Genomic DNA, 237,948 nt, shown 5'->3' on the forward strand with positions numbered 1-237,948 from the left:
CTTCCTGTAACTGTTTTCAAATAATTTTAGAGGAAAAAAAATCCATAAACTGGGAGGGGAATGACAAGATAAATGTTTAATGATCTTTAACACACTCTTCCCAGTGAAAAATAAAAATTCATAGGTCAATGGGAGGGAATGAGTTATTAGGAAGGATACTCAAATTGTCTAGATTCTTTTCCTCATCTCATTGTTTAACAATTCCACATTATGCAGAAAAACAGTGAAGAAAAAAAACAAAAAAAAAACAGGGACAAAGAAGAGATTCCCAAAGCTTTATATGTTGTGTGAACTTGCTTTGTTCTGCCCTTTAGTTATATCATACGAATCTGTGGATTCTTAATAGAAAGATTGGCAAAGGTTAAATGCCTGAGGTCAAATCCTTCTAAGTACTTGTCCTACTTGCTGATTTAAGAAATCTCGACCCTCTTTAACCTCAAAGTCTTTGAGGAACCATAATGCTATCACAGAGCCTTGACTGCTGCCTCCAGCTGGAAGCACGTCGGAAGGCTGTGTAAAGATGACTCTCCAGGGAGAGCTCTGCGATATTGGAGACTGGCGATCTTATTACCCCATTTCTGTTTTCTCAGAAGGAAATCAGCTATACATGGGGAACTCTTATTTCAAACAAGAAAGAACTTCAGCCAAGAGAATAACTGATCCCTTTTACTCTCCAAATGGCACAATACTCCTAAAGCAAAGCCTGGATTTTCTACTTTAATTATATCTATGGCATCGATCAAAAAGTACTTAGAAGGACTTGACCTCAGGCATTTAACCGTTGCCAATCTTGTTGTTAAGAATCCACAGATTCATATGACATAACTAAAGGGCAGAACAAAGTAAGTTCACACAACATATAAAGCTAAAAACTGCCCCATGTTTTAGAGAGAAAAACAGCAACAAAAACTTCTCAAATTGTCTTGAAAAGTGGCACAGCTAATGGATATTTCCTAAAAGTTACAACCAAATAAACGGTGCTGACACTCGGTCACAGGCCACCTGGCTATGCTTCCAGCTGAGTATCTCCATTCGCCAACTACAGTAAATGCTAAGACTGGTTAAGCCCTTAGATAAAAAGGCCATGTCTATCGGAATACTAAAAGATCTGCTACAGTCTCTGTTAAGGCAAACTGTGTTTCAATGATGGTGATAGGAATGTTTCTGAAATTTCTTATCCTAAATACCCCTGGAAGAAAGTACAAAATCAGCAAGACAATTTATACATACGTAGAATCATACCATCTGTTCATCATGCAACATTGGCTCCTCGCATCAGGAAGATTAAATAGAATACATATCCTTTATACATATTTTTTTCCCTCTACAAATGCACAGGTGCCGTCCTTGCCCAGGTTTACAAGGCCACGTGTAGTTAGGGGCTACACTTGCTTCACACGAGTCCGGTTGGGAGTTGTTTGCTTGCTCAGGATGTGTCGTTAGGTCTTCTCTTAATTTTTCCGGATGTCCGCGTACACTACAGACTCTGACTTGTTAATCCTGTCACTGTGATGTCCGCCAGAGTGGTCTAACTGCGCATATATGACTGGGCCCTGGAGAAGAGAAGTGGAATTAGAGGTTTGGAATACCTGCTGGTCCTTTTCAGGTGCAGGGGTGGGACATAAGAAAAGTGACAACATCAGGGTTCCAAGTGAGGAGCTCCCTCTTTTGAATGCCTTCAAAAAGACATCTCAGGAAAGGTGTGCCCAGGATTCATGTTCAAACAAGATTATGGGCATATGCTGAGTAACTGTTGAAGCAGGCACATGGGGGTTCGTTATACCCTTCTCTTTACTTTTGTGTATGTATGAATATAACAAATAAAAACAAAAGCTTTCTTAGGAATATCCCTTATCTTGATATCTGTCACAGAATTTCCCAACTCTTACAATTGGGATCAAAACCTTAAGGATTAAGACTGTTCCTTCTACTAATCTGACACCCACTGAAATCATTAGCTTCAAAAGCAGCCACGCCAGAAACCAACAGATGGGTGCCACTCAAAGACACAATCAATTTGCACTGGTCATTTTAAATAAACAGGTACCTAAAAACACTTCAAACAGTCTTCAACACAACTGCTTATCTAGCACAATTCTTTTAAACTGATGTGATCATAACCAATGAAAATTCTGCTTCTTTGCTTCCCAAAATCAGATAACATTTTCCTGTTTTCAAATAAAATTAAAAAGGAAAAAAACAAAAAACCACAATCTGTAGCTAAAGATAACAGGTAAAAACCCTAGATAGACTAAGTAAAAGCCTCAGCAGTAAGGAAGAAGTTTAAACATCCTAGAGAGTTGTCAGGGTTCAATCCTGGTAAGCAAAAGAAGGCTGGGCTGCCTGGGATATTGCTAATTCCCTGACCCTTGGGGAGAGGGTTTGAGTTGAGGCTGTGTGTGCAAACATCAAGCAGGTGGTTGTACTTGTTGACTAAGCCTTAGAGTTCCTTCCAGCCCAGGGATTCTGTAATTGTAAAAAACAAAATAGCCCTGGTATACAAAAGGAAGCTTGAATACAACAACAAACCACCTTTCCTCCCAATTCAGGAAAAGTCTCCTTGAGAAGTCTAATATTGTAATTAAACTTTCAACTTGGAAGTCAAGCTCAGTGGCCAAGAGCATGTGGTTTAAAATAAACTCCCTTACTCCCATCCAGGAGCCCCAACAACCTATATTCTTCAGCATGTAACCTGTGAGCCTGTGGAATTCAGGGAGTCCAACATCAATGGAAGAGGCCTTCAAACCGGGAAGTGGAGTTACAAAATAACTCTCAGGGCTAGACCCATTTGAACTTTGGTATAGGTCCATAGTCTGAATTCATGAGATAGTTGTCTCCGACAAGCTCTGTGGCCTTGGGCATACTGGTAAACCTCCAAGCATCAGTTTCTTTATCTCTAAAATGCCACTAACCTAATAGTATCTACACCCCTTAGGGCTTCTGTGAGAATGAAATGAGATATCTATAAATAACTTAAGCAGTGCCTGGTACATTGTTAGCAGTCAATATACATTAGTCGTCATAATCGAACATCTCGTTACACAAATACACTTTAAAATACACTAAGTAAGCTAAACAGTCAAATTCAGTGTGTTTGTCTTTAGTTTATAGAAGGTACACTCTAAGGCCTGTCATGGGTAACATGAACTGATTGCCCTGTTAACACTGAATCAACACAGACCCTCTCCAGCTTAGAAAGCTGCAAGTTAAATGCTAATCCTAAAGGAAAACAAAATGTTTTTTTAAATGCTGTTTTCTACAAATAGGAACAGATTGAAAAACAAAGTGTTTTCTATTAAATTAATTGATCCCTGGTAATAGCCGCTTGCAAGAATAGAACAGACCTCCTAAAAATAAATTATGTAACTTCCTAGACAGTAAGACCCTAATCATAACTTCTAAAAACCCATTCTGAGCTTTAGGGTGTATTTATAGGGGAGAGAGTTTACTATGCATGACAGAGTGTCAAAATGGCTACAAATTCTTTCCCTCCCTGCACCTCTACACTTTTGCAATAAAATACCACAGATCTCCCATCAAAAGGAAGAATCAAGTGCACAACTGCACACTATCTCTCTGGCCGATATGGAGATACTGAGTGAGACCGCTGTAGACTGTCCAGTCACCAGTTAAGCCTCCAGCTGACTGCAGACACCTGAGACACTGACAGCAGAGATCAGATGAACTGGCCCAGACTAGAAGATCCAACCAGCCAACCCACAGAATCAGGAGCCAAATAATGGTGGTTGTTTTAAGACATTACATTTTGGGATGGTTTGTTACACAGCAATAGATAACTGATACACTATATGAGGTGAAAAGAAAGGGAACAGAAAAAGCAACGAAAGAAAAGAACGCAGAATTATCTCCAAATCAATATCAATTATACTCTAAATTATCATGAAAGACCTGTAAGGTCTTTCATGTGAAAGAGTATTGTCTTTCATGGCAAGAGAATTCAACAATCTGTTGAAAGCAACTGGGAAAATATTAAAGAGTAAATATTGTTGATATTTGGTTTTCTTCTAAGTATTTATCACTATCTAAAGTTATCTAAGGTTATCCCCCCTTGCACTCTTAGAGGGCAATCAAGTCCTAAGATCAGGGACCTGTTAACTTCCTAGAACAGATCTTGGTTGACTGCTGGTGCTAGACGAAGAGATGGATAAAATAATGGATCCAGAAGGATCCTGAGATGTGGTTTGAGATTGGGAATCTGCTGGTGGACCTAGCTCAACTTAGAACAGCTCTCTGAAGTCAGGTTCCAAGGGCTATCTGGAAGTGAAGTATCCTAGATTTCTGTGGAACAAATCCCAAGACCTTGACTTTGAGGGCCAATGACAAGACTTCAGGAGGATCCTCTGAACTAAGATCAACCTGGAAATGAAACTGCCTTTGCTAAGACTTTCTCATTTGGATATGCAAAAATAAAAAAAATAAAAAAAATAAAAAACCCACCTCTACATTTATTATGAATGTAATTAATACCACTGAATTGTACACCTGAAAGTGTGTGAGATGGGAGATTTTGAGTTGCATATGTTACTACAATAAAAAGTTTAAAATAAAATGAATACAAAAATCAATAAACCTACATTATCCTAGCCGTTTTCACTGTACATCTTGGCACTCACTCTCCCTACCCTCTTCATTCCCTCGCCTCCCCTTTCCTTTCCATTCTTTTCTTTTCTTTTCTTCTTTGACTTTGTCACAAAGAATTACAACAATCAAGTGAAATACCATCCTGGATATATAATTTTTTCCCCAACTATCTGCTATACAAAGTATATCAAAATATACTTTGCTTTACAAATAGTCCCTAGCTACTAAAAATGTTTCCAGAAACTAATTGCTTGGCTTGGGTCTATTCCTTTAGTTCCAACTAAAGGTAAAATTACCCCTGAATTCTACTTGTACCAAACTTATTCCAATATAAAAACACACTGGTAAAGGAGTGGGGAGAGGAACAGGAAGAGAGGCATTCTGAAAAGCAAGGAGACCTACCTATATACACATGTTCATTACTCACAAGTCATTATGTTATTTTTTGTAGTACACACTTCCCACGGTTTTTGCAGCCTAAGGCTTTATAATCTGGATCTGGTCCTTCAGGTATTAAAGGAATCACTCTGACATCCTGGCATGGGCATCAGTAAGAGCACATCTACTTAACCACATGCTCATTGACTGTTGACAATGTTTTTTAAAACCAAACATAAATGTGAAGCACAGCCACATAATATGACTCTCTGAAATAAATAAGAATAATACTAAATTATTCTCAAATTGGAGTTGAAAAGAATTGGGCAGACAGGAGAGAATATGCATATGCTTTAAAACCAGACAGATCTGGGAATAACATTAGCTCTGCCACTAAATAATGACCTTGATCAAGTAACCTGACCTAACAAAGCCTCAGTTTCTTCATGTGTAAAATAGGGGCAATAGACGATTTTACCTCACAGGGTTGTTGTGAGGACTAAATAAGAAAATGCATGTAACACACTTACTATGTACTGTAGCTGACAAACACATAAATATTCCATCCAACCACTGTTCTCCAAAATATACTTGCCTTTTGTATACAAAGCATTAACCATTTCCAGAAAACCAACTACCCATAAAATACATACACTAAAATTATTTAAACTAATCAGTCAAAACTAACCTTTACAGAGAAAGATTTTTGCCCAATGCCAGAAAACTGCAAACTCTGGGTAGTTCCTCCCTAAAAGCCTTGCCAATTGTGGTCAGTTAAATTATGTTCCCCAAGCAAAATACCTGTACTTAATCAGCCTTCTTGTAGGTGTGAACTCACATGTAAACAGGAACTTTTGGAGCTGTTGTTTTTAGTCAAGGTGTGGTCAACTGAATCAGGGTGGGTCTTACTCCGCATTACTGGAGGCATTACAAAGAGAGGAATCCAGAAGCCAGAAGTCGGAGAAGACCACAGAGAGAAGCCAGATGTCAGCGGAAACCAGAGGAGCAGACACAAGGTGAGAGAGATGGCCATGTGATGGGGAAGTAGAGATGCAAGCCAGGCAACTCCAAGTTTGTGGCAAGCCGGCACCTGGATGCTACAGACTTTGGGGAGAAAGCACAGTCTCGCTAACGCCTTGATTTTGGACTTTGAGCCTTCCAAACCACGAGCTGATAAACGCCTGTTGTCAATTTAATCCTATGTGTGGTATTTGTCATGGCAGCCTGGCAAACTAGAACATCACACTGACCTCCCCACTCCACTGCAAGGGCCCTAATTTGGTTCTGGTGTTCACCCTGCCTTAGCACAGGTAAATGACCCTGTCCTCCCCCAGCTCCCCAGGTGTGAATCATGACCGGTGTCCAAGTCAGTCATAATTCCTGTTCCCTTGCAAGTGACTGGAAGGGGCATCAGCATGTCACCCAGTTTTGGCCAATGGGCATTGGGGAAGGTCAGCTGGGGGTGTCTGATAAAGACTTTCCTTCATAATAAAAACCACAGGGGAGGACATTTCAGTCTTCCTCCAGCTGCCTGTGTTCATGTCCAGATGTGAAATCACAGCAGCTGTTCTGAGGCTGAGGGCACAAGCCTAGGAACAAAGCCAATATGTGCAGGATGAAAGAACAGTAAGTTGGAAAGAACTTGTGTCTTGAGCGACAAAACGAACCTAGGAGTACTGTGCCTCAGGACATCTTGTGAGTTAAGAGACCCTAAAATTAATGCCCTCCCTGGGAATTGAAGAAGTTTCATCTTTTGTAAATTTCCTTCTTAGAGTATCCTAGTTTTTTTTTTTTTGTCTGCTGTTAGAATAACATGGAGCTATTTACTCATCCAAATAGTAATTACTAATGTCAGTTGATTCTCCGGTGCTGCCCGCAGGTAGGAAATGAAGGTTTTGGTGATTCGGAAGCATGTCATAATGGAACCCTCGCAAAAAGCATGCAAGGGAGAGCGTTCGCAAATATTCCTACCATGCCCCCAGTTCACAGATCTGATTGTTAATACATGGATAACAAACGCCTAAACCTGTCCTAATAAGAATAATTATACCACGGACCCTGACAGAGGTGAAAAAATGAGAAGGATTTAGACAGCAACTTGCCCAAGCCCATCCTTTCAAAGACGAGGGAACAGACCAGGTTCAATGATTCTCTCCAAGTTAACACATTAGCTCATCTGCAGAGTCAACATTAGTCTGTTAGACGTCACTAATCCTTAAACAATACCTTGGGATTTATCTAAATATGAAGATTTCCTCAAGGGTGTTTGTCCGGATATTTTTAAAAAATTCTCCTTATCATGGGAAAGCCTACAAATTGTCTGAACATCCTAGGAATCCCTGGGTTCTTGAGGGCTGAGACTGGGTGATAACCATCCCTGCATTTCTCCTGGTTAGCCCAGAGCTACCTGTGCAGAGGCCCCTCACACGCCTGCAGAACTGATGAAAAGTGAACATACAATGGAGCGAGGAGGTCATTAAACAAATGCTATGCTTGATAGTGCTCAACCACATAGAAAATGTATTTATTAATCTCATAAATTCCCTAAGTAAGATGAACAGATCAAGTGAAGTAAATTTTTCCTAAACTGTGAAAAACCTTTTCTGCCTCAGCTGGAATAAACTGAAGGTAGAATATGCCATAAAGATTCTGGTGAGAACAACTTTCATAAACTACTTCGGCTCTTTGACAGAGAAGTATCTCAGATACTGTGTTGAGTGTGTGAAGTAAATTTTGTTACCCTAGGAGAATATCCCCTGACATAAGTTGGCATGACCATCAACAGCAAACCTAAATAAAGCAAAAATGAGAAGGTAAATCCATTAGGAAATCATATGATCCATTCAAAGACTTGTGTTAATCAGCAAAGGATTTATAAGTTCCAGAAACAAGTAGGGCAGAAAATAGTTTTAACAATTGTAACCGTAAAATAAAAGGTACTGGTAGTTATGACTTGATAAGAAATAACCGAGTAAGACAGAGGGTAATGCAGGTGTGGACCACTCAAACAGAAACCTTGATTTGCAGCAGGTCGGGGGAGAAGAGGCCTGCAGGGGGTCTGCACCGAGCACAAAGGAAATAACCCAGGACACAGCCAGGGGCAGCGCTGCAGTTTTACACAAAAAGCCAATCTAACTAAATGTGTTAGTATCACAAACGCTGAAAAATGGAAATATAGATTGACACAGTGTTTGAATTACTCCTCATCAACCTCTAGAAAACACCGCGGTCACACCAATTGCAGAATACTGGGGTTCATCACGGGAGAAATGAGCCGAGGCCTGGGATGCAGGCACAACAGGGGGGGATGTCTGCACTGAAAATGAGACGGGCAGATATCTACATGCTGAACAGCCATGAAACATGACAACATGAAAGCCAGAAATTATAACAGAAAAAAAAGGAATTCGGAAGAAACAGAGCAAAAGCAAGTAATACCAGAAAAGAGAAAACAGAAAAAAAAAAAAAAAAAAACAGTTATATTCTCAGGGATGAGAGAAGAAAATGTGGCACACGATATTACAATCAGAGAATAAGAGAAAGCTCTTGGAAATTAAAAAAAGAAAAAAAAAAGGAGTATAAATTAAATACTCAATGAGAATTAGAAGACAAAGTTGCAGGGATTTTCTAGAAAGCAGAACCGCAAAATGGAAAAATAAGAAACTAGAGGATTAATCTAGGAGGTGGTCAAATTCCTGACAGGAATTTAAAAATAAAACAAAAAACTGGAAAAGTGAAGGAGAAAAATATTCAAAGAATGATGGAAAAAATATCCTAAAACTGAAGGACATAGTTTTCTCATTGAAAGGTCCAACTGAGTTACCACCCATCTCAAGATCCTTAATCACATTTGCAAAGTCTCTTTGGTCATATAAGGTAACATATTCACAGGTTCCAAGGATTTAGGATGTGGATATCTTTGGGGAGCCATTATTTTGCCTATCACACAAAGTCTCAAATTTTATCTACTGTGCATCCTTTCTCAAGAAGTATGGGGGATATGTTCTGTGATAATATGGAAATAAACTAAGAAAGATGAAGTTCTGGGACCCAAAAGAAAGGAATAAAGAAAATTCCTAGTGAGGCAAGGCCCAAGATGGAAACTACACAGCAACCTAGAGCACAACCAAGCCAGAAGATTGCAGCAGGTGTGTCTCTGAAAATAAACTGAAACCAACAGAATATGTGATGTGTTTAAACGTGCTCAGAAATTTTTTATTTGGTTGGACAGTTGTTGCTTTTTGCTTTATAGGATTGCCTTGGGCTTTTATTGGAACTGTATCACAGCTCAGCTTCTGTCCAATCTTGCATCCTTGTACTTCCTTCCACAGGTGTTGACCCCAAGAGTACTTCCAAATAAATGTTTTGAACACTAGCTTCTCAAAGACAGTTAGGAAGGAAGATTAGGAATTATGGTGTCCCAGGTTGGGTTTCCAGAAAAGCCCCTTCCATTCTCTCTTCTACTATTGTTGGAGAGTTTTAAGATGGAATACAAATACGTACTTAGAAAACTAAGCAAATAAATACAAGGCAAATATTAACTCCGTGAAAAAACAAAAATTGTACAAGAAAGTAAATATATGTGGTACAGTGATTAAAAAAAGTTACATGGACTTACTACTGTAACACTGAAAAATGACTTATTTAAATATGGTGAGATAATCATACTGGCAATAGGTATATGCACACATATGTGTATGCACGTGTGTGCACTGGGAGAAAAGGCAGGGGTGGAGGGAGATAGCTAAATCCTCATCTTCCTGACTAGGGAGTCAACAGATAATATCTAAAACTGAAAAATCTAGAAATAGCAATATAAAAGTTGTTTAGAAGTATAAAGATAAATACCAGAAGAAATGGTTAAAAGAATCGAAAGTATTTGTCTCAGGAGACTGGATATCTGAGTGGAAAGGTGTGGAACAGAAGGGCCACTTCTTTTTCATCTTTAGTAATATTTAATATTTTTAATCGTTTTTGTGTATTACTTTAAGAAAATAGGAAGACCTGGGAACCTGAAGCTGTACAGTAAAGAAGATACAAAAAGACAAGGCTATGGCCTGAGAGAGAATTCTTAGCTTCACTCTTTCCCTCTAGGAGTTTTGTTTCCAGCCATATGACAGACTCAAATTTAAATACAAATGTTGTCACTTTCTACGTATGCATGATGTGAAAAAAAAATTAAACCTGGATTTTGATGAGCTATTCCTGTGGTAGGGCAGGCCAGAGAAGACTGGGTTTTAGACTTCAGTGTAACTCTGGGAACTTGCAAAGGCAACATCTTTAAAAGGTAAACTAGAAAAAGATCCTTGCCCACAGTGGGACTGGAGTGTATAGGTCTTGGCTCTGCATAGATGAAAAAAGAGAAAAAAGTCTCCCCCAAGAATTCATAGCTACAGCCCTGTATTCATGAAGATTTGGAGATGAAATCAAACTGTCTGGGACTCTGAAGACCCTAAGCCAAAATTTTCATTTATATATACTTGATTGGTAGTATCCCAAGGCTCTTGGCAGAAAAAAAAATACATATCATCTCATATGTAATATAGTTTAAATGAGGCCTCAAAGAATTTGCACAAGTGCCCAAGAAACATGACTACACAGTCCTCAAATCACACACAAAAAATGATAAAACAACAATTAGCAAGAATCATAGAAAAAACACCTGCAAAATCAGACCAGCGAAGATGACAGACATTGAAATTATGAGTTTTGGAATATGGAATAAATATATCTAATAGGATTAAGTAAACAAATACTTAACAAGTAATGCTGGAACAAGCAACTAGCAAAATTAATCAGGCAGATTTGAAAAAGAACTAAATAGAATTTCTAGAAAAGAAGGGTAAAATATGAAATTGAAATTAAAGACTTGAAACTGGGCTAAACAGTAAACTAGATATAGCTGAAGAAAAAATTAGTGAATTGAAAGGCAGAGAGGAAGAGATTATGCAGAAAGCAGCACAGAAGCAATAAGAGAGGTTAAGAGGTTAAGAGACAGAGGATAGAGTGAGAAAGTCTAATATACATCTAATCAGAGTTCCCAAAGAAGATAATAGAGAAAATGGAGAAAGGCAATATTCAAAGAGATTATGACTGAGAATTTTCTAGAATTTATTAAAGACATCCACCCTCAGATTCAGGAAGCCCAATGAAATACCAAGCAGGAACAACAAAAAGTAATCTATAAATAAATGAACCATGGACAAACTGCAGAATACCAAAGGCAAAGAAAAGATCTAAAAAGCAGTCAGAGAGAATGGACAGATTACCTATAAGGAAACAACAATTACAAGTCAACTGATTTCTCAGTAACTTTTGTCTTTAAAATTTCCTACCATCTGCTTATTTGGGTTTAATCTGCTCTTCTTTTTCCAGATTCTCAGATAGAAGCCTAGGTCACTGACTTTAGGACTATTCTTTTGCTAATCTAAGCAGTTAATGCTACAATCCTCAAAGCACTGCTCTAGCTGTCTCATAAATTTTGAAATGCTGAGTTTTCATTTCCATTCAGTTCAAAATATTTTCTAACGTTTTTTTGTGAATTCCTGTTTTACCCATTGTCTTAGTTTCCCAGATGCTAAGATAGATACCGTAAAGTAGGTTGGCTTAACAACAGGAATTTATTGGCTCATATTTCAGAGGCTAGAAAGCTTGCTTCCTCCTGGGATTGGTATCTTCTGGCTAGTTGGCAATCCTTGGCATTCTTTGACTTTTCCTGTCAAGTGGTGATGTCCTCTCCTTGTTCCTTGACTTCCAGCTTCTATTCCTTCCATGCTTTCTCTTCATAAAGCTTCCAGTAATAGGATTAAAGCCCAACCTCATTCAGTTGGGCCACACCTTAACTAAAAATAACATCTTCAATAGGTCCTATTTACAATGGGTTCACACCCACATGAATGGACTAAGATTAAGAACATGTTTTTTTCTGGGGCACATGATTCAACCTACCATACCCACTGATTATTTAGACATTTGTTGTTCAATTTCCAATTATTTGGGATTTTCCAGAAGTCTTTTCTGTTACTGATTTCTGTTTAAATCCATTGTGGCTAGAGAACATACCCTATATAATTTTTATCCTTTAAAATTTTTTGAGACTTGTTTAATGGCCCAGAATATGGTCTATATTGGTGAATGTTTCATGTGCACTTGAAAAGAATGAGAATTCTGCTGTTGGGGAAGTATTTTATCAATGTCAGTTAGGTTATGTTGGTTGCTAGTGTTGTTCAAGTCTTCTTTATCCATCCTGGTTTTCTGTATACTTGTCCTATCAATTACTGAGAGAGAAATGTTAAAACCTCCAACTATAATTATGAGTATGACTATTTCTCCTTTCAATCCTTCAGATATTTTTAAGCCTATTATTATATGCATATAAAGTTAGGATTAGGTCTTTTTGATTAATTGATCACTTTACCATTATGAAAATGCCCCTCTTTATGATGGGTAATATTCTTTGTTCTGAAGTCTACTTTGATATTAATATAACCATTCCAACTTTCTTTTGATTAGTGTTAGTATAACATCATTTTATGTTTAACCTGAGTCTTTATAATTAAAGCAGGTTTTTGGTAGACATCATATAATTTGGTCTTGCTTTTCTATACAATCTGATCATCTATGCCTTTTAATTGGAGGGTTTATACCATTTATATTTAATGTGATCATTGACAGCTGGGTTTAAATCTACTATTTTGCTATTTGTTTTCTATATGTCCTATCTTTGTTCTTTTCCTCCCCTCATTTCCTGCTCTCTTTTGGATTAAATCAGGTGCTTTTTTTTTTTTTTTTTAATGGTTCTGTTCCGGTTTGCTAGAGCTGCTGTTTCGCAAAATGCCAGAAATTGATCAGCTCTTATAAAGGGGATTTATCAGGTTACAAATTTACAGTTCTATGGCTATAACAGTGTCCATACTATGGCATCAACAAGAGGATATCTTCACTGAAGGAAGGTCAATGGCATTCAGAACACCTCTGTCAGCTGGGAAATCATGTGGCTGGTGTCTGCTGGTCTTTTGCTCCCAGGTTCTGGTTTCAAAATGGCTTTCTCCAAATTGTCTCTGGGCTTCTATCTTCACTCCTTTCTCTCAGCTCCTGTGTATCCTTGCTTCTTTCTCACAGGGTATTTCTCTCTTAGCTTCCCTGGGGCAAACTCCGGGCTTCATCTCTTAGCTCCAAACGTCCTTCTGTCTGCATCTCCAAGCATCAGCATCTGTGTTGGCTCTTGAGCTCTCTTAAGAAGTCCAGTGAACTAATCAAGACTCACCCTGAATGGGCAGGGCCACAACTCCAAGGAAATAATATAATCAGAGTTCTCACTCACAGTTGAGTGGGTCACATCTCCATGGAAACACTCAATCAAAAGTTTTCAGCCAACAAGGATTGGGTTAAAAGATCATGGCTCTTCTGGGGTCCATAACAATTTCAAACCAGCACATGTTCCGTCGTAACTCCTTAGTTAGCTTATTAGCTAAACCTTTAAAGAATTTTTGTGTGTTTGCCATAGGGTGCATAGTGTATTTCAACTTCAAATCTTAAAATTACCTTCAAATTACAAATTCACAGATTATGTAAGGCCCTTACAACAGTATCCTTCCATTTCCCCCTTCTGTCCTTTGAGCTACCATTGTAATACATTTTACTGCTATGTGTTATAACCACACAAAATACTATCATGATTTTCATTTAACAGTCAATTATTTTTTAAAGAGATTTTAAAAACAGAAAAAAACATTTCAATATTTTTTAACTTATTTACTTGGTATAGATCCAAATTTCTATCTGGTGTGCCTTTCCTTCTGTTCTAAACATTTCCTTCAATATTTCTCATAGAGCACATCTGCCAATGATGTATTGTCTCAGCTTTTCTCATTTTCATGTTTGGAAAGTATTTCTGCTAGGCATAGAATGGAAGGTTCATATGCTTTTCTTCAGCACTCTAAGAATTCTGATCCCATTTTCTTCTGACCTGTATCATTTCTGATAAGAAGTCTTCCATCAGTCTTATCTTTGTTCCTCTACTTTTAAGATTTTTCTCTTTATCGGTTGTCTTAAGCATTTGATGATGATGTGCCTTTGTGTGGCTTTGTTTCTTCTGCTTGGGCTTTCTGATCTTCTTGGATTTATGGGTTTGTATTTTTCATCAAATTTACAAAATTTTTGGCTGTTTCTTTAAATGATTTTTTTTTTCAGTCACTTCCCTCCTTCCTTTCTTTCTGGGACTCCAAGTAGCTTGCTATTGTCCACCAGCTCACTGAGGCTCTGCTCATTTTTTTTTTCACTCTTTTTCTCAATGCATTTTGGATAGTTTCTATTGCTATATCTTTAAGTTACTGATCTTTTCAGCAGTGTCTAATCTGTTATTAATGCCATCCAATGTGTTCTTCATTTCTAGAGGTTCCATTTTGGTCATTTTTATATGTCTACTTCTCTCCTCCTTATAGTCAAGCTTTCCTTTACATCCTTAAGCTTATTTATAAGATTTACAATATCGATTTTAAGGTCCTTGCCTATGAATTCCATCTTCTCTTTCATTTCTGGCTCTGCTTCTATTGACTATTTTTTCTCCTGATTATGTATCATATTTTACTGCTTTTTTTTGTACACTTGGTAATTTTTTATTGGTGCCAGACATTCTGTGAATTTTGCAATGTTGGGTGCTGGATTTTGTTAAGTTCTTATAAAGAGTGTTGGATTTTGTTCCGGCATGCAGCAAAATTATTTCTGGATTAATTTGATCCTTTCAAGGCTTCCTTTTCAGCATTGTTATGGTGGGCCCATAGCAGCCTTTATTCTGGTCTAATTTAGCCACACAACTAAGGCATAACCATTCTGAGGATTCTGCCCAATGCCCTGTGCATTATAAGGTCTCTCCACTTTGGTTTGTAGGAACAGAAACAATTCTCAGCCCTGTGTGAGATCCAGGCACTGTGCAGCCTAATGCTTTTTAGGTGGTTCTTACCCCAGTTTCAAGGAGTTTTCACTCATGCATATGCAAATCTATACTCAGCCAACATCAAGGAGACCTCACTCTCTGTGTGGCTTCTTTCTCTCCAGTACTCTGTTTCATAAATCCTAGCCACTTTGGCCTTCCAAACTCTGCTTTCTGCCTCCTCAATCCTGTGAGACAACTGGGCTCTGTTCTGCTTCCCCTCTCTGCTCGGCAGTCTGGAAACACCCTCAAGGCAATAAACCGAGGCAATCACAGGGCTTACTTTATTTGTTTCCCTTCTCCCAGGGACCAGAACTGAACAACCTGGTTTTCAATACTCGAAAATCATTCTTTGATATGGGTTTTTTTTTTCTCTAGTTTGTTTTCAGCAGGAGGGCAATTTCCATAACAGTTAATCCTTCAAGGGCAGAAGAAAAACTTTCCAAGAACTCTTCAGATGTTATGCTTAACTGCAGCTCTCACGCCTTCATTCATAACCCTATTCCAGTTCATAATCCAAATTAGTGGAGTGGAGTATCTGAGGTATTATACTATGTAATCTGAGAAAGAAACTCGACTACAATTAACAAGCCTGATGCTATGGTAGAGAACGTGGTATTTAGAAACCTGGGTTCTAGTCTGAATTCTGTCATTACCTGGGTATATGCTTTAAAGTAATTTAACACCACAATGCCTAAGTTTCCTCAGCTGTGTAGAAGATTCCTCATCATATATAACAACTGTAGAATAATACTTTGGGCACTTTCATCCACAAAAGATTGTTATTATTATTTTTTATTTCCTCTTTAATTCATTCCCTACTGCTAATACCTCCTCAGGGTAAAGATACAACTGGACAAATTCCTTAGAATGCTTTCTACCTCAGAAGAAACTAGCTGGTATTCATCTATGGAATCTTTGCCATGTCACAATTATAGTTATAATAGCATAGCCAAAACACAAGGGCCTGATTTAATATAAACCATAACACTAGATTTTGTGCTACGCTCCAAATAAAAGTTATTTCTCCTCTCCACTTTCAACAAGAAGTTTAGAGAACCAAAACCCTTCTTTGTTCATCAAGCCTATTAATTATTCAGATAAATGCTTACTTTCAACTTCTTCCAAAGAATATATGGAAAATAATTTTTGTTTTATTATCAATAACAAGAACATAACTCTTTTCTGCTAATATCTCATCTTATAAGCACTTCTTATTTCCTTGAGCAATTAAAGAAGAATCTTTTACATCTGACAAAGCCATTTCCAGACTCCACATTGGGTCAAAGGGGCCACACTGTTAGTATGCAGTATCTTAGTAGAGATTTAGTGGAAACCTATACTCAGGTCAGATTCTTCACTCATTTGCTTGGTAAACCTAGCCCAACTCTTTAATTCCCCTCTTTCTCTTTCTCTGTCTCTCTCTTTCACGGCTCAGCATTATTTCCCACACCCGGGAAATGACAGAGCACCAAACTGGAGAGCACAGGACAGTGGGCGGAACTGCAATCAGCCATTACCTGGTGAGATCCAGAAGGCAGACTCTTTACTAGACCCTCTGTGTCGGAGGGAGACTTGCGTGGAGTCTGCTTAACCGGTGACAGACTCTCTGATGTACTGCAGCTGACGAGGTGGCAATTTGGAGAACAAATGTAAAAATTAAAATTAAAATGAATGGAGACAAAAATAGAGAAATGCAAGTGATGGCAAGGTAAAGCAGCAGAGGTATAAAAACAAAAGACAACAGAACAATGGGTATCAAAATGATCACATACCTTGCAATTATTTGCTATTCCTGACACTGACTCATCCTTCTAAGGCAATGCACATATGATCCAGGGAGATACAGAAACCACTGTGGTACACAACCACACCTCTCTACCCCAGTTTATAATGATACCTGCTGAAGTGGATTCTGGCCATAAAGATGCATTTATCCTTTTCTTCAGCCATCAGCCCTCCTTTGGGATATAGGTTTAAAGGAGTAAGCTACAGCTCCTTAATGGCTTAATGGTGATTCACCTTTGTGACCATCAAAAGCAAACCTCTTCTGAATATATTTCAAAATTTGCAGATCCAGATCCAGGCTAGTGGTCTCTGCTCATCTCATTCTCTGTATTCCCTAATTCCCCATATGTTATTTTTCCAAACAATAACACAACCAAACCAAAGAAAACCCAGGAAGTCATGAATGACAAGAACAATGCAGAATGCCACATCACACGGCTGAACTATTTTAGGGCAGAGGGGTCTTTAGCAGCAAGTACCATCTCATAAATAAATCAGTGAAAATGAATGCCAGGAGCTAACTCATTAGGATTCCCTAATGGAATGTTTCAGGAGTAGAGCATAAATCTTTTATGATATTATCTTTTTAAAAAATTTTAGGCATTCAGGGATGACCATATTTAAAGTGTCAGGGCACGTTACTAAGAGCAAAGTACACCATGCATTCTGCAAACTGTGCCTTCTCTAAATTGGGAGCCTACAGGCCCAGAAACAAAATGGGTTGACTATTAGAACACAGAGGCTCTCAATCATCCATAAGACAATTCATGTATGAAAAAAGGAAATTAAACACACACACACACACACACACAAACACACACACAAAGGTATTTTACAAGAAGAACATATACATTCAGATGAATATAAAACCTCTCCATAAACTGACAACACAATTTCATCAAGATAGTATGGCTCAATATATTTCCAATACAAACACGAGACATTTTTATGCAAACCATAAATAGCTATTGGGTTAGCTCAGAGCTAGCTAGTTAGATGTCAAAAAGGGAGATGGACTGAATATGTACACACAAATATTAACTGCAACAGGCAATGTGATTAGTTACCATGTGTCTAGTGGGAGTGGAAGAGAAGACCCAGCCCTGTTATAGTCTCAATCTGTCGTGTATATCAGCTTTTCTTAAGTGGAAGATAAGCAGGACCTGATCCTGGCACACCGAGATGAAAAAGGCAGAGGAGGGGGAAAAAAAAAAAACCAAAGTGAGAACGATAGCAGCATTCACAATGCCATGCAGGATACTACGGAACACTTTTTTGCCCCTTTATTAACCCAAAAGCAAGAACTAGAGTCACCACCCTGGATTAGTCTCATGTAAAACCAACAAACCCAAGTTAAATTTAATCATAAAACACTCACCATGCAAGGAAGCAGATACAATCAGCAGAACAGAAGCATTCCAAGCAAGAAATATCTGAATTTAAGCACTCAAACTTGTTAAAGCACAGCACTCCTAAAACCTTTACAGCAGCAGAGCCCACAGAGAGGTTCCCACCGTCCACCAGCAAGAGAGCTGAGGGGGTGCAGCCCTCTCAGATCACAGCCACTTTAGAGAGGTTAAGATTGGATCCCGGCACCTGTGAAACTGCTGGTGATACACCATCTTTAATCCAACCTTCGCTCCCAGTCTTACCACATGAGTTCTAAATAGCTTATATGGGTTAGCTTTCCAGCTGGAGTGAGGAAGAGAGAAGGGCTTTCAATTAGAAACACACCCTATGCTCAAATGTGTTCTTTTTGAGAAGTCATTTAAAAAGAAAGAAGGAAGGAAAATCTGCTTTTCTTTATTGTTGCTATATTTTGGTGTCCTACTCTAATTATCCCAGTTTGGGCAGGTCCAGCCATGCATTCAGAGCTGATTAAAGCGATAAAATTGCTTAAGCTTGGGGAGGGAGCAGGGATGAGGACAGAAAGAAAAAGCCCTTTGTGATCACACCAGGGGGGATAGTATAGTAACACAACTTCTTCTTGATTGGATTTTTATATTTACCTAAGTGAAAAGAAGAACCTTATGAGATTATCACCAAGAGGCTCAAATTAACATCTGAAATTGCATAAGTGATATGTGTGGCTTAATAATACTAATTATAGAGTGGATGGTACCAAAACACAGAGTACAAGCTGCAGAGCAGTTCATGTCACCAAACCTAAGAAGGAAACTGTAGAGTGGGGATTGGTGTCCTATTCCACATTTAACAGCAGGGCCCTGATTTCAACTTGCCCACTTCAGAATACCTTCCAAGAAGACTGCTGGATTCTGGCATGAAAACCAACAGTAGTTAGTTCTTCAGAATGCTTTTTCCATAGAGAATACCTATGTTTTTATAACTTCTGACTCCTTCCCTCCATCCCTCCCCTAAAAAGCAGTGTCTCTTACCCAGTATAATTCCGTTTTGAGTTCCTCCTTCTATAAAGGACAGCCAGGATTGCGACGATGAGCAGCATGAGACCAAGGGTCACGGCAGTTACTACACCCACTACCGTCCAAACAGGAAACATGGGCAAACTCTCTAGAGAGAAAGAAGAAAACAGTTTTAAGATACATTGCTACACAGAGAAGAAATGGAATTTTATTCAATTAATAAGCCAGTGTCCTCCCTTATGGAGTTACCACACCCTTTGTAGTATTATCAAAAATATGAGATCTATGTATCAGAAAACATGCAAATATTAGCTGATAAAGTATGAACTACAGAACTACACACTTTTATACACCCAATCCCTCTCAATGTCCTAAAATTAAAGAAAATCTGAGGATGTGAATTTCCCTCAATCTACTCTCCAACAAAACAAACTTTTTTTCTCAAAATGAGATACCAGCACCTGCATTTCTTGCTTATTCTCAAAAGAAGGGAAGAAATAGCTGTACTATTTTTGGAAATGTCAAAACTTTCTCCTGAAGAATATTGAAACAATCTTAATCTCCTTCTTCCCTACTGCCCATCCCAGCTAACTGTAATGAATTTGGTTTCACTTCTAATTCATGTTCAAAAATTACTATTCCTGAAATTGGATCAATAGGCTCCAGACAGGAGGTATATAAATGGAGAAATTGGCAAATCCATCTGAAATGAGCAGCAGTTACCCAACCCCCAGGCGTGTGTGTGTGTGTGTGTGTGTGTGTGTGTGTAGTGACAAGTCTGTGGGAATAGGGAGCAGAAATGTAGGGCAAAAATACTCCCTTCACACACACCTTGAAATCTAACTTTCATTCTCCAACTGAACATAAGATAGAGGGGACTGCGTCATTACTGCAAAAATACTCAAGGAGGTACCTTTCTCTACAACATAGAGCCTAATGTGTCCCGGCTGGACAACAATGTCCGGAGGGTTTTTGACATCACAGATATAGGTGCCATTGTGTATAAACTGCATATTTTCTATGTTGATTGATGCATCTTTCTTGTCCAGGTCTCCAGCCCAGCTGATTCTGTCCTTAAACGGTGGATAATTCCCAAGGTATACTTGCCCTTGAGAGTAGTGGAAAAACTGCAATAAAGAAAAAAAAAAAAAGAGCACATGAGCTATCCTAAAGGCAGATGCCTGAACTCTATAACAAGCATGCTGTGAAAGGTTCCTTTAAAAAGACTTCATAGAGAAAGAAATCCTACATCAAATTATAAATTTCAAGCCATGGAATCTAAGCCAAACAGAGGTTTAGAGATCATGGAGTTCAACCTTGTCAGGTTTCATTTGAAGAAACAGACTCATATATTATCTCTAATCCTCTCGAAGCCCAGTGATGTAGTGATTACCAGTCATATTTTTACAAATAAGGAAACTGTGACTCAACGAAGCCATTTGCCCAAGGTCACAATGATAGTAGGTGTTGGATTCTGAGTCAGTCAGGCCCAACTGTGTCTTGAAAGTTCACACTCTTCCTATGACAACATGATTGAGCCCATTGAAGCCAAAGGCTTCGGTTTTAATTCACAAAGCTTAATACTGAGATATGCAAAGGAACAAAAAAAAAGATCAGATGAATTAATCTAATGGGTTTCCCCCTATTAGTCTCCCATGGGAAAGTCATGGGTATGTGATTTTGCAAAATGTTCAGACAATGTATAATGTTCTCGCCTGGCTATGAAGGCTCAGCCTTGTGTCCCTTTCTCTTTCCACTCTTCACTCTCTCCTCACACCTCCTTTGAGCAACGAATATGTTCCATTTCAAAGTAAATCTTGTCAAACCCAGAACCTTGGGAGCAAGGTAGGGCATAATGGGTGGGGATATACCCTGAGATTCCAATCAAGCAGCTCTGCTGGAGGCTTGATATCTTTCTTCTCATTCATGGATGGGGTGATGGTGGGGCTGGGGGTAGAAATCAGTATTATTCAACCAGTGAACTTCATTGGCAATGCACAGAGAACATTTTCTGAACCCTCTGAGCATGTTGAAAATCCCTGTGCAATCTCATCCATTTCCATGATTTAATGATCGTCTGTATTTTGTTAACTTCCAAACCTCTCTCTCCGACCAGTGTTCCTCGAAGACCTCCAAATCCTCACCCAATTGCCTACTCACTTTACCACGTAGCTACTCCCACCCCCCAAGCCTATCATCTTCTCCTATAGACTTCATCTTCCACTTGTGTGTCTCATCTTGACCAATGGCTACCATTCCAATCCCAAACCTAAATCTTGTAATAATTCTTGATTCCTGTATCTTCCTTCCCATCCAATGAATCCTCCAATCCTATCAATTTTACATCACAAGTTTCTCTCAGTTTTTTCTTCTCTCTCTTCCATTCCCACCGACAATGCCTGAGATCATGCTTCTGTCATCTTGGACTCCTGCACCTTAAATGGTCTCTCTGATTCTGGCCTCAACCTCCTCTAATCAACTCTCCACAATGCCTAAATGACCTCTGAAAAACATAACAATGACAACAACAAGAACAATACAACAATAACAACAATAATGGTTACCAGTTCTCAAATATCTACCCTGAGCTTAATATGACCTAAATGCTTGTTAAGACTGTGAAGGGTCTGAGATTTTACCCTATTTGCAAGCCTACCACAGGTTCATAGATGCTGATAGAAGATATAAGACTCCTGGGTCAGAAACAAAGGACCTGATTACTTACGGCACAGCAAGCAGCATGTTTTTATCTGTTCCCTCTGCCCCCCAGTTCCACAGAGATGGTATGGAGGGGCTTAGGAGGATGCTGTGCACACAGAGACTTTGCATCACCAAAGAGGATCCCCAAGTTTAGGGAACCCAATCTTTTATAATGGGCAGTAGGCCTATCTGACCTTGGCCCTGAAGGCAAATATTGTTTTCATTATATTGGACAGTAAGCAAACTGTCCTCTGCTCCATAGAAAAATGCTATCTCTATCTTTCAAGACTGGTCATTGTACAAAGAAAATTTGGAACAAAGGCAGCCGGTGCCTCTGCTTGTAAGATGTACAGAAACATGAGCGACTCATGAAGAATTATCTTCCAACGATGCTCTGATGCTCATGACCAAAATGCAAGGTGAAATTCACCTGCCTTTTATTTCACAAATGAAGAAAGTGAGGCTCAGAAAACCCAAGGTCACAGGCCACAGAGCTGGAATTCAAACTCAGCTTGGATTCCAAAGCTCATGCTATTGCCTTATCTAATGCCTCTCACGTCTGATCACATCTCACCTGCTTGAAGTCCTTCATTCTCTCTTCTTCACCAGGAAATAAACCATACACTCTTAACTTAGCAAACAAGTCCTTCTGTGGTCTAGTCTCTGCCTTCCTTTCCCCCCTCATCCTCAAATACTCCCTGCCTAGCATTTCTGTATGAGCAGGGATGAATGACAATATGCTGTTTTCCATTGCTGTGTCTTTATGCATACTTCTCCCCTGTCTGTCTCCCTCATTAGACTGGGTGCTCTTTGAAGGCAGGATAAATTGTATTTATCTCTGTAATCCCCAGGAATGTGGCAGGGACTACACAATTTTCCTGAGCTGAATTGATGAATAATGTCTTGGTCCAACCAGTGAGAGAAAGAAATGAAACAGCAAACACTCCACACAAAAGATGAGATTTCCTTATTGGCCAATATTTATTCGGTGTTAGCCACTATGCTAAGGCTGTGAGAGACAGCAAAGGTGTAGGACACATCTCTATTCTTAAAAAGCTAATATTCAGCACAAAGAAGAGAAAAACTGGAAAAACCTTACAAGTTGACATATTCCTTAGGGTCTTGAGAAAACACATGTGCATTTAATTTTGCCTCTATAGGAATGTTAGTATATGTTCTACAGGATGCCATATTTCTGTGAAGCAGCGGAATGCCTTTGTATCTGTTTTCCTGTGATACTTGTACGGATTCCTTTATGCGGCTCTCAGCCATTCTGACACTCTGTCTTATATAGAATTATACCCAATGAGGGTGTATACCAAATGAGGAGGTTATCTAAACATAATCTCTGATTTTACCTCATCTTTTCTTCCTTCCTTCCAGGCACAAGACCCAGGCGTCCTCCCTTTTTATAAATTCTGGGGGACACAAGATTCACTCAAGAATTTGGAAATCAGCTGCCTGCTCCAACCCAACGCAATCATGCTCTTCTCTGAGAGGTTTGCTCAACAAAAAATGCATAGCTTCGAGAATATCTACATAAAAAAATGAAGCAAGTTGGCCAAAGGTAAAGATGTTTTTATTCCAATGGCCACAGTTACCTTTACACATACTTCAAGTTTTTCCAAATAAGATCCTCAGAGAATGCATGCTCTATAGGCTGGGGGCAGGCAGTACTTCTACTCTTGCAGGAAGGATGGTGAGGGTAAATTCCTAACACAAAGGCTTTAAAAGGCCCTTAGCAAAAAAGACTTCAGAACTTTCAAAGATGAACAGCAGCTGCGTATATAGAGAGCTACTGTAAGTGAGAGCTGCTTAGAGAAATCTCTAGCCCATGCATTCTCGGGGGGGCAAAAATTGGGGGGGTATGAGAAAAATCTTGTTCTTTTTATGTATAAAGTGCAGATATACAGTATATATGTGGTATTAAAATTTTAAGAGGGGGAACAATGCTTAGAAAAAGTGTCTAAAAAAGCTCTTTGAATAGGGGGACAATAATGACAGGGGGTTCAGAAACACTGCTTTAGGCAAACCCTAAAGCTTACAGGCAGTAAGATTTTATTAACAAACTTTTTCATCCCAAAGAGATTAAAAAATGAAGTGTCTAGAGCCACAAATACATTAGGGAAATAATATCGAACTCAGAGTCCAACAAAAAAGGGTCCAAACAACTCTGGTCTGTGTGTTGTAACCTTGGGTAAATAATGACCCTTTGAGACTTTTTCTCTTTTTAAATCCCAGGTGAAAATGGGGAAAATATAGCTTCCTCATAGAGGTGTGAAGATTAAATGGCTCAAGGTATATGAAGTGTCTGGCACTTAGGCAATGATCAATGAATGTAACTCATCATTGTTCAAAAGAAGAGTTGGGTTTTCTTATTTAAAGATAAATGACAGACTTTGCCCTGCCATGTTCTGCCAGCCTAAGATGTATAACACCGATAAATTATGTGACGCTACTTAAAGGACATTCAATATACAGATAGAACCGCGGGAAAGTAATAAACAGTATATATTAGTAATTCAAGAGATTGTACTAAGATTATAATCAACATTTATCAGCACTTGCTATGAGCTAGACACTATCCTGAGCACTTAACCTGTATTCCCTCTCTTTATCCTCAAAACACTCTGTTGGAGATTGAATCATTTCCCCCACAAAAGCCATGTTCTTAATCTTAATCTGCACTCCTGTGGATGTGAACCCATTTGTAGATAAGGCCTTCTGAAGATGTTATTACTAAACATCTTCAAACTGAATCAGGGTGGCTCTTAGTCCATTTTACTGGGGGCCTTATAAAGAGTGAAAGTCACAGAAAGAAGCCAGAAGATGTAGAAGCCAGAAGTCAGAGAGTGCCTCAGGAGGAAACCACGGCCATCACCATGTGACAGAGGACTGCTATCTTAGTTTCTGGTCTGCTAAGACAAATCCCATCAATGAGTTGGCTTAACAATAGGAATGTACTGGCTCTGTGTTTTAAAGCTGTCCAAAATCAATTTTCTCTGAAGACTGTGGTATTCTGGAGCTGGCTGCCAACGATCCTTGGGTCCTTGAATTTTCTGTCACATGGCAGTTCACATGCTAATGGCTCTCCTTTCTCTCCTGGGTTCCATTAACCTCCAGCTTCTGCTCCTCTGCATGGCTTTGTCCTCACAAAGCCTCCAGTAATAGGATTAAGGCCCAACTTCATTCAGTTGGGCCACACTTTAACTAAAAATATCTCCAAAAGATCCTATTTACAATGGGTTCACACTCACAGGAATGAACTAAGATTAAGATCATGCCTTTTTCTGGGGTAAACAACCAATCTACCACAACTGCCATCACCAGCATGCTACAGACTCCAAGAGAAAGCATGGCCTTGCTGATGCCTTGATTTGGGATTTCTGGCCTCTGAAATCATGAGCCAATAAATTTGTGTTGTTTAAGCCAACACACTGTGTGGTATTTGTCATAGCAGCTCTGGCAAACTAAGACATCCTCCCATGTGGGAAGTTTTATTACCTCCATTTTACAGCCAGGAATCAGGATCATCAGTCCATGTTGAATAAGGACTCGCTGCATAACGAGCAGTCATCTAGTTACCAACTAACCTTCCTTTTAACACTCAGGCACTTTTTCCTTGTTCTGTCACTTACCTTACTCTGAAGTCACCTGTATACCAGTCTTACGCCTAATTGTACTCTGAATGAGAGCAGAGATGGTGTTTTATACATTTTTGAAGACCCTAAAAACCCACTGCATAGCAAGTACCCAATAAATAATGCTGAGACAGATGGACTATAAGCTTATTAAAAAACTCATAATCAAATCAGAAGGGATCATACACATAGATCAAAAAATTCAGCTATACGTAAAAGAAACAAACGCGAGTAAAAATGGGGCAAATGAAAGCTGAACGGTCACAGGATAATCGTGATGAGAGTTAGTGAGGGTCAGTTAGGGGTTGCTCTGTAGAAAAGATAAAATTTTAAATGGATACGATGGTAAGGAGGAAATGGGGGGACAGCAATGGGACAATTACATGCAAAGATAAGGAAATAAGCTGCGCTTATTAATTACCGTATACTACAGTATACGGAGGCCTGTGAGGAGGGCTACCAACAGCAGTCAAGCGTTCTTACCGACACGGTGGTGTCGGCCCCTTCCGGCTGGAAGCTCCAGGAGACTGAGGTTGAGATGCCGGTTGTGTTAAGAGACTTGAACTTGCACGTCAGCTTCCCCTGGGTCCCATTTGCCACAAAGATCTCTTTTGGTGTATACACCTCCAAGGCCGATACTCTAGCTGTTACTGGAGAGAGAGGAACAAGGAAAGAGTAAGAATAGGATTTAACGTGAATAAGAGTGTGCATACGTATCAGAGAAGACAAAAGGAAAGATACAGAGAAGTTACTAGACATTATACATTAACCCACTGCCGCTGTTCCTGTACATTTCTGGCAGGATAGTCTATAGCCGGGTACTTCCTACAAGCGGGATAACTGCTGATGGCCTGTTTTTAGTGATGTGGAGGCCACATTTTTACTTCTTAAAACCGTTCTCACATCCACTTGCTATGTTTCAATTGTTATCACTGAACTTTTCTCATCTTCCATATTTAAAGCTCTTCTGAGTAAGATATCACTTTGTTTTAAAGCCAGGTTTATTACTTAACTGATCTTTTTCCTATAAGGGATTTAAGGCAAAAATTCATAATATATTTTGTTTTCATTCGTGAAATCAGTGGTGAAATATATTTTGTTTCATGAGTGCCAGGTCCTAGTGTACTGGCAAAACAGCTGACCACACTGTGTCACATTTACCTTTCTACCTACTAAGTTTTTTAGTTAGCCCAAGTCCAGGAAATTGTACCTAAAACGTGTCTATCACTTGGAATATAAAAACAGCTCATTTTTCAAGATCTGTAATCAGAAGCAACTGCAGGAATTTATAAGGAATTGCTGCTAAATTAGATGGTCTTCACTTAAAAAGAGACACTTCCATGGACTAAATGAAATTTAGATATAAACTTATTTGGCCTAAAATTAGAAACAAAGCCAATACAGATAAGAGTAAAAACACCCATCTTCAAAATATAAATTTTTTTAAAGAAAGTTCTGGAGAGAATAAATATGTGCAGTGTTCCAACTGTTCTTAGAATGGAAGACGGGCAGCATAAGGAAGGGCATTGTCACCGAGGACTGGCGGTCATTTTCAGAATTTTTTTCCTTCTCTAGGGCTTATGACTGTGGGCCAAGGAGAATAAGTGAACTCCCCCATTTCTCCCAAACATCTTCCAAATGTTTATTCTCAGGACACAATGAGGACTTTTGGCTATTCTTTTTAATAAACTGATAGCCCCACTGCATCAAGCAGATTTTTTTCTGCCAAAGAGGGTGGATTATTATTATAACGAACAATGGATTATTATTTGTGGTCCAAACCTCAAAGTAAGCCCTTCTTTCACACACGAAGCAAACAAAAGACGCTCCTTGCTATTGTGTGGGTAGGCAGAAAAGCAGCCCTGGGGCACGTAGGTTCAAAATAAAGGACAAAGCACAAGGCTGGACAATTTGACCAGCTTATTCCAGGAAGCAGCACTAGTTCGTAATCCTTATTCACTCTGTGATTCTGACTAGCTTTCTCCACAGTGATGTGCACCAAAAGGAAAGTCACAGTCTCCAAGGTCAATAAATGAGGTTTCTCAAGGCTTTTAGCAAACCAGATGCCGGCTACAAGAGCTGGCCGCGAGAACTGCCACTCTGAGGTGTTAGTTTATGGGGTTGGGCCAAGTGTCAAAGTTTACAGTCACAGAACTGTGACCAAAATGACTAACCAAATTCCTAAATGGCTTCTAGGCAATCTAGTCAAGTCAGACTTGATTTAGTTACTTCAAAGCTGGCTAATGAACAAGTGGATTTTTTTTTCTTAAATCTACATTTGCTCTGTGGCTAATTTGAACATGTAGCAAGTAAAATCAGGATTAGAAATTCCAATTATAAATATGATTTAAAAAAAAAGAAATAAAGAAATTCCAATTCTAGCCAATCAGCTAGTTTCAAACAAAAAAAAGTGAATCCATATATAGCTAATTAACTTTCTTTCCCTCATCCCTGGCTCTCTATCCATCTCTCTGACATTGTCATAACTCTTGGTGATTCCACTAGCCATAAAATGAATCTTTCAAAACCTGGTCTATGCCAGTTTAGTATTATGGCCCCAAAACACCACGTTCTTAGATGCAATCTTGTGGGGGCAGATGTATTAGTGTTGATTAGGTTGGAACCTATTGATTGTTTCCAGGGAGATGTGACTCAAACAACTGTGGGCAAGACCTTTGATTGGATAATTTCCATGGAGGTGTTACCCCGCCCATTCAGGGTGGGTCTTAATTGAATCACTGGAGTCCTATAAAAGTGTTCATAGACAGAAGGAGGTGCCCCAGGAGATGCTACCGCCATGAGAGACATTTTGGAGAACATCATTTTGAAACGCAAGCTGGGAGCAAGCAGACGCCAGTCACGTGCCTTCCCAACTAACAGAGGTTTCTGGATGCCAATGGCCTTTCTTCAGTGAAGGTACCATATTATTGATGCCTTACCTTGGACACTTTATGGCCTTAAGACTGTAACTCTGTAACCAAATAAACCCCCTTTGTAAAAGCCAATCCATCTCTGGTATTTTTGCATTCCAGCAGCATTAGTAAACTGGAACACTAGTATCTTTGTTTATCTTTCCTTCAATAATTATACCCTCAGCCACTAGCTCACATGATCAGAACCAAAATAAGGGTTTCTCAATTGCAGCACTATTAACATTTTGGGCCCAATGATTCTGTTTTGGGGGGACTGTCCTGTGCATTGCAAGATGTTCAGCAGCATCCCTGGCCTTAACTTACCAGATGTCAGTAGCAGGACACCTCCACCTCCCCACCCCACCCCCCAGTTGTGACAACTAAAAATGTCCCCAGACATTGCCAAATGTCCCCTGGAGGGAGGGGAGTAAAATTACCCCTGGCTGAGAACTGCTCTAGACCTTGTTATTATCGATGCCTGCACCTTCTCCACAACCACAATTTCTTGTTTCCTCAATGACTATCACTTCACCTATCTTTCCAATTTATTTCCCCACAATACTCTGACTTCATGGATCCTTCAGCCACATCAGAACCTAAAATCCATTGATTCTCCAATCTCATCCCCAGTGATCTCTCATCTCCAGCGTTTCTTCATTCACCTTCTTATCCAGATCAGATCCCATGGCCTACCATTCTACACCACCCCCCCCTTACATATGCTGTCAGCTCCCTCACACCTCTCTTCCTTCAGTGTGTTCACCTGGCCAAACACCAATCCTGGTTAAATCCAATTCTCCACCCACTTGGCATCTATCCCCGGGCAGCTGACCATGGCTGGACAAAAGCATAGCATGTCACTGACTGCTTTCACCTTAAACCCATGACCACTAGCCTCAAGGAGACTCAGTGCTGCCTGACAACCCCTCTATATTTCCCTAGACCATCTAGTCTAGGAACTTCTTATGGACTATTTTATATCTTTCCCTCTCTCCTCAAATCTCCATCTCCTCCCCCTCTTCACTCTCAGCTATTGACTCCTTCCTGTTGCACTGGGAAAACAGAAGCAGTCAGAAGAGAACTTCCACATGTCCCTAACACCACACCTATCCATCTCCACATACTCTGCCTTCCCATTGCTACTATATAGGAAATGTCTGGGCTCCTTTCCAAGGTCAGCTCCACTGTGCAGTTGACCTTCTCTTGCCTAGACGAAGACACTGATCCAGCCATTCTCCCTCTCACTCCCATACAGATGAGTTTTTCATCTTCATTGAATTACTGCTATCAGCCATATAAATACATATATTTATGTTCCAACTTTTAGGAAAAATTCTTGACTCTACGTCTCCCTGCAGCTATGGCCTCTATGCTCCCTCTCTTACTTTACAAATCTTGAAAGAACTGCCTATACACAATGTGTCCAATCTCTCTCCTCCCATTTTCTCTTGAATAAACCCAATTCAGGTTCTCATCCCCACTACTCTACTGAAAATGCTCTTGTCAAAGAATCCAATGACCTCCATGTGGCTAAATCAATGGTTAATTCACCAACCTTGTCTTACTGACCTGCCTACAATATTTGACACACTTGATTACACTTGAAACTTTTTTTCCAGTTTAGTTTAGGAACACTACTCCTTCTTGATTCCCTTCTTGTCTTACTGACTACTCCTTCCCAGTCTTCTTTTCTGGTTCTCCTGACCTCATATGTTGGAAAGCCCCAGAATCATTCCCCTGACATCTGTATTTAATGTTCATTCCCTTGGTGATTTCAAGTTTCAAGTTTTTAAATGCCTCCTAAATGCTGATAACCCCTAAACACACACACACAGACAAACACACACACACAAACACACACACACTTCTACTCAGCATTTTCACTTGCATCTAACAGGCATTTCAAATGTAATATGTCCAAACTGAGTTTCTGATTCTCACTGCCAAACATGCCCCTCCCTGGCCTTTTTCTCGGTAAATGGCAACTTCAGCCTTCCAGTGGCTGAGGCCAAAAACTGCAATCTTTCCTGAGTCCTCTCTTTCTTACCTCCAAACCATCAGCAAGCCATCAGTTGTCTCTACTTCAAAACATATCTAGACATGGATCTCTCCCTGCTTCTCTCAGCGCTACCATCTTGGTCCAAGCCACCATCTTCTTTCACTTGGATTACCTCACTGGCTTCCTAACTGGTGCCACTGCTTCCACACTTACCCATGTCACTACAGCCAATCCGCCATGCAGGGCCCAGAGATTCCATTACAATACAAGTCATATCATATCACTCTTCTGCTCAACTCCCTCCAAGTGTTCTACACATCAGCCATGGAAGAGTTAAAGTCCTCGTGGGGGTTCACAATGCCCTACATAAACTAACTTACAGCCACCTCTCCGATCTCATCTACTCTGCTCCTCAAACATCCTGCAGCAGCCACCCTGCTCAAAACCCTCCAAGGGTCCATGATGAATGTCCCAAAGAATAGAAAATGCTATGGATAAAGAGACTAAAGGATATCAGGAAATCTAATGTCATGAAAGACAAGGGAAGAGTGATCAACTGTGTCAAATGCAGCTGAGAATCAGATGCATTACATAGTTGATCTTGGGGAGATGTTTCAGTAGAGACCCTTACTTAAAACTGCATGTGGTTACCATGCACAAATAGCATCTAGAATCCACAAATCACTTTAACCAAGCACAGTACAATAGCTTCTGACCAACTGTGATGATCTTGAATGGCATCTTGTTAGAAACTTTCTCCTTTGTGGACACAAAAAGAAACTAAAACACAGGTTTCCCTCTCAGACTACATTCCACAAGCCCAAGCAAGAAATGAGTTCACTGGTTTCTTATGCAGTTGGGAATGGTTTGCTTTGTCCAGGCCTTGTTTTTATTAAGTAACTAGGAGTATTATGGAAATATAGTAAATTTATTGTGGAATTCAGTTGGCTTGTCTTCAGAGCCACAAAAGGGAGTGTTTAAGGACCAGCTTAGTTGGCTAAAAATGTAAATGTAAAGAACATTGAGATGTAGAGAAACTATTGTTCTAATCTACATCATTCCATGTCACAGCGGACTGGAATCCCAGTCTGAAAAAGATATTAAAGAGTCTTCTTTTAGCCCAAGAGTTTACAATGACACAGTAGCACAAAATGGCCATGAAAAGTATTAAGGCTTTGGTTCAAAAATACAATAGATGGAAGAAAAAAAAAATGGTTCTCCTGCTGAGTTCTGGAAAAACCAATTGCCTTGGGAATAAAAACACAAAAATGAAACCAAATGAAATAAAAAGATTAAGTGATATGCAAATGTTTTTATAGCCTGCCAAACTTTGGATTCTTAGTTACATATAAACTTACACATAAACTTCAAAAATGGTAATGGGAGCTGAGCTTACTCTGTCCCTAGGGAAGGTCTCCATAAGGAGAGAAAACCCAGCTGAGTTATGCTAGAGCTCAAAGAGCAAGAAAATAAAAACAAAAAGCAAAAACAACCCTTCCCCTAATGAGTTCTCGGGAATAAAGTTTCTAAAATGTGCTGCATTGCTCAAATGTATCATTTATTGGTGAAGTCCATTCAAATGAAGATCAACTCAAATGAAAAGACCTGCAAATTCATTTGACAAGTAATCAGAAAGCCTGTGGGATCAACTGACTGGCTGCTATTTCTACAGTAATCAAATGTAATATCTAAAACTTGATATTCTTCCACTTTGGATGGAGAATCAGAATATTTTACAGAAGCAAAAAGTCAAATAGGGAATTCAAAATGACAAAGAAAAAAGCAAATTTAAGAATGGTTTGCCCAAGAGGCTATTTCCTAACATAACCTAGTTCAATATTCTGGATTATTAAAACGAAGCCAATAATGCCCCCAAATAATATACTGAGATGCTATTAAACCAAGTAAATCCAGACTCTTACACTATGAAATTATTCAAAATACAATGGAGTAGCATTATCACCAGTTAACAGGGATCCTGAAACTGTTACCGGTTAAAGCAATTCAACGCCATGTCTTTTGCTTGTTCCATCTGCAGTACGCTGGTTGGTAAAAAAAAAATATCCTTTTAACAAACTCTGTTAAGGATTCCTTTAACCGACAGAAGCACTCTTTTGAAGCACTTTTATATTAACAGTTTATTCTCTTGCTTAAAATGAGTACAACTAAGCAATATGGCCTATCTCTTGGTTGTTGGTACGGTGATAACCTGATATGGTAATATCTCCTAACACAAGCAAAAATATCACCTTTAAAACATACTAAAAGAGAGGAATAGAGAATGCTAAACACAACATTCAGGTAGTGGTTATGACTGAACAGGGTGGAGGGGGCAGGATGTGACGGGCACGCATTATTGGTAATGTTCTATCTCCAAAGCTTGTAGTGACTCCATGGGTGCTCATTTTAAAATTTATTCTATAAACTGTATATATGTGTATATGCACATGTACACATACACTTGCTGTTTTGTATGTATTTAACCTTTTACAATTAAAAAAAATTTTAAGTAAGGCAATAAAAGACATACTTTTTTAATCCCAGAATGCTCCAGTGATTCCTGTGGCCAGGCCAGGTAAAGTAAAGCCCACTCAGCGATGCCTGCTAGCAGAGACAACCCAGGTACGGGGTCCCTCGCAAGCCAGAGACCCCATCTCCCTCCTCAGAGCAGGGCTGTTCTGCAGCTGAAGTGACTCCTTTCTTCCATGCTCCAAGGCTGCTTTGGCCCTCCCTGGGCTGGGTGGCACACAGCAGGGAGAGCCTCCAAAAATATACTCTATTCATCGAGCCCTAAATATAATAAATCAAGCTTTTCGTTTGTCAGGAACACACCCCTCTCCACTCTGTCTGCAGTTACGCTTCAGGCCTCAACCTAAGGGACTTCCTCTCAGCATCTGCCCGAACCCCCCACCTGGGGGGGGGAGCCCCACCCTGTGCCCCCTGACCTCTACCCTTCCCTTGACAACATACGTCTCGCAGTCTTCTGGAACGAGTGGATGTCCGAAACCACAAGAGGTTCCTTTCTGCCCTCCTCTGTGTCTGTACTGTTCATCTCTCGTTCCTGCTACTGTTCTCCTTTTTTCAATCAACCATTCGTTCTTCCAAGTACACACTGGAACTCAGCCTCTGCCCTTAACGCACTGACAGTCTGGAGGAGATAAACAATATACTCAGTACCTGACAGATGCCTGGCCCAATGTGTTCAACAAATATTTGTGTGAATGTTGGAAAAAATGAATGGAAGGATGGGTGAAAATAAGATAGAAGAATAAAACACGGAGAACTAAAACTCAGATAAGCTCAGCCATAAAAATCACTCACTTCACAACAAATGGCTTCAACACCATCCCCAAACAAATGGTGTTTACAGATATTATTCAGAGTCTAGCTGGAATGCTGACACTCTCTTGGAGGAGGCTTCAGATTTTCTCAGAGTCGTTTTCCTTATTTCGATGAGAGAATCCTAAAGGATGCTTATCTTTTGAAATGTTCAATTTTAAAAATCCATGTAATTTTATTAATACACAAGATTATCACCTTCCTCCCAGAGTCAATTGCTTCCACTCATGATCAATGTCCAGCTGGCCACACCTCTAGCCTTAACCTTTTTTGTAACTTGCACCAACAAAGAGCCTTCTGTTGCTCAAATGAGAAGTATTCAAAAGGCCCTGAATCAGGCCAGTCACTGAACTAGTTACTTGACTCTTTAAAGCGCTGATATTCCTTTCTGCCCCCCTCTATGTCTGTACTGTTCATCTCTCACTCCTGCTACTGTTCTCCTTTTTTCAATCAACCATTCATTCTTCCAAGTACACACTGGAACTCAGCCTCTGCCCTTAATGCACTGACAGTCTGGAGGAGATAAATAAACAAACGTGCAATGCAGTGGGAGAAGGACCATGCCTGGCCCCTGGGGTGCACGGCGTGCTGGTACAGGGATTTTAAGAAGGGCAGGGCTCCCACCAAAGACCAACATCTCCCACCCATCAAGCAGTCAACACAAAGTCCACAGTTGCAGTTAACCTGAAATGCATCATCTGCATCAAGTAATCAAACATTCCTCAGTTCTCAACAAGTAGATGAAAAGAAACTTTGGGCAAGAAATCAGATAAATTTACTTCTGACAGATTCTAATGGCCTTAAAATGTTTTGTATAAAGATCACGTCGGAAGCTCTGGGAGCTTATCTGATATATAACAGAAGAATATTCACACATTTTATACTTCCCAGGGGCTGCAACGACATATTAAAATCTGTATTTGAGCAAAACAACCACTGTACCTTAAAATTTATCCTTCCAAACTCTCAAATCTTATCAGAAGGTTTATGGCATGTTAGAAAATAATTGATCCAAAATTTTAACCCAAACCAGAAGCAGCCAATACAAAACATCAGAGCAACAAAACAAGATACTGGAAAATATTTGTCTGTGGTGATGGCAGGTTGGGTCCTCCCCACCTCCAAAACACACCTGAAAGGAAGGGAGCAATGGAAAATGCACCACTTACTGAGTGTTTACTATGGGTTAAGCATTATGTAAACTATGGCACATGTATTTTTTTTCAACAACACTGTTAGTATTAACTACCTGACAGAAGCTCAGAGAGCCTAAGGAATTTGCTCAAGTCACTTAACCAGTAAGTGCAGAGCCACAAATTCAATCTAGGACTCTCTGACTCCAAAGCCCAGCCCTTTTCACTCTGCTGATTGTTATCAAGCTTTAATAGAGTCCTTTATCCAAGCAAAATCTTAGGAGATATAAGCAGTTCCCACAAATAAGTCAGACAAGAAGTACTCAAAACTTACATTAAATAAGTTCCAGAACTAGAATACAGCACAATGGTTCTCAAACTTGGCTACACATTGGAATCAACTAGGGAGTTTAAAAAAATATATTGATGTCTCAGTCCCATTCTCACCCTCAGAAATTCTGATTTAATTGACTGAGGGTGTGACCTGGGCATCAGGATTTTTAACAGCTCCCTAGGTGATTCTAAACTTGCAAACATGATACAGCCTGCCCAGGAGACATTGGGAATTCACTCGGTATGATACTAGTATACAATAAAAGTATGCTTGAAGAAGATGAGCCTTGTCTGGCATTTGATTAAGTACATGTATATGTATATTCACTTGAACAATATATATTAGTGTCCATTCAGAGACACTGAAGAATTTTTTCAGAGACACTTTTCAATTTTTCAAAAGACTAGGACAATATTCTACTACCTCCCTAAACAATAACACATTAACAAGCTTAAATGTATACATAGCAATTATAAAAATTCTGAAGAATGCACTGGCAACCCAAGCTAACAGGGCAGTGGTCTCCAAAGTCCCACACTTATGTATATAACCCTTCATAAGTCTGCATGTTATTATTTATCCTGATTCTAATGTTCAAAAATGAACTCTAGGAACAAATGAAATGCACACCAAACATTTAGAAGTGCTAAAGCACAGGTTCCAGAATCCCCTAGGATTCTATGGAAGAGAGCTTGAAAACCACTGCTTTGCTTGGTTTTGAGAAATTCAAGTTTACTACAGGGATGTAAAACCAGAGTCTGCTGCCACAGCAGTCTGAAGCTGGACAAACAGGTTAACTGCATCCTAACCACAGGGGTGTGGGGGGAGTGAAATTAAATGGGGGAGGAAATACTTCACCCTTTTTTAGGGCTGTGGACACTTTCAGAGCTGTGTCTACCACCTTAGGGCAGGTTCTTAGTTAAACGCAAACTTGTCCACGCCAATTTCCTATTTAAAATCCAGTTTGAAGGCTCCCCCATTGCTTCAGGAAGTCCACGATCCTCAGCATGACACACTAGGCTTTTCAAAGTAACACACCCCTTTTCCTGCTTTACCTTCGGCAAGGGGTATTGCCAGTGTGCTGTTACCAGTTTGTTCTCACTTCCTTCAACAAGCCATGCACTCAACATACTTCTGGGCACATGCTGTTTGTATTCATCTGCTGGGAATGAGTCCCACCTCTGAACCTCTACAGAATTTCAAGACTCCACATAAAGATAACTTCGGTAAAGCCCTCCCTGATCTGACCACCACTGCTTCTGCCCAACTACTCAATATTTCTTATTCATGTCTCTGTGGCTGCAGCCTCTGAAGTGAGAAGCAAACTCTCTCTACTCTGAACTTCACAATATTTATTTTAACTACTTGTGTACAGCTCACCTTCTCTCCTAGACACTGAACGGCAAGTATCTGTGAAGATGTCGAGCTCCCCTATTAGACTAAGGACTCCTTGAGGTGTGGAACCTTATTCAACCTCTGTGTGCCCAGCACCTGGTACCCTTCCTGGTGCTCAGAAAGCAGATAGATAACAGCTGAATTTTTAGGATTCTTGTAATGTGAAGTTATGGTTAATGAAACGTATAAGCACATTTTTCTTTCTAAAATAAATTAACCAATCTGCCCTTAAATGGGCGCCTAATGCCAGTCTCTCTCTTGCTCTTAAAAGAAACCTGGCACAAGAGTCCACACGTATCAGCATCAATTTATCACTGCCAGAGAGTTCAAAGTACAAATGCTCACCCTTGGATAGGAAATAGTATGTGAGAAAGGGATGGAAACACCTCTCCCTTCCTGTTCAGAGGAGAGCTTATTATTAGAATAAAACAAAGATAAGTGTCAATTAAGCAACTCATTTATGGAACATCTAACAGGTGCTAGGTTCTGTGGAGGATGCAATCGCATTAGACACGGCACATGAACATACACACAAAAATGTTTACAACAAACATCGAGTGGTTACGGTTTGCAGGATCTGGGCACAGTGGGGGACACAGGGAAGCGGCCCTTGAAAGGGAGATTACATGCTGCCTGGTCTGCATTTTATTATTTATACCACCTTACTTTCCCTCCTAAAGTTCCCACTACAGTGTCCCCCGCAAAAAAAATTACCCAAGAGACTGTATGTACTTAATTAGAGTTGAAGTCTGTAAAACAAAGAAGTCAGAGAGTGGTTTCTGGAAGATGAACTTGCATTTTATCTGGAATGGTGAGGAGAATCAAGACAGACAGATCTGAGGGGCATGTTCCAGAGAAAAGCATGAGATTTATGGGCAGATTCATAAGGTAAAAGTGGACTTTGGGTTGAGATGTGAAAACATACAGAAAAAGGAGACAAAGAAGAGAAATTTGGAAGAATTTTTTTCCCCCAAAGGATTTTTGTTTGTTTCATTCTGCCTCAATGCTGGACCAAAAGGAAAAATTTTCTTGAGTGACTCATTTCTAAATCCTTCAAAAGTAACAACTTCACAAATGAACCATTTTTCTTTTTTTTTACATTTCTAAACCCACACATTAACTTTAGATATGTAAGAAATACTCTTTAAAAAAGGTTTTGCATATATTTAATTTCTGTGAAATAATTGGTAATACAATTATATTTGTCAGAAGACTGCCACCTGCTCCTTGAAGTTGTTTTTTAATATCCCACCATTTTGATGAAAATCTTGTAACAGGTATTTTTCTTCTGTCTTCATATAAAGATAATACAGTGACTGAAAATTTGAGAAGAAAAAGTATGTTTACATAGTTTCAAAGTATACCCCCACAAGCTACTTATTAAATACAAAGGGAAAAATTATTTACTTTACAGTGCAGAAACACAGCAGATGCCACTTTAACCAAGTGATCAGTTAGCATCACTAGAGACGGAACAAATTGACACAAATTGACAATACACGCCTCCTTCTAGAATGGAACATCACTACTGTGTATTCCTGCTATATATGAATAAACTGAATCATTAGACAAATCTGAATGAGGGATATTTGACCATATAATTGGCCTGCACTCTTCAAAAATGTTAATATTGTGAAATTAAAAGAAAAAAAAAAGACTCAGGAAATGTTTCCAATTAAGGGTGACTAAAGAGACAGGGTAACCAAATGAAACACATGATTCTGCATTTTCTTTTGCTATGAAGGACATTATTGGGACAACTGACAACATCTGGATAAAGTATGAATATTAGATAACAGTACTGTATTAATATTAATTCTCTGATTTTAATAATTATACATGATTATGTAAGAGGATATTCTTAGACTTGGGGAAATATACATTATTTAGGGATAGGCAGAAGCATTTCTCCAACTTAACTCTCAAATGCTTGAGAAACACACACAAAGCATGAGAGAGGGGAGAGAAGATTAGGCAAATGTAATGAAATGTTAACATCTGAGGAATATGGGTGAAGGGAACATGGCATTCTTTGTATTCTTTTGCAACTTTTCTGTAAGTGTGAAATTATATCAAAATGAAAAATGAAAAAAAAAACAGGTACTAGAGTATTCTGTTTAAACTTTTCTTGGTAATCAGGACTGTGTGAACATTAGAAACAGAAAAGTGACACCCTCTGGAGCTACTCAGATATGTAGGTCTATTTACCACTGTCGAGATGTTCCCAGTCATAATTATCTTTCAATTTTGTAAATGCTTTTTATTTTCGTTCTCTTTGCCCTTTCAGATCAGGTAATCCATGTCACATTTGCTGACTGCAGCTTGCCTCCAGCAACCCCTCTTCCATCTTCCAATTAATTGCTCTAATCTATTATGGGCTTGAAAATTCTTCTAGTTCAAATTCATTTTACAGATAAAGAAACTCTAGTCCAAAAAGGTTAAGTAACGTATTGAGGTTTCCAGATAATAAAGAACAGAAAAAGGATTTGAACAGGGGCTTATGACACTCAATTACAAAGTTCTTTTGATGACATCATACCAATCTGAGTGGTATATAAAATAAGAGAAAATAGTCTCTTAGTCAAGAACTATGTATGGGCGAAGATAAAGAACTTGAAGGAATAGCCTTTGCTATCAGTCATTAACTACTGTTTTAGTTTCCTAGGCTGCTCAAAGCAAATACCACGGAATGATTTGGCTTGAACAATGGGAATTTCTTAGCTTACAGGTTTGAGTCTGAAAAAATATCCAAATTAAGACATCATCAAGGCAATGCTTTTTTTCCCAAAGACCGGCTGCCGGTGATCCTTGGCTCCTCTGCCGCATGGCAAGTTACATGGCAGAGTCTGCTGGTCTCGCCCTTCTCTTCTGGGTTTTATTGCTTTCAGCTTCTTGCTTCCATGGCTCTTGAATGGCTCTCTTTCTTTCTCTCCCTTTCTCTCTCTCTCTCTCCCCCCTCCCTCCCTCTCCATTCCATTTATTAAGGATTCCAGTAGTAAGAGTAAGACCCATTCTGAATGAGGTGGGTCACACCTTTACTGAAACAGCCTCATCAAAAGATCCTACTTACAATGGGATTACACCCACAGGAACATGTTTTTCTGGGATATATACACCTTCAAACCACCACAACTACCTTTTTTGCTTACTTGCATGTGGTCAAATAAGCCTCTACAGATTAGCAAGGTATTAGTGTATTTCAAGATTTCTCCCTAAAGTTTCTTTTGTTTAAGCAAAACATTTACATGTTTCAAAATCTCTTGATATTTTATACCTCACTGAGTGGCTGGCTGCATCGGTCACAGTCACAGTTTACATTACTCTCTTAGACTAATATACACAGAGAGACAACAATGCAACAAAAAGTAAAAGGAGGAGAACACATGCTATCAAGTCATCTGTAACTGAGTGTAACTTAAAACATTCAATAAAATTTTAGAGCACCTTGTTCCTCCCAAAGTATTTTTCCAGATATTTTCAGGTAAGTGGAAGAATATTCTGCCTCCTGATTTTATGTAAACATTTAATGGAGTGAAATCTCTTGAAACAATTCTTTGAGGTCACTCTTTCCCAAGGACTGGCATTTACTTGAAGCTTCTAGATGGCAAGGAACAGCAAAATCTACCAAATGGTTGAAACTGCCATTTTGAGGAAGCTGATATGAAACAACTTTTCAAGCCACACTGACATTTTTGTTTTCAAGTAAGCAGGCAGAAAACAGTACACATGCAAGAAGGAGCATGCAGACACTCTCACGCAGGAGGAGAGGCAAGAGACGTGTGACACTGTGGGAAGGATTTGCTTTTATAGTTTTCTGTTCCTTTTGTGATTTTTATTAACTATTTTACTACCTTCCCCTTCTTCCTCTTTTGTTGATGCTTGCTCATAGATGACTTACTCAGGCGGAGTCGTTGGCCCCAGGTGCTGTCTACTGCTGTTCTTCTGAGATATTTTTCTCCTTGCAGACTGACCCCTTTTGGAAATTTGCCCTATGCTCATCAGCCAGCCACCACCCTAATTCTAACCCTGCCTCTACTCCCCCGCTCAGAGAGTTCTAGCTCTCCTTAATCTTATGGGAATTCGGGCCCATGGTTCGTTTTCTGTAGCTGCTTCAAGCTGTCGATGGGTTGCAGGCCCTATTGCCAAAATGACATTTTGAAAAAATTTCCAAATCCAAATGTTTATGTAAATTTCCATCAAAGGAGGCGACTTAAATAAATTATGGTATATCCATACAAGGAAATATTATTTATCCATAAAAAGGAATGAAATGCTGATACATGCTTTACTATGAATGAAATCTGAAGATATCGTGCTTAGTGAAAAAAGTCAAACATGAAAGGCCACTTATGATTCCATTTATTTGAAATGTCTAGCAAATCTATAGAGACAGAAAGCAGATTAGTGATTTCTAGGGACTGGGGAGAGCAGGGAATAGGAAGCAACTGCTAATGGGTATGAAGTCTCTTTGGGGGATAATAAAAGGTTCCAAAATGAGATGCTGGTGATGGCTGTACTACTCTGTCAAGATACTAAAACCCACTGAATTCCACACTTTAAAAGGGTAAATTTCAGGATATGTGAGTTATCTCTCAATAAAGCTGTTTTTTAAAAAGTATCTTATAGACAGTGTGTGTGGGACACTATTGATTATGGATTTGCTTATCTGTCGATAAAATATCTCTGGAAAGAGACAAGAAACTTATAACACTGGTATCCTCAGCAAGGAGAATGGGGATGGATAAGAGGAAGACTTTTCACCATGTAACTTTTATAACTTCTGAACTATGTCAATATTGTACTATTCAAAATATAGTACTATTCAAAAATTTAGAAGTGAAATAAAATTAGAAATGTTTATTAGACTATCAATTTACACTATTCAATTGGTTATCAATATAAGGCTCTATGAAAAAGAACGTGCTCAGGGGTTGCAAATGGTTATGAGTGCTAAAACTAGCCTGAAGTTACAGAAAAATTAGTACAGATTTCTTTTATGCTATTTAAATCCAGTTCTATTAATCTTTCCCCGTTTGTCTCATCTTCTAACTCTTTTTATATATATTCTCAGTGGTTCTATGATGAATGCATTTTCTATGCCTCTTCTGTTTGGAGACCCAAATTAAACAAATTTCTCCTATAAAGATTGAAATTTCCAAACATTGGATTAAAAAAAAAAATTTTTTTTTTTTCTTTTTAGTTTTTTTCTTTTTTTAAAATAAAACCTTCCCCTACCGGAAGTTATGCTTTAGAGGAAATGAAAAATAATGCATGACCTTTAGGAGGAAACCAAAGACAGTTTAGAAATCCCTAATTCCTATATGTTCCAATCTTAAATTTCAATCCAAATGGATTAAAACAGCCATCCTCATTTTTCACCAACTTTGTCAAGGAGGTAGTCAAGAAATACATTTCCAAAACAGGCCACAAAACCCCAACTCCACTCATAAGTGGGGCAGAAGGCCATAGCCCCACTAGTTAAAGTTCTGCCTTCCATCCTATTCCACACTGTCTAGCTGCAATCAGGCTGCACCCCTCTCCATTTTGGAAAGTTCTGTACTACAGATCTTATTTGCAGTCCTGCATTAGCTACACTCTTCTATTAGCCACCACTCCCTTGCTGATGCAAACACGGGGATACCAATACAGCCTCAACTCCCCTACATGACACACAACATCCTTCAAAGGCTGGCTTGAGGTTGCCATCCTGGCTAGTTTATCACACCCCCATCTCACTCCAGAACCTTCATGTCTCCAACACCAAACTTCTAGCCCTTCCTCCAACACAGCACACTCTGGAACAGCAATGTGCTTTGTTCACGCTGCTCCCTTTATCAGGAATGTCTCTCTCCTCACCCCTGCCTAACCCCCAACCCATTCACTCACATCCAGTCAACTCCTCCTCCTGCAAGGTGACCCAAGTCTGTAGTTTTCCCTGACTTGTGGTCTAACCCTGGATGTTTCTTCTTAAGTGTAATTTATATTAAATTAAATTTATATTAAAGATTTTTAAAGCTATAAAAAGTGGCTTATTTCATTAAATCCAAGACATCAATGATGGTAAAACACATTATTTTATGTGCCACTGGGAAATAAAAATGCTGGATGTGACTCACCAGCAATTATAAGAGATACAAAAATGTAAAAAATTTGAATGATTTACAATTAAAGATACACAGTATTCCACTTGTACGTGTGCTTTAAACAAACCACTTAATTAAAAAGAATAAAATTACGTGTAATCAGGACTATCTCAAAAAATTCTGAAAGGTGAAGCTGTTGTTTTCCACTATCTGTCTCTCTATAACATATCTCCTAATAATTGTTTCCCAGTCTCTCACAGTTCTTTGGCATCTGAGACTCTGGATTTTACTCAAATTTGATTCCATCTCTCAATACCTAGCTCAGAACCTACAACCCAGAATATGTACAGTAAAATAAGAGTCCTATTTACTAAATTTGAAAATGAGAGTTCCTGTTTATTGAACTCTATTTAATAAACAGATTTATTATATATTTGCTTAATAAAGTACAAAAAGAATGCAATAAACCTTAGAAATAATTACTGCCATCAAAATAAAACTAAAAATGCTTAATGGGTCAGAGTTTCTGTTTGGGGTAATGGAAAAGTTTTGGTAATGGATGGTAGAGATGGTAGCACAACATTGTGAATGTAGTTAACACCCCTAAATTGTACACTTGAAAGTGGCTAAAATGGTAAATGTTATGTTGGATATGTTGCCATGATAAAAAACATTTTAATAAAAGAAAAAGAAAAGAAAGAGGTGGTGACTAAAAATAAATAAATAAATAATAAAACAAAACTAAAAACTTCTTTGCCCACAGTAACTCAAACAATACCCAGTAAGTTCGGCAGTGGTGTTAATCCAAATATATTCGAGATGTTACATTTTTTTCAGTGTTTCTGAAAGATACACAGGAGATGCTCTTGTGTCCAAAGTTCCCAAAATACCCTTGACGTTAGAGTTTGTGGGCTCTCCTACTCTCGATAATAGATTAATGTGACATGGTGCTCACTTAGACAATGGTTTTGCTCCATAACATACACAGTGATATGCACTTAAAAATATATCTGTAATAAATTGTCTGTTTGATAATTTGACAATTATTTTGACAAAAATAATTGTCTGATGATTTTTATATATTATATAAAAATATATCTGTAAAAAATTGACTGTTTTGATGTTTAACTGCTAACGGCTTTTCAGCCCTGTCACTACTCCTCCCCCTGGGTAAGCTGATAAGAAAGCCCAGGCGAGCCTTTGTTTGGTGCAGGAGGCACGTTCGAATCATGAAGTAAACCCTGGCCCATGCACGGGAGTCCCAGCCAGCCCCTACTGCCTAATCACAGCAAAAGCCCAGCCCGTCCCCTTTCCCCGCTCACTCAAGCCATTTTTGGACCTGCCTGGGCAGCCTGCCCCGCTCTCCTCAGAAAGCCTCACTGCGTCAGTCATGAACCTTTTCACACCCTCTTGGTATATATGTGGCATCATCAGTGTGACATCTGAACCCAATTTTGGGTGGTGGATTGTAGGTGGGGGTCCTTCCCATCTTTGAGGAATAAACAAACTAATATTAGCTCTTCAATATTATCCTATACAATATGATTTTACCCCCAATTTAATGAAAATAAATGTAATGAAACAAATGGATAAAAATGTTCAGTCCTCTTGGAAAGGGTCCATGACAATGACTTCTATTAAAGTCTCCATGTGATGTTATTTCTGAGGGAGAAGGTGGGCAAACCACCTGTTTATATGGAAATCCTTATAAAACTCTTGGACTTCATTTGGACATATTTTCTAATGGATGATAATACTTGTTTCACACGTCTAAAGTTGCCCGCCTAGTAAGGTAAGTTTTTAGCAAGGTATATACAAATTTTTCCTGAAAAACTACCAGTGTGGCTATGTAAGCTGTAAATATGGAAGACACAGGCCTACCTAAGCCAACAAATGATGCGTGACCAAGGACAAAAACCTTTTGTGTCTCAGTGTCTTCTTCAGTAAACTTACTCTAATAATAGTACCTCCCTCATGGGGTTATTACAAGAATGACATGAGTTGATATTTGTAATATTTATACATTAGAACCATGCCTGGCATATGGTAAGCTCCATATCTGTGTTTGAGTAATAAATAAGCAGTAGCAAAAATGTTTAGGTGTATTTGTGCAATGTAGTGTTTCTGAACAATGAAAAGTGTAAACCAAGACAGACACCAGCGTCTCCCTTCTCTGAACAATTACTGCATTAGTAATGAGTTAAAAATCGAGGGTCCTATTTATTGCATGTATATTTTGGTTCTCTCTCCTAATATATCCTATACCCCTTCAGGCCCAGGGCCATTGCCACAGTTTTCCACTGGACCCGCCATAGCGCCGTGACAGTATCAAGCTTCTTAGCTGCATTCAGTAAGGCTGGTGGACTCTGTGGCTAGTCCTGGCAATGTGGTGCAAACAGCACTGGAACTAGAGGACAGAAAGACCACCCAGTCCACCTCAATAACATCTACTTTTCTGGAACCAGAAAGTGTTCTAAAGCAATCTCTAAGTAAAGCATGTTCAACAATTGTTCATGTCGAGTTCCCAGAGGCAGAGGTTAAGTTAACCATCATCAGAGCAATGGGAAAATACAATACAACTTGACTACTGGAAATGAGAGGCATCTTTACGCTTATTTCTTTATACTCTGCCTAGTTTGATGAAGGAGTTGATGTGCCTTACTGTAAATACATATAAACATAAATATTAAATAAAACTTTGGAAAATATAAATTAAAATGAAAGACCAGTATTGGGAAGGGAGAAATGGAACACAGATGTGCAGGACATATGGTCTCATACACTGGCTAAAGGAAAGCTTTTCCTGGCCTGTGTGTTCAGGAGAAATTTCTCGTATGATAGTTTATTTAGGGCACTATGAAAAATGTAGACAGCATGTCCACAAGAACACTCTATACTGGTGCAGTAGTGAGTTTTATAAAGTGGGATTTCCTTATAGCCCTTCAAAAGAAAAAAAAGAAGCTGAAGACATGACAACACAGAAAATTCAAAGAAAGCAATTGTGTAAGGAGACAAAGCACTACATTCCAAGTACAAAGCTAAACCAAGACAAGAAAGACGTGGAATAGCTCAAGAAAAAAATGGACTGAAAATCACTTACACAATCCTTTGTAAATATCACTTCTCTTAACTGGGCTCCTGATAAAAGTTGTTTGACAAAATATCTCCAGTTATATTCTTTACCATCGTGGTCTGTCTTGATTATCAAAGGCAGATCCACTTCCTTGAACAGATCAAAGGACCAGAGAGTAGTTTGACAGTCAGTTGTAAAAGCTGAGGTGCCAAACCAGACTTCTCATCTAGGTCTGTGGTCATCTCACCCACAGGTGGGAGAGGAGCCAGGGCAGCCCCCTGAAAGCCACAGTGGCACTTTCAGAAAATAATTTTGGGATTGTTTCAGAATAAAGTACAGATGATTGCTCACCCTCCCAATTCTAGACCATAGAGCACAGGCAATATGATTTTAGTCTAGAAATTCCCCAAGGTGCTTGCTGCCAGTCACCAGATACAGTAGTGAGATGCATAATTTGCAGGGCAATACAAAATAAAAATGCAGGGCTGAGCCATGAGTGGGAAAGTACTTGGTACCCACCAAATTTGCCATGGTGTTGTCAGCTGGGGCGGGAGGTGGGGATGACCATGGCCCTGCCCCGCCCCAAACGGCCCAGGGCATGCACCTCACTGCCCCCCCCACCCCCACCCCCAAGCTTGTATCCAGCTTCCGCCAGAACCAGAGGGCAAAGGGGGAACATGGGTTTCCCCAACTGAGGGGACCTGGTTGTGGAACAGGGAGAAAGGCAGCAGTAGTTATGGGGTGGGGGAGTCGGGGTGAGAGTCAGGGCTACAGGGGGTGGGGAGCTGAGAACTCATTCCTGGGAAGCACAGAGGAGGCAGGAGGGAAGATCGCCTGCAAGCCGAGGCTCCAAGCTCCCGTGCATGCTCACTGCCCCAACAGACTTCACTGACAAAAACAAGTTCAAATATCAAAAAACTCTGTAAAATCAGAGTTTTAAAATGTAGAATATAGAGGACCTAGAGATAGGCAGAAGCTAGTGAAGGGGGAATGATTACCTAATACGTACAGACTTGTTAACGAGGCTGAACTTAAAGGTATGGGAATGGACAGGGGTGATGAAAGTTCGTTAATGGGATTATAAGTATCAGTGCCACATTGAAGGCGAGCAGGATTGAAAGGGGATGATTAAAGTCATGTACCTCACAGATCAGCACTACAAATATAAATAAGTTTTTGCATGACCTACTTCAAATATATGACAGTTGTACAAAGGGTTAACAACAGAGTGGTATAAATAATTGGGAGGGTGATAAGAGTTATGGGATGTTTTGAGTTACAATAAAAGCCTAAAGTTTAGAGTGATGATGACTATATAACTAAGTGAGGATAATGTGAGACACTGAATGTTTATTTTGGACAGAATATATGCTATGCAAAATTAGGGACCCCCTAGTTAATAAGTCAAGCCCTCAATCTTGAGGCTTGTACTTACAAAACTTACTTCTGTGAAGGGGAGGCTAAGTCTAACTGTAATTATGCCTAAAAGTCACTTCCAGAGAACCTCTGTTGTTGCTCAGATGTGGCCTTTCTCTCTCTAAGCCAACTCTGTAGGTAAACTCACTGCCCTCCCCCTTACATGGGGCATGACTCCCAGGAGTGTGAGTCTTCCTGGCAATGTGGGTCATAACTCCCAGGAATGAGCCTGGCCCAGGCATCGAGGGATTGAAAATGCCTTCTTGACCAAAAGGGGGAAAAGAAATGCAACAAAATAAGGTTTCAGTGGCTAAGAGATTTCATTAGAGTTGAGAGGCTATCCTGGAGGTTACTCTTACGCAAGCTTCAGCCAGATATTGCAAATTGCCACAGTATGCCAAGCCCCAACCAACAGTATTTCCCCAAACCCTAAACATACCCATGTCTCTATTTCAGACTCTATAAAAGTTTCACTTACTAAGTCTAGTTTTTAGAAACTTAAAACTTCCAGATTGTTTCTATGCCAAATAAGTCCCAAAACCCAGAGGAATCAGTCTCTTCAAGAACATCAACCAGCTGCATCCCCCTTCCAAATAATGTCAACACCCCTTTTCGTCACTGCCCAGATATCCCTGAAGATTGAGACAGTGGTCAAACAAAAGGGAGAAGTAGCAACAGACAAGATAGGATTTATTAAAGGATTATGACTACTGTATCATTATACAGATTTTTTTTTTAGTCTCCAGTGTATTAGAAAAGCTAGAAGAAAATATCTGAAACTGTGTGTTCTAGTTTGCTAATGCTGCCGGAATGCAAAACACCAGAAATGGATTGGCTTTTATAAAAAGGGGTTTATTTGGTTACATAGTTACAGTCTTAAGGCCATAAAGTGTCCAAGGTAAGTCACCAACAATCGGGTACCTTCACTGGAGGATGGCCAATGCTGTCTGGAAAACCTCTGTTAGCTGGGAAGGCACGTGGCTGGCATCTGCTCCAGAGTTCTGATTTCAAAATGGCTTTCCCCCAGGATGTTCCTCTCTAGGCTTCAGCTTCTCTCCAAAATGTCACTCTCAGTTGCTCTTGGGGCATTTGTCCTCTCTTAGCTTCTCTGGAGCAAAAGCCTGTTTTAAAAGGCCATCTCCAAAATGTCTCTGTAAACTGCAGTTCCTCTTTCAGCCCCCGTGCATTCTTCAAAGTGTCCCTCTTGGCTGTAGCAAGCTTGCTCCTTCTGTCTGCGCTTATATAGTGCTCCAGTAATTTAATTCAGACCCACCCTGAATGGGTGGGGCAACACCTCCTTGGAAATTATCCAACCAGAGGTCTTGTCCACAGTTGATTGAATCACATCTCCATGGAAACAGCCAAAGGATTCCAAAATCTAATCAACACTAATATGTCTGCCCACACAAGATTGTATTAAAGATAATGGCATTTTGGAGGACTTAAAACAACAAACTAGCACACTGTGAAACTGTGCCTGTAATTATGTCTAAGAGTCATTTCCAAAGAACCTGAAATTTCCTCTATACTTTGAAATTTCCTCTATAACTGCTTGTTAAACCATACTTTGAAAGTTATCACTTTTCTGTATGTATGTTATATTTCACAATAAAAAAATGTTTAAATAAATATATATATATATATAAAATTATTAATATTTAAAGATGGCAACCCCCACACATCATTAAACTCCAGTTGGGTGCAGGACCCTGAGCACAGGCCCCTGTGTGACTGTACTGGTTATTTTCCTGTGAAGCTGGCTCTGACAGCCATAATCAATTCTGCAAAATGTGTTCATGAAATGACTGATTTTGAATAGTATAACTTATTGATGAAACCACCAACTGAATGAGTTAAAAAAAAAGATAATCCTCTGTCACACCGTCACACTTACGTATCTCTACCACATAAAACATAGTACTAATTGGCTTAATGTCACCACCATCTTCACTATCTAAAAAATGACATATCTAGAGTCTTGAATCTAGTTTCCCCTGCAAAAAAAAGACAAAAGTTCCTATTCTGACTATGATAGACTGATAATAGACTATAGACTCCTGGCAGAAATTATTTAGGGTAATCCATACACATTTATTTTGAAATTTAGCAAGTACCTTTTTTTATTGGCTAGATACTATGTGTATCTGCCCATAATACAACAATTTAGCAATATACTCTTATATATACCTTTACATGCCAGGCTTTTGACATTATAGAAACCAAGAATAACTTGCTAATACTGAAGGATTTAAACAGGGAAATGACATCATCTGATTTAAAATAACTCATTGCTGCACAGAAAATGGAATGGAGGGAAATAAAAAAAACTGGGAAACCAGGTAAGAAGTCGCATTATTTCTAGTACAGTGTTGTGGTGACCTCAACTGGAGAGGAGATGGGAAGAGAAAAATACACAATAAACAGGATGTCTTGCTGACAGATTGGGAGTGAAGAAAAAGAATGAATCAAGATAACTCCTGGGTTTCTGGTTTGAGCAAATGGATAAAGGTGTTTACAGACCTAGAGATTTAACTAGGGAGAAGGAAATGTTAAGTCTGAGATATCCAAATGGAGTCAAGCAGGTTACTGGATATGCAGATCTGAAGCTTAGAGAGGTCTAGATCTATATAAAAATCTGGAAGTTACCAGCATATAGCTGGTATTTGAAACCACAGGAGAAGATGCCATCACATCATGAAATAAGGTAGAGAGAGATGAGGGCTGGGCCTGAATCTTGAGCAACACCAACACGCAGAGGGCAGGCAGGATCCTGCAAAGGTGGCTGACACGGAGCAGTGTGTGCAAGGAGAAGGAAACCAGAGAAGGGGGTGTCAGGGAATTCAAGAGAAGAGAACTGCACAAAGGGAAGAGTAGCTGAAGATTACATACGATGACTACAGAGAAGGTCAGTTGGGTTGGTGAGTTCGCTGGTAATCCTGAGATGAAAAGTTTCAGTGGGATTGTGAAGGCAGCTGTGGGATGGGTGGAATCAAGAGTGGGAAGGGACGGAAAACGTACAAAGACAGGAGTACAGCAATTCTTGAGAAATTTGGCTGAGACCTGGTGCCCAGACATGTAAGCTAAAGGACTGTGAGATCAAGGGAGGGTTTTTTAAATTAAGATTAGAAATTCTAGAGCATGCTTGTATCATAGTAAGAATGATCCAAAGAGAAGGGATAATTAAGTCAACAAATCTTTGATATGAAAAGAGGAAGTGATGGTAAGGTTTCCCCAAGGATGGGGGTTTGCCAGGTGAGTTCAATGAAGGAAGAGAAGAGCAAGGGAGTTGAGAGCACTTGGAAGGGAATGATTATAATGATGGTGTATGGACTCCAGGCTGGGGAGCAAGAGAGAAACAGCCAGGAAGTGACTAATATACCCAGGATAGTGGGGAAGGACCAGAAATCTTGATGAGTTCCACAAATTGTTGCACTGGGAATGTAAGAAGAGGAGATGGTGGTTAAAGAGTGGGATGAGATTTCGAAGATGATGCATTTTCTGGTAATGACAAGGTTCAGAGAGGACAAGAGTGGTGGGAGAGAGAGCCAGAGTAAGAGATGTTCAGAGCAGTAAGGAACAACTTATCAAGCAATGGTACGGAGCTGGGGAGGCCTGGGCTTCCTGCAGGTGACTGCAGTCAATGAAGTGGTAAATCCACACACTTTCTGAGAGCGAGGGGAAAAAAACAAGTTCTCATATGTGTTCCCAAGGTATTGGCTGTGTACTGGGCCCTTGGGGCTTCGTAGAGTGTCACGGTAATGCTTAGGGGAAGGCAGTCCTATTGAGCTCAATCCCCACATTTGTATTAGGTAAACTACACCTCAGTGTTTTAGAAACTTTATTATTATTTTAAGAAAACTCAAAAGCTCCACTACTTGAAAACTTTCAAATTTCAATTAACAAAATTTAGCAACATGCCCACCACCAACAAATACATTCAACAAATACCTACTGAATTTCTACTGTGTCCCAGGTACTTTTCTGGGCCTCAGTGGAAAAGACTATATTCTACTGGGAGAGCTGGGAGAGAATAAACATATAAACAAAGAAAGAATATATTTTCAGCTATAAATAGGCAGAATACAAACTAGAATAATGGAGATGAGAAAATAATGGGATTAGTAGCTCTCCAGTCATTTTGTTTTGTGCCATTGTGTTGTTAGTCAACATAAAAGTTTGCTGAGCTCATGTTCATTTTTATTCACTCCGACTCCTAAAGCCAATGTGCTTTCCATTCAGCATCTGTATACTGAGTACTTTGAAATCTGGTAGGAACACCTGATTTTTTTTGGATAAAGAAAGGGGAGTGTGGTGGTTTTGAGCTGTATGTGCCCCAGAACAACATATTCTTAAACTTAACCTGTTCCTATGGATGTGAACACATTGTAAGTAGGACCTTTTGATGAGGTTACTTCACTTAAGGTGTGGCCCACCTCAAGCAGGATGGATGGGTCTTAATCCTATTACTGGAGTCCTTTATAAGAGGACTGAAATTCAGACACACAAAAAGAAAAAAAGCCACAGGGAGGAAGAAGCTGAAATTCATTGGATCCCAGAAGAGAAGGGAGAGGCCAGGAGAGCTGCTATGTGCAGTGCTGTGTGATGGAGTTGCCCAAGACTAAGGATGGCCGTCAGCCAGCACCAGAATGCTGCAGTCTTCAGGGAAAAAGTATCACCATGATGATGCCTTGAGTTGGGCTTTTTTCCTAACCTCAAAACTATGAGTCATTAAATTCCCATTGTTTAACCCAATTCATTTCACAGTATTTGCTTGGGCAGCCAAGGAAACTAAAACAGGGAGGATGATGAATTTTGAAACAAGATATTAAGACTCAATGGCTGTGGATAGACAGCTGAAAAGATCCAGGAAATTCTCAAGTCCAATCCAATTCAGGTTGTATCCTGTCTAAAGTGTAATTGTCAGCACACTCCAACACTGAACAGTGAAGAAGGTTCAATTAACCAGTCAAATGCATCTGTCAGTTATATTCCTACAATGGAGAAAGGCTGTCATAACTTGATGACTGTTAACCACTGAGATCATTCAACAAATACCCATTGAGCTGATCCCATATTCCCTAGAAAGCCTGTGAGGATAATCTCTTTGTACAAGGAGAAAATGCTCTAATAACATATTCCACATAAGTATTCTACCATACCAGCATTTATAATGCTAACTATGAGCTAGTAAGCTGACATTATATTCTTACTGGATATTATGCCGCTGAGAGCTTGGTTAGACATTTTTCCCTTGAGCCAAATCACTGTCAAAATCCAGTGTCTGGACAGAAAAGCTGAGGACTGACTGACTGCTCCTTGGATCTTGAGTTTTGGGAGGCCCTGCCTCCCTCTTTTCACTCACTTTCTGCTCTATTGTCTGCAATTCCCACTTGGGGTTCAGTTTCAATCACTCACCTAATATCTACTGATCATTGACTATGTTCCAGGCATTGCATAAGCACTGGAGACCCAAAGTTGAGTAAGACAATGTTCCTGCATATAAACAGATAAATTTTAGTACCAAGTGATAGGAAGCTTAGGGACAGAACACTTGGCCTTACCTGCGGATATCCTGATGAACATACACCTGAGCTAGGAAGGCTAAACAGGGGTGTTCTAGTTTGTTAACGCTGCCAGAATGCAAAACACCAGAAATGGATTGGCTTTTTAAAAAGGGGGGTTATTTTGTTACACAGTTAGAGTCTTAAGGCCGTAAAGTGTCCATCAAAAATGGGTACCTTCACTGGAGGATGGCCAATGGTGTCCAGAAAACCTCTGTTAGCTGGGAAGGCACATGGCTGGCGTCTGCTCCAAAGCTCTGGTTTTAAAATGGCTTTCTCCCAGGATGCTCCTCTCTAGGCTGCAGCTCCTCAAAAACGTCACGCTTAGTTGCTCTTGGGGTGTTTTGTCCTCTCTTAACTTCTCTGGAGTAAGAGTCTGCTTTCAACGGCCATCTTCAAACTGTCTCTCATCTGCAGCTACTCTCTCAGCTTCTGTGCGTTCTTCAAAGCGTCCCTCTTGGCTGTAGCTCCTCTTCAAAATGTCACTCTCAGCTGCACTGAGTTCCTTCTGTTTGTCAGCTCATTTATATGGCTCCAGTGATTTAATTTAGACCCACCCTGAATGAGTAGGGCAACACCTCCATGGAAATTATCCAACCAAAGTCGCATCTCCATGGAAACACTCCAAAGAATTACAATCTAATTAACACTGATATGTCTGCCCGCACAAGATTACATCAAAGAATATGGCTTTTTCTAGGAGACATAATACATTCAAACTGGCACAAGGGGTTAGCCAGGTAAAGAAATGAGAAGGGTAAACAGGAGAGAGAAAACACCATGGACAAATCAAGGATATGTAAAACACCATATCATGCAGAAATACTGCAAAGAATCAGTGAAGTGAAAGGAAGGAAATGGCAGATGATGGGAGGCAGGACATGAGTGACGCTCATAAATAATGGGAATGGATGGAGGATCTTCAGAAGAGTGGCACAATTAAATCTGTCCATGAGAGAGATCCCTCTAGAAACAGCTGGGAGGACAGAACTAAGGAGAACATGACTCCTATTAGGGAGACCCATTAGAAGGCACTTGCTGTAATCTGGACTTAAAATGATTGGTACCTGCCCTTATGCAACAGAAAGGAGGAGATGGACCAGAAACAGAAGGCAAACATTGGCAGGGCTCTGATTAAATCAAAGGAGGTGGGGTGAGGGAAAGGAAGGATTCTAGGACAATGCTCAAGTTTTGGGGTTGGATGACTGAGAGAAAAGCAAATGGTACAGCAGGAAATAATGTAAACAGTAGCCAGAGGAGTACAGGTGGAGGCAGGGTTGAGAGGGGCCATATATATGAAATTTTAAACCTAGAGAGTTCAAGGTTCATCTGGACATACAAATGGATATATCCAGTAGATAAGAATCTAGAGCTCAGAGCACTGGGATAGTTTTGGGAGTCACCACTTACTCAACAAATATTTATTAAATGCCCATATCTGCCAGATATAAATTGTAGTAAAAAGAACAAAAATGGATAAGACCACCAAAGGCAAGCAAACAGTGGGACTAACAGAGGACTGAGAGCATAACTCGCCTAAAGAGTATCAACACTGGGGCATGGGCATGGGACACGGGGCAGACAGGAGCCCTTGGAGCAGACCTGAAAGACAGATAAGAATCAGGAGTAATGTCACAAAGGCAAAACAAGTAAGATCAAGGTGGTCAACAATGTCAAGGAAAGCAAAGAGGTCCAGAAAGAAAAGATCTGAAACAGGACAGTTGATTTGGCAATAGCATGTGGCCTTTATCAAAGTGTCAATTAAGTGAGAGAGGAAGCAGAAGTCAGATTGCACTGGGTTGAGATGTGAATGGGAAGTGCTAAAATAGAGATAACAAAGAACAGAATTGTTTAGGATAAGGGGAAATCAACAATTTGAGATTCTTGCTCATCTCTCATAACCCATTACTACTACAACTGGTAAAACTAAACATAAAATAAGAAAGGAATCTAAATAAAGGACCATAAGTGGCAAGCCATTAGTTTTATGTACCAAAATATTTAAACTAAAATGCATTTTACAGCTCTGAGTATTTACAAGAGTAAAAGAATATTTCAGAGATAAAATACAATACAGGCCCACAATCTCTTATCAAAAGCCTCCAGACCATGTGTGTTTCCGAATGTAGAACTTCTCAGTTTAGACATGAATACAGGGCATAGACTATATATTATGTAACCGCTCTGGCAGAATTCAGAGCAGCATCCCATAATCAGATGCATTAATATTCCTGTGGCGAAACATACAAATAGTCAGATCAAGTGGGATCACAACTGAAAATAGTTTCTCCGGTTCAGGTCAAATTTTGCAGCCAAAAGAGATTGTGCCAAACTTGGGAGGAAAACTATGGTTTTCAGAGCTTTTAGGATAGTGGAATTTGCAGATAAAGGATTGTGGACCTATAACTTGAATTGAGAATGAGAAATTGTCCCACTCAGCATTTTCTGGTCTGAAATTGATACTACAAATCAGCATCACCTCTGTTTATTACTAACATATTCACTTATTTCTCTAGTGTTCAAAGTTCAGCAAGCCTCATTAGGGTTCTCCTAAATTTGCAGTCCTGGAAAAATAAAATAGAATTAAATTCCTAACAGCTGAAAGTGAGCAAGACTCAATGTTATAGGCTCAAAGTTCACCCTAGTTAACAGATTGGGACAGAGGCTCCTACTTGTGACGGACAGACAGCAAGCCTACAAAAACTCTGCCAGTGGGATGGCAGGGAAGGGCAGGCATGCAGAGTCTCTAGTTTGGATGCCCTCAGCCTGTTTGGCCATCCTGCAGGGCAAGCCTGCCAGGAGTCTAATTGCAGAGGGAGCTGTACAGCCTCCAGGGAAGAACTCATCCCAAGGTTCGGAAGCTTGGTCCACATATAATGTCTCCTGAATGCATTCTGAGCCCAGCCTGGTATCAGACACTCAGGAAATGGATTCATGCTGTGTCCTAAACGGAGGGAGCAGTTTAAGAGTGAGAAGAACCTACAAGAATCACACCATTAAAAATCCCTGAGGGGCACCTGGGTGACATGAATATACTTTTGCATGATTAGTAAGAAAGTCAACACGGCAGCTAGGTTCCTCCATAGCAAAGTCAGCAGCATTAAGGCATCAGGAATCTTGGCATGAGTATCCCTGCAAAGTAGAGGAAATCAGTGGATGCCCAGGACAATTAAAGGGTTCTCTGTAAACACTTAAGACATCCCAGAAGACTTCCAAGAAATGGCTAGAGACTTTGAAGAAAAAACTCCATAATATGGCACAGTGATTATAAATATATGCTTTGGGCTTTGAATTCCAACTTTACCACGTATTAGCTATACAACCTTGGGTGAGTGACATGACCATTCTGAACCTTAGTTTCCTCATTTGTAAAATTAATAAAAATAATTATTTCACTAAGTTGTAAGGAGTAAATGAGATAATGTATATAAATTGCACTGGACAAGCTTAGCACCTAGTAAGCATTCAATAAACAAGAGCAGAACCAAAGAAATAATGCAAACTTAGTTGTACGTCAAAAACATTTAAGGGCTAAGAAACAGGACTTATACCTGGATGGGGAAAAAAAAAGAGAGAGAGAGAGGAGAACAAAATTCTTTCCTTCTCCTTAGTTTCTCACTCACTCTTTCTCTTTGCTCTTCTTAGCCATCTAGGAGTATTCAAATATTTGCACTAAAACACATTTTTCTCTAAGAAACCTGAGTCCTTTACTCAAGTTACTTAATCCTCAGCAATGCCCTTCAGAGGAAGGTACATAGCGATTATAACGTGGACTCAACTGGAGAGTAAATATAGGTACTATCTGGCCCAGGGTCACATAAGTTCTCATCAGCTTCTCATAGAAGCTAAACCTACAATATAGCACCTTATTATTCTTCATCTTTTCAAGTGTTATCTGGAAGAAGCATATAATTATGTGAAATTTACACAGCTCCACATTGTGTTCGTTAATATTTGGAGTGTAGAGAACAAATTTCCTAATTTTGATAGAAACATTTTGTAAAAATGATTTTAAATTGCACATCATAAACTCCCCAGATCCCACAATAGAATATCAGTGTCCCAGTGTAGAAAATGTTCATTGCGAGTTCAGCTAAGATTGCTCAGTTGGTTACAGCATGATAATGAAGCTAAAGTCATGGATTTCATTCTATGAGGCAATCTTAACTGCAGTAATAAATACCTTAGGCTGAGCAAAGACATACTGCATTTCTAACTCCAGTTGGTTAAACCTAGGAACTGGGTACAATGTATCACCATTGTTAGGAAACTATTCAATAGGTCAGAGGCATCACAAGGTATCACAATTTCTAAATAGACTACTGAGTTTAGAAGGAAAAGAAAAAAGCATTTATCAATGAAATCATCCTTCTATTCTTGGATAAAGGCCTAATGGTACCAAGGGAAAATTTTAAGTGAATAAGAAATTACAGGAGCCACAAGCACTCAAAAAGATAATGAAAAAAATAAAGGAATAAATTAAGGCCCCAGCCCTGGGAAGTTCTGGGGAAAGAGCATACCAGGTAGCACAAACAGCAAGTGCAAGGCCCTGAGGCAGGAATGATGTCGAGGAGCAGAAAAAATGGCAGTGTAACTTGAGTCAAGTGAGCAAGGGGGCAAGTGACACAAGTTAAGTCACAGAGGTAGGCAGAAACTAGATTATACTGGGCTCTGTAGGCCACAAGTAGAGGTTAGGGTTTCATTCTGAGCATGGTGAGAAGTCATTATGGGTTTTAAACAAGGGCAACATGATCTAACAGACAGTTTAACAAAAATCATTCTTGCAGTTATGTTAAGAATGGATTAAAATGAAGCAAGAGGGACAAGGCAAGACCTTCTGGGAGGCTAATGAAATAACAGAGGCAAGAAATGATGGTGACGAAGTAAAACGCTCAGTGGAGACAGAAAAAAAGTGGATGAATTCCAGATGTATTCTGAAGATGGAGAACTGATTGAATGTGGGAGGTGAAGGATAGGGAGGAATCAAGGGCTGATCTTAGTTTTGAGGTTGAGCAGTTAGGTAGATGGTGGTGCCATTTACTGAAATGGTTGGTGCAAATTACCAAGATTTATTCTTCATATAATATTATACTTGACTAGTCTTCAAATATGCCATATGCTGTGTACTACCTTCTACCTAAGGGTTACCAAAGACCATCCAATAGCCAAATCCAGTGAAGACTTCTCTTATTTAACCTCTCTCCATCTGATACTGTTAGCTATTTCCTCTTCCTTAACATCAGCCTCTCCTGACTTCCAAGACACCAAACTTGCTCGGTTCTTCTACTCATTGTGTCTCAGGTTGTTCCTTGTACCCAGGACTCTCTCTGTCCTTGGTCCTCTACTATTTTCTTCAATACACTCACCCTTGATAACTTCTTCTAGTCAATCCACAGCTTTAATTACTATCCACATGAGGCCTTCCAAAGCTACACTTCCAACAAGAACCTCCTCCTGACCTCCAGAGTCATCTATCCAACAGTCTTTGGTCCAACTCCATTTGGCTGTCTCATCAACATCTCAAACTCAACATATCCAAACGTACCTTCATCATTCTCTCCTATTCCCTCATCCCACTTTTTTCGTCTGTGAAAAGTCCCACCTTCCAAAAATGCCCAGCTTCCCGAACCCAAAACCTTGGATCTTAGACACATCCTCACTCAAAGCTGACATCTGATGAGTTTCTAAGCACTAGCAAATTTACTTCCAAAATAACTTGTGACTGGGTCCTCAGTTCATATCCCGCTGCTTTAATTCAAGTCTTCAACATTTTCCCCTGGATTATTAAAACAGCCCTCAGGTTCCCTATCTTCACTCTCACACCACTTCAACTCAGCCTTCACACTGCAATATACAGAGAAATCCTTCACTGGCTTCCCACAGCCCTCAGGATAAAATCCTGCCTTAAGAGTGGCAAACAAGGCTCTTTGTAAGTTAGTGCCTCTGGCTGCCTCTCCTGCCTCAACTCCTACCACCCCCCTTATACACTCCAACCTCCCACCACATGGCTCTACCAACAGGTTCATTCACGACACTAAGATTCTGTATCTACAGTGTCCTTCCCCATGGCCTGCCTAGCCAGTGTATATTTAGCTCAAACATCCTTTCTTCCAGCAGCTTTCCTGGAACTTTGGTCTGAGAGGCGCCCCTCCTTCAAGCACACCTTTATCAAAACTCTTCTTGCACTTATCACACAGCGTGTCTCCCACTGAACTGTAGGGCATGGACTGTCCTTCCTAGAAGAGTTCGGTGCTTAACACTTAAAAGGTGTTTATTAAATGTTTGCTGAATAACTGTGTCCCGATCAAATTCAAGGTTTTGAGAAGCTGAGCTCCTGCTTGGTCTCTGGAACTATAGGTATCTGTGTGACACACAAGACTCGGAACTAGAACTTGGTAGCTATGAATGTCAGTATTACCCCAAACAGCAACTGTTGAGATAGCTAAAAAAGAATTCAGACTTTAATTAGAGATATGAACGAAGAGGATCTGGTTTCACAGACTAAGGCAAATCAGATCCAAGAGTAAAGGATGATACCGACTAGGTTTTAAAACTACAACTCATATGTGAGACCAAGGGAGGAGATGTTTATCAGGTGCAGGATCTATATTTTCTGTAGCACGCTAGATAATTTAACTTGTACAATCAGTTTGTTTGAACACCATAGGCAGCAGTGAATGGGAAGTGGGATATGGTGAGTTTGTACAGGCTGGGGTGAAATCCCGACATATCCCAGAGTGATATGGGCAGAGTTTAAGTGTATTTGCAGGCACCCCCTGCCCCCACAGAGCTGGGGAGAAATGCGGAAGTGTTGGACTTCCCCACCTGAGCTATTGTGGATTTTCCTGCAAACATCGAGGACTGCTGATTTAGTGGGCCGAGCCCTGGATCTGGGAGGCCTTTCCCTGTGAGGCTAGTTGCTGCAAGGGAGAGGCTAAACCCAGTTACAATTGTGCCTAGAAGTCCCCCCCCCCAGCCCCCAAGAGAGCCTCTTTGTTGCTCAGATGTGGTCCCCTCTCTCTCTAAGCCCACTTGGCAGGTAAACTCACTACCCTCCCTCCTAAGTGGGACGTGACTTCCAGGGGTGTGAACTCCCCTGGCAACACAGGAAATGACTACTGGAGAGGAGCCTGGACCTAGCATTATGGAATTGAGGGGATCTTCTTGACCAAAAGGGGGAAGAGAGATGAAGCAAAGTCGAGTTCCAGTGGCTGAGAGATTTAAAATGGAGTCAAAAGGTCACTCTGGAGGGTATTCTTATGCGCTATTACAGATACCACCTTTTAGTCTTTAGTGTGTTGAAATGGCTAGAGGGAAATACCTGAAGCTTTCAAACTGCAGCCCAGTGACCCTGATTCTTGAAGACAATTATGTAACTATGTAGATTGCATAGTGTGACTGTGCTTGTAGCTTGCGTTCTCTTTATCCAGTATACGGACAGATGAGTGGAAAAATGGGGACAAAAATTAGATGAAGAATAGGGCAAGATGAAGGGGATGGGAAGATTTAGGGGTTCTTTTTTGCTTTTATTTTTATTTTGGAGTAAGGAAAAGGTTCAAAATTGATTCTGGTGATGAACGTACAACTGCATGATGGTGCTGTGAATAACTGTACACTGTGGAACACTGTAGGGGGTGTGAATATATCTCAATTAAACTATTAAAAAAAGTAAATGGACAATGGGGGGAGGAGAGGAATGGGGTGTTTTGGATGTTCTTTTTTATTTTAATTTTCATTCTATTTTTTGAAGTAATGAAAATGTTCAAAGTTTGTGGTGATGAAAGCACAACTATCTGATGATACTGTGAACAACTGATTTTACACTTTGAATGATTGTATGTTATGTGATTATATCTCAATAAAATTACATTAAAAAAATTCAAGAATGTTTTCTGTAAAAGATAAACTCTTATGTGCAGTATCCATGACCAGGAAAAGGTGACTCGGCAAGAAGAAACGTTCAATAGCCGACTAAAATAAAATCAGCAGCTGGCTAAAATAAAATCAGCAGCTGGCTTTGACATATCAGTATGCATCTTTCATTACTGAAGATACAGGTATGCCCAAGGTGTATAGGGCTATTATTCTGGTGATCTTATCTTTTCTTATTAGTATTTATTAGTATTTTTTTTTTCCATCTTACTACTTTTAATACCCTGAGTTTAATTAAGACCACCCTGGCCACTTGTCTTCAGTTGCAATGTCTGACCTCTCACGAATAATAATTCTATCTGAAGCACACAAGCTTTCTGATAAACCTTAGTTTTAGGCTATTTCCTACTTGTTTACATGAACACAAGTATGATTACCACCAACAACAAAAAAGCACACTTTTTTCTCAGAAGAGTCTTCCATATGGACTACACTGTGTCATATACATACAAAATGCATGTGCATCTCTAAGTCTCCGGGGGAGGTTGTATTTATACTTTATTGCCCCTGGAATCATTTGTTAAATGGAACACTGTTATTCAACAGAACTTCTCCTATTTTCCCTGCCTCCAAAGATTACATGAAGGACTGCTCAAAACTCTTTACATGAAAGAGATTACTGAGTACACTCTGGCATTCACATAATGTGATGCAACTGACATTCTGAACACCAAAAGCAATAAAAAAGGTTACATGGTTTCTTAGCAATTGGCTCTTTTTATAACCATTACTTAACCAAATTCGGAGACGGCAGCAAGTACTTGCTTTGAACAACAACAAAAATTCTTCACATGTCCATAAAACAACTCGTCCAATAAGCTTTGGCCAAGGAATTGGCAAGGAAAAAAAAAAATGTGCTTTTTGATGCTCTTTATCTTGTCCAACTATCGTGACTATGTCTGGAATTACTGAGCATTCGACCAAATTCTTTTAAGTTAGGTCATCTCAGGGGCATTCCCAGCTCTCTGCATCGAAATTCAAGTAATGTAAATTTCCTCTTGGTGCTTGTAGACCACAAAGATAAGACTAATGAGATTCCAAGACTCCTCCCCCACCGGGGCTTAAAAAAATGAATTTGAAAGCATTCGAAACAATCTACAAGGTAAAACAATGCACGTGCTTAAACAGGAAAACAAAACCAACAAAGGCCCTACAGATAAAAACCTGCAACCTTCTGCCACCTCCCAAAGGTGGAGAACCCTGGGTTGCTGAGCCGGAAGCCGGGGAGGGCCTGGGGAACCCAGAGTCACCTGAAGAAGGCAAGGGACGCAGGTAGAGCGCAACGCATCTGCCCTGCCCGGCTCGCTCCCCCCGACAACCCCCCCAGGAGGGAGTAAGGTGGGGAATTCTGCCCTCCTTCTCCACATTCCCGATCCAGGAAGGAGAAGAAAGAGGCTCTGCGCCTCCCCAACCCGTCTCCGGGGCCCGCGCTCCCCGCCCGCTGGGTTCGCTCGGCCCCAGGGCGCGCAGGCCGCGCCCCCTCCCCACCTCGGCGCCCAACGCACGCGCAGGGTTCCTGACCGCCAAGAAGGGTGTGTGTGCGGAGCCCAGGGAGCCCCTCGCGGCTCCCGCTCCGGCCCCGGCCCCAGCATCACTCACAGAGCCCGAGCGCCGCCGCCAGCACAGACCACAGCCAGCGCCTGCGGTCTGCGGCTGCAATCGCTGCGCCGGCTCCAGCGGGCACTGCCATCGTCCTCCCGTTGCAGCCGCCGCCGCGCCCCTGAGCCCTGGTCCCGACTGCAGCTGGCTTGGCTCCGCGCTGGGGACTCCAGGCTCGCCGCCGCTGGCTCTAGATCGCGCACCACGCTGCGCTCCCAGCTCCGGGACCCAGCAGCTGCCCGCCAGCCCTCTGCCCCAGCGCCAGCCCTGCGCGGACCCCAGCGGTCCGCTCATTGGTCTGCCCCGCGCCCTTTGACGGACGCGATTGGAAGGCACGGGCTGTCCGTCATCCTTCTCTCGCCTGCGGGGCCCCGCCTTCTCTGTCCCACCCTGGCGCCTCAAATCCAGCGCTGCAGGCCCGGGTTCCCGGCTGTCCAAGGCTGCCGCCTCGTAGACCTCCGCCTGCCTGCGTGGCTGTCCGCCTGTCTGTCCCGGACAGCCGGACCGCCTGTCAGTGTGTCCTCTGCCTCTCTTACGGTCCAAAATCCCACAGATCTCTTTATTGTCTCTCCTCGTCGCGGGTCTTTGCCTGGTACTGTCCTTGTCTCTTTCAGCTTTTCTCAGTTCCTACCAGCCTCACCTAAATAAAATGAAGCAGTTCATTAAAAAAAAAAAAAAGGTAAGATGGGGAAAGGCTTCTGATTCACTCGTCCAGATAGAGTGCATCTCTCCCCTGCTGTCTCCCCAAGGCCTGTCCCTTACTGGTACTAGATAATTTATGTGTTGCAATTTGAGAAATCTACTAGCTTAAAAAGAAGTCTGCACCCTGCTTTACTGACTCTCCTTTTAGGAGCCCCCTTTTGGCATAACGGCGGGGGTGGGAACTGGGAACTCTTTCCTACTAAGAGGAACACAATTGAATGTGCTTTTTGTTTGTTTTACTTTTGCCTGTCAGTGGCCTCCGATTTTTCAACAAAAATGAGGATGGGAGAAAAGTTTCCACCCTGATTCCGAAGGTTCCCTGTTGTCTCCATCCAGTCCAGTCAGGTATCCCTGCTCCTATTGGTTACCTCGGCTCAGAATAGTGACTGCCACACGGTGCTTGCCCAATTGAAATGTGTCTGGAAGGATCTTTATGAGCACAGCCTGCAAAAGGGATAGATCAAGAAACAAGAGGATAAGAAAGATGGGGATGAAGGAGTAAAAGGAAAGATCCAGGTGGGAGGTTGGCACCTCCAAGTTTTAGACAATTAGGAGACGTCAAGATTTTGTCTACATGTCATCCCTATCAATGCTGCTCCTGGTATCTTCGCTGTTTGAGCCTACTAGTCTTGTAGTAAAGCAAAATCATAATAACTACTTTAACATTAATGAGAGAAAACCAAAAAGGCTCAACAGACCCCTGTCACCCTATTTCTTTCAATAAGATCCTTATGAAATGTGTGTGGAATGTCTTAGGCAGTTGGAAAAAACGCAATGCATTAAGTAACAACTATGCGCTGTAGACGTGGAACACCTAGACTTCACTCTCACAAAGCACATAGTCGGCCACTGTAGAAAAACAAGTACTCAACTAAAATTTTTAAATGCTTGAAAAGGGGGTGAATAAAGGAAAAACCCAAAGCATAATAAGGACAGTTGTTCTCAAAAAGATGCATGTAGTTTTAAAACTATGCTGTGAGGACTAAAGTTGTGAGGCATGCAACTCGGTGAATGAATCTTAAGAACATTATGTTGAGTGAAACAAGCCAAAAACAAAGGGATAAATATTGTAAGTCCTCACTAATACAAAGTAACTATAATGAGCAAACCTGAGAATTGAATTCGAGAGCATAGGTTATCTGGGAATTGGGCAATCAATGACTAAGGGGTACAGAATATTCAATAAGGCTTATTATAAAGGTTCCTAAATTGTAAGCTCTTACAGCAGTCACATCTATCCCTGAGTTTTAACTGTTATTTCTAAACTCTAAGATGCTGAGCTCTTTGTATATAACCTGGTGATTCCCTGGAAATTTGTGTGACACCTGAGACTCGGAGCTAGCGTTCTACAGCTCTGAAAGTAGCATTACTCCATACAGCAACAGTTAAAGAAGCCAAAACAGAATTAGCTTCATTCACATCAGTTAGAGATGTGAATGAAGCTGATCTGGTTAGAACTAAGGTAACTCAGAACACAGGGTAAAGGATGATATTGAATGTATTTTAAAACTCCAACTTTTCTGTGAGACCAAAAAAAAAGAGGTTTATTTGGTACAAAATTTATATTTTCTGTAGCACGCTATCTAATTTAACCTGTTTGGTCAGTTTATTTCAACAGTGTAATTACATGGAACCTAGAATAGGGAATGAGTTCTTGTTATGCTGTACAGGCTAATGTAATACCCCAATATATCCCAGAATATTTTGGGGAGAAAATAAAAAAGTATTTGCAAAGTCCCCTTCAGGAACTGGGGGAAAATGTGGAACTATTAAACTTTCCCACCGGGGGAATTCCTGCTATTCTCTTGAATAATAGGAGCTCACAATATAATAAGCTAAGCCCTTGATCTACAGGCTTGCCCTTATGAAACTTACCTCTCCAATGGCGAAGCTAAGCCTGCTTATAACTATGCCTAAGAGTCACGAGCCTGCTCAGATATGGCCTGTATCTCTACGCTAACTCTGCAGATTAACTCACTACCCTCCCACCTACATGGGACATGACTCCCAGGGATGAGCCTGGCCCTGGCATCCTGTGATCGCAAATGCCTTCCTGACCAAGAGGGGGAAAAGAAATGCAACAAAATAAAGTTTCAGTGGCTAAGAGATTTCAGGTAGGGTCAAGAGGTCATTCTGGAGGTTATTCTTACGCATTATATAGATATTCCTTTTTAGTTTCTGTGTATTAGAATAACTAGAATGAAATAATTTGTTCTGGTTTGCTAATGCTGCCTTTTCCCAAAACACCAGAAATGGATTGGCTTTTATAAAGAGGGTTTATTTAGTTACAAAGTTATAGTCTTAAGGCCATAAAGTATCCAAGGTAACACATCAACAATCGGGTACCTTCACTGAAGGATGGCCAATGGTGTCTGGAAAACCTCTGTTAGCCAGGAAGGCACATGGCTGGCTTCTGCTCCAGAGTTCTGGTTTCAAAATGGCTTTCTCCCAGGACATGCATTCCTCAAAGTGTCCCTCTTGGCTGTAGCAAGTTGGCCCCTTCTGTCTGCGCTTTTATAGGGCTCCAATGAAGTAATCCAGGACAACGCTGAATGAATGGGGCCACACCTCCATGGAAATTATCCAATCAGAGTTATCACCTACAGTTGGGTAGGTCATATCCCCATGGAAACAATCAAAGAATTTCAATCTAATCAACACTAATATGTCTGCCCACACAAGATTGCATCAAAGAACATAGCATTTGGGGGCACATAATACATTCAAACTGGCACATACCTGAAACTGTCGAACTGTAATGCAGTAGCCTTGATTCTTGATGATGATTGTATAACTATATAGCTTTTATCATGTGACCAAGTGATTGTGAAAGCCTTGTGACACTCCCTGGATCCAGTGTATGGGCAGATGTGTAATAAAATAAAGATATATATATCAATAGGGGGGATAAGGGATATGGGATGTTTTGGGTGTTGTTTTTCATTTTATTTTTTATTTTTATTTTTTTTGGGGGGGGAGTGTGCCAGTTTGGGTGTATTATGTCCCCGAAAACGCCATTATCTTTGATGCAACCTTATGCTAGCCCTGAGTTTGCTCCAGAGAAGCTAAGAGAGGACAGAACGCCCCAAGAGCATCATTTTGAAAAATGCACAGGAGCTGATATAGGAGCTGGAACACAACCCAGAATCAGCAGATGCCAGCTATGTGCCTTCCCAGGTAACAGTGGTTTTCCAGATGCCATTGGCCATCTTTCAGCAAAAAGTACTCTATTGTTGATGCCTTACCTTGAACATTCTATGGCCTTAAAACTGTAACTTTGTAACCAAATAAACCCCCTTTATAAAAGCCAATCCATTTCTGGTATTTTGCATAATGGCAGCATTAGCAAACCAGAACAGATTTTGGTACCAGAGAGGTGGGGTCCTGCTGAGTTTGCAAATACCAAAGATGTTGGAATGGCTTTTTAAATGGATAAGGGGAAGATTCTGGAAGAACTGTGAGAAGCTTGGTAGAAAAGGCCTAAATTGCTTTGAAGAGACTGTTAGTAGAAATATGGACTCTAAAGATACTTCTGATGAGGTCTTAAACAGAAATGATGAATGTGTTATTGCAAACTGGAAGAAAAGCAATCCTTGTTTTAAAGTGGCAGAGAATTTGGCAAAATTGTGTCCTGGTATTGGATAGAAGACAGAATTTGAAGGCAACAAGCTGGAATACTTAGCTCAAGAGATCTCGAAACTAAATATAGCAAATGCAGCATGGCTTCTCCTTGCAACTTATAGTAAAATGCAAAAGGACAGAGATAAGCTGAGAAATGAACTCTTGGGTACAAAGAAACCAGAAACCGACAGCTTAGAAAATTCTGGGCTTCCAGAAAGTGAGACCCCAGAAGCTATAGCCCCACATGAGGATTTAACCACACATGGAACCCGACCACCATTTCAGTACAAGCCAGTGTTGGAGATGAAGTTACAGAGAAAGGATTTGTGGAAAGTCCTATTGTCTGATGGCTTTGACCCCTGTGTGCTTCATGCCAAGCCAACCAGACATTTGAGAGAACTGTATAGCCGGAGCCATTGCCAATCTGGACTGGAGGGGACAGAGGAACAAACTAATGAAAAAATGTTTTCAAAGACAGAGCCATTGAGATTTAGGCCTGGAGTCAAGAGGTCTTGGGCAAGGAGAATGGAGTGGCCCACGCATGTGGAAAGGGTGAGCTTGCCCCAGAGGTCAAGGGCAGGCATTCCACCTCGATGCTCAGGAAGAGTGCTGCCACCCCAGACCACAAAAGAGGGTGGAGCACATTGCCCGGGGATTGGGGAGATCCTGGCCACCACCCCATTGTTCGGAGAAGGGAGAGCTTTTGTCCTAGAGAGGCAGAGTCTGGGTGGTACCCTGATGTTTGAGGAGAGTGGAGCCCAGAAGAAAATGGTCTCCCCAATGTGTGGATATGTTGGAGTACTCACCCCAGCATTTGGAGAGAAAAGGGCTGCAGCAAAGGCCCTTAGAGAGGGTTGGAGTCCTACTCTCTGAAGCCCCAAGGATGAAACATCATTTGAGAAATGACTCTCAGATTTTGAAATCTAAGTGGAGTTTGCCCTGCAAGTTTTAGGAATTGTTTTGCTCTTGTTAACCCTGTTTTCCTTTCAGTTTCTCCTTACGGCAATGGGAATGTTTATCCTATGACTGTCCCTCCTTTGTATATTGGCAGCAGATAACTTGTTCTAAGTTCTACAGGTCCACAGCTAGAGGGAAATTTTGCCTTAGGACACACCACACCTGTAACTGATTTTGATGAGATCTTGTACTTACCTATTGTTACTGAAATGATTTAAGTTTCTGTGATATTGTGATGGGATAAATGTATTTTGTATATGGAAAGATCATGTCATATTGGGTCCAGAGAGTAGAATGTGCCAGTTTGGATGTATTATGTCCCCCAAAACACCATTATCTTTGATGCAGTCTTGTGGGGGCAAACATATTGGTGTTGATTAGGTTGGAACCTATTGGTTCAGTGTTTCCATGGAGATGTGACTCAATCAACTGTGGGCGAGACCTTTCATTGGATCATTTCTATGGAGGTGTTGTCCCACCCATTCAGGGTGTGTCTTTATTGGATCACTGGAGTACTTTAAAAAGAGCCACACAGGCCCAGAAGCAGAGCAGCTGTGAGTGACATCTTGGAGAGCAACTGAGAGAGACATTTTGAAGGTGGCCATTGAAAGCAGACTTATGCTAGCCCAGATTTTGCTTTAGAGAAGCTAAGAGAGGACAGAACGCCCCAAGAGCAACATTTTGAAGAATGCACAGGAGCTGAAACAGGAGCTGGAACACAGCCCGGAATCAGCAGATGCCAGCCATGTGGCTTCTCAGCTAACAGTGGTTTTCCAGACTCCATTGGCCATCCTTCAGCGAAGGTACTCTATTGTTGATCACTTACCGTGGACACTTTATGACCTAAGACTGTAACTTTGTAATCAAATAAACCACCTTTATAAATGCCAATCCATTTCTGGTATTTTGCGTAATGGCAGCATCAGCAAACTGGAACTGAGAGTAATGAAAAATTCTAAAATTGAATATGGTGATGAATACACGACTATATGATGACACTGTGAACCACTGATTGTATACTTTGGATAGATTATATAGTGTGTGAATGTAACTAAATAAAATTTCAGTTTAAAAAAAAAAAAAAAAACCTCTGCTGATTGTGATATGCCTCAGTGCACATGTACACACCCATACCTCACCCTTCTGAGAACCACTGGCCAATGAAGTGTCTGGAAGGAATTCACAGAGGATGTAATATTTGAGGTGAGTTTTAAAGGATGTATAAACATTCACCAGAGAGAAACAGGAAAATCAAACGCAAACAGGAAAAGCAGACACAGAAACAGGAAAACACATGCCAGTTTCAAGACATAATGGGTAAAAACTATATGGTTTGGAATTTCACAAATGTGAGAGTAAAGAGTGGGAGGAGAGGATGCTAGAAAAGTAGGCTGTGGTTAGATTTTGAAAATCCTAGAGTTATTATTCTGTAGGCAGTGGGAATGTTGAAAGGGGAGTGACAAGTTCAGATCTGTGTTTTAAAAACATAGCCACTCCAACAGGCAAGGCGAGAGTAAAGAAGTCACAGAATAAGGTATTGGCGGTGGGGGTAGAGAGGAAGGCAAGGATTTAAGGGAGAATTGAGAAAAGAATTATTATTGGATAAAAATTGGATGGAAGGGTAATCAAGAGAGGAGTCGAGAAGGATAGACGTGACCTCCAGCTTCTAGCCTGAGTGGAAAATGTTACCAGTTAACCAAGACTAAAAATCCAGGGAGAGAAACTGGTTTGTGAGGGAAGCTAATGAGCAAGGCCTTGGACATGACTTGAAGTGCCAAAGTACACCAGATAGTTACCCAAGAGGTGGTGGAGATCTAGGTCCAGAGCCCAGGGAAACAATGAAAGGTCTAATGTAAAAGCTGAGCCTGCAGTAGAGGCAACATGGTTCCACAATAAAGAATATCAAACAATTAGTCTCAAGTGAACAGATCATCCTTTTCATCAAGTATGCAATGTAGAGGAAAATTTGCTTTCTGAGACGTTGTTTCTAGGAAGGATCAGAGAGCATGTCTGTCAGAGCACTTCCCTGGAACTCCTGGCTGCTCTCCAGGCCTGGCTGCTCCTGAGCCCACTGTACTAGCTTTCCTTTCTTCCCTGGTTCCAAGCCTCAGCCAGTTGCTTCTCCTCCAGTCCCACTTAGCCTGTGTCAACCACTGAAGGCAGAGAAAGCAGAGCAGAGAGAGCACAGAAGTACACCTTGAACATGAGGTGTTTCCCAGGATTTTAGACATCCAGAGTTTAGACTCTCAGAACTCAAATATCTGGAAGAGCTCAGATGTTTATACAACTTTCACAAACACCTAAAAGCTGGTGGAATGAATTTCCTGTGTGCTCCCTTTTGAAACCTTTCATTGGCTCCTTAGCACCTGCAGTATGAAGTCCAGCCCCCTGGGCATGGTGTGCACACCCTGCTGACTGCTTTTGCTGGGCTCCTGCCTTGTTCCCTGTGTCCTACACTCCAGTAAGACAATCCAAACCTGCCTTCAGTTCCCCTAATATGCCATGCCTCATGCCTCATCACACTTGCCTGGCTTTGTTCACACTGCTTCCTCAGGCCCAAGGCCTCCCTCTACACCGTGGCTGGACACCACCGATTCATCTCTTTATCTTTCAGAGCATAGATCTCAGCAAGTTTTCCTGCAATCTCTAATATCTCCTTATATTGCCCTGTGTGAAATTGACCACCCTTTTCCTTGTTCACATCTGCACCCATACAGATTTCTGTCCAAGCATCCTGACGTTTAATAACAGGACCCATTTTTCAGAGTCTTTGTAAGCATGAATGAGATAGTAACGTATTAGGTGTCACGCTAAATGCCTGGCACATGGTAAGTCTTCAGTAAATGTTACCTATTATTATAACAACACTTTCTTGCAATTATCTGCTTACTTTTCTGTTTCCCATTATAAGATGTCCTCCCTGTGGGACCCCAGGGACTTCACATACAGTTCTTTGTTTTCCCAGCACCTAAGGCAGAGCCTGACACATAGCTGATGCTTGTCTCCTATTACTCTCACTTTTGCTCCCTCCCCTAAGCCATGCTGTCTCTGGAACACTCGTGTGGATGGCTCTTCATCAGGATAGCCACATAACTCATGCCCTCATCCCATTCAAGCCTTTGCTCAAATGTTACCTTCTCAATGAGACCTGCCCTGACCAACCCATTCAATCACAAACCCTCCCTGTGGCATTTACTTCTTCATTACGTTTATTGTTTACTGCCTGTCTCCCCCCACTAGAATGTAAGCTCCACAAAGGCAGAGTTTGTTTTTTCCCTCTTTTGTTCACAGATTTAGCACATTGTACACAGTGCTGCTCAATGAGTATTTGTTGAATGAGTGAATGAATGAATGAGTGTTTATTGAATTGATAAACCTAGAGATGTTACAAAGTTAAAAGAAAATCATGGAAAGTTGTTTTAGCCATAGCCTTGAGCTGTGGTTTCTGATCCTTCTATAGAGGTAATAAATAGAAAAAAAAAGCTCTTGGATGTGCAATCACAGTTGTTAGCCTAAGGATCTGGCTCAGCTAAACCTCCTCTTCTTCAGATACCTCCTTCTCCCTCTTGGAAACTCCTCTTTCCAGCTCAAGCAGTCAAAACAATACAATCAGAGTCTACTGAATACTTTCAGGCAGGTCCAACAGGTCCTTTTCAGTGTGTTGCTGTTTCCCATAGGAATGGGCCCCTTGGAGAAAATTTTCCTCCCAGAGTTAATAATAAGGAAAAGTCAGATAGGCCCAAAGAGAGTATGAACAGAATTGCCCAAAGAAGAGAATAGAGGAAACCTAGTCTGCAACCAGAAAATAGGTGCTAGGAAGTATGTCAGCAGACAGATGGCAGGGCATAAAGATGGAACTAATTCTGGGACTAGATTATAATCTCAAAGGCAAGTATTACGTCTTGTGAGAAGAAAAGTTCCTGAGTCCTTTGGTAAAAATAGCTAATGCTTTTATCATAAATTATGTACATGCAGTCTGACAAGTAATTTTGGCCAATTATTATTACAAATATAAAAACAAGTCTCATGTGCAGGGGCCTGTCCCACTGGCCTCATAGATTTCCTTTGGTAACTTTCTCCCCAGCTGCCTGCTCCGTGCAGTGCCCAGTAAATGCACTAATAAGGAGGGTTTTGCCTTCGGAAAAGCTCAGAGCTTTATGTCTTTTCTTAATAGAGATTGGAGCAGCTAGTGCTGGAAATTATATATGGGCAGAATTTTCTAGAGCTGGAAGTAGTGGGACAAGTAGGAAGAGAGTGACAGGCACCACAATTTCAACCAGGTCTTTGTGATTATGATAGAATCCTCTTTTATCTCTTGTACTCTCCCTGGCATTCCCTTCCTCGTTGTCTTTAAGATCAGTTGCCAGAGGGAAATTTGAACTTCTGTTTTGTGCGTGGTGATAGCAAAATGTTCCAGGTACACTGAGAATTTGACTGTTAATGAATGAAAATCATATAGAGTCAGAGATGAATCCAAGCCACCCTGAGAAAAATTGCCTGAAGCAAAATCAGTTCTATTAGCATTTCTACAGAAAGGATATCTCAGTTCAGAAGGGTTTCATCTTTGCTAGAGAATTTTGAAAATCTGGCAGTTACAGTTCTTGGGTACAGAGACACCAAATCGGGGGAACAGGAGCAGTGGGGTCCTTAGGAGGAAGGGGTTAAGTGTTGTAGAACCTCTCGCTAGGCTTCTTCACTTACCATGGCCAGAATAAAATATCCCTCAGGATTCCCTGTCTCCCTTTGCCCGGCAAACATCGATGGATCACTCTGTTTCACAAGGACCTAATTCCAGGAAGAATGTGCCCTGGAGAGGGGTCACAGACATTCCTCCCACTCAGAAAGGGATATTGCTAATGCCAGTCTTCCCGCACCATTGTTTTGACGCATATGTGATACACTGGTGCAGCCTGTAGAGTAAAAGACGAAATCTTTTTCAATCACTAGAGAGAAGTAGGAGGAAGGAAGAAACCTAAGCTGATAGTAACTACAATAAGTTTAAGTTGGAAGGACAGCTTGGAGGCCTTTTAATAACTTGTTACATTATCTTACCTAATAACTTGCATTTTGTAACTTTGTCATTCTAGGAAAAAGTATAAATTTCTTAAGTGTCCAGGGCACAATTTTTTCCCAGTTAAGTTTTGATGAATAAGCTATCCTGGTATTTAGAACTCATTAACATTTTAAAGGCTATATACTCCCTGCCTTGAGCACTAAGAAGAACAGAAGACTCAACTTAGGGCAGTTTCAAATAAAACAGAGAAGGACGAGGACAGAATGTTAGCATCAAAACTATAATTTGTGTCAAATCATAGGAAGAAAGTTGACAATTCAATGTCTGGCACATAGTGGTTGCTAAATGTTTGTTAAATGAATGAGCAATCAAACAAACGAATGAATGAATGAATGAATGACATAGCATGAAATGAAATTTTAAAAATACATGGGTTTGTTTAGGAGACTCCCTATCTACTCAAGTTGTTTCTTAACTGTTCGGATATTTGCTAGAGGGACAACTCACAATTACTGATTGTCCAAGTACCAAAATTTTTATTGCTAAGTAATTTGGAACAAATTGCAGTCATTTAGCAATTATTCTTTGGGTACCGGCTTTGTTAGCATAAGCCTCAATGTTAAGTATTTAAGAATTTAAAACATAGTAAAGAAGCTATGGTTTCTTTATCTAATTAATGAGGATGGAACAAATGGACAGCAATTATACAATTGGTTGCCAATTATACAGTAGAATTCAGTGTTGGTGTTGGTGTCTTGGCCTCTAAGAAATTGCAATTAAAGGAGACAAGACTGCAACCCAATTATATATTACACACAATTAGATGTTTGTTTTTCTTAAAATTTTTTGCTGTGGCAACATATAAACAACATAAAATTTCCCATTTAAACCATTTTCAAGTATATAATTCAGTGGTGTTAATTACATTCACAATGTGATGCTACCATCACCACCAACTATTACCTAAAATTTTTCATCACACCAAGCAGAAACTCTGTACTCATTAAAAATTAATTCCCCATTGTCCCCTTCCTCCACCCCTGGTAACCCATTCTGCATCTATAAATTTGCATATCTAGTTATTTCGTATAGGTGGAAAGATGAATATTTGTACTTTTGTGTCTGCCTTATTTCATTCAAAATAAAGTCTTCAATGTTCATCCATGTTGAGCATATATCAGAACTTCATTTCTTTTTATAGCTGAATAATATTCCCTTATGTGTGTGTACATTTGTTTATCTATTCATGCATTCTTGGACAGTTGGGTTGCTTTCATCTTTTGACTTCGTGAATAATGCTGCTATGAACATTGGTGTACAGGTATCTGTTTGAGTCCCTGCTTTCAATTCCTTAGGTTATATACTCAGAAGTGGGATTGCTGGCTCATACAGTAATTTTATACTTAACTTCCGGAGGAACTACCAACCTTTTTTCCAGAATAGCTGCACCATTTTACATTCCCACCAACAATGCATGAGGATTCCTATTTCTCTGCTTCCTTGCCAACATTTGTTTCCCTCTCCCCCACCCCCCATTTAAAAAATATAGTCATCCTAGTGGTTATAAAGTGGTATCTCATTGTGGTTTTGATTTGCATTTCCCTAATTGCTAATAATGTTGAGTATCTTTTCATGTGCTAATTGACCACATGTATATCTTCTTTGGAGAAATGACTGTTCAAGTCTTTGGCCCATTTTAAAAGCTGGGTTGTTTGTCTTTTCCTTGTTGAATTGTAGGAGTTCTTTATATATTTTGAATATTAAACCCTTATCAGATATATGGTTTCCACACATTTTCTCTCATTCTTTGGTTGTCTTTTCACTTTACTGATTATGTCCTTTGATGTACAAAAGTTCTTAACTTTCATGAGGTCCAAATTTATCTATTTTTTTTCTTTTATTGCTCATCTGTTTGATGTAAAGTCTAAGAATCTATTACCTAATACAAGGTCCTGAAGATATTTTCCTATGTTATCTCCTAAGAGTTTTATACTTTTAGCTCTTTGATCCATTTCAGATCTTTGATCCATTTTGAGTTAATTTTTATATATGGTGTGAGGTAAGGGTCCACTTTCATTATTTTTTTTTTTTTTTTTTTTTTTCTGTATCAAACATTGCATTTTTTTTTTTTTAGCATGGTTCTTTTTTTTTTTTTAATCATCATTTTATTGAGATATAGTCACATACCACGCAGTCATACAAAACAAATTGTACTTTCGATTGTTTACAGTACCATTACATAGTTGTACATTCATCACCTAAATCAATCCCTGACACCTTCATTAGCACACACACAAAAATAACAAGAATAATAATTAGAGTGAAAAAGAGCAATTGAAGTAAAAAAGAACACTGGGTACCTTTGTCTGTTTGTTTCCTTCCCCTACTTTTCTACACATCCATCCATAAACTAGACAAAGTGGAGTTTGGTCCTTATGGCTTTCCCAATCCCATTGTCACCCCTCATAAGCTACATTTTTATACAACTGTCTTCGAGATTCATGGGTTCTGGGTTGTAGTTTGATAGTTTCAGGTATCCACCACCAGCTACCCCAGTTCTTTAGAACCTAAAAAGGGTTGTCTAAAGTGTGCGTAAGAGTGCCCACCAGAGTGATCTCTCGGCTCGTTTTGGAATCTCTCTGCCACTGAACCTTATCTCATTTCCTTTCACATCCCCCTTTTGGTCAAGAAGATGTTCTCCGTCCCACGATGCCGGGTCTACATTCCTCCCCGGGAGTCATATTCCACGTTGCCAGGGAGATTCACTCCCCTGGGTGTCTGATCCCACGTAGGGGGGAGGGCAGTGATTTCACCTTTCAAGTTGGCTTAGCCAGAGAGAGAGGGCCACATCTGAGCAACAAAGAGGCATTCGGGAGGAGGCTCTTAGGCACAACCATAGGGAGGCCTAGCCTCTCCTTTGCAGCAACCATCTTCCCAAGGGTAAAACTTATGGTAGAGGGCTCAACCCATCAAACCACCAGTCCCCTATGTCTGTGGTCATGTTAGCAACCATGGAGGTGGGGTAGGCGAATACCCCTGCATTCTCCACAGGCTCCTCAAGTGGGCATTACATCTTTTTTTTTTTTTTCCTTGTATTTCTTTTTTTTTTTTTTTTTTAACTTTCCCTTCTTTTTTAAATCAACTGTATGAAAAAAAAAGTTAAAAAGAAAACAAACATACAATAAAACAACATTTCAAAGAGACCATAACAAGGGGGTAAGAAAAAGACAACTAACCTAAGATAACTGCTTAACTTCCAACATGTTCCTACTTTACCCCAAGAAAGTTACATAATATAGCAACATTTCTGTGAACTTGTTCCTACTATATCCATCAGAAATTAACAGACCATAGTCATTTCTGGGCATCCCCAGAACGTTAGCTTATCTGTTCTTCTTGGATTATTGTTCCTCCTTCCTTAATTGCTCTCTACTGCTAGTTCCCCTACATTCTACATTATAAACCATTTGTTTTACATTTTTCAAAGTTCACATTAGTGGTAGCATATAATATTTCTCTTTTTGTGCCTGGCTTATTTCGCTCAGCATTATGTCTTCAAGGTTCATCCATGTTGTCATATGTTTCACCAGATCGTTCCTTCTTACTGCCGCGTAGTATTCCATCGTGTGTATATACCACATTTTATTTATCCACTCATCTGTTGAAGGACATTTGGGTTGTTTCCATCTCTTGGCAATTGTGAATAATGCTGCTATGAACATTGGCGTGCAGATATCTGTTCGTGTCACTGCTTTCCGATCTTCCGGGTATATACCGAGAAGTGCAATCGCTGGATCGAATGGTAGCTCTATATCTAGTTTTCTAAGGAACTGCCAGACTGACTTCCAGAGTGGCTGAACCATTATACAGTCCCACCAACAGTGAATAAGAGTTCCAATTTCTCCACATCCCCTCCAGCATTTGTAGTTTCCTGTTTGTTTAATGGCAGCCATTCTAACCGGTGTTAGATGGTATCTCATTGTGGTCTTAATTTGCATCTCTCTAATAGCTAGTGAAGCTGAACATTTTTTCATGTGTTTCTTGGCCATTTGTATTTCCTCTTCAGAGAACTGTCTTTTCATATCTTTTGCCCATTTTATAATTGGGCTGTCTGTACTATTGTCATTGAGTTGTAGGATTTCTTTATATATGCAAGATATCAGTCTTTTGTCAGATACATGGTTTCCAAAAATTTTTTCCCATTGAGTTGGCTGCCTCTTTACCTTTTTGAGAAATTCCTTTGAGGTGCAGAAACTTCTAAGCTTGAGGAGTTCCCATTTATCTATTTTCTCTTTTGTTGCTTGTGCTTTGGGTGTAAAGTCTAGGAAGTGGCCGCCTAATACAAGGTCTTGAAGATGTTTTCCTACATTATCTTCTAGGAGTTTTATGGTACTTTCTTTTATATTGAGATCTTTGGTCCATTTTGAGTTAATTTTTGTGTAGGGGGTGAGGTAGGGGTCCTCTTTCATTCTTTTGGATATGGATATCCAACTCTCCCAGCCCCATTTGTTGAAAAGACCATTATGGCTCAGTTCGGTGACTTTGGGGGCCTTATCAAAGATCAGTCGGCCATAGATCTGAGGGTCTATCTCTGAATTCTCAATTCGATTCCATTGATCTATATGTCTATCTTTGTGCCAGTACCATGCTGTTTTGGCAACTGTGGCTTTATAATAAGCTTCAAAGTCAGGGAGTGTAAGTCCTCCCACTTGGTTTTTCTTTTTTAGAGTGTCTTTAGCAATTCGAGGCATCTTCCCTTTCCAAATAAATTTGATAACTAGCTTTTCCAAGTCTGCAAAGTAGGTTGTTGGAATTTTGATTGGGATTGCATTGAATCTGTAGATGAGTTTGGGTAGAATTGACATCTTAATGACATTTAGCCTTCCTATCCATGAACATGGAATATTTTTCCATCTTTTAAGGTCCCCTTCTATTTCTTTTAGTAGAGTTATGTAGTTTTCTTTGTATAGGTCTTTTACATCTTTGGTTAAGTTTATTCCTAGGTACTTGATTTTTTTAGTTGCTATTGAAAATGGTATCTTTTTCTTGAGTGTCTCTTCAGTTTGTTCATTTCTAGCATATAGAAACATTACTGACTTATGTGCATTAATCTTGTATCCCGCTACTTTGCTAAATTTGTTTATTAGCTCTAGTAGCTGTATCGTCGATTTCTCAGGGTTTTCCAGATATAAGATCATATCATCTGCAAACAATGACAGTTTTACTTCTTCTTTTCCAATTTGGATGCCTTTTATTTCTTTGTCTTGCCGGATTGCCCTGGCTAGCACTTCCAGCACAATGTTGAATAACAGTGGTGATAGCGGGCATCCTTGTCTTGTTCCTGATCTTAGAGGGAAGGCTTTCAGTCTCTCACCATTGAGTACTATGCTGGCTGTGGGTTTTTCATATATGCTCTTTATCATGTTGAGGAAGTTTCCTTCAATTCCTACCTTTTGAAGTGTTTTTATCAAAAAGGGATGTTGGATTTTGTCAAATGCTTTTTCAGCATCTATTGAGATGATCAATTGATTTTTCCCTTTTGACTTGTTAATGTGTTGTAATACATTGATTGTTTTTCTTATGTTGAACCATCCTTGCATGCCTGGAATGAACCCCACTTGGTCATGGTGTATGATTTTTTTAATGTGTCTTTGGATTCGATTTGCAAGTATTTTGTTGAGGATTTTTGCATCTATATTCATTAGGGAGATTGGCTGGTAGTTTTCCTTTTTTGTAGCATCTTTGCCTGGTTTTGGTATTAGATTGATGTTAGCTTCATAAAATGAGTTAGGTAGTGTTCCATTTTTTTCAATGTTTTGAAAGAGTTTAAGTAAGATTGGTGTCAGTTCTTTCTGGAAAGTTTGGTAGAATTCCCCTGTGAAGCCATCTGGCCCTGGGCATTTATTTGTGGGAAGATTTTTGATGACTGATTGGATCTCTTTGCTTGTGATGGGTTGGTTGAGGTCTTCTATTTCTTCTCTGGTCAGTCTAGGTTGTTCATATGTTTCCAGGAAATTGTCCATTTCTTCTACATTATCCAGTTTGTTGCCATACAGTTGTTCATAATATCCTCTTATAATTTTTTTAATTTCTTCAGGATCTGCAGTTATGTCACCTTTTTCATTCATTATTTTGTTTATATGGGTCTTCTCTCTTTTTGATTTTGTCAGTCTAGCTAGGGGCTTGTCAATCTTGTTGATCTTCTCAAAGAACCAACTTTTGGTGATATTTATCCTCTCTATTGTTTTTTTGTTCTCTATGTCATTTATTTCTGCTTTAATCCTTGTTATTTCTTTTCTTGTACTTGGTTTAGGATTGGTTTGCTGTTCATTTTCTAGCTTCTTCAGTTGATCCATTAGTTCTTTGATTTTGGCTCTTTCTTCCTTTTTAATATATGCGTTTAGTGCTATAAATTTCCCCCTTAGCACTGCTTTTGCTGCATCCCATAGGTTTTGGTATGTTGTGTTCTCATTTTCATTCGTCTCTATATATTTAGCAATTTCTCTTACTATTTCTTCTTTAACCCACTGATTGTTTAGGAGTGTGTTGTTTAACCTCCAGGTATTTGTGAATTTTCTAAGTCTCTGATGGTTATTGACTTCTAATTGTATTCCATTGTGGTCAGAGAATGTGCTTTGAATAATTTCAATCTTTTTAAATTTATTGAGGCTTGTTTTATGTCCCAGCATATGATCTATTCTGGAGAAAGTTCCATGAGCACTAGAAAAGTATGTGTATCCTGGTGATTTGGGATGTAATGTCCTGTATATGTCTGTTAAATCTAATTCATTTATCACATTTTTTAGGTTTTCAATTTCCTTATTGGTCTTCTGTCTGGTTGATCTATCTATAGGAGAGAGTGATGTGTTGAAGTCTCCCACAATTATTGTAGAAACATCAATTGCTTCCTTTAGTTTTTCCAGTGTTTCTCTCATGTATTTTGTGGCACCTTGATTGGGTGCATAGACATTTACGATTGTTATTTCTTCTTGCTGAATTGCCCCTTTTATTAGTATGTAGTGGCCTTCTTTGTCTCTCAAAACATCCCTGCATTTGAAGTCTATTTTATCTGAGATTAATATTGCTACACCTGCTTTCTTTTGGCTGTGGCTTGCATGAAATATTTTTTTCCATCCTTTCACTTTCAGTTTCTTTGTGTCCCTGTGTCTAAGATGAGTCTCTTGTATGCAACATATTGATGGTTCATTTTTTTTGATCCATTCTGTGAATCTATATCTTTTAATTGGGGAGTTTAATCCATTTACATTCAACGTTAAAACCGTGAAGGCATTTCTTGAATCGGCCATCTTGTCCTTTGGTTTATGTTTGCCATATTTTTCCCTCTCTCTATTAATATCCTTTATTGTACCCATACCGAATCTCTTTAGTACTGAACCTTTCTCCAAGTCTCTCTGTCCTGTCTTTGTTTCTCTGTCTGTAGGGCTCCCTTTAGTATCTCCAGTAGGGCAGGTCTCTTGTTAGCAAATTCTCTCAGCATTTGTTTGTCTGTGAAAAATTTAAGCTCTCCCTCAAATTTGAAGGAGAGCTTTGCTGGATAAAGTATTCTTGGCTGGAAATTTTTCTCACTCAGAATTTTAAATATATCGTGCCACTGCCTTCTTGCCTCCATGGTGGCTTCTGAGTAGTCACTACTTAGTCTTATGCTGTTTCCTTTGTATGTGGTGAATTGCTTTTCTCTTGCTGCTTTCAGAACTTGCTCCTTCTCTTCTGTGTTTGACAGTGTGATCAGTATATGTCTCGGAGTGGGTTTATTTGGATTTATTCTATTTGGAGTTCGCTGAGCATTTATGATTTGTGTATTTATGTTGTTTAGAAGATTTGGGAAGTTTTCCCCAACAATTTCTTTGAATACTCTTCCTAGACCTTTACCCTTTTCTTCCCCTTCTGGGACACCAATGAGTCTTATATTTGGACGTTTCATATTATCTATCATATCCCTGAGGTCCATTTCGATTTTTTCAATTTTTTTCCCCATTCTTTCTTTTATGCTTTCATTTTCCATTCTGTCATCTTCCAGGTCACTGATTCGTTGTTCAACTTCCTCTAGTCTTGTACTATGAGTGTCCAGAATCTTTTTAATTTGGTCAACAGTTTCTTTAATTTCCATAAGATCATCCATTTTTTTATTTAGTCTTGCAATGTCTTCTTTATGCTCTTCTAGAGTCTTCTTGATTTCCTTCATATCCCGTACTATGGTCTCATTGTTCATCTTTAGTTCTTTGAGTAGCTGCTCTAGGTGCTGTGTCTCTTCTGGTCTTTTGATTTGGGTGCTTGGGCTTGGGTTATCCATATCGTCTGGTTTTTTCATATGCTTTATAATTTTCTGTTGTTTTTGGTCTCGTGGCATTTGCTGAACTTGATAGGGTTCTTTTAGGGTTTGTAGACCTATTGAAGTCCTTATCACTAATTTATCAGATCTACAGCTTCGTGGAGTACACTTTCTCTAACTAACCAGCAGGTGGCATCCACGAGCCACCTGTTCTCCACAAGTCAGTTCTCCCCTGCTTAGCCTTTTTTTTGGTGAGTGAGGGAGTGAGTCTTGTGGGGCCCAATTGGTGTACCAAGCTTGCATGTGTAGTTGGTGTTGCCTGCCCTGTATGTGGGGCGTGTTTCTGGGCAGTCGGGGAGGGGGGGTGGCCCTAACAATCAAATCTCCCTGATGATCCTAGAGTTTTAAAGCTGCTGCAATAGTCTAATCCTTCAGTTGAGTCCTGCCACAGTTTGTCTCTGCCACTGACCCACAAGTCTTTGGTATTGGCGTATGGCTCCTGAGACTTGCAAGTGGGCCCCACTTCCAGGCCGTGCACCCCGGGTCCTCTGTTGAGGGATGACTGTGCTATGTCACAGGTGAGTGCCGTCCCCCCAGGGCAGTTCTGGGCTGCTGGGCTGTGTAGGGAGGCTCCCAGTCTGCTCAAATGATGGCTGAATGGGGCTTTGTTAATTCACACTGCTCCACCTTCCCAGCTCTGGGACAATCAGCTGAGGTTGCAGGGAAGGCTAATGTCCACACCCAGTTTTGTGGTGTGTGCCTGTTATTTGAAGCACTTCCGTCACACTGGGTTGTCTGGGGCAGTTCTGGGCTATGGGGCTGGCGATGGGCAGGAGTGTTTCCTGTCCACCAGGATGGTGGCTGTGAGCGGACACCCCCCTTTTCTTGGGAAGTTGTGGTGTTTAGTGAATTTTCTCAGCCACTGGATTATTGCCTTTTGTCTCAGAGCTCTCTTAGTTCTGCTCTTGACTTGACGTGCCCAAATTGCAATTCTTTGAAGCTTTCTGTATTGGGCTTCTTAGAGTAATTGTTTTAGAAAAAGAAAAAAGGATTAAAAAAAAAAAAAAAAAAAAAAAAAAAAAGGGCCCTCCTCAGGGATCTAATGGGTTATTGAAATGCTAATAGACAAAGCAACCAGGGCCATTAAGGAAAGGTCCACAGGGCAGAGAGATCAGCTTTTCTTCGGGATTTGCATATGCGCCTCAAGGCCTGAGCTCTGCCCTTCCCCTTTCTGTGTTCACCAGAACTCCAAAAATCCTCTGCTTTTATTTTGGAGTTTTTCGTGTTATTTTTTTTTTTTTCTATGCCTGTCTCCTCTCTGCTGGGCTGGCAGCTCTCAGATTCTCTGGTGTCTGGTCTTAGTCTATCTATGGTTGGAGTTTGAATCAGTAGAATGAGTTTCCGAGAAGGGCTACCACTGCAGTTCTCCCTTCTCCTTCCCGGAGCTGGCAGCCCCTCCTCCCACGGGACTGAGCCTGGCAGGGAGGGGCGCGGGTCCCCTGGCCGCAAAAACTTACAGATTTCGCTGATCTCAGCAGTTCGGCATTTTCATGAGTGTTGTATGAAGTATGCCCAAAGACAGATTGCTCTGTGGTGTCCAGTCCACGCAGTTCCTGGCTTTTTACCTACTTTCCTGGAGGAGTAACTAAAACTTACAGCTCACCAGTCTGCCATCTTGCCCCCCACTTTCATTCTTTTGCACAAGAATATCCAGTTTTCCCAGCAATGTTTGTTAGAAAGATTGTTCTTTCTCCAGTCTTTGGACTGGAACCCTTGTCAAAAATCACATGTGAGTGTTTATTTCTTAACTCTCAATTCCATTGGTCTATATGTCTGTCTTTTTGCCAGTACTATGCTCTTTTTTTTAAGTTCAATTTTATTGAGATATATTCACATACCATACAATCATCCACAGTGTACAATCAATTGTTCACAGTACAATTATATAGTTGTGCATTCAATTTTTGAACATTTTCATTACCACACACAAGAAAAGTTAAAGTAAAAAAGAACACCCAAAACATACCATACCCCCATCCCTCCCTATTATTCACTTACTCTTTGTCCTCATTTTTCTATTCATCTGTCCATATATATATAAAGGGATTGGGAGCCAGAAGTTTTTCACAATAACATGGTCATGCAATGTAAGTTATATAGTTAAGCAATCGTCTTCAAAAATAAAGGCTATGGGTTGCAGTTCAACAGTTTCAAGTATTTCCTTCTAGCTATTCCAATACACTAAAAACTGAAAAGGAATATCTATATAATGCATAAGATTAACCCCCAGAATGACCTCTCGACTCTATTTGAGGTCTCTCAGCCACTGAAACTTAATTTTGTTTCGTTTCCCTTCCCCCTTTTGATCCAAGAAGGCTTTCTCAATGCCATGATGCCAGGTCCAAGCTCATCCCCAGGACTCATGTCCCACTTTGCCATAGAGATTTAAACCTCTGGGAGTCATGTCCCACATAGGGGAGAGGGCAATGAATTTACCTGCAATGTTGGCTTAGAGCTAGAGGCCACATCTGAGCAATGAAAGATGTTCTCAGGGGGTGACTCTAAGGCATAATTTTAAGTAGGCTTAGCCTCTCCTTTGCAGTAACAGACTTCATAAAGGCAAGCCCCAAGAATGAGGGCTTTTTAATTACTGTTTTTGCCATTTTAATTACTGTTTTTGTAATAAGTTTTGAAATCAGAAAGCGTGAGTCCTCAAACTTTGTTCTTCCTTTTCAAGATGGTTTTGGCTCTTGCATTCCTTTGCCCTTCCATATGAATTTGAAGATTGGCTTTTCCATTTTTGCAAAGAAGGCTGTTGGAATTTTGATTGGGAGTGCTGAATCTATAAATTGCTTTGTTTAGTATTGACATCTCAATATCAAGTCTTCCAATCCATGAACATGGCATGTCTTTCCATTTATTCAGGTCTTTAATTTCAACAATGTTTTGTAGTTTTCTGTGTACAAGTCCCTTACATCCCTGGTTAAATTTGTTACTAGGTATTTTATTATTTTAGTTGCTATTGTCGATAGAATTGTTTCCTTGACTTTTTTTTTTTGGATTGTTCATTGCTGGTGTTACAATTGTCTTTCTCTGGGAAGCTTACGAGTTTGGGATTTATCGAAACGAATTTGCAAGGCTGGAAGGGTGTAACTTTGAACATTAGGATTAAAAAATATCAGCAAGAAACACAATTTTACCTTTGCAGAAAAGTGTGAGGGCTGAACGATGCAACACTCATAGCTCAGTAAGGGAGAGAATCTGGAATCTGCCACAGGGACATAATCACACATTCATTAGAATTTACTAGTCATGAATGGAAATAGCATTACGGCTTTCGAAATAAGAGGTAAATATTATCCTAGTGATTACTAACACCATTGCTTTCTTATGTATCACTGCTTTTCAAAGTGCAAAAGAGAAGGAAGTAGAAAATTTTATTTGTAGAACGCAAAAAACACTCAGAGGGTATAAAAAACAGTATACATAAAGCGCTTGTGGGTGTGGGGACTGAATAGTACAGTATTCTTCTATTACCTTACGAAACGCATAACTAGAGTGGCTCGTTGGTCTAGGGGTATGATTCTCGCTTAGGGTGCGAGAGGTCCCGGGTTCAAATCCCGGACGAGCCCTGTTTTCCTACTACAAACATTAAAAATTCAAAAGCGAATTGTTTTTTGGTTTGTGTTTTTTAATTAGGTCAACGATGTAATAAATACAAAAGAGCTAAACAGAAAATGTGAACCTTTTCTAACTTAGAGCACACTTTATATTCAAATATCATTAACAGATGTAACGTGAAAATGTAAAAAATTTGCTAACAATGTAGAACTATAAAAATGCTGTCACCACGTCAATTCCTAGAATGGGCGTGTGTGTTAGACGTGGTTTAAACATATACACGTTAGTGCACTTCCGTCTGCACAACGGTGCTGGAGGCGTCTGCAGGAGGAGGAAGGTCCGCCCCCTTTTCTCTGAAATGTTTATTCCGGAACCTGGGGACGCATTAATCGATGACGCCCCTTACTCACGTCTGGAGGCATCAGACGGGCGTCTAGCATTCCGCAAGAGTCGTCTGTATTTTTCAAGCGCGTGTGTCTTAAATGTAACAAAGCAATTTTAATGCCTCCTACGTACAGTAAGCATATATTGCATGCATTAATCTCACCCGGTCCCTTGCTTTACAAAATTAAGAGGATCAACACGTAACAGGACCAGAATAGTTTCATTTAAGTGTCTAAACGTAGTGTGTGAAAAGAAAAAAATGATTTCATGTAGACAGAGGATGGAAAAGTAGAGCCTGGGCTCGTCCGGGATTTGAACCCGGGACCTCTCGCACCCGAAGCGAGAATCATACCCCTAGACCAACGAGCCGCTCTCGGCTAAAGCGCTCACAGAGCCTTCCTTCAGCCTCACCACGCCTCCCTCGCCTTGCTTCCTCGTTGTCTTTCTTCTGTGACCCTTCTTTTACAATCTGTGACTGTCAGTCCCCAATCTGTGGTCCTGAGCCCTCCTCGCCATGCGGAGGAGTTCGGAGGATAAGCCGGGAAGGACGCACATTTTGTCGAACTGGGCCGATCATATCACCCCAGCGCCCGGGCTCCGCGCCTCGGCCTTGTAGACGCTTCCACCGGATCCCAAAAGCCGCCTTCCTGGAGGCGGGAATCGCTCCCCGCCCATTACATCCCCGGTAGCGGCGGGAAAGCTGGGCCGAGCGTCGGGAGACCGGCGTGAGGAGGGCGCCACGCAGGGGCCCCTCAGGACGCGTCTGACTGCCAAGTGCAGGATGTCCAGCAGCTCCCAGCGGCGAGTTTTGGCTCCCTCCTGGCCGCTCCCGCCGCTCTCGGCTCAGACCTCGGTTAGTGCAGTCAGACTTCTGCCGTGTGTTCCATGTCCCCATCCCCTGCGCCTGTGCCAGACTTAGCTCAATCGGCGTGTGTGTCTGTGAAGTAAAGGAGGAAGAGCAGGAGAGGAAAAGGAAGAGACTTTATCCTGGGTAGGAAAGGAGTGACAGGAAGAAGAAAACTCAAAGGCGACAATAGTAACAGCTAACTTTGTTCGAGCCTTCATTATGGGATGTACACTCTTTGTATCGAACTCATTTGATATCCATCACTTAAGTTCTGCTATTTTCCCCATTTTGCAGATGAAGAAATTGAGGCCCAGAGATGTTAAGCACCTAGCTTAAGGTCACACAGCTAGAAAGTGATAGCACGGATATGGAAAATTCCAGACTTTTGGCAGGTGGGACCAAGGGGAGCCGGGGTGGGTGGATGAACGGGACTGAGTGGGGGATTTGGTGCCTTCGTAGCTGGGAGAAGGGGAGAAGTCAGTGGTCAGTTGGAGACCTACGACCTGGTGCTGTGGACCCCTCTGCACGGATTTGCACCCATCCTCAAAAACAAAAGATTTTTTTTTAAATAAGAAGTTTAAATGAAACTAAATCAAATCTGCAAAGTTCTTTTTGCCATGTAAAGTCATATTCACCAATTCTAGGAATTAGAATATAGACACCTTTGGGAGACCACTGTTTTGCCCATCACAGGAAAAGGGAGGAGGGAGATTGTAAAAGACTGCTACTTCCTTCATCTTCTAGATCAGGGGGCCAAATAATTTATCCTAAACTGAAACAAATTTTAAAACTTGTAAAAACACAGGGACAGACATACAGACTAATGGAATAGAATTGAGAGTTCAAGAATTAACCTTCACGCCCACGACCAATTGATTTTTGACAAGGCAGCCAAGTCCACTCAAGTCCGGTGCTGGGAAAGCTGGATATCCTCACACCAAAGAATGAATGTGGACGCCTTCCTCATACCATATACGGAAATTAACAAGGGATCAATGACCTAAATAAAAGAGCTAAAACTATAAAAGTCTTAGAAGAAAACATAGGGAAATATCTTCAGGAATTTATACCCAAAGCACAAGCAACAAAAGAAAAACTAGATAAATTAAATTAAATGTCATCAAAATTAAAAGCTTTAAGACAGGGACTCGAACAGACATTGTACACCAATGTTTATAACAGCATTATTCACCCTAGCCAAAAGCTGGAAACAACCCAAGTGTCCATCAGCAGATGGATGGATAAACAAAATGTGTGTACACACAATGGAATATTTCCCAGCCTTACTGAAATCTGATACATGCCACTACATGGATGAACCTTGAAGACCTCATGTTGATTGAAATAAGTCAGACACAAAAGGACAGAGAGTATATGATCCACTTATTTGAAATACCTAGAATATGCAAACTCACGGAGACAGAAAGTGGAGTGCAGGCTACCAGGGGCAGGGCGGAGTAGGAATAGGGAGTTAATGCATAATAGGTTCCAGTAATGAATGGTAGTGAGGGTAGTGCAACATTGTGAAGGTGATGAATCTCACATAATGGTATGCTTGGGAACGGTTGATACTGGAAAGTTTATGTTGTATCTATATTTCTACAGTTAAAAAAAAAAGAGCAAATAAAGGGACAAAGACAATTAAATGCAATACATGATCCTAGACTGGATCTAATATTGGAGGAGAAGAGGCTCAAAAGGACATTATTCCCCCAGAGAAGCTCTTTTGTTGCTCAGATGAGGCCCCTCTCTCTCTAAGCTGACTCTGCAGGTAAACTGACTCACCCCACCCGCCCCCGTACATGGGACATGACATGACTCCTGGGGATGAGCCTGGTCCTGGGGACACTGTGGGATTGAGAAAACCTTCCTGGACCAAAAGGGGGAAGAGAAATGAAACAAAATAAAGTTTCAATGGCTGAGAGATTTCAAATACAGTCAAGAGATCATTCTGGAGGTTATTTTTATGCATTATACAGATGTCCTTTTTTTTTTTTAGTTTTTAGTGTATTAGAATAGCTATAAGGAAATACCTAAAACTGTTGAACTGTAATCCAGTAGCCTTGATTCTTGGAGATGATTGTATAAATATATAGCTTTTACAGTGTGACTGTGCAATTGTGAAAACCTTGTGACTGATACTCTCTGGTATACAGACAGATGAGTAAGAAAATAAAGACAAAAAATAAATGAATAATGGGGGGAATAGGGGTATGGGATGTTTTGTGTATTTTTTTATTTTTATTTTTTTGAAGTAATGGAAAGTTTCAAAAATTGATTATGATGATGAATTCACAAGTATATGGTGCTATTGTGAACCACTGATTACATATTTTGGATGATTATCTGGTATGTAAATATATCTCAATAAAATTGCATTTAAAAAGGACATTATTAAAACATTGAAAAATTGGAATCGAAACTGTAAGCTTTATATCAATATTAAATTTCTTGGACTTGATAACTATACTTGGAGTGGTTGCATCAGTGAATATAGCCTTGTTCTTAGGAAATGTGCATGGAAGAATTATGTGTTTGGGATCATGATATATACAATCTACTGTAATATGTTTAGAAAAGATGATAGATAGATGATAGATAAAAGACAGATAGATAGAAAGATATAGATGGATGGATAGATAGAATGATATAGCAAATGTGGCAAAATGATAAAATTGGTGGATCTGGGTTTTGGGTGATTGGGGGAATATTTTGGTATTCTCTGTATGGTTTTTAAAAAAATTATTTTTGCAACTGTCCTGTAAGTTTGAAATTATTTCAAAATAAAAAGTTTGGGGGGGGGTGGGGCATAAAGAGAGGGTCCCATCAAATCAGAGTATGATGGTTAGGTTCATGTGTCAACATGGCCAGGTGATGGTGCCAGCTGTCTGGCCAAGCAAGCACTGGCCTAACTGTTGCTGGGAAGATGTTTGTGGCAGGTTAATAAACCAACAGTCTGGTCTATAAATCATCAGTCAATTAGCTGTAGCTGTGACTGATGAGTTCAACGAAGAGCGTGTCTTCCCCAATGAGAGAATGCAGTCAGCTGAATTTAATCCAGTAAATTGAAGACTTTTTAAACGAGACAGATAGAGGACCTTTGCTTCTTCAGCTGACCAGCAAAGCATTCCCTGAGGAGTTTGTCAAAGCTGCCAGTTCATTTCCTGAGGAGTTCATCAAACATCTTCATCAGAGTTGCCAGTTTGCTGCCTGACGAGTTCATCGAACATCTCCATTGGAGTTGCCAATTTGCTGTCTGCCCTGCGGAATTTGGACTCGTGTATACCCACAGTTGCGTGAGACACTTTTATAAATCTTATATTTATTATAAACATCTCTCATTGATTCTGTTTCCCTAGAGAACCCTAACTAACACAGGAGGCTTTGGCATGGAGGCAGAGGAGAGTGAGGTGGGAGTTTCCTTTGTCCTACAGCTTTTGCCAGGTCCCAGTAATCACTCCCTCCCTTTGCCCTTTGATGTTTATGGGGGACAGCTCCCCGCTGTTGCAAGCCCGTGGATGTTTCCAGCACCTGGGAAAGATCCCCCTCATTAAGCTCTCTTTGATGACCCAGTTTAGATGTCAGTGCTTCCTAACTGATATGCTGCCCTTCTCCCCTGTGTTCCTGAAGAATTATTTCCTTATCCTTAAATATTAATAAATTAGTAGGATTTATCTTGGCGTTGACTATTCTCTATCACTTCCCCTTAATCCTGGGGAATCACTTTTTCCTTCAGTCAGTGAATTTTCCTATGCTTTTGCTCTGTATGCTATATCTGTGTAATTTGTTAGATTCTCTGCCTCAGGAATTCAAATTATCTCTGCTCAGCGTCCTTATTTGTCCTTATCTCTCTAGTTGCCTTCAATATCTTTGTCTTCTTCATCTGCACTTACCATGAATGTATTAAGTACCCCAGAAAAGCCATATTCTTTTAATTCAATCTTGTGAGTGCAGGCTTACTGTGGGTAGGATCTTTTGATTAGATTATTTCCATGGAGTTGTGACCACACCCATTCAAGGTGGGTCTTAATTAGTTTACTGGAGTCCTTAAGAGAGCTCAGGGAAATAGATAGAGCTCAGAGCTGACACAGGCCCAGATGTTTGGGGTTGCTAAGCTAAGAAGCCCAGAAGTTTTCCCCAGAGAAGCTAAGTGAGAACTCTTAGATGCTTAAGTAGAAAGCCAGTGGAATCAGAAGCTGAAAGCAATGCAACCTGGGAGCAACGGACCAGCAGACACCAGCCACATGCCTTCCCAGATGGCAGATGTATTCCAGATGCCATTGACCTTTCCTCAGAGAAGGTGTCTACCTCTTGATAATTTGGACATTTTCATGGCCTTAGCACTGTAAATCTGTGAACTAATAAACCCTTATTGTAAAAGTCAATCCATTTCTGGTACATTGCATTTCTGGCAGCGTTAGCAAACCAGAACACCATGATTATGACAAACCTTTCCTCCAGGTCACTCATTTTATTTTCAGCCATGTCTATTCTGTTTCTTGCTGTTTCTAAGTTTTATATTGATCCTGTAACAATGTCATTTCAGTTCTCGATTTGTCTCCTTAGTAATACAGTCTTCCTTTTCAACAAAGTTCTTTTGTTTTGTGAACTCATATTTGAGATCTTACTTCTATTTCACACCCAAGGTGGATGTTTCTGTCTAAGCCTTCTATTTGCTCTGATAGTGCATAAAATTCTTCTTGACCTTCTCTGTTTTTCTGACATCATTTTTCTTCCTCCTGCTGAGCTAAGATTTGAGAGCTGGGAATTGCTTTTAATCTGCTCTTTTGTAATTTGAGGATGGGTTCAGGGGTGAGGGTGGGGAAGAAGGAGTTCTTATCTGGGGCAATTCCTGAACAATCTAAGTTGTGCCCTCCCATCTAAGACAATCCTTTTACTAGGGCTCACTCTACCCTGCCCAAGATGTGTGCCACTCCTAGGGGCTTCAGTTTATTCCTTCAAGTCAGCATGATGCCATGGAAGATGCCAAGGCTGGGGACCTTTCCTACCTTTGCCAGGTGTCCACTCCTTTCAAGGGTTTTTTTGGTTGTTATTGTTTTGTTGTTTTCTTTAAATTTCCCAGGCCTGCTCTCCCACCGCTTTATGTTGTTTTAATGGCTTCATACTGTTCCATCAAGAAAATATAGAATAATTTTCTTAATTATTATTCTACCAAATGATAACAAATGGCACCCAATATTTCATTGATATAAATACTGTTTGATCAACTCATTTGTGTATATACTTTTTCCATGTTTTGGACTATTTCCTTAGGGCACATGGCTGGAATGGGCATGAGCAAAGGGGATGAACACATTCATGGCTCTCGATTCAGTTCCCTGCAAATGAACTTGGCCTCACTGGTCAAGAATGAGAGAGAAACTGGTGTGGAGGAAGAAGAACAGTGGTTGTCAGAGACGTTTGAAACCCATGGTTTGCTCTTTTAATTCTATTTAAGGGATTTGGTTGCATCAAAGCTTTTGAGAATGGTGTTTCTGCTAAATGTATTATTGAGGATAACAATTTTTACTTGGGGTCAGGTGCATGAGAGGGAGAAGGTGAAATCTGGTAAAGAGTAGATCCAATAGGAGATGGTTAGAATAACTCTGGGGGTAATGTCACTGCCAATGCCCTGAAACTGTGAATGGCTCTTTAAGTCACTTATACTGCAGGATTAGTGGCTATTTTACATCTAATGTATGCTTGCAACTGAATTCTGACCCAATTTCACTCAAGTGGTGCAGATGTCCCCTTCCTCTGACTTGGAATGGTCATTCACTGGAAGTGAGAATACAATTCAATACAAGAATCAGTCATTCAAAGGAACTTCCTTGTCAGTTTAGCACACAGGACTGGCCTCATCACCGCGTGCTGAGCCTGGCTCCCTGCTTATGGCATTATGCGCTAACTGACTCAAGGCCACTGCAGTTGTCATGTGCTGGTAGGTTGGCTTCGCCCACTGCAAGCCTTGCCCTGATCCAAACAGAAACTTGGAACTGATAGGAATTTTGTGTTTTTCTTCCAGACTCCAATCCAATATCCCACAATGGTGTCAGCTATTTTTTACTAAACACATTTTTATCTGGTTCCCTCAATGATCCTTTTTCTGAGGCTTAATTCATGCCTCCCTCAGAATTTTGTAATCCTTTCACCGAACACCATTAATGAATGGAGATGACTCAGGCCTTTCGTTTTTTGTTCAAAAGTATCCACTTATTTTATGTTTTGAGAGTGCTTGAGTTCAGAAACATGATGTGAATCTAAGATTTAGATTGTGAAAAGAAATGGTTTCCACTAGAACACCTTCATTTCCACCAAGGAATCTTACTATTCCTCTGTTTCATACAGATCTAATCTTGCTCTGTATGTTATTGGGTTAACAGAAGAGGACAACAGTGTATAGTCTCATGGTCAAAACTGTGACTGTTTATGAAGACATGTTCATGGTAGTATGTTAATAACAAAGCAGCATACAAAATTACATATAATAAGATCCTAATTTTGTAACATCCAAGAATTAAAACAAAGCAAGACATATATATACATACATATGTGTATATATACACACATATGTATATATATATTTATATATATACATATGTATATATATTTATATATATATGTATATATATTTATATATATACATATGTGTGTATATTTATATATATACATATGTGTGTATATATACACATATATACATATATATATGCATTTAAAAAACTGGAAGGAAAACGATAAAATGTTAACACGGATTATTTTAGGGTAGTGGAATTTTGAATAACTTTTTACTTAATTGTTAAATTTTTTCTTTCTTACCTCAAATTGTCTCAAATAAAGATGTATGGTTTTTATAATGAGGAAAAATAAGGATGATTCACATTTCAAAACCACAAAGAAAACAGGGTTCTTAAAACTGGCTGTTTCTTTGTGCTTGGTAGAATGGAAAGAGACACAAAATTAGAGGCAACACAAAGCAGACTATTTTGCACTTTCCCATTCCACCTGCTTCCAGAGGTGATCAACAAGGCCACTGCTGTCTCTCGAGAGGACAGATGCAACCAGCAAGGGGGACATGCATGCCACCATGCAGCACCCATGTCAAACAGTAGCAGCTGGGTGCTGCAGGTCCTGCTGTCGAAGGTGCCATTATCTTCCTTGGAGGGCAGTGACTATCTTCCCCTTGGTAATATCCATCCTCTGAGGACCAACCATGTACTCAATGTAGAAGCTTGTTTCTGAATGTTGGTTAAAGTACAATTCAGTCCACATTTTTTTTTTTAAAGGAACATTTGCTAAGAGTGACAGCTGACATTATAAGTTTGTCCAAGTTTGAGTAATTTTCTCATATTTCTATGTATAACTATATCATGAAGGGCCAGAATCATCAGCCACAGGAGTTCCTAAGGGGAAATCCTAGCCGGTTTCAACCTCCTTCTCCATCCTGTTTCCTTCATAGCATCTCCCTGGCTATATGAGGACCAGTTTGCTCCAACTCCCAAGGAGAAGCCCCCAATTTTCTATGGTTAGGAGGATGAGTAATAAGTTTCTTTGTTCTTGTGTTTGAGTTGGGCAGTTTTATTCCTCTGGGTCTCTTACGTCTTTAGGTATATAACATCAGTGTCTCCTCCTCCAGGGAGGAGAAAGCAGCAGTTTCCTGCTCCATCCTACCATAGTGGGGCCATTCCAGAATTCCCATAGCTCTCCTGGGATTTGAGGGCAGAACTGCAAGAATGGTCCTTTGTACCAATGCACAGCCATTTCTGCTTAGAAACATCACTGAGATAAATATGAGCCTGGGATACCCAAAAAGCAAGATTGGGAAGTCAGAAGAGTGTGTCTCCTGCTCCTAGACATTTGTGGACTTTGTTCTTCTTTCTCAGTCTCCCTGGGAAGAGTCTCAAGAACCCACTATGCCAAGGTGAGAATGACAAAAGACACTTAAAATATTACCTCTTCTAAGAGGATTTGCATTTTCACTGGGAAGGAAGCCCAAAGCCAATGAAATCGGTTGCTAATATTGACATCTTGAACAGCCAGTATCAGATAAGGGAGGTGTTGGGCAATGATGGTTATTGAAAATAATCATATTCCAGCTCTGAAATCAACTCACTCATTTGCTACTGAACAAATGTTTATTGAGCACCCACCACGAATGAGGCACTAGACACAGTTAGGAACAACAACACTGACTGTGCCCTCGTGGAGCTACAGGTTACCCTGGACACAGCAATACATTGTTACATAAGGCAATGAGGCTGATTTTCTTTGGAAGATTATGAAAATCAATTTCATTTTATATGACTAGCACTTGAATTTTGCTTGGTGCTTCTGACATCTTCATAAGCCACGTGATCATACATCATATAGAGACATCCTGTTCATGCTATTTTTACCTGGTCCAGAGAGCACAAAAGTGAAGAGAATTAATTGGGGCCAAACAAAATTTGATTTTGAAGCAAACAGTGGAATAGTCATTTGATATTTCAGGTATTGCCCTGTTAAGGACATCTGTCATTTTTGCCTGCTCGGCATCACTTTTCTTGTAGCAGTATTTTAATTTCACTTTGAGGAACCACCTTTTTCCTATTCACAGTGCTTGCAGATTGAAGGGATTGACTCACCCAGCTCCCAGCCCCAGCTGGGGCCTGGCCAGTCAGATCTCTGGGGCTCCTCGGCCATAATGATTCCTTTAGCTATGGGCATATGATGCATACGGCCTACAGAAAATCTCAGGATTCCCACATCCCCACTTCCCACAGTTATTGGGAAAGAGTAAGCTCTTTCTATTGGGCTTGCAGGCTGAGAGAGCCTGCTTCAGAGCAAGGCCAACACAGAGGAAAGCAGAGCCCAGTGACAGAGACAGAGAGAGCCCTGGCATTGCTTGGCTGCCTTTGCTTAGGTCTATTCCTGGACTTTTCAGCTATATGAATCAGTGTAAAGATAATTAGATGAGAGAGAAAGGGAGAGAGAAAGAGAGAGACTCATAGATAGATATAGTTCTTTTTTCCATCAGCCAGTTTGAGTTGGGTTTCTGTCATCAACAACTGAGCATCCTTACTCATTCAGCTTTTACTCTCCTGAGAGTACCTAACCAAAAGAAGGTGATGAACTGGTTACCTGTTCCCTTATTCATTCCTTTATTTCACATATATTTGTTGAGAAACCTAGTCAACTGGGAATCACAGGCCAACACCTGTATGGCAAACTGGGCTTTTGCTCAAGGTGACCACAGTGAGGAGGTGGAGTTCTGAGGCCCCTGGGTCTTGTGATCTTCTGGTGACCTAGTTGTACACGCAGCTGAGAAAGCATCACAGCTCCCTTTTCTAATACCATAATATCCCTTTAAAACATCCAAATTTTTTCTTGCTCCCTATCTGGGGAAAGGAAGGACAAAGTTTGAAATTCAAGCTAGACTACAAGGACAGTGGAAGAATGATTCTGACTCCTTTCCTTAGTCTTATAGCTGTGAAGAATCAAATATTTTCTTCCAAGCCTATTAATACATTCTGAAAGTAGCAAGGTCTTCCTGGTCTGGTAATGACCTTGTGCCACCTAAGGCACAAACGGATTTCTTATAATGCCATGTTTTGAAATCTCAATCTCAACAATGCAAATGCAACACCTAATCACAGTTGCTTTGGAAAAGGAAAGCCATAAGCAGTCAGGCTGCAGCATCAGCAAAGAAAAGGGGGTGGGGGGCACTTGATGGAGAGTCTCTACATTTCATGAATTTCCCACCAAGAGCCCCAGAACCCCCCAGCACTCATTAACAAACCCCCAGAATGGGGCCTCTGCCTTTTCACAAAATAGATCAAATAATGTGGCCAACAGGAGACTATTCAGAAAGGTACTTTGACCCCAGAAAGTAGGTTTCTTCAGTGTCACATTCTTGCATTTTTTATTGCTCCTTTCTTCTTAATGTATAGGCCCTCCAGAAGGAAAATATAGTTCTACTTCCATATCTACATCCCTTAATTTCTGTGCCATTCCTTTTTCAAGTAAGAGAAAGTGTCAGATTTCCCCTTTTTATCACACACATAGTCATGCACATATTCACAAAATTCTTGCCCAGATATATGCATTAGCATATCTGTGTGAGTGTATAAACAATCCAAAGTCATATATAAATAAAACTAAGTATTATTTAGGGGGTATACATCTAGATAGATAAGTATAGGAATAGATAAAGATATAGATTATAAAGACACTCAAATAACTGACACACACATACATCTTCCAAATTATTCTAAAACACCAAGCTTATTATAGCTATGACAATAGCAGTCTCTCAGAATGTTAAAAATCTTAAGAGATGCATTATTTTTTAAAACATTTTTGAAAAACATTTATCCCCAATATTAATACTATCCTGGAGTTAGGAAAACTGTAAATCGGAAGAAAAAATTGAGGTTCCAATAGTGACATAGGCATTTCATTTAAGAGACTGTTTTCTGAAATCAAGGTAGGGTGCAGTCTAACCAAATTCCAGAAAAACAACTGCTCCAACCAAATTAGCACACTGAGACAGTGAAATGAACTCAAATCAGAATAGGGACCAACCCTAGAGATGAAACATTTATTTGGATTAGCATCCTTTAGCAGGACTGCGTGAAGAGGAGAGGGGAGAAAACGAAATAATGGGCAGTCAGAACTGCTATTTCTTGCAAAACCTCCAATCTCCAAACAGAATATTAAAGAAAAAGCTACCCAATGTGAACAGACTGAGGACCCAACCCATTCCTCCTAAACTGGGAAGAATAGCCCAGGCTTAGACTCAAGGAAAGCTTTCCCATGGAAGCTAGGTAAAATATTTATCATTATGTCGCTTGCACACCATGGAGCTCAAAGCACCTCCCAGGAAATATCTAATACATGCTCAAGGGCAACTTTATGGAAGTGCGAAACTTATCCTTGCAGGATAAATCAGAGGACAGGTATTGTTCAGGTATCCCTGATCTGTTCTCAGGATGTGGAAATGCAATGCAGAGTGTGAAACTTCTTGACATCCTGCCTCTCCATGGGAGTTCATCCACATCCTCCTCAAGAGATGTCACCTCCCATGGGAGTCATCAACTAGAGAACTATGGGAAGGGCCAAGTTCCTCTCGGTAAAACAGAGGCATATATCTTTAAATGTTCCAACCATTATCTCTTCTAGACCAATGTTTTCAAAATTGATTGGCCAGTTCAAATTTGCACAAAGCTGGAAGGTTGACTCGAGTCTCAATGCAATTTAAGATACTCTTAATTTAGAAGTATTTAAATTTTCAGCAATGTTATGTTCTTTTGCTTCTGGCCACCCTGAAATTAGTTTTTACTTACATATGAGAACAGTAAGCATTTCAGAATAGTAAAAAGGCTATACAAGCAAAATCTGATGAGCTAAATCAGACTTCAGTTCAGGGGTCAGCTGCAGCGATAGGTGGGTGTGGATAGTATCTGGGGCCCCACAGGCCGACCAGTGCCTCTGGAGAGCTGTCGTCACCACTGTAAATTGTTTTAAATATGTTTTTTTTCCCCCGGCCAAGTTCATCAAGTGACATCCAAACCCAAACTCAAGCTGATAAAGGTCTGCAGCCCTCAGAGTCAGTCTCCATCTGTGAGGGAGCATTCAGTGTGCGGGCCAGGAAATAAGGCACCCTGTGTTTTCGGGCTGACGCCAGACACTCAGGATATTCTGCATCTACGATGGCTTCATTGGCTGCTGCTGCCATTGTTACTGCTACTTCCAAAGAGATGTCTCCAGCAGCTTCATCACGAGGACACAGTGGCTCTTCACATTCTAGTGTCCTGGGTGGAGGTGTCATCCTGTGAACAGAGGAGGAGAGAATGGATTAGGAAGAGGGCAGGAAAATCCTGACACTCAGAACATCTGCTTGGGAATGCTAGATTGGGCAATAATAAAAATGATAGTACTCATGCCAGTAATAATACAAATAATAATGCTATGTGTTGACACAGTTTATTACGTGCATCAACTCATTTAATCCTTGCAAAAGCAATGTGAGTTATGTACTTCATTAACTCTGTTTTGTAGATGAGGCAAATAAGCACAGGAAGGGTAAGTCACTTCTCTTAGATCACACAGATAAGTGAGGGACCAGGATTAGGATTAAAACCTAGGGACCCAAGCTCATGGCCTCAACTGTCATGATGCTGCCTGTCCCGATACCTAGCCATGACCCCACTCCACCCTGGCCTCTTGCCAACTCATTCATGCCTACTCAATTCCATCTTCATGAAACACTTCTCAAGAATCTCTGGCAGCATGAAAATAGGAAAAGAACACAGAAAATTGAAAATAAAAGTATCAATCGATACTTGAGTAAGAGTACAGGAAAGTAGCTACGTAATGAAACATTCATTCAAAAAGTATTGCTTTTAGCTCCTTCTGCACTAGGAGCTGTGCCAAGACTCAGGCTTCCTCACCCTTAGCTCTCTAGCTGAGACACGGAGACATTTATGAGTGTATCCCCGGTACACGGTGGATTGTGAGGCAGGTCACCCTAATGGGCCACACTGAGAATGAGGAGGTGCGTGAGGAGCTGGGGGCGTTCGTAATCAGGGCAATCGGAGAACACCTGTGGAGGAGGGGCCCACGCTGGACTGTGAGCAACCTCGGTCGGGAGCACAGGCGTTTCCGGCAGAAGGAGCAGCAGGGGTGGGTGAGAACGTGCCTGCCTGTGGAATGTGGGTGGTGGAGGCTGGCTCGAGGAGGGGTGGGGCGTGTAGACAGGAAAGGTTACAGACCCTGGCAAAGCTCAGCATGCAGAGGAGCGTGAACCTGATTCTCCAATGGGCAGCATCAAAGGGTTTTGGGTCGGAGAGTAAACAACCAAGATGGTATCGTCAAGAAGATGAATTTGGTGCTAATGTGTACGTGGGTCTGGAGACTAGGAATTCAGTTAGAAGTAGGCTGTGATTGTTAAGATAAGAAAAAAAGGCCAGCACTGGGGTCATGGTCGTGAAGATGGAGAGACAGGTAAAAGGCTCTAAAGGGGAAATTTAAGACCAGGGGACCAGGAGAAACTTAAGACCTGGTGTTTAAATACCAGGTTAGGTATTGGAGTGAGTTATATAGGGAGGAAGCAAAATAAGCATCTCATTAGCAGTCATGGGTAAATCTGGCAAAGGAAGTCTTGGGTTTCAGTTGAGTATGAATGAGGAGGAGGAGTATGTTTTTAGAAATACGGAGTGTGAGGGATGGGTGCAGCTCCAAGTGTGGTGGTTTGCTGGTGTGTGGTCGGGGGCATCGGCCGGGAGCCGGGCAGGAGTGGTCATGAGTGATCCCACGAGGTGACGGTGAGGTACCTACTTAGGAGTCACCTACAGAACGTGACGGCTGAAGCCTGGGAGCGAGAGCCAGGGAAGACCACCAGACTCAGGATGTGGAGACTCTTCTCCATTAGGAGGGAGGGGGGCAAGAGAGGCAGGGGACTGGGGCAGCCTAGCCAGACAGAGGCTAGAGGAGGGAGGTGGTTTCAAGGCAGGGCGGTTCTCAGTGTCAGCTGCTCCACAGCGGGGAGGACAACAAGGACTGAGACACGACCAGTCTGTGGTGGCCGGGAGGACATCTGTGAGCCTCATAGTCATTGGTAAGAGCCACTTCCCAAGAAGGAGCAAATGAGAGAGACAGAGACACACAGAGAGAGGACAGGAGTGTGAGAAGGGAGAGCAGGTTCGAGGGAGGTTTTCTTGAGGATCAGAGAGATATGAGCATGTTTGTGGACAGAAAGGGGCAAACTAGTGAGGATCTAGAAATGCAGAATAATACTGAATGGAAGCATCCAGTCTAACCTCTCCCTTAAAACACATACACAGATACAAGTATCCTGTAAAAAATGTCCAGAAAATGGCAGCAGGAAGTGGAAGCTAGAACACAGAAGACAAAGGGGTTTACACTGTCAAGGAGAAGGGGAGAGGAGACATTGTGAGTGTGTGAGGAAGGCAGGGAATCGTGGGGAACTGGGTGGCCTTCCTTTCAGTCAAGGGGGAAGTGAGGTCATTTGCAGCGAGTGGGAGGATGGGGATAAGACTGGGAGTTTGAGAAGTGTCGGGTGGAAACTAAGGATGACAGAGATGGAGTGGGAGGATTTCCAGGCAGCAGTGAGGAAAGGCTACAGCTCAGCTGGGCTGCTAGTAGTTTACGACAGACCCAGGCAGCACAGTTTTATGAATTCCACCAACTGACACACATCAGTCTTAGCAAAGAAGGTGGTCTTGGGGGATAAATATGGAAAGACAGAGAAGGTGAAAGGTGAGAGGTACATGAAGATGTAGAACACATCACTTCACGGGGTAGGGGAGCACGGACAAGGTGACCGCAGTGCAGGGTACATTCAGAGACCCAGGGAGGGGTGAGGGAATGCAGAGGGGTGCAGCCCTGAGAGAACTGAGAAGGTGTAAGGGCCGAGAACTGAATCTTGGAGACTTGCCCAGTCAACTGGGAACGAAAAAAACAGAGGAGAGAGCAAAGTAAACCCTTAGATAGTTATAAAGGTAGAGAATGTGGTATCTCACTGGCTGAGGGAGAAAAGAATTTCAAATCAAATATTGAGAAATCAAGGAGAACAACTTGGAAGAGGAATTGAATTAGGCAATTAGGAAGTCAGCACTCACTGTAAGTACAACGAAGTCTTGGATGTGATGTCAAAACACCTCAGATGTCTTTGTTTGGATAAGTTTGTCTTTGGCACCCCTGAGTGACCTACACAGTACTGGACACGTGGTGAGTGTTTGAGAAACACTTGTTAAATTTATTTAAAGTTTAAGAGTTGGATCTTATTCAGTTGCCTCTTTGCAGGGTTACTTTACCTATAAACAGAGCCCTAAGTGCTGTGATTTGATATGTCTGGTCTGCTCCATGACTGAAATCCCCAGGATGGCTCCTTCTTTAAGGGAGAAGAAATGGGCAATATGACAGACAGTTAACTCTCAACAGTATGCTCACATATTTGATGCCTTTGCCCTATCTATGAAAACATCTCTGCTTTCTCTTGAAGAATGAATTACTCCATCCTTTGTGCTTCACATAGTACAGCTGTTCCCAGGCAGAAACACATTTATTCTGCTGTCCTGTTATCTGTTTATGCTTGTTTTTTCCATCTTTGAATCCCCAGTATCTCCCATAGTGCTTGGTTAACTAGCACTAGGTAAATGTTGATCGCACGGATGCAACCGTAATTTATCTGGTCAATCTATTTCTTCTGAACAAGGAACAAGATGGAGACTAACTCGACAGCTGGAAAGCTGTCTGCTTGGCCGGGTGTGCTGTCTCTGCCAGATCTGGGAAAGACCTGGGACACGCTATGGATGCCTGGGGTTTCATGACCAGAAGAGCCTCTTTTACGATTGTTCTCATGGTGAATCCTTTTGCACTAGTGCCCGACCAGAGTGGTTCTAACCATGGCCAGGCAAGGGAGACACAAAAGCGGATGGGAGGCAATGCCCCTCCCAGGTTAGATAAGTTAGGCGGATGTGCAGAGGAGCTTTGTAAGCAGTTTTTACTAACGACTAGAACAGGGGCCCAGCATGGGGACACTGACTGACCTCTGTGACTTTGGGCAAAGTCTGCCCCCTCTTGGAACCTGCATTTCTTCCTTTATAAAGCCAGGGGACTGGGCTGAATGGCACCCAAGTTTTGAGTCTCAGTGGTGGGTAAGGAGAGGGAAAAGAACTGAGGGGCGGTGGGTGGAGTCGTCTCCTGAGCTGGCTGTTAGGGGGAAGAGTGCTCCTCAGAGTTCTAGGCATTCTCTTCCCCTTGCCTCGAGAGATTACCAGTGACCTGCCCCAAAGCACCTGGAGTTTCGGCAGGCAGCCCTCTTCCACCTGAGACCTTTCCCATTAGCTTTTCAACCAAGGTGACCTGTTAACTCTGCCAGTGAGATGGAAAGGTCTCCTAGCAAGGTGGGTGCCTTCTATCCTGACAATAAGATGTCAGAACCACTGGCAGGTGACTACTTGGACTCAAAAAGGATATTCAGGGCATGCATTTGCCTTCTGGAGACACTGTGGATATCTAAAGGGATCAGATTGCTCATTTAGAGTGGATGATGTTAAAGAGATCTGAAGCATGTTTGCCTAACAGTCCGTTTGGAGGGGTCTCAGTCATAGTCATGAGTCTTTGGGACTCACACTTTCTTCTCTAAATTCAGTTTGAATGGGAATAATGTGAAGGCTCCTGGGAAGCCCCCAACAAAACATTAACTCCTCTTACACCTGTCTTTTTACTGTTAGGGATTATTTTCTTTGAGTTGAACAATTTTCTCTCTCCTTTTAAAATTCATTCATTCAACAAGTATCTTTTAAGGATCTACTATGTGCCAGGTTCTGCGATAGGCAGTGAAAAAGAGTAGAAAGAGACAATAAAAAAAAAAAAAAAAAGAGAATTTCAAATAGTGATAAGTATCACAGTGACAAAATGAAATGATGGAAGAGAGGGGATGGGATAGATTCCTTTAGATAGAGGGGTCAAGGCAGGTCTAAATGAAGAGGAGCCGTTTGAGCTGAGATCTGAACAACAGGTCGCACGAGGTAGCCATGTGAGGTTCAGAAGGAAGAGTGTTCCAGCCAGAGGGGGCAGCAAAGATAGAGATCTGAGGTGGGAGTGAGGTTGGTGTACTTGAAGAACAGAAAAATCATCCATGTGGCTGGAGCACAGCCATGGGAAGAGTCAAGAGAGAGGGGGGCAAGGCCCACCATGCAGGGGCTTTAGGCCATGGTGAAGGATTTGGATTTTATTCTGACTCTAGTGGGAAGTTATGGAGTGAGGGGGTAGGGAGGTAGATGGGTTGAATTGGGTCCTCCAGAAAGATATGTCAAAATCCTATGGATGTGAACTTATTTGCAAATAGGGTCTTTGCAGATGTAATTGGGCTAAGGATCTTCAAAAGAGATCATCCTAGATTTAGGGAAGCATTAAATTCAATGACTGGTGTCCTTATAAGGGAAGGGAAAGGGAGATTTGAGACACACAGATACAGGGGAAGGTCATTTGAAGATGGAGGTAGAGACTGGAGAGCTGCTTCTACAAGCCAAGGAACACCAAGGACTGCCGAAAACCGCCAGAAGCTGGAAAAGGCAAGGAAGGATTCCAAGGGTTGTTGACAGCCAACAGAAGCTATGGGAGAGGCATGGAATGGAGCCAACCCCTCAACACCTTGAATTTGGACTTCTCCCCTCCAGAACTGCAATAAAGTAAATTTCTGTTGTTTTAAGCTGCCAAATTTGTGGTAATTTGTTACAACAAGCATAGGACACTAATACAGGAAGTGCATAATTTTATCAAAGAATAGATGATAAACAAACAAGCAAACAAACAAAAAACCTGGTTTTTGTACAGAGAATGGACTGTAGAGGCAGAAACAGTGGAAGCAGGTTGCCAGATAAGAGGCTAATGTAGTAGGTCGGGAGAAAGCTGTTGGTGGCTCGAGTGAGTGAATGAACGAGTGAGCTAGCAAACAGGGAAGGGGCAAACATTTGAGGGTGGCTGAGTTGATGAGGTTGTTGGGGAGCGGCTCTGATGCGGGGTGCTTGGGGCACTTTGCTTTTCTTGTATAACTTGTAAGTCTCCCCTGGGCCTGGCTCTGCTTCTGAAGCACAGATGGGTGGGCTCAAGAGGTGGGGAGGAGATGGGTGAAGGGGAAGTTCCAGACAGGAGGGCAGGGACTGAGTTATCTCCCTCTTCCTCCTGTGCGACAGGGGCCCAATAACCAGGAGTGAATGGATATAACCTAAAGCCTTCTTCTTTAAAGACCCGCCTCAAATGCCACCTTTGACTTGAGGCTTCCCCAACTTCTTCCCCCCAACTCTCCACATAAAATTCGTTTCTCCCTCCCTTGTGCTCTGGGCTTCTCTTGGAGTATCCCCGGCCCATTGCCAATTCTTCCTTGTTTGATGCATCCTAAGGAGCTGCTGGTCACACAAGCTAGGTCATGAACTTTGTGTTGAAAGGAGCACCCCCTTTCATCTTGGAATCCCCTACAGCTTTGAGCCCAGGATCCTGCACTTCACTTCAGTAAATATTTGATGACCCAAGTTATGCCAAATCTCCATCACTCTGTTTACACCCAGAACTCCCAGTCAGAGAGAAGCTGGAGAGAGCATGAGAGATGACTTCCGTTTCTTGTCCTTTTGTCCCCTCACCAATCGGTGACAGCCTCTTTCAATCAACTGTGGCATGAGACTGGAGCCTGACAATTTTGTTACTGCACACTGAGCAGATTTATAATGGGATTGTAAGGAACAGTGACAAAGGCGGAAAAGGCCAGCTCCCTGCACTGGCCTTGGCATTGCCCATCCCATGTGAACAAGCCGGGCCACCTACCTCTCCCGGGGGAGCTGCTTGGCCACTCAGGACCTCACTGTTGGGCTCCAGCTGGGCATGGCCAGTCCCAGGGTTGCAGTCTGGCTTGAGAACTCCATCCCCGTCCTCTGGCTTTTCCTTGTCTTTCTCCTGCTCCGAGGCTTTGTCACCCTCCATTTCTCCGGGGGGATTTGTGGGAGTCTCCTTCAACGCAGTGCTCTCCTCCAGCTTCTTTGCGTCTTGGCTTTTTTGTCCTGGCTTATCTTCTTCATTTCCCGCCCTCTCCTGCTTCCCCTCTGTAGGCTTTTCGGTCTCCGTTTCCTCTCCAGCTGTTTTTTCTTCCACGGGGCTCCTGCACCCATTCTCTGCCTCAGGGCTGGATGTTTGGGGTGGTTCTGTGGCCTCCTCCTGGGCTGGGCTTTGGTGGTCTTCATCTGAATTCCCCACAGCCTTCTTCCCTTGCTTGGCATCCTCTGCAGCCCTGCCCGTCTCCTCAGGCCTCCCTGTCCTGCTGGATGTCCTCCTCAGAGGGAGCTTTTCATTGGACCCCAGGCTTCTCCCCTCTTCCTTTTCCACCCCATCGCTGGACAGAGGGGATCCTGGGGTTGTGCTCTTGGATGTGAACACCTCCTCGCCGTTCTCCTCCTTGGCACCGTTCTCCTGAGATGAGTCTGCTGTCCTGAAGTCACGAAGGTCCCCACAATCCGACTGAGACCTCCGGAACCGCCTGGAGGGGGGGCGCCTTTTGATTGAGCCTCGCGTCCGCACCTGGAAGAACGTGTTGAGAAAAATTATTCAAAACCTGCAACGAAAGGCCAAGAGGAGGACTGTGTGTCCTATTGGATGTCGGTCTAAAGCACTGCTTAACAAGTCCACCCAAAATTATTTAATTCTTAAAAGAATGTACCATTGTCTGCTCTATATTTTAGGTTTGAGCCCCGCAAAATTGTGAAATTACATGTTAATTTGCAGATTTTTTGTCTCGTGCAGATGCAATGCTTTCCATCCAGTGAAAGAGAAAACCTATGGTTTTATTGCCCTTTAAAATTTTAACCAGTTTTGTGTCTAACTTAGCAACTTTATTCTAACTTTTGTTTTTTTTTAAATGGCCTGTAAAATAACCAATTCTTCAAATGCTCTTTGAACCAGCTTTACCATTTTACTGGTTTACCCATAAATGGACACATTGAAGAAAATCTAGTTCTATTTTGAATAAAGTCACGTTTTTAACTTTTTGAAAACATTATTTTGATAAAGGTGGACCCGACAGAGAAGGGGGTTAGAGTCCCACTGACAGCCTGGGCCTGGGCCAGGGACTCCACAGGTCCTGAGTCGGACCAGCTTCTTCCTTTTCCCCAACCAGGCCCTCTCACCCCCAGAAAAGCTGGCTGATCCTGGGAAAGTCAAGCAGTTTGCATCCCAGAAGGCAGCTCCACCATTATCAGAAGCCGTATCTGAGGAGCTCCCAGCAAGGCCGCCTGAAAACAGTCTACTCTCTGGGAAGTCTGCAGATCTCAGAATCAGGCCTCCCCTCGGCCCACCGGACTTGGTCTGAAGTGTAATGGAAATGTCCCTGTGGGACCCCCTACTTTACCCAAGTGATGTGTCCTTTTAAAAATTTATATGTAAATTAAACTTTGGTAAGTCGTATTTGGTATTTGTCAGTCCTAGTTCCGTCTTTGAGGTTTGGCATGAAATCCCGGCTTATAACAGCTTCTCAGGCCCTTTTCCTGAGACCACTGAGAGGCCAGCCCCATAGGGTATCAAGGCCCCGCCCCCATGGCCAGCAAGACTCAGAGATAATCTTGCCTGTTCCCTTGCTGCCTGCCAGAAGGCTGAAGCAATCCCCAGAGCCCCCACCTCCACCCTGGCTTTTATGCCCAGGTAGCAGCACATCTACCTTCCTACCCCAGCTCTCTACTGAGAACCGTTCACTTGGTTCTGCCTTTGGGGGTCTCTCCATCACCCTAGGTTGGGGTGCCCTGTCCTTGGCCATCAGGCTCAAGCCTGCTCTATCTCCTCCTTACCACCAGCTTTGTTTCCTTGGGCCCAACCTGTCTTTACTTATTTGACTCTTTTTTAAATATATAGATGCATTTCCAGGATTGACCCAGAAGATTCTACTCTCTCCATCCTTACTTCCAAAGCCACACCCATTTACCATTCCCTGGGATCAGACTGCCTTGAACCTTGGGCCCTGCTTGGCTCTGGCCCAGATTTGCTGGGTACCTCTTGGACTGGACTACACCGTATCTCCAATTCCTATCTCCATGTGGTAGGGCCAGGGATCTGACGGATGCACACAAAAGCATCAGCGCAGCATCTACAGAAATAGGACCTGCCAGATCTCTTTTTGCAAAGTTTTCCTATGTCAGAAATGGTCTGGGATGATCTTAAACTGAAGCGAGCTGCAGTAAGAATGATTTGAGCTGAGACACTTGGGATAATCCACATCAGGCCAAAACGGGGTCATATGGATTCCTAGAGCCCAGCCCACCCTTCTGTAAATCACTCTTCAGGTCTTTAGCCCTCGCCTTTAGTTATTTACATAACTATCCCTGCAGCCCTGAATTTCCATCCCTCTCTCCACAAAGAATAGTGCACTCCATCCCCCAAGCCTGCCTTTCCAGGTGAGTGGTGTAGTTCTTGGGGGAGATGAGAGAGACAGGCCAGGGAGAGGTTAGTTCAGGGAAAGCTGACAAAGGAGTAGAGAAATTTCACTGCTGGTAAACCAGCTCCAGCTCCAAATGTTTCCTTCTTTTGCCAGGACGGCAACAGGAGGGAAAACTGAGGGTTGTCCCATGTTTCCGCAGACACACCTCAACGCTTGGGACCCAGCCTTTACCTTATTGTAACAGGGCAGATGGCTGCCTTCGGGCGGCTGGTCGAAGCTGACAGGCACCTCCTCCGGCTCGCTGGACCGAGACCACACGCCAGGGCTGCTGGGGGTGGAGGGCGGGCTGTGAAACGGGGACACCGCGGCCTTGAGTCCAGGGCTCTTGGGTGAGGCCCCCGGCAGAAGGGCTGCAGGATCAAAGGCTAAATTGGCCTGTTGAGAAAAAACGAGACATTTCAAACAGGCGTGGGGAGAAGATGAGAGCCTCTGTTTTAGCTTCATGGTTACCTGGTCTCAGAACTGGGTGAAAGCGAGTAACATGAGGCTTTTTGTGTGACTTCCCAACCAATTACCCACTGATTGTCCACAACCTGCTCCTGGAAGCACTGATGACTCAGTCCATTTCCTGCTGCTACCTCAGCCTGCATTCCAGACAGCACAACACGGATCCACCCAAAATGCCCCAAACTATAGAAAAATTAGCCAGAAAGCAACCGCAGGTGCCTGTAGGCACCAAGAGCTCACAATAAGTCAGTACCCATTACCATCTTTCTCAGACAGAGTCAAAAACAGCACTGCTTACTGGAGGCTACTGTTTGCTGGTCACATGCATTTTTTCCTCTATGAAAGCCCTGCTTGTTCAGTGTTGTTCTCATTGCACAAATTAGGAAAGTGGCTAAGAAATCTACCCTGCGATCCAAGCCAGGTCTCAGACTCAAGGTACCAGGTTCTCTCTTGGTGGATGGCTGGAGGGTGGGCACAGCAGGCTGCTAGGGGGGCAGCAGAGCAATTCACTGTGCACCACACCTGGGGCACTATATAGTGCAGGTGAAACCAGAGTAAAATGAACCCCGAGGGCAACCGAAGGGGAGAGGTTACCAAAGGTAACCACAGCTTGAGGGAGTTATGAGTCTGGAGGGGGAGGTAGTCCGAGTTCCTCCGTATTGCCATAGAGAAGGTGGTGGTGCAGGAAGGTGTCTATGGGGAGGGCAGTACATGAGGCCGAATCCTCTTTAGCGCCATCTAGGGGCAGCCCTCCTTCTCCTCCTCCACCTCCTCCTGCCCTCTGCATTTCCAAGTCACTGCACAGCTTCATCCTGCAGACCCTGCAGCAGCGCCAGATGGGGAGAACAGCAGCAAGACCTCACAGGGCAGGGGCAGGGATCGAGGGGCAGATAGTGCAATGGAAAGTTCATGGGCTCTCCATGCTGACAGACTTGACTCCAAATCTTGGATCTTTCATTTAATAGCTGTGTGACCTTCAGTGAGCCCAACAGCCTTCCTAGATCTCAGATTCTTTATTTGTCCAAACTTATTAGCCTTTCCTCCAAATCCCTTTATGATCTGGTCCCTGTTTACGCACTCTTGCCACTATCTGACTCAAAACCTGTCCCTCCAGACTCCCCTGTGCACCACCCTTCCACCTGCAAAGGGCTGCTGTCTGGAGAACTCCTTTCTGGAATTCTTTGGATTTGCAGACTCTAAAGCATTACACGTGTTTAGGAAGGCATGAGTATTTCTATTTTTATTTTAAGAAAAAACTTGTAATACAGTCGTGGAGACAAGACTAAATCACGGTAAAAATTAAAAATGTAAAAGTTAAATAGCAATACTGTGAGTCCAAGCCAGGTCCCAAAACAGAATATGATGAGCATCAAGGGAAGGATTTGGACTGCAAAGGCTGTGGGAGTCGATGAGCTCAGATGGCTCAGAGGGCTTCATGGAAGAGGGGGCTTTAAGTGCGCATTAAAGGAGGACCCACGAACCCCAAATTTCAAGTTGGGAAATTCCCTCTGCAACATGCTTATAAATAAAATGGAACTTGCTAGTCAGCAGAAAACTTGAACATTGAATTATGGACTCTCTAGTAAAGAAAAATCAAAGTTCATAACTCATCCAATAGAATATTTAGAAGAAAAATCTATCTGATGATACATTTCTTAATTCTGTGTCCCACACATACCCCAAATATAAAGTTCTTACAGGACTTTGCCAAATTGTCATACATTCTTACAGGACTTTGCCAAATTGTCATACATTCTTAGTGAGATTAAACAATTAGAGATCAAAACCTCATTCTTAAGCCTCTGTGATTCCCAGATAGGCTCATTAATTGACTAAAAGGGGGATAAGACTGAGACTGCAGGGTACAGAGAATTTGGAAACTACTTTCTGGCCCTTGGATGAAAGCTGTGGTGGGCAACAGGGTGGCAGAAGTGGGGGTTCTGGGCTACACCTCTTCTAGCTGCTAGGAGGGATGTTGGGGTTTTGGTAACCCTTCTGAGAGATACCTATTTGTATACAGGGGTCCTGCAGCCTCTGAGAGTGACAGGCAGCCCCAGGCCCTTCCTGCAGCTGGGGCAGTATCAAGAATTCTCGGTAGGAATTATGCTTCAGGGAGACACTGCAGCATCTCCCCAGCCCTCCATGGAGTAGGCTCACGGCCAGAACCCAGAGACACTTTCCTTTCCCCCAAACAAGGACTGGGAAATAAATCCCCGGGCTCTTCTATGGTGGGAACTGCAGGAGCTGTGGCTATTTGTCTTGATAGCCCCAATAGCTTCAAAATGAAGTTGCTGAGCCAGTTCTTTTAGTTAGGCCTGATTAGGAAAATACATTGCATGGCAGCCTTGCCTGTTGTCCTGGGTGGATGCCCAGAGGCAGGGGTGACAGCAGGAGCCCCTCCTGCAGACTCCGCCCTGACATATCATGCCTACCCCCCTCCTCTGTGCTTTAGGTCATGCCATTTCTCACCCCAGAAGTACCTTTCTCCTTCTTCTCTAGCTACCCCTCCTTGAAGGACCAATGATTCACAAAGCATTCATCATTGACTACTACTGCCAACTCTATTCTCTTCTTGTCCTCTAATTCTAGGGCAGTGGTTCTCAACTGGAAGCAATTTTGTTTCCACCACCAGGGGACATTTGGCAATGTCTGGAAACAATCTGGTTGTCACAACTTCGTGGGATGGGGGTGCAAAGCATCTAGATACTGCTAACCATCCTACAATGCACAGGACTGACCCCATGACAAAGAATTATCCAGCCCAAAATGTCCACAGTGCCGAGGTTGAGAAACCCTGGTCTAGAGGAACAGCGGTTGGGCAGTCACACACAGTTTCAATCTCTGGTATTCACTCTCTTATACACTTTTTATTATACCATGTGTGAATATCTTGTCTCCCCAACAGACTCTGCACTTATCCTTCATATACACTCCCAGGAAAGCCAGTCCAGCACTGGGCACCATGAGCAAAGGCTCTTGGCACTCAGGCTGATCGGTGGAGAGGTAGGGCAGGATGTTACCAAACAGAGAATTTGGCCATATCAGTGGAGCATGTCGCAGCTGAATTTCAGTCCTGTGTAACGGAATGGTTTGCGGCTGCATTCAGCTTTGGGGGAGAGGACTTGGCTAGTCCTGGGTATTTCTTGAAACTATAGTGTCCCATTTTCATAAGACTCTTGAGGCATACATTATCTACCCCCAGCACTAAGTGTTAACAAGATGAGATTATATGCGATATGGTCCTTATATTATCCCTTTACCCACAGGTGGAGGGCTGTAAGATTCTTATCCCCTGGCAAAGTTTGATCACTAGGTGGTTATCTAGGTGGTACAGATGGGGCTACCCCTAGGAGATCTAAAGACTTGCAAATTTTGGATAAGTAGTGGGCAATGAATAATGATTTCTGCACTTACCTGAAGCTTCTCAATCAGAGGAGAGCTCTTCACCTTGACTTTAGGAGGGTGGCTTGCATTGGGCAGTGATTTCTATGGAGCAAATAGACCAATACAACCAAATGAGTGGAATGACAGGAGATGGGGTTCTGGCTGGAGCCCAAAAGCCACAGATAAGAGGAGAAGAGAAGAGAAGTTGGTTTCTCCACTTAAGTTTCAGCAGCTCACTTCCTGGCCAGGGCCTGGGTGAGGCGTGCTCCCCTTCTCTCCCTCCCTCATCAATTACTAGCAAGATCACTTGAATCTATAAATCAGAGAGGTCAGGACAGATGTCCATCACAGGGAAGGAATTCTATCCCTGAAAGAACATCTTCAGGACCATGAGGGAACAGACCATTTCTGAGGGGAGCGAGATCTTCACCTCATGACATCCAACAATGTGAACCAACAATAGGAGGGAATTTCAAAGATAAAGGGCAAAATGACCATCCATTTTGTTTGTCACAAACAAAACAAGAAACCACAGATCATGAGTGAAACCTGACAGAGGTATTATTGTAATTCCCCCTTGAACTAACAATATTTTGGAAAATCCTACCAATGGCATTGTTTATAAATTATAATTTTCTAAAGCATCAAATATTCATTTAGCTAAGCAGACACTTATTAAGAATCTAATACCTTCCAGGCATTTTTTGGTTGCATAAAGATAAATATGATTGATTTAGTCTCTACCCTCTGGTAATGGTTGATGCTGTCATACACACACACACACACACACACACACACACACACATATGCTACATAACCATATGTATGCTATATTTGTTGTGGCTATTTTTATGATGAACTTATGTTAAAAATCCTGTCTGCCTTAAGATTCTGTCCTATCTAAAAACATTGACTCTTTCTTGAGAGTTGTGTAAAATCCCCACAATTTGAGTCAGTTTCCACATATAAGAGTGATGACAGTGATGATGATGATGATGATGATGATGATGAAGAAGACAAAGAAGATAAAGATCCATGATGACTTTCTTGACGTTGGTAGAAGACAAGGGATTTTCCTCTAGTTTAGCAATCCAAAGCATCTTATCTGCCCTACCTTACACACTAATTTACTTGAATCATAAGAGGAATAACAGTTAACCTCTTAGAAATATTCTGAGACACTTATTGAACACTATGATTGCATTTTAGTGATGGAAGGAGGGAGGGTAACTCAACTGAACTTTCTGTGACCTTTTTAGGGTCCAGTGCTGACGGAGGGCAGTCACTGGCTGGGGCTCAGGAGATCCTGTTTTAATTCTGGCTTTGACAGAACCCAGATGGTTGCACCAGCCTCAGTCTCAACCAAAACACAGCAGGGATGGAATAAATGGTTCCTAAAGACCCTTCTAGCTCTAGGGTCCCTCTGGCTCCATCTTCTTGGAGCAGTCTTTCAAGAAGCCTTTTGCCCATAGTGAGGGGTGAGTAAAAAAAAGCTTCTGGCCCAAGTTGAGGTGTCCTTAATTTCTGTGCTTCACAGTGCAATTTCATATGGGCGAGTGTTTTTGGAGATAGTGTTCGAGAAGCTGCAGCAACAAATTTGGCAGTAAAGCTCAGTGTAATCCTATAAATTCTTTTCTTCCACAACTGACCACTGCTCTCTGAAGACAGTGGGCATTCGATAAACACTGTCCCTTCAGCCCAGGACTTTGCTGGAGTCCCAGCTGATGTTCTAAAACCCTTGCTGATTTCAGTTGAACTGCAGAGCCGGAAGAATCCAGAATAGCCACTAATGCCAGTTCCTGGGAACGGCAGCAGGGGGCAGCATTTCCTTTAGCATTTCATAAGTAGCTCCAGGCAAGCTGTTGAAGTTGACACAATCTATGTAGATTTACCTTCCAGGCATTTTTCTGTTACATAAGGTTAAATATGACTGATTTAGTCTCTACTCTCTGGTAGTGGTCAATGCTTTACAGGAGTGTTTTTTAAAGCCCTTTTCTGGGCAGATGAGGCTACATAAAAACACTTTTCGTTAGGTCCTCCAGGGAGGGGAACCTCCGTGGTCACCCTGGTTATAGGAGAAGCCCTGCAGCAGGTGGGCTGAGCCTGCCGTCCCAGGCCTGGGCAGGCACAGGGAGGAGGTGAAGAAGGGAGGGTGAGCTTCCCAGCACTGTGTGTTAGGAGCAAGAGCAGCCTGACTGTGAGCCTCCCGCTGGGCCCCCATGGTTTCTGATCTTGGTGCCCCTGCAGGCTGGGCTCTGGGTGGACAGAACGGGGAGTGTGGGCAGCAGCCTCCAGCCAGCCAGACAACGCTGGCCGCTCATTTATTACTATGTGAATTTCAAGGTGCAGAAAAGTCAGAGATCCCCTCAGGCAGTGCCCTTCCTGTGTGCAAGGACTCTAGGCTCTAGGCAAGACTTTCACTCTAAAACCCACCTCCCTATGCACCCAGCCCTTGGCTGTTACACGCCCTTTAACTATTGGGTGGTGTCCTGTGGGGTGAAACCTATATATTTATTTTCCCCCAGAACCACTGGAATGGAGTTGTTTTATCCAACTACCGCTAACCTGACTCACTCTGTTTTTATTGCAGGGAAGGACATTAGTTAATCTGTTTGGTTAGCATTCTTGACCCCATTTAAAATGAGACGGGCTCAGTGTTGGGCAGGGACTTCTCCTGGGCCAAGCCCAGGATATCAGGGAACAACCTTACAAGAGGATCCTTAGTGAGTGTGGCCTCAGCCTGCTGCATCGCAGCACAGACACAAAACCCAGAGGGTAAAGGTGACGAGGAGAAGTTGACCCTCTGTAAAGAGAAGCTGTTGGAGTGTATTTGGTCATGGCATTGGCTGATAAGCCCATGAAGCCACAGCATCTAATGTTAGAGCCTCAAGAGACCCCAACAAAAAACCTCAGTGTTTTTTTTAACTGAATTCCTTGGGGTTCCCATCCCAGAGTTTAAGACCCTTGTTTGGTGGGGAGGGAGGGAAAGGAATTCTCAGATGGGGCTCGATCAGAAGCACCTCTCAATTTATCTGATGGGCTTCTGCCTATAAGTCTTGGGTTGACAAAATGTTTTCCAACTATTGCTCTACTTCAACCATCCCATTTTGTAGATAGAAGACCAAGAAGCTTGTCCAAATTCACATGGGTTTCTGATGTCCATTATCAGGATGCTGGTCTCCCAAAAAAGAGGGGGAGAAAAAGAGGGGGTTGAAGCAGAATTTGGGACTGAAATGTCTCTTGGCTTTCTTCCTCTACTTTGGGCTAGGCCTCCCCAACTGGAGAGCAGAACATGCAAACTCATCTCAGGAGGGACCGTGACCACTGTGAAGGTTCGTGGACTGCTGGGGCAGGGCATGGAGAAGTCGCTCTTACAGCCACAGTTAGACAGAATTGGTGAACACACGGGCAGGGGATCTATTACTGGCTAGGACTTATGACACCAGAGCCTTTACTGTGTTGCTAACACTGACTATTTATATCTGAGGGCACGGAGGCCTCCCGTGTGCTCTGGTTTTCTGCCAATGATCCGGAACAACAGCCAGCCTTCACAAGGATACTGTAGAACCACGGAATTCTCTCACATGACAGTTCTGCCCTATGTACGTGCAGCCCCTCTTTCCAGGTGTGTTCTCCACACAGAAAGAACGAGGCCTAATCCAAGGTCATGTAAGTCAGAACTGGGACTAAAACCTAACTTTCCCGAACACTGGGTCCAGCGTGCTAATGACACATAGCCCATTCTCTTTGCTCAAAATCCTCAGGCTTGAAAAATACCATTCTTGTCCTTGATAATTCATAAAGGAGACTCAGTAAGAGTGAGTAGGAAGGACTCTGGTTTTCAAAGTAAAGGATTCAGGAAGCATTTCTTTAAGGAGATTCATCCCTACTTCAGAAATGGAGAAATTCCCTGCACAGCTTTGGAGGGCCAAAGGCATGAATTTTGTGCCCCTTCAAGAAGGAAAAAGCAAACCCACAGCCAGCATCCTCTGAGTCCCACCTGCAGCACTTACCTCCTCACCATTCTGGCCCAGCTCTACCTTGGGGGGGAACAAGAGGAGGGAGCAGGGCGGTTTCCTTCTTGTTGGTTTACTGGTTGGTGTCTAGAGGAAGGGCAGACAGACACACAGAGAGAAAAAGAGAGAGAGCTAATCAGGCAACAGGGAGGAAGAGGAAGGAAGCAGAAATTGGTTTTAGGAATATTTAGGGATGTCTGGAGGACAAAGGAAGGGGGAGAAGGGGTTGCATGTCTTTAGGACTTGCCTATTTACCTTATAAACTAATTCTTTTTAACCGGCTGCCCATTTTGCCTTTCAGCCTCTCCTCTCCTATCCTTTTCCTGTCCCTTTCCTGATAGAGCTTCATCAACTTGAAACAATACCTCAAAAAGATATCCACATACAGCTTTCAAGCAGCACCAGTGCCTTAGATCAATATTACCTTCTTCCCCTTACGACATTCCTATAATGTCTAGAAATTATGACCTGATTTTTCAGATGGGGAAACAAAGGTACAAAATCGTGGCACCTAAGCATGCTAACTGTGTTCTCCTGTGCTACAGGGGTCCATGATAACTCTTTTCCTACCTTAGGATAAGCTTCCCTCAGCTCCCCTCTAATGAGCTCCCTCCCACTGCACGAATAAAGAAAACCTAGCCCCATATCCCAAACGACAACACCCCCTTTCACACTTTCTTCTCCAGCTGGTCACTGGATCCTTTTCCTTGCTGATTGCTGGCTTCCTCCCTGGATGTGCTTCCCTTCACGTCCTCTCTTCCTTCCCAATTCTCAACATGGACTCTGCCCCAGCCTTCCCTGGCTCCTGACTCCTAGACTGGGGGACAGGAGCCGGGTGTGGGCGCCTCCTTATTCTGAGCCTGTCCGGGCCTGGCACAGCTGTACGCGATCCAAGTCTGTGTCAGTGGATGATCAAGATGAAAAGGAAGCTCTGACAGGCAGGGTTTTTAGCTCTCAGCCCTGTTTCCCATCCCTCCTGGCCAGTGCATCAGCCGCTCTAGCAGGGAAAGTTTCTGCACCAGGCGCAGCAGCGGCGACATTCCTCACATTCACAGGGACCCCTCTCTGGCTTCTCTTCCTAATTTGGTGATTACCAAGCCTCCTCCCTCCCTCTCCTCTGGGCCTGACCCAGACTTCCCTCTCCTCCAGCCCCCCTCCCAGAAGAGGGGCTTGGACGCCTCTGGACTCACCTCCTTCGCTGCAGCTGCCTGCTCTCTAAAGCGCCCAGCCAGCTGGGCCACCGACGGGGACGCGGAGCTGTCCACATTGGCCTTGTTCTCTGCCGGTCCCGTTCCTTCCTGGCAAACCAAGGAGAAGCAAATTTAATCAGCAAATCAGCCAGGAACTGGGTGCCATGCAAGGCGCTTGTTGTGGAGCCACAAGCAGGAATGATGTGACAAGGAGGTATTTTAACAGCATATTGCAACTGGCTCCTGCATTAAAGGATTGTAAAAAAAACACTCAATCAACCACATTTAGAGACTATTGCCGATGTGCTTGACACTGGGTGTGGCCGTGGGGGTCTGGAGGGGATGACAACTTGGTCCCATCCTGGAGGGGGCCCTGGAGAGACCTCGGAGGCAGTACGAGCCCTGGGTTCCCCATTCCTCAAAGACCCCACCTGGAAAGAGATGTATCAGCAACAGGGTAGGAGTCTCCTTCCCTTGTTCACATGAGGCTTTGAAAAATGGGGGCTGGCAAAATGCCTCCAGAGAGACCTTCCTTAACCTTTCTTTGCCTTGACAGAGATAACAGTAGCACATCACTCACAAGGCTGCTCTGTGGATTAGATGATTTATTTTATATATACGAAGTGCTGGGACAAGGCCTGGCACATTGTAAGTGATTTATAAGTGTTATTATTATTACTAGCAATGGGGTCAATCAAAAAGAATTCCTGATGATTTTATTTGTGTATCTCCATAGGGCCCTCACTGAGAGACAATGGCCCCTTTAATCCTTCTTTTCCTTTTTATTGAAGGAATCCCCTGAAAGTTAGGTTGTGCAAGCCGATTGCAAGCACGTCCACACCGCTGCTCTTCCCCAGTTCAGGGAAAGGGTTTATGGTGGCTTCCTCCCAGGTGTCTCCAGCCTCCCCGAAGAAGCAAAGCGACGCCCCTGGAGTTCCTTTGCTCCCACGCCCAGTTCATCACCGAGACACACAGGACCAGTCAGCAAGGGCTGGAAACAGCGCCTCAGCTCTGCCTTGTTACTTTTGACGGCCTACGTAACCACCTGGTTTTAATCATCTAAGTGTCCAGTGCCAGACATGAGGCTTTTGCCTTTTGTCACCGTAATGACGTCATTTCTTACACAGACTGCAGAATCCCTCTACCACTTCCCTTCGTCACATCTGCTCTGAAACTGGGAGGATTTGGGCAGCAGTTTGCCTGAGACAGAGCCCATCTGTCTTTCCATCGGGCTCGTGGCCTGCAAAGATGAAGTCTGGTGCCTCCAGCAGTACATCACAACACACACACACACACCTCTAGACCCTCCTTTTTGTGGTAAAATCACCTTCAAGCTTTCTGACTTGGATGCTCCCTCCAGAGTAAATGTCACTGGTCATTTTAGGATGCTGCCCCCTTGGAACAGGGAAGAGGAAGGCAGCTCTTACCCCCTTCCCCGGTTAGCCCCTTTCCTCCTAGGCCGTGAAGTTAAGTAAATGGAAACAAAGCTTTGGTTAGGGACGGGGGCAAAACTGATGAGGCCTTGGACTTCCTCATCTGTAAATGGGCTTGTCTGAAGGAAAACAAGGTCCCTCTTTGCTGTTTCCAGTTAAAATTTAAGTTCATCCCAATTCCGAGCCTAAACACCAACTGTCAAGTTCACCTCTCTTCAAGCAGCCAGATTTCCCCATAATACTGGGAAAAAGCCAAGGAGTCAGATGTGCCATCCTAATTAGTGCAGCCCCCACTGGGCAGAACTCACAACACACACCTGTTTGACCCTCACACTTGCCATGTTCGAGTGGTCAGAGAGGGTCACCTTGTCCTTCTGGAACAACGGAGAGGCTTTAGAGACAGTGTGTGATTAATTGAGAGGCGCTTGGTAAAGATGCTGGGCTAATCGGTTTGTCCATCTGTCTAACTTCCTGTCCACGTAACAGATCTTTCTCTATTTATTGCTCAGGTCCTGCTGACAGTGCACTTTACCTCGGTTTCAAAGGCGCCAATCACTGGTGGCACTGGAAGATACATTCCAGTTAAAAATAGAGCTGTACGGGAATCAAAAACTCCTCCCTAACTTCCCTGTCTTGAAACCAGGCTTGGCAAGGGACTAAAAAGAGAGAGAACTACAAGGCTTCTGGAAGCATTTAGGACTTAAAATTGGTTGAAGGAAAGATTATAATGTCTGCATTTGTCCCTGGAATCCAGTGAATGGATTTTCTTTAGAACACCTAAAGACTTCAGAACTTGTTTAAGCCTGGCAAATCCACGCACTGCCAGCCCCTCTCCAGACATGTGTCATTCTATGTTGTGGAGGAGTGACTGTGACTGTTGCCTTCTACCAGCTGGGCACAATGGAGCCCAGAGAAGGCAAGTGACTTTTCTAGAGTCACACAGCAGAAGCAGAACGGGGGATAATCTGAGAAACACTTGACTCCAACCCCTGACAGTCCAGCAATGGGCATCAATTAAACAACATAATTTGTGAAAATGCTTTGGAAACTGTAAAGTGCTCTCTTAATTTTGATATTATTATTGGTCACTGGGTTGCACAAAGAAGAAGCAGGGTCTTGGGGCAGGACCAGGGCAAGTGGCTCAGCCTTTTGGAGGCTTTGCTTGGATTCTGCTTTGTAATTCTTCTGCACTGGCAGGTGTAAGTATTCACTTCCTCTTGGTGGGTTCAATATCGGGCCACCCCAGCCTCAGGCCGGTGAGACTTGTGGAGTCCTTCTACAGTCACTCTCCCCCCGCCCTGAGGCTGTCTTGATGAGGCCATGACATTAATTCTGAGGAGGACGTTAGTATCTCTACTTAGGCTCAGACTTCCCTGGGACCCCTGTGTCTCCATGGGACTAAGTGTTCTCTCTTTGCTCCTTTGATGTGCATAGAGTACTTAGAACCTGCCAGGGAGAAGGTGCTCCTCTAAGAGTGGTTTCTTACCCCCTCATCCAACCTGGTCTGTCAGTGTCACCTGCTCCCAACTGCAGCCCCCTCCCCTGCCTGCAGCCACGCCCTTGAGTCTTGGTCACTGCTTGACCTCAGCTTGACCTTTCTTCTTGGTCCAATCTCCTTTGCCTTAAATCTGTTTTTGTTTTTTTTGTTGTTGTTTTTTGGCAGAGGGAAGGCTCATCTCCCTTCCACGTCCTGCCTCACTTCACACTTCTCTTCACAAATTGCAGATCTCCACTCCCTCTTCCTGGGCCCACATCATGCTTACTGAGCCCCTGTGCCACCATTCCAGCCTGGAGCTGGCAGCCAGTTTTGGAAACCACTCCTGTGGTTACTGTCTGACTTTGCCGAGGCTAGAAGAAAATCACCTCTGATGTTTACTTTCCATTTCAATGGGACTTTCTTCTGGGAACTGAGGAGCCCGTGTGTCTGGACTGCATGGGACACCCCCACACGGTTGCCATGTTGAGTAAACACAATTTGGAGGGTGCTGACCATCCATATAGTGGAGCCTTTGTGTACAGGCCAGAGTCAGCTCTACCTGCCTTCCGGCCTCTGCCCCTGTTTTTCCATCTTCCTCCTTGGTCCAAGATCTAAGAGTGAGACCCTGAGCCATGGTTTAGAGAAACAAGGCACTGAGGAAGGCTCTGAGTCTACTGCTTGGGAGAAGCAGTGAGAGGGCTGAGGAACGCTTGCTCTGGGCTAAAAGGAGGGTCCTCTGTTCATCAGACACAGACCAGAGAACACAGAGCCTTAAAAGCATGTGGTGTGCTTGCTCCTTTGCTCTTCCAGAGCTGACACGGATCTTAAGACAGTCAGGCAAGGTTCTCACACCCTTCACATGATGACCTTCATCATTTCTAAAGGACCAATGCACAGTATCTTTGGATGCCAAGACAACCATAGAGTCTTCCTTCACACTCTTACCTTACCTCTGACTCTTCTGTCCCTCCCACTGTTTAACTGCTATTATCCTGAGATGATGGGAAAGAGGACTAAACTGGTAATCAGGAGGTTCACTCGATCTAACTTCTTTCTATCTACGTACCTACCCATCTACCTGGGGCACTTACCATGGGGAAGGCACTGTCCTTGAAGCAGCCGATACGTTTTCTAAAATTCTCACAACACTTCTAGATGAGGAATCTAGAGCCCAGAGTTACTATGTAACTTGCTATTCCAATTAGTAAATGCAGGAATCAGAATTTTCTGGACTTCAAAGCTCTAGCTCTTTCCACACCAACATACTATACCAACTCTAGTTACAGCTGTACTGGAAGAATTCTTCTTCAATCTCTCATCAATAAATATTTACTATTTTAGGCTCTGGGGATATAACAGTGAGCAAGACAATCCTTGCCTTCAGAGGAGTTGCCATTCCAGCAAGAGGAACAGACAGCAAACATATAAAAAGATAAACAAATAAGACAATTTGTTACATGTTAGAAAAAATAAAAGAGGGTATTTTATCTATAGGGAGTACGGAAAGTCATCTCTGAAGAGACGTCTTCTGAGTTGAATCCCAGCTGGAGAAAGATGGGAGAAAAACTATTCTGAGCAGAAGATAAAGACAGGAACCAAGATTGAGAAAAGTGTGGCAGGAACATGCCGTACAAGGAGAAAGATGGGGAGACAGGGAGAGAAGTAGTCTGGTGCTGAGAACATGGGGTCTCCTGGATTTTATTCTGAGGGAACCGGATGCCATTTGGAGGGTTTTAGGGAGGGATAGGCTCTGAGTTACACATCAAGAGCCTGTCTGTGGAGGATGGGCAGGAGTGGGAGCAGAGAGACCAGTGGGAAGGTTTTGGCAGGGGTCCAGCTAAGATATGATGGTGGAGTGGACCAGGCGTGCAGGAGGCAGACGGTGGGGAGGGCGAGGTGGGACTGTGGGAGTTACTGATGCACTGGATGTGGGGAGTAAGGGAAAGAGGGGAATCAAAGATGACTCCTGGATCTTTGGCTTGGGTAATGGGATGTATGGGGCATATTTTCTTGGGTTTGAGAAGACACTGGAGAGAGAGAAAGCAGGGCAGGTAGTTTGGAAATGCCTAGTTCTTTCCAGGTCATGAAAGTTTGCAATGTCTACTAGACATCCAAGTGGGAGTTGAATATTCACCCAAGTTAGAGTTCACAGGAGAGGTCCAGGCTGGAAACAAAACTTTGAGAGTCTTTAAAGATGGCATTTGAAGTCACGGGACTGGATAAAAGCAGAGGAAGAATAATATATGGAAGAGAAGAGGTCCAAACCCAGAATTCTGAGTTGTCTCCTTCTTGGCACCAAGCTGGCTTTCATTCACAAAAGTGAGGGGATGGCTCCTGTGATTCCACTGGGGAGCCTCAAGGCATTTTGATGCAGGTTGCAGGTGGCTTGGGTTACAGCCAGAGGTTTCTTTGGCTTAGGTGACATGGGGTAAGATATCAAGGGATGCCACTAGAAAGAAAATTATCTTGTCCACCATCCATGTTGTTGGTACATCTGTTCACCAACATTTCTTGAGCATCTGCAGTCACTGGAGGATGCATTGGGATAACAGGGCCAGCCCTCTAGGAGTGAGCAGCCTCGGGTGAGGGAGGGGTGGATGGGAATGGAGAGGAAGGGAAGAAAAGCAACAGCAAAAATAGACGAGGCCAGAGGAATAGAAAAAGGCACGTGTAAAAGCTGATTAAATGTTTCACCTAAGATTTAAAAAGTCCCAAGTATTCCCTACTTACCCACTTGCAGGCTTTAAGCATCTGAAAATGGCAGGTCCTTGGCCTCTGTGAATCACTCCCAGGGAAAGAGCCAGGCAAAGTACACTGCTCACACAAAGTGTGTCTCTCCATGGGACCTCCAGGGCTCCCCACGTCCTCCCAGGACTTGTTGCTGCAGACCAGTGGCCCGGACGGGGCTTAGCAGGCCTCCAGCAGTGGGACACTCTCACTCCACCCCTGAGCTCTCAAACTATTCCTGAGAAACTGATTTAATCTGGTGATTAAAATAGCTAAGTAAAGCTAACTTTAATTTTATGGCTTTTAAGGTCATGACATAAGTCATGAACACCCACACTTCTGTGCTGCCCAAAGCTCTGTGTCAAATCAAAACAGCTGAATCGAAATGTCAAGTCCTCACGCCTAGTCTGAAGGGCCTGTTGGTCTGGGGATAGAGAGAAAGCACCTTTGTTTCCATATTCCTGACTTTCCTTCCCTCACGCTCTGCATCCTCCACTCCCAGGCTCAGTGTTTCCCGTGTTCTCAGTCTGGCTTGCAGCTGGAGACACATCTGGGGAGTCTCTTCCAACCCCCTGCTGGAGATGCAGTTTATAAAATCAGGTACCTTACAGGTATGTGAGAAAGACAGAATGAGCTTGGTAAAAAGTACCCAGCGAAGGGCCTGGCACTTAGGAGGTACTCAGTCCACAGTTCGCTTATTCATTCATTCAATGAATATTTATTGAACACCTACTAAGTACCTAACACTGGCTAGGTGTGAGGATATAAAGATGAAAATTCATGGTTCTGGAGCTCACAGAGCATCAGTCTAGTTGAAAGACAGACTTGTAAATAAAGTATCATAATGCAAAACAAAGACCATTGCTTATATATATTTTTGGATGCTGGGGTGTTGGAATGGCTAGAAGAAGGTAAATGACATGGTGGAACTGTAGCCTATAGCATACCTTGAGATTTGCTCTATAGCTGCTCATTGAATTGTGCTTTGAAGGTCTTCACCTTTCGTATACACCTTGTATTGCATAATGAGGAAAGAACTGAAACTGTGGAACTGTAATCCATAATAAGTTTTTGAAATTACCTATATGACTACTTATTGAGCTGTATATTGAGAGATGACATGCTTCTGTATGTATGTTATATTTTACAATAATAGAAATAGCTGAAGTTGTGGAACTGTGACCTGTGACATTCTTTGAGATTTGCTCCCTTAACTACTTGTGAAATCGTACATTGAAAATTATCACTGTTATGTATATATGTTAAAGTTCACAATAAAAAAATGAAAAAAAAAAAAAAAAAAAAGACCATTGCTGTAACTGGGAAATGGGTAACACTGCAATGGAAACTTAGGAGAAGGGACACAGTCTCCCTGGATGAATCAGGGAAGGCTTCACAGAGGAAGTGACACTTCAGCAGAGTCTTGAAGGATGAATAAGAACCAGCCAGGAGAGAAGGTGGAGAGGAGGGACTGGCATGCACAAAAGCGTCAAAAGCAGGGAAGAGCGTAGTGTTTTTGGGAAACTTCACCTGATTCAATATGGGCAAAGCAGAAAGTGAGAGGGAAGGGAGGTGGAGAAGTAGAAAGATGAGGCTCGTCTAGGGTAAGGCACATCCAAGTTTTAATTCAGGCTCCAGCACATAGTACCTGTTTCAATGACCTTGGGCAAGTCACTTGATTTCTATGAGCCTTGGTTTGCTCATCTGGAAAGGCAGGTGGGCAGTTCCTGTCTCACTGTGCTGTAATGAGGCATCTATGAGATGATAACCGTCGTCACTGCCAGTGTTTACGCTGAGCCTCCCCGGTGCCTGGCTCAGGCCTCATGAGCCCCCTCGGCGCCTGCGGAGTGCTCAGTGAAAGCTGTTACACTGAGGCTGTGGTACAGAAAGTGGAGTTTATTCCTAGGGTGAGCCAATAAAACATTTTGATAAGAGGAGTTATATGAGTTGCTGTTTGAAGGATTACTCTGGAAGCTGATAATATAATAATGTATATTTCAATCCATTCTGGGGACCCTGGGGAACTAGCAGCAATCTGCTGCTAGTCTTCAAAGGCGGTACTGTTGAAAAGAGTAATGTCTTCTTCTTTCTCCTCTCCCTCTTATGAGTATTGCTAATATTTTATATGATCTCTCACCCCTAATGCAGAGAGCACTCGGAGGCTTTCAGGTAAGGACACTAGGTGAGTCTTTTTTTTTTTTTCCTTGATTGAACCTCACCCCTCTACCCACACTTTCAATGTGGGTATTTCTCAGATTTTACCCTAGGTACTCTTGCTTTCTTATTCTACATATTCATATACCTGGTGCAGATTTCTCTCCTGAGCTCCAGACACATACATGCATCTGTGTATTAGTTATCCTGACTTTGAGGTCTCATTGGCATCTCAAACATTCCACACTCATCTCTTCAAGCCTTCCTCCCCTGGCTGCTTCTCCTCAAACGTTCCACTAGGTGAGTCTTAACCATAGTATTGGCTCTGCCTCCTCCTTGGGTGACCTTGGTCAGGTCACTTAAGCTCTCAAGGCCTCAACCTCCTCATCTGTAAAATGGGAATGACACCTGCCTTTCTTTCCTCACGGGATCACTGTGAGGCTCTAAGGACCAATGAATGAAATCACATAGTAAACATAAGGTAGAAAAACAACTCATAGATCACCAGCTAGGGGGCAGCCACAGTGCTGACTGTGGGGGACACAGAAGGGTACTTTCTGTACCCCCCAGAGCTTATGTGCTACTGGAGAACAGATACAATTAAGTCAGAATTTAAAACACGATAGGTTAGTCAGTAAGGTGGGAAGAATAATGGCTCCCCAAAGATATCCACGGCCTAATCCCCGGAATCTGTATGTTATCTTACATGGCAAAGGAGAATTAAGGTTGCAGATGGAATCAAAGATGCTTACCAGCTGACTTTAAAATAGGGAGATTATCCTGGATTATCTGGGTGGGCCCAATGTAATACAAGGGTCTTAAAAGTGGAAGAGGGAGTCAGAAGAGGAGGACAGATGATGTGAGATAAAAAAGACTTGACATGACAATGCTGGCTTTGAAGACAGGAGGGGCCCATGAGTCCAGGAAAGCGGACAGCCTCCGGAAGCTGGAAAACACAAGGAAACGGATTGTCCCCTAGAGCCCTGTCGACATCGTGACGTTAGCCCAGCGAGACCTGTGTTAGTAAGACTCCTGACCTATAGAACCATAAAATAATAAATTAGTACTGTTTAAGCCATTAAGTGTGTGGTAATTTGTTACGGCAGCAATACAAAACTAATACAGTTGGTCAGTCAACAAGTATTTGTTGAGCACCATGTGCTCTGAGTTCCGGAATGCAGTGGTGAAGAAGAGAAATTCCTGCTTTCACCGAACCTTGCATTTTAGTGGGGAGAGACAGGCAATAACAACAAGCCTGTGAGAGTGCAGTATGTGAATGGTGATGGGTGCCATGGATGAAGTGAAAAGGGTCAGCAACAGAAAATGACTGGGAGAGGGTGTTGGGTGCTGCCTCTGCAGGGGAGGTCACAGCAGGCCCCCCCAGGAGAGGAGGTGACAGCTGAGTTCAGAGAGCTGTGCTGGGGAAGGACGGAGTGAAATGCAGAACAGAGCACCGAACCTGGCCAGAGGCATCCAGGAAGGCTTCCTGGAGGAAGCATCCACCTGGCCAAGCTTGACAGGTGAGCAGGGCAAGTACTTCTGCCAAGGGAGCCTCACGGGAACCTCAGCAAACTACACAAAGTTCTTAAGGCTGGGGCAGGGACTGCAGGTGCAGGGTGGTAAGATGAGGCTGCAGCAGAAAGCAGAGGCCAGAGCCTGGATGGCCTTCTATTCACAGGGCCTTGCAAAGGTATTGGGGGGGTTTAAGCAAGGGAGTCAAACCAACGGATTTATTTTTGCAAGATCCCTCCAACTGCAGGGTAAGAAATAGGGGGTGATATTGTCATGGAAGGAAAAATAGGAGCAAATTTACAACCACACTGCCTCCCACAGAGGGGGATCCTGGGCTCGAAAGACCTTTTCACTGGACTGAGATTCTTTTTGGGTTTGGATCTACCCAGGGGCTCAAGAGCTGCATTTGGGAAGAGTGAGTGTGGAGGAGAGCAGGAGGGGCAGCAGGAACTAAGACCCTGAGAAATGGACAAGTGGTGAAGTGGCAAGAAAGAAAGAGACATCTGCTGATGGGTAGCCAAAAACATTTTGAAGATCAAAAATCTCTAATCCTTAAAACTGTTTGCTGTGTGTTGTCAGCGTGGCCCCTTCCTGCGATCGGCACATCTCCACTAAAAATTCTGCATGCAGCAGCCTTTTATTTGTGGTTGCTTTATGAAGGGGGTGTGGTGGGGTGAGCATGAAGAGGAAGTGCTTTGTCCCACCATTAGAAGAGTAAAGATGCAGAGTTTATTGATGTGCCCACTGGGAAGATATTAATGAGCCCCCTACGTGGCAGCACGGGACCAGGCCCAAGGGATACATGGGTGAGCAGATCCCCGGGGGCTTAGGTCAGGTGGGTTTAGAGAAGAATGGAGAACAAGAGGCAGAGGCAGACAACTGAGTCCAAAGGTGACTGTAAGCATTTAAGTGCCCCAGGGAATTTGTAGACATAAAGGTGCTTTAGACATACGGTTGGAGCCAATATTCTGCAGATTTGGGGAGGCTGAGAGACTAGAGAGGATGGCCTCCTAAGGCGAGGTAGGGTCAGTGAGGGATCAGTGGGGAAAGCAGATACCTAAGAAGATTCAAAAGCAATTTAGGAGGAAGGATTGACCAGCATTGGCGGCTGAGGGGGTGAGTGAAGGGAGAAGTCAAGATGGGGCTCGAATGTCAGGCTCTGGCTGCTGGTGACATGGGAGCCCTTTGCAGAGAAAAGGGGGCTGGGGAGGAGCGGGGCTGGGAGGCAGGAGGCAAGAGAGGGCAAGTCAAGGGAAGATTGCGCAGAAAAGGCGAGGGGACAGAGAAGAGTGAAGCATGGGGCGGACCCTGAAGCAGCCTGCTGGGGATTTTTGGAGTCAGATGAACCCAGGGTTGAACCTTGGCTCCTGCTACAGGGTGATGGGCAGGGCGAGAGAGGCTGCAAGGGAGACGGGAGGGTGCTGGGGTGAGGGGCCGAAGCCAGCGACCTCTTAGTCCAGGCTCAGATTCACGTGGCCCATTTTTCTTTTCTTCTTCCCCCTCCCACCAGAGGGTGTGCAGAGGCAGAGGGGCAGATCAAATTCAACCTTGTCATCTGGCAGCCCCTGAACAGCTCGGCTTTATTTTTTATATTTATGGGGGAGGGGACAAGCCTCTTCATAGTTGGTGTGGATGGTTTACATGGATTCACTCAACTAGGCTGACAAATCAATTCATAATTTGTTGCTTTCAAAAACAAGTTCAGAAACTGCCTGTCATGTGCTACTCTCATGTTATAGTAATATCATAAACCTGCTTTCCCCAGAGAGCTCCTCAGGTCTGAGGGGTGGGTGGGCTGCGGGGACAGCCTCACAAGGATTGTTCCAAACCCTGTGGATGCTGCAGCCACCTGCAGGCTTCTCTAGGACCCACTCCTGCTACCCACACACACGGGAGTCGGGTGACAGGGCGGTGTGTCCTGGGGTCCAGGACATTTGGCCTCAGGCTGCGGCTGGAGGCTGAGGCATACCTTCTAAGATTAGAACAAGGCGCCTGAGGACCCAGGCCTGCCTCCCAGTCAGCTGCAGCCTCTCCTGTTACAGCCCCCACTCCGGCCCCCTTCCCTGGGAGACAGCACCCTTCTGGAGCTGGACGTTTTGCTCTGCTGGCCGGGTTGCAAGGGCAGGGCCCGGTGCCTGACTCCCCAGTCCCGGCCCTCAAGAGCCTCACAATTCAGGTGGGAGTAGTAGAGGGTGAGAGAGACTATAAACCAAGACTTGTGGATTTGGGTATGTGCAGATGAAGCAGATGATGATAATTCTGATCGCTACAATGTCCTGAGCACCTAGCACGGACGAGGTCCCCTCCATGCATTATCTCATTATGCTGTAGTATGGATGGGACACAACCCCATGTGGGGGGCACTTTATTGGCCCTGCTTGAGTGAGGAAACTGAGGCACAGAGAGGTTGAGTAACTTGTCCAGACAGTGAGTGGTGGCAGGAAAGCTTTTTGGGGTCACTCTGGGGTACTCGGTCAGAACTATCTAATCTATTTTAAATATGAACAATTTTATGTAAACTGAAAGGAGGTAGGGCAAAGGCCACGCTGGAGATCAGAGGCGGCCTTGACTCTGCAGCCAATGGAAATGATTTCCCAGGGGGCTCCTGGGCCCTCCTGCTCTAAGCCCCATCCTCAAGTCGGCCTGGAAGTGGCCGGCCGTGGAGGTCCAGGCACGTCCAGGGCACAGCCAGCGGCTCGTACTGCGGAGGTCAACAGGCCTTGGCTCTTGTTATCAAGAAAAGAAGGCTTTCCGTTTTAATCTATGCATATCTGCACAGATGATTCTATAAACATGGCCACTGGATCTAGTTGCTAATTACCATTTGACCATGATCTCTTGAAAATCCCAGATACAAAGTCCTATAACCCATAAATCAATGTTTTGAAGTCACAAGCTCATTACATGATTAACAAAGGCATAGTGATGTTCTCCTGTGCACCATTTCCTTACTCGATCCTTGATTTTACTTAGACTTAAGGCACCCTCACAGGGTGACGTGTCTAATGTAAAGGCAGAGGAAGAAAAACAACCAGATTCAGAATAATATCAGAACACAAACTTAAGTTTTTATAAAGTATTAAATTCACAAACCTATTTACATTTGCCAAACACTATGTAAGACACAAGGAAGAATCTATGGGAGGCTAGAATACACAATTTGAAAACCCAGCATCTAGCTTCCTTCAAACACGGTGGAGTCCTGCTCACTTCCAGCAAACCTCTGTAATGGAGAGTGGTTTGGCAGAGGCCACATAGTTTTCTCCAGGAGAGGTTAAGGATCCTAACTCTCAGAAGGAAAACAAGAAGACCTAATTTTTCTATTCTGTAGGGAGAAAATAAATTAAAACTTAAAGACCTTCCAAAATGTACTTAATAATTTTATTGCTTTCTCACGCAATCCTAACTTACATTTGAATGGCATTGAACAATCTTCCTCTTTATGATTCCCTAATTTGAGTTTTGTTTTGTCTGAATATTGTTGCAAGTATTTACTAGAAAAAAAATAAGTGTGTCAAAAAGTGGAAGAAATAAAGCAATTGTTTATAGGTTAAAAAAAATAAATAAATAAAAACCCTCTGTGATCCTCCTCCTGCCCACTGCCCACCTACCCCCATCCAGGGAGAACTGGCTGCTCCCTCTTTTGGTTTTACCACACCTTGGACATATTCATTCATCCTTTCTTTCATCCATTCACCCATTCAGTCTCCCTCTACTGCAGCCCTGTGCCAGGTGCTCGGGGTGAGCAATGAACACGATGAGAGAGGTCCTTCCGTAATGGAGACTATAGACTAGTGGGGGACATGCTCTCAACAACCACAATTATTTTAACCTCGGTTTATTGTTACCAGGGTGCTAAATGCTGCTGGTAACGGCAGCATTTGCTGGAACGGATTATGGGAGCAAATGACAAGGGGACCTTACCTAAAGGTGCGATGTTTAAACTGAGATCTGGAAGATGAATAGAAGCCATCAGGCCAAGGGTCTGTTTGTGCACAGTGCACACAAATGCCTTGAGGTGAGAAGCAGCAGGAGGTGCTTGAGGAACGGAAAGAAGGAGGCCTGAGTGGCTGAAAATCAGAGAGCATCTAAAATACTCATGGCTTTGCAAGGTTTTCCCCTTCACTGTAAGCTCTGAGCTTGGGAACTGAGCCCACTGCCTGTCTCATAGTAGCAGCTCAACAAATGCCTGCAAATGAATGAATGAATGAATGATGTCTCAGAAAATGAACACCACTGGGACCAACAGTATTAGGGCTTGAGAAATATAGATCAGGATCTTAAGGTGAAAATGGAAACAAAGTGTCAGCCAGGGTTGCCACTGGGCATACCAGGCTTGAATATTTTCATTAATGTTCAGTGATTCCTCCAAGCTCACTGGAATGGTAATTAGAAAGCAAAGAATGAGACCTTCCCCTACCTAGTCCATTACTTAACAATCTGAGCTTTGTGTGTCTACCTGGCACTAAGAAATCCATTATCATTTCATTCTCCTGTTTTAATAACCCAGGATATATATCTACAGCATGACATATTTAAGAATTATTTAATGTTTGTCTATTTCTTTATCTAGAGTGGTTGAATCTTTCTGTTGGCTGCTCGAAATTTTCAGATTCATTTCATCAAGGAGCAAACTGAGCAATGGGAGGTACGGGTTTATCACTCCCATATCAGTGTGTCCTCCCCCAGGATCTGAAGTCCCACATCTGTGGTCTGGTCTCAGTCACCAAGGGGAGGATCCAAGGCTCCGGGCCCCTCCCAAGGGCCTCTCTGTTGCCCAGGGGTGCCTGGAGCAGGAGTCCACAGCCTCTAGTATATCAAGGGGGCCCCATCCAAAGCACAGGACGGGCTCTACCTCCCTTGAACCCCTGGAAGTCTACTCAGCTGGGATGGGGCCAAGGGGGTCTTGAAGCTGTTTTCTGTAATCTGGATTAATGTTTTGTTTTAGCATTTAAATTTTCCAGTACCGTTAGAATGACACAAGGCGCAATCTCGGATCGAGGCTTTGGGTGTCCTGATTACTTGCAGGGCTGGGACCCAGGACATTTCTGTGGGGCCCTCAGTGTGCACTGCTAGAGGGACCCCTGGAGGGAAGTGGGACCTTCACAGAAAGTTTGTGAGCTGGAGAGACAGAGTGAACACCCAGTCTCTGAGCTGCAGAAACAATTGTTAGTTTGCTTGTTTCCTAAATGAAGTTTCTCTTAATGTTTTTTCTCATTCCAAAACAACACATGCTCATTATAGGAAGCACAGAACATAGCAAATAAGAAAAAGAACATTAAAAACCACTGTAATCTCACCAACGCAGACAAATACCTTGGTGTCTTTGTCCTTGTAATCCATTTCTATGCTAGGCCCATCAATTTATATATATATATATATATATTTCAAAATTGAGGTACAAACTATTACTTTTTTGCTAAATGACAAAAATAATGCTTGCTCATTATCAACAGTAATGGCTCAAACATTAAAACATTAATTTAGAAAGAACAGCCAATTTATTATGCTCTTTCAAACTTTTCCTCTTATCTTAAAATTTTGATTGGAGGATTAGAGATTAAATTATTGATGTCTGACCAGTGCAGAACAGTTTCTGAGCATAAAAACAGATAACACTTTATGCTTATAAAAAGAGTTATCAGACCAGAATTAGAATCATTCTTTTGATAATGATTATAATAATTCAGTTTATATGCTAGATTCTTACATAAAGCAAGTAAAGGCACCCTTCTCCAGCCCACTTCTCCCAGAGACGTCTTTTGCAACCACCCTGGAGTGGGAAGGGCCCCTCTTGGCACTGTGGGGGACACATGAGGGCAGCCATATTTTGGTCATTGTCATTTGATAGTGCAAGGCCCCTTTCTAAGGGTGGGCAGTGTCTTTATTTGGTATTTAATGTTAATTTAAAGAGCTGACCTTCGAATCCGTTTTATTTATTTATTTTAAAATTTTTACTGTGGTGCATAATCAACATAAAATTTCCCATTTTAACCACTTCCAAGTATACAATTCAGGGGTATTAATTACATTCGCAATGTCGTGCTACCACCACCACCATCCATTACCAAAACTTCTCCATCACCCCAAGCAGAAACTCTATCTATTAAGCATTGAATCCCCATTCCCCCTCCCCCCACCTCTGGTAAACCAGAATCTACTTTCTGCCTCTATGAATCTGCATATTCTAGTTATTTCATATACATGAAATCATACAATATCTCACCTTCGTGTCCGGCTTATTTCACTCAACATGATGCCTTCAAGGTTCATCTATGTTGTCGCATGTATCAAAAAACTCCTTTTTATGGCTAATATTCCACTGTATGGATATACCACATTTGTTTATCCATTCATCTGTTGAGGGACACAGGCTGTTTCCACCTTTTATAATGCTGCTAAGAACACGGTGTACAGGTACCTGTTTAAGTCCCTGCTTTCAGTTCTTTTAGGTATATACCTAGAAGAGGGATTGCTAAATCATATGGTAACTCTATACTTAACTTTCTGAAGAACTGCCAAACTTTTTCACAGCGGCTACACCATTTTACATTCCCACCAACAATGCACAAGGGTTCCTGTTTATCTGCATCCTCACCAACACTTGTTATTTTCTGTTTTTTATATAATAACCTTTGATTTGCATTTCCCTAATGATGTTGAGTATATTTTCATGCGCTAATTGGCCATGTGAATACCTTCTTTGGAGAACTATCCAAGTCCTTGATCCACTTTTTAAATTGGGTTGTCTTTCTGTCACTGAATTATAGGAGTTCTTTATATATTCTAAATATTAAACCCTTATCTGATATGTGGTTTCAAAATATTTGCTCCCATTCTGTAGGTTGTCTTTTCAATTTCTTGATAGTGTTCTCTAATGCACGAAAGTTTTTAATTTTGATGAAGTCTATTTTTTCTTTTGTCGCTTATGTTTTTGGTGTAAAGTCTTCAGTAATACAAGGTCCTGAAGATATTTCCCTGCTTTCTTATATGAGTTTTATTGTTTTAATTTTCTATTTAGGTCACTGCCCAATATTGAGTTAATTTTGTATATGGTGTGAGGTAGGGGTCCACTTTCATTCTTTTACATGTGGATATCCAGTGTTCCCAGCACTATTTGTTGAAGAGACAAATTTTTAAATAAACAACTTTCTTATCCCTTCTTGCCAGTCCTCTCTTTAAAGAAAGAAATAAACAAACAAAAACAAAATTGCTTCAGCTGAGTTGAGTTACTTCACTTCAAAGTTCCATTGGGTTCTACAGAGCAAAACAGGGGAGACTGGGAAGGGGAGGCATTTGGCATTTAGCTAGTGGAGGCTCGCTGGTGGCCAGATCTCTCCTGTTTACCCACCCTTTCCCTTGGATGCCCCTTCCAGGCCTGGGACTGACTCGTGTTCAGTGTCCCTTCCGGAGGCCATCTGAGGACACTGGAGGGCAGTGGGCCCGCCTGAGTCCAGACCTACGTGCAGTGAGTGACTCTCAGGCTGCTCAAGTGCTCCTCTGTACCCAGCATCACCGCATGCTGAATAATTCTAAATAACTCAGTAATTCTAAATACTACCATTGCTCAAGGATCTCTCTCTAGAAATGTTTAAAATTAGTAATAGTACCTTTTGTCACGTATTGCTTCAACCCCAGTAAAACAGCTAATTTACTGAATGCTTATTGTGCCAGGTACTTTGTGAAGATCACCTAATTTGATCCTCACATAATCTCTGTGATATGGATTATGTGATTGCCTCCATTTTTAATGCATTTTTTTACTGTGAACTATAACATATATTCATGACAGTGTTAACTTTCAAAGTACAATCTGACAAATAGTTAGAGGGCAAATTTCAAAGAATGTCATGGGTCACATTTCCACAACTTCAGCTATTCCCATTCTGTAAAATATAGCATACGCACAGAAAGGTGTTAACTTTCGATGTACAGCTCAACAAGCAGTTACATAGGTAATTTCAAAAATTGTTATTGGTTACAGTTTCACAGTTTCAATTCTCTCCTTATTATGCAATATAGGGTATATACAGAAAGGTGAAGACTTTCAAAGCACAATTCAATGAGTAGCTATAGAGCAAATTTCAAAGGATGTTATAGGGTACAGTTCTACCACGTCATTTACCTCCTTCCAGCCATTCCAATACCCCAGCATCTAAAAACATATATATTTATTTATATAAAGTCTCAGTATTCATAGACCTTTGTTAAATCTTATTTTGTTTGTTGCTACCCCTTCCTCTCACTTAATCTCTCTCTCCATCTTTAGGGGTGTCCAGGCAGTGAGCACCCTAACTTGGGCATATTAAAAGGGGATGTCAACAGTATGGGGAAGGGGGCTGCATCTGACTGTTGTTCTTAGAGAGGCTGTTGCCTCTGCGTTTTAGGACTTGTCTGGCATAGGAACACTCTGGTGGATTTAAGTTTCTGAGAGATAAAACTTAGTGAGTGAATCTTTTCTAGAATCTCAGGTAGGGACCTAGGTATTTGGGGACTACTTTTGTTAATGGCAAATGGCATTTGGGATGTATAACTGGAACTTGCATAAGAGAAACTTCTAGGATAGCCTCTCAACTCTATTTGGGATCTCTCAGCCACCGTACCCTCATCTTGTTACCCTTCTTTTTCCCCATTTTGGTCAAGTAGGCATTTTCAATCCCTCACTGCTAGAGCCAGGCTCATTCCTGGGCATCATGTCCCACGGATCACCAGGAAAATTCATTCCCCTGCGAGTCATGTCCCTCAGGGGGTGGAGGTTAATGAATTTATTTGCTGGGTTGGACTTAGAGAGAGAAAGGCCACATCTGAGCAACAAAATAGGTTAACTGGAGGTGCCTCTTAGGCATTATTATAGGAAGGCTCAGCCTCACATTTAGAGCCCTAAATTTCACCAGAGCAAGCCTCAAGTCAATCACCTCCATTTTAATGATGAGAAAATTGAGGCTCAGAGAGCTCAAGTGACTGGTCCAGGATTGCACAGCTACTAATGGTATATCTGGCATCCATGCTCTACCACCACGCTCTACAAAAGTCTGGCTTCCTAACTGCAACACCATGCTGTCTACAGCAGGAAAAGCATTTGGGAGGTAGCATTTTTAAGGTTAAAAGCACTCATAAAATCCAGTAATAAGATAAACAATTCAATAAAAATGGGCAAAAGACTTGAACAGAATCTTCACCAGAGGAGATGTATGAATGGCTAGTAAGCACATGAAAAGATGCTCATCATCATCATTAGTCATTAGGTAAACGCAAATTGAAACTATAAAGAGATACCATTTACATCCATTGGGACAGCTTAAAAAAAAAAAACTGATAATATTGAACGTTGGTGTGCCTGTAGATAGAGCAACTCGAACTCATACACTGCTGGTGGGAATGCTAAATGGTACAGTCACTTTGAAAAATACTTTGGCACCTTCTTACCAAGTTAAACATACACCTACCAAATGACCCAGGAATCCCACTTTTTAGGTATTTATCCAAATGCAATAAAGACTCGTATGGAAATCTTCAGAATAGTTTTATCATTAATAGCCCCAGCCTAGGAACAACCCAAACATTCTAACAACTGTTAAGTGGATAAACAAATTGTGCTATATGCATACCATGGAATACTGCTCAGTGACAAAAAGGAACGAGCTACTGATACACACAACAACACGGATGATTCTCAAGAGCATTAAACTAAGGGTAAGAAGTCAGACACAAAAGACTCATGTTGCACAATCCCATTTGCATACAAAATTATGTAAATTTAATTATAAATTTAATTATAATGACAAAGCAGATCAATGATTGCCTGCATGGGAGCAAAGAATTGACTGCAAAGGGTAAAGGGAGTTTTTGGGATGATGGAACTGTTTTATATCATGATTGTGGTGGTGGTTACATTACTGAAAACTTTGTCAACACTCACAAGTTGTACACTTGAAATGGGTGAAGTTAATTGTGTGTAAGTTTTACCTTGTAATGTTGATTAAAAAATTTTAAGTGCTCATCATAATTAAAAGAAAGGTTCAGGTGCATGAGGTCTTTCATTTGCTCAAGGGCCTAGGGGACCCAGGACGCCAGTCCCGAGGGCCCCAGAGTGTAGGGAGGAAAGCGATGTGGCTGCTGGAAGCTGGCAGCCTCTGGCAGCTGCCAGGGTCGGGCCACACCCGGCCATTCCCATCCAGCTTAGGGCTGCTGCCAGGATTTGTGCAGCATTAACTACGGGTAGAGAGAGCCTAGGGTTTGGAGACTGACAAGCCCAAGTTTGGACCCCACTCTACAATTTATGGGTTGCAGGATCTTGGGCAAGTGGCTTAACTGCCCAATCCTATCTGTAAAATGCAGATAATAACACCTCCTACATGGTTGTGGAGAATTTAAGAGGTACCATTTGATTAGATGGTTTGGGTCCAAATCTCAACCCTGCCTCTTACTTGATATGTGATCTTAGGCACGACACTTACTGAGTCTGAATTTCCTAACTTGTAAAATATGGCTTACAATAGCACTTATCTCACAGGATTGCTATAAAGCCCCAATGAGATCATGCATGTAAAGCCCTAGCACAGTGCCTAGCTCATAATAAGCATTTTCCCCATTTAGCTATTACTCTTGTCACCGCTATGTCATCTACAATACCAATTGGCACACACGAGGTGTTAGGTGTAGGTTCTCTTGCACTCCTTGAAGGGGTGCCAGGCTGTTGCCAGTTTTTCCCCAAAGTATTGCAAGGGGGTGATAGGGATTGGCTCCTGCCGAGTCATTTTCATTTCCATCTTGTAGAACAAGCTGGCAGATCAGGTGGGTTGGCATTTCTTAGTGTCAAGGGAATTTACAAAAGGGAGTCTTTTGGATCACACAAAAGAGTAGACTGGCTAATAGGACTGTGATTCTGGGCTCCAGCCAGGAGTGTCCTAAGTCATAGCAGGGCCATTCATGCACAAGGTCATTCGGATGTCTTGAGGATAGGGGGTAGGGTAATGGGGGCAGGGACCAGCCATTAGAGGGAAGCCTGCTTCTCGCTTGTGTAGGCTGAGAGGCTCTTTCCTTTCACCCAGGGCCCTGTACTATGAAGGGGCCATAAAAGGAAGGTCCTGGGTGCAGCTGGCCTCAGGGGTGTGGCATTTGAGAGCTGTGACTGTCCCTGCAGGTCCAAGCCTGACCAGGGTAATTTCCCAAACGGCAGCAGGCTCTCAGTGCTGACTGTGGGTGAATGGCTTGAGTAGCTCTTCAGGGAGCATGCCTGACTCCAAATAAGGCAAGGAGTACAAATAAGGGGTTAAACTCTGGGAAGACGTGCCCTGTTCTGCGGAGTCAGAAGGCAAGACCCAGATGGGTTATTTCAAGAGCTGAGCAGCCCAGGGTCAGGAGAGACCACTGACCCAGGAGTCAGGAGAAGTGTGTGAACTCACTGCCTGCTATACCCTTCACCCTTCTGTTTCCTCATCTGTGATATGAGGGGCTGCAAAGCACTTTCAAGCTCCCTCTCATACACTCTCTCTCTCACTCTCTTTCTCTTTCTCTCTTTTAACTTTAACATCACTGTGAAAAAAATCGGGAAAAGCTGTATAACCTTTTTCCTTACAGATGAAAATATAGATGGATGGGCTAAGTTCAGGCAGAATCAGAAGCAAGCTCTGCCAAGAAACACAGGTGTGCCAGTTTGAGTGTATTGTGTCCCCCAAATGCCATTATCTTTGTGGTCTTGTGTGGGGCAGAAGTTTTGGTGTTGGTTAGATTTGCTTGGAGTGTGCCCCACCCAGCTGTGGGAGATGATTTTGATGAGATGTTCCCATGGAGGCGTGGCCCCACCCATTCAGGGTGGGCCTTGATTGGTGGAGCTATATAAATGAGCTGACTCAGAGAGAGGGAACTCAGTGTGTGCAGCTGTGAGTGATGTTTTGAGGAGGAGCAAACTTGCTAGAGAGGAGCGTCCTGGGAGAAAGCCATTTTGAGGCCGGAGCTTTGGAGCAGATGCCAGCTGCCTTCCTAGCTAACAGAGGTTTTCCGGAGGCCATTGGCCATCCTCCAGTGAGGGTACCCGATTGCTGATGTGTTACTTCAGATGCTTTGTGGCCTTAAGACTGTAACTGTGTAGTGAAATAAACCCCCGTTTTATAGAGCCTATCCATCTCTGGTGTTTTGCATTCTGCAGCATTAGCAAACTAGGACAACAGGAATCCTGAGGAAAAAGTGCAGCACTATCCCTCCCCCGAATAGCTTCACGCACAATTCTTCAAAGTAAAGAATCCCACTCCTCCCTTTTCTCCTTCTCTCTCCCGAAGAAAATCCTAGGAGTGGAACCCTGTCCTATTCGCAAACCTGGCATAAAATGAGCAATGCGCTATAACCCTTTCATTTCCAAATTTGAAACCCGGGGCCAGCAATTCTTTGGGAAAGAAGAGTTTCTGGAGAGAAGGATGTCATGCCTAAATAGGTCTGGAGAGATCAGAAAAGCATTTAACGAGGAAAGTGGGTGAAAAGCTGGCAATGAAGAAACACGGCCAAGATGAATCAAAGGATAGAAGGCCAACAGAAGTATCGTTGCAAAGGGGAAAAGTAAAATGTGTCAAGTAGAGAGAGAACTGGGGCTCTTCCCTGGGGTAGCTGCTGCCCAGCTCGGGAAAGAATGACCGACACTTTGGTGTTCTCAGGAAAGTACAAAGAAGGAAAGACCACAGGTTGCATTTTCCTTCATTCACACCTTGTAGACGTGTTACTTTTTTGCTGTCTGCTACAGCAGAGAAACCGGCTTAAACCCTCGGTCAGCTTGAGAGCATCGTCGTTCTGAAGCTGGAAGGGTGGAGGCAGGAACCAGGGGCTCTAAGAATAGAATGGGTCCTCCAGGGAAGCGTTTGGAGCAGATGCAACCTGGCTTTTCACTAACCTCCTCGGGCAGCGTGACTCTCCAGGGCCCTGTGGGAGGGGGAGTTTCTGCCTCCCCCCGGGGGCTCCCAGGCTTGGAGCAGAGGTTAACCTGCAAGGTGGCTGCACCGCCCAACCTGACATCACATCTGTCACAGGAAACCCAAGAAGGGTCTTCCTGGTCATGAGCACGGAAGTATCCTGGGCCTCCAGCCCAGTAAACAGCACATGCAAGATCTAAGATACAGATAAACCACTCTCCTCTCACTACACTCCTATCACAGGATCTGTACTGCTCTCTACCACAAGACAAATCCCTCATTGGACACCGGCCAGTCTGCTCCTGTGTAGGTATCTGAACAGACAATTTGGTTATCTTATGGACAGTGAAGCCAGGGCAGCCCTTTACCCCATCATCCCAGTGCCACCTGCCCTGCCCCTGCTCCTCCTCCCCCACCACTTGCTAGCTGCCTCCAGGGATCCCGGGATGCCTGCAGCTGCAGTTTTCCAGAAAAGGTAGCTGCTTCTGCAGTGCCTCCCAGCTCCACTCTCCATGGCTACGAGCCCACTTCAAGACAGAGTGGATCTGGGATTGCAAAGGGAACTTCTGGACCCCCACAGAAAGCAGAGAGCAGAACAGTGCTCACTTCCACCCCGGTGTGAGCATGGTGCTGGGAAGGAGGTCAGACTGGCCCACGCTAGTCCGTCTGCAATCAGTCTGCAGTCCAAGCATGGGCTGGCAGTGATGCAGTATGAGTGGAGGATGCAGGGTCCCAAATGCAGCGGGGTCCCAAATGCAGGGGGGTTCTAGGCCCAGATCTGCCCCTCACAGCAGTGAGACCTGGAGCAGGCTACTTATCTCCTCTAGCCCTCATTTCCTCTTCTGTAAAATGGGGACGATGGCTACCACATAGAGTCATTAGGAAGGTTAAGTGAAATAACGTGCATGCAAGGACCTAATGGACCAACACTTTTCGTTCCTACGTTCCACTGATGTTACTTAATAAGGTCAGGATCTGGTTCATGTTGGGGATGGAACCTGCTTGTAGTCAAGGGCTTAAGTTAAGCAAAGAATTCTGTAGGTTCATGGTTGCAGGTATTTTTAAAGCCAAGTGAGAGTTAAGAAGATTCAAGATCCTTACAGAAGTCTTGGCTAAACTGCATTTTGGTGGAAGCCAAGAGGAGTTTCTAAAAAATAAAAATCAATTGATCAACTAAATTGTGGGAGTTACAGAGAAATGAAGTCATATAGTTCCTGCTCTGTTGAAGCTATAGTCCAGATGGGGAAATATGAAGCAGAAGTAGATTAAAATGTAAGAGCTAATTAATGAGACAATGAGACAATGAGATAGAAGTTGTATAAAAGTGAGATGTGACTAACTGCCAAAGGAGCAGCTCAGGCAGTTAAGTGTTGGCTGTGACTCAGGACACTCAGAGGAGAAGCATGGGATAAGTATGAAGACAGAATCAGTAGGTGGCTGTGGACAGTGCTCTGGAGACAAGAATGTCTGTCTCCATCTGCATATCATATCCCCATTCTGCTCCTTACTAGTTATATGGCCTTCAGGTAAATTAACATCGTAAGTTTGGGGGGCCACTTTTATGAAATGGGGGTAAAAACATATCATAGGGTCATAGGCTCATGTAAGGATCAAACAAGAGAGCCCATGTCAAGTGCTAGCACAGAGCCTGGCACATAAATAGTGCTCATTAACTGCAGGCTCTTTTAAACACCAAGCCAAGGTATTTGGAATTTATTCCAAAGGGGCAACACAGCAAGGAGTTTAAGAGAAAACGTTTGTCCTGAATTTTTACCATGCAAACCAAGACTGCGAAGGAGAGGCACTCAGGCAGCCCTCACAGTGACAGGGTTGGCTTTCCAGGGAAGGATGGGCCACCCAGCAGAGACAGCAGGAGAGGGCCCTGTGACACTAGGAGGCTCTGGAGTAGGGGCATGGAGAGTTCAGGGACATTCCACATCTATCCCACTAAAGAGCAGGACAAAATATAGAAGAGAGCTGGGGAAAGTAAGGGAAAACTTCCATACAAGGAGCAAACGGGGGAGGGGGCTGTCAGGAGAGAAGACAGACACATGGAGCTGCAGATAGAAAAATTCCAGACTGGTATCGGCTATAGGATCTGGCCAGAGAATGGACACGTGGTCTAAGGGAAGGCTGTGGCAACAGCTCCCAGCGTGCTTTGCTGAATTCCCACGTTTAGCTCTGGGGTTCACGGCACTTTGACAGCAACTGAGATTACTTAGCTGAAATGTAGGATGCAATAGCAGAGGAAAGGATAAGAGAAAAGAGTGTTAAAATGAAATGTTTCCTCTTTAACTAAGACTGATATCCCAGAAGCTATAAAAGAAAAAAAATAGTCCCCCTAACTATACATTTTTTTAACTTTTTATGGCAAAAATACTATAAGCAAAATAAAGAGAAAACAGATCTGGAAAAATACATGTAACAGATGAAAAAAGATAACATCTTTATATAAAGTGATTTCACAAAATGACAAGAACAATACATAACAAAGGATATAAATAGGCAATTCATAGAAAAGCAAATGCAAAAAGCCAATAAACATAAAAAAAAAACTTAGTTGTCAGGGAAATACGAATTACATTAACACTGAGATTTTTCTTTTTGTTTATCAGGCAGTTAGAGAGAGAGGCAGAGAGAGAACAGTTCTGTTGGGGAAATAGAGAAAAGGAACCCTGATATGTTGCTGGAGGAAATGTGAGTTGTTACAGTCTTTTGGGAAAGTAATCTGGCAACAACTATTCAATTAGATCACATACACCCCTCAACCCAGGCTTCCTGCCTCTCAGAATCTGCTCTGTAGACATAAAAGCACCAGTATATAAGGGCATGGAGGGTGACTGCAGCATTGTTTATAGTAGCAAAAAGCTACAAACAGTGAAAATCCATAAAAAGGGAAATGTCCACAGGATGGGCTACTGTGAAACCATTAAAAAGAATGAATTAGAGCATTCCAAACTTCTGTGCAAAACTGTAAAGAATAGCAAAATGCAGAGCAATGTGTATCACATAGTTCCAGTTTTATAAAGCAACAATTAAAAAAACCTACCCTCATATGTGTGTATATCTATATGTACACATGTGTATAGCTATATGTACACATGTATAATGTACATGTAATAATTTGTTATATAAAACATAGTTATATATACATGTGTATATATATAACATAATTATGTGTGTATATGTAATACACACACACACATACACAGAGAGAGAGAGAGAGCGAGAGAGAGAGAGCGAGAGAGAGAGAGAGAGAGAGAGAGAGAGAGAGAGAGAGCCCTACAGAAGGGTATATTTGAGGTTTCCAGAGGCTGGGGTGGTGGGGGAAAGCTGACTTGGGAGAGGCAAACAAGGAAAAAGACACTTTCCATAAAAATTCAGTGTGCTTGATATGATCTGTTACGTAAAATTATATATGTGTGTGTGTGTGTGTTTACATGAGTAAATTAGAACTGATTTTTAAGGCTGCCCATGATAAAAGAAAGCAAGTTGCCAAGATATATAATATAAAAAAATATCAAATAAACAAAATTAATAAGAAAAATACTGAAATGAGAGTTTCAAGTGCTGCTCCCCAAACCCTTTGGGAAAGTCCAATTTGAGCAGCAGAACAAATACCTGAAAAACAACCCTGGAATGAGTTGTCAGTTTTTTCAAAATATCAAAACCAGGTCCTGAGTGCCTGGGGGCAGGGCACATATGCCCAGGGGGAAGGGGTATAGGAGGTGATGTTACTAACAGTTCCATAGAGATATTTTGTTGCTAAGTTTAAATACATGCACACTGAAGCCGATTTTAGGACTTACTAAAATCTAGGCTGATTTGCCCCATTTGCGGTATCCCCAAACACATTTCAAATGCAGCCAATCCAATGGGAGAAAACATTTGGAAACCATGTATCTGATAAGAAACTGATATCTTTTATATATTAAAAAAATCTTACAACTCAATGACAATAGTACAAACAGCCCAATTATAAAATGGGCAAAAGATATGAAAAGACATTTCTCTGAAGAGGAAATAATACAAATGGCTAAAAACACGTGAAAAATGGTCATCTTCACTAGCTATCAAGACCACTATGAGGTATCATCTCACACCAATAAGAATGGCTGCCATTAAACAAACTGGAAATTGCAAATGCTGGAGAGGATGTGGAGAAATTGGAACTCTTACTCATTGCTGGTGGGAATGTATAATGGTACAGCCACTCTGGAAGACAGTTTGGTGGTTCCTCAGAAAACTGGATACTGAGTTACCCTATGCTCCAGCAATTTCACTTCTCAGTAGTTACCCAGAGGATCTGAAAGCAGTGACACGAACAGATATTTGTACACCGATGTTCACAGCAGCATTGTTCACAATTGCCAAGAGATGGAAACAACCTAAATGTCCTTCATCAGGTGAGTGGATAAACAAAATGTGGTGTATACACACAATGGAATGCCATGCAGCAGTAAGAAGGAACAGGGTTGTGAAACATATGACAACATGGATGAATCTTGAAAACATAATGCTGAGTGAAAAAAGCCAGACACAAAAGCCAGAGATATTGTATGTTACCATTAATGTGAACTCTGTGAAAAATGTAAAATAAGTGTCTTATATTGTAGAGTATAGGGGACCTAGAGATAGACAACAGCTAGTGAAGGGGAAATGATAATCTAATAAGAATAGACAAGATACTGAGGCTGATCTTAATGATACGGGAATGCTCAGGTGTTACTATAGTTCATCAATTTTCTTTTGGAATGGTAGGAGTATATTGGAAGAAATGAAGTTATTTCAGGATATTCGTTTTTCCCATTGCTTTGCTTTGTTTTGTTTGGAAGTGTTTTTTTCTTTGATAAATAAGGTAATTTTAAAATAAAAAAAACAATTCTTGATACTCTTATGAAGGAGATACTATTGTATTATTAATCCCACCAAGCAGAGATAAAGTAGCTTTTCCATGATTGCATGCTGGTACAGTGGAGTTGGGTTCAAAACTTGGCCAGTTTGACTCTTAGCACGGCACACTCATCCTGCCTTGTACAAAACTGATTTCTACTCTACAGTTCCATGATGTAAATCTACAAGGAAGTCAAGCACCTGGACAGGGCTGCTGTTTCGAGAATGCAGCTGACACTGGGAACAACCACCCCCTTCAGAGTAGACAGCGGCGGAGACCTTCACGAAGGCAAGGCCCATTCTGCTCCTGGGTTTACCTCTGCCCCCCTCCCCTCCCTTTGGGCTGGTGGCGAAGGGGTCTTCAGAGGCCAGGCAGGCAATGCAGAGGCGTGGGGTAGGGAGGGAGTTGCTAGAGACCAGGCCCCCTAAATGAAAGGGGCCACTGCCACACTGCCTACATGCGACCTGAACTGGGTCATTTTTCACAGATCATTCAAAGCCTAGCACCTCCCAATGATCTTCAAGAGAAGTTAAAAGTCCAGATTTAAAGTATGGTTTACTGATTTTTTTAACATCAGATCAATTAAAAAAAAAAAAAGAAGTAGAAGAAACTTAGTTGGGGGAAAATATCTGCCTCCTGCTTTTGCCCCACAAGGCCACCAGTCTGCTATTTCTGATTAATGGGATGAACACTTTTACCATATTCTACCTTATTATTCCTAGATAATCCCGGGAGATGTCTTTTGGCTTGATATATTAATTTAAAAAGCACTACTATATTTATATCACTATATAATTGTTCTTAATATTAAATAATATCAAAGATAGTATAATCTCTCCATCGAATTCTAAGGGGATCATGGTATGGACCCTCCAGGCAGAATGAAAAGACCTGGGTGCAAGTTCAGCTTCTGACCCTCAGCAGCCACATGAAAACGACTAGATCCCTTAACCTGAGCCTTAGTTTTCTAGTCAGTAAAATGGGTCAGCAAAATGGTTGTGAGGATTTTAAAAGGTAGGCTGTGTTATAAAAGAATTCAATAAATATGTGTCCCATCCCTTCTGAAAGACAGACCTGTGGCCCCAGAAATTCTCATATATTTTAAAACATAAATTGAAGGTGATTATGTTGTTTTACTAATAGTTTCTTCATTTTATTAAAGTATTTCCCATAACAGGCTTTTCTAGTGCATGGAAAACATGACATTTCCCCCAAGGTCTTAGTTTATGTTTACCATTTTTTTTTTTTTTTTTTTGTGGAAACAAACATGTCTTCTGCCTTTTTAATAACAAAGCCATCCTCACCTGTTCTACAGGGTTGTCATAATTGGTTGGAGATGGGAGGATTGAACTACATAAGAGAAGCAAAGAATATTCTACTGGAGCTACTAGCAGCTTTGTCACCAATGCCACAGTAGCTGGGTTCTCCACAACCACAAAGCATCGCTGGAGACCAATGACTTCTTCCTCTCCTAATCTCTTCATCTATACCTCCTAACGGTTGGTAGTAAGAGAGCAGGTGCCTTGTACCACGAGGTGAATGGTGAAGAGCACAGAGCAGGTTATAGATGGATAGTGTATTTCTTCCACTTTGCCTGGAGGGGATTTGAGGTAGCACACAGCACACACAACACACACAGGTCATAACAGGGAGACTTTTTGGAAACCTCAGGAACAAAGCTGATTATGTCACAGGCTCTGTCCTTTCTGACAGCAACACCATAGGAAACACCTGTAGGCAGCCGGAAACCAGAGGAATTAAAAATATCTGCCTGGTCCCTAAAAAATAAATAAAAGAGGAAAGTAAAATGGTCTCTTTCTTTTGCAGGACAAATAAACAAAGCCATATCTAGTTTGAGCCGTTTCCTCTCTGTAAAGCATATCCCTCCCGTGGGCCACCCCTCCCCAGGCACAGATGGGCTGGGACCCTGTGCTTTAACAGCCCAAGACATCTGGATGCCTGAGGATGGCTGTCAAGGAGGGTTCTTGGAGCCAGGTTCCAAGCCTCCAAGCCGGAGATTTCTTTTGCAGGAGAGAAGGCTGGGGAAGCTGAGCTCATTCCCTTGGGGAGAGGTGTAGCTTCCATCTAGTTTGGGAAACAAGGGGCTCTTGTGCTCTGCCTCCACAGTCTTGCCGGTCCCTGGGAACCACAAGGATCAGGGATGACAGGGTCTATTTGGAAATGATGTGGTTGCTGGGTCTGCAGGATCCAGCTGAGATCAGGAGCAGACTTGGGGATGGCAGGATCTGGAGGCATCAGCATCTGCTTTTCCTCGGCCTGCTCACCTCCAGTAGGGCCACCAGGCCTAGTCATTCTGTCCTCTGTATATCTCTCTGGTCTGGCCTCTTCACCCTCACCGTGGTCAAGCACTTCAGGTCCCCAACATCTCTCCCCTGATTGTGGCAAGAGATTATGGACACCTAACTGATCTCTTTGCCTCTGCTCCTCTCCCTCTTGACAATTCACCACTGTGCAATTCAATGAATCTTTCTAGATCATGTCCTTTCTTGGTTTACCTACTATATAATACCTTCTATATAACCAAATCATCTTAGTATAGAATAGAAGATCTCCCTCTCCTTCCAAAAACGTAATGCTTTCTCAATAATAATAGCCAATACTTGCTGGGCCTTTAGCCTGTGCCAAGTACTACGTGAGTGCTTGCTAAAGATGACCTCACTGGATCCCCACAACCACCTTCTGAGCCAGCCAGGCATTACGAGCTTCACACTGAGGAGGGGGAAATCGGAGCTCAGAGAAGGTGTTGAAGCCGTGGCTCTTCCCACCACGGACCTCTGTCAGCCTGAGCATGCTCTTCAGTTTCATGCCTCCGTGTCTTTTGCACATCCTGGCCCTCTGCCTTAAGCACCTAGATTCCTACTCCCTCCACCTGAATAGCTTTTCTTTGTCATCCAAGTCCTGGCTGCTTGCTACCTCCTCCAAGAAGCCTTCATGGACTTCTCCCAGGGCTGTGTCATCACAGCCACTCCATGATAACCTCTCTCATAGCTCGTGCCTCACCACATGCTATGCAGTGCAGGATTGAACTGTCTGTCTCTCTCGCCAGAATGTGACCCTGTTGAAGACAGGGACCATGGCCTTGGCTTCCCCTATTCCTAGCAGAGGGCCCCACACAGAGAGAGAATGCCATAACTATTTAAACACATCAGCCACTGGATAAAGTCAGGCTTTGGCTTCTCGACTGGGTCTCTGTACCACCATGCTTCAGGGTCTCCACCTGTTAAATGAGACCAGCAGTCTGCTCAGTTCTTCTCCTTTATTTCCAGTGAAACTCGGAATTTTTGCCTGTGTGTGTGTGTGTGTGTGTGTGTGTGTTATCTCACCCAGAAGTCTTTATTCTATCTTGCATGTCAGTAGCAAGGGCACAAAAGTTATTTTGATTTGTGGACATAGGCACATTTTCTCCATGGGAAGATTTAGTTCTCTATGCACTATCTGCCCATGTTGACTGAAGATGTGTCAGCGGGGCTGGTATGAGCATGAGTGCTGTGGGCCTGTGGAACCTGGGTTTTGGTGTTTTAAAAAAATCCCCCTGAATGATTCTCACATGCATCCAGGGTTCAGAACCACTGCTTTAATCTAAAAAAGACAGTGGAGGCAGAGGCTGCCAGGGTAGACGCTTGCTAAGGGAAATCACACGCATTTATACATGTGAAATCAGTCTAAGTAAACACCAGCAAACAGCTAAGGGAGATAAACTTCCAAATTAAGGGGAGAAAATACTGACCCAAAGTTATCACTTGGGAAGACATATGACATTGATAGTAATTAAGAAAATGCAAACTAACTCTAAGGTATCATTGCATAACTATTAAGACTGGTAGAAATGAGTCATAATGAAGAGGCCAGAGTTGCCAGTGTTATGGAGAAGACTGTTCTCTTAAAAACTGCTCTTAGCATTATCCACTGATTAATTCTTCCCTCTTTTGAGACAATAATCTGGGACGAGGTAACAAGAGCTTGAAAATGCTTTGTTCTATTTTTAGAATATACGCTAATGACATAAAAAAGAAAAATGTGCTGTGTATGGATAGCAGTGCTATTCACAGAAAGGTAAAAAACTAGAAGCCATCTCAATATTCAATTTTAGAGAATAAATGATAGAGCATAAAGGCAAAGGAACATTATGCTCCTATTAAAAATGACAAATACCAATGTTTCTAATACAGGGAAATGTTCATGGAACAAAAAGAAAATGGTGGAAAAATCCACAGTGCTGGTATATAGCAGTGACAAAGTGTAAATGTACATTGACAAAGCTTGGAAGTAAATTGGAAGTACAGGCAAAGCTTAGCTTTGGAGTTGTACACACTGGAAAATCATAATTAGAAAACGTGTGTTCCCGGCTGGGAAAGCAACTCTCTCTACAGGCCTGGTTTCAGTCTTGTATCTCTATCTAGGCTGTTTGGCTGAAAATACACTCAAGTATCTGGTGACGTGAGGTTTCAACTTTAAAGGGGCCCAGTTCCTTTTAAACTTAAATCCTCTCCAGTCTAGATGATAAGAGAAGAATCAATGGCTCCACGAGGAATGAAGAGGGAGGAGGGCCAGGAGCCGGGCGTGGGGCAATCCTCCCCACCCAAGGCCTGGTAACAAGGCCCCCGCCCTCCGTGAGAAAAGGGGCCAGCGACCCCGTCTTGGTGAGAGGAAACATCTGGAGCCTACCACCCAGATAAGGGCAGAGGTGGGGGAGGAACATGGCTCCTCTCAGGAAAAATGTGAAGAAACCCTGTTGGCACCACAGCCTCCTCTTACCTGCCCTTAGTACACTCAAGAGAGAAGCCAGGTAGGGAGAGGATGACTTTATGCTAGCCACGTCCCCATATCTGCAACCTCTCCTCCTTTGTCATGGCTGGGTGGACAGGGCTCCCCAAACAGAATAATGACTGGGGAGTAAAAGCCCAATAGGAACAAAACTATGTGCAGGATGCTGGGGAAGAAGGAGGCGGTAGGGAGAGGGTCCTTGGGCAGAGCAAATGCTGGAGCAAAGGCCTAGAAGACACAGGGAGCTGGAAGTAGCTCAGAATGACGGGAACATGCCCTGACCCCAGCCCACAGCATCGCTCTGCGTGTTAGTTTCAAGGCATTGCAAGCTCACCAACCCAGAAGGAGATGGAGGTAAGGAGAGCCCAGGGGCACCATGGCTGGCTCTGGCTCTGGTGCCCTGCTGCCTTATTCCTAGGAGCAGCCATGCATGGAGTGAAGCGGGGACCTGGGCCCCTTGGGCCAAAGGGGTCTGGCAAGGATCAGGTGCTCAGGCCCTTGGCCTTCCCTCTCTGCCCCAGTGGCTGAGGTTGGCAGTGGGAACCTTCTCTGTGACCTTTCTATTCTCATCCGGAGCTGCTCTCTGTCACCCTACACACACTCCTGCTCACTGCATCATGTCAGGGAAAATTCCTCACATCCCTCTTTGCTACTCTAGCGAAACTTCCCATCTTCAGGCAAGCAGAGCCATTGGCTGGGCTGGAATTCTGGCCATTCCTTCTCCCACCTCTGTTCTTAATTAGTGCTTTTGTTTCTAAAACTCACAGGGCTTTGCTGTACAGAGGGAAGTCCCTGAAGCTCCTGGACTTCGGCCTTGACCATGGCCGTGGAGAGCTCCTGGCTGGAGGTATGGAGCAATGGTCCTTCTGGGTGGATGGCAAGTCTTTTCTCAGGCTCCGGGCCTCCTGGTGGGCCCCTGGGACCACTGGCCAGAGGCACAGACCCTGTCCCTAGAGTCAGGAAGCCCTGCCCCGCTCTGGCCGGTTTCCTCTTTGTGGCTTTAAACACTGCCTCTTCCTCTGAGCAGCATGATCTGGGCTGGGCCCAACCTGGTCACTCATCTAACAGCTGCTCAGAGCTTCAAAAGGAAGCCACAAGGAGAGGAGGAAGCAGAGGCCCCAGAGGAGGTCCACGCCCCACTGCTCGACTCCCCGCTCCCCTGCCCCACACCCCCAGGCTCCAGAGCACTCTTTGAGGCACTGGGCTATTTCCAGATATTTCCCTGTTTTCCAAAACAAGGGCTGACCACACCTTGCATCTGTGGGGTCCTTTATACCTTTCCAAAGTCCTTTCGTGTTCATTATCTCATTTAATCCTCCCCCTGAGCTAGGAAGGGATAAAATAATCACCCAGGTGAGGTGTCCAAATTTTGCCCTGTTGGGCGAGGATTTAATGATGGAGTTGGGTCTGGGGCCCCGAACTTGCCGTGACTAAACCTACCTTCCTCCAGCTAGAGCGTAACACTTGTTTGGCTCTTCTCCAGCACACACACACGAACACACACATGGGGCACAAGAACAGACACACACGCACAGGCACACACAGACACACACGTGGGCACACACGGACAGAGACATACAGACACAAAGACACACACATGGGCACACATACAGGCACGCGCGGACACAGACACATGTACACACACACACAGGTGCCCGGGAAGTGCAGGTGTGTTGCCTTTTTCCTTTTTTTTTAGTGGACATAAGAAACCCAATTCCAGGACTCTCTGCTCTTTAAACGTATGGTCACGCCTGCGTATCCCCACTAGAGCCCAGGTCCCTTGGAACCATGTTGCCCTTCCCTTAGGCCTCGGGTACACCTAGGGAGAGGGTCTTTCTCTCAAACTCCTCTCTCCCCCTCTGCCTTCAGGTCCCTTCGGAAGCCCAGCTCACCTCGTCTTTGTCCTGATGTCTGAAGGGCCTCCCACGTCTCCCTGCCATGTTCTCGCCAATCCATTCCCTGAACCGGAGCCAGAGTGAACTTGCTAAAACCTAAGTCTGATTACAACACGTAAGTCTGATGAAAATGAGTGGTGGCTTTCAAAGGCTTGAACTTCTCCCATAATCTCACCAGTCACCCCAAATAAATATCAAATTAAGTTTAAAAAAGCGTGCTTGCCACACAAATGCAGCTTCAAGGCTAGCCCCTTAGGCTCTGCTCTGCAATCAGACTGCTGCCCCTGAGCACCTTCTGTGTAGAAGCCCTTTGTGGAAATTATTAGAGGGGCTCGTGAGGTCTTGCACGGTCAACCAACTAAATCCAGTCCTGGTGCACACACTGTCCTCCATCTCCCGCTGCTTCCCCCATTCCCATTTCACTCTTCAACCATCCAACTCCTTTAGACTGAGCTCAGGACTCACTCCTGTGGGAAGCCAACCCTCCTTGCAACGCCTTCCCATTCCCGGCAAGATATCCAGGTCCCACAGCAGCCTGAGCCTGGGTTTAATACAACACTTGACCCAACTGTTACAATCATCCATTCCCTTTCCAACTCTTTGAGGGTAGTTTTATTCCCTTTCGTGTCCCAAATTTTGTCCAAAACCAGATATATATGGGCACTCATTAAATATTTATTAAGTGAGCAAGTGAATGAATGATTGCTTCTCCTCCCTAGACCAAGGAATTTCCTAGAGGACAGTCCTTAGCTCGAGAGGCTGGCCCCACCCCCAGGGTGTCCTGCTTCCGTCCCTGACTGGTGCGAGCAGCCCTGGGGTCCTCAGATTCATTCTCCCCAGCCCTGACTCTCGCTGGTGTGCAATTTCCTCCTATCTACAGCTGCTCCAGCAAGAAGTACCAGATAATTGCTTCACTTCCCAGGGTGTCCACACCCCCTTCCTGCCCTGCCTTACCCCTCCTCGCTAGCTGAGCTGGAACCACAGGACCTGCAGGCAGGAGTGCACTGGAGGAAGGCACTGCTCGTTGCTGAACATGGCTCCTAGAGGCTCCCTGACGGCACACCCCCCTTCTAGCACATCTGGTCAAGCCTGTAATCTGTACACACCAGGCACAGCGAGCCTCTGTGGAAGGAAGGAAGGCAAGGGCCAATGTGGCAACACTCATCAAGAGCCATAAAAACACTCATATCCTTTGACCTAGTAATCCCACTCCCAGGAAATGATTCCAATGAAATAATTCAAAAGAAGGAAAAAGATCCGTGTACTCTTCATAGCTATGTTATTTATAAGGAGGAGAAAGTGGAAGCAAGCACCATGCCCCCAAATAGGAAAAGGAGTAAATAAATTATGGTATAGTTGAATTGCAGAATATCATGCAAACATTTAAAATGAAAACATGACTATGTAGAATAAGGATATTGTCTTGGAAATTATATTTAGCCAAAAAAAGTGTGAAGAGTTGCATGTACACTGATTGCAATTGTGTAAGAACAATGTATGTGGCTAAAAATAATAAATCTACAAAATTGGAAGTTATGTTAAGCAGAATTGTTTCATTCCTCCCAATTTTTTAAAGATAAAAGGGATAAATTTGAGGATCGGAAGGAAGCAAGTAAAAGAAAATAGCTGTCACATTAGGATGATGAATTTTTACAATTTTACCTTAAAGTATTTAAGATTAGCTTAATATAAATATTTTTAAACAAAGTGACTAGAAACTAAAGAAAACACTCAGAACACAAAGCTCTAGGATTTTCTAGAATTATTATTATTATTATTATTTTGCTGTTGGGGGTTTATCATTGTTTTAAAAATAACAACAAGGACATGCCTCATTCAAGACCTTCCCAAAACCTGCCTGGGGGTCTCTACGTTACCTAATGGGGGCCCACAGCTGAGTGCCTCCACAAGCACTTAAAAGACATTTGTCTAATGGAGAACTGATTCAGTCCTGTTTACCCCCATTTTCCACCTTGGCTACCACTATCCCAGTTTCCCAGTCACGGCCCAGAGGGACAGAAGACCCTGTTTCCTCAGAACCCCAAGAGATGAGCTAGCTAGCATCTTTCCCCAGCTTTCGATTTGAGTTAGGGGCAAGAACGGCAAGACTGCACAAAGAAGAGAGGACACCGGACAGATGGAGGATGTAAGTCCTTAGTATGTGTAGGGCCTAGAGACAAAACCCGAGATTATTCTACTTTTTTTTTTAGTTTGTTTTTTAATTTAAACAAAAAGGAGGGTTAGTTTCTGTTAACTTTGTGGTCAGCTAAAATTCCCACATCCTGTTCATATAAATTGAAGCACTCAGTCACCACCCGTAGTCCTTATGTATGAGGGATTTCCCCAGGGCTGCCCTTGGCCTGGCTGCCCACATTTCAAAGACCCCTTTGCGCAGATGCCATGGAACCAGGTCTCAGCCCAACGCCCTTCCAAGCCCCAGATCTGAATTTCCAAAGAGATGTCCTGCCAATGCCTCAACCAAAACTCAATCTCTTCCATTCCCAGGACTGAAAATGTGGATCACTCCGATCTCTTTCTCTCTTACTCCCACCTCCGTGGCAGCCTTCAACCGAATACCAAATCCCCGGGGGCCCTTCCCTCAGCTTATTTTGCATTTTCTTTGCCTTTCCAAGCCAAGGCCACCTCTGGTACTTTAGCCTCTCAACTGGTATTTGGGCATCTAGAGTTTCCCCACCCATTAGCCCTACACACTAGGGCCGGATTTATGGCCCTACAGAGCTCTGTCCCAAGTGCTCTTTTAATCCCATGAGCCCCTCTGCTCAGGGGCCTTCATCATGGCATGCTTCATCCATTTTGTCTTTCAAGGCTGGGCACAGTCTAGTTTTATCCTATCTTTCTGGCAGTTTCTACCCTACCTTTCCCTATCCCCAGGTGTGCACCTGTGAACACACCCACACCCATCCCACATACCAGAGACCTCCGCTTTAGCCACTTAGAATTCTCCTAGTTCCCCACATGCATCTTTCATTCCCCTTCCCAATCATATTAGCTATGAAAGCCCTTCTCACTACCACACCTGTTGTCTTTCGATCCCCACCTGTTACAAAAAAATGTTTCTAGTTTCAGTGCCCACCAGGATGCCCCTCTCCCAAGAAGCCTTCTCCAGTTGTGCCACATTGGGGATGCTCTTTCTCTGCTGAATTCTCCCAGCCCTGTCGGCTTGCCACCTGCATAACACTTCAGCATACCCCCTGCTCTGTATTTATCTGGAGATTCATGTTATCACTTCCCACTACCACTGCTAAACTGGCAGCTTATAGAGATAGCATCTTTGTATTTGTCTCCCTCTAAGAATCCAGACAGCATCTTTCATACTGTAGATCCATTAAACATTTGTGGAATGAGGGAATGAACGAACGGATGAATGCGTATTTATCTCCAAGCTGGGCGTCTCCTACATGGTGCATGTTTTCCTAGAGCTGAGCAGAGAACCTTAGATTCATCCCTGCTTAATTTCATTATGTTGATTTTGGCCCAGCGTTCCTTCCTACATAAATCATTTTGAACTTGAATATGTCATGTATCATATTAACTATCCCAGCTGTGGGTCATCTGGATTCTTTCTATTTTTCATCCAAGTCATTAATAAAAACGTTTAATAAGTCAGAGCCAAGGACAGAGCCATGGAGACTTCCCTCAGGAAAGACCGGGAATCCTTAACCAGAACACTTTAGACAAGGTAGCTCAACCAGCCCTGAATTCATCTTACCAAAAAATCCTTTGTCATACAAATAATGTGACTGTTTGAGGAATTAGAATACTTGATTTGGCCTATGCAAGCACTCAACTCCCTAAGCCCAGCCAGAAGTTCAAGATCGATGGTTTGACTGGTTAGCCTCTCACCCTCTAATCCCTGCAGCTGTTTCACAGTCTCAGAATCCCACCCCGCTTCACTCTCCCGCAGGGGCCTCCCCATGGAGGTGAGAGAGGCGAGGACATGTCCAGGCAGAGGTAGCCCAGCCCAGGGAGATGGAGGAAGGGGACGGCATGCTCCACTTCGGTCAACCTGCTCTCCTTCCCATTTCCCACCTCCTCATTTCGGCTCTCCACAGGGTGAACCCGCAAAATATACGTGCAGTTTCCCCCTCCTCCCTCTTTTCTTTGAAATGTATTTATTGAGTCAATGAGACACCCTCCTTTTTGCAGGCCTTGGCTGCCAAGTGAGCCTGCAGCTTGCACTTGCTATTTCATGCCCAGTGCTCCCTCAGTTTCCCAGGTTCTAGCTTGGACTTATAGGGGATACTGTTCCAGCAGTGCCCCAAGGACCTGCCTCCTAGAGGGGTTCAGAGAGCTTGATGAGCAGAGGTTTGCATGCAGCATGCACGACCCATGCCTCTGCTCCACAGGGAGTCACAGACTCTCAGGGCTGGAGGAGAACTTCAGAGGCCCTCTTGTCCATCTCATGTCCCAGTCAGAGCTGCACGGAAAGCATGGGAGGCTGGTCTCTTCTAAATGATTATCACAGTCTACTTATTTATTCAATAAACAATTATATCACACTGAAGTTGTACCCAGCACTGTTTTAAGCACTTTACACAAGGATTAACTTAATTAATCCTTATAATAAGCCTATGAACTGGGTACTATAACTGTTTCCATTTTACAGATTGGAAAACCAAGGCATGGAGAGGTCACAAGCTCGTAAATTTCAAGAGCTAGGATATTAACCCAGCTAGGATCCTAACCCTGTGCTCTCAGGTCTGTACTTTTAATCCCTGTGTTGTACTGCCCCTCCAGGAGGCAATATGAGGCCGCATTCCTGCCTTCATTCAAAGAAGTATGCTGAGCACACATTATGTCCATTGTAGGATAGTAGGGCTTATGCAGGAGTTATGAGAGAAGACAACTAGGCACTTAACAGTCTAGTTTGGGGGATATGGGAAAATGCCTTGAAAATGAAGAACAGTAGAAAAGTAAAGCATTTTCCTTATTTCCACTGCACAGATCCGAGCTTCTTTATGCATCCTCATGGGCACAGCAGAAGCAAAAGCTTTGCTCATCTTCCCCATTATCCTCTTTGCACTCCCTCCTGCCACTTTCCATTAACGACAGGCAAAGAGAACACCAGTACTTACCTATAAGGGATTCAGGGATTTTACAATTTGTTCACAATGTCAATTTAATAAATGTTATTAACAGCACCACCGTGAATTGTGGGATGTTTTAACATTTCTTGGGACTTTCATAAATCAGCTCATTTATCACATGCATGATCTGACTTTTCAAAACTGCCCTGTAAGGTAGATAGAGCAGGTACCCATTTTACAGATGGAGAAACTGACCAGGATCATCGATGAGGTAGATACTGACCCCAGACTTGAAAGCCAGGTTTCATGGTCTGTCTCTCTGTACCACATCACCCCTAGCGTATCACAAATCCAATAAGCAGACAAAGGAAACCTAAAGGGAACTGAGCAGAGGAAAGCAAGGCTCTACGATTTCCTTCAAATCCCACTGCCTGATTCCAGTGTTACTCACAAGCTGACTCATTTACCCCTTCCTCAGGGACAAAGGACAGGGCGTATGTACAAGGCTTCTGGAAAAGAGCAGCAATTCTAAGGGTCGTGTATGTACGTGAAGAAGGAACCGCACGGATTCCCTATCCGCTATTCAAGTCAGAAAGGCTTGTGGATAATTCAGCACCACTGACACGTGGCCCTGCCGACACCCTGATTTTAGAATTCTGGTCTCCAGAACCGTGCGAATACATTTCTGTTGTTTTAAGCCACCCAGTTCATGGTAATTTGGTTTGGCAGCCCCAGGAAACAAAAACACCTGCCAACTCCACTGGTTTTAGCCTCTCCATGAGGGCAGCACCGGGTAGCCCCAGGCCTCTCTCTGAGTCTCCCATTCAGCCCCCAGGAAAAACATCCTTGTTGGAATCACCCATGTTGTTCTTCAACTCCTGCTCAGTTCAGGACTTTGGGAGGGGATTCAGGCATAACTGGGCAACAAGGCCAGGGGGTATCCCGGAGAGACCCCTCGAGGGCACGGCGGAGAGCAAGCCTAGAACACTGTGTGGTACTGCACGGGGCAGGCCTGGGACCTCTTAGCCTTTGCTCTGGATCTCTCGGCACTTGTTGACTGAAACAATGGTAATAAAAGCTGTTTCTCTCTCCATTCACTCTACCCCCACAGATAATGATGCTTGAGACATAGAAAACCGAGCCCCTCTGGGCGGAGAATTTAGGAAAGCCAGGAGACAACACACACCAATAGGAGACAAGTGATTATGAGCCAATTTCACAAATTATCAAGAAGGCCCCGTACAAGGGAGGTCCCTGTGCTGACGGTGAGGAGATCTTTGTCTTAGTTCTGGCCTTGCCTCTAACTGGCTTTAAGTGTGATCACCAGTAAATCACTTATGTTCAGTTTCCTTGTCTTTAAAATGTAGGCGATGAGAGAAACTCCTAAGGTTCCTTCTTGCTTTCAAAACTCTAAGCCCTAAAGATGACCTTTCCTTAAACTTCCTTTTCTGCCCTAAACATTGGCACTAGTTTCACCCAGAAACACACTGGAGCATTTCAGAGGGCTTGTAGATGTTGGACGAGGGCTCAGAGTCAATCTGTGCCAGAACTTAAAAGCCCCCAGCCTTGAGCCTCCTCCTAAACCTGCCCGATGGGCATGGGGTCTCCTGGAGCCCTGTGGGGGAAGCCAGGGTTTCTCCAGTACAGAAGAGAAGCCATAGGATCCCACAAGAAGAGGGCTTCAAATGTTGGCTCTTCTGGTAATCATTTTCCAGACCTTGGACAAGTTATTTAATCATCTCAAAGCCTCAGTAGCCTCATCTATTAAAAAAAAACATGCCATAAGACTTGATAAGAATTAAAAAAGATAACTTTACTTAAAACATCCCGTACATAGTGGGCATCCAACAAGAGGGGGTAATTACAGTTACTACAGGTATCTCCCACTCTGTCATCGGTGCAGCTGCTCAGAAATGAATTTCCCATTATCCATTAAACCGAATCCGGAAACCCAGACAAGCAAGGGGCCTGAGGCCTAGGAACATATTTCAGAAGGCTGAGGCTGGTGGGGTGCGCTCAGCAGGGCGGGATACCTGTGCAGCTACCCTATGGGTTTGGAATGAACACACTGGGGTTGGGGTCCAGGAGGCAGGCCCAGAGGAGGCCTTCTGTGGCACACTGTGAGGCGGAAATTCTCAGTGACCTCTGGCATGGGGGCCTGGATTGCACAACGGCAACCACAGGGCTTGGCTTCTCGTTTCTGTTGTGCTGCTGAGCTGATGCCTGTGGCTGGCTGCTCTTCCCCACTCTGCCTCTGGGCAAGGAGGAGAAATGCTGGCTTTTCAGAGTGCGCCCAGGGTGGGAGACCACAGCGGGAGGAGTGAGTGGAGCTCCAGGTGGACGTGTGAGTGGAAACAGAGTGTTCTGTAGTTTATTCCCAAAGACTTCTTTCTGCTAGATAAGGCAAGAGGGTTTAGGGGTGGATTGTGGTGTTCTGTCCCAAAGGCGTTCATTCCCCTGGCGCCTGGAACCTGTTTCAAGTAGCTTTCCTCAGCAGGGAGCCTTTGAATACAGGCACCAGAGAGGAGCGTGGTCATCCTTAGGTTGAAATCCCCTGTCTGTTGTGCACTCCCAGGGCTGCCAGGGGGCCCAGGGAGCAGCACTTGCAGGGGGAGTCCCCAGCAGAGGAGGTAAGTTTTCTCTAGCTCCCATTAGAGAAGCTGACATAGAACTCACACATACCTTAGAGATGATCAAGATACTATCTTGTATTTGTTTATGTCATGTCATGTCCTTCTATGGCAGGAAGTATAATTAATATTTCTCTGTATTCCACCCCCCTCAAGCCCTGCCCACCTCAAATACCTTTATCTTGCTTTAGCCTTCAGGAATGCAGGAATGAATTGCTGGTAATTCCCTAGGCATACCATGTTGCTTCTTGCCCTAGTGTCTTTATTCTTGTCATTCCCTCTACTTGGAATGTTCTTCTCAGTTCTGTGTTTGGTTAATTCCTATTCATCCCTCCAGATTCAACTCAGAAATCATCTCTTCCACAGGAAGCCTTCCCTGCACCCCTCAGGCTGGGTATGTTACCTCTGCCTGTGAATTCTCATCCCTTGTCTTCCAAACATCTATTTAGGTGCCTGTCTCCACTCCTAGACTGTGAGTTCTTCAAGGACTGGCACTGTGACTTGTTCAGCTTTGTATCCCCAAAGCCCAGCAGGCAGTAGGGGCTCAGTGCATCTTTCTTGAACCTCATTAAAGAGCTGGAAGATCTGGCCAAGGGAAGAGACGTGATTGCTACCTGGAGACCAGGAGGGTGGCACCGATATGGTCCAAGCAGGTTCAAAGCAAAGGACATTTGGTGATGCAGATCCACCTTCTTGGCTGGGGAGACCGTCCAGCTCCAATGCCCAGATCTTCTCAGAGACCCCATCCAAGAGCTTCCTGCCTGGGGACCCTTAATACTGTCCATGAAGTTGGGTTCTGATGGCATCTCGGGGGTGTCTCTTACAGATGTGAGGAAAACCACCTCACCTCTCCCAGGGAGCCTCCCAAGGCTTGGAATTGCAGTGGCTGGAGGTCCTTGCCCCAGAACAGGATTTGACCCATCCAAATACATGACTTTACAGGGTGAGCCTCACAGGCTTGCAAGTCATTTTCCACAATTCCTAGAAAGCTAGGAAGCCCGAAAGGGAAAAGATGGAAAGTTCACTGCCTCAAAGACCAAGGGATGAGATCAGTGTACTCTCTGGTCTGGCTCAGGTGGAGCCATTAGGCTGACGAATTTCCAGAGAGCCTAGGTTGAGAATGTTGATGGTGGCAACTAAGTCTTTGCCCTATCAGCGGTATCATTATATCTTCTGTTGCACAGAGATTAAAATGTCTGCATAGTCTCTGAAGGTCGAACATGAGGTGGATATTGCTTCTGTGATAAAACTTTGCTAATATGAGAGAACCAGTCTCTTTGTCTTACTTTTTAAGGTTTAGGCTGAACCACTCTCCAGATGAGAGAAAAACTGCAAGCTGCTGGCTTTCCAAAGGTCCAATAGTGTCCAAATCCTCAGGCAGGCTCAGCATCCCTTGCAGAGTCTTGGTTTTCTCCTTTACAATAAGGCAGGAAGGTACTAAGGAATTGCTTAAATCCACAGAGCTTCAGATTTGACATTTTTAGATTCTAGTGAGTTGAGTAGGGGTGCTCAGGCCAGCTCTGCAAACCTCAAACATTATTACTGGAGGAAGGCAGAGAGCCGCCTTCAGATTTTTCTGGAACCAAAATGCTTTCTCTTGCTGCCCTGATAAGATTACCGGTCTGCTGTACTGCCAGCGTCCAAGTTTCCCACGGAACCCATCGCGCCCAGGCTCTGGCTCGCCAGGCTGCAAGGAGCCTGCTGTGGATCAGGCCTGAAACCTGACTCTGTCCCAGGAATGTGTACTCACACCCTCCTGAGATAGGGCCTGGGCTGATGGGGTTTCACATTGGGCACCTACCGTCTGATTACCCGAAATTCCCCCTGTCATCGCCGTCCGGCAAATGGAAGGTGTCTGCAAGATGGGAGCATGTTACTGTGAGGGTCTCACGGGGTGAGTGGGAGCCAGAGAAAAATTGGGGGTTATTTTTGGGTATACCCACAAGTCCACCCGAGCCAAACTCAGCTTCCAGAGACCGTTCAATCCCTAATTTTGGCCCAAAAGCTCTAGCCAGCAGCCAACATGTGGTATAGTAAGAGTCGGGTTAAAAAACAGCAAGGATTGTTTGTGTTTCTATCAGCACTTCGTAGTATAATCCCAAAATGATCTTTTGGCGGCTTGGATTCTGGTTACATTTTTCTCTACTAACTCCTAAACCCATAATTTTAAATTAACATTTCAAATACAAGATATGGTAAGTCATAAATGTTGAATAAATAGATGAATGAAGAATAATATTTGAAAAGGATTTGGAGTTGCTTCAGAGACAAGGGCTCTTTAAATTTCTACTTTTAATTTAGGAATCCATGATACATACAATGGCAAGAAGGTTTCATTTTCACTGTCTACATTTTTCATTTGTTCAGCTATATAGTAAAACCATAGATGTGAGCAGATGTGAACTCTTTTTTCTAGCACCCTCATACTATTTGGTAGTGCCTACAGCTACTAAATATTTATATTTCAGCAACTAAGAATATTAATTTTATTTTGATGTCCTAGGGCTCCAACTCTTTCTTTACTGTACATCTCTTTCCTCTGGGTTCCTATCCACAATAACTTTACCTATTATCTCTTCTAAAGAGGAATCATATTTCCATATAAACTCCAAACATCATAGGAGGTCTGTATTTCTCCTGGATTGCCAGACATTTCTTCTTAGAACAATTAAAACCAACATACCCAAACACTGCTTTAAAAAAAAAAAATTCTGCTCTTTTCCCCATCTGTTCTCTGGACTCGCAGAGAAGGTCCCTAACCTCTCAAGCAGATCCCATGGCCACCTGCACTTGACAAAGCCTCCCTAATGTTGATTCCTGTTCCTTGAAGTCAACTGGTTGAGCGGGGTGCTTGAATATAGCCCCCACTGAGATTTCACGGGCCTTCGCAGGGTGAGTCTAGTTTAGATTAGCTTAGAGGATCAGGGCTCACCCTATGAACAGGCACTTCTGCCCTATCATGCCTGTTACATCACAGTCTCCATTTTCCTCAAGACCTTTCAGAGCTTTCCAGTGCTCATGGAGCAGACTCTGGGGCCAGCCACAACCTGGCTTTTGAGGGCTGCAGTTGGCCCTTGTAGGAATTAGAAAAGGGCACTCCTTTGGGGCGCAGCTAGGCAAGGAGTTTCTGTATGAGGAAAAAGGAACCCCACTTCTCCAGGTGGAATTTCAGCCCCCACATCCCACTTGGCCAGGGATCTACTATACTTGGTAGTCCTGTGGCCTTATTTTATTTTATTTTTTCCTGTTTTTTCTCTCACAGCTCCCCTACCTTCCTCTCCAGCCAATGTTCCTGAACAAAGCTGGCATACTGTCCCTGTATCCATTTGCTTATGCCTTCCCCGCCTCATCTTTCTCTCAAGGCTTGTTTCGAGTAGCACCTACTCTGAACTCCTATAGAACTTACGGTCTACAGCAGTAATTCATTTGAAACTCAAGCATTTGAAAATTATATACACAACAGGATATAATAAGTCTACTTTCCCCTACTGAATTGTGAGTTTATAAAGGGTAGGGATCAGATGGCACCTTCATCTTGACTGTTCCAAAGGGCTTAGCGAGGGAAAGTAATGATTGATGTTGTTGACAGTGGTAACAAGGGCTTAGAATTTTTTCCCCAAAGACACTGGGAAGTAATAAAACTCAGTATCTTCTCAAATACGGGGGTTCCTTCATGTCTCAAAAGTAGGGTCTGCCTTGCAAAAGAGATTTTAGCTAAGATTTTCAGGAATCCTCAAATCTCACATCTGCATATCATGTCCCACCTTAAAACAAACGCTTACTTCCTGGGTAAGAATCATCACTTCCTCAGTCTCTTTCCTCCTCACTTCCTTCACGTCCTACAGTGCTAACAACTGTAGTTTTTTGCAAGTATTTTGACAAAGAACTTCAGAAGCAGTCACTACCAGCCAGCAAATCCATACCCTGTAGTAGACGCAGGGTGATCTGACAGGCTTCCGGGATGGCTGAGCAAATCCGTCCCTTCCAGCCCCTGGCACAGAGTGATTTTAGTATGTTGGTAGAACCACATTACCAGTTCCTACACATCTTGGTTTAGAGACCGGAGGACCCTCTCTTTTCATGCCCTACCCCCCCCCCCCAGCCAAACAGGAAGTTTCACGGGTGATAGTTTCAGGGCCCCTGCCACACACTCTTGCTTCCTTGCAAGGGAGAAGAAACTGCCCCAGTGGAAGGCTTCCCCGTGGTTTAGAACAAAGTCCAAATTTGCATTTGGCCCTCAAGCAGCAACCTGCTTTTAAGCCTAAAACTTGCTTTCCTCTTTATCTCCTACCCGATACTGGGAGAGATTAGACAGACTGGGGCTAGCGAGGAGAACCAACTCAAAAGCATCTTCTTTAGGAGGCTTCACTCAGCCCAAAAAGCTGGGCAGCTGCTAAGCCATCCCTCTCCTCTGCCCTGAAGCTGTAGCTAGAGAGAATTCCATTGCTTTATGAGACCTCCTGCAGGCAGAGTTGTGAATGCAACTTACTGAGCTTTGCCGTGTGTGTGCCTCTCCCCAGCCCTGATGTGCCTGAGTTTCCCTGCCTTGCAAATGTGTCTAGAGAGGGTCCATCGCAGTCTCAAGCAGATCCCATGGCCCTTTGCACTTTACAAAGCCTCCCTAATGTTAATTCCTGTTCCTTGAAGTCAACTGGTTGAGCGGGGTGCCTGAATATAGCCCCCCACCCAGAGATTTCATGGGCCTTCGCAGGGTGGTTCTAATTTAGATTAGCTTAGAGGATCAGGGCTCGGGGGTAGAGCCAGGAGCTGGTAGGAGATAGCAGAGTTGACGGTGAGTTCTGTTTGCTGCTCAGAGTCTAGTGAGGAGCTTTGGTTTCCCTTTGAATAGGGGTGGGAATCACCTTAGAAACTACATAAAGTTTGCACTTTCTCCTTTTTTTTCCCCCCCAAAGCCCTGGGTCATGCTAAGATTGACAAAGCTGAAAAAGGAAGCCTCCAGATGCAGAGAAGAGAGTGAAGTGTGGAATTCACCCGGTCTCTCCCCCACTGGAATGGAAGGTGGTTGCCGGGGATGGGCTGAGGTTAGAACAGTTCCAGAAAAGTCCCCAGGACTCAGCTCAGCAGGTAGAGAGGAGGCGGGCCTTATCCTAGCATACCCTCAGATGTGGCCCCCACACCCCAAAACACACAGTCTCAAAGGGAAGGAGCATCAAGGGGCAGTTGTTTCAAAAATAGTTATCATCCAGCTGCCCAGTAAGGGGAACATTTCAGAAAAGAGTGACAGAGGAGGGACTTCAGAAGCAAGAGGGCTGCTCTAAAAGGCCAGACTGCAAGCAAAATGGGAAGTGCAAAGACTCGAAAAAACTGCAAACCTCAGTTTGCCAATCTTTTCTCTTCCAAAACCCATCTCTTCAGATTCAAGGGCATCTGCTTTCTTGCAAAGTTTTCAGCTCACACGTTTGCCCATTTACAAACCTTGGCTGCTCCTAATATTTATCCTGAAACAATGTAGGTCCCTAACTAAAATACCTGTACCTGGACCCCTTAGGGAGTCCCCTTTCTTCTTCCTCTAAGATTTCCCTAGCTACCCCCTGCCTGCCCAGAGGGGTCCCCCAGGTAGGAAACCAAAGACGATTCCCTGGCGTTGGCTAAGGAGGCATCGGAGCAGACAGAATCTGCCCCTCCCCTAGGCAGCGGCGACGAGCTGCGTGCGCCCTCCTCGGAGCAGGAGCAGCTGCCTGCGGAGGGGGCGCCCGTGACTCCGTGACCCCGCCGCCCGGCCCCGCGCCCGGTGCCCCCAGCCGGGCTCCTTTACCTCCATGTCCTCCAGGTGCCGACTCCGCCGCGAACGCGCCCGCTCGCTCGGGGCGGGTGTTCGCGATCCCTGACGTCCCCTCTCCTCCGGGCCCGGGCCAGGTTCGGGCTGCGGCGGGCACAGGGCAGGTCGCCGGCTGCGCCACGAGCCCCGCTGCGCTCCGCTGCGGGACTGGCGGGGCCGGGGGGAGCCCGCGGGGGCCCTGCTGGAGAGAACGAGGAAGGAGGAGGGGCAGGGAGGGGGAGGGAGGGAAGGGCAGGCGGGAGGGGGGGGGCGAGCGATCAGGGTTTAAATTTAGACACAAATCTAAACAGATACTGTCTCTCCCAGGGTAGGACTCGAGGGGAAGCGACTCCATTAATCGGCCCAAACATGGGGATGGGACAGACGCCTTTCCTCTCTTTTTCGCTAAGTTTCTCCAGGACCCTGTTCTTCGCCACGGTTTCAGTTCATCTCAACCGCCCCCTCTTGTAATATGCCTTCTTTCCTTTCCTTGCCCTGACAATTAGAGTTGTTCTTTTCATTCTTTTTAATTTCCCCTCGTTTCTGTGTCCTCTTTTTATTTATGCCCTTACTCCTTTCTTTCCTCCTTTTAAAAATTATGTTACTGTCATACCTGGTTTCCCAGGAGTTCTTTGGTGGAAAGTTAGAGAACATTCTCGGCTGAACGTGTTTGTGAAAGAGGAGCTCAGAGGGGGCTTCCAGGCTCGGTGTGAAACACAGGACCAACTTTTTCTTTTACATCCTTTTCCTCTACACCTTCCAGTCTCACCGTTTCAAGAAATCACTATCTATCAATCTATCCATCTAGCCTATGTATCTGGAGGAGGAGGAAGAGGAGGAGGAGAAAAAAACAAGGAATTCAAGCAGTCTTTCAAGCTCCCTGTTGCAGTAAATCTTTTCCTCTCCTCCAGTTTGATTGAGACATTCGATTTCATGGGAATTTCAGCTCCCAGAAACTGCTTGCTAAAGTGCCTCTTCTCCATTCCTCTTAAATATAGTAAAGGGCAAGATCTTGAACATCCGATTCCCATAAAGGCCAGCAAGGCAGCCCTCCCCCGGGGCAGTCCCAGCCCTGCGGGCAGCAAAAGCTGGAGAAGAGCAGGTTACGGGAGAGCAATGCGGGGGCTGGAATCTGGGCCAAGTAATTTTGCTGCTACCAGTTCATAATACCCACCACCAGCCCATGGCGCCCCTTCTGGATCACCCCTCTCCCCCCGCCCCCACACCCCCAAGGCAGAGAGGAAGAGGGAGAAATGCTTCAGAGCCTTGTGTGTGGATGGGGACTGGCAGGGATGCCTCTGTATTGGTCTGCAGTATTCTCACGCCACCCCCCCAATTGCCCCTGCCCCCCAAGCCCTGACTCAACTTCAACCAGGGAATGGGAGAGCCATTGCAGAGGTAGACAGTGTAACAAGCAATGAAGGCAGACAGATGGAGAAACAGGCAAAGGAAACAGCCCTGATTCTTTCCTGCATCCCAACACCATCTGTGCACTTCCAGGCACTTAGGTGGCTGTTCTGGTACCAGTCTTGGAACACGGTCACCTTCTTGTCTTAGAACCGTCTAAGGTTCAACTTTCTAATGTCGGAGCAGTTTCTAGTTTATTTAATGCAGCTGAGCATAGCGGCAAGAACCCTGGTTTCAGAATCAGGCAGATGGAGGGTTGAATTCCAGTTCTGCCACTTCCTAGCTGTGTTTGCCTTAGACGAGTCACTTAACCTCTCTGATCCATACTTCCCTTACCTATATGGTATAGAAGGCACTCTGGACAAACTAGCTATTTTTATAATACTTAGCCACATGTATAAGCTTCAAATGGCTAGAAGATCCATAATTCTTTTATTTAGAGGCTGGCACTCTGGGGCCAAGTATAAGGGCCCCCAACTTCAGGGATTAATGGTGAGGCCCCTTCTATTCCAACCACAGAGCTATAGGAGTAAGGATGTTAGGGCAGAGTTAGCATCAGGAAAGAAAATTTCCTGGCACTCTACAATGCATACTTGTGCCTGTGATTTTTCTCTTTCTTCTTCTTAAAGGTGTGGGAGTGAGTTGGTGATGGGAGCATCGTCTAGTATCATGTCTTACAATCCTGCTCCTTGGAGTCTTTTCTTTTCTCCCTCGACCTAGTCCTCTTTTCTGCTCAAAAAGGTGCTGCCCCAGCACAAGTTTCTGACTTCACAAACAGGAGGGTGGAAGTGCTATCTAAAGGAAACCGTTAGGCCCAGATTGCAATGCAGTCACCCAAGGTGACTTGCAGTTGCTCCCCACGCCCTGCTCAGGCCCTTCCCTGAGACAGAGAATGGATGGCCCACAAAGCAAACAAACACTGCGTCTGCCATGCTCCTGGGCCCAAAGCCGCAACCTGCTGGAGGTCACACAAGATCAAGAGGCTGTTCCAGAGTTCTTTGAGCTCAGGCAGAGACCTTCACCAGGAAGAAGGGGTGGAAAACGGGGAGGGAGCAGAAGAGAGGAGGGGGGACAGCCCAGAGCTCAGTTTCAGCAGTCATGAGTAGGTTTGGGGTGCGTGCTCACCTTATCTTCCCCTCTCGACCTTCCAGAAGATCCTTAGAAGCCAGAGAAGAGAGAGCACAGCTGGTAAACGCCCTGTAACAGGGATTATGACTTGCTGCTCTGTGGGCTGGGAGGAGCTGAGAGCCCAAGGGGAAGGGAAAGTGGCTCGCAGGGGTTGTTTCCCCTCCCCCTCGGGGGACTGGCTGGCCCACAAGGACCCACTTCCTTTACTTTCCCTCTGGGCCTCCCCCTTGACACCGGGGCTAAATGATCCAGCCAAGCAATAAATAGAGGCCAGCGCAGAGCTACGAATGGGGAACACCAGAGATGCAGCCCGGGCCAGGACAGGGACATGGGGAGAAATCCATGGTACTTCAGGGCACCCTGGGCACATAGTAGGCTCTCAATAAGTATTTGGTGAGTGAATGGATGAATGAATGGATAGACAGCTTTATTTTGATGAAGCAAATCAGTAGGATCTCTGCCTTCAAATCAAAGGTAGAGTTATTTTCCATGGATGGGCCATTGATGCAACAGGAATGAAGACTCAGTGGAAGAAAAAACCACCAAAGGCCCCAAAAAGTTAAGCAGTAACTTAATTCGTTTTTCAACCGAACTGCAAAGTGCTCCCATCAGTCAGCTCTAAGCGAGTGGCTGCACTGGGCTGCTGATCATCCATTTTTAAAATTAAATTAAGAGCAAGAACCAAACTTTCCTTCATGACTATAAATACTCAGTTTAAAATATATATACTTCAGCCCTAAATCCTGGAGATGTGGGGAAAAAAACTAAAAAAACAAAACAAAAAACAACTCATTCTGCCACAAGTAACTGTCATTGAGGAATGGAATTGAATGCACTACAATGAAAACACAAAGGCTTTAGTGTTTTTATGTGTTTAAAGAACCGCAATGGAAGGCTTCCCAGAGGAAGATGATGACTATCTTTAGCAAGTGAAAAGCAAATTGAAGAGGAAGGCAGCAGGGCAGCAATGGGGCCACACAAGGAGAGGGTTGGGGTGGTAGGAAGCAGTCCTGTGGGGTTGGGGACCTCGTGTGGAGGGCTTTCCACAGGGCCTGTGGGAAGTGGTCCTGTGGGCATCAGGAGATTGGCTACATAAGGAAACAAGTAGATAAGTTAAGGACAATGGAAGCCAGGTTTCTCACTGTTGGGAAAGTAGGGACAAATAAGCAAAGGAGGAGGGCTGCAGTGAGTCCTGTGATGGTAGATTGGATCGGTGTGGATGCAGGGTATCTGCTGCTAAAGCAAATGCTATGCAATAGATTGGCTTAAACAATGGTAATTTGTTGGCTCACAGATTTGACTTTAAGTACAAACCCAAGCCGTCATCAAGGCGATGCTTTCTTCCAGAAGACTGTGGCATTCTGGGGCTGGCTGCTGGAGATCCTTGGTCCTTGGTTTTTCTGTCACATGGCAAGGCACATGGTGGCCTCTCCTGGCTTTTCAGTTCCATTAACTTCCATCTTCTGGCTGTTCCCTGTCGCTTTTTTTTCTGTCTGACTTTCACTCTGCTTATAAAAGACTCCAGAAATCCAGATTAAAGCCCAATGTGATTTGTTTGGGCCACACCTTAACTGAAGTAACATCTCGAAGGGATCTTATTTACAATGGGGTCCACATCCATACGAATGGATTAAGTTTAAGAACATGTTTTTCTGGGGTATATAACTCCAAGCCAGCACACATTGTTTTCAACATACATTAAAGATATCAAAATAAAAGTAGATAAAAATGTGTATATATGTATTTCCTAGTTTGAGCCACTGAGAGGGGCCTGGGAGCAGTGACACTTCAGTAGCCATGAGTTCATACAGAACCCAGATCCTGGTTTCTAAATACCATTCTCCTCCAAAGGATCAGGGCTCCTTGGAGAAAATTTGGCTGATTACAGGGCCAGGACAGATAAAGAACAAAATAAGCCTGGAGCACCTTGTTGTGCCTGAAAATATGGAGGTGCTCAATGAATGACAGGGAGTTGTTAAAAAGCAAGCTTGAAGGGGCTCCTACTGGCAATATTGGGATAATCTAAGCAGAAAAGTAAATAATGATTGCAATGGATTGTAACTCATTAAATAAAAGAGAACTTCATGAGTACACACTGATATAAACAAATGAATGAATAAATAAATGGGGGAGTGTTGTTTCTTACAGTAGAATGCCAACATTCTACTGTAATGTGAAAAGAACAATAAAGTTAGAAAATTACCATCTGGCAACCATCAGGTTTATAATCAGTAGAGGGTAAAAACATCATTGGAGACTAAATCTAGTGGGCAAAAGTGGGATGAAGAATGGGATTTTATATAATTTCAAAGCATGTCCCAACAATACTCTCATTAATTACAAAAGGGGGGGGGGGCAGAGTAACTTCATAGTGGAGAAACCTGACAGACTCCATATTAATCAAATGATCAAAGCAAATGCTACTAGCAAGAACAAATAGACATCCTGTACCACATGACAGGATGCAGTGAGAAGCACACACTGCCACCGCTGTGATATTCTGCCAAAAAGGCATGACCTGCTTCTCATCAGGACAAACCCAAATAGGGAGATGTTCCTCAAAATGCCTGGTCTGTAATCTTCACAAACCAAGGAGTGGCTGAGGATGTGTCCCAGATGAAAGGAGACTGGAGAGATGTGACAACTGGGTTCACTGCTGGATTCTGGACTGGATCCTTTTGCTATAAAGTACATTAAAAGAATGCTATTAGGATAATTGGCAAAACCTTAATGGAACCCCTGCATGAAGGGTATGTGGGAGTTCTTGGTACTAATCCTATAACTTTCCTCAAAGTTTAAAATTAATTCAAATTAATTCCAACCACAAAGTTAAGAAGAGGGGAAGAGATCGAGCTGTCACATTCTTTGATTCTAGACTGACTCCCCACCTGGTCCCTTCATCATCAACACCCCCCTCCACCCCTGAGATCCATGGGATGGTCCAGGGCCCTGCTGACATGAGTGATGGAGAGACGCTGGGCATAGAGAAAGCCTAGTCTTCTGGAAAGATGGAGGAAAGGGGAAAATTATTCAAATCTTTCTTTGTAAAAATATTTTTGTGTTGTTTCAGTGGTTACAGTGACACCCATGCATTTTTCTAACTTTGGAGGACAAATTTAATTTGAAAAAGAAGAAAGCAGAAGAGGCAAGCTGGGCTAAAGAAAGGCTGGACATGCTTATGGAAATTGCACTCATTTCAGGAAAGCTGAGGTGCCTATAGCTGAGAGAGGGGCCAACCAGAGGTTTCCTGGGAGGGGTGGGGGGGGAAGCTGGGCCAGGACACTGGTCTAATCACTGAGGCTGAAGAATCATGTTGACATAAAACCAAAGGGGATGGCCTGGGGGTGCCAGTAGAACGCATCCTTCTCCTTCTGAGACATATTCCAGGTTTACGAGTGATATTAGGCAGGCCTACAAGGAAACTCAAACTTCTCAAACCCAAAGAGTGTAGCATGCACAGAACCTGTGAATGACTATTTATGGAATGGGTCTCAACTCTGTAAATTAGAATGATCCAGAGAGCTTTGAAAATATCTATGCCCCATCGCAGACCAATAGGGAGTGGGGCCTGGGGTCAATATTTTTTAGTTTCAGTACAGAGTTAATCTTCAATAGTCTAAGTCAATTGAGGAGATACAATTCTCCTTGCCAGAAATTGGTTTAGGGAGGGATATAGGAAGAAATTTTGGTCAATGAGACATAAGAGGAAAGCTTTTCCCTTTCTGATAAAGAAACACACAGGGACAGATGCCCTATTAAGTATGGGATGTGGTACTACTTGACATGATGCCTGGAATTGCAGCAGCTATCTTGCTACCATGAGGCAAATCTGAGAAGAGCCAGAATGTAAGTCTTATGGAGAAAGAGTTGTTTTTCTCTTTTTTTGTCAGTGTGTATCCCATGTGCCTAAATCAAGACCAGGCACAGATAAACACTCAAACTTTCATTGAATTAAGAACTCAATGTTTTTGTTTTTTTTTTTTTTTTTATAGTGACAAATTCTGGAGTGACTTTTTCCTGGACTTCTTGTTATATGAAGTAATAAATGTCTTTATTTTTAAGTCATTTGGGTTATGATCTTCTATCATAGTTGAAAGCATACAACTGATTCAGATAGAGACAAACTTAAAAGAAGACAAAATCAGATACACGTAACAGTAGAGAGAAAGAGGCAGTCCCTCAGAAAAATGTTGATCAGAGATATGGCGAAAGAGACTGGTATGGAAGGACAGAGAGAAAGCAACACATACATACACGTGCACACACACACTGAGATAAACAGAGAGAGGAGAAAAAGTGAGGGAGAAAAAAAGAAGAGTGGGAAACCTAATATCCTTTATGGAAGAATTTTTTTTTTTTTTTGAGATTGAACAAATAAGAATAATCATTTTCAGAATCTGAAGTGTCTTAATTCCTATCTAAATTTTGGACAGCATGTAGTTTTGGCAATCGTCTATCTTACGATTAACAAAGAAAAAGAACTAATTTATTCTGTAAAGTAAGCAGGGAGATATTTACAGAAATAAATGTATGTTTTCATGAAGTAGCTCCATATCACAATTCCTTTTAGGATATTGTTAACAATGGTAAGTGATGTTGCAGTTTTCCCAATGAAGGCATTTGCTAATATGAATATCAGTATCTTGAACTAGGACAGAACTGTTTCAAGTTGCAGGTGACCCACTTGACCTTAAAACAAAAATCTCCCATGATTCTATACTCACAAAGTGAAACAGGTTCTAAGAAAGAATAATACCCAAATTCCACCTGCCATCCATCCCTTTTGTCTTTTTACATGGATGACAGAGAATGTGCAGAAAGTTTGCTCCATACGGTTTTCTGTTTTCAACCCTGGTAAAGTTCTCATTTGCAAAAATCGACTAAAAATCTGTGTCCCCACCTGCTGGTTTCTCTTTCTCTCTTGTGGTAGTCTTGCCATCCATCCACGTGCTTGTCACAGAAACCTTGTAGTCATTCTTGATAATACCTCCTCTGTCATTACCAACCAGGTACTGCAATTCTAGCTCTGAAATCTCTCTCTGGCCCTCCTGACTTCATCCCCACCTCCCCAATCACAATTATAACACATCTTTTATCTCCATCTCTATCTCCTAATTGTCTCCTTGAATCCAACCTTGTCTCAGAGCCTCTTGCCATCATTTCCTCTTTACAAGCAGGAATCTTTCTAAAGCATGCAGTCAGCTCTCAGGTGCACTCAGGAGAAAGCCTAACTTCTCAAATGACTTCACACCCCCCTTCCTGACATGGCCCCACTCATCTCTCTGGCCTCTTGTCAACCAAGAACACCTAATACTCCACATTCTTGCCATTTAGAACTGCTTTCAGGTCCCCAAATGGCCTTTTCCTCTGTCTGGAACACACTCTCTGCGTTGTACAAAGCTAACTCTTACTCATTTCCCAGTTCTCAGTTTAGGTATCCTCCAGGAAGACTTCCCTGACCACCATCACCCCTTCTCTCCTCCCCTACCATCTGGGATAGATATTCCTGCCATTGCAAGGATTATTTTATAATTGTCTGTTTACTGTCTTTATCCTCCCACTAAACTTTAAGCTTAATAAGGGCACATTCCATTCTGTCTTGGTCAAAGTTCTCTGATGAGTGCCAGGTTCAAGTTCGATGCTAAATAAAAATATGTCGGGTGAATGAATGGACACCAGACACAAGCAAAGGAGATAATTAATTCATTCTATAACCCAGTTTTTGCATGTCCACCTAAAAATGAAGTAATAACTACATTTAGTATGAGTCAGTATACATAGAGATTTAGAGATCAGTTCTGAAACCAGACTTCCTGAGTTCAGCTGGGACCTTAATCAATTTACTTAGCCATTTTGTGCCTCAGTTTCTTCGTCTGTGAAACAGGGATAATAACAGAGCTTACCTCATAGCGTTATTGTAAGGATTAAATGAGTTAATACATGTGAAATGCTTAGAATAGTGCTAGCACATAGTGAGTTTGATAAATGCTGGGTCATTATTGTTATAGTAGCAATAAATGCAACAAACACACTTGATCATGAAGAAATGATTCTAACCATGGGTGGGTATAGGCAACAAAAGGAGTTTCATTTACAATGTGTTTCCATATTCATCACTCAATTCTAAGCCATCCACTTATGTTTTCCATCAACTTTTTGTGAATATCTGCTTGGCTACAGCCTAAGCTTGGAGAAAAGACTCATCATTGTCTTCTCTCTCTTATCTACTCTTTACCCAACAGGTCTTGAATATTTTAAGTCCAGATGCACTTCTGCATTTTATGTTTCCACATGTCCCCCTCCTCAAAACAAGACAAGTTTTTCATGCTTCAATCCTGAAAAAAATTTGCTAGTCTTGAATAGTGTTTCTGCATTTTGCAACCAGCTTTATGTTACTCTGAATTAAGCAATACATAAATAAATGTCTACAGGGTTTTTCTGTCGTTGTCAAGTGTTTGGCCTTCTTTCCTAAATTTTACCGCGTATCAAATAGTTTACTTGCCCTTTTCCCAACATATAACCTCACAACTCCTGTGCCAAATCCTTTTCCATAATTTTGCTGTTTGGGGGTAGGGCATTATTACGTTGTCTCAACTCAGATATCTTCATTTGCCTTTTCTGCTACCTGAAGTTAGTATTTGAGGCTTTTTTTCGATTTTGCACATCTTTGGTGTACCCAAGATGGTTCAGAACCTGTGTAGCATGCACAGGGACCCTATCTCATAAGAGAACCATTTGAAGAAGGCAATCATGAACCCTTGGATGTTTGAATCTAATGCAAAATAAATACTAAATTTCCTAAAGCAGCCTAAAGCTGTAGGCTACCAGGTCCTGAAGAAGGTCATGTAGACATGGGATGGAGTAGTAACGGAAGGATCCGGAGCAAAAGGGAGAGGAAGTTGAACTAGTGCTGGTCGGTGAAGAGGAGGGTGGTGGGGCTCTGGGTGGAAGGACCATTTGAGCAAAGAGCTCCAGGAGCCTGAGGACGGGATAGAAAAGAAAGTAGGGCTTGTCAGAGAACAGCTTCTGGCCTCCTCAGGTTTAGCAATGCCTGCTCCAGCAGGGCTCACAATAGCCCGCTGAGGGGCGTTGGCTTTGATCTCCACCCTGGCCTCATTTTGGAAAGCCGGCTGCTCCCAGAGTGCTGTTCTGGGAGTGTTTTATGCTTGGTATTTGCTTCTAAAAATAGGTGATATTTGCATTTTGGAGATTATTGAACTTGAGCAGAGTTGCTTTGGGTTTGCATTTTCTGTTTCCATTATTGCATGGAGGGGATTTTTAGGAGGGGACAAAAGAGAACGAGATGGGGTGAGAATGAGCAAGGGAAAGAAAGAGACACGGACAATCGTTTACGTACAGATTCGGTATGTAGAGGGACACACTGAGGCCTGGGGACTCCAAGATCCCACCACATATTTGCTCTTTGAAGGGCAAGTTACTTAACCACTCACATTTCCTTATTTGATGACAATTCTCATCAGTGGCCCAAAGATGTGATGAGGAACTCCTCATCAAAATGACCATAAATCTAAAATCATAATGAAGTGTCTTAAGTACTAAATCTGACCCCATGCAGCCCTGTTGGCAATGAAGTACAGGACTCAGACAGCCCCTGATGGAAGTCACCCAGGGAGACTTTGCACTTCTGCTTCAGAAAGGGGAATGGTATGGGTGGCAGGGCTGGGGGAGTTGGGTGGGGGTGGGGAGGGGAAGGAATTTGCATCTCATGGCTTAATCAGATCTGAAAGCTACATCCTGTTTTGCTGCAGATTGGGCACATGGGTGGCTGAAAGCCTCCTCCGCCTAGGGCTGGTCTCAGGAAGTGAGTGCCAACAGCCTTGCAGATGGGAACCCAACTCCTGAGTGACCATGTCTGAAAACACAGCCTGCCCGCCACCCCCTGACCCCACATCTGACCGGGCCCGCTGCCCTCCCTCTCCCCAAATTCTAGGACTTCAGACTGCTCTCCGCCTCCCCAGAGACTTATCAACAGGAAGTTAAGTCAGCTGGAACACTCTGTTCCCCTGACGTTTTTGTTTTAATTCTGCAGCTGTGTTTAAGGCTTCATGAATTATCTCTCTGGCTCTGTGTCTGTTTGTCCGCCTGGCTCTTTTTCTCTCATACCCATGCACCGGTTAACATACAGCCGGTAGACCAGAATGAGAACTAAGGGTTGGTAAGGAAGGAAGTGGGAAGGTAAGAAAGCACATTCGGGACTATAATGGTAGCTGTTGATGAGCTAAGGATGGAGATCATTTACTCAGGGATTGTTACTAAGGAGAAACCATAAACGCTGAGGAGGAATTCCTAAATCGTTAACTGCCCATAGTCCTCTCTCCTCACTGCCTCACTATGTTTATCTCTTCCTCATATCCCAGTGATGTGTGGGCAAGTCTTCGTTCCTCAACATTCTATAGTGCCCCCTTAGCAGATGTTTTATTCACACTAAGTCTCAGGAAGCACTTGGCAAATGAATGAAAGACGCTTCTCTCCTTCCTCCTTTTATCCCAAGTCAGCTTCTCACTTAGAAAAATAAGATGGAGCTCCTAAATGCAATTTGGTCCTGTTCTAGGTTATTTCTCTTAATCTCTCAGCAGCAGCAATTCACAGTTGCATCTCCTTATTTACTGAATGTCTGGTCTGGGTGTCCACAATACATTGTTCTCAGATTTGTTAGGGCACCATTTCATTCTGTCTTAGTTGCTTTTTCTTCTCCTGCCTCTCATTCAAGTCTAGAGGGGAAAGACCTCCAAACGTAGAGACCTTGAGTTTCTAAAGCCACAAACGTGGCTAGAAGGAGAGTGGCAATTATTCTCTCTCCAAGTTCTGCTTCCAGTCACCTCAACAGATCCAAGAAGAGGGCCCCCCACTCGTTATTGTAGCTGGTCCATTGAACTCACATGTGTAAGATGCCAGGGTTGGCTTTAACTTATGGAAAATAGTTTATAGTTGTTTAAATAGGTTGGATCTGCTTTGTCAATCACTCCCCTTGAAATCTAAGTCCAAGAAAATACAGTTGACAAGACAGGTATGGCCCTGTGTGTTTTCTGTAAACATCTAGAAATACCATGTGCAGGTTGTCTATTGCCAGTTGATAATCCTGGACTATCATGTCTAATGCCTGATGGTATTTTGAAATTAAAAACAATTTCAAAATCAGTCCAAAATGCTATATTTTAAAAGGTAGATACCTGGCCATAATTTGCCACCTTTGAAGTCCCTCATTTTGGTTTACAAAGTCCAGGCCTGTGGACTAACTAGGTAAAAGTTTCTACAAAGCAGATTTGGCCTCGATAAACAGAATACCTTTATAACAACTAGCTTTCCAGCTACATTCTCCCTTTTGGACTGTGTTCCCCAGTACTGGAGATCATAAGCAGATTTCAGACAGTCACTTTTGGAGATGTTCTAGAGGCACCTATGGCTGGCTTTCAAGGTAGTTTCCAAGTTTGAGATTCTATGATTCTAAGTCACAAAACTGGGTTAAGTGTGATAGGCGAAGGCAGCTGGGCACTGAGGGAGGAGCCAAACAGAGCGGGAAAGCAAGCAAAGCCTGGGGGGGACACGCAGCTTAAGAGTGGCCAGCACTGATGAATCTTAACATCTTTCAAAGTGGGACGGGACAATGCATGCCTCTGATATGATGCAATAAGCACGCAGTGCCACCTCTGATATATTATTTACAAAAAAATATTAAGCCTGAGTCTAATCAAGCCTCTGACTCTAAATCCTAGTTACAGGAAATACAACACACGGTAGATGCAAGAACATGTAAAATGACCCATGAGAATTTAATCAGCAAAACCCAGAATGTGGGAACTTTCTATAGATTAAATGAACTAGTTTCTTCAACAAATAAATGATAAAACAAACAAACAAACAAACAAACAAACAACAAAACAACAAAGAGGGAGAAGGAACTGTTATAAATTCAAAGAGACAAAGGAATTATCAACAAAATGCAATGCAATTGAACCCTGATTCGAGCACACTGATGTTTTTGAGACAATTGGGAAAATTTGAACACAGACAGGGTATTAGATGATATTAAAAAATCTTTGTTACTTTTCCTAGGTGTGCTAGAGATGTTATGGTTATGTTTTGTTTTGTTTTGTTTTGTTTTAAAGTCTTGATCTGCCAGAAATACACACTGAAGTATTCATGGCTAAAATTATGTGAGGTCTAGGGTTTGCTTTACAATATTCCAGAAAAAAACTTTTGTTTGGGGGATAGGTGAGCCAGGACTGGGAATGTAATGATAGCTATTGAGACAGGGTGTGGGAATATGGGAATTCTTAACACTATTCTCTTCAGGTTTATGCATCCTCACACATTTCCATAATAATAAAAAACAGTGAACAGATCCCTGGCAACTGGGCATCCAGGACAGGTTCTTGGTGTAGGAGAGGGAGGGGGCACTGAAAACTGAGATCAATAAATACATCTTTATCTACTTTAGAGATTTGCTTAAGGGTAGTCTCCTTCATGTGGCTTTTCTAAGAGTCACTTTATTCAATTCCTTAAACATTTAAGAGTCTGCTCCATGACCCGGCATTGCATGTATACTTTCAAGAGAAATAACTGCGTGTATCTATAAAAAGACACAAACAAGAAAGTTTGCATCCGCTTTATCCATGATGGTACAAAACTGGAGCCAACCCAAATGTCAGAGAACAGATAAACAAATCATGGACTAGTCACACAATAAAATGTTACTCGGCAATAAAAAAGAACAAATTGTTGACGCACGGGACGGCATAAATGAATTTCAAAAACATAATGCTGAACCGAGGCAGCTGGACACAGGAGAGCAGAGTACCTGCTGGGACGTTTCACAAGAGGTGCGGCTAACTGAGGGTGCCAGAGCCCAGATCAGTGGTTATCGGCGGCTGTGGCATTCACTGGGAAGGAGAATGCAGAACCCTTCCGAGCCGATAGAAATGTTCACATCTTGATCTGGATGCTGGTGTGTATATGTATAAGAATTCATCAAGCTGGATTTACAATCAGTGTACTTTATGCACTCTCTGCAAAGTATGCTATAATTCAATATAATAATAGTAATAGAATTAAACAAAACAATAGGAAAAGAAAAAGTTAAAAAAACTGAAGTGTTTTGGATTTCCAAGGGAGACCCAAGAGATATGAAATTTAAGATAATATTTTTAGGTTTTAAGAAAACCTTCCTGAGTTTCTGATTCAGAAAGCAAAAGTAAATCTCTTCCTTGGAAAATGCTGCCCGGAATGTTCTATAGTCCAGGGGTCAAAGAGAGGGTGCTAGTCCTACCCCAGACCTACATCCTGTCTGTCCCTTTTGCAGAATGCATCAGCCATTTTTTAGGCAGCTGTTTGCCCCAGTAGCAATTAAAGAATCCATTACTTTTTTTCGATTTTTGATTTTTCTAAAACCATCCATGGCATAATCCCAATCACCCCCAATTCAATACACTAAGTCAAATGGAGTTGTCACAGACAGAAGAATGAGCATGCAGCCTGCACAGAACAAACGGCTTGTTTGCCAGAACCTTCTCCTGGATAGTAGTGGGGGAAGGAGGGGGTGATGTTAGGCTGGAAAGGAGTGGGGGCTGGATTTGGACATGCTAAGGAGTTTGGACTTTATCCAGCAGGAGAAGGGGAGAGAGCACAGGGACTTAAGCAGGTCAGATCTGCATTTTTGGAAGGTGACTCTGACAGCAGAAGGAGTCAGAGGCAATAAGTTTGCAGACAGGAAAACCAGTCAGGAGATTATTGTTATAGACACGATGCCAGCCTACACTGGGGAGGAGGAAAGGGTTTGAAAGATATTACAAGGTTGATTTGCCAAGACTGGGGTGTGGGGATAGTAGGAGGAGCTGAGAATAACTCAAAGTTTTCAGAGGAGGCTTGCCAGATTTATCAAATAAAAATACAGGACGTCCAGTTAAATTTGAATTTTAGATCATTAATGAATAATTTTTTAGTATGTCTCATACAATAATCTAAAATCCAAATTTAATGAGGTGTCCTGAATTTTACCTAGCAACCCTATTTCAAGCCATCTCTCTAAAATGCAAAATCTGACCTGCCTAAGCCACTGCTGTTTTAATTTGCCTTCCCAGGAAATATTCATACAGGAAAGAGATTGCACTTCTTAGCGGGAAGGGATATTTGATCAACTGAGCAATTATATGTCTCACTTCCAGTTGGAGAATCAGCATAGTGAAGGGCGCTTTCCCAGCATCATCTTTATTTCCTTGTCATGGGCCACTTGTATCATCATTTATACACTATTTTTCTTTGATAAATATTAAACTTACTTTTAAAATTTAGCCTGGTCCTGAGCAATGATATTCACAAACACACCAATTTGATGGGCTAGATATTTTCCTCTGTACCTATTAAAATAAATATGTAACTCTAAGATAAAAGTTTTGTCTCCATATGTCCTAAATTTCATGCCACGCTTTGGGAAATACAGGTAGAGCCGGGAGACCTGCACCTGGGCATATGGCCGTCGAGTCCTTATTCGACTCAGACGCCACCAGCCTGCAGCCTCAGTCACTGTCCAGATCGGAGGAGAAAGCACCGGTGTGTTTGTAATCCCTGCACTTGGCTGCACTAGATTGGGATGAGAGGGACAGTCAGGCCATTGACAAGGGCAGTGGGGACTGGAGCTCAGCCTTTGGGAATCCAGCAGGTCCCAAAGGGGTAGAGTTCTTCCTCTACCTGCTTGGGGCCACTGCCCGAGGGGAGCCAGGTGGGGACTGGTAAGGGCGGAGAACCTGGCTGGAGTTGGGGTGAGGAGTTTAGGTCTCCAGATAAAGAGTCCCTCTCCCCAGGGCTGTAAACAGATACTTAAGAATGCTCAAGTAGGATCTGGTCAGGTATGGTAACCTATCTTCTCTCATAATGCTCGATTGTCCTTAATTTATTAAGAAAGCTTCTCCTGATACTAGGTAGGGTTCAGGTTGATATCAGCCCCAGGGCTTTTTCACCAGGGAGGTTTTCCCAGGTTTTTGGTAGAGACTGGAGCCACCAGAATTGTGACACCCTAAACAAACCAACCAGCCATTCTTGCCCAGGCACCTTTGACCCCCAAGAGCCCAGAGGCTCTGATCACGATCTCAGTGCTCCATGTGCATAATAACCCCTCAGTTGTTTCTCAAATGCCTCAAGGCTCTCCTCCTCCTAAGTTTCACTGATCCACCCTTGCTTGTAAAAACACTCCTGACGATGCCAGTGTTACTCGGGACCCTCTCTCTCTCAACTCGTCAAAGTCGAGACCCTTGGTGTGGCTGGTGGCTCCCTGAATACCTTTCTCCTGACCTCCTCCTTGGTGGGCTGGTGCGACAAGTAGGGGTGGAACTGGGGCCGGCTCTCCGTTCAACTACTCATGCGTCACAAGCCTGTCCTGCGTAGGACAAGGCAGAGCGATTGGGCAGAAGAGAGAGAATTGAGTATCAAGGAGCTGTTACGTGCCAAGCATTGTGCCAAGCCAACCCTCACAAAGATCCTGGAAGCAGGTGCCAACACTCTCATTTTACAGGTGAACAAACCTAGGCCCAGAGATTAATGAACTTGTGTAAAGCAGAGAAAGCAGAGGTGGAATTAGACCTCAAGCCTTCTGCTCTTAAGTCTGGTGCTCTTTGAATTATGCTACTTAAAATGACTTCAAGGGGAATGGCAGTTGCTCGCTCAATTTCAATGTGTTGAGAATTTGGTGGGATTTGGAGGAAGCACCTTCTGTGTGTCTAAGGCTGAGGGTGCAATCCTGTGAATACAATTTAAGTGATTCTGCATTAGGCAGAGCTTACTATAACATGTCCTCTGGAATGTTCTGCTCTAATTCCCATCTTTCTTTATCATCCCCAGTCTTCTTTCCTTGTGACTATCATCAGTTACATACATTCACATTAGTTAGGGTAAATGTTAGGCTGCTATAACAAAAAGACCTAAAGCACAATGGCTTAAGCTTCAGTTTATTTCTCTCTCACATAAAACTCCACATGAGTTGTTCAGAGCTGGTATGACATAAAATGGCTTCCTTAGCTCTTACCATCACATTCTAAATTCCTGTCAGAAAGGAGCACACATACACCTTCTTTAAAGGGTATGACTTGGAAGTTTGCATGTATCACATCAACTTATATCCCATGTTGACCCGAACATAATTACACAGACACAACTAGCTGCAAGGGAGGCTGGGATATGTCTTTAGCTGAGTTGCCATGTGCCCAGTAAAACCTTCTATTGTTATAGAAGAAGGGTATTGGGGATCAGATAGTAGCCACTACCACAATAATTTGAGGAGGTTTCTGCATGAATTGATAGGCCATGTACGTTTTCTTTAAGAAGTCTGAATTTAGAGTCAGCCTACCTGGCTTTGAACCACAACTTTGCCACCTAGGTGTGACTTTGACAGATTGCATAATCTCTCTGAATATCCATTTTTTCTGTTGTACAATGGGGTAATGATTTCAAGGTCACAGGAAAAGTAAAGTGCCATTGCATTGGGAAGATGAGAGGCTTTTTTAAAATTGTAAACTTGGTGCTGCCTCCCAGCTTGGTTTAGGGTGAAAGCCACATATCTGAAATGTTTTTGTACTGTTAGCCCAGCTCGCTGTGACTGAGCATCTCTTCTTAGAGCCCGGCCCGTCTCTTGGGCTCCCAACCCTCCCTCGGGTGAGATTCGTTGGTAACCCTCCCGCACTGACTCTTTCTGAACTCGAATCACATGCAGCTAATGAAGCCCCCATGAAACTTACGCCTCACACAGTGGATTTGGGTGGGGAGTCCAGGAACAAGCCAGCAAACACCCCCCAGTGATGCCAAACTGAGCCCATTTTTCCCCAGCTTCTGTGCAACAAAGGGTAACCTCAGCATGCTTTTGCACCTCCCGTTAGCTTGTATTACAATCTACAGTGTGTGGTAGTTGTAGCAGAACCTGTTTATTAGCCTCTAGGCTCCTTAAGAAAGGAAGGAAGGAAGGAAACCTTTTCGCAGCATCTATTATCAGGCACATAAATAACCTGCCAGCATTTTTCCCTCACCCAACCTCACTGCCAGTGGGTATTATTACTTCCTTATTTATAGATGAGGAGTGTGGGGTTGATAGAGTGCTTTGCTCGGACCTCACAGCCATCAGTGGCGGAGCCAGGGCTTGAACCCAGGCCTTCTGACAGCAAGCCAAGCTTTCTTTTATGATACAGTGTTTATTTTTATTAGCGTGTGAAAGGGTAGAAACCCTGTGCTAAGTCTTTGTATCCTCCCCTGAGCACTACACGATTTCATGCCCACAGGAAGGGCTCAAAAGAGTTATAATGAATGGCTTTTTTCATAATTTTATCTCTAGCTGTGCACAACACAGTACCTGGCATTCAAAACAGGTAGGTGTAGTAATTATTGGATATACTTCAGTTGCTGGATTGATCTTTTAAAAAAGAAACATAGCTGCATTCCAATAGTCGAAGGTGTAAGCTCCTTGCAAAGCATGTGTGGGAGAAGGGTCTTCATCAGATAAAACAAGTGAGTGAAGTGAGGGAAAGATGCCCTGCTTCCTGGCAGAAGCAGAGTAGGAATTAAGTAATGGCCTATTGTAGTTAGTGTGCACCATGCTTACAGCCATGAGTCTGTGGCAAAAGCAGATGGGACTTCCAGCAGGCATCCCCCAGAGGAGAGAATTTCCCATGAGGCCTGTGCATGGCAACCCTCCATCCTGGGTTTCCTGGCTGGTTCTATTTCAAAGTCCCTAGAAGGGCACATATCCCAGTGGGATAATGAGTCCTGCCTTCAAATTTGGAAAATATGATCACAGTGGGCGTGTGGAAAGTGCCTTTTATTACTTCCTGTTGGTAGATCAAAGGCAGAGAGGCTGGCCTGCTTTACCCAGGGAAAGGAAGGGTCATCAGGGCTCGTGAGCTGTTCTCTTACTCTGCTCAGGTCAGGAAGCTTGGGGAAAGCTTCTGACAGAGAAAGCTCACCAGGGCTGGAGCAAGCCTGCAGGGGTTGTGATTGGGTCTGGAAAAAGGCAAAGAAAGTGACCACAAGGAAGAAGAAGTGTGGGCACAAACTGCTTTTTTCATCTCATTGCACAAAGGAAGGAGATTAAGCAAGGCTCTTTGCAACACGTGGATTAGCATATTTGGGGAAGTGAGAGCTCTCCCTGCTGATCCCCTCAGATTAGAGGCCAGCCCATGAGTGACCCAGGGCAAGCTGGGAGGCTCCTCCACACCCATGCGGGGCCACCACTGGGTAACCGGGCCCCTCACAAGCACGGGCATAACAAGCTGAAAGCCTATTTGTTTTTTAGGATCCGTCTGTTCAGGCCTGTCCCCATTCCTCTCACCCCTCAATCCCCAGCCCCCTGTCAGGTAGGTCCCTATGGGTTACGCTTTGTGCTGGGAATCAGAAGGCTGGGTTCTCAACCTGATTCAGTAATGAGCCCTGAGGCCTTGGGTTCATCACCTGTTCCCTCCGCCCTCTCTTTTCGCACTGGCCAAATGAGGACTAGAGGAGACTTACAGAGTTACAGAGTGCTTATGCAGACAGAACTGGTTATTTTGCCCTGAGGTGATTCAACTAGCTGATCCCAGACTAAAAAAACTTAAAAATGTTGACTTTCCTAAGTCCAGTAAAATCTGTGCATTTCTACACACCTCATTCATTCATTCATTCATTCATTCACTTAACAAACATGTATTGTGTACCACTATGTGTCACCACTGCTAAGTAACAAATAGTATTGACTTCCACTTATTGGGCCCCTGTTAGGTGTCAGGTGGTGTGCTAGATGCTTTAGATAGGTCACCCCACTTAACCATCCCCATAACTCTGTGAGATAATGAGTATTTCAGTTTGTAGACTAATAAAAAGGTGAGCAACTTGCCCCAGATCACACATCTTTGATTCTAAGTCTTCCAGACTCCAAAGGTGTTTTAATGTACTGGTTCTGTACCACACAGATAAATGTGATGCCATCAGTCCTGATCTCACATAGGTTCCAGCCAGCAGCCCTGTAGCCAGAATGCCAGCTTGCAGGCCCTGAAACCCTAGACATTGTTTTTCCAGCACATTAAGAACATATTCCACCATCAGAGAAAACCTGGTGAGCCTGGAGCACATAGAAAATCCTCTTTCCCTTCACATTTCAGTCACAAGTTCCACAGACCTAGTTTTCCACAAGAATTTCTTCCTGCAAATATTACAAACTATAGAAATAGTGCCCTCATGTGTCAGGATTCAGCACACGTTTGAACTTAGGAGAAAGACATTTTAAAAAAAATCTTAAATTATGGGACTTAGTTTTTGTGGTGGTGTGTTTTGTTTTGTTTTGTTTTTTGCTTTCTTTATCTATAAAATATGCTGGGGAGCAATGACCAAAGGAAAAAAAAAAAATCTCAAAACCAGCAGTAATTCACCTAGAGGCAAATTACTATGCCCTAGGACCAGCAGGGAAGAATGAAGGCAAGTAAATCTTGGGATACTCTCTTGCTGACATGATCCGATGTCCTATATCAGCCTGGAAAGCCCAAAATTTTTGTTATTTCAACTTGGAAATAATGCTTACTTCTTTATATTTGCTTTCTTTGTCTATACTTTGTGTGGTTTTTTTTAAATTCCTTTTCTCTTTTTCTTATTTTTCCTTCCTTTGCTTATTTTTGTCTTCCCCTCCCCTCTCTCCCTATCCACTTCTAGGAATATTTATGTATAAATCACAGCATTTTAATTTCTGTCTTTCATGGGATTTTTAAGAAATAAATTACCTCTTCTTTTTTGAGTGTGTGTGGGTGGGGTGAGGGAGGGAGTGCGGAGATGTAAACACTGTCACGTGACAAAGAGAAAATCAGACCTGGATTCAGAAGATCTGGATTTGTTTCCATCTATCCATCCATCTATCCAATCCACCATGCCCTTTCCACAATTAGCAGTCGTTTATAAATTCACTGGCAATAAAAATGATACAATATACAGTTTAAGGGATCTGGTGAAGGAAAAAATATATGTAATATTTTAAAAATCAGAGGTAAGATCATAACAAAGTAACACATATCATAGTCCATTTGTTCAATATAGGCCACAAAATGTTTCATTGTGAAGTTACTCAGAAACCAATGTAAAGATAAAAAAAAAAGTAATTATATTTATCATACCCATTAGATTAAAACAAACCAATTGTTCTTTGGAATTACCGTGCTTTCTGATATTGAGACCTCAGAGAATGTCTCCTCATAAAGAGAGTATTCTGTTAAGGTGGGAAACACCCTCATCAACAGCCTTACAAAAGCTAGGTAACAGATTTCCTATTCCTGCTTTTTATAACAATGTTCAAAGTCAGGCTGATAGTGTAACTCCAGGGTACATTGCAGTAAAAACAAATTAAAACAAGGGGCCAAAATAATATGACCCAAGTAAGCAGTTCTCTGATACTCTGATATATTTCAAGGGCAAAATTTAGAATATCTAAAGAAATGAATGTACTGCACGTTCTTAGGAAATCCTCCCCAGATACTAATTTTCCTGGCTGGGATTTTGGTAAAACTGAGCATGGCAGAGTGTAAGGTTGTAATCTCTGAGAAGAGCCTGTGTTGTTGATTAAAGGAAGATCTTCACGCTTTTAACAACTTAAAAGGGAGAGGAAAAAAAAAAAACAGACTTCAGTGTTTGTAAGAGAATTAAGAATTCTACCCAGACTGATTGATGACCATCTCATTTTAGCAGAGGGTGGATTAAGGGAGTAACTAGAAACTAAATCTACCCTCCACCCCCTCAGAAAGCAGTTGGGGGGAAAAAAAAGACAGAAGCCTTAAGGAGATTCTCAAACGTTAGTGTGCATAGGGATTTACTAAGAAATTTGTTAAAAATGCAGAGTCCCTGGACCCATCTCCATGGATTCTGATTCTATTGTTTTAGAGTGGGACTACAAATCTGCAGTTTACACAATTACTCCAGAAGCTCCAATACAGCGACACAGCCTTAAAACAGGGCTGTGATAATTCTAACTGGAAAAAAAAAACAAAACAAAAATCAAAGTAGATGCTAGTTATTTGTCACTTGGGCAATAATCTCTCACTATGACACCCTGACTTAATTTAAAATTTTAGCTTCCTAGTAAATCCCCTAAGATGATGATTTCATTTGGAATTGTGCCCCTAAGTAAATGGATGTTTTGACCTGCTATATAGAACTGGAGGGTATCTGCCAAAATTGATATGATTTTAGAGAGGTAAACTCAAGCCATTAGATTCATTAGGATTAGGTTTGGCTGCATGTGACAGAAAAATCACAGTGGCTTAAACATTAGGTTTCAGAGGCTGACAGCCCTGAGCAGGTATTGTACCCTACAACAGCAAGGACACAGGCTCCTTCCATGCCTCTGCAGCTTCAACACGTGGCTTCTACTTCATGCACAAAATGGCTGCTGGAGCTCCTGCCATCAGTCTACATTGCAGACAGCAAGAAAGAAGAAGGGCAAAGACAGATGCATTCCCTCCTTGAAGAACATTTTCCAGAAGTCGTACCCAATACGTCTATTTACATTTCATTGACCAGAACTTAGTCTCATGGCCATATACCTAGCTGCAATGGGAGGGCTGGAGTAAAAAGTAAAGAATGCAAAACCCCCATTCCCAATCCTACCTCAAAAGCAGCCTTGGTTAACATTTTGGGGTGTTTCAAACAAGATTTATGTCTCCCACTCAAAATTTGTACCCTGACTTTAAATCAAGGTGGCACATTGAATTTCTTTCCCTCCTTCTCTGCCTCATCTCCTTTTTTCCCTCAGTCTTGCTGCCTTGGGATTTGCAATAAAGCTGTAGCACGTGAGGTTTGCCCTGGCTTTGTTTTTTAGGGACATAGGCTAAGAGAGTAACTGACAGTATTTGTTTATGAGCACATGTGAGCTGCTCCCTGGAGATAGGGTTGACAGATTTGGCAAATAAAAATACAGGATAGCCAGTTAAAGGTGAATGTCAGATAAGCAATAAGTAACTTTTTAGTATGTCCCAAATATTGCATGGGACATACTTATACTAAAAAGGCTATTTGTTGTGTATCTGAAATTCAACTTTAACTGGGTGTCCTGTACTTTATCTGACAACCCTACCTGAAGACTCCCAGAGATACCTGGGGGGAGAAAGGGGCACGGCCTTTGCAAGGTTTGAGGCAAGGGAAGGGAACAGTGCAGGTAAAACCTTAAGCAATGAAACAATGTGGCTAAAGTGTAAAATGTAAAGAAGGGGACTGTGGTGGACCGAGTCATGCCATGGGGTGGGCAGGGGAGCGGGGGGGGGGGGAGCGGGGGGTGGCTCTGCCCTGCGTTGCTACAGGCACCAGGCAGAGCAAGCAGCCACTAGCCGTAACGTTGGTGGAGGGAAGGGAAGAGCCCTCTGGAAACTCTCACAGCAGCGTGGAAGTGATACACCTCATTTTCACTTATATCTCCCTGGCCGTGATGAGGCAGATGTCCCCACCCAACCCCAACCGTGAAGTCCTCCTTTGTGCCAGCCCCAAACACTGGGTGGACGGCATAATGCCTATTGCATGATGACTCTCCGTGCTAATGCTCACTCAGTGTACCTTCCGCCTCCTCACAGGCATCGAGGAATAAGATGAATTCAACCAATATGCTAGCAATTTATTTGATCAGTATATACTGAATAACTAAAGTTTCCCTTTACAATTTTATAAATGTGAAGGAGGGAGGAAAAAACCAAACTACTAGTTTATCATGGGCCCCAGAATATCTTTAGAAAAAGAAGTAGATTTTATTTAACAAAACACTTAGAAAGCCATTTTGTTGTGGAAAAACAACCCCAGGGCACAGGTGGCTGGAGCAGGAAAAGACGTTGAGATACATTACTGTATATATTAAAGAGAAATGCAGGTAAAGTTTCTGGAGGCAGCTTGGGAACTTTCTAGGATGGAGATTCTAAAAATTCAATTTTAAATGATTTACCGTGGTACACAGCAATGTAATTCCAACCCCAATTCTTCAAAAAAAAAAAACCTGACACTCTTTCAGTAAGAGGGGTGGAATTAAGGAAAAATCTTTATTGAGTTAATTCAGTACAAAAAGAATAGAAAGCTTCAAGTGAGATCAAGAATTTAGCAGAAAACTGTTATGAGAAACCTGGTAATCCTCAGTAAGACTATGGGGGATTACTGAGTTTCCCATATCAGCATGTGGGATATTTTTACTTAAATATTAAAGAGAAAAGTGCCCCTATAAGCTGAAGGAAATGGGGCTCCTCCTGGCTGCTACAAATTGGTTAAAAAAAAAAAAAAAGGTAAGATCTCTGACAGTGGTGGGTTTCTTTGAAAGTGTAGTTGGTGAGCATTTTAAACATTATAATTGGATTCGTTAGAGAAACTTCAGCATCTTATCAAGATTCGGCATATGAAGTATTGACGAGTTCCCTGTCATGCTCCCTATTGCACTGTACCATATTGTAGCAAGTCAGGCATGTGTTTTCTTGGCTGGTGGCTGGAAGCCAGTTTGGTTCTGGGTGTGCCTCTCTCTCGCCAGGCAGTTATTCAGAACCCACAGCTCCTCCAGGGCAATTGAACTAGCACGATGAACAGGGGATCATTTTACCTCCTCATGCCATATACCAGCCTTCTGTCAAACAGAATATAACATTTTTTTTGAAAGTCAAATGGAATTTAGGGTCATAATAAGTTGAATGTGTGACGAATGTGGGCGGCTGGGATTGTTTGCAGAATGAAACTAGGTTCTGTGAAAAGGTTGCAGTGGAATGAAGAATACTGATGGAGTGTTTCCTGAGATCTACCCCCCACACACACACACCTACATTTTTGTAACTTGTCACCCTTTAAAACTGCTTACCTGCGACTCCCCATGAAGTCCTGAGAAAGTTTGCTGAAAGGTAGAGCAGGGCTGTGGGTGGGAACTTCCGCCCCTCTAGGTGCTCGAGCCCGAGGAGCTCCTGGGAGGATCGGCTGCCCAGCCCTCCCTGTGAGACCTGGAAGGCCTGGCCAGAGAAGTCTGCCCTCTTTAAGCACATTTCTTTTTACTTTCAATAAAGAGTCATTCAGACTTTTTATTTATACTACAGAATCCTTTAAACACACACACACACACACACACACACACACACACACACACACACACACCTTCAATTATTGTCCAAGGCCAAGAAAGTCTGTCAGAGAGGAAAACCGCCACAGGCTTCCTCCTCAACCCCAGGTGGTGGAGAGAGAGGCAAAAAACAAGGAAAACTCAGGATGGGCTTTCTCGCTGCTCCTCCTCGACCTCAGGACGGAGGTAGGCAGATACTGTCTGTCTCCACCCCACGGCAGGGAGGTAGCGGTCCAGAGGGAGAGCCCCTCCTGTGCAGCCGGTAACCGACCAGCCGCTCTGGTGTCTGGGCACATCTGCTCAACTACTCACCAAATGCCAGACCTTGAGCATGTTCTTTAACCCTCAAGGGCCTCAGTTTCCTTAGAGGTAAGACAGGGCTGATAGAGCCCACAATCCCTCAGCCAAGATCACTGGAGCCTGGGCTGGTTTGAATCTATTATGTCCCCCCACAAAAGCCATGTTCTGTTAATGCAACCTTGTGGGGTGCAGACATATTGAGGGTGGAATCTTTTGATTAGGTTGTTTCCATGGAGATGTGACCCACCCAGTTGTGGATGAGACATTTTGATTAGATTATTTCCATGGACATGTGACCCTGCCCATTCAAGTGGGTCTTAATTAGTTTACTGGCATCATCTATGAGAGGATAACAGGCAGAGACATTTTGAAAAGAGCCAACACAGACAGAAATGCTTAGAGAGAAAATGCCCAGAGACATTTTCAAGATGGCTGTTGAAACCAGAACCAGGAGAGAAGCTAAGAGATGAAATCCAGAGTTTGCCTGGGAGGAGCCAAGAGAGGACCCCCAGATGCTTCGAGAGAAATGCCCTGGGAGAAACAAGCAAGGACGCAGAGGAGCTGAGAGAGAGGAGTTAAGACAGAGACATTTTGGAGAAAGCAACGGAATCCAGAAGCTGAGCCCGGCAGAGAAGGACCAGCAGACTCTGGCCGTGTGCCTTTCCACGTGACAGAGAACCCCAGATGCCATTGGCCTTTCTTCAGAGAACGTATCATCCTGTTGATGCTTTAATTGGGACACTTCTATGGCCTTAGAATTGTACATTGTGAATTAATAAACCCCCATTTTAAAAGCCAATCCATTTCTGGAATTTTGTATTCCAGCAGTTTTAGCAAACTGGAACAGAGCCAAATGTGTCTCAAAATCCAGAGTTTTTCCAGATCTGAGAAAGGCAGTGCGGTGCCCGTAAGTGCCTGTTTTATGTGGTACGCAATACTCCCTCGGTGGGTTCTGGGCCAGTGCCCCATAATCAGATATGCTGTGAGAGACACTGAAAGGCCCAAGCATTTTCCGCAGAAGCCCTCCCGTGTCCTTGTCCCCCTGAACCTGTTCCTCCCCACTCCCTCTTGTGCTGACTTTAGCCCCTAAGCTCCTCCTCACCCTTCTTGATAAAATCCAGATCACCCAATCAATGGCTGCTGATCTGCCAGAACAATTCCTCTCTCTTCCAAGACCCATCCTTGATCAACTACTCTTGAAATTAGGTAATTTAGGGCTAACTTCCATCATAAAGCCCTACAATTAAAAAAAAAAAAAAAAAAAAGAACCCTCTTCAAGGCAGAACCCACCTTTCAGGGACTTCTCATGCTGGCTTTCTCGAGTTAAGGGTTAGGCTAACCATACTTTCCTGGCTTCTCTTCCATATTAATATTTCTGCAGCAAAAAAAAATAGGAATACTCACAATAAGTAGAATAGATAAAAACCACAAAGAGCTTCATAAAGAATAAGGTTTGCTGCCAAATAACTTATAAAAATTTTCTGTTTTCAGAGCTTTTTGTACTTTGGAAAAGAGGATATAGTATTGAGGACTTGTAGTACTATTTCAAAGGGTTGATGTAAAGGTTAATTGAGGTAGTACATGAAGGGTATTTAGAACAGTGCCTGGCACACAGAGCTTCAAAAATATATGTCACCATGATTACACTGAAAGGACTGGGTGTCTGAAGAAATGTCACATTGGGAGCTCGGACCCACAGGTATGTGGAGTGACCACAGCTTCAGGGAATGCCATAGAAGAGGGCACCCTCTCATCCTACATCCTGAGAAACTACCTGGGAAAAGGACAGGAGTGAGGTTCCAGGAACATCTGAACTGCAGCATCAAGAGCTCCAAATAAAGGCTCAGAAGGCAGCCTATAAGTAGAGAGTTCTGGTTTCCCAATTGTTAACATTAGTTATTTTTGCACAAGAAGTAGCAAGACTGACTCCATAACCTGAACAGTGGCCCAGGACTCTTGGGCCTCTTATTGGGAGAAAGAGAGCAAAAAGATGAATGAAATAGTTTCTTTTGATAGAGGCATGGGGTGTAGCAGGTTGTGATATTATATTGGACTTCAAGTTATACAAACTATAGAAGTAAAAACAGTCAAAAATATTTCAAATATTGCCCATGATTGAATCAGCATCTATTAATTTGTTTGATGGCAAGTGCTGGAGCCCCTGCTATGGACTCAACAATTATTATATGCCCTGGGGATTCAGAGCTGAATACAACAGACCAAGTTCTCCTCTCATGGAGTTTGAATTCTAGTGAAGAGGTAGACAAATAACTATGGAAAATAATTAGTGACTGTGGTAAGTGCTAGAAGAAAACAAAGCAGGAGAATGGAGCTGGGAGTGACTGGAAGTGGCCACTTGGTATGGGGTGGTCAGGGAAGGTCTCTCTGAAGTTATTTCTAACAGCTGAGAAAGTCGGGAAGAAGCCAGACAGTGTGAAGAGCTTAGGGAAGAAAGTTCCCAGAAGAAGGAAGAGCTAGTATAGATGTCCTATGGCAGAAAAGGTTTGGGATGTTTGAGGAACTGCAAGGAGGCCAGGTGTGGCTGGAGCTGGGTGGATATGTGGAAAGTGATGCTGTTTGGGAGGACGGCAGCAGCCAGTGCAGGCAGGACTTTGCAAGTCTGCAGAGGAGTGTGGATATTAGGTGTAATGAGTAGCACCAGAGGGTTAAAGCAAATTAAAAATATGAACTGATATATAATCACTTAAGAAACATGAGAATTGTTTTTTATTGTGTATTCTGGTCTGTAACTTTTCACACATCCTTAATGGAATTGGTAAGGCAAAGCCTTTTAAGGACTCATTCTTGTAACTGTATTTATTCTTGTAACTGTACCTGCTATTCAATCTTTACAACTGTACCTGCTATTAACTGTACCTGCTATTCATTCATTACAATAATTCATTCTTGTAACTGTACCTGCTATTCCTGTAGCCACCAGGTTACTACCAGTGCCTTACAGTTACAACATGATTTCCAAAATTAAATCATGTTAAGTATGGAAACCTGTGATTATTGGGACTAAAACACATAATTGAGTAAGTGTGGCTTTTTCAATGTGCAAAAGCTTTTATATTAAATATATATATATATATTTATCAAACACTGGTTTAAGTGACAATGTATTTGGAGCAAGATTTAAATGACACAAGCATCCTATATACAAACCACATAAAATCTTGACAATTCAACTCTGTCAGTCACTGCTAAGCTTTGTTTTCCTTCTGGCTTTTAGGAAAAACACCAACAGCCCAACCAATCCCTATCCCCTACTACCTCCTCATGTCATTCATCCATCTTTTGATAGGTAAAGATTTTGACCCTGAGCCTTAGCCTCCAGGAGGTAAGAAAGGTAGGGAATATAAGTAATGGTCACTTTGAGTTCAGTCCGGTGGCTATCCTTTAAGACTTCTGAACAAAGCTAGCCACTCATTATTCTCAAAGTCGCTATCTATCCACTTAATGGTTTTCCATTCTTCTCAACTAAAACTTTAGATCTTATACATGTAGCTTCCATTTTCCTGGGAGACAAAGTGGGTTCACATTAACAGTAACACTCAATGTTTATCACCCTCACCTCCAGTCATGACGAGGGTTCTCTAGCACCCCTCCGAGTCTCTCTCATTGCTGGAGAGAGATGAGATAAACTCAAACACAAAAAAATAAACTCAACCCCTCTGTGGCACCCTGTGCCTGAGCAAAACAGGCCTGCAGATCTTTGGTGCACAGCAGTCTGCATGACCTAGGCAGCTAAATGTTTAACCTATTGTCTTTCTAAGCCAGTAAAGAGAAAAAGGGTGAATTGACCTTAAAATGTAACTTTATGGGAAGCAGGCAGGAAGTGAGAGGCTCTTAGTCTCACAAAAAGAGCAAAATGTAATTGTTCAATATAATTCTAGTCCTTCCTGCACCAACCCCCAGGTCAGAGTGACCTGTTCCTGCATCTATGCTCCCCCCACCCTTAGGAAGGCCTTTGTCTTAAACCCTTATAAAAGGCTTTCTGCCCTCTTTGCATTGCTTGGTCATCTTCCCTGTGAACGCGATGCCTGTCCGGCCTGAGAGAGCCATCATGATCTCCCCACGACTTCTCACCCTTTGAGTAAGCCCTGAATAAAAATTCATGTATCAGAAAATGCTTGTTGTCTTCTTTGGCCTTTGGACTGGCATGGCCCTCTTGGGCTGCGACACCCTCTGCCTGCTGAGGCCACCACTGCCCACACGGCTGCACAAGGACCCTTCTCTGTCAAGGTCTTTGGCTGACCCTCTTTCAGTGGGTGCCATTGCACCAGACGCTGCTGATAGGGTGCTAACCCACAACTGCCAGGCACCCTGGGTGCTGGGCCCCACTGTGGCCAAGCATTATTGCCACCATATGCACTTTCAGTTTCTGTGGTTGATGTTTTTTTTAGCTCCTCCTTCCTCTTTCCAACATGTTTCATTTCTAGACTCAGGCATGAGACCAGGGGAGAGCAGGGAGTTGGACTGGAGGATAAATATAAGTTGTAGATACTCAATGTATTCATAATGACCCCTTTTCTCAGAACACTAAAGCAGTATTAGTTGCATCAATCCTAAATGCCTGCATTTCTGGTTTGTTTGTTTGATTGGTTTTGCTTGCAACAAATGCTCTCCAAAAGGCTTCTTGTTGCTTTTTGGCAGACCCATCTCCACGTATTTCCCAGACATTGCCATATATATAGATTTAGCTGGGTATATACCTAGGAATAGAATTGGAATTTCTGGGTCATATATTTAGTTTTAGTAGACCCTGCTAAACAGTTTTCCAAAGTGAACACTTTCATATTTCCACCAGTGGTATACAAAAGTTTCCATTGCTCCACATTCTTACCAGCACTTGGTGTTGTCAGTGTTTCGCATTTTATCTGATCTGGTGGGTATGCAGTAGTATCTCAGTGTTGTTTTAATTTTCATTTCCTCGATGACCACAATGTTGACTACCTTTTGATGGACTGTACACGCCTCAGAACTCCTTGTGGCTGATACTTCCCAATTACTGCTTTTCTTTTACAAATATTTCTTGTCTACTCCTATGCAATTACAATTCCAGATACATTTCAGAATGAACTTATTCAGTTCCATAAAATATTCTGTAGGGATTTTGGTCAGAATCTCATTAAATTAATAGATTAATTTGAGAAGAACATATGTCTTTATATAATTACATCTTTCTATCTGACAATAAGGCATGACTTTTTTTTAATTCAGTTTAATTGAGATATATTCACATATCATACACTCATCCATGGTGTACAATCAACTGTTCACAGTACCATAATATAGTTGTGCATTCATCACCCCAATCTATTTTTAAACATTTTCCTTATACCAGAAAGAATCAGAATAAGAATTAAAAATAAAAATAAAAAAGAACACCCAAATCATCCTCCCCATCCCACCCTATTTTTCATTTTGTTTTTGTCCCCATTTATCTACTCATCCATCCATACACTGGATAAAGGGAGTGTGATCCACAAGGTTTTCACAATCACACTGTCACCCCTTGTAATCTACATTGTTATACAATCATCTTCAAGTGTCAAGGCTAATGGGTTGGAGTTTGGTAGTTTCAGGTATTTACCTCTAGCTATTCCAATACATTAAAACCTAAAAAGTGTTATCTGTATAGTGTATAAGCATGTCCACCAGAGTGGCCTCTCAACTCCATTTGAAATCTCTCAGCCACTGAAGCTTTATTTCATTTCATTTCACATTCCCTTTTTGGTCTACAAGATGTTCTCAATCCCACAATGCCGGGTCCAGATTCATCCCCGGGAGTCATATCCTGTGTTGCCAGGGAGATTTACACTCCTAGGAGTTGGATCCCACATAGCGGGGAGGGCAGTGAGATAACCTGCCAAGGTGGCTTAGTTAGAGAGAAGGCATGCCTTCTTTTATGTTATTTTTTTATTCTTCTTGCAAACTATATCTTTTTCACACATATTCAAATAGGTGAATTCTAGTGTGTAGAAAAACTACTGGTTTTTACATATTTGTTTCTGGTAACTTTATGAAATTCTCTTTCAGTTGACTCACTTGTGTTTTCTAGTCATATCAGAATATAAGACAGTTTTGTCTCTACCTTTCAATTACTTATGCTTCATTTTCTTTTCTTATTTTATTACATAGTATGATTTTTCTAACATGAATTGACCATGTCTCCCCTGAGATTGAAATTATCCTATAACTAGGAGTCAGACACCACCACCAATGTCAAGTGTCTCACACCCTTCCCTTACCCCCCAACCTTACCTGCATTTACCTTGGTATATCACCTTTGTTACATTAAAGGGAGCATAATACAATGATTCTGTTAATTATAGTCTCTAGTTTACGTTGATTGCATCCCTCCCCCAATGCCTCCCCATTTTGAACACCTTGCAAGATTGACATTCGCTTGTTCTCCCTTGTGAAAGAACATATTTGTGCCGGTTTAGATGTATTATGTCCCCCAAAACTCCATTATTTTTTATGTAATCTTGTGTGGGCAGAGGTATCAGTGTTGATTAGATTGTAATTCTTTGCATGTTTCCATGGAGATGCACCCCACCCAACTGTGGGTGATGACTCTGATTGGATAATTTCCATGGAGATATTACCCCACCCATTCAGGGTCTAAATCAAATCACTGGAGTCATATAAATGAGCTGACAAACAGAAGGAACTCAGTGCAGCTGTGAGTGACATTTTGAAGAGCAACTGAGAGTGACATTTTGAAGAGGAGCTACAGCCAAGAGGGACACTTTGAAGAATACCCAGGAGCTGAGAGAGAAGCTGCAGATGAGAGACAGTTTGAATACGGCTGTTGAAAGCAGACTCTTGCTAAGAGAGGACAAACACCCCAAGAGCAACTGAGAGTGACATTTTTGAGGAACTGCAGCCTAGAGAGGAACATCCTGGGAAAAAGCCATTCTGAAACCAGAACTTTGGAGCAGACACCAGCCATGTGTCTTCCGAGCTAACAGAGGTTTTCTGGACACCATTGGCCATCCTCCAGTGAAGGTACCCAATTGCTGATGTGTCACCTTGGACATTTTATGGCCTTAAGACTGTAACTGTGTAACCAAATAAACCCCCTTTCATAAAAGCCAATCCATCTCTGGTGTTTTGCATTCTGGCAGCATTAGCAAACTAGAACAATATTTGTACATTTTATCACAATTGTTGAACACTCTAGATTTCACTGAGTTATACAGGCCCAGTTTTTATCTTTCTTTCTTCCTTCTGGTGTCCCACATGCTCCCAACCCTCCTCTCTCAACCATATTCACAGTTATCTTTGTTTAGTGTTACTTACATTGCTGTGCTACCATCTCCCAAAATTGTGTTCCAAACCTCTACTGTCTTCTCCTATCACTCTAGTGCTCCCTTTAGTATTTCCTGTAGGGCAGGTGTCTTGTTCACAAAGTCTCTCATTGTCTGCTTGTCAGAAAATATTTTGAGCTCTTCCTCATATTTGAAGGACAGTTTTGCTGGATATAGAATTCTTGGTCGGCAGTTTTTCTCTTTCAGTATCTTAAATATATCACACCACTTCCTTCTTGCCTCCATGGTTTCTGCTGAGAGATCTGCACATAGTCTTATTAAGCTTCCTTTGTATGTGATGGATCACTTTTCTCTTGCTGCTTTCAGGATTCTCTTTTGTCTCTGATGTTTGATAATCTGATTACTAAGTGCCTTGGCGTAGGCCTTTTCATATGTATTCTGTTTGGAGTATGCTGCGCTTCTTGCATCCATAATTTTATGTCTTTCATAAGGGATGGGAAATTTTCATTGATTGTTTCCTCTATTATTGCTTCTGCCCCTTTTCCCCTCTCTTCTCCTTCTGGGACACCAATGATACGTACATTCTTGTATTTTGTTTCGTCCTGGAGATGTTGCTCATATTTTTCTATTCTTTTCTCTATCTGCTCCTTTGTGTGTATGCTTTCATGTGTTTTGTTCTCCAGTTTCTGAGTGTTTTCTTCTGTCTCTTGAGATCTGCTGTTGTATGTTTCCATAGCTGTCATGTTTTTTTTTTTTACCTCTTTCTTTTTTCTTTTTCTTTTGCCTCTCTACCTTCTTTGACTCTTCCTCCTGCTTTGTGGAAGAAATGTAGATGCCCTTACATAGATAGTGGTGAGGGTGGTGAACACATAAATATGTGACTATACAGGGAACCATCGATTATTTACTTAGGATGGAATGTATGGCATGTGAACAAAACCATCTTAAAAAAAAATGAGTTGATGACGAAACCTTGAGGGCAATATACTGAGTGAAATAAGCTAGAAATATAAGACAAATATTGCAGGGTCTCACTGATAGGATCTAATTATAATATGTAAACTCATAGACCTGAAATATAAGTTACCAAGATATATAGTGAGGCTAAAGAATGGGGAGCGGTTGCTTAATATGAGCAGAATGTTCAACTAGGATGAGCTTAAACGTTTGGAAATGAACAGAGGTGACAGTAGCACATTGTAAGAATAACTAACAGTGCTGAATGGTGCGTGAATGAGGTGGAAAGGGGAAGCTCAGAGTCATATATGTCACCAGAAGGAAAGTTGGAGGTCAAAAGATGGGAATGTATAAAACTGAATCCTATGGTGGGCAATGTCCATGATTAACTGTACACATATTAGAAATCTCTTTCATGAACCAGAACAAATGGATGACACTACAACTAGAAGTTAATAATAGACGGGCATATAGGGAGAAAATATATACCTATGGCAAACTATATACTGCATTTCAGCGCCCTTCCATAAACAGTAACAAATGTACTATACCAATACTATGAGTCAACAATGGAGGGGAGGTGGTTAGGGATATGGGAGGATTTGAGTTTCCTTTTCTTTTCTTTTTCCTTTTTCTTTTTCTTTTCTTTTCCGCTTCTTTGTCTTTATTTCTTGTCTGGAGCAATGAAAAGTTTCTAAAAATTGAACAAAAATTAATTGTGGTAATGGATGCACAGCTGTATGAGGGTACCAGGGGCAATTGATTATAAACTTTGGATCTTTGGATAATTGTATGGTATGTGAACAATCTCAATAAAAATTAAAATTTAAAAAAATGTAATTAAAAAAAGAGCATTACAGTAAATTTTACCAATTAGTAAATATAACTTGGGCCATTAAATATATAAAATTATTTATGCATATTAAAAAAAAAAGAAATTATCCTACAATTTTCCAAAGTCAAAATATCTTCTCCTCAGTGTGATACATTTCTCCTACCCAGTACATCATACTCATCTTCCTTTGTTGGTTTCCTCCTTCCCCACAGCGTAGAGTTGCTCTTCCCACATACCATGTGCTCTCTTGTCTCCTAGCCTGTGTACATTCTCTTTCTTTTCTATTTTTACTTTTTTAAGTTATATAATTTTATTTATTTTATTTTTTATTGTAGAATATAGTATATATACATAAAAGTGACAACTTTCCAAGTGCAATTTAACAAATAGTTAGAGAGCAAATTTCAAAAGAATATTATAGGTTACAATTCCACAGTTTCAGTTATTTCCTTATTGTGATGTATAACATATATACAAAAAGGTAGTATCTTTCAAAGTATGATTAAACAAGTAGATATATAAGAAATTTTCAAAGTTATTATGAGTTATACAACAATAGTTTCAGTTATTTCTTTACTGCAAAATACAACATATATACAAAAAGGTATAGCTTTCAAATTGCCATTTAACAAGTAGCTATAGAACCAATTTCAAAGGATGCTATGGGTTACAGTTCCACCATTTCAATTATTTCCTTTTAACTGTTCTAATACCCTAACAACTAAGAAAAAGAAAATTACATAAATATTCAGTATTCACAATCGTTTGTTAAATTCCATCTTGTCTGTTGCTACCCCTCCAGTAATCATTTTCTCAATCTTCAGGGATGTCTAGGCAGTGACCATCCTAACCTGTTCATGTTGAAAAGTGGTGTAAACTTTATGAGCAAAGGGGACAAAACTAGCTGATGTTCTTGAAAATGCTATTGCCTCTGGGTTTTGGGACTTAGCTGGCATAGGAGCACTCTGAAGGATCTAAGTTTCTGATGAATAAACTTAGTGAGTGAAACCTTTATAGAGTCCCAGACAGGGATCTGGGCATTCTTTAAGGTTTTCAGGGCTACTGTTGACTTGGTCTTATCATACTGTGGTCATTTGGCATATCCAGGTGAGGCTTGCACAGGAGTAACCTCCAGGACAACCTCCTGACTCTATATGAATTCTCTTAGCCACAAAAACCTTATTTTGTTGCCTTTCTTTTCCCCCTTTTGGTCAAAAAGCATTCTCAATCCCTTGGTGACAGGGTCAGGCTCATTCCCAGAATCCTTATCTCATGTCGCTAGGAAGGCTCATTCATCTTGGGGGTCCTGTCCCATGTCAGGGGGCAGGTGATGAATTTATTTGCAGAGTTAGGCTTAGAGAGAGAGAGTCCACATTTCAGCAACAAAAGAGGTTCTCTGGAGGTGACTCCTAGGCATAATTACAGGTGAACATGGCCTCTTCTCTACAGCCGTTAGTTTCACCCAAGCAAGCCTCAATACCCAGGACTTGACCTGTAAAGTAGGGGGTTCCTAAATTCACATAGCATATGTTACATCCATGATAATCCATCCACATCTCACATTATCATCTCTTAGTTGTACAGTCCTCATCACTCTTCTTTTTAAACAATTCTCATGACCTAAAACATCTCATAGCTCTTGTCAGCCCTTAATTATTTGTCCCTAGTATTTGTGTAATACTAGCATGGTATTTCTATTACTTACAGTCCCTAGAATGTAATATGTAGATTTTTCCCATAAACCCTTCTGTTGTCAACTCTCTGTGCTAGTGTCATACCTTAGAAGTATATCATGCAAGCTCCTATCTATATTTGTGGTGCTGATCTGTGGAAAACATGTCTTTCAACAACCCCTTTCATTCCTATTCAACTTCAATACAGCTTTGATACTTATAAACCCATTAACAAACAATCGTCACCCCTATCCATTCCCATACCTTTGTAGTTACCATCATTAACACATCTGAACATATTAGATTATCATTCCCCCTCACTAGCCACTGTCTATTACTAGGTCCGCACTTTTCTTATATTATAAGACATTGATTTTACATTGTTCAAATAGTTCATAGAAGTGATAACATACCATATCTCTCCTTTTGTGTCTGAGTTATTTCACTCAGAATTATTTCTTCAAGGTTCATCCATGTTGCCATATGTTTCAGGACCGCATTCCTTCTTACTGCTGCATAGTATTCCATCGCATGTATATACCACATTTTGTTTATCCACTTGTCTGTTGAAGGACACTTGGATCATTTCCATCTCTTTGCAATTGTGAACCATGCTGCTATGAACATTGGTGTACAAGTGTCTGTTCATGTCACTGCTTTCAAATGTTCTGGGTATATACCACTTTTCTTTCTTCTTTGTAAATTCTTGCCCCACTTTTCTCTACCCCATTATCTGCCAAGCTTGTACTCATCCTTCATGTTTTAATTCAATGATTACCTCCCCTATGAAGCCTTCCCTCAAGGTAGGCCTAGGTTCCTTTTTCCATGCTTCCCTTGCCCCTTGCACAATTCTCTGCATAGCGTTAATGGCATTGAATTATAATTTGTCTATTTGCTTATTTGTGAATTAATTAGGCAGAAATTTTCCTTAAGAGCAAGGACAATGTCTATTAATATTTGATTTCTCAGCACCTATCACAGTGCCCAGCACTTGGTTTGAACTCAGTGCATACTATACATTTAGTGCGTAAACACACACATTTTGGAAATTTTGGCATCTGGCAGGCAAAGTAGACAGATATCGTGTTGGACACTCTTTCATTTGTGCTCTTTAAATTACCATGATGATGCAAAAGGCTGGCTTTTATTGCAAATTCTAATTTAATCATGTTCTTCTGACTCACAGATAACTTTCTTTTTTTGTTTAATATTACTGATACATTGAAATATCTGGAAGACTATTCTTCTAAAGCTTAGTTGATGTGTTTTTAATTAAATATATTTAATCCAAAAGATATTATTAAGCATGTTTATTATGTACCAAGCATGATCCAGGCCTTTGGAACACATGCCCTCCAGATCGCGACGAGTAAAGAATTGCTTCCAAAATGTCTAAAGAATAATAAAAGAGAGAAAATCATTGCTAGCCAAATGTAAATGTATCTGAAAGAATAAAATACAAAATTCAAGGTAGTCAACAAAAGGATAACTTTTCATTACTACTGTTTTAATTCTGGGAACACAGGTTAATGTGAGGGAGGATGATACGAAGCATGGAGGAAAGGGCATGTGCTTAATGAAGAAATAATATTCCTAAGGCATTTTCACCCCCAAAGCAGCTTGGGCTATGAAACTTCATCAATAGCTGCCTGGGGAATTAGTAAAGGTATTTTTACTGACAATTAGTAAAGTTTTTTTTTTTTTTAGGAGGCTTTTTTTTTTTTCTGGCAGAGAGAGAAACTATTAAATCTCAAGAAGAGATTAAATGTTGCAATCTACAGATATGTAGAGTAGAAAGAGGGAACAGAAATAGTGGTACAAAAGAAATCATAACAACTAATAATTACTAAGGTTTTACTATGTTCCAGGCACTATGCTTTATCTTATTTAATTCCCATGAAAAGCTAATGAGGTAGGAGCTATTATTTCCCCCTTTCTAAAGATAAGTAAATCGAGATTCAGTAACATCCTACCTAAGGTCATGTAGCTGGTAAGTAGATTTTCACCACTTCACTCAGTTCCCTGTGATTTGAAGCTTGCATACTTGCAAAGCAGAAAGCTCGTATTCTTTAAAGTCTAAACTATGAGCAACTGCAGAGACCTCAAACTCCTCTACAATTGGTATAGCTATCCTGATACAATTCATTTTTGTCAGTAACGTGGAATCTGCTAGATACCTGGCACTGAGCTCGAGGATGGGACACAGAGATGACTAAGCCAGTGCTTCTGATCTCAAAGAAACTAGGGCTGGGGGTGACCTAGACAAACAAATAAAGGTAATGCCCCAGAAAGAGGACTCATGTAGGATGTGGCTCTTTGCCAGGATCGAATCCACAACTAATGAGAAAATAATTATTTATATTAGGCCAGTGAGGGATGGGGATCAGTGGGGCTCTTCAAACGGAGACCTAAATCCACCGGGAGCTGGCAGGCGCTTCCTGCTAAGGGTTTTCCCCAATGTCCCAACCAGGAGGGTTTGTTAATTAAGTCCTGAAGGAGCCCATTGTTTTGAATATCTTGATAGAGTCATCTTCCTATTGTTGATTTTATACAGCTCTATGTGCAAAAAACTCCATCAGGTATCATTCATCGTCAGAGAGTCATTCAATAAATATTTACTGAGTGCTCATTGGGTATGCAGAGGTGGACAAGAGAGACAACATTCTTGCCCTCTTGGTGCTTACATCCTAGCAGGGGAGATAATTAACAAGCAACTAAGTAAATAAACACAGTTATTACAGAGTACGATAATTGTTATCAAAGAAATAAACAGGGTTGTCTGATGGAGAGTAATTGGGGAAGGTCCTTTAGAAAGAGTGGTCAAGGGGGCACCTCTGAGGAGAGACGTCTGAGTGGAGACCCAGACAGACAGGCGGTAGCCCTGCCAGAAGCTGAGGGAACATTTCAGGTATAGGGAACAGAGAGTGCAAAGACAGGTACTGAGGAGAGGTGCTCAAAGCTGGAGGATTTGCAGACCTAATTTTCATCTCTGATGTGTGAGACCAAGTACAAGGTACCTGTTTTGCAATGAAGCTGTGACGGGGTCTGTTGGTTCTTCTGTATGCCAACAAAAAGTGCTTTAGCAATAAATAAAAAACACTTTTTCCTTAGCTTACAAAAAAATCAATCACATTCTGAAACTTACAAGAGGCCCATATTTTGCATGTAAGTGGAAAAATAGAACATAGAGCGAGAAGGGGCCTCAGAGATCTAATCTGACTCTTCATTTTACATGAGAAAACTGAGGCCCAAAAAGGTGAGATGAATGGCCCACGGTCACATGACTCAACAGTCGCAGAGCTGAGATTAGAACTCCAAATGTGAAATCACAGGGCTCTTTCTAGAACAGGTTAAGGATGAAATATTTGTAAATGGCACGTAGTCAAACCATTTGTATTATTTGTTTTGAAAATGAGAAACCTGATTTTCCTCCTCTTAAATCCTTTAAGAGGATTTTCCTCCTCTTAAATTTCTCCTGCCTACTTTTCCCGTCTACCTTGAAAATCTTCCAAATTTAGTCCTTAAAAAGCAAATCTATTTTGACTAAGGGTTGTCCACGCTCCTCTTACCAGAAGTGGAAACCAGCATGTGTAACACCCTTTGGCCACCAGAGGGAACTGAAGACTCCCATTCAGAGGAGGAGGTCTTGTTCCTGATACACCCGTTCTACCTGAATAGCCTGAGAATCTCCCCGGCTGAATATACGGGGGCTGGGTTTGAGACAGAAAGTAGAGGCGGGACTTTTGCTCATACACCTGTAGCCCACTCCTGCTCACATGACCCGCCCACAGCAGCCTTGATAAACAACACAGCCTCAGAGAGCCAGGTCTCCGCCTGAGCCAGATTTACCAGCTGATATCTCCTACCCCAGCACCACCATGCAGCATTTGTACCACCGGTTAAGGTGGGGATGTGAGATCAGGCTAAAAAGATTAAGACTGGCTCTCAGGAGATATGGCCAAAGCTTAAAATGATAAAGGATGTAGGCCAAGTGGTACTAGCTTTTTTTTTTTTTTTTTTTTTTTAACCAGTTCGTAGAAGATTAGACTCAAGAGGCACCCCTGAGAGAGTGGAAGAAATCATCTTAGGAGGAGCAAAAGGACATGCCACTTATGGTGTGAGGAAGGTCAGCTAGACAATAAAGTCATAAAAACCACTGGCCCCAAGCCTGATGACTTAGACCTAAGAACGGTTGGGGTGAGTTCGAATTCGTACCTGAGATACTGACAGGAGACTAACAATGCCTCAGTAACTCCATCTGAGAGACTCCTGGGCCAGGAGTAATTTATAAGGTCTTCAGTTGAAGGGATTCCGCTCTGTACTAAAGGGGCCCTTGTTTGTCCGTGTCGCCCCACCCCTCCCTACACAATACCTTAAGGAAGGGGAGCAGCTGATGGTGAAGTAAACACCAAAGAGGCACATATATAGAAAATGCAGCCAGATATCCAGATTTAATGCCGGATATCCAAAATCATTAAAAGAAGGTGCTTGCGTGTAAAGAAGGTCGTCTTTGGAGTCAGAATTACCTAGGTTCTGCCATTTCCTAACTGTATAACTTAGACAAGTTGCTTAATTTTTCTAAGCTTTCGTTTTCCCATCTATCAAACAAAAAACAAATCGGGACAAATTTGCAATCCTTAAGGAGGGGCGGGGAGAAGCTGTTCGAAGAGGTAAACAATGCTCTTCTTTTTGCAGGACCTACAGAGAAGCCCCGCCCCCTCCATATTTCTTATCTCTGATTGGTCCTTCTCGGGAGGGGGCGGGACCCCAAGCCCTGGCGGGCGGGGCCCGGTCGCTCCAGGGGCCGGCGTAGGTCCCGGGCTCCAGACTCTCGCCGGAGATCCTGCCATGGCTGGCCGTGTCCGCGGGCCCGCGCGCGCCCTGCTCGCCCCGGTGCTGGCGCTGGCATTGTTGGCGCTGCTGGCACCGCCGGCCCGGGGCCGGGGCGGCCAGGATCACGGGGACTGGGGCGTGGCCACGCGGATACCTCCGCTGCCGCCCCGCGAGGACGCGGCGCGCGTGGCGCGCTTCGTGACGCACGTCTGCGACTGGGGCGCGCTGGGCACCATCTCCACCGTGCAGGCGGTGCGCGGCCGGCCCTTCGCCAACGTCTTCTCGCTGAGCGACGGGCCCCCCGGCGCGGGCAGCGGCGTGCCCTACTTCTACCTGAGCCCGCTGCAGCTCTCCGTGGGTGACCTGCAGGTGAGCGGGGAGGGCCGTGTGGCCTCCCGGCCTCGGCAGGAGTCTGGGCAGCGTGGAGCTCGCGGGCGCAGGTGCCCGGGCTGCCAAAGAGCGAGCCTCTCGGCCCTCGTCTAAATTCTATCCAGGAAGGAGAGCGCGGCTCCTAAAGATGAGAATTTAAGCCCGGTTTAAACTTCCTCTTCTGTACCACACTGGCCAGGGTCGCAGGCGGGCAGGTATTTGTGGCATCCAGGTTGTTGGGCAACTGAGTGCCAGGAATTTCACCCACGCCCCCGCCACTGGGCGACGCACTTGTGAATTCTTTGCCAGCACCCGGAGAACTGCTCACCCGGGAGTTGTTATGAGTCCTGTCTATCTTGGGGCACGAAGTCTGGATTAACCGGGCTTTTCTTATTAAAGGTTTTATAGGGTATAGAGATTGTTGGGTATTAGACACTTTTCATACGTGGCTTCAGGGTTTCTCTTTCTTATCCCTTCTTTCTGAATTAAGAGATTTTCCCTTCAGCAGCCAGAAGCTAATATACAACACTGGGGATTATTATAATCTTTAGATCTCTTTTTGCACAGTGGCTCCTTTCGGAGGTCTATCTTCTCCCCACGTTTTGCTCACTTTCTGGCGCCGGCCAGGTCTCCAGATCTGTTAGACCCCTCCTGTCCCAAGGATGGGGTCACTTGACAGCCTGGAAGGCTAGCATTGTATGGTGGAGGGTCTTATTGACAAAGATGCCAGATTTGAGGTTAACTGGGGGAAATACAGCATTGTTTATAAAGATAAAATGAAAGAAATTGTTATTTGACTAAGTACCTACTATGTGTCAGGCCGACCTACACTTTCCATTCATCTCTTAATAACTCTTTGAGGTAGGTATTGCCATGTCCATTTTGCAGATGAAGAACTTGAGGCTTAGGTAGGGTAAGTACCAAACCAGAATTTCACGCCACATCCATCTGCTGTCAAACCACATGTCCAGAGTAGGAGCTGGAAATGTCCCACAGACCAGTTTTCTTTGGCCCACACAGAGATCTGTTTTGTTTTTAATAAATTTTAAATTAGTTACCAACACTTAAAAGTTGATAGCACTTAGAAATCTAAATTTGTAACTTCTCTTGAAAAATCAAAAGCTCAGGGAAACTGAAAAGCAGCTTCCCCTTTAGCACGTGTACTCCAGTCCCCCATTTTCCTATTGCTGGCCTCTGCCCCTCCCTTAGGCATTTGCTCAAAGCAAACTCATCCCACCCACCAGTGACTCTCACCCCTGGCTGCACATCACAGTCACCTGGGAAGACTTTTTTGAATATGATGCCAAGGTGTTTTATTAAAAACACGTTTTTTTTTTTTAAAAAAAAAAAACAACTCCCTCTACCCCGAGAATCTTCCAGATGATTCTAATGGGGGCAGGCATTGAGTACCACTGCTGTATGTGTTCATATTCAAACCTGGGGACAAGGGAGGTGCTGACAAGGGAGGTGCTGGTATTATCCCCATTATAGGAATGAGGAAACTGACTCAGGTGCAAGAACTCACCTGTGAGCAGCCAGTAGGACTCTGGCTTTGACATCTCCAGATAGAGATAGTGGTGAGGAACAATTCACAGAGAAATCTACGCAGGATTTCAGGTTTTCATGATGGTAGTGAAAAGGAGTGACGGCATCAGAATTCGTCTGTTTCCATCATTAACCAGTTGGATTATGCTGTCTCCTTTTCCTCCCTCCTGCTTTCTCCAGTAGGCTCTTCATAGCCTCTCACTGAGTGGTGAAATAGTTTGGAAGGAACAAGAAGAGCTATATTTGGAGCCACTTCTCCTGTAAAATGCCTATCTTCTATGACTCAGAGGTGGATTGTGAGGTGCAAATGTAGTTACCACCAGGGTGTTCTTTTGTAGTGTTTTTCCTTTGTGGCATTTTTGTATAGGAAATGTTTACAGGAAGATGTTGCCAACCTTAGCTGCTACAGGGTTACAGGTCGGGCTGCAGACCCAGTGAGACAGACGTGAAATCTTAGAGTTTGCATCTTTGCACCAAGGCGCCTCTGGATGCTGACTAAACCCTGTCCCTGTTGACTACTTTTCTTCTTGACCCTCTTCGCTTGCCTTGTGATATGACCCATTGCTCTCTCTTTTTTCTAGTCACACCTGCTTTCTTCTCTGACCTACTAGAAATGAGTGTACCCCAAAGTCCATTTCTTATCCCACAGTTCTGTTGGCATGGTCCTGGGAAGATTGCATGCACACTCATCATTTCATTCCCAATTATTAAGATTTACCCTCAAATTGTGTCCATTTCTGGTTCTCTTTGAAGTTTTGTATTTTTAACTGCTTGCTTTTTTCATTTTATTTTATTAGAGCAGTTATAGATTTACAGACAAATCATGCAGAAGGTACAGAGTTCCATATATCCTCATCTCGCACAATTTCCCTATTAACATTTTGCATTAATGTTGTACTTTTGTTATTCTTGATGAAACAGTATTATTATAATTATGCTATTAACTTTAGCCCACTGTTTACATTAGGTTTTACTCTGTGTTGTACAGTTCTATGATTTTCTTTTTTTTCTTGTGGTAACTTACATGCAACCTTAAATTTCCCTTTTTAAGTGTGTTAATTCTTTCTGGAGTCAGTTATTTATGAATATGCAATTCAGTGCTGTTAATTACGTTCACAAAGTTGTGCCTTCTTGCTGGTCATTTTTACTTCTTTTAATTCAGTGCTTAAGACCAATTCTTCATCTTCTTCCTCAAATCAGCTCCTCTTGATCTTCTGCATTTCTGTTCATAGAATTATTGTTCTCTCAGTAAATACAGTTGGACTTCTTGCCTCCTCCCAAACCCCTCAGTTCCCAAGTCCTGCCAGTTTTTCTTTTGCTTTCATCCCAGTCCCTTCTTCATTCCTACTGCATTCTCCGTAGCCCTTTTCACTTCATGCCTAAAAGTATGCTCCCTATCTGCTCCTGTCCACCAAGCCCACCATATTTATGTTAATAAAATACCACTCACAGCATTGCCCTCTGCTCAGAAACCTTGAACCACATCAACTGCCTATAATTGCATGAGAATCACCTTGGTTGTTTCTTTACTGGAGGACAGGAACCAACATTTTAACAAGCTCTTGGGGCGTGTGGTCTTGGAAATCGCTGACCAGTGCTAGGCTGCAGAATACAATCTAGACTTTTTAGCTTAGGTTTGACCCCCTCCAGTCCCTTATCCCCTCTCCTTCCAACTCTCTTTGGAGTTAATTGGGCTTCTCACCACTCTCAGTCACGTCTTACATTTTCCCAGTTCTGTGTTTCTGCAGCCACATTTCCTCTTTAATATGTCCTCTTTCTTCTATTATAATTTTGAATACCTTGTAAAGTTCCCTATATTTTCTAGATCACTCCAGTCTGTGTTTTCCTGTTCTTATACTCAACTCTGAATATACCTAACTATATCATTCATTTGGTAATTAATTATGTATTGCCTTTTGACCTATCTGTATCATTGTTTGCATTATTTAAGTTTTGTTTATGTCTGACTTTTCAACTCACAAAAAGGCAAGCCTTTTATAAGACTTTTTTGTTTGTTGCCTTTAGTGCCTTGTGTGATAGTGTCTAGATAGCAATTACTTGACGAAAGGATTTCAGGATCTCTTTGTGACTCACTGTTTTGATGGGTCACTGTGAAATAACAAAGTTCACATAGGAGCTTAGCGATTAAGGAGCTCATTTGTCTGAAACACAATATGTGAATTTTGCTATAATCTGTCAACAATAACTTTTATGAAGTTGATTTCTGAATAAGAAGGAATTAGGAATTTTGCTTGCCTCCCTTTTTGAATCTGAAATAAGAATTCTTCTCTTTATTGCTAGTTCAGGAATGAGCAACTTCTCCAGTTTTGAAATCCCATGACAATTTCTGCTAGCATAAGATAACCAAACAGCATGATTCAGCTACTTTCTTGCTTAAATTAGGTAATTAGCTAGTTGAGCAATTGTGGTGTTTCCATGCACTAGTTTCATGCTGGAGTTTAACCTTTTAGGTATATCAGTGAAGGCTGTGGAAATTCAAGAAAACTTAAATTGGAGTGGTTACTATAATTCTGCTGATGAAAATGGAAGAAATTCAGAGTTTAAGTAAAAAAAAAGTGTGTTGTTACTGGAGTCAGTTATTTATGAATCGGAAAATTCTTTTTTGCGGGGGTGGGGTGGGGTCATTATTCATAGAAAAGATCGATCTCTATCCAAGTAGTATTTTTCCCCTGAATGGAAGGGGGCTACTGTACAATTCATTGTTTCATGGAAGAATGGTCAAGCTCCAGGAACATTATGTATGCAACTTGTGAAATCTATTACCTCTCCAGAGACCCTGTTTCACATGAGAGGGTCTTCATTTTCTCTCCACAGGAGAATCCGCATGCTACGCTGACAATGTCTTTGGCACAGACGAACTTCTGCAGGAAACATGGATTTGATCCCCAAAGTCCCCTGTGTGCTCACATAATATTATCAGGAACCGTTACCAAGGTAAATGTTTATCCTATATGAAGAGAGATGGGTTTGAAAAGAGCTTCATCTTATGAATGATTAAAGAAGGTATCTTTTGAGAACTAAGTAAAATTGACGTGTGATTGAGGTACAGTGTTAGAATATGTTATGCTAGGTACATTCATCCCATGAAAACTAAAGGTTTTAATCATTTGCCTTCGTATGTGTGTTTAATAAGATGTTATGAGGAAAATGAGCGATTTTCTGAAGCCAAACAGATGTGACAATTACAAATCTCTTATTTAAAATGCCTCTTTCTAAGGAACATCTGCTCCACTGAAGCTCACCTTCTGAGTCATGCCCTACCTTGTACTATTTGCTGGTGCCTGGGTTCTTTCTCTCCGTATCTTAACAGTGGCTTAGAGCACGGAGGGTATGAAGTAGGCCACAAGAGGAGTCCCTGTTATGAAATAGTGGGGCTGAATTCTGACAGTTTTGGGTGAGTGCTGGAGGAAAGAGGTTAAAAAAATCGTGGAGAGGGTGGTAGGAAGGCATTAGCAGCCCTGATCTGATTGCTGAGGCAGCAGATTTGCTTTTTGACCTTGTCAGTCATGAATATCTCAGACAAGTTTTATTTCTGGTCTGGAAATTCGTTGTGGCCATCTCTCAGCAGCTGAGTGTCCTTCACTGGCAGGAGAAAGGAGGAGAAGCTGGAAATGCTCTTGAGCTCCATTGTGCTTCCTCCAAAGGCCTTTATCCTTTGTGTGCACTCATCAAATGCTCAAGAGTTACATGTGAAACACGTGCATGTGATGGAGTAAATGTGCTAATGGTACAGGTGATGGGCACCAGTAACATTTTATTATATTGCCTTGAGCCAGTTACTCTGAGAGCTCACAATTGTTGTTTTGCAATGAAAATCAGTACTCATGATGGTTTCCCACTTTGTTATGTCTATTACCGTAAACGTTTGAAATCTTTATTGTTCTCTGCCTTTCTTCAAGCTTCCTTTATTTTCTCTTTCCCTTAGTTCCTTAATCTTTTTTTTTTTAATCATCATTTTATTGAGATATATTCACATACCACGCAGTCATACAAAACAAATTGTACTTTCGATTGTTTACAGTACCATTACATAGTTGTACATTCATCACCTAAATCAATCCCTGACACCTTCATTAGCACATACACAAAAATAACAAGAATAATAATTAGAGTGAAAAAGAGCAATTGAAGTAAAAAAGAACACTAGGTACCTTTGTCTGTTTGTTTGCTTCCCCTACTTTTCTACACATCCATCCATAAACTAGACAAAGTGGAGTTTGGTCCTTATGGCATTCCCAATCCCACTGTCACCCCTCATAAGCTACATTTTTATACAACTGTCTTCGAGATTCATGGGTTCTGGGTTGTAGTTTAATAGTTTCAGGTATCCACCACCAGCTACCCCAATTCTTTAGAACCTAAAAAAGGTTGTCTGAAGTGTGCGTAAGAGTGCCCACCAGAGTGATCTCTCGGCTCGTTTTGGAATCTCTCTGCCACTGAAGCTTATTTCATTTCCTTTCACATCCCCCTTTTGGTCAAGAAGATGTTCTCCATCCCACGATGCCGGGTCTACATTCCTCCCCGGGAGTCATATTCCACGTTGCCAGGGAGATTCACTTCCCTGGGTGTCTGATCCCACGTAGGGGGGGAGGGCAGTGATTTCACCTTTCAAGTTGGCTTAGCCAGAGAGAGAGGGCCACATCTGAGCAACAAAGAGGCATTCAGGAGGAGACTCTTAGGCACAAATACAGGGAGGCCTAGCCTCTCCTTTGCAGCAACCATCTTCCCAAGGGTAAAACTTATGGTAGAGGGCTCAACCCATCAAACCACCAGTCCCCTATGTCTGTGGTCATGTTAGCAACCATGGAGGTGGGGTAGGCGAATACCCCTGCATTCTCCACAGGCTCCTCAAGGGGGCACTACATCTTTTTTTTTTTTTTTCCTTGTTTGTCTTTTTTCTTTTTTTTAACTTTCCCTTCTTTTTTCAAATCAACTGTATGAAAAAAAAAGTTAAAAAGAAAACAAACATACAATAAAAAAACATTTCAAAGAGACCATAGCAAGGGATTAAGAAAAAGACAACTAACCTAAGATAACTGCTTAACTTCCAACATGTTCCTACTTTACCCCAAGAAAGTTACATAATATAGCAACATTTCAGTGAACTTGTTCCTACTACTTCCATCAGAAATTAACAGACCATAGTCATTTCTGGGCATCCCCAGAACGTTAAATAGCTTATCTGTTCTTCTTGGATTATTGTTCCCCCTTCCTTAATTGCTCTCTACTGCTAGTTCCCCTACATTCTACATTATAAACCATTTGTTTTACATTTTTCAAAGTTCACATTAGTGGTAGCATATAATATTTCTCTTTTTGTGCCTGGCTTATTTCGCTCAGCATTATGTCTTCAAGGTTCATCCATGTTGTCATATGTTTCACCAGATCGTTCCTTCTTACTGCCGCGTAGTATTCCATCGTGTGTATATACCACATTTTATTTATCCACTCATCTGTTGAAGGACATTTGGGTTGTTTCCATCTCTTGGCAATTGTGAATAATGCTGCTATGAACATTGGCGTGCAGATATCTGTTCGTGTCACTGCTTTCCGATCTTCCGGGTATATACCGAGAAGTGCAATCGCTGGATCGAATGGTAGCTCTATATCTAGTTTTCTAAGGAACTGCCAGACTGACTTCCAGAGTGGCTGAACCATTATACAGTCCCACCAACAATGAATAAGAGTTCCAATTTCTCCACATCCCCTCCAGCATTTGTAGTTTCCTGTTTGTTTAATGGCAGCCATTCTAACCGGTGTTAGATGGTATCTCATTGTGGTCTTAATTTGCATCTCTCTAATAGCTAGTGAAGCTGAACATTTTTTCATGTGTTTCTTGGCCATTTGTATTTCCTCTTCAGAGAACTGTCTTTTCATATCTTTTGCCCATTTTATAATTGGGCTGTCTGTACTATTGTCCTTGAGTTGTAGGATTTCTTTGTATATGCAAGATATCAGTCTTTTGTCAGATACATGGTTTCCAAAAATTTTTTCCCATTGAGTTGGCTGCCTCTTTACCTTTTTGAGAAATTCCTTTGAGGTGCAGAAACTTCTAAGCTTGAGGAGTTCCCATTTATCTATTTTCTCTTTTGTTGCTTGTGCTTTGGGTGTAAAGTCTAGGAAGTGGCCTCCTAATACAAGGTCTTGAAGATGTTTTCCTACATTATCTTCTAGGAGTTTTATGGTACTTTCTTTTATATTGAGATCTTTGGTCCATTTTGAGTTAATTTTTGTGTAGGGGGTGAGGTAGGGGTCCTCTTTCATTCTTTTGGATATGAATATCCAACTCTCCCAGCCCCATTTGTTGAAAAGACCATTATGGCTCAGTTCGGTGACTTTAGGGGCCTTATCAAAGATCAGTCGGCCATAGATCTGAGGGTCTATCTCTGAATTCTCAATTCGATTCCATTGATCTATATGTCTATCTTTGTGCCAGTACCATGCTGTTTTGGCAACTGTGGCTTTATAATAAGCTTCAAAGTCAGGGAGTGTAAGTCCTCCCACTTCGTTTTTCTTTTTTAGAGTGTCTTTATCAATTCGAGGCATCTTCCCTTTCCAAATAAATTTGATAACTAGCTTTTCCAAGTCTGCAAAGTAGGTTGTTGGAATTTTGATTGGGATTGCATTGAATCTGTAGATGAGTTTGGGTAGAATTGACATCTTAATGACATTTAGCCTTCCTATCCATGAACATGGAATATTTTTCCATCTTTTAAGGTCCCCTTCTATTTCTTTTAGTAGAGTTATGTAGTTTTCTTTGTATAGGTCTTTTACATCTTTGGTTAAGTTTATTCCTAGGTACTTGATTTTTTTAGTTGCTATTGAAAATGGTATCTTTTTCTTGAGTGTCTCTTCAGTTTGTTCATTTCTAGCATATAGAAACATTACTGACTTATGTGCATTAATCTTGTATCCCGCTACTTTGCTAAATTTGTTTATTAGCTCTAGTAGGTGTATCGTTGATTTCTCAGGGTTTTCTAGATATAAGATCATATCATCTGCAAACAATGACAGTTTTACTTCTTCTTTTCCAATTTGGATGCCTTTTATTTCTTTGTCTTGCCGGATTGCCCTGGCTAGCACTTCAGCACAATGTTGAATAACAGTGGTGACAGCGGGCATCCTTGTCTTGTTCCTGATCTTAGAGGGAAGGCTTTCAGTCTCTCACCGTTGAGTACTATGCTGGCTGTGGGTTTTTCATATATGCTCTTTATCATGTTGAGGAAGTTTCCTTCAATTCCTACCTTTTGAAGTGTTTTTATCAAAAAGGGATGTTGGATTTTGTCAAATGCTTTTTCAGCATCTATTGAGATGATCAATTGATTTTTCCCTTTCGAGTTTTTAATGTGTTGTAATACATTGATTGTTTTTCTTATGTTGAACCATCCTTGCATGCCTGGAATGAACCCCACTTGGTCATGGTGTATGATTTTTTTAATGTGTCTTTGGATTCGATTTGCAAGTATTTTGTTGAGGATTTTTGCATCTATATTCATTAGGGAGATTGGCTGGTAGTTTTCCTTTTTTGTGGCATCTTTGCCTGGTTTTGGTATTAGATTGATGTTAGCTTCATAAAATGAGTTAGGTAGTGTTCCATTTTTTTCAATGTTTTGAAAGAGTTTGAGTAAGATTGGTGTCAGTTCTTTCTGGAAAGTTTGGTAGAATTCCCCTGTGAAGCCATCTGGCCCTGGGCATTTATTTGTGGGAAGATTTTTGATGACTGATTGGATCTCTTTGCTTGTGATGGGTTGGTTGAGGTCTTCTCTTTCTTCTCTGGTCAGTCTAGGTTGTTCATATGTTTCCAGGAAATTGTCCATTTCTTCTACATTATCCAGTTTGTTGCCATACAGTTGTTCATAATATCCTCTTATAATTTTTTTAATTTCTTCAGGATCTGCAGTTATGTCACCTTTTTCATTCATTATTTTGTTTATATGGGTCTTCTCTCTTTTTGATTTTGTCAGTCTAGCTAGGGTCTTGTCAATCTTGTTGATCTTCTCAAAGAACCAACTTTTGGTGATATTTATCCTTTCTATTGTTTTTTTGTTCTCTATGTCATTTATTTCTGCTTTAATCCTTGTTATTTCTTTTCTTGTACTTGGTTTAGGATTGGTTTGCTGTTCATTTTCTAGCTTCTTCAGTTGATCCATTAGTTCTTTGATTTTGGCTCTTTCTTCCTTTTTAATATATGCGTTTAGTGCTATAAATTTCCCCCTTAGCACTGCTTTTGCTGCATCCCATAGGTTTTGGTATGTTGTGTTCTCATTTTCATTCGTCTCTATATATTTAGCAATTTCTCTTGCTATTTCTTCTTTAACCCACTGATTGTTTAGGAGTGTGTTGTTTAACCTCCAGGTATTTGTGAATTTTCTAAGTCTCTGATGGTTATTGACTTCTAATTGTATTCCATTGTGGTCAGAGAATGTGCTTTGAATAATTTCAATCTTTTTAAATTTATTGAGGCTTGTTTTATGTCCCAGCATATGATCTATTCTGGAGAAAGTTCCGTGAGCACTAGAAAAGTATGTGTATCCTGGTGATTTGGGATGTAATGTCCTGTAGATGTCTGTTAAATCTAATTCATTTATCAGATTGTTTAGGTTTTCAATTTCCTTATTGGTCTTCGGTCTGGTTGATCTATCTATAGGAGAGAGTGATGTGTTGAAGTCTCCCACAATTATTGTGGAAACATCAATTGCTTCCTTTAGTTTTGCCAATGTTTCTCTCATGTATTTTGTGGCACCTTGATTGGGTGCATAGACATTTACGATTGTTATTTCTTCTTGCTGAATTGCCCCTTTTATTAGTACGTAGTGGCCTTCTTTGTCTCTCAAAACATCCCTGCATTTGAAGTCTATTTTATCTGAGATTAATATTGCTACACCTGCTTTCTTTTGGCTGTAGCTTGCATGAAATATTTTTTTCCATCCTTTCACTTTCAGTTTCTTTGTGTCCCTGTGTCTAAGATGAGTCTCTTGTATGCAACATATTGATGGTTCATTTTTTTTGATCCATTCTGCGAATCTATATCTTTTAATTGGGGAGTTTAATCCATTTACATTCAAAGTTCCTTAATCTTAAAATTAGGAACCATGTCTAAATAAACTCTTAGTATTTGTAGAATGCTAAAATGACATATTCTCAAAAATGAGAAAGTAAAATGTCACTGCTACAAGAATGTTTATTTCACATATGTCCTTCAGGTGAATGAAACAGAAATGGAATTTGCAAAGAATTCATTGTTCATTCGACACCCTGAGATGAAAACCTGGCCTTCCAGCCACAGTTGGTTCTTTGCTAAGTTGAATATAACCAGTATCTGGGTCCTGGACTACTTTGGTGGAGCAAAAATAGTGACACCCGAAGAATACTTTAATATTACATTTCAGTAAGTATTTACACATCTTCCACTTTTCTAATAATGTAGCCCTTCTGAGTGGTGCTTAACCTCTAAGGTAGGGGTTCCTAACCTTTTCATGTACCATGGACCCCCTTGACAGGCTGGTAAAGCCTATGACCCCTTCTCAGAATAATATTTTTAAATGTGTAAAATACCATTTGATATAATTACATAGGAAACCTACCACATTGAACTATATTTATAAAAATATATTTTGTGTGGTAATTTGTTTGCTTCTTAACACATTGTCATGGCCCAAAAGGACTTTTGTAGCCAATGGACTAAAGAAAACACTGGACACTTTCTGAGACATGAGCTTTTATTATAGGGCTTACCTACAGGGTGGGAAGTCGGTCACGTTGCCCTGAAATCAGGAGCTTCTCTGAAAGGATTCAGGCCAGGGTTCAAATAGTCCTCATTGTGGGGGGCTGGGTAAGTTGGTTATAAGGGCTCGACATTCCAATGGGTATGAGAGCATAAGGCAGGGAGCAGGTTTGTGCAACATAGGGACGGGTTGATTGTAATCAACAGGGAGGAGGGGAGGATTATAGATTATCTTGTAGATAGCAGTATCTCAGGGAGTCTCAGGGAGGAGGTAGTTTCAGGTATAGCTTACATTTAGCACCTGATATTACAAGGAGAATAGGTCAAACCTTAGCTGTCCTAGGTCAAGCAAACTGCTGTGTGCAGTTTTCAAGACACTTGGGGGTCAGGGGCTCCCACACACATTAAACAATAAGATCTATCAGTGAGTCTCAGAGTTCACGATGCTTTCAAAGTAGTGAGGACCATGAACAATGTTTTAAGACATCTGCAACAACTGTAATATGATACGAAAGTATCTGTGATTCCTGGATTTCTGTTGGTGACAGTCACAGATGCATCAAAACACACTGTGGTTTATTGCCTATGTTCATCATTTCATTGAAAGAAATGATAAATTTCAGTACAGCTTAATGAAGATGAAAAACAAATTTCCATCCAAGTTCACAGGCCCCCTGACCTCTACCCACAGGCCTGGATGGACCCCAGCTGGGACCCCCAGCTTTCAGGCTGTGCCTGGCCCTGTGGACAGAGTCTGGTTATGTCCTGTGATGCTTTTCTCATGAGAATCAGACTCAGATGCTTCTGGACTGGAACGGTCCACATCCAAATCTGAGCAAGGGACCCCGTCCCCATCAGCCCCCAGCACTGTGGGTGCCTGTGGGGCAGTACAGCTTATCACACCATGTAGTGGGTGGTGGGAAGGAGGGGGTGAGCTGAAAGGTCCATGGGAGAGAGTGAAGGGGAAGAGCATAATCTGAAGATGGAAAAAGGACAAGAAAGAAGGTTTAGGATCAGATGCTTTGGAATTAGGCCAGGGTTCAAATGAAAGTATGCAAGGGACCAGTGCTTTCCCCAGGTGCACAGCTAACTCTGGCATATCCACAAGGCCTTATGGAAGGTAGTAACAACAATAGCTGAGCATTTACTACTGGCCAGGAGCTATACTGGTTACTGTACATATATGAATTACTTTAACTCCCACCACAACCCTATGAGGCAGGTACTGTTGTTCTGCCTCCTCTGTAAGATGGAGATTTGATGCATCCTTCAGAGAATGAAGAAACTTGCTTAAGTTCTTACAGCCTGTAAGTGGTGGTGCTGCCATTCCAGCCCCAGGTATTGGCTTTTAACCATGACTTATAACTGCCCCTCTGGTTACCTAAATGGAGCTGGCCAGGCTCTTAATCCAGTTTAATTTGGATCTTACACTTGTACTTGTGATGACTGGCTACTGTTGTTAGCGGAGTTGAGGGTAACGGTCCTAAGCTACGTTTGTGGATTGTAGCTCATTTAGGGGCATCAATTCTTAGCATGTATTTGTTCTGCGTCTTATTCTATGGTAGAACAGTTCCATGGTGAACTATCGACTCTCCACGTGATTGTGAATTGCTTGATGGCAAAGCTCAGGTTAAATTTTTTTTTAAATCCCAAACAGGGCTTAGGACAGTGTGTGGCTCACAGCAGGCATGTTACTAAGCACTGGCTGATTGTCAGGCTGATTATTAAAATGAGACAAAGACGCTGAACCTCTTTATTTGAATAAAGAACCCAACAGTCCTGGCGTTCATTTCGCTGCCATGCATGCAGGGGAGGAGGGACGGGCTGGATGGACAAAACTATTTCCCATTAAGGAACCCGGAGGCAGTGATTACAGCATTATTCTCCGGGCAACAAATTATCGAGTACTATCAGGGCCATCTCTTTGCAGTTACAGGTCATTTTTGAAAGAAATAACAATCTCTGAAGGACAGTTATCTTTGTAAAAACGGCAGTGTTTGCTTTAATAACAAATAAAATTGTGTTTTCACACAAGTCTCACACTGAATAAGTAAGTTAAATAGACATGAGGAGATTCTCGCTTTGTTATTCCCAAGAATGAGCACTTTTCTGCAGCTCTGAAACAGGAGAGAATATTTCCTCCTTGCCCTGAGAGGCAGAACTCAAGCTGGACCAGGGTGTGACCTCTTTGAAGGTCATTGGTCAGAATCACAGGAACGGGCAGTGCCTTAAAGCTGACCCGCGTGTGCAGGTGCCTCTGGCTATTCATCCCACCAATCCCATTTGCCACCAGAAGTTTGAATAGTCAAGGAAGAGTACAGTAATATCTGTGCGGGCTGAGGGTCTGTACTTCTTGGGGAAACACTCACAGGGGCCTGGCAGGCATTCTGAAGCCTCCCCAAATTGGCAGCCACCTTGCTTGGCTTGCCCAGATCTGTTTTGAAAGACGTCGTTTCTCCAAAAACCACAAAGCCACCTGTGTTGGACTTCTCTTGCACTCAGATGGAGTCTTTTCAGAAATGTTGCTACCTGAATAGTTTGCCTTCTCGGAATGTTGTGTCAGAACCCCATGAGCAGATTTGCATACTTAGTTCAATGAAGGTTTCAATATTTACATGAAGTATTTGCTAACAGCCTGGAGTAAGCAGTTCTCCTAAGGAAAAACATTCATCTCTTCTCACTGTCAAGTCTGAGGAGCAGAATGTTTTGTGCTTGGCCTCCTTTTATCTCCTGTGGTGCATCCAGATCTGGATATTCCCTAGCAAAGCCAGGGATAACGGGAGGTCAGGGATTGCAAATGTGCCTGGTTGCCCACTCTTGGTGATCTGGATGGAGGTGGATCTGATGGGCAGTGAGAAGGCTGCAGCAGGAAGGTGGGACAAGGTCACCCCCCCGGCAGGCTCGGTGTCTCTAGGCACCGGCTTAGTACTTTTTGTGCTCGTGTTCAAGACCCCTTCTGTTCTCAACTGTTTCTGTCTTTTAAGCCATGAGATGTTGTGTTTGAATAAGATAACCTCTGCAGCCACAGCATGGCCTGGCTAGTTCTCGACTGCCCAGGTAGAGGGGAGCGGTGCTTGCTAAAAGGAAGGCTCCAGGCCCCCACCCTGAGCCTACTGCAACTAGGACTCAGGAATCTGCATTTTAACAAACTCCAGTGATTCTTCAGTGCACTAAGGTAGCTAAAATTAACCCAATATTAAACTTTTAGATCAGAAATTTCTCAATCTTCCCTAGAATAAATACACTTTTAAGTTTTGTTGACTCAATTTAATGAAGTAATTCTTTTTTCCTCTCTCTTCCCTTTTCTAGGTGAAGCAGAATATGGCAAATTTAACCACACGTGACATTTCTTAGAATGGCTCGTACAGACTTAAAGGGCTTAAAGCTTCTGTATGGAAGGTTTCTCAGATTAGCCAGGTTTCTTTCACATGCTGGTTGGTTGGTTGCTTGCTTGCTTGTTTACAGAATCAAGTTGCACTGTTACTGGATTTCTTGAGGATGTAGTTGCTAGATTTATTTGTTTTTAGTATTTTGAAGCCGTTTTCTTAGCGAAATCTTTCATTTTGATTAGACAGTTTGGGTCCATCAATTCCAATCATTTTTCCAACAGTGCTCCTTGAAGAGGGGTCAGAACCAGATTAAGACTGTCCATTGGCATTTGAAGGTACCTGAGTATGTACCTCAGGTACATACTCATGGATTTATCTCCAGGAGTATTCTTTACTCCTGGAAGCCGCTCAGCTCCAGGAGAGAACATCACTCGTCCATAGCCGCCTCTAGTGGGAGCCTGAGCCTGGGGCCCAGGGATTGGCCCATTTTACAGTGTGCCAAGACAGACAAACAACAATGAAACACAAATGGAGCTCCTTCTTCGTGGTTGATTTATATCTAATGAACGTGGGTATTGTTGAGCCAACACAGGGCAAAACTATTTTTTATAAAGAACTTTAAAAAAAAAATCTAACAGAGGACGTTCATAAAACTTTTCCTGAATTTGGTTTCCCCACCTAAGTATTTCTTTTCCTGTGTAATCAGCTCCTCCACACCAAGTCCATCACACACATACATGCACATGTTATTGTTTTAGCCCTCAAATGGGATCGTGAAAGAAAGCAAAGGAAAAGAATTTTGGGTATATGTTGTTTCTGGTCTTTTATTGGTAGAGTTAACCCAGACAGGGACCAGCTGCATCAGGGCCAAAAATCACCCTCCCCAAACCCCTCTCCGGAGCTTTCTTGGTGCAGCTACTCACAATTACCATTAGCCTCCTTGTCTGCTCTAGAGCTTTAAGTGCCTGCTATGTGGCTACTGCATAAATCAGATCAACAGAAGGATGATAATGTGGTATTTAAAAATCACATTTCTTCAGACGAAAAGAAACTATCTTATTACCTATATACATGATTTCAGAAGGTGATACAAGATTCTTGAGTTGTATCAGGGATCAAACCACTGATCCTTAAACGGCCACCAAAGTTAAATGTGTCATCATGTTTGTAAAGTACAAAAAGTAATTTAACTGAAATCCAGTAAACTTCTCTTTATGAAAAATGATTTACATTAAATTTGGTAAGATGGGGTTCTTATTCAAAGCATCAAAAATTAAAAGCATTATTTTGATGAAATGTGTTGGGTTTGTTTTCTTAAACATAGATCTTACTATTTACTACACTTGTTTCATTGTCCACTGTCAAAACCCTTTTGATTATTATTATTTTTATTTTAATATGTTCTGAAGAAGATAGTCCTTGGCTGTTTCAAAATGAGGTAATAAATACCCCTTTCTCTTTGTCACAAAGCTCATGGTGCCCTAAGATTTGGGGGATGGGTAGAATCTTGTCTTTGCAAGGTCTTCTCAGGGCCTCGGGTGCCAGGGTACCTTGTGCTAGAATTGGACTAAGGGCATCTGACTTTCCCCCTTTACCCGGTTACCGTGAGGTCTTTTCAGCATTTGGGACCTTTATAACTGTGTGTGTGGAATGTCACTTACATTCTGATTCGCCACCAGAGGGCACTGTAGACTACTTTTTTTGCAGCTGCAGCTGTCTTGCACAACTGAACTAATCAGGCCCCTAGATTAAAACATGGTAAACCGGGTTGGGGGTGGCTGGCCTGGAGGAGGTGACCCAGCAGGGACCAGAGGGGAGAGGCAGAGGCCTGAGCTCTTGCTGCTGCTGAGCTTTCATGGATTTATCACTCTCCCCCACCACACACACCATGTGCTTCCCACGAGTCTTCTGCTCCCCCTGCACCAGCCTCTGCTGCAGAAGAGAGAACCCTGGCCTTAACCAGATAGGGGGAGTGCCTTGGTCCAGACAAGATAAAAGTAGAGAGAGGGCGTGCCCGAGGAAGCCGCCTCTCCCAAGGTGCAGGTGGCTGCACGTGGCAGAGCCTGTCCTGCCCCTCAATCTTTGTTCAGCTGGCCAAGGCCATTCATCTTTACCAAACCATGGCAAATAATCATATTTGCTACTGTCTTCTCATCCAGGTTCAAATTCCTGGCAGGTCTGTAGCAGAGTGGAGAAAAATCCTTTATGAAATGAGGCAGGGTTCAACAAACTGAACACACAAATGTTCTGACCGGAAGTTGTTATGCCACATTCCCTTCTTGGTAATATTCAGACTGGAGATCACAAAGTAATGAAAGCAGAGAATATACTTTCCTGTTTGGGGGCATGTTTTTCAGTTCTAGAACTGAGAAGATAATGCTTTACTTTGTGTAAAACTAGTGGGTCAGTATTTTTTAGGAGAATTTTAGACTGGTTCTGTAAATTCTCAGCTGAGAAGATAATTTCGTAAGTTTTTTAATGAAAGAGGATGTATATCAATAAAACTTACATCTTTTCCTTAATGTTTGTTTTAAGACTAATATATAGTAATTTTGTAGAAAATTTGGAAAATATGAAGTTAAAATATTTATAATCTCACCAGGCAGCCTGGCTGCCATTATTTTGGTGTATTTTCTTTCAATCTTTTCTTCCATGAAAATTTTGAACATAATTGGGATCATCCTATATATTGATTGTATATTATACTGCTTTCGTTACTAGAAACCACTCATAAAGATGGCTTAGAATGGCTGCACTTACATTAGACAGATGCACCCATGCTTTCAAATAATGTTCTGTATCAGAACTCTTTGTTGCTAGTGTCAGAAACCCAACTCCAGGTAGTTTAAGTCCCTCCGTCCCCCAAAAAGAATCTTTGGAGTTCAAAATATTCCTTCAGAACTTGGTCTTCATTTTCTAGCCCCTCTTTCTGCTGTGTTTAGTATTTAGTCCTTGCAGCCAACAATCTTGGAGCATCTTTCCCAATAGCACAGCAGAAATCCCAAGACTAACTTGCATGAGGCCAGCCAGTTCTGGCCTTTCCTGAAAAGTCGCTGTGGCATGGGGAGGGGGCCTCATTACAGCCCTGCATCATGCACCTTTCCTTGGAATTAGGGGTCCAGCTTATAACCATCAGAACTGTGGGGACTGGGAAAATTTTGCAGAGAGGGGAGGCTCCTGAAAAGAAAAGAGAGGCTATGTTAATCAACAGCTGTTAAGACATCCCCGTTTGTGTTTTTTAACTGCTTTATTGAGATACAATTCACATACCACCCAATCACCCCATTTAGTATACTTACAAATATGTGCAACCTTCACCACAGTCAATTTTAGGGCATTTTCATCACCTTAACAAGAAACCTGTAACCTTTAGCAATCACCTCCTTATCTACCCCATGTCTCCACTCCAACCATAAGCAACCACTAATTACTTTCTGACTCTATGGATTTGCCTGTTCTGGGCATTTCATATGAATGGGCTCAAAATAGTGTCCATTTACTTAGCATGATGTTTTCAGGGTTCATCCATGTTGGAGCATATATTAGTACTCCATTCCTTTTTATGGTGGAATGACATGCCATTGTGTGGATACATCGTATTTTTTTTATACATTTGTCCATTGATGGACATTTAGGTTGATTCTACCTTTTTGTATTATAAATAATGCTGCTATAAACATTCATGTACAAGTTTCTATGTGAGCATATATTTTTATTTCTTGTGAGGATATACCTACAAGTGGAATTGCTGGGCCAAATGGTAACCCTATGTTTAACTTTTTGAGGAGCTGCCAAACTGCTTTCCACAGTGGTTGCACCGCTTTACATTCCCACCAGCAGTGTTTGAGGGTTCCAATTTCTGCACATCCTCCTCAACACTTGTTATCTGACTTTTTGATTCTAACTATCCTACTGGATGTGGAGGTATCTCATTGTGGTTTTCATTTACATTTCTCTGACTAATGATGTTGAACATCTTTTCATATGCTTATTGGTCATTTGTGTATCTTCTTTGGGGAAATATCCAGATTTTTTTGCCCATTTTAAAAGTTGGGTTATTTGGGTTTTTTTGTTATTGAATTGTAGAGTTTTTAATATATTTTGGATACAAGTCCCTTATCAGATAGATATTCTCCCATTCCTTGGATTGTCTTTTCATTTTATGAATGGTGTCCTTTGATGCAAAAAAAAGATTCTAATTTTGATGAGGTCCAGTTTATCTATTTTGTTGTTGTTGTAGCTCTTGCTTTAATTGTCATATCTAAGAATCTTTTGCTAAATACCAAGGTCATTAGTTTTTACCTCTACTATGTTTTCTTCCAAAAGTTTTCCCATTTTTGAACCTTTAGATTACTTCCAGTTTTTCCCTGTTATAAAATGAAAATTTTTGTGCATAAAGTATTTTCTGGATTTCTGCTTATTTCCTTAGAGAGATTCCCAGAAGTGGAATTCCCAAGCTCAAGGTGTTTGGTACATGTTACAAATTCCTTTTAAGAAGTTACAACAATTAACAGTCCTGTAAGCAATGTATGAAAGTGCTTATTCAGTGCACTAAAGTTGATAAGGAAATATAGTATTGTCTTTTTTTAATTGGCAATTCTTAGGTTATTGGTAACATCGAATATACAAAAAAAAATTTATTAGCTGTTTGTTTTTCCTCTTTAATGAAATGTCAGTTAATGTTTTTTGCCAATTAATCTTTTTGGAATCAATGGATGTTGGTGAGTTCGCTATATATTAAGTTTATGAAGCCATTTATCTATTAAAATTGTGCCCATATCATCCAGTTTGATGTTTTCTCTTTAATTTATTTTGCTTTACAATCTATATAAATTTTAAAACTTAACATAGTCTAATATTTTCCTCAGACTTCCTTAAGATCCTTTAATTCTGATACTTAGAAAGTTCTTTGAGAAATTTGATAAATATCAATTCAGATTGTCTTCCATTTTTGGATTTAATTTTTTGACTCTTAATTCTTTAATCCACTTAGAATGCATTTTAGTGTACAAGTTCATCTTATTGTTAGTGACAAGCTGAAATTATATTTGGCTCTATTAGCCTAGACATGAACCCAAATTTAAGTATCACCTTCTCACCAGTGGGGACAAAAGTTGAGTTAGCTCCAGCTGCTTAGCAGGCATTTGGCAAATCTGCTGCACAGTCTGCCCTAGAGACACTCTGTGTCCCTTAGCTTGGGCTCTAGGTGAAGATTCTTGGCAAGGAATCATGGCTCTGGTATTCTCATAACCTTTGGAAGTGGTTTGAGGAACACTGGATTGCATGCACGTGCCTTAGCTGGTTCTCAAGTCCTGCCACGATAAAACCTTTGCGAGCTTCCTCAACATTATCTGCCATTTCTCAGAGTATATCCTGTGCTGTGACAAATCTGGACTCATTATTCCCCGAACCATTTGCTTCGCTTTTCTGCCTCTGCATATGCTCTTCCCTCGGCCAGGAATCTCCCCATCCCTCCACTCCCTCACCAGTCACTTCAGAAGAGTATGTAGTCCTCCCTCGAAGGTAGAGTCTGTGTCCGATTGATTTATCGCTGTAGCCCCATAACTCCAAGTATCATTACTCCATTACATGCACTAGCTCCCAGTAAAAGTTTAATAAATTTTTTACATGCAGACTTTAAATTTCAACCCAAGCTTGGCAAATTTCAATGAGGCTTTGCTTTGCACCGCAGACATCAGACTCGAACAAATACCACATTACAGGCTCGGATGGAAGAGTCTGTCAGGCGCACTGAATGGCTCTGCTACATAGTCCATAAAGGAGCAAAGGGTTCTGAAGTCAGTTATTTACCATTTCTTTGCTTTTCAGATTTGGGGGGCTATGTTTATGTCTTTCTATTCCCAGAACCTGATGCATGGTTGGTGCTCAGAAATGTTTGATGAGTGAGGGAAGAGCAGCTTCACCGAGCACAGTCTCCTTCCTTTACTGCTACACTGAAAATGGGAATTCAGCACATCATACGCATGACTGGAATCAATCTACACTCTCTTTTGGTTGCCAAGAATTGTCTGTTAGTGGTCTGTGCCCCTTGATTTTATCTTGTTTGGACGGAAATAAATGTTCAGTGCTCGTCCTCATTCCTCATCCCAAACCTTTGCTCCTCTGCTAACTTCCAGGCTCACCCGTGCAAGGGGGTTTGTCCCTAATGCTCCCAGCCTGTTCTTGCCCTAGACCGTTGTCTCCTGGCAGCTCAGTTCAGGTGTGTCCTGCACAGAGGCCCTCGGCTGAGGGGCAGACGGGGGCTGAAATCCTGCCGCAGCTCATTCCTGGGCTCTGGTGTGGGCTGTGTCCCCCGGAAGGGCATTCCTTTCTAAGTCCACAAAGGCGCCCTAAGTCCACAAAGGACTGGAGGTGGCCTGGTTGCCAGGGCCACTTCTTATTCTAGGTGCTTTTCCCTCCAGTGCACAGAATCCTGGAGAGGGCAGATGAGAAAGCGAACAGAGCCCCCGAGAGCCCCGGACTGTGGGGAGGGCAGTGGGAGCAGCCGAGCAGGAAGCAGCGGAGAGGCTGTGAGCCTGCTCGGTTCCCACCCAGATACGCGCTTCTGGGTGTGGCCTCGGGCAAATCGCTTCACTTCTCTGTCAAGCAAGGATAATAATACCTCAGAGGATGGAGTGAAAATGAGCAAAAATGTTCACAAATTTCTTGGCACAGTGCCCAACTTGGCTCAGGTCACTGTCATTGGGGCCAGGAAAAGAGGAGCCCTCCAATCCCATGGTCTGAATACTGTTCCGAATAGCATCCTCCTCATGAGACATTAGAACACATCCTTGATGAACTGCAGAGTTGCTGTTGAAGTTGAGCACACCAGCTCTGCCATCGAGCTGCATGGTTTCAAACAGATGAACCCGGCTGTTCTATATTGCACAAGTGGCTTACCCTCTGTGTGCCGCAGAATTTCATTAGTAGGAAGAGAATGGTAACGGTATGTGCCTCTCTGGGTTGTAGGAAAAACCCAGTTAAACAAGTTAACACACAAAATGCTCACGGAGCAGCATCTGATGTATCAAGCATTCAATAAATATTAGCGGCTTGTCTTTCTTTTGCCTCAAATATCAGTTGGTAGCCTATAGGTTGAGTTTTCTCGAAAATAAGTCATAGCACTTAGGTTTATAAAATATGTTCATACACCATGTTTTATCTCATCCTTGCAACAAGCCCGAGAGGTAGGTAGGGCAACATTATTCTTTTTATTTCGTGAAGGAGGTTGGAGTCCCCAAAGGCGTAGCTTGGGGAAGTTTGCACCACTATGCCCCAACCCAGGCCTTAAGTCTAGTTCTGCCCAAGAGTCCTGATGACCCCTCAGCTGCAGGAGACCTATGGGTCCTTTGAAAAAGGGTCTTGCCACTTGTTTTAAAGGTGTGCAGCCCGGAAATGGCAGATGCCATGTTAGAAAACGCCAGGTTTTCATGGGTAGCATGCTGACTTATTTGTGTGGAGTCGGGAGAGGGTGAGCACTGCAGCCAGGCACCATGTTTCAGTCCCAGCTCAACCAGGTAGCTGGGCGGCCTTGGGCAAGTGTGCCTCAAGGGATTCTCTCTGTGAGTCCGGGATGGTGCCTGGGACAGGTGGTGGTTGTAAGTATTATTTAGTAGCCATTGAGTGCGGAGGCCCTGGTGAGACTATAGAGGAGCAAAGGGTGCCAGCTGTTTTCTGGGTAATAATGCAATGGGAAGGTCACAGCTGCCACCTGTCTCTGGTTTCCATGGTGCACCAGTGGACACCTCCCTCACTGGGTGGCCGGTGTGTCGTGTGGGAGCAGAGCAGGGACACTCTTGGCAATTCTGAAGTTAAACCTCCCGACAGAGTAAAACTCTGCAGGCCAGGCACAGGCAAAGCCTGGGAAACTGCAGCTTGACAACACAGCTGCTGGAGGTCCCCCTGGAGCGGCGCTGAACTGCCAACTGGAAGGCACTCCTGACAGTGGCTGTGAGTGGACCCTCCAGACTCGTTTCTGGGGCAAGAGGTGACAGGCCTGTTGGGGCGGGTCCCCAGGGTGGCCCCTGGGGCTCAGAGAGGACTTCAGAGCCCCACAGCTGCCTACACTGTAGGCAGCTCAGGCCACCTTTTGGAAATGACAAAAATTCAATCTGCATGAAGGTAGAACTTCACCTGTGCAATCAGGCCAGGCAGAGCCCTGCAAAGAAAGAGCCAGAGCCGTCATGTGGAAGCCTGGACATGAGTCAGCCAGCTGAAGACACAAGACAGGCTGCCCAGGACATGGCCCAGAGGTAGCTCACAGCAAGACCCTTGCCTCACCTGGGGGAAGGGATGGGGCCATTGGAGAGGCAGGAGTAATCATATTTAATATAATTTTGGGCCAGGTGACTCCTTGTGGGGGCCATCTGCTTCAACTCCCCCTCCTCATAGCTGAGGACACCAAGACACAGAGAGGGAAAGTGATTTGGCCAAGGTCACACAGCAAGTTAAGCAAAAAAACCATGACTCAAACTCAGGTTTGTGGGTTCCCATCTTACCACCCTGAGGGGCAGGACATTTGGTAGACTCAGAGATGGATTAATACACTAAGACAGAGCCGAGGAACTTGTTAGGAATATACATTGTTTATCATAATATCATAAACTGGTCTCTCAGATGCCCCAGGGTATGAAACTTGCTCATTCCAGATGATGATTTTGCTGATTTTGTGTTTGCTCTGATGCCCAGGAGCTGAATTTATAAAGCTTCTGACCTCCAACAGCCCCAGGACCTGAAACTCTCTGTTCATAATGAATAGGCAGTAAATGCATTAAATTCTGGCCCAGTGCTCAAGAACTGAGGGGAGTTAAAAAGAAACAGTGCACAGGGTCCTACTTTGGAGGACTTGGGGCCACCCTTCCCTATTGGAGAACTTGTCCACAACATCTCATCATCAGCTTCTCTCCATCTCCCTTCCTCTCCACAGAAATTGTGACACTCTGCTGTACCCTACCCCCCACCCCATTTCAGGCCCCCACTGTTCTTCAAAAGATTCTGCCCAGAGCCTCTGCCCCTAAACATTTAACCAGCCAGTGGCAGCAATGCTGATCGTCACCTCACTGGGATGATGTGGGAAGGGAACTGGTATTTATTGAGTGCTGTTTCAGTTTGCTAATGCTGCCGGAACACAAAACACCAGAAATGGACTGGCTTTTATAAAGGGGTTAAACAGTTTACAGTTTGGTTAAACAGTTACAGTCTTAAGGCCATAAAGTGTCCAAGACAACACATCAACAATCAGGTACCTTCACTGGAGGATGGCCAATGGTGTCCGCAAAACCTCTGTTAGCTGGGAAGGCACATGGCTGGTGTTTGCTCTGGAGTTCTGTTTTCAAAATGCCTTTCTCCCAGGATGTTCCTCTCTTGGCTTCAGCTTCTCTCCAAAATATCACTCTCAGTTGCTCTTGGGGCATTTGTCCTCTTTTAGCTTCTCCAGAGCAAGAGTCTGCTTTCATCAGCCATCTTCAAACTGTCTCTCATCTGCAGCTCCTTTCTGAGCTCCTGGTTGTTCTTTAAAGTGTCCCTCTTGGCTGTAGCAAGCTTGCTTCTTCTGTCTGAGCTTATATAGTGCTCCAGTAAACTAATCAAGGCCCATGCTGAATGGATTTGGCCACATCTCCATGGAAATTATCCAATGAAAGATCTTACCCACAGTTGAGTGATCACATCTCCACAGAAACATCCAATCAAAAGTCTCCAAATCAATCAACACCAATGCCTTTCCTGCCCACACAAGACTGCATCAAAGATAATGGCGTTTGGGGGGACATAATACATTCAAACTAGCACAGGTGCCTACCACGTACCAAGCATGCAACCTAAGTCATTTCATTCATTCCATCCAATGCAGCAGGCATTACAAGCCAATTTGGGGCAAGGGATTTTGGACATTTATTAACTTGCCCAAAACATATTGCAGCTAGTAAATGGTAAGGCTGGAATTTCTTTAAGGCTCATGTTCTTCTACCACCATGGACTAGCACCCGAAGACTGAGTTATAGTCACGATTCAGCCACTTATCAGTCTTGTGATCCTGGGCAAATTGTCCTGAAACTCAGCTTTTTTAACTATAAAAATGGAAACTGTGCACCAATATTGACAACTTCATTGAGTCATCAGGTGGATTAAATGTGGCAACATATGTGCAAGGAACGTGCAAAATATAGCACAGCCCCATTAAAGAAGAAAGGGTTCTTTTTCTGATGGAAAGTGTTGGCTATCAACAACAATATTTAGTAGATTATAATTCATCTCATCTTTTGATAGTGTCTCTGTAATTTTACTAACATCCAGCTTATTCTTGCTATGTTTTACTATCTTTTCTGTCTTCTATATTTTTGTGCAGTTTTTACTTTCATTTAACTTTTTTTCTGGTCTGTGTAGAAACTAGGCATGATTTTCCTCCCAATATCTCATTAAAGAAATAAAATTTTGTGGCTTAATTTTCTTAAGGAAAACTAGTCTTTTGAGGGAAATTAAGCCCCCTACCCAAGTGGACCCAAGCAAAATTATGAAGTTTGCAAACATGTCTTTTAACAATTGTGCCGGTTTGAGTGTATTGTGTCCCCCAAATGCCATTATCTTTGTGGTCTTGTGTGGGGCAGAAGTTTTGGTGCTGGTTAGATTTGCTTGGAGTGTGCCCCACCCAGCTGTGGGAGATAATTCTGATGAGATGTTCCCATGGAGGCGTGGCCCTGCCCATTTGGGGTGGGCCTTGATCGGTGGAGCTATATAAATGAGCTAACTTGGGGGGAGAAAAGGGAGTGCAGCTGGGAGTGATGTTTTGAAGAGGAGCAAGCTTGCTAGAGAGGAACGTCCTGGGAGAAAGCCGTTTTGAGGCCGGAGCTTTGGAGCAGATGCCAGCTGCCTTCCTAGCTAACAGAGGTTTTCCGGAGGCCATTGGCCATCCTCCGGTGAGGGTACCCGATTGCTGATGTGTTACCTTGGACGCTTTGTGGCCTTAAGACTGTAACTGTGTAGCGAAATAAACCCCAGTTTTATAAAAGCCTACCCATCTCTGGTGTTTTGCATTCTGCAGCATTAGCAAACTAGGACAACAATCATGCATTTTTTTTTATCTTCATTTTATTGAGATATATTCACATACCACGCAGTCATACAAAACAAATCGTACTTTCGATTGTTTACAGTACCATTACATAGTTGTACATTCATCACCTAAATCAATCCCTGACACCTTCATTAGCACACACACAAAAATAACAAGAATAATAATTAGAGTGAAAAAGAGCAATTGAAGTAAAAAAGAACACTGGGTACCTTTGTCTGTTTGTTTCCTTCCCCTATTTTTCTACTCATCCATCCATAAACTAGACAAAGTGGAGTGTGGTCCTTATGGCTTTCCCAATCCCATTGTCACCCCTCATAAGCTACATTTTTATACAACTGTCTTCGAGATTCATGGGTTCTGGGTTGTAGTTTGATAGTTTCAGGTATCCACCACCAGCTACCCCAATTCTTTAGAACCTAAAAAGGGTTGTCTAAAGTGTGCATAAGAGTGCCCACCAGAGTGACCTCTCGGCTCGTTTTGGAATCTCTCTGCCACTGAAGCTTATTTCATTTCCTTTCACATCCCCCTTTTGGTCAAGAAGATGTTCTCCGTCCCACGATGCCAGGTCTACATTCCTCCCCGGGAGTCATATTCCAAGTTGCCAGGGAGATTTACTCCCCTGGGTGTCTGATCCCACGTAGGGGGGAGGGAAGTGATTTCACCTTTCAAGTTGGCTTAGCCAGAGAGAGAGGGCCACATCTGAGCAACAAAGAGGCATTCGGGAGGAGGCTCTTAGGCACAACCATAGGGAGGCCTAGCCTCTCCTTTGCAGCAACCGTCTTCCCAAGGGTAAAACCTATGGTAGAGGGCTCAACCCATCAAACCACCAGTCCCCTATGTCTGTGGTCATGTTAGCAACCATGGAGGTGGGGTAGGCGAATACCCCTGCATTCTCCACAGGCTCCTCAAGGGGGCACTACATCTTTTTTTTCCTTGTTTTTCTTTTTTTTTTTTTAACTTTCCCTTCTTTTTTAAATCAACTGTATGAAAAAAAAGTTAAAAAGAAAACAAACATACAATAAAAGAACATTTCAAAGAGACCATAACAAGGGAGTAAGAAAAAGACAACTAACCTAAGATAACTGCTTAACTTCCAACATGTTCCTACTTTACCCCAAGAAAGTTACATAATATAGCAACATTTCTGTGAACTTGTTCCTACTATATCCATCAGAAATTAACAGACCATAGTCATTCCTGGGCATCCCCAGAACGTTAAATAGCTTATCTGTTCTTCTTGGATTATTGTTCCCCCTTCCTTAATTGCTCTCTATTGCTAGTTCCCCTACATTCTACATTATAAACCATTTGTTTTACATTTTTCAAAGTTCACATTAGTGGTAGCATATACTATTTCTCTTTTTGTGCCTGGCTTATTTTGCTCAGCATTATGTCTTCAAGGTTTATCCAACAATCATGCATTTTTCAACATCTATAATTTTCAAGATAGTTTGAATGCAAGTTACAGAGCCGAAGTCAAATAGTTTTTTTAAAAAGTTACTGGCTCATGAAATAGAAAACCCATGGAGCAGGCCTTTAGGTATGGCAGGATCCAGGTTCTCAACTGAGGTGGTAAGTTTCTACCTGTCTCTATGTATCTCTTGTTCTGCTCTCCTCTGGACTGGTTGCATTCCCAGGTAAGCTTCCTCCATCTGGTAAGAAAGATGAATATGAAATATACCTCATTTCTGCTTTTCTTATAGCACTTCTGTGGTAAGCAGGATCCTAAGAGGGCCCCCCTCCCCCAAGATTTTCACTCCCTGGTGCATTTGTTGTGTAAAATTCCTTTGAGGGTGGGTACAACCTGTGAGTATGATGAGATACCACTCCTGTAATTATGTTACATTACATGGCAAAAGGGAGACACACCTGGGTGGGCCTGACCTAATCAGTCGGCCCCTTTAAAAGCAGCACGTTTTCTCGGCCTGGTCACAGCAGAAGTCAGAGAGATGCACTTTGGCTGGCCACAAGAAAGACATCCATACTGTGAACTGCCTATGGGTGTCTTGTGGTAAGGAACTGCTGGTGTTTGCTAGGGGCTGAAAGCATTCCTTGGCCAACAACTAACAGGAAAAGAGGAACCTCCATCATACTATTGTAATGAAATGAATTTTGTCACCACCAGTGAGCTTGGAAGAGGACCCTAAAACTGGATGAGAACTTCAGCCCCAGCCAACTCCTTAACTTCAGCCACCCATGAACCTGAGCAAAGAACCCAGCCACAGCGTGCCTACAGAACTGTGAAATAATAAATTAGGTCCTTTAAGCCACAAAGTTAGTGGTCATTTGTTATGCAGTAAAAGAAAATAATCCAACTTCCAAAAGTACCAGTGTCTAAGTTAGGATCCTTTGGTTGCAAGCAACAGAAACCAACTCTGGGTAATTTAAGCAAAAAGGGAATTTACTGAAGAATATTTATGTAGCCACAGAGTCTGAGCAGCTCCTGGGATGGATCCAAGCAGCAAGAATGAGCAGAAGGTGCTTCCAGATCTTGTTTCATGATTTTAAGATTTAAATTCCACTGCCCCACTGTGATGGTTGCTAACATGCCCACAGACATAGGGGACTGGTGGTTTGATGGGTTGAGCCCTCTACCGCAGGATTTGCCCTTGGGAAGACGGCTGCTGCAAAGGAGAGGCTAGGCCTCCCTATAATTGTGCCTAAGAGCCTCCTCCCAAATGCCTCTTTGTTGCTCAGATGTGGCCCTCTCTCTCTAGCTAAACCAACTTGAAAGGTGAAATCACTGCCGTCCGTGCTATGTGGGATCAGACACCCAGGGGAGTGAATCTCCCTGGCAACTTGGAATATGACTCCCGGGGAGGAATGTAGACCCGGCATCGTGGGATGGAGAACATCTTCTTGACCGAAAGGGGGATGTGAATGGAAATGAAATAAACTTCAGTGGCAGAGAGATTCCAAAAGGAGCTGAGAGGTCACTCTGGTGGGCACTCTCACACACAATATAGACAACCCTTTTTAGGTTCTAGTGAATTGGGGTAGCTGGTGGTAGATACCTGAAACTATCAAAGTACAACCCAGAACCCATGAATCTCGAAGACAATTGTATAAAAATGTAGCTTATGAGGGGTGACAATGGGATTGGGAAAGCCATAAGGACCACACTCCACTTTGTCTAGTTTATGGATGGATGGTAGAAAAATAGGGGAAGGAAACAAACAAACAAACAGACAGACAAAGGCACCCAGTGTTCTTTTTTACTTTAATTGCTCTTTTTCACTTTAATTATTATTCTTGTTATTTTTGTGTGTGGTAATGAAGGTGTCCGGGATTGATTTTGGTGATGAATGTACAACTATGTAATGGTACTGTGAACAATCAAATGTACGATTTGTTTTGTATGACTGCGTGGTATGTGAATATATCTCAATAAAATGAATATTAAAAAAAAAAAGATTTAAATTCCAGGAAGAAAGCAGCTGATTGTCCTTACTGACAGCCCCATCAGGACTGTAGTCAATGGAGAATAATTGGTTTTTCAGATCAAAATTGAGTGCTCTTACCAGAAGATGGGTATACTAATGCTGGGCAAGCAAAAATATCCCTGCACTGATGTGCCTTTCCCTAAATCAGTTACCATAGCCAGGGGGATGGAGCACTCTGCTTGGCCAGGTTTGGATAATTTGACCACTGCTTCCCCCAACTCCCACTCTCCCATATGCTCTGGTCAGAATTAATAAGGATTGGGGGAGGGAGAGGAAGGGATGCTAGGCATAAAAAATATGGGCTTCCATGGCAACATCCCATTTCCTGGGAATCAAAGCACTTGAGATGCAGTCTGGGCTCACACTAGCTACCTCCATGACCTTAGGTAAGTCATTTTACCTTTTGAGTCTAGACTCTCATTTGCAAAAATAAGGGCTTAGATTAAATGATTTTCAATCCCCATCTAACTGGGACAGTATATGACTCAGTGTTAAACTCATTACACCAAGGTGTAAATGACTGATAAAACTTTATATATTTCTCAGAGGCACCTGAATGCAATAAAAGGGTTTTAGCCAGAAATGTGCCAGCAGATGTTTAATAAGCTGCTGTGGGGATGGGGAGTGAGCATTTAGGAATAGTGTTTGCTCCCACCCTGGCTAATTTTCAAACTACCAACAGTTTAACAACCACCTCTCCAAATTCCTGAAAATGTAACAATTGGTTGTCACAATCTGGTATGTCACCAATTTCAGCTAAAGGATTCATTCTCTAAGAGTGTATTTTGGAATCATTCTCTAAGAGAAGAGGGTGTGTTTTAGGGTCCAGAAATTCTTTTTGACACCACCAAAATCACACTCTATTAGCAGTCACCTCTTGGTCCACACCTAGGTCAGCCCATTCAGCCCACATGGGGTCTGACAGTTATTGATCTCAGTTTCTGAGAGTCTAATCCCAGCTAGGGAAGGAGAACTCATTAGGCTTTGCCCCTCAGCAACACAAGAAGTGGATCTGTGTGGTGGGGGCAGCGGGGAGCCTCACTTGGCTCAAATTTAGCATCTTAGAAAGCAGGTAGCAGCTGGGGCAAAGAAATGCTGGACCCTTTCTTCAAACCCACCCCTCCCTCACCCTTACTACAACAGTATTTGGGATCATGCCTCTCATTAATTTATTCAATAAAATTTGAGTGAGCACCTTTATGTGCCAGGTTATCTGTTCAGTTCTGGGCATTCAAGGTGCCTAAAACATGGTCTTTCCCAAGGAAGGTTAAGTTTTGTCCTCTCTCCTCGGCCCAATCTGGCTATAGGGCTTTTGGGGCAGGAATGGCCCAGCCTCCCTGCACCCTGCCCCTCTCTTTCATTAAACACCAAGTATGTGCAGGACCCTGTCAATTACAAAATGAATAAGACCCGATCCGTGCCCCTAAATAGTCTGAAGTATCATCATGTGACATCCATGATATCATTATTATAAACAAATAATAAAGGCAGAAATGAACAAAAATGTTTTAAAAGAAGCTCTAATGGGCATAAGATGGCCATAGCTAACGCGGCTCGGTGGGTTTGGGTGCGGCTTGGCAGTGAAGGGGTATTTGTGCTGCGTCTGAGCTGAGGTCCTCAGGTGGAGTAAAGGAGAGGAAGGCATTCCAGGTAAAGGGCTCCACGGAAGCGGAGGCACGGAGTCACAAAGGGAGGGGCTGACACCTGGAAGATGACGGGGCAATCGCGGGAGGAGGTTGACAAGATGAGGCCCCACTGAGGTGTTTGGGTGGGATCCCGCAGGGACTGGCGGCTCCTCCTGCCCCAACGGAGACCCATCAGGAAAGGTGCTTTGCAAGGGAAACAGCATGTGCTGGGCCTCCAGGCTGCTTGTCACCTGGGTCAGTCGGCTGGAAAGGGGACCAAGGACTCGGGTCACTGTGCTGGGTCCTCAGGGGCTGGGGAAGCACGTCCCTATCAGAGGGATCTGGGAAGGGGTTGCCTCTGGGGATCGCAAAGGACGGAAGCCAGCCCTCTTCTGGGGCTTCCTTCTGTGGTGATCGGGAGCCCGGGATTGTGAGGCTGCATCCCCAATCCCTGTTGCCTGCAAAGGGGCTGCATGAAGGATGAACTCAGGGGGCCTGAGAAGGGCCTCGAGAGAAAGCGGTTACGGGAAGAGGCAGACCCCACTCCCCTGAGGAACGCGCCGCCCTGCAGAACAGCCTTTCATCTGGTCATGGGCAAAGCTTTCCTACAAATTTTTTATGAACCCCAAGAGCAAATAGGGGGATCTGTTCGCTCGTGTGACAGCACTTCTCTTTCCCCATCCTTTGGTTCTACTTTTCCTCTGTGTTGGTTTCATTCCCAGGGAGGCTCTCTCCATGTAGAAAAAAGATGGCCCTCCAGCTCCAGGCTTGCGTTGTAGATGGCGGAATACAATGTTTGGATTGGCTGGCACTGGCTCCCATGCGCCTCCGGGAGCCCAGAGGTGGTGTAAACTCCACTCAAAGCACTGGGTAAGGTTTAGGGGAGATGTGGTCCCCCCTCCCTCCCTAAGGGAAATTTCCCAAAATAAGGAGAAAGAAATGCTGGCCAAGTCAAAACAATTATTTCCCCAGAATTACTCATTTTAAGAGTTGTGAGACTTCCTTTAGAATCAAGCCCACTGCTCATTTTTCTAATGGGTTTTTAACTTCTACCGGCATGAAAATTCCATAAGGGTGAGGATTCTTTGTCTGCTTTGTTTATTGTTATATCTTCAGCATCCAAAACAATGCCTGACACATGGTAGGCACTAAAAGGAATTTACTGTAATCGAATAACTTTTAGGTGCTATTTGTATATTAATGAGCTAAGCCCTTTGTCACAGAGCTGCAAATACCTTTTCCTAGTTTGTGGTTTGTCTTTGAATGTTACATTTTCTAGAATTTTGTATAAATGCTGTCATTCAGCATGTACATTTTTGCCCGGCTTCTTTAACACAGTAAGATTTTGAGATTCAACTATGGTGTTGTTTCAGTAGTTTATTCCCTTTCCATTGTTCGGTAGACTTCTGTTGTATGGATATACTGCAATTTGTAGATCCATTCATCTGTTAGCGGCATTAGAGTTGTTTCAAGTTTTTGATTATTGCAAATAAAGCTGCTGTGAATATTCATGTGTAACTCTTGTAGAGACATATATATCTCTTGGGTAAGTGCCTAGGAATGGAATGACTGGCTCACATGTAGATGTGTGATTAACTTTTTAAGAAACTTTCAAATTATTCTCCAAAAATGTACAATCTTCCATTCCCACCATCAGTGTACGAGAGCTCCATTTCCTCCATATTCTTGCCAACACTTTGTATTTTCAGTCTTTTTATTTTAGCCATAAGAATAGCTGTGTAGACATAGGGGACTGGTGGTTTGATGGCTTGAGCCCTCTACCATAAGTTTTACCCTTGGGAAGACGGTTGCTGCAAAGGAGAGGCTAGGCCTCCCTGTATTTGTGCCTAAGAGTCTCCTCCTGAATGCCTCTTTGTTGCTCAGATGTGGCCCTCTCTCTCTGGCTAAGCCAACTTGAAAGGTGAAATCACTGCCCTCCCCCCTACGTGGGATCAGACACCCAGGGAAGTGAATCTCCCTGGCAACGTGGAATATGACTCCCGGGGAGGAATGTAGACCCGGCATCGTGGGATGGAGAACATCTTCTTGACCAAAAGGGGGATGTGAAAGGAAATGAAATAAGCTTCAGTGGCAGAGAGATTCCAAAACGAGCCGAGAGATCACTCTGGTGGGCACTCTTACGCACACTTCAGACAACCTTTTTTAGGTTCTAAAGAATTGGGGTAGCTGGTGGTGGATACCTGAAACTATTAAACTACAACCCAGAACCCATGAATCTCGAAGACAGTTGTATAAAAATGTAGCTTATGAGGGGTGACAGTGGGATTGGGAATGCCATAAGGACCAAACTCCACTTTGTCTAGTTTATGGATCGATGTGTAGAAAAGTAGGGGAAGCAAACAAACAGACAAAGGTACCTAGTGTTCTTTTTTACTTCAATTGCTCTTTTTCACTCTAATTATTATTCTTGTTATTTTTGTGTGTGTGCTAATGAAGGTGTCAGGGATTGATTTAGTTGATGAATGTACAACTATGTAATGGTACTGTAAACAATTGAAAGTACAATTTGTTTTGTATGACTGCGTGGTATGTGAATATATCTCAATAAAATGATGATTAAAAAAAAAAAAAAAAAAAAAAAAAAAAAAGAATAGCTGTGTAGTGGTACCTCATTGTGGTGTTAAGTTTTATTTCCCTGGTGATTAATGACATTCAGCAACTTTTCATCTGCTTCTTGGGCATTCATAGCTCTTCTTTTGGGAATTGTCTGTCCAAATCTTTTGACTATTTTTTAAATTGAGCTGTTTATCTTATTATTGAGTTGAAAGAGTTCTTTATATATGCTGGATATAAGTCCTCTAATAAATATGTTTGTAAATGATTTCTCCTAGTCTATGTCTTGCTTTTAATTTTCTTACTGACATTTTTTGATAAACAAGAGGTTTTTTTTTTGTATGTACAATTTTTAATAGAAAACAAGCCATTTTAAAGGCAACAAAATATTTTAAATGTTGTTGAATGATATCTCATGATTGCAGTATGATTACTTTTTCTTTATGAATTATTTTTTTAAATTCAATTTTATTGAGATATATTCACATACCATACAATCATCCAAAGTGTATAATCAATTGTTCACAGTACCATCATATAGTTGTGCATTCATCACCCCAATCTATTTTTAAACATTTTCCTTATACCAGAAAGAATCAGAATCAGAATGAAAAATAAAAAAGAACACCCAAATCATCCTCCCCATCCCACCCTACTTTTCATTTAGTTTTTGTCCCCATTTATCTACTCATCCATCCATACACTGGATAAAGGGAATGTGATCTGCAAGGTTTTCACAATCATGCTGTCACCCCTTGTAATCTACATTGTTATACAATCGTCTTCAAGTGTCAAGCCTACTGGGTTGGAGTTTGGTAGTTTCAGGTATTTACCTCTAGCTATTCCAATACATTAAAACCTAAAAAGTGTTATCTA

General features: G+C 42.6%; 3 protein-coding genes and 2 non-coding genes across 9 annotated transcripts; 2 read left to right on the forward strand and 3 right to left on the reverse strand.

The window, feature by feature from the left end:
* Positions 1-326: 326 nt before the first annotated feature.
* On the reverse strand, positions 327-62,458 carry MPZL1 (myelin protein zero like 1). 3 transcript variants are annotated; one of them, XM_037825430.1, is made up of 6 exons: positions 62,198-62,458; positions 25,905-26,071; positions 19,994-20,207; positions 19,096-19,228; positions 16,432-16,528; positions 327-1,553 (listed from the first exon to the last, which is right to left on the reverse strand). In XM_037825430.1, exons 1-6 carry the CDS (start codon positions 62,286-62,288, stop codon positions 1,452-1,454), a joined length of 804 nt encoding a protein of 267 aa, XP_037681358.1. In that variant the 5' UTR covers positions 62,289-62,458; the 3' UTR covers positions 327-1,451. The 3 variants fall into 3 exon arrangements, with proteins under 3 accessions (XP_037681358.1, XP_037681357.1, XP_037681359.1); XM_037825429.1 differs by having other exon boundaries at positions 16,432-16,534; XM_037825431.1 differs by lacking the exon at positions 16,432-16,528.
* Positions 62,459-84,341: 21,883 nt separating this feature from the next.
* TRNAP-AGG lies at positions 84,342-84,413 on the forward strand. The gene has a single exon. It is a non-coding gene; the product is annotated as a tRNA-Pro (tRNA).
* Positions 84,414-85,083: 670 nt separating this feature from the next.
* Positions 85,084-85,155, reverse strand: TRNAP-CGG. The gene has a single exon. It is a non-coding gene; the product is annotated as a tRNA-Pro (tRNA).
* Positions 85,156-93,746: 8,591 nt separating this feature from the next.
* RCSD1 (RCSD domain containing 1) lies at positions 93,747-164,044 on the reverse strand. 2 transcript variants are annotated; one of them, XM_037825432.1, is made up of 8 exons: positions 163,494-164,043; positions 162,878-163,082; positions 115,648-115,755; positions 114,455-114,544; positions 110,472-110,543; positions 106,782-106,985; positions 103,958-104,704; positions 93,747-97,440 (listed from the first exon to the last, which is right to left on the reverse strand). In XM_037825432.1, exons 1-8 carry the CDS (start codon positions 163,532-163,534, stop codon positions 97,408-97,410), a joined length of 1,500 nt encoding a protein of 499 aa, XP_037681360.1. In that variant the 5' UTR covers positions 163,535-164,043; the 3' UTR covers positions 93,747-97,407. The 2 variants fall into 2 exon arrangements, with proteins under 2 accessions (XP_037681360.1, XP_037681361.1); XM_037825433.1 differs by lacking the exon at positions 114,455-114,544 and having other exon boundaries at positions 163,494-164,044.
* A 39,297-nt stretch (positions 164,045-203,341) lies between these two features.
* CREG1 (cellular repressor of E1A stimulated genes 1) lies at positions 203,342-219,655 on the forward strand. Of its 2 annotated transcripts, XM_037825434.1 has the most exons (4): positions 203,347-203,740; positions 208,121-208,240; positions 214,510-214,694; positions 218,340-219,655. In XM_037825434.1, the coding sequence occupies exons 1-4, from the start codon at positions 203,387-203,389 to the stop codon at positions 218,341-218,343; spliced, it is 663 nt and encodes a 220-aa protein (XP_037681362.1). In that variant the 5' UTR covers positions 203,347-203,386; the 3' UTR covers positions 218,344-219,655. The 2 variants fall into 2 exon arrangements, with proteins under 2 accessions (XP_037681363.1, XP_037681362.1); XM_037825435.1 differs by lacking the exon at positions 218,340-219,655 and having other exon boundaries at positions 203,342-203,740; positions 214,510-214,698.
* The last annotated feature ends 18,293 nt before the right edge of the window (positions 219,656-237,948 follow it).

Source organism: Choloepus didactylus, chromosome 2 (genome assembly GCF_015220235.1).
Source record: "Choloepus didactylus isolate mChoDid1 chromosome 2, mChoDid1.pri, whole genome shotgun sequence".
Classification (NCBI taxonomy): Eukaryota; Metazoa; Chordata; class Mammalia; order Pilosa; family Megalonychidae; genus Choloepus; species Choloepus didactylus.

Coding starts and splice junctions, on each gene's coding strand:
- MPZL1 (XM_037825429.1), bottom strand. CDS start 62,288: ATGGCAGTGCCCGCTGGAGCCGGCGCAGCGATTGCAGCCGCAGACCGC. Junction 20,208..25,904: donor GGGCCGACACCACCGTGTCG/GTAAGAACGCTT, acceptor TCTTTATTGCAG/TTTTTCCACTACTCTCAAGG. Junction 1,554..16,431: donor TGCCTTCTGGATCTCACCAG/GTAATGGCTGAT, acceptor TCTCTTCTCCAG/GGCCCAGTCATATATGCGCA.
- RCSD1 (XM_037825432.1), bottom strand. CDS start 163,534: ATGTTCTCTAACTTTCCACCAAAGAACTCCTGGGAAACCAG. Junction 163,083..163,493: donor AAGAACTCCTGGGAAACCAG/GTATGACAGTAA, acceptor CGTTCTCTCCAG/CAGGGCCCCCGCGGGCTCCC. Junction 110,544..114,454: donor TGGGCCAGAATGGTGAGGAG/GTAAGTGCTGCA, acceptor TTTGCTCCATAG/AAATCACTGCCCAATGCAAG.
- CREG1 (XM_037825435.1), top strand. CDS start 203,387: ATGGCTGGCCGTGTCCGCGGGCCCGCGCGCGCCCTGCTCGCCCCGGTG. Junction 203,741..208,120: donor TCTCCGTGGGTGACCTGCAG/GTGAGCGGGGAG, acceptor TTCTCTCCACAG/GAGAATCCGCATGCTACGCT. Junction 208,241..214,509: donor TATCAGGAACCGTTACCAAG/GTAAATGTTTAT, acceptor TATGTCCTTCAG/GTGAATGAAACAGAAATGGA.